Here is a 288,358-nt window from a genome sequence, read left to right as displayed (position 1 = left end):
AAGAACAGAATTTTAATTTCTGCCAATAAAACCTGTTTACTTTTTAATGCAATTTTGTTCCTGTTGCTATCTTTTATTTCATAAGAACAGTCAAGGTGCTCAAAATGACAATAATGAGAACGTTTTAGACTATTCGGTTTGTGATTGCTGGAGAGCCAGCCTCAAAAATGTGTCCCAACAGGCTCTGACGTTCAATACAGGCTGCTGCCATAGTTTGGAAATGTTTGCCACCTAGTGGCGGAAGTTGAGAAATGCCGAAAGACGCGATAAACATTTCACGTTTTGGAAATTATGAAGCAAAAAGAAAAGAGAATAACTGTTCCCCAAAATAGATTCTTCCAAGGAATTATTTAATAGATTTTACGATCACTATTTCTACCTCTCGCACCTCTTTATGCTGTTGTCTGGAATACGTTTAAGAGTCAGCTCAAATTTTAGTTACTCAATGCGAGGCTCCACAATTCCTTCCTTCTCGGTCCTCCTCAATCAGAATTAATTATTGCACTCCCACAGCATTTTGTTCTTGCCCCTATTACAATACCGATAACATTATATTTAGGGGTTTGCGTGTGTCCATCTTCTGACAGATTCGGTAGTTCCTTGAGTGAAAAATGCTTTAACACTTTGTGATTTCTCTGTACCTATGGCGATAGTAGGGATATAGCAGGTTCCCAGTAAACGTTTACTAAATTGATTAATTGCCTCTACCCTCAGCCTCTTCTTGAACTATACTCCTCCTTACTCTCTTTATTCTATTGACTTTTTTTACCTCCTCAGAAGAGGGGATGTCCTGCTACAAGACCTTTGCACACTGGTTTCCTTTGCCTGGAATAATATTCTTTCCTCCTCTTTGACCTGATTGACACTTACTCATCATAAGGCTCTCAATTCAGAAATTTCCTCTGGAAGGAAGCTTTCCTCTATCCCCAGATCCGTTGATTCTCTTTATGAGACACTCCCATTGTCTACTATTCTTAGTCCTTTTCACAGTTGTGATTTTATATTATCTGGGCAACTATTTAACTCATGTCTGCCTCCCCCAATATGTATGGAAGGGCTTTGAAAGCTGTAACCACACCTGCTTTGGTTCACTGTGGTTATCTCTAGTGCTGAAAAAAATCAGGCTTAACTGTTAAATATAATTAAATTGAATATTTGCTCATGATTACATTTTTTGTATTTATTTTTATTGAGATGTAATTGACATATAGCACTGTGTAAGTTTAAGGTGTAAAATGTAATAATAGTTTGATACATTTCTATATTGCAATATGATTACTACCTTGGCATTAGCTAGCACCTCTATCACGTGTGTCATTTCTTTTTTTTGTGGTGGGAACGATTAAGATCTAGTCTCTTAGCAACTTTGAAATTTATAACACTATTTTTGTTATAATGACTATGCTGTGCATTAGATCTCCAGGACTTATTTATCTACTGGTTGCCTGTTTGTACCTTTAAAAAACATCTCTCCACTTCGTCCCAGCTTCCCCTTCCACCCCGGCCCCACCTCGTGTCCTCAAGTCCATTCTCTACATCTGTGTCTTTATTCCTGTCCTGCCACGAGGTTCATCAGAACCATTGTTTTTTAGATTCCATATATAGGTGTTAGCATAAGGTATTTGTTTTTCTCTTTCTGACTTACTTCACTCTGTATGACAGTCTCTAGTTCCATCCACATCTCTACAAATGACCCAATTTCGTTCCTTTTTATGGCTGAGTAATATTCCACTGTATATATGTGCCACATCTTCTTTATCCATTCATCTGTCGATGGACATTTAGGTTGCTTCCATGTCCTGCCTATTGTAAATAGTGCTGCAGTCAACATTGTGGTACATGACTCTTTTTGAATTATGGCTTTCTCAGGGTAAGTGAGGGAGCAGCATTGACATATATACACTACAAAATGTAAAATAGATGGCTAGTGGGAAGCAGCTGCATAGCACAGGGAGATCAGCTCGGTGCTTTGTGACCACCTAGAGAGGTGGGATAGGGAGGGTGGGAGGGAGGCCCAAGAGGGAGGGGTTATGGGGATATATGTATACATATAGCTAATTCACTCTGTTATACAGCAGAAACTAACATAACATTGTAAAGTAATTATACTTCAATAAAGATGTAAAAAAAAAGTACATCAAGGTACTATGGACCTACTGTGTGTCATCCCTAGCACTAGGTAATGAAGATACAAACAGAAATAGTCATGGTCCTGGTTCTGATATTTTAAATGCTGATTAGCATTTAATCAGCATTTAAAATATGCATGATTCATCATAAGACTTTTCACTGAGCCTGTGAAAGGGTCCAGATCTGGGCTGTCTAGTATGGTAACCACATCACACTGGATTTCAAACATCTGTTAAGACAGAGAGATTGTAAACTATCTTGTCTATCTTTAAATGGCAATATTTGTGATATTAAAATAATGGACACAGAAAAAAAAAATCTCTCCAATCCCCGCCCCCACCCCTGGCCCCTGGTAACCACCATTCTACTCTCTGTTTTTACAGATTTGGCTTTTTATGAGTCCACATCTTAGTGATATCATGCAGTATTTGTCTTTTTCTCTCTGACTTATCTCACTTAGCATAATGCCCTCAAGATTCATCCCATGATCACATTTTTAAATGTTCCACAAAAATAATTCTACAAGAGTTATCGTCAGAGAATTTTTAATCTTGTTGGAAAAAAGAGCACATTTTGACTAAATTTATTTGAAAGGAACAATCTTCATTTGAATAGTTTATTGAAGGATGAAAAAATAAATAAACCATCTATCTATCTATCCATCTATCATCTATCCATCCATATCTATCTATCTTCAAGACACTCTGGTATGTTTTGCCGTGGGATTTTCACAGGCTCCTTTCAGTCAGTAAACATACAAACAACCATAAGCATGTGTGTGTTCTATAGCAAAAAGAACACAGACTTTGGAGTCAGGTTTGGTTTCAAATAGCTTGGCTATTTCCAAGCTATGAGATATCGATGATGTAGCCTCTAAGAATTTCAGTTTACTCATCTGTAAAATGGGACTAACAAAAACTGTTTTGCAGAACAGTTACAGAGATTAACGCACCCTTATTTTTAAATCATCCTTGTTAATCCTTGCTAACCAAGGCAAGTACCTGCTATATGCTAGGAAAGCAAAAATAAATAAGATACTGTCCTGGAACCCAAGTAATCTTATGACAGAGGTCAATACATAAACCAGTGATTATGAAGAGGGCTAACAGTGCTGTAAATGGTAACTGCAGTGGGAGGTAACAGTGAGAGGAACAGGGTAAGTCAGGAGCATACGTGGTGCTGGCAGTGGGGCGCCTGGATCAATTTTCTCTTACAGTAGAGGCATATTGGTTAATACATGTTCTAGCACACTGGCTGAGCCACTAGCTGTGTGATTTGTTTAATCTCTGCGTGCCTCAGTTTTGTCCTCTGTAGTAATAGTAGCAGCAAGAACTTGCAAAGCACTTACTATGTGCCAGGCATTCTTCTAAATGCTTTATGTGTCTTAACTCCCTTAATGCTTATAAACAACCTCATTTTATGGAAAAGAAACAGAGGATAAAGTTAAGTAACAAATATCTTGCTCAAAGTCACAGAAATAATAAAAATGGCAGAGCTGAGATTCAAATCCAGGCATCTGGCACCAGAGTTCCATGCTTATCGTAACTGTGTAAAGTGCAATTCATAATAATAATAACTACATGTTCAGCAGTTTACATATTGTCTGGCACATAGGAAGCATTTGATAAGTTTTAGCTTTTATTACTATTAGATAATTCTGGTTAATGGAAATATTCATTTACTTCAAAGTGATTTTTTAAATTTAGTTAATTCTCAGGGAAATATTTTAAAATTTTGTTTCTCTAGTTTTTACCAATAGATGTAGGCAGATCACTAATCATGGGCAGTGTTTTTGCCTTTCAAGAGCCCTCTTGTGGAAAAGTATAATGATTCAGGGTAGCATTTTTATTCATCTGAGAATTGTCATATACCTGGAAGAAATACTAAATGTAAAGAAAATCCATTAATAGTTTTTAATTTAGCATCACATTTCATTTCACTGAATGTAGCAAATATATTTCATTATTGATGACTCACATTATAAAATTAAGTAGGTAAAGCATTGCAGTGCTGTAAAAAATTAAAAAGCAATTCCAGGGAAAAACTGAAATCTATTTACTTAAAGTCACAGTAGAGCGAACTTTCTATGACTTCACAAGTAGTTTCTATTAACATTTTAAATTGTCAAAAATTTTCTAAGGTAAACATTACAGGTAAAAATCTACTTATCTAAAGAAAATAATTGCAACATTAGCATGTAGTATGAGATGATAATGTGCTATCCTTTTGTGTCATTTATTCATTTTAAAACAAGTTTGACTAAGGAATTAACCTTGAACAACAAATAACCCTGTATATGTTTAAATATGTTACAGTGTTTAAAAGGTTTTTAGAGCAACTAAAGGTATGAACTGATTAAATATTAGTATCTGGATGAATCATTTATTAGATGACTCTACTGTGAGAGCTAATGCATGCCTTTATTGGAGAAAATACTCCCCTGGCAACAGGTATTTATTTGTCTCTAATGTCTCTAGTTTGTTATTGTAGAAATGTTTATCACAGTAACTTTATATCTTTCATTTACAAAATGATGCTGTTATCTGCTCTCAAAGCAGGGAGACATGCACTTTCTACCTCATGATTCTGAAACATAATGAGTAGTGATAGTTTTCTGTGATTTCTTGGGTTTTTACCATCTCCACTCTGAAAATAGAGATGGTATGAAGAACTTACAATCTTTTCCAAATAAAAATATACATGGTCAATGGATCTTTTAGATATGACCTTACTATTTAAGTAATCTCCAAACCTCATTAATTTAACTTATTAGGAAGAGCTCAACCTTAACTTCTATTGAGTTTCCTTCCAACGAAGATGTTCATTGAGCATCTACACTCTTACTCAGGTAATATGTTAATATTTTATGGCCATTATCTCTTATAACCTTCACAATAAGGAAACATCATCAATCAGAGTAATTAAGTTGGTCAAGGTCCTAGAACAAGTAGATGCAGAGCTGAGACTGGAACCCAAAACTGTCTAACTTAACTGTGGTTTCCCAGCTCTTCTGGGTTCTGCACCCAATTTCAATGTTGAGGGGATGGATTTCCCCCCACACTACCAAGAAATTCTCAGACACTAGCAGTGTGTGCAAGAATTCAACTCAATTCTGACACTACCTATCCAAACATAGAATCAGATTCCACAGGTAAAAGGCTCAGTCCCACGAGACCGCCTTCCACTGTAGACATCAGTGGCAAGTCCAGGTTGTTACCTGTGCTTCTGACCCAAATAACTATAAATCAGAGGTTCCCACAATGCCCTCCTTGGGTTTGCTTAATTTGCAAGAGTGGTTCACAAAACTCAGGAAACCTGTTTACTCATTAGACTTCCAATTTATTATAAAGGATACTGAAGGATACAAATCAACAGCCAGATGAAGAGAGAGATACATAGGGCGAGGTTTCAAACAAAGGAGCTTCTGTCCACAGGGAGTTTGGAGCCTGGCCTGGTGGCTAATGGAAGTGTTCTGATTCCTCAGCCTGGAAACTCTCCAAACTCCTCCTTTTGGTTTTTATGGAGGTTTCACTTCATAGGCATGATTGATAAATTCACTGGCCATTGGTAATTGAATCAACTTCTATCCCCTTTGCCCTCCCTGGAAATCAGGGGTTGGGACTGAAAGTTCTACCCCTCTATTCAAGGTTGGCGCCCCTGGCAACCAGCTCCCATCCTTAGGTGCTTTCCAAAATTCACCTCAGTAACATAAAACCAGTTGCGGTGGAAAAGGCTTGTTATGAATAGCAAGACACCCATTTCACTTTTATGGCTCTAAAACATTTTCAAGAACTGGGAACAGGATACAAAATATTATAACAAAAGTTTCTCTCATGGCTCCTATTGCTCAGGAAATTCCAAGGGTTTGGGGAACTATGAGCCAGGAACTATGGAGGAAGACCAGCTATATATTTCTCAGTTTGGTCATCTGAGTGATCAAATGTATATTTATTATAAGTCACAGTATTGCACCAGCAACTTCCCAGTGGCTTTCTTGGTGCCTCAGGTACTGCCAAGCTTGGGAGGAAAGAATATGAGAGGTGTTTGAGCTGGGATGACTTGGGTTCTCAGAATGTTCCAGAGAACCTTTCCTTTTATATATTTTGTATCTTGGAGTTCTCTAAAATGTCTTATTTGTCAAAAGAGTTCTACAACTAAAAACCACTTGCCATAGACTGAATGTTTGCATTCCACCCAAATTCTTGTGTAGAAACATAATCCCTAATATGACGGTACTAGAAGGTGGGCTTTGGGGGAGGTGATTAGGTCATAAGGGCAGAACCCTCATAAATGGAATTAACCCCCTTATAAGAAGGCTGAAGAAAACTCCTTTACCCCTTCACCATGTGAGGTAAAGTCAGAAGACAGCTGTCAATGAGGACAGGAATCTCAGCAAACGCCTAATCTGCCAGCACCATGATCTCAGACTTCCCAGCCTCCAGAACTGTGAGAAATAAATGCTTGTTTTTTACAAGCCACCTAATTATTGGCATTTTTGTCATAGCAGCCCAAATGGACTAAGACATCACTCTATACATGCTGCCTTTTAATTTGTATCCCACTGAATAGATACAAGTTCCCTTCAGTGACTTTGTTTACTACCATCACCACATGTTTCCCCACCAATAATGATTTTGTATTTTATCAGGAAACCAATGGTTTAATGAAGGTACAGTGGTTATTAGTGGGAATTTTAGGGTCTCTGGCAGGACTGGGATGTTATTTGGTCCAAACCAGAGCTTTATCTATTTATCAAACCAACAGTTGTTGAATTTTCAATCTTGTTTTTCCACTTCTGGGGCCAATTGTTGGGCTTTACTAGCCAGTTTTTCTAAGTTATCATTTGGGGAAATATCCCTTTGGACCATGATAGAGATTTGACTGCTGTAGTTTTCTTTAAGGGCAGCATTCCTTGCAGAAATGTCAGCAAGGTGATTACCTTAGCTTCCAGAGAGGCACGTTTAGAATGCCCTGGAATCATTTTTTTTTTGAATTTTATTGATTTATTTTTATACAGCAGGTACTTATTAGTCATCCATTTTATACACATCAGTGTATACATGTCAATCCCAATCTCCCATTTCACCACACCACCACCACCACCACCCCCCACTTTCTCCCCTTGGTGTCCATACGTTTGTTCTCTACATCTGTGTCTCTAATTCTGCCTTGCAAATCGGTCATTCTGTAGCATTTTTTAGATTCCACATATATGCGTTAATATATGATGTTTGTTTTTCTATTTCTGACTTACTTCACTCTGCATGACAGTCTCTAGATCCATCCACGTCTCTGCAAATGACCCAGTTTCGTTCCTTTTTATGGCTGAGTAATATTCCATTGTATATATGTACCACAACTTCTTTATCCATTCTTCTGTCGATGGGCATTTAGGTTGCTTCCATGACTGGGCTATTATAAGTAGTGCTGCAGTGAACGTTGGGGTGCATGTGTCTTTTTGAATTATGGTTTTCTCTGGGTATATGCCCAGTAGTGGGATTGCTGGGTCATATGGTAATTCTATTTCTAGTTTTTTAAGGAACTTCCAAACTGTTCTCCATAGTGGCTGTATCAATTTACATTCCCGCTAACAGTGCATGAGGGCTCCTTTTTCTCCACACCCTCTCCAGCATTTGTTGTTTGTGGATTTTCTGATGATGCCCATTCTGACCAGTGTGAGGTGATACCTCATTGTAGTTTTGATTTGCATTTCTCTAATAATTAGTGATGTTGAGCAGCTTCTCATGTGCCTCTTGGCCATCTGTATGTCTTCTTTGGAGAAATGCCTATTTAGGTCTTCTGCCCATTTTTTGATTGGGTTGTTTGTTTTTTGATATTGAGCTGCATGAGCTGTTTATATATTTTGGAGATTAATCCTTTGTCAATTGATTCTTTTGCAAATATTTTCTCCCATTCTGAGGGTTGTCTTTTCATCTTGTTTATTGTTTCCTTTGCTGTGCAAATGCTTTTAAGTTTCATTAGGTCCCATTTGTTTGTTTTTCTTTTTATTTCCATTACTCTAGGAGGTGGATCAAAAAAGATCTTGCTGTGATTTATGTCAAAGGGTGTTCTTCCTATGTTTTCCTCTAAGAGTTTTATAGTGTCCTATCTTACATTTAGGTCTCTAATCCATTGTGAGTTTATTTTTGTGTATGGTGTTAGGGAGTGTTCTAATTTCATTCTTTTACATGTACCTGTCCAGTTTTCCCAGCACCACTTATGAAGAGACTGTCTTTTCTCCATTGTATATCCTTGCCTCCTTTGTCATAGATTAGTTGACCATAGGTGCGTGGGTTTATCTCTGGGCTTTCAACACTGTTCCATTGATCTATATTTCTGTTTTTGTGCCAATACCATATTGTCTGATTACTGTAGCTTTGTAGTATAGTCTGAAGTCAGGGAGTCTGATTCATCTAGCTCCATTTTTTTCCCTCAAGATTGCTTTGGCTATTTGGGGTCCTTTGGGTCTCCATACAAATTTTAAGATTTTTTGTTCTAGTTCTGTAAAAAATGCCATTGGTAATTTGATAGGGATTGCACTGAATCTGTAGATTGCTTTGGGTAGTATAGTCATTTTCAGAATATTGATTCTTCCAATCCAAGAACATGGTATATCTCTCCATCTGTTTGTGTCATCTTTGATTTCTTTCATCAGTGTCTTATAGTTTTCTGAGTATAGGTCTTTTACCTCCTTAGGTAGGTTTATTGCTAGGTATTTTATTCTTTTTGTTGCAATGGTGAAAGGGATTGTTGCCTTAATTTCGCTTTCTGATCTTTTGTTGTTAGTGTATAGGAATGCAAGAGATTTCTCTGCATTAATTTTGCATCCTGAAACTTCAACAAATTCATTGATTAGCTCTAGTAGTTTTCTGGTGGCATCTTTAGGATTCTCTATGTATAGTATCATGTCATCTGCAAACAGTGACAGTTTTACTTCTTCTTTTCCAATTTGTATTCTTTTTATTTCTTTTTCGTGGCTAGGACTTCCAAAACTACGTTGAAAAATAGTGGGCGAGAGTGGACATCCTTGTCTTGTTCCTGATCTTAGAGGAAATGTTTTCAGATTTTCACCATTGAGAATGATGCTTGTTGTGGGTTTGTCATATATGGCCTTTATTATGTTGAGGTAGGTTCCCTCTCTGCCCACTTTCTGGAGAGTTGTTATCATAAATCGGTGTTGAATTTTGTCAAAAGCTTTTTCTGCATCTATTGAGATGAACATATGGATTTTATTCTTCAGTTTGATAATATGGTGTATCACATTGATTGATATGTGTATATTGAAGAATCCTTGCATCCCTGGGATAAATCCCACTTGATCATGGTGTATGATCCTTTTAATGTGTTGTTGGATTCTGTTTGCTAGTATTTTGTTGAGGATTTTTGCATGTATATTCATCAGTGATATTGGTTTGTAATTTTCTTTTTTTGTAGTATCTCTGTCTGGTTTTGGAATCAGGGTGATGACGGCCTCATAGAATGAGTTTGGGATTGTTCCTTCCTCTGCGATATTTTTGGAAGAGTTTGGGAAGGATGGGTGTTAGCGCTTCTCTAAATATTTGATAGAATTCACCTGTGAAGCCATCTGGTCCTGGACTTTTGTTTGTTGGAAGATTTTTAATCACAGTTTCATTTTCATTACTTGTGATTGGTCCGTTCATATTCTATTTCTTTCTGGTTCAGTCTTGGAAGATTATACCTTCCTAAGAATTTGTCCATTTTTTCCAGGTGTCCATTTTATTGGCATAGAGTTGCTTGTAGGAGTCTCTTATGATGCTTTGTATTTCTGTGGTGTGTGTTGTAACTTCTCCTTTTTCATTTCTAATTTTATTGATTTGAGTCCTCTCCCTCTTTTTCTTGATCAGTCTGCCTAAAGGTTCATCAGTTTTGCTTATCTTCTCAAAGAACCAGCTTTTAATTTTATTGATCTTTGCTATTGTTTTCTTTGTTTCTATTTCATTTATTATGCTTTGATCTTTATGATTTCTTTCCTTCTACTAACTTTGGGTTTTGTTTGTTCTTCTTTCTCTAGTTCCTTTAGGTGTAAGGTTAGATTGTTTATTGGAGATTATTCTTGTTTCTTGAGGTAGGATTGCATTGCTACAAACTTCCCTTTAAGATTGCTTTTGCTGCATCCCATAGGTTTTGGATCATCGTGTTTTCATTGTCATTTGTCTCTAGGTATTTTTTGATTTCTTCTCTGATTTCTGCAGTAATTTCTTGGTTATTTAGTAATGTATTGTTTAGCCACCATGTGTTTGTGTTTTTTATGTTTTTTTCCCTGTAATTGATTTCTAATCTCATAGCATTGTGGTCAGAAAAGATGCTTGATTTGATTTCAATTTTCTTAAATTTATTGAGGCTTGATTTGTGCCCCAAGATGTGATCTATCCTGGAGAATATTCCATGTGCACTTGAGAAGAAAGGGTAATCTGCTGTTTTCCGGATGGAATGTCCTATAAATATCAATTAAATCTAGATGGTCTACTGTGTCATTTAAAGTTTGTGTTTCCTTATTAATTTTCTCTCTGGATGATCTGTCCGTTGGTGTAAGTGAGGTGTTAAATGTTCCCCACTATTACTGTGTTACTGTCGATTTCCTTTTTTAAACCTGTTAGCATTTGCCTTATGTATTGAGGTGCTCCCATGTTGGGTGCATAAATATTTATAATTGTTATATCTTCTTCTCAGATGATCCCTTGATCATTATGTAGTGTCCTTCCTTGTCTCTTGTCACATTCTTTATTTTAAAGTCTATTTTATCTGATATGAGTATTGCTACTCCACCTTCCTTTTGATTTCCATTTGCATGGAATATCTTTTTCCATCCCCTCACTTTCAGTCTGTATGTGTCCCTAGGTCTGAAGTGCGTCTCTTGTAGACAGCATATATATAGGTCTTGTTTCTGTATCCATTCAGCAAGCCTGTGTCTTTTGGTTGGAGCATTTAATCCATTCACATTTAAGGTAATTATCGATATGTATGTACCTATTACCATTTTCTTAATTGTTTTGGGTTTGTTTTTGTAGGTCCTTTTCTTCTCTTGTGTTTCCCACTTCGAGAAGTACCTTTAGCATTTGTTGTAGCACTGGTTTGGTGGTGCTGAATTCTCCTAGCTTTTGCTTGTATGTAAAGCTTTTGATTTCTCTGTCAAATCTGAATGAGATCCTTGCCGGGTATAGTAATCTTGGTTTTAGGTTCTTCCCTTTCATCACTTTAAATATATCGTGCCACTCCCTTCTGGCTTGTAGAGTTTCTGCTAAGAAATCAGCTGTTAACCTTATGGGAGTTCCCTTGTATGTTATTTGTCATTTTTCCCTTGTTGCTTTTAATAATTTTTCTTTGTTTTTAATTTTTATCAATTCAATTACTATGTGTCTCAGTGTGTTTCTCCTTGGGTTTATCCTGCCTGAGACTGTCTGCGTTTCCTGGACTTGGGTGGCTATTTTCTTTCCCATGTTAGGGAAGTTTTCGGCAATAATCTCTTCAAATATTTTCTCGGGTCCTTTCTCTCTCTCTTCTCCTTCTGGGACCCCTATAATGCAAATGTTGGTGCGTTTAATGTTGTCCCAGCAGTCTCTTAGGCTGTCCTCATTTCTTTTCATTCTTTTTTCCTTATTCTGTTCCGTGACAGTGAATTCCACCATTCTGCCTCCCAGGTCACTTCTCCGTTCTTCTGCCTCAGTTATTCTGCTATTGATTCCTTCTAGTGTATTTTTCATTTCATTTATTGTATTGTTCATCTCTGTTTGTTTGTTCTTTAATTCTTCTAGGTGTTTGTTCTGTAATTCTTCTAGGCCTTTGTTAATCATTTCTTACATCTTCTCGATCTTTGCCTCCATTCTTTTTCCGAGGTCCTGGATCCTCTTCACTATCATTATTCTGAATTCTTTTTCTGGAAGGTTGCCTATCTCCACTTCATTTAGTTGTTTTTCTGGGATCTTATCTTGTTCCCTCATCTGGTACATAGTCCTCTGCCTTTTCATTTTGTCTAACTTTCTGTGAATGTGGTTTTCGTTCCACAGGCTGCAGGATTGTAGTTCTTCTTGCTTCTGCTGTCTGCCCACTGGTGAATGAGGCTATCTAAGAGGCTTGTGCAAGCTTCCTGATGGCAGGGACTGGTGGTGGGTAGAGCTGGGTGTTGCCCTGGTGGGCAGAGCTCAGTAAAACTTTAATCTGCTTGTTTGCTGATGGGTGGGGCTGAGCTTCCTCCCTGTTGGTTGTTTGGCCTGAGGCAACCCAGCACTGGAGGCTACAGGATCTTTGGTGGGGCTAATGGCAGACTCCAGCAAGGCTCATGCCAAGGAGTACTTCCCAGAACTTCTGCTGCCAGTGTCCTTGTCCCTGCAGTGAGCCACAGACACCCACTGCCTCTGCAGGAGACCCCCAACACTAGCAGGCAGGTCTGGTTCAGTCTCCTATGGGGTCACTGCTCCTTCCCCTGGGTCCTGATGTGCACTCTACTTTGTGTGTGCCCTCCAAGAGTGGAGTTTCTCTTTCCCTCAGTCCTGTCGAAGTTCTGCAATCAAATCCCACTAGGTTTCAAAGTCTGATTCTCTGGGAATTCCTCTTCCCGTTGCCGGACCCCCAGTTTGGGAAGCCAGACATGGGGCTCAGAACCTTCACTCCAGTGGGTGGACTTCTGTGGTATAAGTGTTCTCCAGTTTGTGAGTCACCCACCCAGCAGTTATGGGATTTGATTTTATTGTGATTCACCCCTCCTACTGTCTCATTGAAGCTTCTCCTTTGTCTCTGGATGTGGGGTATCTTTTTTGGTGATTTCCAGTGTCTTCCTGTTGATGATTGTTCAGCAGTTAGTTATGATTTTAGTGCTCTTGCAAGAGGGAATCTGGAATCTTAATAATAGCTAAAGTGGCAGGTAAAAGTATTGTATCCAATAATTCCTGAACATAAGGGCCATTTTAAACTTTATTTCCACTGGCAGTAGGGAAGCCACATTGCTTAAACAGCATTCCAAAATCATGAGCTACTCCAAAAGCATATCTACTACCAATATAAATATTAGCAGTCTTGCCCTTGGCTAAATTACAAGCCCATGTAAGAGCATATATTCATTCTTTTGGGCCAAAGTAGCCATAAGTAAATGTGCTGCCTCAACAATATCAAGAGGATTTGCAATAGCATACTCAGCACAATATTTGCCATTGTCATCTTTTAAATAAGAACCATCCATTAAACATAAGAAGTCAGCAATATTCAAAGGAATTTCCCTCAGATCATCATGAGGAGTTAGGAGGTGGTCCATCAGTGTTAAAGTGTTGTGACAGACTTTGTCAGAGACAGAGGGGAGAACAGTAGCTGGGTTAAGGTTACTACAACATAAAAGAGTTATGAGAGGAGCAGTTAACAAAAGGACTTGCTCAGGAGAGCTTCTACTGCACAAAGTACAAAAATGGTTAAAGGGAATCCACAATGATTTTCTTGGTGGCCTTAACCAAAAGGTCAGTGACCATGATGGCTCTAAGGCAAGGGGGGGTATCTCCATAACACATGGTCCATTTCTGGCTATAATATGCTATGGGTCAATGGTGGTCCCCATATTTTGGGTGAGTATCCCATGGGTGTTCCCTTCCTTTTTTTTTTTTTTTTTTAAATGTTAACATTCATTTTTTTAAAATTAATTAATTAATTAATTTATTGATTTTTGGCTGTGTTGGGTCTTCGTTTCTGTGCGAGGGCTTTCTCTAGTTGCGCCAAGCGGGGGCCACTCTTCATCGCGGTGCGCGGGCCTCTCACTATCGCGGCCTCTCTTGTTGCGGAGCACAGGCTCCAGACGCGCAGGCTCAGTATTTGTGGCTCACGGGCCTAGTTGCTCCGCGGCATGTGGGATCTTCCCAGACCAGGGCTCGAACCCGTGTCCCCTGCATTGGCAGGCAGATTCTCAACCACTGCGCCACCAGGGAAGCCCCCCTTCCTTTTCATATACAAAAAGGAAAAAGGGAATGTGATCATTGGGATGCCCAAGGGAAGATGGGTTCATCAAACTCTCCTTTAAAGCCTTGAAGTTTATGTCGTCTGATTCTTCCCATAAAATTGGGTCAGAGTTGGTGTTTTGTAGTAAAACATACAGAAGTTTGGCTATTTGGAATCCAATTTTGGTGATAATCAACCAGCCTGAGAAAACCTCACAGTTGGCACTTACTTTGGGTTTTGGAAAATTTAGGACACCACGAAGGCTATCTGGATCAAGATGTAGCGCTTGTTCTGATATCAGGTGCTCTAAATATCAAACCTGGGTTGGGCAAAATGCAATTTTTCTTTGTTGACTTTATGTCCCTTTAAGACTAAAAGCTTTAGCAAGTGGATGCTGTCTTCCTGTAAGGAGGCTTGAGAAGGAGATCAAAGAAGCAAATAATCAACATATTGCAACAAAGAACCCCTAGGATGATTTTATATCATCCAGATCAGCCTTCAGGTTTTATGAGAAATAAGAAGGACTCTCAGTAAAAATCCTGAGACATTACTGTCCAGGTGAATTGTTTTTCTCTCCAAGTGAAAGTTAAAAGGTATTGGCTAGCTTCATCCTTTGGAATACTAAAGAATACACTAAATAAATCAATTATAATAAAGAATTTGCTTCCAGAGGGCATGGATGTTAGTAGTGTACGAAGGTTAGAAGTAATGGTGTCGAGGGATAATAGTGTTGTTTATTGTTCAGAAGTCTTAGACAAACCTTCACCCTTGGCCCTGAGGTTTTCTCATGGGTAAAATGGGAGTGTCACAGGGACTAGTACAAGGGATAATGAGGCAGGAGTGAACAAGATGGCAGAGTAGGAAGCCTCTGCGCTCCCCTCCACCAATGGGCACACCAAAATTGCAACTCTTTACAGAGCAACTATTGATAAGAACAACCTGAAGACTAGCAGCAAAGACTTTCCAGAGCTAGAGGTACAAAGAAGGAGTCACAATGAGACAGGTAGGAGGGGCAGAGTCACAGTATAGTCAAGACACAACCCTGTTCCTAAGAGGAAGGAAAATCCTAAACCCAACTACTAAATAATGTAAAAATGGAAATTCAGGGAGGCTAAGTGACATGCTCAGGGTTATCTTCCGAGCCAGCAGTGTTGCTGAGAAAACTCCAGGAGCCTCCTACGTCCTTTCCCAGCACTCTAGTTTACAATATGATTCCATTGCTGAGTGCCCAATTATACTCATAGAAAAACACCATAGCATATTTTTGTATTTTGTATTGTATTTCTCTCTTTTGAAGGGAATAGTTTTTGTTATCAGAAGCCTGTCACTTTCTTCTAATAATCGAGTCCCTAATACATTTTCAAGTAGAATTTCTTTTAAAGAAGCCTTGTGCACGGCAGTTTTATTGTTTGGAAGCTCAATTTGTTCCAGAGACAAATCTCTGAGTAAAACAAATGGTATGTTCTGTGCAAAACCTCACAGCTATAGTTTTTCTTCCTGCTTCTGTCAAAAGAGATAAAACTAGAGAAATACACAGGAAGATAACCTAGTTAAGATGCATTGGAAATCTCAACATTCAATGTTATTTACAACTAGCAATGGAATGAAACACACCCAAAAATATATTAAGGAGGAATAATTAAATTGAAGGGTGAGGGTAGGAAGAGATGAAGAAAGAGAGAAAGAAGAAAGGAAAGAAAGAAAGAAAAAGGGAAAAGAAACTCAGTTTTTACATAACTACATCAAAAGGCTAAGCACCTTGTCCTAGATTAGTATAGTCCATGGGAAGCTTTGAAATTACAGAAGTGAGTATTACTATAGCCCTCATTATTGAGTATCTACTAGGTGCTGAGAGCTTTAAGTGTATTAGCTTTGATCTTCACAACAACATTGCAAGTTAATTATTATTATCTCTACTTTATAGATAAGGATACTGAGACTCAAACAGGCAAAGTAACTTTCCCATAGACACAGAGCTAACAAGTGTTAGAGATGAGTCAATCCTTTTATCGGTTTTGTTCCAGAACCCAAGACTTTTTTTCCTAATGCTGTGCAGCCTCTGGAAACTGCCTCAAATGTGAATACATCTGCTAAAATCAGCCACAGGAACTTGTCTTTTGTGTACTACATTAAAATACACAAATAAACTACTCACATCCCATCTCCAGGAGATGTCTCTTTTCAGGTTGTTTTTGTGTATTCACTACCTCTATCTCTTATGAACATCCCTTACCTGGGCTACCATTAGGAAATATAACACAGAAGCTTAGATTTAACTATCGCTTTCAATGCCTAGATGGGGAGCTACTTTCTCTTAGATAAGAAATACATTGCTGTCAGTCATCACCAGGAAAGGTAACTGACTCAGGATGGCAGACACCTTGCAAAAGGCCTGGGACACCGTAAGAGATAGCCAACCAGGTAGAAAGTGGTGGCAACTTCTAATCCTACTCACTTTCATTCACAGAATATGAAAGTTTCAGAACTGCAAACTACAAGAAACTTTTGGGGTAGTAAAAATAAGATCACCTACGTAAACCATGGATTGCTGTCTGGAGTGAACTCATATAATTCTCTAAACTGGCATTATATGAGTAAAAAAATATTTCTTTGGCAAAATATTTCTGTCCTATTGCCATAGTGATAATTGCATTTTTTTCTTTCTATCACATGTGTGCTTTTTAAAAATTTGACCTAGTTCTGGTATGTATTTTATAAATGGAAAGAAAACTCAAGTTGATGTAATAGTAGCATCTGGTTTTCCAGAATAAATAGTTTATACTTATTAGATTGATATTTTCCCCTTCTTTTTCTTTTCATTATTAGTAAGAGAAGCCCTTTAGGGTATGTTTTGATTTTAAATATTAGGTCAATACATTTTGAATCACATTTCTAAAATCAAATTTTCATCCCTGAAGCAAGTTATCTATTCCAATTGCTAAGACAAATTCAGCTGTTTCTGAATTAGAAATAAAAAATATAGAGAGAATTAGGTTTAAATATTTTACTTAATCAAATATTTTCTGTGATAAGATTTAGTAAAAATATTTGTGAAGCCTGTATTCAGTGGTTTTAGTTTTTGTTTCAAGGAACTTTGAAAGCATTGAGTTCAATTTATTATTTTCACCAGATAAGGAACAGTTAAATTTCCCAAAATCTACTGTAGGTGAATATATGAGTTAACATGTATCCCTTAGAATTTGTCTAAGTGTTATTTTTCAAACTAAACAGACTGTAGTTTGAGGGAAGAAATGAGGCAAAGTGATAAAAAATGATATTTTAGAGACCTCCCTGTCAATGATGTAAGAAAAATAAAATCTTGGTTTATAATTACAGACACACACACACACACACACAAGCACACTTATACACACTCCTAATTTCTAAAAAAATGAAAATCAACTCAATTGCCTCTGAAATTGACCAACAAAAAAAAATTCTCATTGATTAAAAATAATAAGAAAGAAAATAAGGATATTTGACCACCTAAGCTAGGGATGTTCAAAGAATTTTTCTGCCTTTTTATATATTCACCAGGTTACTATTTTTTTTTTTTTATTTTAACATCTTTATTGGAGTATAATTGCTTTACAGTGGTGTGTTAGTTTCTGCTTTATAACAAAGTGAATCAGCTATACATATGCATATATCCCCATATCTCCTTCCTCTTGCGTCTCCCTCCCATCCTCCCTATCCCACCCCTCTAGGTGGTCACAAAGCACTGAGCTGATCTCCTTGTGCTATGCAGCTGTTTCCCACTAGCTATCTATTTTACATTTGGTAGTGTATATATGTCCATGCCACTCTCTCACTTTGTCCCAGCTTACCCTTCCCCCTCCCCGTGTCCTCAAGTTCATTCTCTACATCTGCGTCTTTATTCCTGTCCTGCCCCTAGGTTCTTCAGAACCATTTTCTTTTTTTTTTAGATTCCATACATATATGTTAGCATACAGTGTTTGTTTTTCTCTTTCTGACTTACTTCACTCTGTATGACAGTCTCTAGGTCCATCCACCTCACTACAAATAACTCAATTTCGTTTCTTTTTATGGCTGAGTAATATTCCATTGTATATATGTGCCACATCTTCTTTATCCATTCATCTCTCGATGGACACCTAGGTTGCTTCCATGTCCTGGCTATTGTAAATAGAGCTGCAATGAACATTGTGGTACATGACCCTTTTTGAATTATGGTTTTCTCAGCGTATATGCCCAGTAGTGGGATTGCTGGGTCATATGGTAGTTCTATTTTTAGTTTTTTAAGGAACCTCCATACTGTTCTCCATAGTGGCTGTATCAATTTACATTCCCACCAGCAGTGCAAGAGGGTTCCCTTTTCTCCACACCCTCTCCAGAATTTATTGTTTGTAGATTTTTTGATGATGGTCATTCTGAATGGTATGAGGTGATACCTCATTGTAATTCTCTATGTAGTTTTCTAATCATTTCTCTAATGATTAGTGATGTTGAGCATCCTTTCATGTGTTTGTTGGCAATCTGTGCATGTTCTTTGGAGAAATGTGGAGCGAGAATAGAAATGTCTAGTTTATATTTTAAAATAAGTCCTGCATTGTATATTTTTTACATATATACTCATTTAGCAAGAAAATACCTCAGCATAAACTTTGAAATATAAAGAACTCAGATGTCAAGTTCTATTATGAAAACACAGAAAATTTTAAAACTTGTATATGTGAGAATATTTTTTCTTTGAAAAACCTCAAGGTTTTTCATTCTTTTTGTGTATATGGAATTAATCATTATATTATGAGAACTGGACCAGTTTTATTGACTTTATCTGATAAATTCCATTGATATTAGTAAGATTTTATCAGAAAAAAGTTTTAATAATGCTGTTTTGAAATATGAATAAACAATAGAAATTCAATAATAATTGTTATATCCACTTTGATTGGAACCAACTAGACTTCAGAAGTTTAACAAACATTATTTTTCTTTAGTCTTTAGAGAAATTCCCCAAGGTAGGTATTAACCTTATTTTACAAATGAGAAGAGTAAACATGCTGAAGTTAAGTAACTAGCCAAGTCACAGAATTTGTGAATCAGCCCCAAGATTGATTTCAAAGCCTGTGCTTTTGCCACTAAACTGTCTTTCCTGTAAACAAAATGCTTATTTTCTGCCACTGCCAACAATTTTAGTGTCAATTTTAGGTTACATTGCATCTGCTTATAGTCTCTTCTCTACTTAGATCAGTCAGGAGAGCCTAGGATTTGCTGTGGTAACAATTTTTTTTTTTTTTTAACGCATTGTTTACTTTGTTTACTTATTTATTTTTGGCTGTGTTGGGTCTTCGTTTCTGTTTGAGGGCTTTCTCTAGTTGTGGCAAGCGGGGGCCACTCTTCATCGCGGTGCGCGGGCCTCTCACTATCGCGGCCTCTCTTGTTGCGGAGCACAGGCTCCAGACGCGCAGGCTCAGTAATTGTGGCTCATGGGCCTAGTTGCTCCGTGGCATGTGGGATCTTCCCAGACCAGGGCTCGAACCCGTGTCCTCTGCATTGGCAGGCAGATTCTCAACCACTGCGCCACCAGGGAAGCCCCTGTGGTAACAATTTTAACTCTGAAATGTCCATGACGTTATATAACCGAGGTTTATTTCTCAATCACCCGCAGGCACTGTTGAGTTGGCGGCATGAGCTCTGCTCCACGGGTCACTAAAGGTCCCAGGGTGACAGAGGCTCTACCATGTGTAATCTCACATGTGCCACATAAGATGGAGAGAGGGAGTAGAGCACGGCACAGACTTCTCGGTGCCTTAACCTGGAATGACACAGATCACTTCTGCTCACATCTCATTGGCCAGGACTAGTCCTAGGACCCCACCTAACTGCAAGGTTTTGGGGAAGTCCAGCTTTTCTTTTGTAGGGAAAACAAGAAAAACTGTTTATTGGTGAACACTAGTAATGTCAACTGTAACCTTCTTATTATATGCTAATTTGATTAGCATTAAGGACTCTTTTAGGTATTCATTCATATCATGAAAAAAAGAGTTCCTTCCAAATTATTAAGGAAAAGCATATAGACAATATGGCAAATGATAGACTATGAAAGGAGCAGTAAGGAAGCAAGCGCAAAAGCCAAAAAATAAGCAAAAAGAAAAGAATACAGGAGGGAAATAAAGCAAACATAATTGTATAAAAATATTGATTAAAAAGTAACATCAAGCCAGAATTAAATATTTTAAAAAATTGTATAAAAATATTGATTAAAAAGTAACAAGTCAGAATTAAATATTTTTTAAAAACCAGTTCAATTAAAAAAAAAAAATAGAAGAAGCAGCTACAATCCATGTTGTGTGAATGAGTCACACCTAAATCTAGTTAGTTAAAGGATGAGTAATTCTGTGTGACTCAAATACAGACAAAAAGATAGAGGGGGATGAAATCAAAGATGTACACAGAGTAGCATGCATTATCTTAGATAGATTCACTACAAAATATGAAAGAATTAAAATCAGTTAAACATCTAACCCAAGTAACTAGGAAAGATTACCAAAACATATGTGAGGGAAACAGAAGGAATGATTTGATAAAAATATTAAGGAATTTTGGAATAACAGGGAAAGAAAGTGGAATCAATCACAAATTCCCCAGATGTAGTTTATGGAAATGGCAGCAGCAGCAACTGCAAGAGTGAGAATGAATTTGATAATCCAAGTAAAGAAAAAGCAAAACCCACGCATACTCCCAATTCATAACAAGAAAATTAAGTCATGAAACATATCAGGAAAATTAAAGAGAATTAGGAAATCGTACTTTTCCCAACTAAGTAACAGTATCTGAAGTCCAGGATGAAATGGTATTGTTGGTAAAATTTAAATTGTGTTATTTGACCCAAGAAGAGAATATATCTAGAGACTAATAACTGTAAAATAAATTGAGAAAGTTGTCAAGAGATACCTTTGAACAATATTTCAAATCCAGATAATTTTAGCATGAAATCTTTTAAAACACCAATAGAAATAGAGACATTCTGTTATTTAAACTGTGCCTGATCTCAGAAAAAGAAGGAAATCGTTCCAACTATTCTGTGCATTGAAAATTACACATACATTGGAATCTGACAAAGATAACATAGAGTTTTAAAAAAACAAATTTGCCTATGAATATTAGTGCAGAAATATGGTGAACTCTCCAAATTGCTAATACAATATAATAACATATTTAAAAGTTCTGCTCCTGATAAGAAAAAAAAAAAGTGGAATTATCCTTAGAATGAAGGAATAGTTCAATTTCAGGAATCTATTGATATGATTAGTTGTATTAAGAAGTATAATATGCCTAAACACAGATAATCTACAAGTTTTATTAAAAGATATAAAAGAAGATTTGAATAAAAACAGATATCTTCTATACTTCATTTGGGCTACTTAAATCTGAAAGAATTAAGATGTTGGGCTACAACATCTGAAAGATGTTGGCTCCACTAAATTAATGTAAACATTTAATGCAATCCCACCAAGACGTTTGGAACTTTATTAAACAATTCTAAAGTTCATCTGGAAGAACAATCACGGGGAAATTTTGAAATATTACAGTAATATACTATGTAGTAATAAGGCTGTGTAATACTGGCCCCAAATGGGCAAAGCAATAGAAAGGACCAGAAACAATAGATAAAGTCTATATGGCATAATTTTATCATAAAGTATATAATAAAAATAGCATTTCAAATAATGACAAATAGATTATTCAGTAAATAGCACTGAGATAGTTAGCCTAATAGAAAAAAGAGTCTATAATATCATATACCCAAAGCCTATTGATTTGGCTTCCTGGGTTTCTTTCCAATTCTTCTTCTCCCTTATTTACTGCCAGTATGTAAGTGAAGCCATCACCACCTCTCTCCTGAACTGTTATGATAGTCTTCTGACTACTCTCCCCAATTCCAGCTTCTGTATTAGTTTATATTTAAATAAACATCAAAATGAACTAAGAGTTTAAAAAGGTGGACATTCAAAGTAAGAAGTTTATATTAGTAGGAATTTTTAGGAAAGTTTTCTGAGACATGTTAGTCATTCCTTAATTTTGTTTATAAATATATTATAAGGGCAATATTTTAACAATATCTCATCGATTACATGATTTCAGACTTAGAATGAAAATTTGGAATGTGATATAGAAAAGCTTCTGTGTTAAAATACAGTCACCTCTTTATTATTCTCTGATTTCACCATCAGAAATAGCTTTATTGTGAATAATATAAATAATAGATGATACAGAGGCATTTACCTTGGTTTGGAATAAATTATATGATATTCTGGGAAGTAGGGTTTTTTTTGGTAATAATCACCTTTTACATAGGTTCAAATTAAAATGTATAACATTTTCTGGGAAACGAATTAGACCTAGGAACTCACAAAGTATGGTCCTCTGACCAGCTGTATCATCATTTCCTGGAGATTGTGTGACAGGCAGAATCCCAAGCAACACCTCAGATCTACTGAATCAGAATTTGAATTTTAGCAAAATTTTCATACATTCTTGAGAACAGTAATATTTAAGAAGTAAATATTAATTTAACCTAAAATTAATTTAATGTAAGATTATTTTCTGGGATAATCCCAGCTCAATCTGTGATTTGAAATTTTTGTTCCACAGCACATAAAGTCACAGAGGATACTCAACTTGGTCGTCTATCTGTCTACGTCTTTTCTTCTCTACCCCTTTGCCAAATGTAGAAATGAATACTTATCACAGGAAAGAAGAATTGACAGAGAAAAGTTCCCCTCTTTTTCTTTTTCTATCATAGCAAGCTTTATCAAGCATCTGCTGTAATCACCCAAAACACAAATGACTATATCACGGGAAGTAGTATATTTTTCTTCTTTCTAGAAGAAACTATATTTTGCTTTTAATCATTTCAAGCTATACTTCATTGCTAACTCTGGACTATGTTTTTCTATTGCCAAGAGCACTATTTTTTAAAAATTTTATAATGCAAAGCATTGTGCAAACATGAAAATATTGGAACAATTTGTTTCAGTATGTTTATGTTACTCTCTATTATATCTGTAATTTCTATTGGCAACTATTTTCACAGTTTATAAATGACCTTGAAAGTACAAATTTGAATCATATGTCCCAAATTCTGAGAATGTGTCTCTAAATTTGTCTATTTTATATATATATATATATTTTTTCTCTCTCCCAGAGGAGACATTTTTATCATCTCGTTTTATCCCTTCAGTCAAAGTAAACTTGGACAATAATTATGGGTGTGCTTTTTGAAGGATAAGCATTTTCTAATCTTTCTACTCTTGTCACAGCAGGAAATTGCTTATTGGTATCATGTATTTCTTTTAAAAGCAGATGATCTACTCAATAAGATAAATCTCGGCCATATGTTGGTAGCCTGAAAAAAATGCCATAAGCAGAAAATATATTGTGAAAATAAAGTGCTTACAAAATTGTCCAGGCTGTCATTATTTTACGGGTTTAGTAGAAGGTAAACATAAGATGCATATATGTTGTTCTTCTGGATCTCGAAGTGCACAATAATTTTACTTCTTCTAACAAGATCTCTTTTCAACTACTGGAGAGTTTTCTCAGTGCGTTTTCTTAGACTATGAAAGAGGGAAGATTATCTTTTTGTTCCAAAGAGATACCTTAGATTGAATAATTCCTGGAAAGGAGGCATAGGGCCTTTATGGAGTGCGGGAGGGAGCTAGTGTTATAGGTCCCCAGTCACAGTGTGGGGTCTCCAGGTGAGTCCAGGGAAGGAAACGGCATCACACACACGCAGTCAATGCTTTGAGGCCACATGGACAACGGGACCGCCCCACAGTTACACTCTACCCGCATTTACTCATTCATTCTTTCAGCACCTGTATCTTGAGCACCTGCACAATTCTAGGTGCTGTTCTAGGCATTCACGACAAAGCACAGAGCAAGATAAAATTGTCCTCAAGAAGCTGTCATTCTAGCGGAAGAATACAAACACAAATAAATTGACAATAACAAAATATATGGAATATTAGATAATGAGTACTATGGGACAAAAAATAAAGCAGGAAAGGAGTACGGGCAGTATTAGGAGGGGTCTCTCTAAATATGGTGGTCAGTTGCACTTCAAAAATCAGTCTGACACTGAGTCTCAGAGTTCCTCTCTATTTTGTTATAGGATGCTGACAAAATGAGAGACATAGAGACCTGTGTTTCAAGACTAACTTCTTTTTCAATTTTTTGTTCATTTATCCTTCATTCAGCTTTTAAAAAAAAAATATATATATATATATATTCTTGATTGTGTAATGCTTCTCTTCACAACCCTTTTAGGGTTTACTATCTTTCTTAGTGTAAAATCCAAAATTCTTACCACGGCCTACAAGATCACTACCTGATCTGGTCTGACGCTCACTGTCTGGCATCTTCACCTACCATTCTCCTTGTTCTCTCAGTTCCAGCCACCATGGCCTCTGTGCTACTCCTCAGACACACGAACTCTTATCTAAGGGCTTTTGCATGGCTGCTCCCTTTACCTTGGAAGTTCATCCTCCAGGTATCTAAATGCCTTGTTTTCTCACTTAGTGTTGGTCTATAAAAATTAACAAAAAAACATTCTCAAATAAAAATCGAGAAACCTCAATTGCAATAGAATTGGGAGGCCAGAAGGGGGAGCTCTCATACCTTACAACGATAGCAGAGCCCAAGAGCGAGAAGGAAGACTTCCTCTTTTGCCTGGCAAGAGCTCACCCAATGAGAGACTGTCACAACTCAGCCAATGAAAAGTCACTGTACTTTGAACTCTCAGTTCTTACAATGGACTCCTCATTTACTGTAGCTCTCCCAACTTCCTTTTCCCCTCTGGAAAATAGTTCTCCTCTGCTTGTCATGTGGGATTTGCTCATGGTTCACCATGGCTGCAGACCCCAAATTGCAGTTCTTTCCTGATCCCAAATAAACCCAGTGTTGCTGGAAAAATAAATGGCAATCTATTTGTTTAAGGTCAACAGGTCTTTCTTCAATATGACATCTTCAGAGAAGTCTTCCTTAAACCCCCTAACTAAAAAAAGCACCCCAACCCCCATCAATCTGTCCTCTTGCTGGACCTCAACCTTATTAATAAATAGAGACTGAGTATTTTCATCCTTAGATTGGATGGTCCATGTAAGACCTCTCCGTGTAGGTGACACTTAGGCTGAGAATCAAATGACAAAGCTAGATTCAGTCATGTGAAAATTAGGAGGAATGCCTTCTAGGCAAATTGATGTAAAAAGTCTAAAGCATGAGAAGTTTGAATTACTAAAAACAATGTGGCTGGAGCAAGGAGGATGAAGGGGAACAAGTTTTTAGATGAAATTATGTGATATTGTGTTTTACAAGAATGACCAAAATAAATTTCTCATATGTATTTGTTCTCTATCCATGGTTCCTGGTTCATACCTCCCCAAACCCTTGGAATTTCCTGAGTGATAAGAGCAACATGAGAATCTTTTGTTAGAATATTTGGGCTTGTCTTCAGTTCCTGAAATCTGTCTCAGAGCCATAAAGGTAAAATGGGTGTCTTGTTACTCATAACAAGCCCCTGTTCTCCACAGCTGGGTTTAGGTTAATGAGGTGAATTTTGGAAAGCACCTAAGGAGCGGGGCTGGTTGCCAGGGGAACCAACCTAAAATAGAGGTGTGGAACTTTCAGTCCTAACCCCAGATTTCCTGGGGTGGGGAGGGGCTGGAGGCTGAATCGATTGCCAATGGCCAATGATTTAATCAATCATGCCTATGTAATGAAGTCTCCATAAAAACCCAAAGGACTGGGTTCGGGGAGCTTCTGGGTTGGTGAAAACATGGAGGTGCTGGGAAAATGGTCCTCCTGGAGAGGACATTGACGCTCCATGCCCTTTCCCCATACCTTGCCCTATGCATCTCTTCCATCTGACTGTTCCTGAGTTGTACCTTTTTTTAATAAACTGGTGATCTAATAAGTAAAATGTTTCTCTGAGTTGTGTAAGAACCACTCTAGCAAATTAACTGAACCCAAGGTAGGGGTCTTGGGAACCTCTGATTTATAGCCAGTTGGTCAGAAGTACAAGTAACAATCCGGACTTGCAACTGGCATCTGAAGTGGGGGGCAGTCTTGTAGGACTGAACCCTTAACCTGTGGAATCGATGCATCTCCAGATAATGTCAGAATTCATTTGAACTTAGTTAAATTCTTGGACACCCTACTGGTGTTCTGTGGGAAAACCCCCCTCCCTCACACACACACTGAGGGTCCAGGAACCCAATTTAGGTTAGAAACATGGGCAAGAACCAAATCAAGTGAGAATTCTGGTTTACAGTAAAGAGTTTAGGTGTTTTGCTCATCTGATGGGAAGACATCATAGAATTTTAAGCAGGAAAGTAGTATTTTAAAAAGATTACTTTGGTCACCATGTAATGCCTTTTACAGAGATCACTTAAAACTGTAATGATGGTTATCAATGAACACTCCTGCATACTATGAAGACTTTTGAGGGTCCTGATCTAATCTGTGTCATCAGGTAAAATTTCTGTGCTCAAGTGTCAGTTGAAGGAAGAGAATCTGAATAAAGAGCAGGAAGAGAAGATGGGTTTGGGGTGGAGAGAAGGTCATTGCATGCAGAGAAATGTGTGTGCAGTCCCTGAACTGGGGAAGCTTGGTGCACTTGAGGATTGAGAGAAAGCCATCATGATTGGAGGGCAGAGATGCGTCACTAGAGGAGGAGAGTCAGGTAAAAGTCAGCCTAACAGGGGCTTATAAGCCATGTTAAGAGCACTGGAAAATCAATGAAGAATTGTAAACAGGGCATTTCATGATCAGATTCTCATGTCTTTAAGGTCCTTCTGGCTCTTATGTATACAATAAGTTTAGGTGAGTGAGTATGGGTGGGTGTTGGAGGTTCTTATATTGCTAGAACCTATGGCCCTGTCTTATATGGATATTTTATATACATTAGGAGGCCAGAGGATAGAATGGAGTGGAATGCTGGTGGTGGGGATGTAGAGAAGTACATAAGTTCAAGATTACAGATGTATTCGATAGATAGATGGATAGATCATTTAAAATAATCCAGACTTGGTGGTACATTACACGAAAGCTTGAGAAGATGGGAACATCAAAGAGGACTGCTAGGCCCCTGGTTTGTGCAATCAGAGGATGAAGATGCCCTTCACTAAGACAGGGCATTTAGTCATATCACATTGGTTTCAATATGATATGTTGTCCTAGTCAGTTGTAAAGTGACCTTGTAAAGTCAAATAAAGGCTTAAAGACCACACTATATTAGAGGTATTACCTCATTTTTGAGGACTTTACGTTTTAGATACAGTTTTTGCATTAAAGCCAGGAATATTCTCTATAAACAGAAACCCTTTTTAATACTGGTTGATTTTACATACTTATATGATATGTTTAGCAAGTTAATCTTGTAAATTTTTCTCACAAAAACATATTTAGCAATACATTCTTACCATGAAAATCTTCTTCCTAGCTAATAACTATGATTGATGAAGACTAATTCTGTTTGCCTCAGTTCTAATCTTCTGTCTTCTCACTCTGTAAGTCATTTTTGTCCCTTGGAGAGCAAAGGGGGAATTTTATTCAATGGGTGGCACACATTTCCAGGTTTCTTACATTAATCTCCAGATAATGAAAATTTAAGAATGCCAAGATTGTTTCTTCCATCTCACTGTTTCACATTATTTCCTGATAGCAAGTCCTTTTTTTTGAAAAGTAAAATTAACATAACACAAGGCTAACCGTTTCAAAGTGTAAAATTCAGTGGCATTTAGTATATTCACAATGTTGTGCAAACATCACCTCTATCAAGTTCAAAATCATTTCATCACCCCAAAAGAAATCCCCATAGGGATTAAGCAGGTACCCCCTGTTTCTTCTTCCTCCCAGCCCCTGGCATCCACTAATCTGCTTTCTGTCAATACCATGTTATTATTATTTTTTTAATTTACAAAGAAAAAAGATTTATTATTATCTGTAAATTGTGCACTACATATCTTTTATATCAGTTATATATACATTAAATATGTGTGTATATCTATGTGTGTGTGTCTATACACACACACATTTTTCTTTTCAGAGTGCCAACTGTTAAACACAGGCACACCACTGGACATACAGCCCTTGCTCAGGAATGAGTAAGGAACAAGGAAATCTGACTAGAGAAATTTAGCCAAAATGATCCCTCAGGAGCCTGCATTCTTAGAGTGACTTCTACCCTTCCCTCTGCTCTTTTTTTTTTTTTTTTTCTAATAATAATAGTAATAATAACCTTTATAATAAAGACAATACAATTCTGAGCACTTAGTATGTGCAAAGCCCTTAGAATTATGACTACTTAATTCAATCCTTACAACTACCTGGAATTTTGGTATTATTATTATTATTTATTTATTTATTTTTTAACATCTTTATTGGAGTATAATTGCTTTACAATGGTGTGTTAGTGTCTGCTTTATAATAAAGTGAATCAGCTATATATATACATATGTCTCCATATCTCCTCCCTCTTGCGTCTCCCTCCCATCCTCCCTATCCCACCCCTCTAGGTGGTCGCAAAGCAACCGAGCTGATCTCCCTGTGTTATGCGGCTGCTTCCCACTAGCTATCTATTTTACATTTGTTAGTGTATATATGTTCGTGCCACTCTCTCACTTCATCCCAGCTTCCCCTTCCCCTTCCCCGTGTCCTCAAGCCCATTCTCTATGTTTGCGTCTTTATTCCTGTCCTGCCCCTAGGTTCTTCAGAACCTTTTTTTTTTTTCTTTTTTTAGATTCCATATATATGTGTTAGCATACGGTATTTGTTTTTCTGTGTCTGACTTACTTCACTCTGTATGACAGACTCTAGGTCCATCCACCTCACTACAGATAAATCAGTTTCATTTCTTTATATGGTTGAGTAATATTCCATTGTATATATGTGCCACATCTTCTTTATCCATTCATCTGTCGATGGACACCTAGGTTGCTTCCATGTCCTGGCTATTGTAAATAGAGCTGCAATGAACATTGTGGTACATGACCCTTTTTGAATTATGGTTTTCTCAGGGTATATGCCCAGTAGTGGGATTGCTCGGTCATATGGTAGCTCTATTTTTAGATTTTTAAGGAACCTCCATATTGTTCTCCATAGTGGCTGTATCAATTTACATTCCCACCAACAGTGCAAGAGGGTTCCCTTTTCTCCACACCCTCTCCAGCATTTATTGTTTGTAGATTCTTTGATGATGGTCATTCTGACTGGTGTGAAGTGATACTTCATTGCAGTTTTGAGTTGCGTTTCTCTAATGATTAGTGATGTTGAGCATCCTTTCATGTGATTGTTGGCAATCTGTATATCTTCTTTGGAGAAATGTCTATTTAGGTCTTCTGCACATTTTTGGATTGGATTGTTTGTTTTTCCTTTTTGACATTGAGCTGCATGAGCTGCTTGTAAATTTTGAAGATTAATCCTTTGTCAGTTGCTTCATTTGCAAATATTTTCTCCCATTCTGAGGGTTGTCTTTTCATCTTGTTTATGGTTTCCTTTGCTGTGCAAAAGCTTTCGTTTCATCAGGTCCCATTTGTTTATTTTTGTTTTTATTTCCTTTTCTCTAGGAGGTGGGTCAAAAAGGATCTTGCTGTGATTTATGTCATAGAGTGTTCTGCCTGTGTTTTCCTCTAAGAGTTTTATAGTGTCTGGCCTTACATTTAGGTCTCTAATCCATTTTGAGTTTATTTTTGTGTATGGTGTTAGGGAGTGTTCTAATTTCATTCTTTTACATGTAGTTGTCCAGTTTTCCCAGCACCACTTATTGAAGAGACTGTCTTTTCTCCATTGTATATCCTTGCCTCCTTTGTCATAAATTAGTTGACCATAGGTGCATGGGTTTATCTCTGGGCTTTCTATCCTGTCCCGTTGATCAGTATTTCTGTTTTTGTGCCAGTACCATAGTGTCTTGATTACTGTAGCTTTGTAGTGTAGTCTGAAGTCCAGGAGCCTGATTCCTCCAGCTCCATTTTTCTTTCTCAAGATTGCTTTGGCTATTTGGGGTCTTTTGTGTTTCCATACAAATTGCGAAATTTTTTGTTCCAGTTCTGTGAAAAATGCCATTGGTAGTTTGATAGAGATTGCATTGAATCTGTAGATTGCTTTGGGTAGTAGAGTCATTTTCACAATGTTGATTCTTCCAATCCAAGAACATGGTATTTCTCTCCATCTATTTGTATCATCTTTAATTTCTTTCATCAGTGTCTTATAGTTTTCTGCATACAGGTCTTTTGTCTCCTTAGGTAGGTTTATTCCTAGGTGTTTTATTCTTCTTGTTGCAGTGGTAAATGGGAGTGTTTCCTTAATTTCTCTTTCAGATTTTTCATCATTAGCGTATAGGAATGCAAGAGATTTCTGTGCATTAATTTTGTATCCTGCTACTTTACCACATTCATTGATTAGCTCTAGTAGTTTTCTGGTAGTATCTTTAGGATTCTCTATGTATAGTATCATGTCACCTGCAAACAGTGACAGCTTTACTTCTTCTTTTCTGATTTGGATTCCTTTTATTTCTTTTTCTTCTTTGATTACTGTGGCTAAAACTTCCAAAACTATGTTGAATAATATTGGTGAGAGTGGACAACCTTGTCTTGTTCCTGATCTTAGAGAGAATGGTTTTAGTTTTTCACCATTGAGAGCGATGTTGGCTGTGGGTTTGTCATATATGGCCTTTATTATGTTGAGGTAAGTTCCCTCTATGCCTACTTTCTGGAGGGTTATTATCATAAATGGGTGTTGAATTTTGTCAAAAGCTTTTTCTGCATCTATTGAGATGATCATATGGTTTTTTCCCCTTCAGTTTGTAAATATGGTTTATCACATTGATTGGTGTTTATTGAAGAATCCTTGCATTCCTGGGATAAACTCCACTTGATCATGGTGTATGGTTCTTTTACTGTGCTGTTGGATTCTGTTTGCTAGTATTTTGTTGAGGATCTTTGCATCTGTGCTCATCAGTGATATCGGCCTGTAATTTTCTTTCTTTGTGACAACTTTGTCTGGTTTTGTTTATCAGGTTGATGGTGGCCTCATAGAATGTGTTTGGGAGTGTTCCTCCCTCTGCTATATTTTGGAAGAGTTTGAGAAGGATAGGTGTTAGCTCTTCTCTAAATGTTTGATAGAATTCACCTGTGAAGCCATCTGGTGTTGGGCTTTTGTTTGTTGGAAGATTTTTAATCACAGTCTCAATTTCAGTGCTTGTGATTTGTCTGTTTATATTTTCTATCTCTTCCTGGTTCAATCTTGGAAGGTTGTGCATTTCTAAGAATTTGTCCATTTCTTCCAGGTTGTCCATTTTATTGGCATATAGTTGCTTGTAGTAATCTCTCATGATCCTTTGTATTTCTGCAGTGTCAGTTGTTTTAATTGTTCTCATTAACACAACTTTTAAATATAAAAATAGTATGTTTCTTCAGAATATACTTAACATTTCTTAATATTATAATTTTGCTATATCAAATGTGAAAACCTCACCAGCATAAAATTAATATTAAGATCTAAGCTGAAATTTGTAATTGAATACACAAATTTATCTCCCAATTGTTTTAAATATTCAAATTAATTCAATAAATATTAACTGATACCTTGTATATGTTCAGGATTGTAAGGATTAAAAAAAATATAACACATGATTCTTCCATTCAGGGATTAATTTCAGTAAGTTTACTTTGAGTCATCATTCATCAGTATGATCAGTAGATCATAAGGAAAAGGAAAGTTGTAGAAGTTTCCATGATGGGGAAAGAGTTTGAGATAGGCCTTGAAAACACAGGGATTCAAATAGATGGCAAAAGAGGAAATACAACTCCAGACAAAGTGAAGAGTATGAGCAAAAATTAATCAGGGAGACGTAGAGACATAGAGATATAAAGAACTTTCCTACAGCATCCTCCAATCACACCCTCCATCTCCAGTTTTTAATCAATGCTTTTCCTTTTCAAGAAAAATACCTAGGGTTAAGTGGGAGAAAAGTGAGTAGGGTCTAGAGTCAGAAAATCAGGGCTTAATTATGGTTATGCTATGTACTGGATTAATATTTGCCAAACTATTAACCACTATAAACCTCATTGTTCTTATTTGCAAAAGGGATCTTATAATAACACCTGGTTTATAAGGCTGCCATTATAGAGCTTTCACCCAGTAGGAAAGTAGAGACAATGAAAAAAATGAACAAATACATATAAATCATGCTAACTGATGATAAGGCCTGTCAGACAAAGGAGAGTAAAGGTGGTTTGGCTGGACAGAGCAGTGGAAGGGGGTGTGCCTTTTTACACATATTGATCAGAGAGGGCCTCTGATAAAAATGGCATTTGAGCAAAGACTTGAATGAAATGATAGACCAAGCCATGCAGTTTTCTAGGGGAAGAATGTTTCAGGCAAAGGAATAGCAAATACAAAGATACTGAAGTGGGAGAACACTTGGTGTAATTGAATATTACTGTAAGGAAAGCCAGAGTAGCTGAAGTAGAAAGACCAAAGATTGAAAATAGTACCAGATAGGAAGTTGACCTGAGGATGGGGGGACAAATAAAGGAGGTTCTTATCAGCTGTGGCAAGGATTTTGTATTTTACCATGAAAAATATGAAAAACCATTGAAGGTTTTGAGAAGAAGTGACTTAAAATGATTTATTTCTATGGAGACTAGATGGCAAGGGGTCATGAGTAGAAGTGAGGAAACCCATTGGAAGGTTATTGCTAGAGTTTAGGGGAAATACAGTACTGCTCTATAAATTTTACTTGTAAACTGTAATATAAATATTTACTATTATATTTTCCATTTCCTCCATTCCAACCCAAGAAACTCATTTTAGCTCGGAATACTTCCCCCTATTTCTTGCTACATCCAAGAGGAAAAGGGGAAGTGAGGATTGGCTGACAAAATGTAATTCACATTAAAACGAACTTTTATGATCTACTTCTCATGATTATCCAGGCTCTGGTCTGTCTTACTTGATAATGAGGCATAGTTGTTACTGCTTGTAAATAACTGAGGTGTCAGAAATCACAAGGAGGTATTTTGAAATTTGCCTTTTTACTTCACAAATGCAAAGTTTTCTTTACCATATAGAGGCAAGTAAGAAACATAATTTCTCCTGGCCCAGATTTCTTTTATGCATGCATCTGTAATGAAAAGAACCTTGCTTAGGGAGGGCTGTTACCTCAGAAAACTAGAAAAAAAGCTGGATTAAAGAACATTTTATTGCAGACTTTATGAAAACATTACCAGTTTAATAAAAATACAATATAAGCCAATAATTTTAAAGTAGCATATTAGTACTTGCACTATATGGTCTTGATAGGTTATTGTTGTCGACACAATCATAAGTACATAGTACCCATAAGCTATTGTGCTGAGGCTGATTAATGTATTCAAATTTCAAAGTATGACAACCTTTATAAAACTTTGCTCCTTCTTCTTGACTCTAAATACTTATTTTATTGCTCAGTGTTTTGCAAAAGTGAACAGTGGAAGGATTCTTTAGTTGTTTCTCTTTCTACCCTCAACATAAATCTGATCTAGTGCAAAAGCTTTGATCCAGGACTGGCTTAAATGCTACATATACCCAAACTCAGGATCATCTAAAGTCCCTGGTTTAGAGAATGCAGCAGTGAGGAATATTATTTCAGACACAGTTGAAAAAAACAACTGCATATAGTTCTGTTGTGACAAAGCAAACAGTCACCTTATTTGCCCTTCCTTTTAAAAGAAGCTGGTGATGATTTTAGAATGTTATTTTCCATAGCCACTCACCGCTCATTGGCATTCCTCCTGCCACCTCATCTTACAATATTCGCCACCACCATACAGACGTCTATGTTACAGGAACCACACTTCCATAAAAATGGCCATTTCCCAAATTTCAGTAAAATGACTCAGATACTGCCTGGTTTTCTGATTTTGTTGCCAAAATACTCTCATATCTCTACAAATTCCCTTTTGAAAAAAGTTTAGAGCTGCATGTATTCCATTTCTAGCTGTATTTCTTGTCTAACAATTTTTTTTGAAGAGACAATTATCACTCCAGGTGCTCCACAGTATTTTCAGTAAATAAAACTATAGATTATATAAGTATAGATTTGGGTATGGGGGGAGTAAGGTTATAGAAATAGGAATCAAGATAGAGATAGAGATCAGTAGAAGAATCAGTATAGCTGTGCAAATTTCTATTTCTCTATTTCCTGAGAAAAATTACCCTAGAAAACTAATCCGTTTTCCAATAAACAAAGCACCCAAAACTTGATGAAAAACACAACTGAAAATACAGAATATATTTTCCATTCTTTGGAAGGCTTTATGAGTCACAAAGGCCAATGCTATGTTAAATTATCTTTATGTGTATAACTTACGCAGGTTATTGGATCTATTTGCTTGTCCTAAAGATTTCTGGGTAGGAAAAAAGTATAGGAGTAGAGTCCAAAGATATGAGTTTAAGTTGAGTTGTATGACTTTGGTCAGTCATTTAAATTTTTATGGCATCTTGGTTTTCTTTTATTTTTAAACATATATAAATTTAATACCATATATGTATATTATATGATATAATACATAATGTACATATTGTACATTATGTATTATTATATACATGTAATATATATATATCTCTCATCGGATTGATATAAGTATTAAATGGATTACAAATGTAAATGCCGTTGGAAACCAGCATTTATTATTTATTTATTTTTACCTTTTAAGAAAACTAACAAACGACCTCCAGAAAGGAAGAACAGAATTATCAGAATTTAGAGAACAAAAATGTTATACAATGTCTTCTGGATTCAATTGTGTACTCTGTCTACAATTTATTTTACTTCTATCTAGCATTTTTCACTTAAAGTAAGCTTTCGTAAACTAAGGCACTTTTTAAAAAAGAGCTCTATATATTGGTTGTGGAAGGAAGAGGAAAGGTAAAAGGCAAGCCTCTTGATGAACTATTCTTCACATTAGCTGCATCAGAAGCTGTGACATAGCTTGATATTTCCGGGTGTCATACATTATTGTTTGCCCATTACTTCTTCCCCATACCCAAGACATCTATGGGGGTAGAGGACAGTACTTCCTTGACCCCCAGATGTTGCCTTAGCCATGGTACTTGTTTTGTCCAATAGGTAAGAGTGAGAGGGTCCAGTTCCAAACTTAGTCCTTAATAGACAACAGCTCTCCCATTGGCATTTCTGGGAGCTTCTGATCTTCAGTATGAGAAGGACACGCCCCAGGTATTTACTGCGCCTCCTGTCTGGGCCCCAGAATGTGACACAGAAAATAGCGCACCTTCCCCAGCCTACCTGCAGATCTGTGAGCAAGACACTAAATGGCTGTTGTTTCATGCTACTGATTTTGAGGGTGTTTGTTAGGTTGCATTATTATGATAAGAGCTAGTCGTCCTTACTACTAAGACTTACTGATAAAGCTTTTGGAGAATACGAGACCCAAATGTCTCTGCTACTCCTCTCCCCAATCTAGTCTTTGGAAGAGCCCGCCTGAGGGAAATGCTGTTTCCAGAGCAGGGCACTAGTACCCAGATCATTCATCCAGTATGGGAGGGAGTGGGGCAAGAGGCAGAAGGAACAAAGACCAAAGGATCTCAGTTTAGAATTTAAGATAGTTGAAATCCACCAAATTGAGAAAAAAATACCAGTTAACTCAGTTTAACCTTTGTGGGGAGGAATCAAGGGGTTGAAGCAAGAGGCTATTAGTGTTTAGGGACAATCCTTCTTCCTTAACTAGAAAATTAGAGATGAAAGATACCCCCGACACACACACACACACACACACACACACACACACACACATACTGGACTTAACTGTTAAGCCTATGGTCAAGCAGAGTGTGGCTTTGTCAGCAGCTTATCAGGAAGTCTTGCTTCTAACGGGGTTCAGGATTGCTACCCCACCATATGGCACCTCGGCATATCGAATACTTCAAGCTGAAGAAATTTGAGAAATGGCAGGTGCAGGGAGGATTTGTTTACTTTTTCCTGAAGCAGGTCATAAGATCCTCATGTGAGAGGTGCCCTTCCTATGCCCAGAGGAAAGGAGTATCCTCATCTCCAAAGACGGAGGGATGCAGAGGGGAATCTGAAGGAACAGGACTTGCTCAGTTTTCCCGTTTACTGATACCTCTTTTTATCCTATCCCATTTTTCCACGACTCTCCAATCCTCATCAAAGCTAGCATAAAAATTCTCAGGTTTCTTCATTTCCTTATGAAGTCCTTCCTGTTGCATAAAACTTGTGTTAAATAAATTTGTATACTTTTCTCTTGCCAAGAACTTAGAAGGGTAGAGAGAAAAGATATTTCTCCTCCCTTACACATCCATCTTTATAAAGCCAACCCGCTTCAAATTAAAATGCAGACCCTCTCCAGATCCTTCTGGTAGGCAGCAGAGATTTTACCCAGGAAGACTCTGAAATGAGTCATTATTGGATATGCATTAAAGTGAATCCAAGGTAATGCTGTACTCAAAGCCAAAAGTTTATTCTTTGTTTATGTCCTACCTCAAATTATGACTATCTTTTTGGTCCAACGTAGCAACGAAATTAAGGTATTCCAATAATGACTAAAAACATCCTAGACAGGCTGCAAAATTTCTACTGTAAACCTGGTCAAATTACCAAATTCCCAGGGAGAAACTTTAAATCTCCTTCTAAGTCCAAAGTTAAAGTCTAAACATGAATCCAAGGCTGATATCAAATTCTCTTGTCTAATGAATAACATGTTCGAAGAAATAAAAGCCTCAGATCCATCCTCAAAAATGTCTTATTCTGCTCAGGCTCAGCTGGGAAAGTTTTCCATGTTGGATGAAATTGTGGTTCCCACAGCGGAAGCGTCCTAGGACAGTCCCTTAATGGAACGGGTGATTAAGTAATTAAAGAGTTACTGATGTTACTCTAAAGAAACCCAGAGATTTTCTAGCTGTGCTAATATATCCTCAAGATTTAAAAGTGAGTGAGTCTCCAGTCCCTGAAGAAGCTCTTCAGGGCAGCATTATGACACAGGATCCCTTTTGTACTCAGCTTTGATCACAGCAATAGCAGAGTCTCAATGAGATCTGGATAAAGCGGGGGAGGGTGGATGAACAAAAGTCTTGATTTTAGCCTTATTCTACACTAGTGGGCCAGAATCAATGACAGGTGAACTAAAAGTCATTTGGGAGAAATCCCCTAGAAAGAGGTTAATTTTGGCAGTTCTTGTCTCCAGGAAAATAAAAAATTTTCCTATGTGTAAAATCCTTTCATTTCCATTTTTCCTTTGAACACTGAGCTTCTGGCACCCTCATGAGGAATTGAGTGTGAGTTCTATCTACACACTCTATTTGCAGTCCTTTGCCATCTGGCTGTGGCTGCTGACTTTTGCCATGGACTTTCTTAGACATACGAAATTATCTCTTAGGAGGGTTTTCTCTTCATCTTTGCATTTGGTCAAAGGGAGAAATCCCCTCCACAGATCCTTGAATTACAGCTGCTGTGGATGTTTTTGAAACACGTGTCCCTGAGGGCTGAGAAGGGCCAATACCTCTGCCATATGCCTCACTAGATTATATAAAAATTAGATTGGGGAAAACTAAAGCTGTGGTTAGAGCTTGCATAATTACAATTTGGGACCAATCAGGGACCACATGGCAGGATGTGACTCTGGAGCCTCTGGACCAGGCACACTAATCTAAGATTCAACCATGCACAGGGCCATGGATGTAGAATGGGATTTGGAGCAATTTTCTAATGCTACCTCTCTAGGCCTAGCACTGGCAGTTACAGCCAAAAATTCACTAGTTCACAGGGACATCAGCTGTTTTGCAACTAAAAGTAGCAAATATAATGCTGCCTACCAATGCCTCAAAACTGTTGAATCACACATCAGCCTCCCCTGTGATGCCAGGCCAAGCTGTTGCCAGGAACCTCAGGATCAAGCTGCAGCAGCCAAGGGCCTAAGAGCCCTCCCTGCTTTTTGGTTAAGATCACTTGCCTGCAATCCCTCCTATAAGAGAAGCTACTCATTTATGGGCAAATCTGATATAACTTCCAGTGAGCCAGCAAGGTCAGAATCCTGCCTGGCTTAGCTGCTTAATGTCTACAGCTCAGGGCTATTGGCTCAGATTGCAGTGATTAATAGCCATGGATACACTGGAAAAATATGGTGTGATATACACCAGCGTCATCTGCTTGGGTCAAAACCCCACCTGGTCAGCACTGAGTCAAGCATGAGCAAAGCTTGAAGATCCCCACTCTACCTACACTAGAAGTTTAAATTTTTTAAAGCTAAATGCCAGACCTTTTTGCTCTTTCAGATTGTTGTCCGTGCACCAAAACACTGCTTATTTATGAGACCACAGGTTTTCTACCACTAAACACCAACCCCCCCCCATCACCCCAAATTTGAAAAGCCTCATCCCTCCAGTCACAAGGTCCAACCCAGACAACGGATGCCTGCTGGAGGGACTTAGTAATTACAAGTTTACTGCACGCTTGAGAGTAAACCAGAGACATGCTTCCTACAGACACGCCAATCTCAAGAAGAAAGGAGAGAGAAACAGGCAGAGCTAAACCCAGTTGTTCCCACCAGCCCACTACTGATGGAGAGAAGGCGCTGAGAGGCTAGAGCCTCAGGCAACATTCAGAAGGATGGAGGAGATGTATTACTCATCCTCAGAGTAAGGGTCCAAGGCTATTAACTTTTTTCCAAGCATCTTTTATTTAAAAAACCACCTTCTCCTACTGACTTGAAGTGTCATTTCTTCAATTACTAAATTTACATTTATTCATGGGCCTGCAATTATCCATTCAATCACTACTCTCAAGTTAGTTAAATTACAAAAGTGTTAAATATTGTATTTTTAAATATTTAGTAGGGTTATTCTCCTCTCTTGTTCTTTTCCCCACATAGTTTTAATAGATATTAATATGTTAATTTCCCCAGATTAAAAAAATCATTTTGTGGTATTCTTTTTGAGAGTACATTATAGATTTGGCATAGAATTCTAATACAATAATCAAACATTTTTTACCACTTACTTATTTGTACTTTTTTCTTCAACTTCTAGGTTTTGAGCTCCAAAAGGACAAGGACCACTTATTTTTACTTCTGCATTTCATACAATAGTTTCTACATATGTTAAGTGATAGAAGCAAAGAGCATTTTCCAAATATATTGGGTTTTTTTACATCAATGCCTTTTTCCTTAAAAAAAATTTGTATCTTTTACTTAGATTCTCTTTCCCCACCTTCTCTGTCTGCCATATTCTGTTTATTCTTCCATACTCACCTTAAATGTAACCTCCTCTGGGAAGCCTTCACATATACCTGCCCAGGTAGAGTCTTAGTCTCTCCTCTGTGCTGCTGTATCACTACCTATAGGTCTATGTCCCTCATTACATTTTACTGTATATGTATTTATCTCTCTTCCTAGAAACACCAAGTTAGGCTTCTTAACAGAGGGACTGTGATATTCTTTGTTTTTTCACCTTGTACATTTCCTGATATATAACCTGGTTTTCAACATGTGTTATAAATGAATAAATGCAATAAATGCAAACTGCTTCTGCTTAATATTTATCACAATGGAAAGTAAATATATACTTTTTTGTGTAATTCATTACATACTCCATTTAAAAAAAAATTTATTGGAGTATAGGTGATTTACAATGTTGTGTTAGTTTCTGCTGTACAGCAAAGTGAATCAGTTATACATATACATATATCCACTTTTTAAAGATTCTTTTCCTATATAGGTCATTACAGAGTACTGAGTAGAGTTCCCTGTGCTATACAGCAGGTCCTTATTAGTTATCTATTTTATATATAACAGTGTGTATATGTGTCTTCCCCATTAGATAGTAAGCTTCATGGTCAGAAACCATGTCAGTCTTGTTTAATGCTGTATCCTTAGGGTGTGGCACAGAATAGCTCATTAATAAGTATCTATTGAATAAATTGATATTATTTCCTATTGTAAGTTAATAATATTATTATTAATATTGTGATGAGACCATAGCAAATGTTCATATTGAAGTTTTGCATAGAGAAATTGCATAGAGAAATACAAAAGATCAATAGACACTTCAGGAAAAGGAATAATATTGTCTTATGATGTTTTCAAGATTTAAATTCTGTATTTTAAAAGTCATGAAAAGACTGTGACCACAGGAGATGTCCTTCAGCGAAGTAATATCTTTATTTTGCTCTAAGTCAAAATATGATGAGTAATCTACCCATAAAGCATTTATCTGGTGCATATAAATAGGCTGTTAGCAATAGAAACAGCAGCCAACATGTTTACCCTGTCAACAGCAACTTATTAACATGACAAATAGATAAAATAACATGTAAAATGAGCCACAATCCTGCTTCATTTTCATTTCAATGGTCACTCCAGAAGAAATTTTATTATCATTGCATTTAAATGTTTGAATATTTACAGTCGTTTTTAATAAAGAAGGGTCTGCAGAGTCATCAAGAATTTTTTTTTAAATGACAGTGGAATATATCTGGAGTGGCACCCTTTTGAAGGGAAAATAATTCTGAAAATATAGAAATTACAGGCTCTCCATGAACATGACAGAAAAGATAAAGATGCCATTACTGAATAATGGACTCACCATGAGTCATTAGTAAGTCTCTGTTGTTAATATATTATGTATTCTACTTAATATATGATCATATACATTATGCTTGTGTGAATAATTGCAAGCGTAGATCTTAATAGTAACCTCGCAGTAAACATTTAATTTAAAATAAACCTTTATAGATCCCCTTGCGAATAAATTTTAAAGCTTAGTTGTACACCCTCTTTGGAAAACTTGGTTAAGATTATTAGTTCTAATAATAGTTAATATTTATTGAGAATTCACTATGCATCAGGTACTGTTCAAAGCAATCTATACATATCACCTCATTATTTGATCTTTATAATGACCTATGAAGTAGGTACTGTTATTATTACCATTTGATTAAAAAGGGATCTAAGGCTAACAGTGGTCAATGACAAGGCCTATGTTACCAAAGTCAGCAGTGACAGAGCTGGGACTTGAAATCCAGTCACAAATCCACAGTTTTGCCTGTGCAGTGGATTTTAACCACTCTGCTCTATTCTGTACAGCAAACTGGCAGTATAAGGAACAGATCTGGCTAAAATCTTGGTCAGGAGACTATTACAAATACATTTGAATTTGAATATATTTTGGCATGGCATCACTTTACAGCTCTTTGCATTTCTGCATTTCTCATTACTCTCTATTGCCTGATTACCCCGCTTGGTGCAGTTAGTTGATCTCTCAGAAGATATTCGATTTTGAGATTCTTGTTTAACTACATCAAAGACACAGAATAGAATAGTAAATATTGGAGTCTGGGGGCAAAAATGAAAGGGCCTAGGATCAATAAGACTACCTGAAGATCCAGCTAAAGTGTACCTCTAAGGCTCTAAATAACATCTGTGTCTATGTCGGCATCTTTCTATCAACCTCTCCATCTGAATTGGATTTTAGTGCAGACCTCATTTAGCTTTGACATCAGGTATGTAGCAATGTTTATATGCAGATACTTCAATTTGGGATTACAGAAGATGGAACTGATTTAGAGGACACAGATCTTGCCCACAGGCATTTTATTATCTAGATTAGGAGACATCTGGTAGGAAGTAACTGAATAAAAGCAGTCTAATAAGAAATGTGAGTATAATTTGAGATACAGAGATTTATAACGGAAAGAGCCCAGGCTTTGGTGTCAGAATGACCTGAATAAAAATCTCAGAGTTGCTATTTAATAACTCTCACCTCTGGAAAACACCTTAACCATTCTGTTTTACTTTTGGCCTATCTAGGATGAGAGTGGCAGTGCATTCCTCCCTTTCTAGGAAGAGATTTTGGAGCTCTGAAATTAGTTCATTTAACTTTTTTGTACCTTAACTTTCTGATGGGTATAAAAACCATGATATTTCTGCAGTTCACAGGTCTTTTCTTTTGAATTGTCCTTTCAGCTTTTAGGAACATGAAATGACTTTCATTTTTAATATTGTATTTTTCAGTTCTAGAATTGTCATTTGTTTTTTTGCACTGTTAATTTTCTGCTAAAATTTCCTATCTAGGGTAAAATGTGACAGGGTGAGAGAGTGGCATGGACATATATGCACTACCAAATGTAAAATAGATAGCTAGTGGGAAGCAACCGTGTAGCACAGGGAGATCAGCTTGGTGCTTTGTGACCACCTAGAGGGGTGGGATAGGGAGGGGGGGAGGGAGGGAGACGCAAGAGGGAAGAGATATGGGAACATATGTATATGTATAACTGATTCACTTTGTTATAAAGCAGAAACTAACACACCATCGTAAAGCAATTATACTCCAATAAAGATGTTTTAAAAAAAAAATGCAAATGAAATAAGAGCTTTAGGTGAACTTTTTAAAATACTTATCTTTTAGGAAGATCTATCTAAAATTAGTCTCTCCAGATATTTGACCACTTGAAAGTCAGAATTGTGCTAAAATAAGTGACAGAAGGTTATGGAAAGTGGACCCTGGAATAAAGAGTTCTGTACATGGTCAGAATTGACTAAGTTTAAAATAAGTTTAATTGAGTAAATAAATTTTAAAAGTAAGCTGGTTGAATTTCGCTTTTCTCTCTGTTAAGAAGACAAGGTTTCTTAAGATTTTGGACTGCCTTTGATACCAGATTTTAAGTTTTTCTACCTTTTAAGAGATCTGTTCTGTACTTGCCTTTGAAATCTTTTATTGTTACTTTGGCTAAGTGAATAACTATTGTTTCACAGTGACATGTGATCCTATCTGACTGTTTTAAACCCTTTTCTTACTTTTCGTACAAAACTTCCCAAATCAAATTATAATGAAGTTCCTTTGACCTCTAGCTAACTTAGGGGTGCTTCAAAGGGCCCCTGAAACACCCCAAAGAGAGATATTAACTAATTAGGTTGACTTGGTATGTTGAATTACACGGGAAGTGTTGTCAAATAAGCAATAAATCTTCTTAGGTTATATTGTATGCCAAATGATACAGGTATTCTACAGATTATATGGAGTTCCTAAAATTTGGCATGTCCTGGTAAAATGTTACCAGTCAGAATTCTCTTTATTATCTGAAAGTGTTGCATGTCACCGCAGTAACCACGTTACTTTGTCAATCAGATTTAAAGGTGCCTTCTTAAGTCTTTCGTCATTGTACACAGTTATGGTTTCACTCTGATGCCTTTGCAAAAATGCTTCCTCTTCAAGAAGATTTATAGAAGGGACCTTTGGGTAAATACAAGTTTCTGGTTTTCAAACCATAAGGGTGAACTGGGTAAGAACCTGAAGAATTCTAATGGGAAACCTGATGGCTTCATAAAGCTGTTAATAAAAACGATTAGTTGCACATGACTGGGTAAACTGGTGACTATGGTTATAATTTTTATGGTTTCTATCTGAAAAATGACTGTTTTAAATCTGTGTTTTCCAGGTGTAAGCAAAGCCCTCCCCTTAAACTAATTATGACTTACAGTAATTTGTTAAATTATACCCTTGTAAGCAGAATTGAAACATCTATCTTTTTCTCTCTACCTGGTTGATCCTGCCAGCAGCGTATGCTTGTCTCAAAGATTAAGCCGTGCATGTCTAAGTATGCACTGCTGGTACACTGAAACAGCGGATGGCTCACTAAATCAGTTATGGTACCTCTGGTCGCTCGCTATTGCAATTGGATCACAAGTAGTTATACTGATCATTGTTCTTTGTTTCCAGATTGTTTGCTCTTTGTGTCTCCCTGCTGCACTGTTAACGTTTGTTAACGTTACTAGCTGCATTACTTATATCCTGTCTATTTTATAAGATTGGTGTCTCTTACAGTACCCAGTATGTAACCAGGCCTCCAACAATACTTCTATGGCTAAACATCTTGAGGAAACAGATCACATTTATAACATAAAATAATTGTAATAGTGTGATTCTAGGTATGGGAGGAAGCAACAAGGGAAAATGTCTCCTGGATCATAATTAGATAGAGGATCCAGAGGATCTTTAATTATCAATAGGGCCTAGTCCAAAAACTAGCACCTGGAGTGGCATATCAAGAATTCTCCCCTGACCTGGGATAAGCCTCCCAGCACCGTGGGACAAAATTTGATCCTGAAATGTCTCCCAAATATTGGTCAAAATCCTGACCAAGAGGAGAGGATCTGAGAAATGGAATATTTCTTGACACATCAGTCATTAGCGATTGCAGCCCTCCAACGTGAGCCGGTGAGCCCTGACGGAACTCAGGATATGAGAATATAGGATACAGGCCCTGGATAGCTGAGGTACATATCAAATGAACGATTTCAGTGAGCCCAGACTCTTGCATCTTCCCATACATAGAAAAGTGCTAAATTCCTTAACTTGAGATGCGGCCTCCCAGGCTTGAAGCCCTCAAAATTCCCATCAAATAGATCGTAACTCCCAACTTTTAGGCTGAGAATATTTTTTTAAGGCTACAGGTGTAAAGGAGACACTTTCCAGAGAGGAACAAAAAAAAAAAACAATGTTTGGAATACTGGCACCGATGATGGACACTCCCGAAAGATCCATCTGACAAAGCAGTTAGAAGGGCCGTCACCCCTTTTTCCACAAGACTGTGGAATGGACATTGGCAGTAGGGAATTGTAACAGGGAAGAGCCAAATCTGACTACACGTTGGATCTGTTTCTTTTACTTTCACCTTTGCCTTCCGCTGCTTTTGTTCACTAAATGGATACTGTCTGTACATAATGGCCTGCCTCGGGGAACACTGTTCCTCTGCCTGAATGTTAAACCAAAGTGCCTTTGTTCAGGGAAACATACGGACTCTGTCCACCTGTGGATGGCTGCAATTAAGAAGAAATTAACACATCCCCTCCCTGAGGCTGGCCATTCCAGGGGATATTCGCAAAATTTATGGCCGTTTTACTTTACTTCCTCATCTCCTCCCTCTCTCTGTGCTATAAAAGAAACTGGCATCCAAACCCCCATAAGATGGCTATTTTGAGACTTTAGTCCGCCATCTTCTCGGTCTGCTGGCTTTCCGAATAAAGTCATATTCCTTGCCTCAAAAGAATAAATAAATAAATAAAATTTCCTATCTGTTCATGCTCATTATCTACCTTTTCTGCTAAACATGTTAACATGTTTATAACAGTTATGTTAAAATGCTTGTCTGTTAATTCTAATCTCTGGAATACTTTTGGGTCTGTTTTTATTGACCATCTTTTCTTTTTTAAAATTTTTTTAAAAAAAATATTTTTGGTCATGCCATGGCAGCATGCGTGATCTTAGTTCCCCAGCCAGGGATCGAACCCACACCCCCTGCAGTGGAAGTGCAGAGTCTTAACCACTGGACCACCAGGGAAGTCCCTGACCAGCCTTTCTTTTGAGGATGGGTCATGTTTTTGTGCTTCTTTGCCTGTCTCGTAATTTGTATTCTGGATATTGGTATAAAAGAATAATGGATATTGAAGTAAATGATATTTATTCCCACTAAAGGTCATGATCTTTCCTATAATTTATAGTTGAACTGATTCTAGAAGGGGTTGAAGTTTGGTTTAATTTCAGAACACACTGGTTCCAAATAATTTGAGAGTCCAGTTAGGACTCTCCTTTAAGCAGGACTTGGGATTTAAGCACCAATAAAAATCTTGAGATGTCTCACTGCTTTACAGTCCTGCTTTTTAGGTCATCAGAAAGCTTTCACTGCACTCCAGCCCTACTCCCAGCTTTCATAATTTCAGCGATCTCTATCTGTCCTCTTTCTCTGCTCTTAGCCCTTAGTGAGCTCTGTCGTGCACACACTACAGCCTCCATGAACTTTGTGGGATTTCTTTCAGCTCTCCTGCTATTTTCCCAGCCTTTGCCCTGTGTACTGGTGAAGATCCCATAAAAGAATTGGCAGATGGGTGCAGACTTGTTCTACATCTGGAGGTCCTCAAGATTCTAATCTGCCTTATCAACCTCTGTGAGACTTTGAAACGTTCACCTGGTTTCTCCTTACTTTGAAACCTCACCATTTATGTTGGGCATGCGTTGTCTCCCACCATGTTTCCAAAGGTGAACACAGCCGGCAACATAGGAGGACATTGTAAAGCTCTGAAATTTAATTCCATTAACTTTTTATGTACCTCACCTCTCTGTGGGGTATTATAAACTCTAATTTTTGCAGTCTATCCATCTTTTTAGTTGGTCCACTGGGAGCAATAATCTCTTGTGATTTTCTACAATCTAAGGGAGTGAGGAAATCTTACCTTAACCATTCTCAGTCACTATTTTGTCATCTCTGAAAAGGGAAACTTCGTGAAGATTTAGGAGAGCATGTGAAAATTACTTAGCATGATGCCTGACATTGGTAGGTGCTTGATAAATATTAATGTATCCTTTCTCCATTAGGTTGGCTATCAAGGGATGTCCAGTAAAAAAATAAACAGCTGTGTGGGTTTTGCCTGAATAGCATTTAGAAGGGGTTAAGTTTTGAAGACAGAGCACAGATGGGCAGAAAGGAATAAGAAAACCAAGTCATTGTATGTCTTGTTTATTTCTTTCAACTAATAGTTACAGAATGTTTACTTATTGACTGTGCTTATAGGGATTGTTCTTAAGGAGACGTCTAAATCGAAGGTCACGTGCTCACCTAGTAATTTTTTTAACTCTATTAATGTATCCACTACATTCTACAGAAACAAACATGGTTATTTGCACTTAGGGGTTTGTTTAAAAGGGAATGGGAGATGAAGTGGAAGTTGTGGAAACATAATGGAATCTGATAAAAGGAAAACTAAATTAAGGGGCAAAAGAAGCACAATGGGTAACAAATTAAAAGAGGAGGAAAACTGTTCCCAATCAAGGACAGCAGACAATGACTGACAGTGTTTATGTCTCAGGAAGGAAATTAATTTGTAAACACCTCCTTGTTATATATCAGAAAAGAGCTATAGATCATTGCTAGGATTCACCCCTGGGAGAATGAATTGGATTACTGGGGGGTGGGGAAAAGATCAAAAAGGGAAGCTGCACTGTCAGTTACATTTAACCCTGCTAGAGTTTTCTCTTGATGGTTTGCATTTACTCAGACCAGAAAGATTCTTTTTGTTCAAACTGCTTTTCCCTCACCAGGAGAACCAGATGGGTTACCCCAATAGGAAAATGAAGCAAACCTTTATGTATTAAGAGACTGTTACTGAACAGAATAATTACATTTTGGGGGATGTGAATTTTCATATCTTCCAATTTCATTGTGAATACATGATTCATAGAAACAAAAGAAAGACAAGAAATTAAAGCCAAAAAATCAAAGGAAAGAATAAGAAAAGAGTCTCTTGCACATTTTATTTGGGTCAGTAACAAATTAAAACCTCAGTGAATTGAAATCCTGTGGGAGTGGGAGCAGGAGTGAATTTCTCCATTTGTGATCTTGACCTATCAGCTACTACATGAGATTTCCCAGATGCTGGCAAAATCAGTCCTTGTTCTCTGGAAGCAGCAGCTGGGCTCTCATCATCCCCTCTACAATTTCCCGCTTAATCTGGGAGAATTTGATTAAAAAAAAAAAAAATCTAACAAACCTTAAAGTCTCTATACTGGCCAGACTAAGAACTATACTGTGTCATCGGGCACAGCAGTCATTTTATATCCTTTCTCTCTTCCTTCATTTCCTGTACCTCTGTGGAGGGAAACATTCCATCAGAAGTCTGTATCTTTATGCAACTCTCCAAAATTGGGCATTAAGAGCCTCTTGATTATATGATTTTCTTTGCTGAATATCACACCATATATATATTTTAAAAATTTTTTATTACACATAATATTCTTGCCATTCTGTTTATGGTAGTCAGTACTCTAGGAAACAAAAATACTTTCTGAGTGTTTAACTTATAAGTCGCTGACCTTGCTAACTATTTCATAACTGACCCTCCTCAGTCTATTTGAAACCAAAACCACAGTACTGTGGGCTACATGCATCCTAACACTTAGCACATTATATTTTAATTAGGAGATGTGATGGTATAGTAAAAAGTACACGGGCCTTGTTATCAGCATACTAGCTCTAATACTAGTTGTTTGACATTGGGTGAGTTACTCTAAAATTCACTCCCTTTACTTGTAAAATGGGCATAATAATTAGAAGCTTTTTGTTGTACATTTTCAACTCTTGTTGTACATTTTCATGCAGTTAGTGCCAAGCAGAAGTAGATGGCACTAGACTGGCTACTTTAAGATTTTTTTCTCTGCTTTTCTTGATTCAGATTCTTTCCCGTATCAATTCATCAATTTCTAAGCCTTTGGGGTCAAACAGAGCTTGATAGTTGCACTAATCTTTCAGGATTCATGTGGTGTATCCACTGTCTCTCTGATGTACACCTTTCTTATTTCTCAGATTGATTCTGGTTTAAACACTTCAAAAGCCCCAATCTCTGGAATTTAGCAGGACAAAAGAGCCAATCTCTGTGGCCTGTGAGGCTTGACTGAGAGACATCTGAGAGGACATTCTGCTTTATTTCCAAATTTAGGGTCTTTGGTGGATATTAAATAATCCCTGATGATAGCCGTGAATATTAGAAACCCAGAGGGAAGAAATGGTAAAATTTATCAATTTCCAAATGAACATGTAAAGGAGAACGAAAATCTTGCTACTTAAGGAATATATATTTTTCTTAAACAAAGTTAAGTTGAAGGGAAAACTAAATAAAATAATCACAAATTCAAAAGCCCCCAAACTCTACACCTATAGAATTTGATCTACCATTTCAGTGAAAAGTCTCTGAAAATCTGCCCTCTTCCCAGAGAATCTCAGTCTCTCTAGTGAAAATTTACCAATCAGATATCACATCCTGTTCATGCCAGTATGGTCTGTTCTATTCAGTCCATCTTTAAATAGCACTTAAAAAGGAAATGATAGGTGCTAATTAAGAGAGAAAGAGTTCTTAAAGGAAATCAGGACCCTGAAGAAACACAATTGGGCTTAAACAGCCACTACACCATACAAGTTTCAGTTTCACTAAGGAGAGGTACAGTGTTCATAGGGAACGATATTGACAAAGAAACACTTTAAAACACTCTCCTACTGTCTTAAATTTGGGCCCCTCACTCCTATGTAGTTCTAGTTTTCTAAAGAGTTAATTTTTTTGCCTTTGAGAGTGTAGATCCCCAACAAGTCAATGGCCTCCTCTGCCTTCCCCAAGTCTTGCATCTTACCACTCCAATAGCAAGGAAAAAGGAATCCAGGACACACACACCATAGGGAAAAGAAAGAACAATGACCCCCATATCTAAGGTGAGCTGACCTAGGCTGTCCTCCCCAGGCCTTCTTATACTGGGCAGCTGCAGTGACCCCAGTCCTGCATCACCTCACCAACTGTGAGTTTGAAAAACATCCTGTAAGTAAGCAATGGAAGGAAGCGTAAAGAAAGAGTAATGGTTGGCTAGACTTTCTTCCAAAAAATAGCAACACTGACCTTACTACTGTACCAGCTCCAGGGAAGACATACATCTAAAAAGGTTTTGGGGCCTCAAGTTTAATCTATTTCTCCTTTAAAAAAATCTATAATATGTAGTAGATCTCCATTTTCTATTCCACATTATCTATTTTATCTCCAATCTTTTTTATTTCTGTATTCCAGAGAAGCATATCAAAATTTCCTCTTAATCAATGAGCTGCCTTCCTGGAGCTTCAGTTCTGCAGTTTATAACCTCAGCTGTGAACTTAAGTTGTTCATATTTCATCTTAAGTTTTCTAGTACTTTAAAGTTATTTCAGTCTACTTACATTTACTTAGAAATCATTCATGAAATTCTCAATTATTTTTCAGCACTGATAGTGGTCCTTGACCAATTCTAATTGTGAGACTAAATAGTTGTGGTAGGCAATTACTTAAAATTTGTTGATGACAAATTGATGTTATTCATGAAAGTTACAATATATAATTTTAAGCATTTATGTGGACAAAAAGGGGTATTGTAACTTATGTATCTTGTTGCCTCAATATGATGTTTTTACAGTACAAAAATACTAAATGAGATAAGATAAAATCTCCCAGAATGTAAAGCACAAAGACAAAAGTATAAAAAATATAAAAGAGAGTGATGAGACATGGAAAATCAAATAAGGTCGAACATACATTAAAAAGTATTTCCAGGGAAAGATAGGAGAGACATTAGTCAAAGAAATAATATGAGTTTTTACCAAAGTTAAGGAAAAATATAAGTCCTAAGATTAAAAGTGCCAAGCAATATAAGTGAAAAAGGCCCACACTTAGGCATACACTCCTAAATTTTTTCAAACCAGGAATAGAGAGAAGATTCTAAAAGTTTACAAGAAGAGAAAAGAATAAAATTGACCATCTACACAGAAGTGAGAAATGAAATTACACCATGTTTTTCAATAACAATGGCTGATAAAAGGCAACAGGATATACTTCATTGAAAAAGTTTCATAATATAAGAGAAATGAAACTTACACAAGAGTGAGCATAAAATCATAACACTAACTTAGCTAAGCATCTGCTTCAAGACAATGTTTTCAACTGAGTTCCTAATGAGCAATTGACTTTACTGTTAATAGGTGAGAAATAAAATTCCGCTCGTTTCCTTGAGTATACCAGAGAGAATGTAGCTACACAGATAATATATGGACTGTAGCGCAGCCAGAAGATGAACACCCCCTCACCAAGAACTCAGATCAAAAGGGAAAAGATCAAGAGTTGCTGCATCACAAGACCTATTCTCAGTTAAGTAAAAATCAGAATGTTGGAGGAAAGCAAAGCTTTTCACAGACTTTCTGTATGGAATTCATCACAAATGTGTAAGCAAAATCACAAAAGTTTTAATCGTCCCAAACCAAGGTGACATCCACCATAGGATGGTTAGGGATGAGACTGATAGAGCACATAAGAAGAAGAGAAACAAGAAAGCCAGAGCACCTCCAAGTTTGGAGGATCCCAAGTAATCTGGGTAGAGTTTCCCTTAGAACTCTGAGTAATTTCATAGATGCCAAATAATTCATGCTTAAGATAATGTGTGATAAACTTATTAGTGCATAGTCTGTATGCATTGAAGAAACCTGGAAGAACATATACCAAAATGCTAATAAGAATTATCTTTAAACTGTAAGATTATGAATTATTTTCACTTTCTTCTTTACATGTATTTATAAAGAGAAGTAAATACTTTTTTTTTTTTAAGATTCTTGCACTCAGGCAGTCTTCCCTGACTAAACAATTTAAATTTATTTATTTATTTATTTTTGGCTGTGTTGGGTCTTCGCTTCTGTGCGAGGGCTTTCTCTAGCTGCGGCAAGCGGGGGCCACTGTTCATCGCGCTGCGCGGGCCTCTCACCATCGCGGCCTCTCCTGTTGCGGAGCACAGGCTCCAGACGCGCAGGCTCAGTAATTGTGGCTCACGGGCCCAGTTGCTCCGCGGCATGTGGGATCTTCCCAGACCAGGGCTCGAACCCGTGTCCCCTGCATTGGCAGGCAGATTCTCAACCACTGCGCCAAAAGGGAAGCCCAGTAAATACTTTTATATTCAGAAAAAATAAAGCAATTTTTTCAATTGATGAAATAGAAATTAGAACCATTTTAATAATGGCAAAACTATGCTATATAAATTCAGGCTGCTATGATTATTATACTGCTTAATATAGCTAGAAGAGCTAAGGCTTGTCCAGTTTAGTTCAAAGCTGAAGTGATCAGTAACAACCTACAGTGCTTTTTTTTATCTTTACAAAGTGACGTAACTAAGTTTATCTTGTAGTTTCTGTTCCTATTGAGAAAAAAATGCTGTGGCAGCACGTATACGACCACAGCTCTGAAATGTACAGTAAGACTCTCTGAGTCACTGTAAAGTGCCCATTGTATACTGCTGGACCTCAGCCCCACTATTACACTTTTTAGGTTGGGCTATTGAACTTATGCAAAGCCTAAAGACATGGCTAGAGTTTCCAACGTGGTATTTGCTGAAATCCCAGGTTCACAGATTCTGAATTAAGCTCTGAAAGGAAAAAAAAAAAAAAAATCCATCTATTTATTCAGACAGAGATGATTGGTCCCCCAACTTCTTCCATATGTAAATAGAAGTTTCAGAAGGGCACATTTCCCAGACTCCTAGGCACCTAGGTGTGGCCTTTTTATTGTGTTCTAGTCAATACTGAATTGATATGCACACTTCCTCTGTGGGAGAGGACATGCTCCTTCTACTCCTTTCCTCCTTCCTGTTTCCTAGAAAGCAGACATAGTGAAAATGAGCCCTACTGGACTATGTAGATGAGGAAAATGCTTGGATGGCAGAGCAACGCAGTAGAAGGAGCCTGGAGCTTCAACACCATGCAGCTGCCTTATCTGCCCCACACCATGTACGCCTGGACTATTACTTCAGTGGGAAATTAATTTTTGTTTGTTTTTTTAAGCTCCTGTGATTTTAGTCCTCTATTACACATCTGAAAAGTATCCTAAATAAAGCAGTTTCAAAACTGATGGGGTAATAAGGGAATGGCCTATTCGTAGGATGGTCAGTTTAAACACACAGTCAAGGAGTCACTACATAATCAATAGCTTTTTTTTTTTTTACATGCTGCTCCCCCATCTTCCAGAAAGCTGCCATATTCACTCATTATTTTAAAGTCTCACAAACCTCAATATGTAAAAGTAAAGATTAGAGCTTGACAAAGAGGAGATGTTTTATATTCATATGTTATTTTTTCCTCTCTCTTTCTTCAAGAAAATGCATATAAGCTACCAGTTAAATTACTGTGGGTTGGTGAAAAGATAATCTAACCAAATATTCCCTGAAATTATACACAACCCATTATGACAGTACCCTAGGGCACATAAGGTTATTGGCGTTATGGAAGATTTTAATATCATTTTGTGAAATTCTTCAATAGAAGCTGCAATTGATAATCAATGAAGTTATTTTCTTGTAGAGGGTGAGTTCATATACATGCACTGCTTGAGGCACAAGGGGACAATTAATGTAAATCAGTTAATACAGAATAAGGTATTAAAACAATATATAAATGGTAATAAAATGTAGAATCATATTGTGGGGATCTCTGGCAATAATAGAATAGCATTGGTGAAACGTAATTATATTAATTTTGCTTTAAAAAAATCTGAATTTTTCTGCAGATATTTACATACTTTAAGAACACAATAATATTACAAAAGTAGCAATAATGTCCAGTCCCCTCTTAATTTTTGCACTAATGATGAATAGATGTAGCAAAGTTAAGCAAAATTTTTGATTATCTTTAAATCATTTCTAATGGAATGTGTTATGTGGTTTCAGGGATAGAAAATACAATAGATTTACCTTCCTAATTATGTTTTTCTGAGACTGATATTAACATTAGTTAGCATTCCATTTGCACCCACCAGGAAAATTATTCTAGAATTTAAATTTGCTACAGTTAAGTCATATTCAAATTGAGTGGATTTTTCCATGTATATTAAAATGTTTAAATTTCCCCTGAGTGGGGAAAAATCTTCCAAAATATATTACATTTGAATAATTCTTTCAACTTTTCAATCTCTTTTATAGCAATATAAAATTTTTCCAAGATTATAAAGCTAGTAACAGTTCTTAAGATCCCCTCTGAAAAAGTCTAATTATATTTTCTTACCCCAAATCTGCTACTTAGATACCAGTTAGTCCCAAATATATATAGCTAAATAATGATTGAATTTAAAGTAGCATATGAGACCCCACTCTAATACCTTGGTAGCTATTACCTAGTATATTAGCTTGTTAGAGCTGGGTGGCTCATATGACAGAAATTTATTTTCTCACACCTCTGGAGCCTAGAAGTCTGAGATTAAGGTGTTGGCAGCGATTCTTCTCCCTGTGTCTTCACATGTTCTTTCTATGTGGGTCTGTGTCCTAATCTCCTTTTCTTATAAGGATACCAGCCATATTGGATGAGGTTCTACCCTAATGACATTATTTTAACTTAATTACCTCCTTAAAGGTCCTATCTCCAAATATAGTCACATTCTGAGGTACTGGGAGATTAAGACTTAAACACAGGAATTTGGAGAAACACTGCTCATAACACCTAGAAAATATAATCTCCTCTTTTTCCTATCACAAAGATCCCAATTATAGTTCCACAGACAGAGGTTACTATCCATCTGTTTGATTGGGAGCTGAGCTCTGTAGTACCAGGTCCCATATCCTGAGACTGTTTTGGGTGGACAGTACTTATTAAGTCTTCTTCATACACAATATTTCACATGATATTTCATTTGATCCTCAAAACAAACCTGTGTGGTAGGTATTATTACTACACTCATAAAATAGATGAAAAAACTGAGGATCAACAGGGCTAAATGGCTTGCACGATGTTACACAGTGACTGGCAAATCCAGGACTCAGACCACACCACCTGCAAGAAATTAACTAACCAAATTCTTTCCCTCCCCTTTCCCTCCTTTTTCCCTTCTTGTCGTTTAATTTTTTTCCTTCCTTTCTGTTTTGGGTGGTCTATTTTTAAATTTTTTTTCAAATGCTATAAAATCAATGAGGATTGGTTTTTAAGATACATATGTAAATGTATATATATAATATTTATATTTTTTAATATTATGTATAAAACCCCAAATACATAGAAGATATATTAAACCAAAAGAAATTGCTAATATTCAACAAGCTTTGACCTACAAAAGTGGCAATTTCCTATGATTCAATCAAGAAAAAACACACCATGAACTTCCAGTTTCCTATATGCATCTCCCTTGAATTATTTCCCTTGAGATTTACTCCCCCTTCCATCTCTCATTGGACCCCATCCCAAACCCAGCTGTTTGTCAGCCAGTTGTTCCCTTCATGATACCAATCTGGGAACGAAGTGGAAAGGTCAGGGCAGAAGACGTGGCGATGTGTCTGTTGAAAAGTGGATAAGTGAGTGGATCATGGGCAAAAACTAAAACAAAATAACCATTTCCGAGAACAGCTTCTTATAATTCTATTCCACTGAGAAGTTAAAATGAGTTGACGTTTACTGTTAGGTATTCCCTTCTCCAGGATAGATAATATTTCTTTACAAAGAAACTAACCCCCAATCCCCCCCCAAAAAAGCAAACAACATACCACTCATGATCACTGTTGTTATCTAATACGCACGTGAATCACTGTTAATACTTGTGGTAATTATCTACTAGTGTGTAAAAAATTACCCCAAAGTTTGGCAGCTCAAGACAACACACGGTTATTATGTTACAGCTTTTGGGGACAGGGAATCCAGAAGTGGTTCAGTTGGGCAGTTCTGGCTCAGGATCACTCTCATTGCTGCTGTCAGCACATGGCAGGAGCTGCAGTTACATGAAGGTTTGGCTGAGGAGGGAAGACCCATTTCCAAGATGCCTTACTCACATGGCTGTTGGCAGAAGGCCTCAGTTCCCCACTGAGTCTTGGCAGGAGGCTAATGTTCCTGCCACGTGGGCCTCTCCTCACAGTATGGAGCTAACTGGCTCCAGACCCAACAACCTAAGAGCAAGCCAGCCAACAGGAGGACACAGTGCTTTTTATGACCAAATTTCTGAAGTCACATGCCATCACTTCTGCTCTATTCCATTCACTAGAGGCAAGTCACTAAGTCCAGCGGAGGGAAATTAAGCTCCACCTACTGCAAGGAGGAGCCTCAAAGAATTTGTGGACATGTTCTAAGCCTGCTACACTACATCTACGTCGTGCGTGCCAAGAAGCACTCAAGTTAAGAAAGAGTCCGTGGCTCTCAAACAGTAATTCGAGATCGAACAGGAAATTTTGGGCCTTAATCTTGTACATATATAATATAATACATTAAACACTTCTGAAAAATAGTTTAACATAACTGAACATACCAGCAGAAAAGTTGTCTTGGCTTATTTAAAAGATCAAAACATTTTGATTCTAAAGCATTGTGTTCATGTGTACAAAGGCCATTCCTTCATGGTTAGCTCACCTGTTGCTCCATATTATAGCTCTACTCAGTGTCTGACTTTATTTAAATCCCAAATAATTGATAACTTGCACAGACTTCAAATAAATTTAACCGAAATGTATTGGTTTTATGATGAGTATGACAAATTAGCATATAAAAGTTATCAAAAGTTTGTCCTTACCTTTTTGCTCTTGGTTTCCAAGAGAGGGCACCAAGAGCTGAAGAATAACGTCTTCATTTTGGAAGGAAGATTCTGGCAACTTATACCAAGATGGAAAATGTTGAAAATGATGCTGGCAATATGCCATCGCAGAATTAATCATTATTTTCCCTCTAGTTTAATAAAGACCACATTTCCTTTTTCATCACTCAGTCACCGTACATATTAAATTTCATGAAAGATTACATTATGTTATATTTAGAGAGGGAAGGGATAATGCTTGCAGCGTGCAGACATCTAAGGGCTACGTGACCCACAGCTGAAGCTAGACCATGGCATCAGCCATCCGCTTCTCTTCTCTGCGTCTCTCTCTGTGTCTCTCTCTCTCTCATTCTCATCCTAAATTTTGGGGATCTCATATAATTCGTTTTTCAACATTGTCAATTTGGATTAGTCTTTTGTGGCAGAATGAACTCACAGACTTTTCTCCCAGAGCTTCTTTGAAGGTTCTTTGCAAGGAAGTTCAGAACCCCCTCCTCCCTCTTCCACATGCCTTCAGCTCCCCCTCAAAGGTGTCCCTCCCTGCACTGTCTTGCTGCTTGGATTTCCTAGCCTGACAAGGTGCTTTTCTTGAGTGTGGTGCTGGCAAGAAAGCCCAAAGCCCAGGTCCCTTCTCTCGTGTCAGCTCCACCCATGGGAAAATGAAACATCCTTTCCCTGTCAAACAGTGGGTGCGCAGGCTACTTTTCAGTGACCCCTTGTCTCGAGCCTTACCAATTCTTGGCTAGTCTGTGCTGAAGGTGTAGAGTAAAATTGAAAAACATGTGCACATAAAAAAATAAATAAATAATTAGAATATATAATTGTTATCACATAGATTTCTTACCATTATCTTCAAAATTAAACTATGTATTTTATCTATCTATCTATAGAGAGAGATGGATGATAGATAAATGGAAGTAAAATAAAATATTTTAAAATTAATTATATTAACGAAATTCAATAAGATCACTGCATGTCATGAATCTCCAGTAATTTAATCCATACAATGAAAACCTTATAAGCTAAGTGTGTAGCAGGAAGCAATCTTTGGTGAATAGGATGCTTCATGTAAGTAAAATTTTCGTAATTGTGAAACAATGTCTTTATTCCATGTAAGCTTCCCTATCCATAATAATCTTCTCTTAAATTGTCGCACAACTTCTTGTATTTGTTACCATCACAGCTAAGCTACTACTGACATATTTAAAATGAGTGTAAGCCAGTGGGACATTAGAAAGTGGGGCAGGATGCAGGAACAGTTCTTCATTATGTATAGAACTGTCCTGGGTACTGAAGAACATGTAGCATCCCTGGTCCTTGCCTTTAAAGGTCAAGGGAGGGTCCAACTCATTATGATGACTTAATTCCCATTTACAATTTCCAAATATCTCCTGAAGTAAGGCATTCTACTGAAAACTACTGAACTATGGGGAGAGAGGGGAAGAGGTTGGAATGGTTTGGCTCCTTCAATAGGAGGTAGACCCCGACTGCTAACAGCATCTGAACTTAGAATATGGGACATCACCTTTTGGACCTGGTCATGATACCACAACACAGGGAAAAAGGTCACACTTTATCACCACTTCAGCTTCATCTACAGATGAACATAGAAATTTAGATATTTTTTCTGTCTTTAATGAGTTGTTTACACACACATATTTTTGTATGTCATTCTCTGATGGTAATTCTAAATAAATATTTAATTTAGACTCTAAGGTTTTGACTGTAAGATTTTGCCTCCTTGACTATCTGAAGGAACTCAAGCTATTTACTTATATCTTTTCATAAGGATCATAAACAAAATACATTAGTTAATAATTCTGTATACACATTTTCACTGTTTGACTCATGTTTACCAAATCAGGTGGTTTTCACATTGAGAATATTTTATTTTGTAAATTTTCCAAGCCAAGTGGTGAGGATAATTGGGAATGTTCTTGGAATTTGAGCTCCTGATCAAGGTTCAGGGCCTCTTCCTCCTTCATCATGTTCCTTGGGTCAGGGGTACCTTGTCAAGTTTTTGACCAGTGTTTACTGACAAGAGGTCATCTAAATAAATGTCTAATATTATGGTAGGATTGGGTAGGGGGGTATCTTTCAGGCACAGAGCTGCAGTAGGAGGTGTGGCCATGGTGCCCGGTGAACTTCAATGCACTATTTCCATAGCCATAATGCCTATCTCTGGGACAGATATAGTCTAACGTTAGATACCTGGTTATGCCTGCATCAGGGTGGAAGTGGCAATGTTTGATGATCTCTCTCAAGCCAGAGGCAGCATTTAAAAAAGAAGGATCCCTGTGGATGCGATGTGCAATACAAGTGAAAAAATATTGATGTTTCTGACATTCCAAACAATAACTCAGGATGCAAGATGTTAGTTCCTGATAAAGACAAAGTTAGCTTTGTAATGAGAATTTATGGAGCTTCCACAGAGCATATAGCCATGAACAAGCTGATTTCAAACTCATTTTTTCTTTCTCCTTATCCCAACAGACAAACATGTTTCCAAATCATCAAAGCCAAGAGTTTAGGAGCTACACAATTTTCCCCTGCTTCATCTTTGTAGAGGTAAGATTATTCTGAAAATTCGACCTTAGAATATGTATTAATCAAAAGAAATATGTTACCCCTTAAAAGTTACTCTATGTATCCTCCTCTGTAGACACTGAAGCTTTAACTACAGAAATCTGTAATGTCACGGGTGTATTTTCAACTGAAATGTTTCATGGTCATGGTGATTATGAACATGTGTGCCACATTTGTGTCATGTGCCAATGCCTTTCTAGATCTAGAGTTACAGTTTCATTACCTCATCGATGCATTTCCTTCTCTCTACCTCCACTTTCTGATATCCACCCCTCCCTCCACAAGCTATTCCTTACCCCAGGACCTGTCAGCTTTGTTCTGGAACTCCATGTGTTGACTTTACTTAGTTGATTAATATAGCTATAGCTGACCCTAAATTAGCCAGCAAGCCTTGAGGCTAATGTCATGCAGTTCAGGATCTTCTGCCTCACTTTCGGCATCATCACCACTTACTTATTTTGGCTTCCTCCACCTCATTTTTCTTTTCTCACCTTCTTTTCCATCTCATGCTCTTCTTTCATTATATTTATCAAGGATTGTAAGCAAGTTGGGCTGATGGGAAGTTAGGGTACATCTCCAAGATTTTCGCATCACACAGCCAATAGAGTACTCCCATGAAAGAGTTCATGGGAGATTTAATGTGCATATGGATGAACTATTACTCACATTGGCTTTTTTAGATTGTGCGTGCATAAAAAACATACTCATAATGCATCAGCTACAATGGAAAAGAGACACCCAACTGAAACCTGTTTGGCCAGCCCAAATTACTACTATATATTTACTTTTTTATTAAGTACATGTACAACATTAAAGATATCACAAATACATTTACAGTGACTTCATCTTTATTATATGTATATTATTTCCATGTTATAATGAATAAAAGTAATACTTTAATTAAGCCAGAAACAGTAAATGATAAGTGCTTCTTGCAATGATGGCTTTAATAAGATTATAGCTTTGTGCTCAGACATGACAATTGCTTTCTTGGAGTCAACATCCTATTTTTATGACTGCAATGCAGTTTTCTCTTATCCTTCTAAAAATGATTCATGCCAATCCTATGTCTTGGGAGGCAAAGGTATAAAGATATTAGAGGAGGGAAAATGATGAAATAAACTGGCCAACGGGTTTTCAATGTTTCAAACTTTCCAATTATTTAAAAATACGCTTTAAAGCTCTAGAACTACAAGAGGTAAAGCTCCTTTAAGAAACTAGGTTTTGTAAAAAAAAATACAGTAAATACACAAAGTAAGCTGAAAGTAACTATGTTTAGAATTTACGACAGAGAACTTTAGCCTTAGTGTCAGCAATATTTACATAAAGATAAATAAACTGATGAATAATGGATGTGAGACAATGCTTTCTTTACAGTTGGGTAAAAGATATACAACATGCTATTTCTACCAATTTTTCTTTCATGATCCGGAAAAGAAATAGCATGGATGGCTATAGGAAGAATTTAACTCAGTCAGCCTACAAGTTGAACAAGTAGAAGTTCCTGGGTAGCTAAATAAGGCTGGCAATGGCAGGCACAGATCGTAGTCTTTCACTATTTAAAGTTCTCCAGATTAGTTGGAGCAGGAGAACTGAAGCACGGAAGGATAAATGACAACTTCTAATGCCTAATCACATTGTTCCTGAAACTGAAACACTACTGGTGTTTGGGGAGCGATGGATGTTCTTTAGAAGGATTCTAAGAACTGAAAAAATGCTTTAGGGTGAGTTGGGGACAGTTGCTAAATTATCTGTGGAGTCAGTCCAGGAAAATAGACAGCTAATAGTTGAGACAGAAGGAGTAAGGCAGGAATGGTGACTAGGTGTTTAAGTTAATTTTAAATACTATTTTAACTGATGTTAATATATGAACAGAGACTGTTAGTCTATCAATTCGCTTTAAGTGATGTTAACTTGTGCCTCAGTTGAGTAAACTAGAGATTAGATTAAAAAATGTTTGGAATAGCATCCATTAGTCTACTTAACTATTCATAGCTAAGGAAGAAAAAGTCAGGCATCATCCTCCGTCTCCACTATTTCATCAACTCCATCCACCCAATATTTAATTGGACAGTGAGAATATAAAAAGATACTCTGATCTGGTTTCCTTGACCCTCCTTTGGATAGCTCCACTCCCGTGCTTTCACAGACATGGAGGCAGTTTTCATGCTGCATGTGCTTTCTTTCTGCTACCTTGATGTCTCTCAAAGTAGTGAGACCAAACCACCTCTACCTGCTTGACCAACCACTTCACTCCCCTATTTTCTTCCCAGACAGCATTTAAAATTTTTCTTTAAAGTAAAATTACTTTCATTTTCTTTCTGATTTTAAATTAAGAAATATGAAGTTTTAAAAAATGGATATTATAGTAAAGTTTTAAAAATTCCATTTATTCATTTCTGTTTACTGAATGCCTTATATGAAGCAAGCATTGTTTTCAGCTCTGGGGATACAGAGGTGATAAAAATAGATAATATCTCTTTCCTCATGGGTGTCACATTCCAATGAGATGGGAAAACAAGTTAACACATAAGTGAGTAGAATATTTGGAGAATCAGTTGCGGATAAGTGCTCTGGGGAAAAAGAAAGCAGGGAATGAGGATGGGGTCAGCTGATGCCAGGCAGCCTCAATTTTCCTTATAATGTTGCCACTCATAAATAATTCTGTTAATATTTCAGCATATAACGTACCATAAATTTTCTTTTTTAAATTCATTTTATTTTTTTATCTATAAACATATTCACATAGTTTAAAAGGTTAAAAAGCATTAAATAGTTATAACAAAAAATCGCAGTATACTAATTCTGTGTCTCCCCCTCCTGCAAAGTAACTTTTTAATCTGTTTCACCAAATAATATGTGTATACTGCTGTCTTGATTCATAAATTTTAAACATCATCTATTGACTTGCCTTTAAGGGAATGAAGATTTTATATCTTTTACATTCCCTACTCCTTTCTCTCCATTCCATTCTACTATAACTGATGTATCAGAGTTTCTGGCACAAATCTGTACACAACATTTTCATTATGATTATGGCTTTCTAGATTCTATTCAAGTAATGGACTATTGGTTCATTTCCTTTCTTTTATAACTTCGCTTTCCTTGGAGTTAATAATGGCTTCATTATCTTATTTGCTTAGTTTTCCTTAAATCTCTGATTAACTCTTGACACACAATTTAATCTCTCTATTACAAATGTCTTACTACAATTTTCTACATGATCGAAGCTATCAGATAATCTACTAGTTACTGTTCCCTCTTAATCCCTCTAGGAAGCTTTCAGTCTCTTGTTTGAAACTGGTCTATTTGCTCTCTAGGCCTCGTCCACAACAGTTGTCTTGAGGTTTCCTTTGCCACCATCTTGGGGATTATCTTTCTTTCCATCTCCTGTGTTGTATTGCCTGTTCACTGCATCCTAGGTCTCCTGTTCTTAGTTTTTTCTCCTGTTTTAGTGGAGAAAATCTTCCAATAGGTTCTCAAAAAAGTTAGTTTTCTATTGCTTCTGTAACAAATCACTACAAATGTAGTGGCTTAAAACAATACAAATGTATTATCTTGCAGTCTGTATATTAGAGTCTAACTTAGATGGCACTGGGCTAAAACCAGGTATGGACAGGGTTGCATTCCTTTCTAGAGGTCTGAGGGTGAATCTTTGTCTGTTCTAGTTTCTAGCGGCTGCCTGTACTCCTTGGCTTGTGACCCTCCCCATTTTAAAGCCAGCAATGGTGGGTTAAGTCCTTCTCACACTGCATCACTCTGACCTCCTCTTCAGCCTCCCTCTTCTACTTTTAAGGACCTTTGTGATTACACTGGGCCCATCTGGATAATCTCCCTATTTTAAGGTTAGCTGATTAGTCAGCTTTACTTCATCTGCAACCTTAGTTTCCCTTTGCTATGTAAGGTAACACATTAACAGGTTCCAGGGATTAGGACATGAACATCTTTGGGGGATCTATTGTTCTGCCTACCTCAGGATAGATAGGAAACACATATTAAAGTCTTTGTTGTACATGAACATCTGATTTAAAGATCGGTTGGATACAGGATTCTATGTTTAAAATGATTCCATTCATAATTTATAAAGTATTATTTCACTCTTTTGTAGCTTGCAAATTTCTCTTCAATTCAGATGACATTCTGAATCTCAAGAAGCCTTAAGGAACTTGTTATTACTGGTGTTACAAAATTATATAATCATGTACCTTAGTTTGTATATTTTTAATTTACTGTTTGGGCATTTGGGCAGGGTCCTTCCACTTTAAAGACAAATATCCTTCAGTTCATATATTTTTTTCTAATTACTTGCATTTATTGATTTCCTCCTCATCATTTTTTCTATTTTCTCTATCAGGAGCTCCTGTGGTTTGGTTATTGGACTTGAATAACATACATATATGAGATAGAAGAGGTATCATACACACATGTAGATAAAAGAAGAAAAAGAAGAGTTATGTTTATATTAAATGATGTAAAAATTAAATAAAATATATAAATAAATATAAATATAAATATATATATATATAGAGAGAGAGGATTCAACCAACCAGGACCGTGTAGTACTGCAATACTCTTGAAAAATATTTGCATATAAGTGGACCAACGCAGTTCAAATCTGTACTATATATACATACTGTATATATACATATATATATATATAATTTCTGTGGGTTTTTATTCACATCTTTATCTTATTTTCTGAAAGATTTCCTTAATATTATCTTTGAACATTCTCACAGAATTTGTAAAAAAAAAAGCTATAAAATATTTAATTTATAAGAACTGAACTCTGTCTTAGTCATCCTTTTTTGTCTCATTTTCTTCATACATTTTTTCTTTGTAAAGAATGATTTATTTGAAGTTGTCTTCTGCTTCCTGCATTGCCTTTGATTGCTCTTAATTCCTTTTCTTTCTTGGTGTTTTTTTCTGGCCTCTCTCTTCCATATTCTTCTCAATAGTTAGTAATAATCAAATATCCATTTCTTATTAGAATAAGACATATAAAGTTGATTGGAAATTTTGCATGTAGAGGTCAGATTTATTGATAATTGTGTTAGGGCACAAGTACTACTCAAACCCTACCCAACCCAACGTGATGAAAAATTTTGAGAGGCCCAAAATATAGAAATCACTGTATTTCTTACACACAGAAGTCTCTAGTGGGCAGGTTGTTTATAATTATAATATGATACTTTAAATATGATCAGATACATGTGAAAATTGTGTGAAAGTGGACTGTGAGGCCTTTATGAAAAAGGTGCACCTTAAAGGTGCATAGTATCTATTCTGGAAAGAGAAGAAGAAAGATCATTCTAGCTTAACAAACAACAATCCAAGTGGTTTATTACAGCCACTATGGAGAACAGTATGGAGGTTCCTTAAAAAACTAAAAATAGAGCTACCATATGATCTTGCAATCCCACTCCTGGGTATATATCCAGAGAAAACCATAATTCAAAAAGATACATGCACCCTAATGTTCATAACAGCACTATTTACAATAGCCAAGACATGGGAGTAACCTAAGTGTCCATCAACAAATGAATGGATAAAGAAGATGTGGTATATACACACACACACACACACACACACACACACACACACACACACACACTGGAATATAACTCAGCCATAAGAAAGAATGAATTAATGCCATTTGCAGCAACATGGATGGACCTAGAGATTATCATACTAAGTGAAGTAAGCCAGACAGAGAAAGACAAATATCATATTTCTCTTATATGTGGAATCTAAAAAAAAAATGATACAAATGCACTTACATACAAAACAGAAATAGACCCATAGACATAGAAAACAAACTTATGGTTATTAAAGGGGAAAGGAGGGAGGGATAAATTAGGAATTGGGGATTAACATATACACACTACTATATATAAATAGATAACCATCAAGGACCTACTATATAGCACAGAGAACTGTATGTATAGTGATATATATATGTATATATGTATCACTTTGCTATATACCTGCAACTAACTATAACTGTAAATCAACTATACTTCAAAAAGAATCCCTGTTGGGGAAGAGTGGATCTTAAAATTTGATAGATTATGCAGCTCCAGCTTTAATTGATATTCATTTCCAGTCTGAAAGACAATAGGAATGATTATGGATTTTTTTAATGAAAGAAACTTGAGGAGTAAGTAAATTTTAAAAAATTAAACTGGTGGTGGTTTTCCAAATAGCTTTCTTTTTAAAGACGAAGGCTTGGAGAAGGAAAGGAGATCACACTGGAAGATATTTTATTAATCAGGCTTTTGTGGTGATAAAATTCTGAACTATTAAGTGGCATTGAGTATGAAGAGGAAGTGACAACCTAAGGTGTTTCTAAGAGAAGCATCAATATTCACTCCATGATTAAATATGAAAAGGGATGAAAGAAGTTAAACATAACTCAAAAAGTTCAGGCCTAGGGGACAAGCTTTAAGTAATTTCTGTGGTGAGAAATATTTTCAGTATAAGCCCTGAGTGTTTTCTGCTTAAAATTTTACTCATTCTCTATTTTGAGTGCTATCTCTTTATTTTCTTCATTTTTATAACCAAGCCTCTGGCTCTTTCTGGAAAAGCATCATCTTTCAAAAAAACACAACAACTTTTTAATTAATTACTTAACACTCTGTACATCCTTATGAATGAAATGCCCATGTGCTTTTTTTTACTTTTCTGGAATTTAGAATTTATCATGTGGTAGTGATCTGAATATTACAGCACAGACTCATGAGAACTGAGAAATGTATTTTTTATAAGTTTTTTACTTGACAAAAATCCATCTTTTTTTCTGTTTCAACATGGATAAAGTTGATAAATAATATTAATTTTATGAACCTGACAAAGTTTCTCTCCTTGACCAAACTCTACTCAGGTTCCCTTGAGCTCTTTTTCAGCTAGGCTTGACTTTTGACTCTGTGTTCTTCTCTGCACTGTTCAGTTTTAACCAATTTCCCCCATCCTCCATATCTGATCACCCTTGATATACAAGCGGGTTCCTCATCCTCTACTGTCTCCCAAGTGGTCTCTGATCACCCTGGCTTGCTTTCAGCAAGAATCCTGTTGGGTGGGTTCAGCCACAACCCCCCATTGCAGTGATTCCTATACCTATTGTGATACAACCCCCTTGAATAAAAAGTCCTCCTTACCCTCTTCAACAAGTATCGCGAATAATTTTTTTCTTTAACAAGTCTTATGCCCAAGTTTCATCAGCCCCACATAATTTATATCTGTGGAATGAGCAAATGACTGTAACTAAATGTCATGGAGACTGTAGATTAACGGATGATCATCACCTCCACAATCACCCAAGAGCAACAGTGAACATGACCAGAACACCTACTAACGCCTGGTACTGTGCTTGGTTCTAGGGGTACAGGCAGATATAAGACCTTTCCATGGCAAGTCAAAGATTACAATTATTTGGAAGGAAAAATATATGCCAAAGTGGCAAATAACTACTTAAAGCTGCTTTAGGTCAATATTTCATTTCATGGCTTATATTAAATCCCAATCTTCTCTTTAAAATTAAGCTTTAACTAAAAATTGTCTCCATAAGTCTACCAGGGAAAACTTTTATGTCTTTAATCCTTCAAAACTGTCAGGACAGAGGAATGCGAAAGCAAAATAAATAAGGAAATGGGGCAATATTGCCAATAGACTACTTTTATGTATTTGAATTTGTCTTATACTTACACAACTTACTAGGTAACAAGAATGAATACTACCTCAAAAATTCATCATGAAAAGTAGATAATGTTTTCTATTCTTATTTACCATAGAATAACAGGATATTTATCTCATTCATATTCCATCTGACGCATTTAAACTCAGTTGGCTCTCAAAAATTTTTGTGACTCCTGCTGATTCTTCACCTCTCCCTTTCATGTTTCCTTTTATCTTTTGAGAAGCACCTTTTTAAAAAGTTACTTCTAAAGGAACAAAGAACAGTGTTGTTGCTGTATACACTACTCTTCTCATCAGACTATTTCAATTGCTTTGGTAACCTGGTAATTTACATTCACTCCCTTCAGGTAGCATTCGGACCCCACAAAACATCTTCCCCAGCAGGCTTATTGCTTTTTCATTCCTATGGAGTCTTGTGCTGAGACAACTTCAGACACAGGCCTTCCATCCAGTCACAACTCCTCACTCAGTAACACTCTGCTGTGATTCTTACATCCATTGCAAGATGGTTTGATGGTTGAGACTGCCAACTTTCTACAGGAATAATAAGAAAGGTTTAGAGGAGTTGGCCTTTTAAGTCTCTATAAGAATTGGTCAATTAAAAACAACTATAAAAAACACCTTCCAAACAAAAGCTTTTCTTCATACTGTGCAAGGCATTATGGTGTACCTTATAAAATCTACTTCACCAAAAAAAGGCAATCTGTCAAGCCCTGTATAAGTAGCTGTAGGTATACATTCTCATGGATGCTTCTTTTTTCTCACTTGGCTCATTTTTAAGCAGAAAAAAAAATAACTGTACTTTAACTGAGGCTACTAAATACTGATAAAAATGATGATGAACCGGCAGTGTGATAGAGAGAAAGTCCACTCAGCTGAGATGCTCATGATTCCTAAGAAACCTAGGAGTACTTGGTGCAGAATGACTTGTTTAGCGAATAATCATACTTTGGAGTCAGATCCTTGGATTCAAAATTCATCTCTTAATTAAAAAATGAAAGTTTTGGAAGTTACTTTAACTTTTCTCTGAGACTCAGTTGCCACATCTGTAAAACGGAAATAATTCAAGTGGATTGTTCACAGGATCGTTGCTAGGAATAAATAAATCATTTACATAATGTATTTAGCACTACACCTAGTACATATTTGTTCTCAATAATACAAGTTGTTAATGTGTATCTATTCTACAAGGGTCTATTGTGCTGTTTCTACATCCTAGTCCTTTTTGAGTATCCCAAACTGAGTATTCCTGCGCTCAAGGACTGTGCAATTTAATATAAGAGATAACCTCATAGTCAAGTCATTTAAACTAGCAGAACCTATAGTGACGAGCCTAGGAAGCCATACTTTCTTTCTGTAATTTCCTCTTTTGATCAGTTGATATTTGATTCAAGGTGATTCTGTCAGTTCATGACATTGGAGATTTGGAATTGATTTTAAGAGATACAAATTCGTCTCTGAAAATTGCCTGAATCGAGGACAAGCATATCCAGGAATTATGGAAATCGTGGTCAAGTATTTCCAAAGCAAATCAGAGAAATTTGATATGCCAGGGAAGAAAGACTGAGAGTATAGTGGCCTTGCTTTCTGGTAGTTTTCCAATTTCTGATTCCATTTCTTTGTGAAAGCAAGCTGCACTTTCTGCTTATCGGTTACATTTAAAAATCTATATCTTAATAATTAATTTTCCTTTTGGCTTAAGTTTGTATGATTTGAGTTCTATTACTTAAAACCAAAGTGCTTTAACTAAGACCTAGGATTTGATATGAGGAAGTGAACTGATACTTAAAGATCTGGAAACAAAGTCACATCTGATGAAGGATTTGTTGTCAGTTATAGCAACAAGAGGAGCAATAAAAAGAAAAGACTGAAAGCTGAATGAAAACTGAGCAGCAGGAGTGGTGCATACCCAGGGTCCAAACCTAATTGTGTTGAATGTGTTATTGCTTCCTCAGCAGACTTTTATTCTCAGCCATTCCTCTATGAAAATCTGAGCCCAGGGTACCTTTAAGAAAGTCCCTGTGGGACTTCTAACAATAGTAATTGTCAAAGCCCATGGATACTATAATTTGCAAATAATATTTAGCATTACTTCGCTAATGATAGAAACACCTGCCCCAATATTGTGTGTCCTAGCAATGCCTAGAATAGTGTTCTAATGTATTTTTTGCATGAGAGACAGTAGTGAATACATATTAATTACTTAATAAAATATGTACTTTGCATAATCGATACATACTGAGTTTCAATGAAATGTTTGATTCAATATACGGTAAAAGTTAATAATAATGATATACACTAATTAACCAAAATAAAATATGTAAATTATCTTCTCGTATTCTGTGGTTGTCAGTTCACATAATGGATTTGAGACTAATTTTTGTTAATTAAAAAATAATAAACCTGAATAATCTATAGGTTATTTTGAGATTTAGCAAGGAAATTTCTTCAGTAATAAAGCCAATTTTATATAAACATATCTTTTATTCTGACTCATGTGTTGTTTGAGTATCAGAAGTACTCACTCCTCATACCGCAGCTTAATTTCTGGTAGGCACTGGCTCCAAAGGAACAGAAATCCCAATTTAGTTCTCTAGACATGAGTTGAATGAGAACCCCCAAATCTGTACCTGGAACCTTAAAAATTAGGAAGGTAAGTCAAAGGCTTTACCATGTAATAATTTCTTTTCCAAAAAAAGGATTTTGTTCTTTTAGAAGTATTTGGGGATGTATTTACTACCTTAAAAATACATATTCTATTTCTTTTAAAATGCTTGCTCAGGGTTTTGTATCAGATTAAGATGGAAGGACAAGAACTGTATTTACACTCCCACCAGAAAAAACTTAAGAAGTAGACATAATATATCAAACAACAGTTTGCAGATATTAGATATCAGGCAGTGCAGGGAAATGATCATGAGACAGGGGAACAATTAAAGTAGTCCTGTGATTGCCAGAGAGAGTTTCCAGGCCACAGATCAAGGAGGAGGAGCGGAGCCCAGGATTTTCCCTGAGTTGAGGTTATAAAGTTGGGAGTCTAGGAGCAGAGTATTGGTAAGAAAAGAGCGGAAGAGAGAGAGAGAGGGAGAGAGAAAGTGAATGATAAGCAAGTAGTTGCATATCCATATAACCTAAGGCTCTTGAGCAATAATAAACTATAAATGCAGCAACACAGATGAATCTCAGTTATGAGAAGTGGAAGAAGTCACACCTCCCCAAAAAGGCTATATTCTTTATGATTCTATTTATATATATATATTTTTATAATATGAAAAATAATATATAGTGAAATAATATATAGCAGATCAGTCCTTGCCTAAGCATGGGAGAGAGAAGTGGCAAGGGGAAGAAGTGATGCATAAAGGGCATGAGAAAACTTTGAGCTCATGGATTTGTTCATTATCTTATTATGGTGATGGTTTCGTGGGTAATAAACTCACCAAATTAGATATTTAAAATATGTGCAGTATACGGTAGATATTTATGTATATGCAATACATTGTATATGTGCAGTCTAATTGTATCAATTTTACCTAATAAAACTGAAAAATGATTTTAAAAAGCACAAAAAGCCTTTTAAAATATGAGTATTTTAGCATTTTAAAATTTTCGAGTAAAGAAAATCAATCTAAGCCAATTTACATGAAAACACCTATACACAGTCTTGAATGTCCTTAGATGAAATGAAAATGAGTTATGTCATTACTTATATATCAATATTGTTTCAGGATAATAATTATCTCTAGGCCTAAATTATCATAATGTTCATCACTTAAATCTGTGTTCCTTGCTTCTTTATTCATTTTTCTATAAAATACATTATTTTTAATTAAAAACTGATCCAAATAGCTGATTGGATAAAGGCAAAAATATATTTTATTAATATGCCACTTATTGATGAGATTATCCACTTATATAGTAGCTATTATAGGCACAATCTTCCTTTGTCTTTTTTTTAATCAGACAAATTTAAATAATTTACTTAATTTTATGAATATTGATGAACGGAGAAACAAAACATGGTCCATCTCCTTATCATTTCCCATTAAAAAACTTTTGTAGGAACTACATAGCACTCAGCTTGATACACTGAACAGGGCCATCAACATGGGGGATAGTTCTGTTTCAGATCTTTAATTGATAAAGTGTCCTGAATCTATACAGTAGAATACTACTTAGCCATAAAAACTATTGACATATACAATAACTTGGATAAGTCTCAAAGACATTGTGTTAAGTGAGTAAGTCAGTCTCAGTAGATACCATACAGTATGATTCCATTTATATGGCATTCAAAAAAAGGCTGGGTACCAGACGTTAGGGATGAGGGAGGGTCTGACTACAAAGGGTCAGCAGGTGGGAAATCTTTGGGATGTTGGAATTGTTCTGTATCTTATTTGTGTTTTCAGAAAGCTTTCTTTTAAAGTTCTCATGTTCTCCTTTAATTTATTTTTGGGTGGCAGTGTGCCAACTAAAATCTCAATTTCTTAGCCTTGGTGTCCTTGAAGCTATGGATAGCCATGTAACATAGTTATGGTTAATGATGTGGAAATATAGTACCAGGTGGGAGGCGTAGAAAACTATTCTCACATAATAGAATATTAACGAGACTAATCTTGTGTGCACCTTTTTGCCCGTCACTTTTCCCCATTACTCTTGCCCTCAATGCAGATGACATGAATGAAGGTGTGGCAGCCATCTTGTGACCAAGGGTTATACACTATAAAAAAAAAAAAAGAAGAAGATAAGTAAAGTTCTCCTGTTCTCAATCAGTGAGTTTGGAAAAATGCTGACTTTTTATTGCTCAAATTATGAAGTTAATAAACTATACTTAGTTAACAAACAACCTTGCCTTCATATTGGTAGCATGAAAATTCTAGTGATCTGTTATAAAAAAGTTCCCCCTTGAATTCCTCTGCAACTTTTCATAGTGGTCATTAAATCTACTGTGACGTTTTATCAACACGTTCAGAGTTTGCCTTTTGTGGATAATACAAACGTTGCACTCTATCAACCTGTTAATGTATTTGACTTTCGGAGCTCTTACTCAAAGAGATTCATTCCGTGTTATCTTGAGGTGGTAGCAGCTTGTAAAAGGTTATCTGTGGGGAAAGATTTTTCTCCTAATGCCAATCTCTTACAATGAAGTAGTTATCAAAGAGATGGAGTAAAAGGAAAGCTCATAGTCGATAAATAACAAAATGTGAAATATGATGTAAATACACATACACATATAATATGTGTATAGTCTATATCTATATCTGTATCATACAGATAAATGTGGGACACTGTATAGAGGATGGAGCTATTCCCTATAGACATTAAGAAATTTAAGACTTCCTGTTCTTATATTTGGGACAGTACTATGATTTCAAATAATTAATAAAAATACAATGAAGCATTTGCTAGTGTAAAAGATAGCTCAATCTCTTCAACAAGGAGAGAAATAAATCTTGTTAAATAAAATTGTCTAAAGAGTGCTACGTAGCTACTTCTGCACACTGTTGAAAGCAATAAGACTCTCAATGGTAGTTATCAGCTGGGGTCACCCCAATGTATATCTATGACATCAAACCCACTTTCTTGGAGAAAAATAAGCATTTTACTACATAGGTACTTTAACATAGAATGGAAAATGAATTTCAACCAACTCACCACCAGTCTATTGGTAGTGGCTGCCTGAAGCATTGCGGTGAGAAGAAAGCTGAAGTAAAAATTGGATTCAACGTGAAAGAACAAGATTCTTGATTACCAATGTCTGCACTGGTTCAGCAGGTGAATTGAAGTCTCAAGTACCGTGCACATGCCAGCCCTGGACTGGATTTTAAAAGATAAAGGGATTCATATACAAATATCTGATTCCTCCTTAAGGAACTGATCGAAATCCTCAGTTAAAGGAATTATTTTTAGTCTGAATTTCTTTTCTTTTAGGTTCTCTTTATGCTTTTTTTGTGTGTAACCCCTGTCACCATTTTCCTATGTAGACTTGCACTGGAATAAAATATTCTGGCATAAGATACCTTACTACTTCTGGCAGACAATTTCTGTTCTCAGCTTCTGTATTTGCCGCTTCTTATAATAGAAGTTTTTTTTCCACATTTTTGTCTTCCTAGTATCTGATCTCCTTTCCTGTGCAGTATGAATTTCCCACTTCCTATGCTGTGTGAACTCCCTAGGCTGTGTGTACAAGTCTTGGTCTTTATGGGAGATGGAGCCTGTTTCCCATTTTAGAAGGCTAAATGACTAGATGCTCATTACCCCAGACTCTTGTAGCATGGGTATATATAGTTGACCTAGGCTCAGACAATCAAGTACTATAGGCATTCAGACAGGAGCTAGTGACTGATAGAAGTGGATATAAAGATTGTGATAGAAGCAGATATGGAGACTGTGATAGTGGCAGCAGTAGAAGTAGCATGTTTCCAAGAGCAGCTATGTCAGTAGTTCCAGTGGCAGCATCCAGTGTCCAGTGCAGGTCTCCAGGGCAGTGGCGGCTGTAATGCATGCTGTAGCACCTAGCGACCAGGGGCAGCAGCAGTGGTGTCTTTACTAGACCTGCTCTGTGATAGGATTCAGGCTAGGGTTCTTGCCACTGCCTAGCTTCCTTTGCTTCTGCACAAGTCTATTTCTCCAGCCTTACCAAAAATTCTGTGGAAAATCCAATATATTTTCCATAAGTACTTTTTCTGTGTGAATGAATCGGAATAGGTTTCTCTTGGTTGCAGCTAAGATCACTGACTAACAGATTTGTGAGAGCCTTTATGAGTGATAAAACTAGGTAAGTTTTGCTTCTCCCCACTTTGCTCTGTAGATGTTAGCTAGCTTTGTTACTTGGTAAACCTCAAAAAGGGTTTTTCTGTCTCCCTGTTGAAATTTTCTCCTTTATATAAGCTCTCTATATAGGTTATATGCTGCGGTTTCTGCTGCACTGAAGCAATGGGGCTGATAAATTTTGTACCTTTTGACAAAAGGAGTAACTTCACTTAAGTCAGAGCCGAAAGTAGAAAATTCATCTTCAGAAGCATGGATACCATAACTATTTTGTCATCATTTCTAATGATGACAACAATATATTCCAAATTCAACCAATTCTCACATCTCCACGCCAACATTGTCACCATCATTTCCCCACAGATGACTCAAGAGCTGAATAACTGGTCCCTGGTTTGTCTCCTGCCCATCCTACCCATCTCCCACATGTACAGGTTATCTTCCAGATAAAACTTTTAATGGCATCTCAGCATGACTTAGGGAAAAAAATCCAGAATCTTCACCATGGTTTACAAAGATATACATTCTTTTGCTTTTGGCTACATCTCTGACTTCATTTCCTATTGCTTTCCATCTTGCCACACTGGCCTTTTTGCTGTTCCTTTACCAAGCCAGCAGTGCTCCTATTTCAGGGCCTTTGCACTTGCTGTTCTCTCTGACTTGAGAATTCCTTTCCCAGATACTCACATAACTCATCCACTCACTTAGTTCGGATCTCTGTTACAACACCATCTCCACAGAAAGGACTTTACTCGCTATTCTTTCTAAACGACCACACTTGTCACTCTTTGACCCCTATTCTACTTTATTTTCTCCTCATAATTCTTATTACTATCTGACATTATACAATCTTGTTGTTTGTTTTTTTGTTCTTCTCCCCACCCCCATTAAAGTGAGCTTCATGGGAAGCAGAGCTTCTAACATACTTTTTTTCATGGCTATATGACAAGTGCCTGGTAGAGTGCCTGACACAGTATTAAATAGAGGGATGAACCAGAACAGTTCAGAGCTGGATGTTGGGTAAGTGTAGAAAAGTGTTGTATAGACTCTGACTTCTTTCCTACTATTGCAACAACTTGTTTTATTGGAGCTGGACTCAAACATAACATCTCTGAGAGAAGTGTAAGCCTAGCACCTAACAAACTCTAAAATGTCTGTGTATGAGTTTGACTACATAAATTAATCGGTGACAAAACCACTCAATAAACATAATATATTTAAATAATGATCAAATGATTAAAGAAGTGAGTGATCAAATATAACTGGACAGTCAACTTGGAATCCTTGCAAACATTAGGAAATGTCTTGGGTGGCCTCATTCCTAAATTCTATATTTTTTTCCGGAAGTTTTTATTTCATATTTGTACCACTGGCTTAATAAATTTTCTTGAGCCTTTATGTTAAATTGGAGCAGCATGCACAATTTAAATTATCTGTTAAGGTATAGTTATTGTTTGGTTGGTATTTGTGGCTTTTACAGAAATTCAGCTAAGCAGTTCTTTTGTCATCATTTATCATGAGCGTCCAGGTAAATGTTATTTACTCCATTCTGAGAATATGGTGTTATCTGGTGCTTGCTTCAAGTCAATTAAATTCAGAGCACAGTGCTAGGAAATGTGGAGATTCTCTAAAGAAAATGACATATTTCCTGCCTCCAAAGAGTCTGTCAGTTCTAAAACTAGTACAAATTGGGAATCTTTCTGGGTATGACACTTGGTCTCTTTCCAGCTGAGTCATTCTTCGTCTTAATTTCCCCAACTGAAAAATAAAGCTAATAATATCACTGACAGGAATAAACGGTGGAGAACAGTGAGGTAAAGTTTAGAGTTTGAACTTACTAGTAAGGTACAAGTTAGGTCAATACATTCTAGAATGTTTTAGTTGTGTAAAACAACAAAAAAAGAAATCAGAGTCTCTTCTAATATCTATTAGCGCTAGAGGACCTGTTAGAGCTGGAATTCTAACAATGCTAACAAAACAACAAGTTTAGTGTTTTCAAACTTTAAAAAATTGGAATTATTTTGCAATGAAATCTTAAGCTGAGGCATAAGTGCTTAAAGTTGTTAAAAGTGGAACTATATAGGTGTACACTGCTTAATTAGAATTTGACATCTCTGAGATCCACCTCCTGGGAAGCTGTCACGCAGATACAACAGTCTGACAGTTTTATGGTCATCTGCACTAATTCAGATACAGTCTTCCCTTTGGCACCATTATACAGAGATTACTTATTTCCAGGGCAGCAATATAAGCTGTCCCAGCACATAGAGATAAGAGGAGGGAATCAAGCCGTCTTAGATATAAGAGCTTGACTCTTCATCTCAGCAAATTCCTCTCGATATTTTGAACTTATCACCAGCCTTCCTTAATTCATGGTGTCTCTTCCCTTTATCTGTGCTGCCTCCTGAAAAATTAGGAACCTAACTCTTGCCCCAGATATGATTTTCTGTCCCCCCAGTGTGTGTGTGTGCATGAACACACACATGCACACGCACACACATGCACACACACACACACACACAATCTGATCCCATTCAAGTTGGTGGTCACAACCCAAAGCTGACTTGACCCTATCTGTTCTACCAGGACAGTGTTGGCAGAGAACTTGCAGATCTTGTTCACCATTGTATCCCAAACACCTATCACAGTGCCTGTATTCATATATGCCTGCAGTTATTTATTCACCATTTAGTTAAACACTTGCATGCTTCCTCTACATCTGACACTGTTCTTAACACAGAGAAACAATGTTGAGAGAATTTGCTCCTGCCTTCCTGGATCTTGCCATCCTATGTACGGTTGGTAATCTATAAATAATTTTTCAATTAATGAAAACAGTTTCCTTCTGGCAAATAAAGAAGCAGTCATGATTGGACAATAAACAAACAAAGAAACAAACAAGTTTTTAGAGCAGGTTTAGGTTCACAGCCAAATGGAGCAGAAAGTAGGAGAGTTCCCATGTACTCCTCGCTCCTCCAACCCCACAGCTTCACCCACTAGCAACATCTGGCACTAGAGGGGTGCAGGTGTTATAATTGATGAGTCTGCATTGCCACATAATTACCACCCCAAGTTCACAGCCTACATCAGGGTTCACTCCTGATGTTGTACATTCTATGGGTGTGGACAAATGCCTAATGACATGTATCTGCCATTTTCGTATCTTACAGCATAATTTCACTGCTCTCAGAATCTGGCTAGACTTTTAAAATTCTATTTTAGGATTTACAGAAATTAGATTGAGTAGCATCTCCCTTCAGATTTTCTGATCAAAAGTTCTGGCTTAGATGATATTTGATTTTCTGAGGAACCAGCCCATTCTGGCTGAAACGTGTGTTCAGATCAGGTGATCTCACAAACATGTAAAGGATCTGGCTTCTCATCCTCTCATAGCAAAGTAGTTTCTAGAGAAGTTTCCCAAATGAGGCAGTACGTGGAATGAGAGAAAAAAGTCTCTGCCTTTATCATCACTAGGCATGGACATCACTTTGATAGTCTTTTGTTTAACCTTTTTTTTTTCTTCTGGAAAAGGAGATTCAGTTGGCTGATTTCATTTTCAGAAACCCACACAATCTAGGGGGACTTCTTTATAAATTAGGAATTGTCTGGCATGGACTCCTCTCCAGTCATGACCCAGCCATTAGGCCGAATGGGACTGCCGCTCAGACTTGCCTTTGCACTTGACCGCTCACAGGTGGGCTCTAGATCCAGAGCTTAGAGAGTCTCAGACGTCAGAAAACAGGATCAGTTGAGCACCAAGTGGTTCCTGAGGCATCAAACACAATTTGAAAGTCATATTTCTAATTCCCTCATTTTCAGAGAATGAAACAGAGACTCACAGGGATGAAGTTACCTACTTGCTTCATATCAAATAGCTGAGTAGAGGCAAAGTTTATGCTAGAACAGCGGGATGTGGAACACTTATTCCAAAATTATTTCCACTGCTCTATAATTAGTGATGTATTTTCTGATGTACTGACTTTCATCAGTCAAAACCAACTAATCATAAACCAAGATTTAATAGAATTGCATAAAGATGATATTCCTGATTTAGTAAAACATTTTGTAGTGAGATGAATCAAAATTTTCCCATTGAGGAAACAGTTCTCTGAAAGCAGACATGACATTTGTGTACCTGAGAATATTTCCTTGTCTTAGAAATGCTCAAGGCTTTTTTTTTTTTTTTTTTTTTTTTTTTGATGACACTGCTCTTTCCTTTCTGAATTCCATGCATGGGGCACCAGCAGCCATTTACAGGGCCTTGGATTTCTTTAAGCTATTATTTTCCGCATCATTTAAGCTTAAGTATAAATCTGACCAACACAACTCCGCAACTACTGAAATCAGAAGGGAAGAATATCTTAAGCAGGTGAAATCCCCAGGAATCTCAGGCAAGTCAAATAAAATTATTCTGTTGGAAGCTGGCCCTGGTATGAGAATAGCCACCAACACCCCAGGGAGAATTGCATGGCATCTTTAGTGAGAAGATACGATAAAACATTAGTTTCTTCCTTCAAAAAAATTATCACATTTAACTCCTTTGAGAATAGTGCAAGAATTCCCCACTACTTCCATCTGATTATAGAAGTCTAGATTTTTTTTTTTTTGAAATATACAGAAGCTGACAAATTCACTGAGCCAAGGGCTATAACATCCCTCAGGGTTTCACTTGAGTACTCATAACAGATGGCTGTCTAGACTGTTTTTGAATACCCCAAGGACAAAATTCCAGTTTTAATTATGAAAATCATTTATATAATATATTAATATGCTTGCACAGGATTTTCCTACTTTACATAGCAATAGTGAGGATGAAATGAGATAATACATGCAAAATGTTAAACACAGAGGCTGGAATATTGTAGGGTTTAATAGAATTTATTTTCATTTCCTTTTCTGTCACCAAATATAAACAAAAAATAAATTCCATACACCTGAAACTAACACAATATTGTAAATCAACTTTACTTCAATAAAAGTTTTTTAAAAATTCCGAAGACAGGGGCTTCCCTGGTGGCGCAGTGGTTGAGAGTCTGCCTGCCAATGCAGGGGACGTGGGTTCGAGCCCTGGTCTGGGAAGATCCCACATGCCGCGGAGCGGCTGGGCCCGTGAGCCGCAATTACTGAGCCTGCGCGTCTGGAGCCTGTGCTCCGCAACAAGAGAGGCCGAGATAGTGAGAGGCCCGCGCACCGTGATGAAGAGCGGCCCCCACTTGCCACAACTAGAGAAAGCCCTCGCACAGAAACGAAGACCCAACACAGCCATAAATAAATAAATTAAAAAAAAAAAATTCCAAACACAGTAAGCTAACTGCAAATGCATTTTTTTTCTAATAGACTATAAGCCCTTAGAGCAGACACCATCCTATTTCTGTACTCTCCCTGTCTAGTTCTGTGCATTGCTGAAGAGTAGGAAATGAAGGAAGAAAGGTGGGGAGGAAGGAAGGAAGGAAGGAAGAAAAATAAACAGGAAGGGAGAGGGTAGGCGATAAGAATCATCAAACAGGCTTAGATTTCTCCAGTAATTCCCTACCACTTTCAGGATAGAAAGACATGCAACTCCTTAGCTTGGTTTACAAGACAGCTCTGGCTTGGCCCTGGCAGCCTCTGTAACCTCTATAAATACAGTTCATGTTCAGCTTCAGTCAAGTCCAGTTAGTAGCATTTCCTCAAATACACGCTACAATCACAGCCCCCAACTTTTGCATATGCTACACTTCTAACTTGAACATGTCCTCTCTTGATTTCTGTCCCCTTATGAGCCTAGCTAACCTCTCACCTTTTAAGCCTCAGCTAATGCACTTCATATAATCACAGTAAGTAAATTTTTTTCATCCTTTTCCTTTCTATTGCCTCCCATTTCAAAAAGACACTTTGTCATTTTTTTCTTTTCCAAATATTCATACATGATAGCATATGTGCTTTCTCAGAATGTACCCCAAATATTTTTTTGCTTCCCATCCTGTCCATTTTATGTGTACCAAATCCACATATAAATTTCTTTATCCATAACATGTGCAATCCTCTTCCCCCCTAAATGTCACTGGTTCCCACCTATTCTTTCCCTGCTATGCACTCAGGAACCAGTGCTACACCTTAAGTAGATGATCTCTCTTGGACTCTGGGACTCTGGAATATTCTGTAGGAGAGTTTGGTATTTTTTTACGCCAGTCCTACTTTAAAACATTAAACTTTTTGTTTTATAGAATTGGAGGTTTATATGTAATTTTCAGAAACACTACCGAGAGACGCCGAATACCCTTTACCTAGTTTCCTCCAAAGGTAACGTCTTTGAAAGCTCCAGTACAACATCACAACCAGGATTTTACTATCAATATAGTCAAGATACAGAACAGTTCCATCACCACAAGGATTCCCTGAGTTGCTTTTATATTACAGGCACCTCCATTTCCCCAACACTATCTTTGACAGGTAGCAACCACTAATCTGTTCTTCATTTCTATAATTTTGTCATTTCAAGAATGTCATAGAAATGAGATCATACAGTATGTGACTTATTAGTATTGGGTTTTTTCACCCAGCCTAATTCCCTGGAGATTCATCCAGGTTGTTTTATGTATCAATAGTTCATTCCTTTATGCCACTGGCTAGTATTCCATGATATGGGCATACTACAGTTTGTTTATCCAGTCACCCATTGAAGGACATCTAGGCTATAGTTTTTGGAATTGTAAGTTTGGTTCATGTTTGTTTAGTACCCATTTCTTCAACAAGGACATAAAGACCGTGAGGACAGAGGTTATTACTCCATTATTTGTACCTAAATGTACACTTAGCAGTATTACATTGCTTGGCACACAGTACGTACTTAATACATATTTTTGAATAAATAAGAGGCAGAACCTTGTCTTCAATTTACGATCCAATTGAGGATAGTTATACACAAAAAACTAGATATTCTGAGTAGTTTATGATCCCCCTTTTCTACCACATAAGGTTGTATCTTGCAAATATATCAAAGATGGGAAGGGAGCAATCAAGTCACTCAGTTCCACCGTTCCTTGTGCCTGGTGAGCGCTGTTGCACCACGTCTCCTCTGGGTCTCTCTGCTCTAACTGCAGCTGACAACCTCTGAGGGCTCCACCCCTTCAGCCCCATCTCCCTGAAGCCCCTCAAGACTTTCAGTTATTTACTGAGCACCTCCTTTGTGTGCCAGGCACTGTGTTTAGAGCTTGAGGAAAAGCAGTAGACAAGATGAAAAGACAGTGTCTTAGCTTTTATGGACTCCATATTTTATTAATGAAGACAGACAATAACTATGAAAAACAACAAGATTTCAGATAGTGATAAATACTGTGAAAAAAATAAGACAAAGTGACGTGGTAAAAATATGCGGGTGGAGTGGGGCAGGATGGAGCTGCATTTAACCAGTGGATTAGAGATGGTCTTTCCAAGGAGGTAAGATTTGAATTGAGGTATGAATCCATAAAGGAACCGAGCATATGAAGGTCCAGGAAGGAAGGGCATTTCAGTCAGGGCAAATAAATAGTGAAAAGATAGGAAAAAAGTAGGTATGTTTGGGGAGCAGATAGAAGGCCATTTTGATGATAAACAATGAAGTTGAGGAAGCAGGCAGAGACCAGGTCATTCAAGACCATTCAGTACTTGCTGGACATTGGGAATTTATTCTGAGGATGAGGAGAAGCCACAGGAGGGGGTTAAAACAAGAGAGTGACGTAATTAGATTTTTATTTAAAAAGATCGCTCTGGCCATGATGTGGAGAATAGTTTAAAGGGAAGCAGGAACAGAAGGAAACCAGTTATAATGCTGTCTTCATAGTCTAGGCAAAAGGTGATGGCAACGTGGTAAAGAGGAAAGAATAGAAGAGGTTTATTATAGTTTGGAGGTCACGCTGGTGTTCCTAGACCCCGTCATTCCTCCTTCTGTCATTACCACCCTCTCTCCTATAAGGGCACCACTATGCTGAGGTGTTTTTTGTTTTTGTTTTTGTAATCTACATACTCTTTTGTGTCTTTTCACTCTCATTTTTCCTATTGTTGCATACAGTTGTAGTTTAATTTTCACCACTGCATATTATTCCATTATGCGATCCTAACAAAATTAATTCATTACTTTCCTGTCGATGAACATGTGAGTAATTTCCCACATTTGGGAATATTACTAGTAGTGCTACTATGAGCATTCTAGTGTGTGATATTTGGAGACATGGAGTAGAATTGCTAAGTTATGAGACATGCATATGTTTAGCTTTAGAGGATAGTACCAGTTTTCCAAAGTAATTACACAGATTTACACTCCCATTAGCACTTAATGGCAATTCCTTTACTTGGTATTTTATGTATTTTCATTTGAATCACTTTTGTGGGTGTAAGAGGGATCAATTTCTATTTTATTTGATATATTTGTTTTGTATACTCATTTTCTAAATCTCTTCTTAAATCTTTGACTTGTACTCTCTTTTCATTTCTTTTATGTTCAGATACCACATTCCAAATTCGAATACCTTTCCTTTCGTTGATAATGCTGCCAAGTGGAAGACAGCACTTGCTTTCACACTTACGCCTTCATATGCCTTCTTATCATTGAAATACAAAAATATTTAATTTTCAACAATCTCACATTGTCTGACAGTGACCATAGACCCTAATCATTATTTTGCAGATTGATGAGAGGAATTTCATCAATAGATGGTTTCAAAGTCCCTTGTATCTTCAATTGTTATTTTATTTAAATAATTTTCATCCTCCATTCTCTTTGTGATCCTCTTTTTCCCTTGGACCAAACTTTACTTGTTTCTCCCTCAGTGGTGTTTGTTTCCCCTTTTGCCATCCATTTTCACCTAGTTTAGGATCCCAAAGCAACACTTAGGTATTTATTCCACTTTGATAAGAAGTTATATTTTATATATGAACTTAATTTCCCAGAAATTTTAAAAGTTATTTTACTTAGAAAAAGGTTATGGAAAGACATTATTTTTTTTCCTAGAAGCTACTTTTTAAAAAATTTTATTATTTTTTTATTGAGGTATGGTTGATTTACAATAATATATGTTTCAGGTGTACAACATAATCATTCACAATTTTTAAAGATTATACTCTATTTATAGTTATTATAAAACATTGGCTATATTCCCTATGCTGTACAATATATTCTTGTAGCTTATTTATTTTATACATAGCAGTTTGTACCTCTTAATATCCTACCCCTTATCTTGCCCCTACCCCTTGCCCTCTCCCCACTGGTAACCACTAGTTTTTTCTCTATATCTGTGTTTGTTTCTTGTTTTGTTATATGCACTAGTTTGTTTTATTTTTTAGATTCCAAATATGTGATAACATACAGTATTTGTCTTTCTGTCTGGCTTATTTCAGTAAGCATAATATCCTCTAAGTCCATGACAGTTATTTTTAAATGGTTTGAAAAAGAGAAGTCTTTAATACCCAAAGAAACTCAAGACTATTTTCATACATATGGTAGAATTATGACCAACATTTTCCTAAAGCAACTTAAGAATTAAACCAGTCCTTATATACAGTGGCCAATCAAAGTGATTAATGTTTCTGAGACTGCTAATCACGGCACTATGTCAAAAGGCTAATTAGTTCAGCTGACAGTTATGTTATTGGACCTGCAACTGTACTTGTGGGAATAGCCATTGAGTCAGCAAATAAAGAGCAATAAGAATTTCCTAGTAAACCAATTTAACTCCCATGTATATGTGTCTATATAAAAACATGTTTCATGTGATATTGCTAGCAGTTAATGAGGTATTGAGGTGCTGTCTCCTGAGTCCCTTTAAGCTACATGATTCTATGTTCTGTTTCTATAGAATTATAAACCATGTAGCAGGAAGCTCACATTAAGCTACTACCTTTGTACTGCCCAATGCTGGGATTCAGGCATAGTTAGATAAGTTGTAGAATAGATCTGCCAGAGTTTCCTAGTGACTGAGAAGCTTTCTGGAAAGGAATATAAACTGCGTTCATTGCTGAACTTCAAGTATATCTGATCATGCCTGATGAATTGATGAGTTGGCTTCAAAGAAGCCTAACTGTGAGTAAGAGATTGAAAACTATATATAGAGAGTTGATTCCAAAGAAGAAGAAACCAGGCAAATGGCTTAGATCCAGTAACAAAGATTTTAGTCATCAGAGGAGGAGGGACTCAGTACGAGTCTTGGTTGATGCATGATTTCATTCTAGGCTTAGCTTCAAGGACCTATAAATTAAAATAGAAAAACTTCTTTTGCTAAATGCTGTAAGACTTCGTGACACAGGCAACATTAATTTCCACCATTGTAGTAAAAATTTGTTTAAAAATATTCAGAGGGAAATAAGACTGCTCCACATCCTTTCATGGACCACACAGACCTTTGTTGTAACTAAGGGCTCAGAGTGGACACTCAGAGGTCTTGGGTACCCAGGAAAGCAGCAGGAAAGACTGTCACGACCACTGTAGCTGTGTGATGGTCATCCGCCTCTGCATTCTTGAGAATGGCGACTTTTGTGTTAGTGGAGCATTATATAGAGCATACAGCGTCAACAGAGCAGCATGGATGCTGTACGTTAGGTCTTCTTCCTGACAATTTGTAAGACACTTCCTGGGGAATCTCTGACTTATTTGTGGCCAGGTGTGTGGAGTTGGAAGTAGGGAAGGATGTGGTGCAATGCTAGGAGAAGAAATTTTGCAAAGGTTGGATTTTCCTATATTGAGTAGGTCAAGGCCAGAGCGAGGATAATTTAATAATTTACAATAGGATAAAATTTTTTAAATTTTCTCTAAAATCGAGATTTTTTCCCCTGCAAAACTCTAACCACCCATCCATATAGGCACCCATTTATACATTTTAAACATATTCAGTGACTGCCTTTATTTCTCCCCTCTGAAACCAGAAATGGAAAAAATTATTTGTCAGTTTGGTTGGGCTTATTATAAAATTTCTGTCATTTTTCAGTTCTTTATCTTGTCTTAATCTTAGTTTCTTTATTCTTTCTTAGTTCCCTATCTCTCTTTGATTAAGTTTTGAAAATTGTTCTTAGAGCCATGAAGTAGCTATACCAATAAAATTATATCAATAAAAATGGACATATTTTTGTTGTAAAAATTGTTGGTTATTAATTGCTCACCGTCCTTTCCTCCTGGTTCTAGCTAACTGAGAAACAGAATTGAGGGGATAAATAAGGAACACAATTAAGAATTGATACCAATTTTATTGATAGAGTGGGATTGAGAACCCAGTCTGAATCTGAGGCCAGAATGGCACTTCCTATGGCCCCTCCTGAATGGAGTCTCCTCGGTCCCACGGAAGTATTCACTCATTCACAGGCAGAGACGCTAGGTTAGAGAGAACAGAGGGCAAGCTGGGCTCACCAGGACACTTTTCAGTTTGGTGACCACACGGGTGGGAGTGCAAGGGTGGTCAGGCCCTCAGCACTTGAGAATTGGTGGATGATTGGGATTGCGGGGTGGTGATTACTTAGCAATGCAGCAGCATTTCAACAAAGTGACACTGCCTCACAGTAAATGTGGCTCACAGATGTTAAGCTCCCCTAGATCTCACCAATCAAATATTTTACTTCTGCTCCTATGTGTGGAATATGTGACGTACCATCCTCTCTCCAAGGAGAAAAGGAGAAGGGAGTCAGGGAATGAGTTCTCTTCCCCAATACTCCCAAACTTTGTGCTTATTTAATTGTGTGTGTTTAATAACCAAGCCTATGGTCGTCCAGGGTTGTGGCTATATCTCTTCAGAGGAGGAATTAGCAGAGTATTAGAGGTGCCCCATGGCCCACCACTGCCCCTCTGGTCCTCCTTCTGGGTCAATATTGAATAGTTCAGCTTTTGCACTCAGAAAGTTCTGACAAAGCTTAGAATAAGCCATTGATTGGTGTAACTCACAGGGTACAATGTACTCATGGCCAAAAACTCATTCCCTGTTCAATTTCTAACCTCAAATTATGCCCCACTACATTGTCAAATGCTTCTTATTAGAAACTATACAAAAAGTCCATATAAAAGCAAAAGTAGCGCCAATAATAATACAGTTTAACTTCAAAGTATATCACACACTTGCACAACATGAAATTCTTCTCAGTATTATATTCCTAGAGAGAAATGAAAAGACCAGAAGCAAAATCTGATTCAAGTTAATGAAACTTCCAGGAAATCAGAAGTCCAAAATCTTGCCTATTCAATGTTTTTCTTTCTATTTTCAGCAAGAAGGATCTCAATCACATGCAATCAGGGTCCTTTTAGGAGCAGGCTGGCCTTTTCCTATGGGAATAGATGTAGCCTCTCCAACAACTTCAAAATTTAATGACTCCAATTTTAATTCACACTCACGTGTGACATGTTATCAGATGAAGAATCCGGGGTCAATGGGACATGTAAGATGATTTCAGCTGCAGCCTTCACTCATACAATTTGAAAGAGACAAAATAATTTCAATCCTCCCACAGCAGTTATCCCCATACATAATATCATGTCACAGTGCAACTGTCAGCACTGAACCACAGCAGAAAAAAAAAAAATAGAGTAGATTTGATTTGTCTTGCCAGAATGCCTGATAGTCTAGGCCAGTTTATTTTGAGTCCTTACACCATGAACTTAAATACATTTATGAGAATGCTTCCATTAAGAGGTTAATGCTGACACTGTTTCTCACATTTGATATATTCTTACATTTTGCAAAAATTACAAATTTGCTGTGATGGCCTCTTCAGCCTCCAGGTCTTATTTGAAGCTCTCATCTTTCACTTTATGTTCATTTCACAACTTTTCACTTCCATATCTCCCTTGAGTCGTACTCTTCCAGCATGATTCTGGCATGTGGATGCTGAGGAATGAGCATGCCGCCTGGGGATACAACCTCCCCTCCTCCTTGAGAGCTGGGCGCCCTACATTTTAAAAGAGCCAACACTCCAGAGTTCATTGCATCACATTCTCCACAATGTCAATCTTCTGCTCTTTTTTTGGATTTCTTCAACCTCAGAAATATCGAAAGGCATTTTTAGCAGCGTGTCATTTTCTGTTGCAGCCTCTTCTTTTGGAATTCCTTGGGCCTAAGAACCCTGTGTCTTAGTGGGATCTTTCCCTCATCTTCATATTTGCCTCGGCTGGAGATTTTCCTTCAGTATATTATTGACTGAAAGTTGCCATTGACTTTTCCAATGTTTGTGCCCTTTGTGGATTAACAGAGGATAAATATATCCTTCCTGTGTGCACTTTGTCCAATTCTGCACTCCCAGAGTGTTACAGTTGGTAGAAGTTGAATCCCTAATGTTTCTTCCAAGCATCCCAAACACTGCTTCTTGCTGTCTCTTTTTCCCGCAGCTTTCCATTTGCCTTCAGGGTTCTATTTCTCTCTGTTGTTCCCCTGCTCTTTCAGGGAGGCCTGGCTGAGCTTTTAAAATTTTACGCACTTCATTTTTTTTTTTTTTTAATTATTATTTATTTATTTATTTATTTTTTTGGCTGTGTTGGGTCTTCGTTTCTGTGCGAGGGCTTCCTCTAGTTGCGGCAAGCGGGGGCCACTCTTCATCGCGGTGTGCGGGCCTCTCCTGTTGCAGAGCACAGGCTCCAGACGCGCAGGCTCAGCAGTTGTGGCTCACGGGCCTAGTTGCTCCGTGGCATGTGGGATCCTCCCAGACCAGGGCTCGAACCCGTGTCCCCTGCATTAGCAGGCAGACTCTCAACCACTGTGCCACCAGGGAAGCCAAATTTTACTCACTTCTTAAATGACTCTCTCTCCTTCTCTAAAGCAACAACCATAATATTAATTATAGCAACCTAACCTTTATTGAGTACTTATGGGGGGCCAGATCCTAAGCCAAGAGTTTAAAGGTAGGCATGTTTATTTCCTAGTTACCAATGACTATTTTAAGGATTCATGAGGTGAAGATATCTTCTGAAGTTTACAAAATTAGGGTTAAACTAAAAGAGAGAGAGAAAGCGAGAGAGAGAAGAGAGATGAATTACCTATTATCCACATTTAAATAGGACACGTCTATCCGTAAAAAGTTCCTCACTTCACCAGCCAGTTAAATCACTTCTCCTCCAATAGAGAAGAGCAAATGAGGGGTTAGAGATAGTATCAGAAAATATTTACTGCCGTGCTGGAGAAAGGCAATGCTTTCTTGTGGTCAAGGGTCTAAAGTCCCTAACTGAGTTGTTGTAGAGACTAAGTGATTTCATATAAGTTACCCTCATTAATAAAATCAGTAAGTGCTGCTCCTTTCTCAAGAGTGTTATAAAATCTTCTTCCTTCTATAGAGTTAAGGAAAAAGGAATAACTGTGTTCTCAGATAATGTCCAAATTCAGGACACTCAGCCAAGGATGTGACGCCTCACAATCACAGTGGAAGGAGAGCTTGTCGATTCATTCACATCATATTTCTCTCTGTCTTACAGCATAGAAGAAGAGCATGCCGATTAGTATTTAACTTGCGGTGATTATGCCCCTTGTATGGTTTATAATAATGGTGTTTGATCATTTACTCACAGTGTTATATATAAACTTTAAGGACTTTTTTCCTAAAAAATAGCTTGGTTGGTTTTTTAAAAGTATAAATATAAAGCATGTCATTGCAAATATTTTATACAATACTTATACAGGGAAAAGAAAATGAAACTCACTGGTTACTCCACTTCCAAGAGACATTACTGTTAACATTGTCATGGGAACCTCTCAGGGATTTTTCTGTTCATGTGAACACACATACCTTAAAATTATAAAGTGGGGCATCCATTATACTAGTGCCCACTAATTTGTAAGAATGTATTTTTTCCCTTAATAATATATCATTGGTGGAGGCGGATCAAGATGGCAGAGTAGGAAGACCCTGAGCTCAACTCAGGGAACCCACAAACACATCAAAGCTACAATTACATATATGGCAACTCTCACTGAGAATTACCTGAAGACTAGCAGAACAGTTCTTCTACAACCAAGGCTATGAGGAAAGAACCACACAGAGTCTGGTAGGATGGAAGGAGGATTAATCTAGTTGGGACCCACACCCCTAAGCGGTGACCCAGAAGAGAAGGGGGATATCACAGGCTTGGGGATCCTCCCTAAGAAGTGAGAGAGATACGAGCCCCATATCAGGCATCCCAGCCATGGGGTCCGGCACTGGGAAGATGAGCCCCCTTGACTAGTTTGAAAACTAGTGGGCTTACCTGAGGGCTGTAAGAAACGGAGCCTCCACTCTTGAAGAGCACATGCATGGACTAGCTTGTTCCCGGTCCCAGTGCAGAGGCAGCAGATTGAAAACTGCCTGATGCTCCAGCCGGCCTGCCGAAACCTCCCCAGTACACCCTCCAAACCCACACCGGCCTCCTGCTCGTCCGTCTTGCTCCGACACTGCTCCCTGCTAAGGTGGAGACCACCATCGTTTGCACCAAGGAAAAGCGAAGCCAGCTCAGAAGAGCTGCTCCAGCACCTTGGGCCCCACACGTGCCCCCAACCAAAGAGAGACTGCCATGGCTACCAGGAGAAGCCCAACTCCTTCAGGGCTCCTGCTCCAGCCCCTTGGGCTCCAGCCTTACCCCCTGAGAGCAAGGCAACAGCCATTGATCCTGGGAGAAGCCCCAGAAGGCACAGGGCTTTGGCTCTAGTCCCTCCAGCTGCCAGGCTTACCTCTCACCAAGGCAGCAGCCACCAGTGCAACCCAGGAGAAGACACAGCCCATGCTCACTTCAGATTCAGCTCTCCCACCAAAGCCACGGGGCACAGGCAGGCTGCATAGGGACACTCCCAAACAAGGACTCCTGACTGTCCTAACAGGGCCAAAGTCCACCATGGCAACTGGTAACAAAGATATGACTACTTAATTGTGCACTCAGTGTAGATATTTGCAAACGAGTCCCAACTTTACACCTATATATGTCTTATGTCCGATAACTGATGTAATCTTTCTTTAAAACCACCTTCTTGCCACCCTCTCCAACAATGCTGGGGAGTAGGGAAAATATAATTTAGTTTAATCCAGTAACTTACATTGATCCAATAACTTAAACTTTTTTTTTTAGATAACAGTCTTACTCAAGCAAATTCTCCATCTTCCAGATTCTCTGTCCTAGCCCTGATATGTCCAAGATGGTCTCAAGTTGTGAGATGTAAAGGGCTACATACCCCATGGTGATTGAGAGGATGGGAGGGACAGGTCTGCACACAGGTCCCTGTATGCCCTGCTGGCATACTGTGCTAATGTCTGTGATTGGGGAATTTGTTGCATCTTCTTTGGTTTGATCAGGACCCAGAGATCCTCCGCTCTTGACTCAATCTTTCCTTTGCTTACAGCCGCTAAAAGGTCCTAAGTGTGGCTGCAGGGTTCTGTACCTGGTTGTACTCAGCTATAGTACATTTAATCCCTGCCTGACCTCTATGGAACCTCTGGTAGGTACCATAGCTGGATACCCAACTGCTTCTACATCTCCACATCAACTTCACTCTGAGGACATGCGGTACCTTCCAGGTCTTTTTCATGGCACATAAGAGTTAAGTGCCTTAGGAGTTTTATCTAAGACTCTCATTCTGCCTAAAGACTCCAGAAGGAGAGCAGGAAGGGTGCTCTCTGTAGCTGTGTTCTCTTCAAGGTAGACTTATTTAGACAGTTCTTGATCCAGGGCTCAGTGCCAGTTGATACATCTTTCCATCTTACTTTTAATGTTTCCTGTTTAGTGTGGCAGACACATATGTATACATGTCAGGTATAATACAAACCTTTTATTCCCAGCTTGTGTCAAAAATATTTTTGATAGTCATTGGTAACTTTCCATTTAAAAATTGACCTAGCTTAGTGAGGTATGTAGGATAGATGATCTTAAGTCACAGCTCATAAAGCAGATCTACCACCAACAAGTAGCTATAAAAACATTTGATTGAGGCTGATGGGGAGGTTGATACAAACAAGCGTAATAAAGACACATCCTTTGGCAGGTGTCTGGGTCAGCATTATAATATAAATTTGCTGCCAGTACTCTTTATTTTCTCAAGTCATTTGTGATTTTAGAGATGCCCAGTTTGCACTAAGGCATAATGAACCCTATGAGATTTTAACGTTGTTGGCCCAGTTTTAAAATGTGGTTAACTGAGTGGTTAATGTAGGATGAGCTCTTAGGACTGCATTAGGCCAATCAGTCTAATTAGGTTGCATGCCCGTTGGGCATGGAGTGAGTGCTTTACTAAGTTTTTCTTTAAGATTTAGCACATTTTGTCTCAATAAATTTCTTTTGCACTAAACCTCACTAAGTGGTTTGCAAATCACCACTTAAATATTATAAAAATAAAAACACATGATTTATAGAACTAATACTTTCACTCAGTTTGAAAGCTAGTCTCTGATTTTATGAAAGTACTTTAGTACTGTGACATAATTTTTTTCTCAAAACAGTAACGGGAAAAATCTGGTGATACATGTATACATTAGATACATGTTAGGCTACTGGACTCCTGTAGGATTCTATAATTCTATGTCAATATAAAGGAATTTTTAAAAACTATTCTGTCTTATTTCCACCCAAAATTTCTAGACTGATTTATTAGTTGTTCAGTTATTTAATCAGTAGCTCAAGATAGCTTAGGAGTTTCCACTTTTTCAATAGGCTGAACTGATATTAACACTGGTCTATGTAAACGTGACTTTTTACTTCACTGTTAGCTAACTTTAAAGACTTTATGAGAATCAACCGTTTTCTACTGTCCACAGCTGTATGTATTATATATGTATGTACACAGAGCTAAAATATTTTCAAGAGAAACTTTCTAATCATATGCCCATATCATGGTATTTAGACTATAAGATTCATGAGGGCACATCCAAGTCTTTTTCATCTTTGTTTTACAACAGAGTCTGGCACATGGTAAGGACACAACCAAATATGAATAAATAAGTACCTTATTGAAACCTCCTGGCAGTAAGAGACACCCAGTCATATGTTCATGAGATACCACCTTGGGAAAGAGAAAGAACGGTGACTCTAGGGCACTCTGCTTATGAAGATTCAGGAGATTCATAAAAACTTCAGTAAGGAAGAAACTCATTCAAGATGGTAAGATCCATATAGGCAAATATTACCCTACAAATAACACACCTGTATCTTACTTTGGTTTCATAGAGTCCATAAGATCCATATGAGGTGCACAAAAGAGAAAATAAGTTCAACATCTTATGAACATTTTATAGTATCAGAGATTCCTAGAGTTGAGAAGAATCTTAGAGGTCATCCGTCTAAGTTTCCACCAAAAATCAGAGATTCTCTTCTCAGTCATAGTAATCACCCAGCTCAAATCCTTCCAGTAATAGGAAACATGTGCTTTGTAATTATATACTTACGTGCTTGTAATCCAAACTAAACAGATCTAGATCCTAAAGAAATGAGTGGGCTTGAAGAAAACAACCATACATGTAGGACAGAAGAGTTCAGATATAATGAAGAAAATTTACTTAGTTAGAAATAAAGTCTATATCTAGATCAAAGGGAAACATTATACTTCAAAAGCCAGGATTAATGAAAGAGACCAAACCTATAAATATATTGGAGAAATTGTGATTTCAAGGATAAAGCCTCTTTTGGGCTATACTAGAACTGCTAATTGACACCCCTGACCCAATATCATTTCTCATCTTCTTTTGTAATAAGGGTATTTTAACAGAGCTACCTAAAATAAGCATTCCTTTTCCCAGACTCCCTTGCATCTCAGTGTGGCTATGTACCACATTCTGATCCAAAGGATGTGAGCAGAATTTGTGTATGTAACTTCTAAGTCATGTCCTTAGTAGGAAGAGGTATATCTGCCCCTATGCCCCCATTCTCTTTCCAGCTGGCTGAGATGTGAACATGGTGGTGAGCCATCTTCCATGTGGATGAGAACAACCTCCTAGAAATGGCAGAACAGCAAGATGAAAGGAACTGCATGTTTGCCTTGATTGCTTATGTTTGGACTATTACAAAGGAGAGAAATAAACTTACTTCTAACTTATCTAAGCTCCTTTTATTTTAGGTTCTTACTTAAAACACAGCTTTCCAGGTGGACAAATTGCAAAGTATCAGGATCTAAGTAATACACATATAAGTGTGTTTAAGTGATATATAATAAACTTAAGCATCATACAAAAGATATAATACTTTCTTTTCTGGAGCTGATGAAATATTTTCAAATATTATGTTAGGCCACCAAAAACTCATTAAACTATAAAAAGCAAAATTTGTGCAGATGATTTTCTTTGATCAAGAAAATAATAACACAAAGGGTAAGGAGATAATTATCAAAAACATTTGACTACTTAGAAAATTTTAAAATGTATCCCTTAGGTCAAAGAAGAAATTAAAGTTGCAATTATAGCTATTTAGAAAATAATGACAAGAAGTTTCTATTAAAGCTTATGAGCTATGACCTCAGAGCTGTGATTGTGCTCTCTGGATGTTATTTTCTGCCAAAAGGAACCAGAACTCACTGAAGAGAGCTGATTTCAGTTCTGGGTCAGGAAATGTACAAATGTACAGTATGAGTCCAGAACATTTTTCATAACAGAAAGTAAGAAAGTTTTCATGGTATACTGGGTTCATGTCAAAATGACTCCAGAACAAACATGAAAAGCTTTCCACTGGACAAAGGTGAGTATCTTGAAAAACAATAATATCTGCTCTGGATTGAAATACATCAAATATGTTTAAATCTATGAGTTCATAAGGGTAAGTGCTTTCCCCACTCCATCCAAGCAAATTAAAAAAAAAAAAAAATCCTTGGATAACTATGAAGGTACTAGGAAACAAACTCACTGTTTTGAAAAATGTAAAAAAGAAAGTAATCAATTATTTATCTTGTCCTTCACATAAGAACTACAGCTCAGAAAAAAACAAATAATTGATGAGTGAATATTTCTCCTTATGGAAATTTTGAAGCTAATAAATGTAAAAGGAATGATAAAAGTGAAAATCACTATTCTGCAATCCTAATGCAAATCTAATGTAAACAATCCAGGCAATGATCAACAATGGCTGCTAATATGACAAAAAGACAATCAACATTATGTGTTTCTTGATGGAAGTATTATACATAATTCCACCTTTGATTGAAATCAGATCTGCTCTGATAAGGACCAGTTTACAGGGAAATAAGGGACAAAAAATATGATAAATGATACCTAAGGAAAATAATCATCAAAATCCAGTCTTGGGAAACTATAGAATAATAGAAGAAAAAGTCAGGTTTCTTTAATAAAAAGATGGAGAGAGATGGAGAGAGAGAGAGAGGGATTTGTAGAGTATAAGATACTTAAAAGACATATCAAGTTATATAAGAATGCTTATATTTTAGAGGTACTTATAGATGAAATGATATGATGTCTAAGATTTTCTTCAAAATAATCCAATGGTGAAAGATCTAGCTGAAGACCTATAAATGAAAGAAGACTGGCCATCAGTTGATATATGTGCAGCTGGGTAATAGATCCACATGGGAGTTTATTACACTGTCTTACTTCTGTATACGTTTAAAATTTTCTAAAATTAATAAATTAAAAGAATTATGGAAAAAAGCATTTCTCAGAGAAAATATCATTTTAGTCTTGGATCTCTTCATTAGTAAAGAAGATATAAACTAGCAATTCAGCTCCAAGAACTTTAAAAAGAATAACAAAGCAAACTCAAGGAATATTAAAGTAAATTAAAAAATTAAAACATATTAAAGATTTCAGAAGCATAATGTCTTCTATGTCATAAATATTCTTCAGTACAGTAATTGATTCCTAATTTCCTGTGTGAGGGCATTTAAATCAGGCAGTCTTAAAATCTAACTTAATAACAAAAAGTCCTTCTAATGGAATTCCATCAGAATAGCCTCCCTTGTCTTCATCTAACAGATGTAGAATATGTAGACTTCTTATGAGTCCTGGTGTCACAGAATCAATAAAAGTGATGGAAATGATTTCTTTTAAAACAGTATTAGAATACTGGTCTGTTTCTGGGACCTCATATGTATAATCTTAGAACTGTTGACTCTCCTTTGACTTGAACTCTTGCCAATATTCCAAGTGATAAACCCTTAAAGAGTCTCAAATCACTATCAACACATCAAATTCCTCAAGAAGGAGATTTCTAGTCATGCCATATATTGTTGACTATATTGTCTTCCTCCTACAGATTGCTGTCACCCTGGTGCCTCCCTTTACTACTTCTATAGAGGGCACAAATGTCTGGAAGACAAGCTTTTCATACGATAATTTCTTCGACTCAGTCAAGATAGATTCCAAAATCAAAATCATTACACAAACATCAGAGATGATAGACTCTTCCATTTAAAAGGGATGTTGGCATTGAGCTGGTTAAGTCTCTGATGTTGAAAGTCATTTTATAACACACTCTGTAAGTAAACATTAAGTATCTAGCCACAGTTTATGATATATATTTTCAATATGTGTAATCATTTCTTTTTCTCTAAAATGTTCTCCCTAAATTTGAATTGGCAATAGCTCATGTAGGCATTATTTTACCTATCTATGTAACTATTTGCTTAAGAATCTATGCGATATTGGGAAAATACTTTGTTTATCTGCGGCTGAATTTCTTCATAGATAATATTGAATAGTAACACCTTATATTGATGTTGTACAAATTAAATAACAATGTAAATGTAAACGTTCAACATAGTGCCTGACTTACGAAATATACATTGTATAGCTTAGATTTCTCTGGACAAATACAAAAGGACAAACATTTAAGCACCAAACTATATTCCTTATGAGTTGTATATTGCTATGCTGTTACAGTGGCGACACCATGATATTTGGGCAATAATTCTTGTGTGTTTTAGTCATGACATTCTTTCCACACCATTTAGAAGAAATTTTTAGAGAAAATCATTTATAAAGAAATACAATTTACATTGTTTCTCACAACTTAATGGCAAAAAATTATGAACTATAAGCACCTAATAGAAAAAAAAGTCATGCAAAGAACATTAAAATGAAGCTTTTGATGGTGGCTTATTCATGAGCTATTGCTTATGCTGATTTAGTTACCCACGGTTATAAGATTTTAGAACGAAAAAAAAAAAAAAAACTGAGGACACCCAGTGCAATCCTGGTCATCTCATCTTCTGTACTTGGGAGCATTATTCATCTTTTTAAGGGAAATATAGATCCTAATAAATCAAAACCAAATGTATTCTTCCTACGTTAAATCTTTTAGGGATATAAATTTGACAAGTATTGAAAATTTAGGAGGGAACCTTTTGCTTTCTATATCCCTTTAATTCCTTTAATGGAATAGGGTGAGAGTAGAGGGGTGGGGCAAGGAGAGATGAATAACGATATCATTTTGATTTATTATAAGGAATAATAAGCTAATATTATTTCTATCCTCCACAGTATCAGATAAAGTAAAGAAAGCACTTATTTTCAAAAATGAAGTAGAAGAAAAATAAACACACTGAAATTTATTTTTGATTATATGGTTGCTAAATCAATCTTATTTTCCATTGATTTATTTTGTTTCCTTCAGAGAAATCTAAATATTGAAATCTTGCCCAAACAGACAAAGTTTTTTTTTTTTGCCTTTGTCAATTTTAGTTTAGTTCTTAAATTTGGTGCAGGTTTTTCAATCCCAGAAAAATGTTTGAGTTATAGGTGCATAAGAGGTACAACCAAAAGAGTTTCTGTCATCAAAGTTCATGTTTTTTCGTGTGTTACATAAGACAGCAGGCAAGGGTCACCAAAACCTGGTCCCTTCTGAAGGTATAGTTTTCTCCCCTTTCCCTCCTTTTCACTACCACTCATCCCTCCCCACTCCATTAAAATAGCTCTACATAATATACAGATTAATAACACCCCATTATTTGATAATCTCTGTTATTCTTTACCCACTTACGACTTATTTTTCCATAATTTTCTTCTATTTGGAGAGACCATTCAAACATTTTGGCTACTCAAGGCCTATATAAACTCAGGATCCATCTCAAACCCGTTTCCTACTAAGAAACCATCTTTGATTTCTCTAGTATCTGGAATTAGTATCTCTCCAGTGTAATTACTTGTGAACCCCCCCAACCCTGATTAAATTCAATTTCCGGACTTTTATCTTGCTCCAAGCATCTGAACTTGGTTAGAAGAAAGACAGCAATGCTGATCAATATAATTTTAAATTCATCTACACTGACCTCAAGTTACAAGCAATTCTATCACATTTCCTCACTTCATTAACTTTCTTAGTCTCTTAGGTAAAGGTTTCACATTTTCTCTCTCTCTTAAAACTCCAATACCGCTTCCTTCTCCCATTTGATTTCCTTGATTCTTTTGTCATTGAGAAAATATGGGCAACACATTCTCTTCCTACCAAATTTACCAATTTACTTGCATCTGTACTCATACCACCAGTCTTTATTTCCATGACAATGGTAAACTAATGGTACCTCTATATCTGAACAAACTCTTCCTTTGTGCACAAAATTCCATTCCTCTCACTCACCCTAGGGCATTATTCCTGCAGTTGATCCTTTCTCTCCTGCATTGCCATTTTTATCCTCTTTTATTGGATAATTTTTATCAGCATAAAAACAGTTACAATATCTTCCATGTTAAGGAAAAAAAAACCTTTCTTCACCCTACTTCCCTTTTCAGCTACTACTCTAATTTTCTGTCCCTCTTTACAGCAAAAGTCGTCAATGAGTTGTCCATCCTCACACTCTCCATTTGTCCTTTTATTCTCCCTTGAATCCAAGAGATTCACCAGAAAATCAGTTGGCTTTACCTTCCAAAGACATCCAAATTCCAGCAACTTTTCACCACCTTCACCCTCTTCTAAAGAACCATCATTTCTCACGTGAACTAGTGCTTCAGCCTCCCAACTAGCCTTCCTGCTCCCATAAGTGTCCCCGCCTATGCACTCTGAGTGATACTCTTAAAATATAAGTTAGTTACATCATGATACTCTTCTGCCCAAAACCCACTAAGGATTTTGCATCAAACTCAGAATTAAATTCAAGTCTGCAGCATGGTCGGCAAAGCTCCCATGATCTTGCCCTCCACTAACTCTATTATGTCATTTGCTGCTAATTTCTCATTCTGACCTCACCTCATCTCAATTATTCTGCTCCAGCCACAGTGTCCTACTTGGAGATCCTTGAGCGCACCGGGCACACTCCTGCCTCAGACCTTGGTACTTGCTGTTCCCTCGCCTGAGAAGGTTTCCTCCCCCCACATACCCACACATTTGCCTCTCACTTCCTTTAGCCTCTGCTCCAATGCCACTTCTTAACAGAGAGGCCTCACTTAAACACTCTGTATTATGTCTCTATCTTTCTCACTCTGCATTATTTTTCTGCATAGCATTTATCACTACCTAAATATTACATAGGTATTTGTTGAGCAACAGCTTTTCCTGCTAGAATATAATCTACATGAGAGATTTTTTTTTTCACTTCTCTATTTCCAGCATCCAGACTGTATCTTTCAAGTAACTGCTCTCAATAAATATTTGTTGGCTAAATAGTAATATCACGTTTTATCTTCCTTTATGCAATTTATTATAACTTGTTTGCACTGTATGTAATACATATGTGTCTTCTGGTCCATATACATAATATATCTTCTTCAGAGCAACCAATGATGCCCAACAATACATCTGTGTTTTGCGGACATTATCTGTTTTAACTCTTACAACAATTCTGAGATTAGGGTTATATTATCCTCATTTTACAGATTTGGAAATGAATCTAAAGAGATTAAAGCTGTTGAACATCGTTACCATTCACAAACCTCATTCCTGACCCCCCCCAAATAAAGGCTTTCCCCGTTACTTTACATTTGAATTTGCTTTTCTAACATTTAGTCCAAACTATGCTATTTGTTGGAAATTTAATTAACAGCTCAAACGTAAGCATCATTTATACACCTTTGAAATTTGGATCTATAGAAATGGCAGTTGAATTAACTACTTGACAAGAACTATTTTCCCATTTGCCTTTATTTTCCTCTACATTCATTAATGAAAGCACACTTAAATACCATGAAATAATGGAGTTGCCTAAATGACTGGGCATGAAAAGCTGGAAAAACACACTGTTTCGGCTCAGTGAGATATTGAAATTTTTATTTTTAGAAATATTTCTGGAGAGAGTAAAGCTTGATGAAGTATATGAAAACTTGAACTGAAATGTTTTATTTATTGACGTAAATTTTTTAAACAATCCAACCTTTAAATTTTTTTCATATTTAATTATTTTTATGCCACTAATTTTCTATGACTTTCTACTCATACGCCCATATTCCCTCCCCGAGGTCTTTATATTTCTAATTCTTACACATATAATAAAGGTTGGAACAAACTGATGAGGAAAAAAGGTAGAATTTTGCCTTACAAGATCTTTTTTATAATTTTCTAGATGTGCATCCCTTGCTTTCAAATTAGCTACGGTTCAGGAAGTGATGTTGCTAAAGCTCCAACGTGAATGTATGAAGATCCAGACATGTGAAAGAAGCTGGACTTTACATAGAGAATCTTTCCTCACTGGCGTCCCTCTCCCTGCCTTGTTCATTTCTGCGCGGGGTTATGCCATCCACCCAGGGGCACAATGTCTATTTCCACAATGCATGGACATCACCCTGGGCGTCTCTTTTCCCTCTCTATGCTTTCTGTCCCCATGTTAAATCCATCACTGAATCTTATTGACTTTACTTCTAAATAACTCTCTAATCTATGAACTTCTCTCCCTACTTATTGTCACAACCCTGGTCTAATTCTCTGGCTTATGGCAACAGGTTTCATACTGTCTTCCAGCTTTCAAACCTTTTTTGATAAACAGCCACTGTGATTTATTTTAAACACAAATCAATTCATATCTGTGTAAAACCTTTCAATGTCTTCCCATTGCATTCAGGAAAAAATTCATCTCCTTCCCATAAATTATAATGTTCTTTATGCTTTAGCCCAGCTAATACCACTCTCTCTCTCACTACCTACCATCCAGTGTTTATAACTTCACTGGAATTTTTTCTGGTGGTCATCCAACCACCTAGAATGCTCTTTTCCAGACCATGCAAGGCTGGATTCTTCTCACTTTCAGGTCTCAGTTTAAATGACTCTTCTTCAGAGAGGCTCTCCCTGACCACCCAAAGTAAAGTAATTGTTCTCATTGTATTCTCTGTCAAACAATTTTATTCATTTTCTCTGCAATACTTTTTGCATTCACGATGACATATTTACTTGTTGATTGTATGTGTCTCTCATTACACTGTAAACTTCATGGGAACAGAAACAACGTCTATATTGCTCTCCAGTGTACACCCAGGGCCTGGCGCAGTGCCCAGCATGTGGTAGTTGCTCAATAGATAACTGATGACTGAATGAATGAATGAATGAATGAATTGATGAAAAACTGAATAAATTGTTTGATTAACTTGGTAAACCAAAATTATTGGGTTCAGATTCTATCACAAGATGTTCAAGCCAAATAAGCTTAATTATAGATAAAATTAAAACATATGTATATATATAACTTTTGAAAATTGTAAAGCACAATAGAATTGAAAGAATCATTCAACAAAAAAATATACTCTTTGTTCAAGCGGATATTTATAATTATAGACTAAATACTGGCTCCTTAAAAAAACATAAATAAAATCATTATTGCATAAAAATTATACAGTAGTGCTTTACATTTTTAATAGTATAGGAGTAAATTAGCCTCTGTGGAAACATCAATTTTATCAACAAAGCATTAATTAGCAATCAAACTATAAATGTTGGGCTCCTGAATTAAAAGTGAAGGCGTATCTGACTCAACACTGCGAGTACTTTATTCTCACAATGTCGCTCATGAAAGCATCTCCTTGTGTCTGTGCCTCGTTTCTCTCCACAGGGCTAGGATTTATTTATGTTGTAGCATTGCTCTGGGAAAAGGACACCGCACTGCCCACTTCCATTGCCTCAAACTCTGCCTCATTCAAATCAACTTATGCAAATAGATGTCTGAGAGCAGCCTTCTCTGTCTCCACAGCAGGCATATGTGGATCTTTGTTTAGGTCAGTGCATGTCACATATACATCCACATGGCATGAAAAATATATTTCTTAAAGGAAAATTCTTAGTATAAAAATTTAAGCTAAAAGCACAGAATATAAAATGATGTGGGAAAGAAAGTATAGTAAATTTGACTACAGCCGTGATATGTAAAGTTATATTATAATCCAAGAAAATTCATTACAGCAGAGATGAGAAAACATTGCCTTATTATCTATTCACTTTCCCAGAATACTGCTGAATTCTGGGAAGAACAAGTGGAAAATAATAACAGTTAAATATTCTGAAGCCTTAATTTTTCTAAGCACTTTATGTACATCAAGTAGTTCATGCCCCACAAAAATTCAGTGAGGTAGGTAGTATTATTCATTGTGTTTGACAGATAAGTAAACGTGACACGTAAATATTAGGTAACTTATACAAAGTCATGCAGCTAGTAAGTGGTATGGATAAGATTTGAGTCTAAAGCCCACATTCTTAAATACTGTTCAATACTGCCTCTGATAAATAAGTTACATTCCAATACATTCTTGAAGAACCTACAGATCAGTAAAATGGAAAGACATGTGCCCGAACAAAGGATTAATCCTTTTACATAATTAATATTTATAATTTCCAGAATATTTTTACTATATTATTACATTAATTCATATAGGTAAACAACTAGCATAATACTTGGCATATAGTACATGCTTGAAAAGTGTTCTTCTTCACTGGATCCTCACCTCTACTCTGTGAGGTAGCGGAGAGTAGATGTCAAGATGAGGAAAGCTATTCATGATTATGAATTAACCATGAAATTCTGGTGACATATTCAGCCAGAGTTTATTTCTCACTCACTCAAAGTGCCATGTTGGTCAGCAAGGGCTCTCCTTCAAGCATGGATCAGAGGCAGTAAAATCTTTGACCACGGTTACCAGTCTTAAACCTCAATCCAACTCCCTCCACCTCAACACATGGTTACTTGGGAAGGCACAGAATGAGGTCAAATGCTGATAACTCCCTCCATCTCAACACAAGTCATTTCTTTTCTTTTTTGTTTTTTGTTGTGGTATAGTTGCCATACAATATTAAGCACGTTTCAGATGTACTACATAGTGATTCACAATTTTCAAAGGCCGTACTCCATTTATAGTTATTATAAGACATTGGCTATATTCCCTGTGCTGTACAATATACCCTTGTATTGACAGCTTACTTATTTTATACATAGTAGTTTGTACCTATTAATCCCCTACCTCTATCTTGCCTCTACTCCTTCCCTCTCCCCACTGGTAACCACTAGTTTGTCCTCTATATCTGTGAGTCTGTATCTTTTAGGTTATTCACTAGTTTGTTTTATTTTTTCAACACAAGTCATTTCTGCTGCTTACATTTTCCTGATCAGAACCAGTTATATGACCTGAATGCAAATCCAAAAGAAGTTGGGAAATGTTGTTTTTCTATGGGCCCATAAAAAGAAAATCATGTAATAAACAAAAAGAATTGTATCTGCTACAAGTACTAGCATTCCTCTTTGTCAAATCAGTATAGTGAGGTACATGAAGGTATAGTGACCTACTCTTGACCATTCAGTCAGTACACATTGAAATGAAACAGGCTTTCTGCATTTTAAATTAGTGGTCATTATGCTAAGTATCATAACTAAATAGTTAAATCTTATGAAGAAAACAGTTATTTCAGTTGAGAGTTATTGAAAGCCTTCATAGAAGAAATGTCATTGCAACTGTTATTAAAGGTAGATAGGATTTGTGTACAGAGAGATGGGATAAGGGAATCCTAGGCAAAGCTACATAAGCAGAGTAGAAGTAAAGTAGTAGAAAGTATATATAGGAACTAACTCAATTTGACCAAATCAGGATAATTATTTTAATGGGCATAAAATTATCCTGCTAAGTGAAAAATTTCACCTTGGTCTGATTGATACAAAAATCTAAGTGCTTAGTTGATGTGGACATTAACACAACTTATTTCATGGTTTGATCACCTTTGCTCCTTTTATTGTTAACCCAGACATAGCCTTGGGTTCTAAAATGTACATATGTTACCTGAAAAGTCATAATTTATTTAAAGTTTGCTAGTGATAAAATGCTTCAAAATATTCCCCCGATTTCAAGTATGGTCATTAATGACTGGTATATACTCGATAAAAACAATCTAAAAAGCCATTAATATAGAAGCATTAAATTTAAACAAAACTAGCACTCATTCATTCATTTATTTATCCATTTGGCATTTACCTTTCAAGGATTTATGTTCTAGGCAAAATACTTGATGAAGGTTAGACATGATTGAGATAGGTCACTCACATTCTTTTTATTAGTGTAGACCAGTGCACTTCACATAGAATTAGAATAAACAGGATTTGCAATAACAAAGATATGCTTTGTAAGTATTTGTATTTTTTTCCCTTTTTGAAACTCAAATGCAATAAAATTAAGTTGGGTACAAATACTGACATACAAAATGGCAGAATTTTTTAAATCATGCCTGGCAGGATTTAACCTAAGTAAAGCAGAGGATCAGTTTTTTCTGTCTTTCTGTGTGTATTACCCAGAACGAAGGGGAGATTCTGAAGCTTTGGCAGTGGACTTGGAAAAGAAGCACACAACATCTCCCTAGGCAAAGCCCTAACAAGATTTAAACTCTGTGCTTCTGTGAAACATGCTATACGTGATATTATTAGGCTGAAGTAGTAGAAAACAATAAAAATAATACAGCTTTTCATTTGTGCTCGTCTTGAAAATTAGGCAAAGAGGATTCACTCAAGAACAGATTAGTTACATAAAACGTGACACACGTACCCAGTTAGAGGGCACCTCCTTGTTTAGATTCTTTGGTCTCTGTGGTTACAGAAGGCTGGGCCAGATGAAGATGGACTTGCCTCATCTTTCTCATAAAGTGAAGGGGCGATAGGCAGATAGTGGCCCACAGTCTTACCCCGTGCTGGGGTGTCAGGGAAGAATAGATTGAGTATCAAGGATGACAAAATGTCATCAAAATGTTCCATACAAAATTAAAAATAATTATTTCAGGATTTCTGGCATAAGAAGGTAATGGATGGATTTTGATACAAACTACAGTGTGTTATAATTTAAAACCAACTATATATTCTAGAAGGCACTCTAGGATTAAAGGAAGTTCCCACAGCAAATAAAAATAAATAATGGAAATGTTCTCTGGGGTTACATTTTTGCAGCTTCATTATTTCGTGGAAACTTCTGATGTGGGAAACCATATTATTCACTGGAGATAGATAGTGATATATGCAATCGACACGGGGTAGAATATTTCAAGTAGGGCTTCAAGGTTTAATTAGAAAAGACAGGTTAGTGACCTATAAACCTAAGGAAGAGATTCCAGTATTTCTGTCTTAAAAAAAAAAAACAACAAACATACAATCAATAGACTGTTCTTATGGAGCCTCTGCTGTAAACAATGAGGGATATATAAAAGAGCATGAGAAAACTTTATGCCTGCTTTGAGAGGAAAGAATACCCCACGATGAGCACTGTTATTTGTCAATTTTAAGAACCCTATGAGCAGAGGAGGACTGGAGGCTAATATGCAATAATCAGAGAGTGATATAAGTTGGGATAGAATGAAGAACTAAATTGTTGGTTTTCACTCGTCATATTATAGAGTTTTGGAGAAAAGGGCTATCTGCAAATACTAGGTTAGACAGAAATACGTCCAGAGAAAAGTGAGCCTTGAGTTGAAGCTTAAGTGAAGGGAAGAAAAGATATTGAAAAGAAGAGGGTAGAGAATTCCATGGCAGGGAACTGTATGAACCCAGGACATAGAAAGCTGATAAAACTTGGAAGTTGACATCAGGGCAGAACTGGAAGTTGCCTGAGATAACTTAAGGAGGATCAGACAATGATAAAAATCATGGAATTGATATGTTCAGCAGATAATTCATTTAAAGCCATTCTTTTAAAAGTGTGATGTGATAATTACGCTCAGTGTCTTCTGAAGAATAACCTGGAAAGATTAAAAAAGATGAACAGAAAGTTGAGATGTGATGTCAGGGAGAACACAGATTGTACTAATTAAAGCATGAGATGATAAAGGGCCAGGAATACTCTATGTTATATAAAGAGCAACAGATGATCTTCCTTGATTACTAAAATTAACCCATCCACAGTGATACTCCCTAATCCTCTTCACGCATTGCTTTTTCTTAGCTTTCCTAACCATTTTATTTTTATTTATTGTCTATCTCATCTCTACAATAGGTAATCTTTTTTGTTTTGTTTTGTTTTTTCAGTGTTGTATTTCCACAGCCTAGAACAGTGCTTGACACATGATACGTGCTCAATAAATTTTTTTTGATAAATCAATGAGTAAATATTGCAAAAATTCTGAAGAAAGTGATCCTTAGCAGCAGACTGAATATAAAGAATGCCTACTCCTGGGCATATATCTGGAGAAAACTATAATTTGAAAAGGTACATGCACTGCAATGTTCACTGCAGCACTATTTACAATAGCCAAGACCCAAGTGTCCCTCAACAGATGAATGTATAAAGAAGATATGGTGTGTGTATATACATATGTAAGGCAGACAGAGAAAGACAAATATCATATGATATCGCTTATATGTGGAATCTAAAAAAATGATACAAATGAACTTATTTACAAAACAGAAAGAGACCCACAGATATAGAAAACAAATTTATGGTTACCAAAGGGGAAGAGGGGGGAGGGATAAATTAGTTTGGATTAACCTATATACACTACTATGTATAAAATAGATAACCAACAAGGACATAATATATAGTACAGGGAACTATATGTAATATTTTGCAATAACCTGCAAGGGAAAAGAATCTGAAAAAAAAAAAATATATATATATATATATATATAACTGAATCACTTTGCTGTACACTTGAAACTAAAAACATTGTAAATCAACTATACTTCAATTATAAATGAATAAATGAATAAATAAATAAATAAATAAAATAATGAGGAGTAAGAAAAAACTAAAATAATGATTCCAGAGAATACAACCTAGAATATTTTTTAAGTGATGGGAACAATTGAAGAGTTTTTATCCAATGCGGGTAGTTTGGAATTAGTTTTAGATTAGAACCTAAATAATATTAGTAAAGTTTTATTTGGTTAGTACTGTCTTCCCACACTTAACACAGTACCTACAAAGTTGGTGTTCCATAAATTGGTTTTGAAAGAATACATTCTGTATTGAGTTTAAGGATTAGTGAATGTGTTCTGTCTGGAGTTGGAAAGGTAGGTCTGAAGAGCAGGGAAAAATAGGAAAGGTAGATATGAGAGGTTTCAGCATAGAAGCTGGACGATCTGGTGTGGCAAAGGAATTTTCAGAGGTTGGAAATGCATAAGTGTTTTCATGTGTTCATGCGACTAATTTTGTGTAAGAAAGGTTACTCTCATTTGACTAAAAACTTGTTTTAGCAAATTTAGAAATTAATTTGAGAAATTTGCAACCTGGAGGCAGAGCATACAAGCGCTAAACTTTGGAATTAATTTTACGCATATGTGTCTTTTATTCATTAGGTAAATTTCTGAAAAGTTATGTGCAAATCAAATAAGGGCAAATCTAATTACATTGACTTACATTAGAAAAGCTATTTTATATGCATTTCTGATTGATTTGCAATTGGCAGTCCTTCATAACACCTTCATTTCTTTGCCCTTCAAGATTCTGTCAATTAGTTGATGAACTGTCAGGATTTAAATTCATCAGGAGCTTACTATTTAAAGGAAGCCTGTAGTGAATGCTTTAGTTGTATGAGAAAATCACATTGGGTTATATTGAGTTCTATAGAGAGTAAGGAACATGTATCATGACATCTCAGAAAAGTTTTAGTATCGTAAGTACACACAAAGCATGGAATGAAATAATAGTTGTTTAAAACACAACAAATGTTGATGCAAGTTAGTTTGTTGAAGTTAGTTTGTTGTTTGTCCCCTTTAAGGGAAGATATATAATGCTTTTAATCAGTGTGAGAATTTGACCAGCTATTAAGGTCTCTGAATTCAAATTTTCCAAGACTGGGGACTTGATATGAAAACTCGAAAATGCCATTTTCTTCTATTTCATTCTCTTTTGTCTTAAGACAAGCTTAATATTTTTACTTTGGGGATATTTTAATTATGTGTGTCTGTGTGGATAAGTGTGCCTCCAGTATATAATCCTTACATACACATAAATAATTAGTCAACTTTTACTTTTTTCCCCTTCTCCTTGGAACATCTATTTGTGAATAATTTGAGTCCGCTTGAACCAATTAACATCTTCAAGAAAGTATTTTTTACACCAATTACATGCAAATGTTGGGGAAACAAATTTGAATAAATTTTGAACCTGACTCAAAGAGTTCTGAAATCCATGATCCAAAGATCTCCCGAGGAACCCAGAGAGCAGGGGTTCTCGTCCAATGCTCCCTTTTGGACCCCATGGCACTAATGAAAGCTGTGCAGTCCGTACTTGAAAATAACCTGTCCTCTGCTCTGAAGATAGTCAGATTTATTGCATTATGTATTGATATAGTTACTCCTTCTCCCTATCTTCTGATAAAGATACAACAGTATGAGTAACAAGCCAGTGAGGCCTTAGGCACCGACTCTTTTCTGATGTAAACCTCTTCCAAACCAAACACACTTATCTTCTTCCTCGCCTCTCTCAGCTATTCTCCTTTTCTCACCAAAATGTATAATTTTGATGCTGATGGTCTAAATTTCCTTCCCTAGGCATTCCTGCTAAAGATACAGGCAGAACCAGCGTGATCATCACACTATAATACTGTTCGTAATCTTTCCAAAGATTAAATAATGACTGGGAATGAGAGTAAATTATATAGGAAAATACCACTGTGTAATTCTCATATGTGAACATACTCTGAGTATTATTCAAGATAGACTAAAATATGTTGCGGTTACCTAAAAAAAAAAAAAAAAAATCCTTTAAAATCTCAGTGCCTTTCAGCGACAAAAGGTTTGTTTTTTTTGTTTCTTTTGTCTTCCTTATTCCTGCAACATATTCATCTCAGGTCAGTGGTGAGCTCTGTTCCTTTATGTCTTTATGGGGTGGGGCGTACAAGCCAATATGGTTTCATGTCGATGGCAAACAACTGTGTCTCCCAAAGACTTCCAGCTGGAAGCGGCCCGCTCAACTTACCTTCACAATGCTTTGAACAAAGCATGTCACACATCTATGCCCAACCTCAAGGGGATGGAGAGTGCTGTCCCATCAGGTGCCTGGAAGGAGGAAAATTACAAATCACAAGTGCTCTTAAAACTAGCTCACCCTGAACTGAATAAGCAATGTGTGTATACACTTTCTTGTTAAATATAAATTTTCAGTTTAAACCAGTTCAAAAGCATTTTGGAAAGAATAAAGCGCTATAAAAATATAAGTATTAACATATTTTAGGCAACATATGATCATTAGAATGGAGAATTTGGTAATTATAATAAATGACTAGTTGTAAAGTGCCCTTTGCTTTTTTCCCCCCATTCATAGAGAATTTATTGAGTACATCCGATTTTCCTAGTACTGAGCACATAGGGATAAGTGAGACATATAGCCTCCTATCAAGGAAATTACAATCTAGTAGAAAAGAGTCACTAGTAAATCAACAATAATGACAGATTACATTAAATGTGATGACAGAAACAAATAAGTGATGCAAAGAGAAATTTCACAAAGCGAGGTCAGGATGACTTTGCTTGCCCAGGTAGATTGTCAAGAGTAGGTGACTTTGAGATGAGTCTTAAATACTGAATAGAGATTATTATAGAATGGATAAGAATGATCTGGGCAAGCACAGAAACATGAGAGTTTATATGATGGTGAAAAATTGCAAGGACTTCCGAGGCTAGAGAATAGATTTATGAGGGCAAGGGGTCCACAAAGCAAAATATAAGTTGAGAGATGTAGGCAGATACGTTTGTGTCATGCTAAAGATTTTTCAACGTTTCTGAAAGATAGTGGTGAAACATAGTAGACTTTGCCTTAGAAGGAACATTCTCTTGGTAGGTGAAGAACAGATCTTCATTACCTTGTATAATACCTAGTATATAATCGGCAGTCAACAAACAATGCTGACAGAATGAGTGAGTGAATGGTGGCATGTAGGCCTCACTGCAATACATTAACCAATTTTTCTGAAATTTGGAAATATCATACATTCAAAATGTTGGTAATGTTTATGACAAGTATTTCTGAATAAAGATTCAGAAATGCAACTACTAATTTATTCATTCAAGTATTCATTTCCAGATTTTCTAAATTCATTCATGTAACAGATTTTGCTTCTATGCAAAGCACTATATTAAGTGCTATGAGAAGCAAAGGTACTGACATATAGATTTATTTTTTCCTGCAAGAACTGTAGAGTCCAACAACAAAAAGAATAAGATCCATGCTCAAATAATTACTTCAATGTGGTATATGGTGAAAGGAATAAAAGAAAAACAGATTGGTGCTTACTATAGGCCAGTGGTTGTAAATCCTTTCTGGAAGAGGTTATCATTCAGGCTGGCCTTTGACAGATTTATTTTAGACTTTTAGAGATAGTCAAGTTAGAAGTAAATAAACAGCAATGCCTATTTCGAACAATCTGATCCATTTTGTTTTTTATTGTCGTTGTTTACGTTAATCTGTCGAAATAATGAGTCAGACTAATTTTTAACTACACAGCTGATTCAAGTCAATGAGATAACCCTGAATTTATCTTGCATACAAGTTAGCTCTCAATGCACCAGCTACTCATATTTAGTTACCTTTTCTGACTTGTGGAACAAATATTGACAGTTTGTTTCTGTCACCAATATTCCCAGAAAATTAAAATTTATCAGCCTTTCAAACCGTTTTCCAATTTTATCCTTTGGGAAAAAAGTGGTAATGGAATGATTAAGTACATACGCAGATTTTACAGGAAATATGTTACATTTTATAACCTGATAAAATGCTTGTTGATAAAATGCTTTCATTATATTATTTCATAAATGTATTAACCATTAGAGTATTTGTTATGTTCCAGAAAATGTACCAAATGATTAATAATACCAGATTCATTAAGCCTATTGATTTGCCAAGCATTCAACTATTTGCTTTGCACACCTTATTCATTTAATCCTCAAAATGACGATATAAGTATTGTTATTCTCATTTTACAAATGAGAAAATTTAAGTGTAGAGAGTAACTTGCCAAATGTCACATAAACAATACGTGGGGATCCAAGATTCAAACCCAGATCTGTCTTTTCCAAATCATACTCTTAATTTCTATACAGATTGAGGAAATAGTGAAAAAAAATCTGACTTATCCTAATGTCCACCCAGGATAACTGACATATACAGAAACCACAATACTGTAACAGAAGTGCTGAAATGGGGACTGCAAGTTCTAAAAGGCAGAGTCTGTCTTTTGCCTTTTGGAATCCCAATGTCTCACCTTGTTCATTGGTGTATAGTGGTTGCTTAGGATACATTTGTTGAATGAACAAATGAATAAATAACTACAAAGAGATAAAAGGAGAAACTGGAGCATCAGGAGACTTTTTTTTGCATAAGAAGAAATTAAGAGGCTAAATATCTGCCCCAAACAAAACATCTGTTCTAATCAAAATTAGGCTTGAGCCCAGACCATCTAACTCTATTCTTTTCCATGGTACCACAGCTGCAGGAAGATGGCATACAGACACAGATGACACTTGTCCTTTATTAAGATGACAATACCCTTGAACTCAGGTGTTGCTCTGTATTTACTGTAAAGCTCCAGTGTGTTATTGTATGCATGGGGTGGAGGGTTATGTAGTGACTAGAGCATGAGCTCCCAGGCAGGTATGAGCAGATTCAAATTTAGGCTCTACCCTTTATCTCAGGTAAGTTGCTTAACCTCACTGAACCTCAGTGTGATCATTTATAAAATGGACATGTTGTGCCCGGTCCATAGAACTGTGAGGATTGAATGTGAAAACTCGTGAAAAGTGCTTAGCACAGTGTCTAATGCACAGTTCAAAAGAGCTGGCTGTTATTTTGTATCATCAGATGTATTTGCTTAGTAGAACTGCTGCAGCAAAGCACCCAAAACTAGGTAACTTAAAACAATAGAAATTTATTGTCTCACAGTTTTGGAGCCTACAGCTCTGAAATCAAGGTGTTGGCAAGGCCATGCTGTCTCTGATGGATCCAGGGGAGAATCCTTCCTTGCCTCTTCCAGCAACTGGTGTTTGATGGCAAGTCTTTGGTATTCCTTGAGGAATGTATTACTCATCATTTAGCTTGAGGATGTATTACTCCAGTTGCATGGCTGTCTTCTCCTCGGGTGTCTTTACATCATCTTCCCCCTGCACATGTCTGTCTCCGTGTCCAAATTTCCCCTTTTTATAAGGATACCAGTCATACTGGATTAAAAAGCCCACTCTAATGACTTCATCTTAACTTGATTACCTCTGTAAAGATGCTATTTCTAAATTAGGTACTTGGGATTAGGATGTCAACATATCATTTTGGGGAGACAAAACTCTACCTTTAATACCAGGCATCTACTTTTAACACTGCTCCTTAAAGGAGCCAAGTAACTTCAAATCTCCCAACCCAGAAGAGCTGTATAGAAAGCACTTTTCTGAGAACGGTCTCTTGTGCGTCCTACTTTTCTGTACCTAGCTTCTCAGCCATCTCCTGACAGCCTCAATTGAGAGTTGCCTCTTGGGTCTGGTTTAGATGTCACTCCTGGTCTAATTAGGGGAGTCTCTTGCTGACCTGCAGCCTCTGTCCCCAGTGGCCCCTGAGTTCTGTTCTTCTTGCATCAGTACTGCCTTTGGTGGTAAGACTGCCTCCCTTGGAGGCCGACCTTGTCCTCATTTTACCTTCATTCATCCTCTATTGACATAGATGATAGTAGTAACTGCTCATATTTATTGAAAGCTCTAATGAGCTAGGAGTTATATCAAACACTCGACAGGCATTGCCTCATTTAATCCCCACAAAAGCCACATAAAGTTTACAGATGAGGAATCCAAGGTTCAGAGAGGAGGTTAACTTGCCCCAAATTACACAGTTAGGAAAAGACAAAGCTAGAATGTAAGCCGAAATGTGTTTAACACGAAAGATTTGTTCTTAACTATACAGTCTCTGCCCTAAAGGAGCACAGAATATAGTAGAAAAATGAGACCACAAAATCAGTAACTATAGAAAGTAAAATGAATGGAATAAGAGATAAACATAAAAAACTATGTGGACACCCATCGAGGGTCTTAATCCCCATGGCAGTTATCAGGGAAGGCTGCTGAAGGATTATAATTCAGTAGGCATACATGGAAGTATGTGTCATGAGCAGAAACAGGTAAAAGAAGAGGGATCAGGAAGAGCTTGTATAGCGTACAGAAGTCTGCAATCTTAAAGATGGTAGAGGGATGGAGAGCATACCAAGAGGAGATGGCATTAAAGATTCTTATTTAAGTAAGGAAGTGACATGATTTGTTCACATGTTGCTAGATTCATTCTGAAAGGAATATGGAGAAGAGATCTGACAGGCACACATTGAGAGGTAGGGCATGTCTATTGCATGAAACAGATAAGAAACCATGAGGCTTGAACTAAGATGGTGGCTGAAGGAATGGAAGAGAGAGAGGATTTCAGAGACAGCAGGTCTAATCTATTGCACTTGGACCTGACTTAATGTGTGCAAGACAGTAAACAATGAAATAACTTCCAAGGTTCCAGTGTGATACCCGATGGGTGCAAAGCATTGCTTTTCACTGGAATAGGGAATGAGAAGGGAAATCAGGTGTGGAGAAGATGGGAGGCAGTCATGGCTTTAATTCTGAATTTGTTGAGTGTGAGGTACGCTAGGTTATGTAAGTGAAGGAATTTCAGAACTGGAAAAAGAAGTACAGATATGAGACCAAAGAGGTTAAGTACAAATCTTGTATTCCTGACTTTGAATTGAAATGTCAGTATGAGCTCATGGTGTGTCTTCTCTAAAAGAAAAAACTTAGCTCTATCCATTGAAAAGACCTAGAAATGAAGACCAACCTGGTGGCAATAGACAAACCCTTATTGATCAGATTTTGGTCTGTAAATACCATTTTCCTCTAACAGGAACCAAAGTATTTTGGAAAAATAGCTGGTTCTAGGTCTGGGGCAAAACATGTACAAGTTGATTCTGGAACACCTTATCATGCCAAAAGCAAGGAAACTACCTATCAAAAAGACCCAGGAAACCATTTTGAAGACACTCTCTGGCCAAAAATAGGATAACTAGAGTATAAATAAGATTAACAACCTAATGGTTTGAAACACATCAAACACTTTCAAATCCATAAGTTTGTAATTTTATATATATAAACTTTTCTGGATGTTTGAAATGTTTCTTAATAATAATGCAAAAAAATTAGGCGGTTAGCACAATGCCTTGCACATAAAAGACATAAGTTGGACTTCTTATCTTTTTATTATCACAGCCTGAAAGTAGCTAGCACCTTTCTATAACTCATTTTTTTCATGCTTTCATGTTAAAAAGTTTATTTTCCATTGATAAAAACTTGCGATTCAAGGGAAACTGTTGAATTATCTTATTCCTCTTGGTTCTCATTTTTTAAAAGGGAACAAATGAAAATTGATAATTAATAAACTTATTTTTCTCAGCTTCAAGTTACCTGAAGAAAATCATTGCAACATAATGATTTTATATGTAACCAATCTTGCCATCAACCACATTGCTTTTGTCTTTTGTGTTTAATACAAAACTGCTTTACTCCACATTTTGAAATGTTTTCATCTTTCTCATAAAAAGAGGGAGGCACATAACATATTACGAATTTTCACTGACAAGTGCTAGACCATGTGAAAAACCTCATGGGGTTAATTTTCTGTTTTTTGCTTTTCCCACGCTAGGCTGATTGAATGTGTCCCATGACTTAGTGCAGCCTCAAAACATGGCACTGGATCAATCAGTAGGTTTGACACAACTTCAGTTGCTCTGATATAGGATTCATTAAAAAGGAGTCATATTCATGAGATATTTTAGCTGATAAAAGAGAAAAATAAAAGTGTTTGTGTCCTTGCTACTTTTTCCCAAGGGGAAAGGGAAGAAAGGGGCGTTGGGGGGATAAAAAAGAGTCAAGGGAGTGGGGGCCATGTTTCTTGAATGCAGGAATCTTAAGGTCTGCCTTTTGACTTCAAGATTAAGCTTTGTTCCCATGGTAGTATGGGTTTCCAGATTGGGACGCCCAGGTCCCTTCATATAAATATATTCTTCTAAACCTCTGCTTTTTTCAATTGGGTTACTGTGTTCTATTTTAGTACACTTCTTACTTACTCTATAATCTAAAAGAGAGACTTTGATACCGGAGCTAAATTAAAGAAGAGACCTTGCTTGTTTTTAGATAAAGTGAGAGCCATCAGCCTTCTTGAGAACATCATGTTCTGATTGACAGATTTTCTCACTGGCTCTTTTCTCTCAACTTCCCCTTGGTAGAGGACCTCATCAACTTTCCTTTTCTGTTTTGTTTTCCATCCATCTCAGTGAAGGAAGATGGCTCCACGAAGGCTGACCCTATTGCCCATCTCACCTTCTCACTCTTTTCTGTCCCTTTCAAAATCAAAAACAAGTTCTTCCCCTCCCGCTTCCTTATTCACTCATACTTCTATTGGTTCTCAGTCATCAAATGTGTGCACTGATTGTTCCTTTCTTGGGAACACAGAACAGAACAAAAATGTTTTTACCTTGTGACCTTCTCCAGCCACTATTCTATTCTCCTCACATTATTGATTCTTAAACTACAAGAACAAATAATCTGGACCCAATGCCTCTGTTTCCTTACTGCCTTCTGAATCCTGGCTTCCTCTTGACCATTTCATGTCGAATAAAATTGTACAGGTGACCAGGTACCTAATCACTGCATTTAGTGGCTCAGACTCTGTCCTCATGCCCCACGTCTGCGTGACAGATTTGATCTGTGTTCCTCACACATCCTTTGTGAACTCTCCCTCCAAGATCGACTTGACACTGGGAAATCCTTGATATCTTCAAACATTTTCAACCATTAATTCTCTGTTGCACTGGCTGCTCTATTTTTCTCTACTCGTATACTTTTCTTTCTAAAACCTTCCAGAATATTGGGGCTGTAGGAGGCTACTATATAGTATCACTTGATTCTACTGCATAATTTTGAACCAAGTGAAAAACTGAACATGGGAGATCAGCAATTGGATATTAACTGTTTCTATAGATCCATGGCCAAAAAGGGATGCTAATATTCTGTGTCTCTCCACTTATCCTAAGCTCAGAGCTTGAAAGAATCTATTCAAGGAACCAAATTGGCTTTGTAGGGTAGACATACTTACCCAGAATTGTTGCTTCCCACAAAAAGGGGGGAATGAATCTCCAGATCTTTCAGGATTTAAATAGATAAGATTTACCCAGTGGAAAAATGTGAACCAGTGAATGTCACTGCACTCCCAGCCAGATAAATCACTGCTCCCTCTTGGGGAGAAATGATTAAGACACATCATGAGTGTTACTCTAGTGCAGGTTTTTCCATAAGGAAATACGGAACTATATATACACGCAGTGTGAGGTATTCTTCATTCTTATGTTAATCATCATCTTTATGTAGATAATTCTGTCTCTGAGATTGATGTATGCCTAACTTTACAATGTGAAACTTACTCACCTGCCTCTACCCCATGTTCTTCTCCATTATAGCCAATGGCAATACCACTCCCAGTCATCCAGACAAAAATCTTTGGCATCATTTTTAATTCATCAATCTCCTTTCTTCCTATTGCTTTTCTTTCAAAATGTCTCTCGTACTCATCCTTTCTCTTCCTACCTGTACTTCTACCACTCTCTTCTACTCCTTATTTATCATCCATGCATTCAACAACTATTTATTAAGTACATACCAGGTGCTAGGAAATTTTTCAGGCAGTGGAGATATAAAAGAAAGGTAAACCATTGATTCAGCCCTCATGGGGCTGAGAAGAGCACACAAAGATTTGTATCCATTTTCTTTTGATTCAGTTATCAGAACATACAACATCTGCTAAAGCTGAAGCCCACAGTCTTAGAAATTTTTCTTTCATTGCACTCCCAGTCTGCACATCATTAGTACAATTCAGATGGAAATCCTGTAGAGATGCAATATTGCTAACAGACTGCACTTTCCCAGAAAATTTGACCTCCCAAATTTGATTTATTTAACATATTTGCATTTTAATGGATTTTTCTGAAAGGGTAATCTCATCAAGATGGGCTGCTGTGGTTTTACTGAGTAATTCACAATTTTCAGCTCATTTATATGTATTTATTAATGTGCAGTATGAATATTTGCACAACGCACAGGCACATATGGAGTATGTCCACCAGAAATGCACATTTAAAAATTTCAAAGGCTGAGCATTTGGTATCTTGGTTACCTTACAGATGTTCCTCCTCTAGTTTAATATACTCCATTGAGTCAGTCTCCCAGTTTTAAGGTTAATAATAAGTAACACTTCTGTGGTACCCTACAATTTACAGTACACACTTTTCTCACACATTAACTCATTTAATAACATGTCTGACATCTTGGGAAAGCTCAATAACCTTTTGAAGCTACAGAAGAACCATTTAAAGGGCCAGTCCTCCTCCAGCCTCTGTCACTAACCTTCAGTGATGCAAGTTCCTTCAGTTCCTAAGTCAATCCTGACTAAGCTGTTACATTTAGGTATGGCACATGGACATGGTCAGTGGATGTGGCCAGAGAAATTCTGATATGACCAGATTAAATTCTGGCACTCTCTCCTTCCACCAGCCCCAGCCTCCTTTCAACTCCATTTTCTAGGCTCAATTGGCACAAAAGTGTTTTTTCCAATGTCTCTTTCCTAGTTCTCTGGTTCTTCATGGGAATTGGTATGCTTTTCCTTAACCATTGGGACAGGGTGCCTATTTCTGCCAGCTGCTACCATGAGAAGGAGCTCTGGCAGAAGAACCCCATCTACATTCTTCAGATATTGGATAGGATGTTTACATTAATACGCTGAATTCTTGTCTGAAATGTTCACAATATTCCTTAGGATATATATATGTACATATATATAAGCATATATATTCCAAAAGACTGTTGCAGGTACGTATCAGTCTTCGTTATTTCTAAACATCATATTTTATCATCTTTCAAATACAGCTAAGTCATAATTTATACCTTTCTGTATGGGATTAAAAACTCTCACAAAACATGTCACCTTTATGTGTAAGAACAAAAGTATAAAGATATCAAAAGTTTTATTAGTATGGTGATGTTTTTCTTATAATTTTCCACACTTCAAATATTTCCTTTTTAATTTTTTATTGATGTTTTGTGTACAGTTCAATGAATTATAACCTATGTATATTTCAGATCATTGTCACAACAATTGGGATGCAGAACAGCTCCATCACCCAAAGAACTCCCTTGTGCTATTTCTTTATAGTCACCCACACACCCACTCTTAGCCTGTGGCAACCACTGATCGGTACTCTATCACTGTAGATGTGTTTTTTCCAGAATGACATAAAAATCGAATTGTACAGTATATAACCTTTTGAAACTGGCTTCCTTCACTCAGCATAAAGCCTCTGAGGTTCACCCAAGTTATGGAGTTTTATTCCTTTCTGTTGTTGTGTAGTATTCCTTAATATGGATATACCACAGCTTGTTTATCTATTCAAGTATATCTTTTAATATATTTATATTAAATATAAATGGTATTTGTAGAATTGGTACAACATATTAAAAACTGTCAATATGATGCAATAGAAATTTCTTGGGAACCAGCCAGATCTAGGTTCAAACACCAGTTCTGCTGCTTATTAATCGTGGGCCAGTAGGAAAGTATCTCTGAGATTCAGATTTGGCAAAGTGGGAGGTAATGGTACTTAATATTGCAGGGTTCTAGAAATAACTACATACAATTGAAACATGTGAAGTGTCTGGCACATAGTAAATAGTCAAACGTGTCTGTATTACCTCCCATCTGCCACTAAGTTAAGGTAGCATAGTATATATGTTTAGAAATTTTTGTCTTCCTGATTTTCAGGTGTGGAAACTCATAATATTGACCTTATTGTAATGTTTTGTGAGCAGATGGGAGGTAATCTATTCTTACTATGCCTGTACAGCCCTTTGCAGAGCATAAATTCTTAATAAACATGTCTCTAAACAAACGCAAACCACTAGTTTGCATGCTTTTCTAGTACAAGGTTATCTTATGGAATAATTTTCTAGAGGACTGGAATCTGGTAAACTTGTTTTGAGCAGCACCAGTAGAAATGGGGGTCCACGTAGTCTGATGAGATATATAACAGATGCATATTTTATCTGCTCCTCATCATGCAGTCATACAAAGCCAGCTGGAGAGAAGGGGGCAATATTTAAATACGAAGGAGGCTTGGGTGATTCAGACAGCATTGGTAAAGCCCTCTGATGAAGCTGATTTCTAAGCACTCTTATCTCACTTGATACTGGACTCCATTACCTGTTAGTAATTGATTTGCTGCAATTCCTGGAGCGTAGCATCTGGCTTCGTTATCAATATGAGCAAGAAGCAGCAATTAAATTTCTGACCCAAAGGTAAAAAATATGTGTGTGCTTAGCCCAAACTCCCCATATTTTATTCATTTTATGCTTCCGGCTGTACAACTGAGTAAGACTGTCCTTCAGATACCAACATTTATCGTCTGAAAATCATGTTGAGGAGGGTTTCAGAGCAGTTGTATTGCCAAGTAAATCATTAAAGTTATGTACCATTGAATCAATTTTAACTCACGTTTTCTGACTTTTAATGCTGACTATTAATGAGGTAATAAAAATTTACTTGGTCTCAAACTTAACTTTAAAGAGTTCATCTGAAAATCCATCAGACTGGGAGGCACAGACATCATTAAACAGTGAGTAAATATAACTTATTTTTTCCTAACTTTACAATTTATGAAATAATCACATGGATATTTCAGCAATCAAGCTTATTTGTATTGACCTTGTATAGGTTGATCCACTTGAAGTTGCCAATTTCATACGGTTCAACCTAACGAAGCATTCTAATATACTGAATTGGGAGAGCAATTATGTCCTCTCACCACTAATATATTGAAGCTCTAACCTCCAATGTGACTGTATTTGGAGATAGGGCCTCTAAAAGGGAGATAACTAAGGTAAAATGAGGTCATAAGGCTGGGACCCTAATCTGCTAGGATTGGTGTCTTTGTGAGAAGAGGAAGAGCTACCTCTCCATGCAAGGGCAGAGGAAAGGCCACACGAAGATACAGTGAGAAGGCACTGTCTACAAACCAGATAGAGAGGTTTCACAAAAAAACAACCCTGATGGCGCCTTGATCTTGAACTTCCAGCCTCCAGAAATGTAAAAACAAAAATTTCTGTTGTTTAAAGCCACCCAGTCTATGGTATTTTGTTATGGCCACCCAGGCAGACTGATATAGGTGTCAATCCCCAATCCTCCCAAAATTTTCACTCCTGGTTCAGTAGCTAAGCTGGATAATCCAGTATTAAAAGGACATAGGGCATCTACTCTTCAAGCCTATGGTCTCATCTCCAGGTCCACTAAACACTAAAATGAAAACTCTGTGTCACTTCAGAGCAGCTTATGTTTTATGCTCCTGTAGAATTACAAATAGGTATCTTGATTAGTAAAAACCTGATTTACTCAAACTGGACTCCACATAGACTGGGACCCTCAATTAAGTGGTAGTATTCTGCATACTACTTTTTGGAAGACTGATGTTGTCATATCTCTTCAGTAAATGGAGTGGGGGGAGTGTAGTTTTAAGAATCAGAGATTCTTAGAACTATTTTAGCATATAGTAGTCACTCAATAAATAGTATTGTGGTTTCAAATATATAAAAATATATTTCAGGCATTTTTTTTTCGCAAAATGTCCAGAGTTTATCCTACCATCAGCACTTACAAAAATCAATCTCCTACATCTAGAATCACTACAATAATAAACAGTAAGAGCTGAGCTTCAAAATAATGACCCCTATGTCAGATCCTCAAAGAAAAATGTAGTACATTCAGCACAATTTGATTACTAATTTAAGAGTTCTGACAAAAAACGTTAGAGGGTTTCTATTAATAAAAGCAGTAGTTCCCCAGGATACCCTATTTCATGAGCCTTTCTGAAGTTAATTAAGATTTTACTATTCTTGTTCTTCTATTTTTATTGGACATCTGTATGAGACAAAAGAAGTATTAAAGCAAGTCATCAGTAAGTGGAAAACAAGGTAAAATATTTTATCCTTATCAAGTACATTAAAGACACCATTACACATTGAAGCATTGATTATAATAACATACTTGATAAATAACGAAATATGATTAATCATACCTGACTTAATAACAAAGGGCGATAATCACAAGAGTAACAAAACAATATGCACAGTGATGTTTCTCTTCCAAATACTTCCCCCACTTTCCTTCAAAGTGATACAATCTATAAATACTTATACTTTAATGGTAACTCTTCTGCTACTTACTAGCTTCCAATTCAGCAATTAAGACACTATTTCTTTACTTGACCAAAAAATTACTTTCCATGCTTATAGGTGTAAACTTGTAGGTGGAAAAAGCTCAGTAATTTATGAACACATTCAAGAATGATGAAATTTAGGGCAGAAATTCATCATGCCAGAAGCCTTTGTGCTCTCACTAAAATAGCATTCCAAAAATCATCTGATTTTAAACTAATAGTACTAATAGTGGATCATGGTCCATGTATGAACATAAGGAACCATTTTGAGCGTCTGATTTCTGTCGTATCTTTGCTTCAATCGTTACCTAGTGCATTGAAGGACAACCAAACAAATGCTGATTGGCATTCACAAGCTGTATCTTTGACAAAGGACCTGCAGCTGCCATCAGCATAGTTGGCACCACATGCTCCATATCGCTGCTAAAGAAACTGTTTCTCAAAGTGTTAGCAGGATTTGTGATTTTGTTTAGTAGGATGGTTCTCATTTATCATAGCTCACATAATGACTTTCAGGTGTCTTCAAGTAACATGAAGTTACAAAGACAGTTCAGCAGAATTTTATGCCGGCACTTTTCCAAATGGATCAATAAAAGTTTTGCTGATCCAGCAGTGGCAGGATTAATTATACCAGAAGAGTAACAGTAACCGTAATGATCACGTACTGTCGTGAATGGCCAAGGTTCTATATCACATCTTGGTGAAGTAGGCAACATTATCCTCATTTTAGGACACTACAGAAATTAAAATGACTTGGCCAAGGTCCCTCAGTTATGAATCTACAGAGTAAAGATATGAAGTCAGTTCTGTAGCATCCCCAGTCCTCAGGCTTACCCATCATACTTAACTGACACACTCTTATGTTCTTATCCTTAACAATTGTTTAAAGGTATTCTTAGGGAACTTGAATATTTTGAAACTTCCCCTGATGTTATGGATCCATAGATTTATACTTAACAAAATAATTTCTTTTATCACTGAAACATATGGTAAACAATTCAATATTCACAGACATAGCAACAGAGCAGGAAGCAATTAATCTGAGCTTTGGGGAACTGAAACTCAGTGCTGGGGAGAAAATCCAGGACCCACTCAGATGAGGTATTCTCTCCTCCTAATTAGAATGCTTTCTAGTGTAGATTTGTCCAGTGCTTTAATATTTATGAAATATTTTATAAATATAAGCCATTCGATGTCTTTGTAAAGATTCACTAACCCTGTTTTACAGATGAGCAGACTGAGATTCAGAGAGGCTAAGTGATTGTCACGGCCACACAGTTTAAGTATTAGCAGCATGTCCCAATTAACTTTCACTAACTTAATAATTTAAATTTTTAATTTTAATATAGGATAATAACAATAATTTTAAATGATAGCATGTTAGTTAAGTTTTTCTGTTCTTCCCCTGCCTTAATATTTAATAAATTTGGGTTCTTTTACCTGGTCCATCAATTTCACACCTATACCTTCAGTGAAATATCACTAGGTTTTCTAATAAAATATGTGCTTCGTTTGTGATAACTGTTTTGAAAGTGAAAATTTAAAATACTGGAAATATAGAAGAATAGAATAGCTGTAATACAGTCACAGAGTAAGGCACTTTAAAGATATCTTAGTGGTTCTAGAGTAAGATAAGTACCACTTATTCAGGTCAGAAGCATCTGGCCTTTGAGATAAACATCCCATTACAGCTGGAACCTCAAAGGCAGACATACAAATTACTATTCTAGCTGTTTTTTTCCCTGTTTTCTTGAGAAAGCAGTTACCTCCTAAATCAAGCACTGAAAATCATCCTGTGAGGAAGCAGTATGCTATGACACCCAAAATAAAGAGGTCAAAGGTGTAATCCCAAATGCTCCTATCTCTCTTTAGTTTTCGTATGAGGATGTTGTCTCTTTGAGTTTGTATGAATGTGTTTAAGCACAACATTTCTTTAGTTAACCAGTCCTACATCTTATTTCTTATTCAAGCTTCAGGGGTGTTCTCTATATCAAATTGTTTGGAAGTTAGTAAACTAGTGCAATTGTTCATTTTCTAGATCCAGGTCAATAAAAATCTGTTGAGATATTGTCTTTTGCAGTTCAATAAGTATTAGAATGAATTACTTATTCTGAACACAGCTATCTGGACTATAAAAAGCCTTTTTTTTTCCAAACCTATTCCCATGAGGTCTTCTACCAATATATATGTCAATATTTAACGTTCCTCATTAGTACAAAGTCCTGTAACTTGTCACACATGTGAATCTCCTTAAACATCTCTAGTGCAGGTTCAGCATTATGAATACGGATTTTTGTTGTTGTTTTAAAAAGAAGGACTCTATTCTTCTTTTGGAGAGCTTCCCTAGTCCATTTACGTAAAGCCTTCTGAATTCATACCTTACCATCTCATCTGTGAACTGAAAGTAATGTTACTTATCTCACCATCTCAGCTATGCATTGAAAGTAATGTTATTTATCTCTGTTTTTGCACATAGAATGAGAAAATTTCAGGAAAATGCCTGGGTTTACCTCTCAGTTACCTGAAACACATGGAAACCTTTGTTTATAATTCCATATCTCCTTTGGTCCTTGGAAATGCTCAGGCATCTCTGCCAAAAACATTCTGTCTATAAACTAATGAGGTCCAAATCCCTGAACCTGAGCAGAGAATCTCAATCTGGCTCTCGGTTTTCATAGATTTGTTGTACGGAACCCAACTGGTCATAATCCTGAGGAGCCAGGTCCGTCTCCTGTTCCGTTTTAGCAGGCACGTTAGGTTCTCAAACTTAAAGAAGAAGAATACATTCAGTCATCTAGCTATCCACAAATATTCAATGCTTGGCTTCCCAAGGATTATTCAAATGGTCTTTGCACTTGCTACCGACCTAAAGGTCCCCTCCGCCTTGCCTTTTTGTACATTTGTCTTCTATCTATAGAAGAAAAGTTATAAACCATACAGATAAGGACTACATCTTTCTTTGCCAGCCTAGCACCTTACTAGTTCTTACTGGAGCATGAGTATTGGGGTGGGTAGATGGGAGGTATTGGAACTGATAAATGATTCCCCCAAGATCTGACCCAGTATTTATCATGGTTCACGTTTTATAGGTGGAGAAACATGGTGGGATGGAGTGGTTGTTAAGTCATGCACAGATAAATACAATATGAATCACTGGAAGTTGGAAAATAAAAGAGTTATAAATACCGCACTTTTGACCTACATTATTCACTTTGGTAGGAGCTGAGATGGGGAGAATTTGGACAGGACAGTGTTTTGTTAAGAAAGACTGACGGCTACAATACATTCGAAAGCACAATGATATGCCTAAGAATTAAATTAAATTAAGAATTTGGGCAAGATTCCAAAAGATTAAATATGAGTAGTGCTTTTTTAAATCTAGAAACAGACAGTTAAATTAAGAATTGAGGCAGGGTTCCAAAGGATTCTTTGAAGCTGAAAATACGTATTTTGGAAAAGAATTAGCTTACATGATTCACAAGAAAATAAAATGAAGAAACGCCCTAAATAAGTACCTTCTTTGGTACTTATTTGGTACAAAGCCCAGAGGTAAGAAAATTTAGTTCATTTTGTCCTCAAAGAAGCTCAGGCTCAGGAAAGTAAAGTAACCAGCCCAAAGGCGTATTGCTCATGCCCCTTCATCCACCTCACACCATTTCTATGTATAGCCAAGCTGTTCAAATATTCATGGAAGTTTCATTTAATGTTGGTATCTTTATAATGCGAGTTAAGATTATTAACCTTGAATTTCAGCATTGGATGGTTAGTCAACCATGAGTCAGTCAACAACACTTTTTGACCATCTAACATGAACAAATCATGGGGATATTGAGAATTCTGAAGGAAAATAATATCTTATTCTTGAGGTGGATACCATCTGAAAGAGAAGACAGAATGTGCACAAATCTACAGAAAAATATATACAGAAATATGGATACACTCAGAATCATTTTGTAAGCAATAAAAAGAGAAGGAAGTGACTGGTGATGGGTGTTAGAATGACCTGGGTTAAGGCAGGCTAGATACATGTATGACTAAAGGTTAAACTTTACAAAATTTAAACACAATGTGCCAGACATAATGAAATGAGCATCAATAATCCTCATACCAACCTCGTAAAGTACATACGAGTATCATCCCAATTTTACCGGTGACGAAACCAAGGCAGGAAGAGGTTAAGCATTTTGCCCAAGTTCCCAGAACTGGTAAGTGGCGGGGCTGAGATTTGAACTGAGGCAGTACCAGAGTCGTTGCTCATACATTGCCCTATGTGCCAAATAAGTATACAGGCTAGGTTTATCTGGGGACATAAAGATTGGGATTCCCTAACCTTGATGTAAATTTTATACGTGAAAACACTTCCCTGTTGTTCTTAGAGGAGTAAGTTCCTTAATTCATTCAAAGATTAAATATCTACAGTATACCATACACTGCTCACACTGGGGACAGAGCAGTGAACAGGACAGACGAGGACCCGGCTTTGTTACACGAACAGCACCAGGCACACATAACACCAGAACAGTGCATTACAGTTCATTTTAATTTCAAAGGTAATGCACGTTTTCATCAGTTTGAATACATTACCTACATTAGACTCTCCTTAATCCAAAGTTACATTTTAAAACTACCCTTTTAAATTAACACCATTCTTCCAAAAATTCTATTAAACAGGATTTAGAACCAGATTTGCAGTTTAAACACCATTACAGTATTAGAATGATTTTCTGAACGTAGCACTAGACCATGTATCTTTGCAGTAGTTATATTTTCATCGTATGATAAGTCTTGCTTGTCCATTTAGGAACAGTTTGCTCCCACTGCCCCAAATTGCTTATTACATAGGTTCTTCGGTGTTGTTTTCCTGATAAGCACTAAGTAGTTATTAAATGATGTCTGTAATAACATGGAGGGTAAAATAATTCTACATTAGAGAAAGTCACACTGCCATTATTATCTCATCCCTAAACCACCAATCATTTGCCAAATTTAAAAGGCCTTTTTTAGCTTAAAAGTGTTTTTTCCTGATGATAAAGGCCCACCTCTAAAAATCATCAGGCTACAACCCATTAACATGAATATTCTACAAATCTCCTAAGGTAATTCCACGTTGTAATGAGAAGGGCAGGGCTCTAGGAGTATTTTCATCCCCTCGCCTTGCATACAGGCTTCCTACCTGCTCTCCGGAGTGAAAGGTAAGCAGTGTCAGGTTCCACTAAGCTCCACCCCTCCCCAAGCCTCCTCAGTCCGCTGCCTAATCTTGCAGGCAGGGACCCATATGGCATCACGAAACGGGCTCCTTACATACATGCAGTTGCACAGCTACTTACATACCCACGCACATGCGTGCATGCCCAACGTATGGGTGTGTTTTGTATGTCTGTGGTGTGAGCCCTGTGTCTCCCTCTCCTTTCACTTGACCCCTGGGGAATCCCGGCAGTACCTGGGAACTCAGGGAATAGCGAGGTGAGGCAAATGGCCCTTTTCCCTTCCCTAGGGGCTGCCACTGCTGGGTCCCAGGAATCTGCAGTGCCTCGTCTCACAAGCAGCTAATAAAGGGAAACTGAGAAGATGAGCCAGAGGAGACTACGTGAACGAGGAAGGGGCCGTTGTACAAGACATGATGCTTCGGGAGCTCCCGAGCTATGATTTCTGTTTTTACATACGAAGCCCTAGGAACTGGGGGAGAGGGAGAGGGGGAGGGGCGGGGAAGCAAAGAAACTCAGAATCTAAAATCCTCTGGGATGATGTTTCTCATTGCTCCTAGAAACCCGCGCTGCGCGTGTGTCCTGCACGGGGTTAAGGAATCCAAAGAGGCGCCGGCTGAAAAGTCGCTGCGCGGAATCGGCACTTGGCGCTTTACGGGGTTGCGCTCCGAAGACGCGTCCGCGCACCATTTTCCCAGGCGTTGCGCGGGTTTCCTAAACCACCCAGCTGCTGCCTCAGAAGGGAGTTTCTAGAAGCTCCTTCTCTACTGCCTCCCCTCCCCCCTTTTTGGTTTTTACCCCTGCGAGAAGCTTCGCCAGCTCCACTGCGTCCGCCCTCCGAGGGGTACAGGTGCCGCTGTCCCAGCCGCCGCCGCCCGGTCCGCCCCTCCTCCGGGCGGGCCTGGGGGCTCGGCCCGGCGCGGCTGCATCGCGAACGGTCTCTCGCCTGGCCGCGGCCCGCCGCCCGGGACTCCCCGCCCTCCCGCGCGACCCCGCGCCTGGGCGGGCGGTGCTTGCGGCGGGCAGGGGGCGGGGAGGGGAGCGGGGGTTCGTCCGGGGGTAGCCGCCTCCTCCGCAGCCCGCCGGCGCCTCGAAACCCGGACCTGCCTCCGCCTCTTCCTCCGGCGGCTCCATCCTGCCTCCCGCGCCTCGTCCTCCCGCCGCCCCCGCCGCCGCGCCCCCGGTGGCTGCCTCGGCGGACCCGGGAGGGGGCCCGTCCGCCGCCCGCTCGGCTCGGCCCGGCCCGGGAGGCGTGCATGCCCCGGCTGCCCGCGGCGCTCACCAGCAGCATGCTCTATTTCCAGATGGTGATCATGGCAGGGACGGTGATGCTGGCGTACTACTTCGAATACACGGACACGTTCACTGTGAACGTGCAGGGCTTCTTCTGCCACGACAGCGCCTACCGCAAGCCCTACCCGGGCCCGGAGGACAGCAGCGCCGTGCCCCCCGTGCTCCTCTACTCGCTGGCCGCCGGGGTCCCCGTGCTCGTGGTAAGCCCGGGGGGTGCCCGCCCTCGCCCCGACTGCCCTTTTCCGCCCTTCGCCTTCACGGTTGAGGCCCCGCCGAGGTCGGGGCGCGGCAGCCTTTGCCTTCTAAGTTCCTCCAAGTTGGTGGCAGCCCCGTCCCCAGAGGACATTCTTCTAGGGCGCGTCGGGGTGGGTGCGAAGGAAGCCCCTAGCTCTCCCCACCTGCCACCCCCGCACCCCCGCTACCCCCCGCGGTAGCTGCACCTTAGCGTGACACGGAGGGGGATGGGAGGAAGGGGGCTGTAGACGGTAATGGGTGGGAGTCGGGGCTGGGGAGGAGGTGAGTTATCCGGTTGAATCTTGACTTCATGTACTCTGTGGCCTTGCTCCGCTGGCCGCCACCTCTCACATTGCGACTGGAAGACGAGCAGCAGCGGGGCCAGCGGGAGGGAGACGGCGATCAACTGCTGGGGTGTGGAAGGGACTCCTACTTCCAGAGTCGGGGCGCAAATTCCCTTTTTACCGCCTCCTTCCCTTTCGAAAGGAAGTGCCAATTAGACTAAGCTGACCAAGGAACAAATATCTAAAAAAGAATATGAGACCTCCTAAATGAAGAGGCTCCAGCAGCAGTGCTTGCTGAAAAGCAGGAGCTGTGCCTAAATTACAAGATTTATTTAAGCGATCTTCCATTCCCTGGGCGGCTTAAGTCCTTTTCTCATAGAGCTTTTCTGAGAATGCCTTTTGGATTTATGAACTGTGTGTGTGTGTGTGTCTATACGGGCACATGCACACATATATATACACAGATATACATATGTAATTATTAGAATGATAATCGTGTAATAATTTACGTATGTGAATGTGGTACAAAGTTATAGGTAGGAGAATTGGTGGTGTTTTTTCAGAAAACAATTATTATGGTTCCTTTAATACTGTCAAAGTATTGGAGGTTCCCTTCCTGTGGTACAGGTCATCTGTCTCTCTCTCTCTCTCTTTCTCTCTCTCTCAACAGATAACTAATAGGAAATTAAAAATGAAGAGGGAAAGGAAAGGGACTTTTTTCCCAGTGGTTGAATGTGTAAATTGCAATAATGAATGTTAAGAATATCTGTTTTATCGGTTAGGTTTGGATATTCATGTTTTCTTTGATTTTAGAGGAAATGAGTTAATAATTTACAAAATAATGAAAAGTTCCTAACACACATAATGGAATTCCACAAACGAAGGAACTTCTTGATAACTTCAAAGTAACTTTATCACAGGTACTGTGATAGTTGACTTCAAATACGGCTCCAGCATACTGGTTTGAAAAGTGTTAGACCTTGCACCAGAAAATGTTTTGTTTTGTTTTTTTTCAGTTGTAATTTGCTAAAATATGTCAGAAACCCCAAATCCAGCTTCATGTTTGTGTTCTCTCTCCTCTATTTGGAAAGCTGTAAGAGAAAAAAATTAATTGGTCATTCTTGGGCCCTTTTGCTTTCTGCAGATGTTGGGTTTCCAGACACATGTTTTCTAGGAGACTGAATAGCTCAGGGATTTTTTCAAGGATTTTTTTTTTTTTTTTTTTTTCTTTTAAGAAAAAAACCTGTCACTTTCAGGACACTGGTTTGGGTACAGCCATAATCAGTAATGTCTGTAACTCATCCCTTGGTGATTACCATTCTGTGTCTTATTTAAATGAGATAGCACTTTTCAGATCCTAACCATCCATCCATGGTGGCAGGTGCCATTTAGAGACATAACATATTTGCCCAAAGAATTTGATTATTATCCATTTAGGGGGAACCACAGAGGGGAAAGGGAATTAATTAGTCATTATTGAGCGCCTGCTTTGTGCTGGGCACTGAATAGTCATGGCCACATATACTTCTCTGAGCATCCCTTCCAGGAGATAGTCTCTCCAGTTAACATTGGAGGACCCTGAGGATCAGATAATAAACTAGAAGCACCTGAAAACAAAAATGGTGGGTGTGGTGTTTGATGCCTGTGAGACTGATGCCAAATGCCATACTGCTTGTCCTACTTCCAAAAAATATGTTCTCTGAAACAAGATGAGAAAGGCTGCTTGGGTGGAGATCTAGAATATTCTTTTTTTTTTTTATTTTTTTATTTATTTATGGCTGTGTTGGGTCTTCGTTTCTGTGCGAGGGCTTTCTCTAGTTGCGGCAAGTGGGGGCCACTCTTCATCGCGGTGCGCGGGCCTCTCACGATCGCGGCCTCTCTTGTTGCAGAGCACAGGCTCCAGACGCGCAGGCTCAGTAGTTGTGGCTCACGGGCCTAGTTGCTCCGCGGCATGTGGGATCTTCCCAGACCAGGGCTCGAACCCATGTCCCCTGCATTGGCAGGCAGATTCTCAACCACTGCGCCACCAGGGAAGCCCCTAGAATATTCTTGAGAGATTTTAAAAGGGAGGATCCAACTTGATTTCCATGTTTTGATTTTCAGTTCATTAGTTACAAGAGAGAGAATTTGGGAGTCAGTCTAAAGAGAAGGAAATGTTGGATATTCAGGCTAGCTGTGCTGCTGGCCTTTGTTTCCGCTTCTGCTCTTCCCAATATTACACTCTCATAATGTGAAAGTTTGGGAACAGTAATGGCAGCCCTGCTTTTCCATTCTTCTCAAGAACACTGGCCTAGCACAGTCACTTTGCATGAAAACAATATTATTAATAATAATGTTAGTAGTATCCATCATTTGTTGGGTTATATACCCTATACCTATCTAATACTTGCATTATCTATGAAAGCAGTTATTATTACTGTCACCTACCCTTTGGGAAAACTGAGGTTTAGGAAGGTTAAGTAACTTGCCCGAGGACCAAGGCTAAAAACATTGCACCCAGCATTTTAATCCTACTGTGTCAAGCTCCCAAACCTGCGCCTTTTCTATTACAATATGCAAATTCAGCTTACTCATAAATCATTCTTCTAAATAAATGCCTCAAATGGTCTCTTTCCCCATCTTTTACATTTCTTGGACTGTAGTGATACAGATTCTTCATTATATATATTTTTAATCTTCAAAACTCATTCTAATCCTTAAAGTTAATTTTGAAAAGTAGCTCTCCTCACTGCCACAATCTGTGGTTTTGTTTCAAATTTGCCAAATTTATTTATCTAAAAATTAAAAGCAAAATATTCTTTAAATAGTGTTGACTTGGGGCACAGGTTTGGAGTCTGACAAGTTTGGATTCAGATTCAAAGTGCATCCTGCTGTTATGGTAAGAGTTGGGGATTCTGCTTGCTGTGTAACCTTGAACAACTAATTTAAAGCTCCTTAATCCTTAATTTTCTAAGTCACAGGATTTTGAATATTAAATGAGATATAATATATAAATATCATCCTTGGCCCATAGTTGATACTCCATAAGAGATCACTATTTCATTAACACTATTAGTAAAATAGTAATTCAGTAAATGCTTATTGAATTCCTGTGTTGCAAGCACCATATCAGCCAGAGTAGTAGTGGTTATAAAGGTTATTTCAGAAGTAAACCATGGTCACTAATCCTTAAGAGTTTACAAGCTAATTTGGGAAATTAGGTAATCATGCCAAAAGTCATAATGTAAATCACCATAATAAAAGTTATATGCATATATTTACATATATATATACCGCAAAGACCTCTGGTGGTTCAAAGAGGACAAGATCATTTTTATTTGGAGAGGAGGAGAAAGGCTTCATGAAGAAAAGAGTGGCTTTTGAGATGTGACTTGAAGGAGAGGCTGAAATGGAGTTTGAGTCAGGACATCACAGAAGCAGCAGTGTGAACATGAGTGACTACTTGGTAGGAGAAAATGCAGTCTGTACTCTTGAAACAGCGGTTGGTCTGTCTTGTTTCTAAGAGTGGTGTGTGGGGAATGCAGGGGTATATGGCAGAAGAGGAAGACTAGGGTCTCATTGCTGAGTCCTGGGATGTCAGGCTGAGTTTTTCTCCATTTATTGGGAATGAAGTAGGGACTTGTCTGATGGGTGGTGTTTTAGGACATTTTGGGGACAGTAGTGTAGGGCTCTTCTATTATTAAAATATCTGTGTAAGATGATTTTGCACTCTTCATCCCCGAGTCTATTTTGTGTTGTGAAATATTATTATTTTAATTGTGTTTTCAGAAAACACCTGTAATTTGGGCTCATTTACAAAGATGTCATGGTTTATAAACGCTTTGGAAACAGCTACTGTTCAGTTTGATCTGTATGCATTTACCAAAGCACCACCTACAGAATTTACAGATATAAATTTAATTAGTGATCTTTGTTTTTCATTGATTCATTCATTTAAAAGACCTGGTGATGACAATGGTTTCTGCCCCCCAAATTTGGATACAGTGGCCACTAGCCCCTATTGTTCCTTAGATCTCTGAGCAACACAGATTATTTGAAGGAGACAAAGTTAGACCATCCCTCTTGATAGAGTCAGAATCAAGACAGAGAAGACCAGCACTGAGTGGGGCAGGTCTGAGGGTTAGGGAGCATCTCTGATTGTTTATGCCTGCATCCCCAGGAAGCTCCCTCTGGGTCCCTAGACTCTGAGACATGGAGCTACTGCCGCTATACCAAGGATGTTGCATCACTAACTGTGGTGGAAGTAGATGGTGACAGAAAGGCATCTTATATCCAGAGCTCCATCTTGTTAAATCAAACCCTAAAGCTCTCCCATAGACCTCTCCTTCCTTGAACCTTGCCTTGGGTGCCCACTACTATCTCCACCCATCTCCACTCCTGGAATCCTATGAGTATAAAATGAGTTGACATATTTAAGTACCAGAGTAGTGCCCAGCTGAATATGTGTTAGCTACTGTTAATCCTCCCAAGGTTGGGATAATTAATCAAGACAACCTATTTAAGGCACCTAGCAAAATACCTCTGTTAGTGGGTTCCAGGGCAGATAAAATATTTGAGGTGGACAGAAGCCACCTAGTTCGATCCATCACCCACAAAAATTGGGGAGTCTGAATAGCAAGAACAGTAAAACTCAATTAGAACTCTGTTCTTCCAGTCAAGTCAGTGATTTCTGCCTTTGACGACTCCTCCATTTCTTCAGCGGGCTAACGCTAGCTAATATTTCCTATGTACCAGACACTGTGTAATGTACATTTAATGTGTTACTTCATTTAATGCTCACTGTGATAGTACTGTCTTTAAACGTAGGCACTATCATTAAGCCCACTTTATAAATGAGAAATAGGATGTTTAGTGAGATTAGATGTCAGACTTGTATTAATTTTTTTCAGTCCATTAGTATAATTAATCTTCACAATAAACTTATGAAGGAGACTTGGATGTAAAAAGGTGAGATGACCAGTCCAGAGTCCCACAATGACAGTGCTAGAATCGTCAAAGCCTGTGCATTTAGTTCTTTTGTTATGTACCTTTATCCTTACACATTAAACAAATCTTTAAAGATATTTTGTCATAAGGATTCAATACTAGAAGGGTCAAATTTTTCTCAAAACTATTATCTTCAATTTCATTTTTTTCTGGTTTGATGGGAAACTTTGTGTTCTGGTGTAGACAGTGGTTTCAATGTGTAGTGTAGGAAATTGTTTTGTTTCCTATTAAGCTTGAAATGTTGTGGAGAGGTTGGTGGCAGCGGGAGGGATTCAGAGATATTTCTGTTGTTCTGATCTGCAGCCGAGTTTCTTATCTCTGTGGCACACATTGGCACAGTGCTTCAGGCACCTGCTTCTCTGTGGAACCACCCTCTGGTTCTAGACCTGCAAACTGCAGTGCACGGAGAGCTGAGGGGACCTCTGTTTCTAAGACATGTTTCTTTTTTGTTTTGTTTTTTTTTAACATATTTATTGGAGTATAATTGCTTTACAATGGTGTGTTAGTTTCTGCTTTATAACAAAGTGAATCAGTTATACATATACATATGTCCCCATATCTCTTCCCTCTCCCGTCTCCCTCCCTCCCACCCTCCCTATCCCACCCCTCTAGGTGGTCACAAAGCACCGAGCTGATCTCCCTGTGCTATGCGGCTGCTTCCCACTAGCTATCTATTTTACATTTGGTAGTGTATATATGTCCATGCCACTCTCTCACTTTGTCCCAGCTTACCCTGCCCCTTCCCCATATCCTCAAGTCCATTCTCTAGTAGGTCTGTGTCTTTATTCCCATCTTGCCCCCTAAGACATGTTTCTTAAAATGGGACCTAGCACTAGATTTGAGGGGGGGAGGGCAGTGAACACACTGAAATTGTATTATAAAATACCGTATGTACATATGTATGTATGTGTGTGCATATGTACGCATTTTTCTAGTAAGAGCCTCCATGGCTTTATCGGATTGTCAGAAATGCCCAAGATTCCTAAAAGTTAAGAACTACTCTTTGAGGATTTATGGATCTGTTTAAACTCCTCCTTATGTCTCTTAGGCCCTTGCTTTACTTAGATATTCTCATTCATATTCATTCATTCATGTTCACCCTCCCTCTTTCCCTTCTCCTCCCTGTATTCCTTTGATGGTGTCTCTTTTTTCATTCATCCCGTCCCCTTTGCATACTGATTAGGAGATTGTGATGGGGGTAGGGGGTAGCAAAGGCCCAGGAACCTTAAACCAGCTTGCGTTTCCTTTCCCTTTCCTTCTCCCTGCCTCTCCCCCTCCCTTCTGCCTCTTCTTCTCCCACTCCCCTTCTTCCTTTGCCTCTCCCCTTCTCCCCCTCCCCCTCCATCCCCTGTCACTCATTATCCCTGTTGCTTCTCTGCACCAGTTACCTTATCTGAAAAATGTTGACTTATTCCTTCCTGCCTTTCCTACCTTTTGGAACTGTTCTTGAGAATCAAACGGATGTAAATGCACCTTGGAGACAATAAGTCACTTCATGCATATGAGGAAAACATAATGTGAGCAGATTACACGGGTTGTGTAGCTGCTTGTTCATTGGAGATGGTTAGACTGCTTATAGCATGGCTTTGTCAGCCTAATACACTTACTCTGTGGAGCAGAAAAACGGAAAAGGTTTTTATACTTCTTTTCTTATTTTCTTGTAGAAAGAAGAGCAAAAATAAAAAGACAACAGTATGAAATGGCCTAACTAATTATTACAGACTATTACTCCAATACTCAATGCTGTTTTTCAAAATGTTTCAATAAGCTCTTACTGTCAAGATTATTATAAAGAATCATCCCATTTGTGTAATTTGAAAGAAATAATGTTTCCAGGGAGCAATGTTGATACCATCTGTTAAGTGTGCATTGTATCATACTCATTTTTAAATTTGTACTGTGCCCAAAAGTCATTATTTGTAAAAGTTTGGAATGATGATAATGCATCTACTATGTGCTAGGCACAGTGCTATTACTTGACTTGTATAATGAGGGAGGCATATTCACTGCCCTTCAAGAGTTCAAACACTATGCATGAAATTATTTCTCCAAGCCTCAGCTTGTCTGTAAACTGAGATGATACTTAACACTACCTTTTAAGAATTAAATATAAACATGCATTAAGTGATAGCTGCTCTTTTAACATAAATGCCAATAACATTTATTGGTGCTACGCAGCAAAGGGACATCAGGTGTCCTTAATCATTTCTGTTGAATGGATGTGGTAAACCATTTACCCTTCACATTAACTATTTCAGGTACGATGTGTGGTAACTAACACATCTAGGGAGCTTAATGCAATTCCTCCACTGGGTAAATGCCACATCTAGGATCTGAATCTATTACTTCAAATCCGATGCTCCCTTGGCTACCCGCCATTGCCCACTAATTTGATTCATAGCCTGAATGGTGGCATTCCTAGAAGGCAGAGGAGAGTTCAAGCATATTGATTATGTATCACTGTGCTGTTTACAGCGTCCTTATGCTTGTAAACGTATAGGCTCAGTTACAACCAGACATGAAAAGGGGAATTTAAAATCTGTGTTCAATATGTATACGTATAGCTGATTCACTTTGCTGCACACCTGAAACTAACACAACACTGAAAATTAACTATACTCCAATAAAAATTAAAAAAATAAAATCTGTGTTCGAAGACAAAACTTCATTGGTTCCTAAGACCAGTGGAATAGCCAATAGACCTTGCTTCTCCCAGCTCAACATTCCCATCCATACAGTTCGAGGAGGCAAGTTCTGATGTCAGAGATCTTAACCTATAGTTAGGAAGAGCTTTTAAACAGACTTTGGAAAATCATAAGACTATCATTTTGATGGGAGACATTGTAAAATATGTGAAATGGAGTTCTATATTCAGTACTATTTAAACTATTTCTGAGAATGCCAGTTTTCACTCAGCCAGGCTACTTACTTTTTTAGTCTTATTATGACAGATGTAGTTTGAGAACCACTGTCAGTAAAATCACCATTTTTTTTGTAAAAACAGAATCCTAGAGACTTTTTTTCCAGATCAGGTGCGTTTAAAACTTTAAAGACAGTCTTGGTGGACATTTCTCACTGAGAGAACATGTGTGAGTGGAAGGTGTGTGTGTGTGTATATGTGTTTTTGGTATTTAATACATTTGTAATTTTTTGTATGAACTCATTTTTATCTCCCTTGCTTCTAACCTTTATAGTGCTCCCCCACCCTTCCCCTCAGGAAAAAGAATATTTCTGAAACATTTTGCTGTATCCTTTCAGGTCTAGCACCAACTCCTCTAAGTAGATCCTTTTTCCCAGATGAGGTAGCTGCATTCTCCTCTATGATTCCTTTGTGGCTTTAGCACATTATGGCATTAAAATAATCTTATATTGTGCTTTATGTTGTATTTAATTTTATTCATGTTTCCATCCCTAGACTTGAGCATCTCAAAATCAGGGTTTTGTAATCTGACTCATCACGCCCAACTCTTTGGTTATTTTTGGTGGATAAATTATCCAGGGACTAATCGAAGTTTGTGATGATGAGGTTATAATGACCGAATTCTGCTGAGCACACAGTTACTTAATAACCATTCATTAAAATAGGCAAAATATTCCATATGGCCTATTCTGTACGTTCAATGAATTGGCAGCTCTCTGTCCTTTGATGCGTTTTAAGTGTATAAACCCTGTATAAAAGGTTCAGCATAGCCAAGGTGTGATTCTGTGTCCTCAGACTGACATGCTTCAAGCAGAAACCTTCCTATCCATTGAGAACAAGTCACTGGGGTATGGGTTACAGGTCTCCCTGGAGTCTTATACCCTGATCATTCAAGGGTAGGAAGTATTTCCAAACTATTTTAGCCAATCCAGTTCAGTAGCTTGAATTTCACCAATTAAGGGTCCATTTTAGCACTTACCATGCTAACTAAAAGTCACTACTTTCATCAGTAAAAAAATCATTTCATATCTACAATGCTAATTTAGTTGTTGATTAACATATGATAGCAAAAAGACTTACAGCAGCCTCTTTGGAGTGTGACCTTTCTGATAAAATGCTTGTGACTCTCGGGATTTCCTCCCTCCCTCCCTTCCTCATTCCTTCTTTCCCTGAGCAGACGTTTGTTGAGTACCTTCCATGTGTAGCATACCTTGAAAATAAGGCTTACAGAAGTTACTTGACTTGCTCCAAATCCCAAAACCAGAATTAGAGCCCATCTTCCCCTTTTCCAAATCTTTCAAAGCAGTGTCAGGAAGTAAAACACTCCTGAAACCATGGGGCGGTTAAATACAAATGTAGTCCTGACATATCTGCATATTACGAAAATAACTTACGGCATTTCTTCTCTAAGGATTTGTGTTGATATACTGCTATGTTGAGGAAACCGTGTATTGTGTTTCTAGCATAATGATCCCTTTTTTGAAAGGGTGCTCTCAGTAGTGCCAGTAGAAACTGTACTTTTCTATCGAGATTTTTAATCGAGATTTCAGATTTAGCTTTTTCTCACACTGGGGTGCACAGAAGTACTCTTGACACTGAGAAGCATCTTGTATTTCCAGAGATCTCATCAAAGCAGAATGCCATGTTCTCCGAAACAGCAAAATTGAGCAGTCTTGGATAAAGGCAGTGCACCTGGGGCCTCATCTTGTAATTTAAAATGAGCTCCTGACATTTCCAGTCAAAAAACAAAACACTATCTTTGGGTTGGTGGCAATGACCTCTTCCTTCACACGTGCCTTTCTTTCCAGTGTGGGGTTTACTCAGTTACTAAAATGAATGAAGAGACTTAGTCAAAACTACGTGACACCCCTTTTGGTCTTTCACAAAGAGACCTTTGTTTCTTCTTCTTGCTGGCTCCGTCACGTGGTTCCTTGTGGGGTCTCCTTTTCCTTTTTCCTGGGGCTCAGTCTAGAATACAGATAGAGGAATCCAGTAGACACTTTATTCAAGCCACACTGTCAGGCTTTTTCTGCCACTCCATTTTTGGAAAAGATTTGTGAATCCACTGTGAGAGAGATTATGCTTCTTTGTAGCTGGGACTTTTTAGTCATGAAAGAGGCCTTAGAGATCATTTAGTTTCATCTCTTAATTTCCAAATGAATGGCCAGAGAGATTAAATGACTTGCCCAAGGCCATGCAGCTAATGAGAAATTACACCAATTGCTGACATATATGGGCACTTGGTATACATCAGTCCTTCTTGTACTTTACACATATTAACTAATTTAATCCTCACAGCATTAGAGGTAGGCACTATTGTTATCTCAATTTACAGATGAGAACACTGAGGCACAGGAAGATGAAGCAACTAGCCCATGACCCCACAGCAAGGAAACGACATACCTGGGCAGAATGTCTCCATGTGAGCTTTTGATAGCACAGAGATGGTTCTCTTCTCCAGTACCAAATTTTTTGTCATCTCCTGGAGAGGTTAAGGCCGCCTGCAGCAAATCGTTCTGCATAGCAGTGTTAGTTGGGAGATAGAGATGAAGAGTATGTGATTATTATGATAGCTTTTTCCTTATGACTTTATAGTGCTGATTGAAAACATTTTCCTGAATATTGTATTTACAATTAGCACTTAATCTGTGATAGTGAAGACATAGTAACAGATAAGGAAAAAGAGCATTTAATTCCTAAATCACTTGGTTCTATGATGCCTTCTTTTATGTTGCTGAAATCAAATCTTTTCAGACAAAAAGCAAAACTACATTTGAAACTTGCCACAAGTGGATATAACAAAAACCTAACCTTTTTTTTTTTTTTTTTTTTAATTTATTTATGTTTGGCTGTGCTGGGTCTTCGTTTCTTTGTGAGGGCTTTCTCTAGTTGCGGCAAGTGGGGACCACTCCTCATCGCGGTGCGCGGGCCTCTCACTGTCGCGGCCTCTCCCGTTGCGGAGCACAGGCTCCAGACGCGCAGGCTCAGTAGTTGTGGCTCACGGGCCTAGTTGCTCCGCGGCATGTGGGATCTTCCCAGACCAGGGCTCGAACCCGTGTCCCCTGCATTGGCAGGCAGATTCTCAACCACTGCGCCACCAGGGAAGCCCCTAGAATATTCTTGAGAGATTTTAAAAGGGAGGATCCAACTTGATTTCCATGTTTTGATTTTCAGTTCATTAGTTACAAGAGAGAGAATTTGGGAGTCAGTCTAAAGAGAAGGAAATGTTGGATATTCAGGCTAGCTGTGCTGCTGGCCTTTGTTTCCGCTTCTGCTCTTCCCAATATTACACTCTCATAATGTGAAAGTTTGGGAACAGTAATGGCAGCCCTGCTTTTCCATTCTTCTCAAGAACACTGGCCTAGCACAGTCACTTTGCATGAAAACAATATTATTAATAATAATGTTAGTAGTATCCATCATTTGTTGGGTTATATACCCTATACCTATCTAATACTTGCATTATCTATGAAAGCAGTTATTATTACTGTCACCTACCCTTTGGGAAAACTGAGGTTTAGGAAGGTTAAGTAACTTGCCCGAGGACCAAGGCTAAAAACATTGCACCCAGCATTTTAATCCTACTGTGTCAAGCTCCCAAACCTGCGCCTTTTCTATTACAATATGCAAATTCAGCTTACTCATAAATCATTCTTCTAAATAAATGCCTCAAATGGTCTCTTTCCCCATCTTTTACATTTCTTGGACTGTAGTGATACAGATTCTTCATTATATATATTTTTAATCTTCAAAACTCATTCTAATCCTTAAAGTTAATTTTGAAAAGTAGCTCTCCTCACTGCCACAATCTGTGGTTTTGTTTCAAATTTGCCAAATTTATTTATCTAAAAATTAAAAGCAAAATATTCTTTAAATAGTGTTGACTTGGGGCACAGGTTTGGAGTCTGACAAGTTTGGATTCAACAGGCTCCAGACGCGCAGGCTCAGTAGTTGTGGCTCACGGGCCCAGTTGCTCCGCGGCATGTGGGATCTTCCCAGACCAGGGCTCGAACCCGTGTCCCCTGCATTGGCAGGCAGATTCTCAACCACTGCGCCACCAGGGAAGCCCCAAACCTAACCATTTTTAATATGCAGACGTTTAAGTTCTTTTTTATTAAATTTAAAACTGCGGGAATTTAATTAGGGAGTTGATTACACAGGTGATGGGAAAGTTGAGAAGCTGAACAGGAAATGGTGAGACCACCCAGAGTTTATGCAATAGCAGAAAGCCACTACTACAACTGCCAAGGCTGGAGAGATGAAGGAAGGAGATGGGGTTATCAGAGCTTGGGGCAGAAGTTGGAACCTAAAATGATGTATTTCACAGGAGCTAAAAGTATGGAGGAGAGCTCTTGTTAGAGGTGTTGCCTGAGGAGGGAGGAAAGAAGTGATGAAGAAATACCGATTTTGCCTTCTTCTGCCTTTCAATCTCCCATCCATACCTCCCAGACTTTAAGTTCTTTTAATGTGATTTTTACGTAACACAATAAAATTATCACACTACATATAATTGGTATATAGCCTATCTACTGCATTCAAGACATAGTTATTACGTTTGGCATACTAGTTTGACATAAGTTTGGCAACTAGTTAGAGGCATGGAAAAGCTATTGGTATAAATATATTTCAGGAAAAAGAATAGACATTTATATATTTATATGTTTTGAAGTCTTCTGTTTTTTTTGAAGGAACTCAGAGACATTCTCAAAACTTGGTCCAATCCTGTGGTGCCATTTCCTGCGAAACAGCAGTGACCTGAGAAAGCGCAGCTCTCTGCTTTCTGTAATTCTCTCTGCTGTCTCCATCTGTTAAATGATCTCTATTCTTTAATTTGGGCAACTTCAGTCATACCTCTTTCATAACTCTTTCCTTGATGTGTCTAGTCAATAGCAATCTATCTTTCCTATAAACTCCTTTTTTCTTTTAATATAAGTCTTTCCCCTTATATACTTTCCACAAAACAGGAGTAGTTGCAGGTATGGGATGGGGAGCTGGAGAGAAATCAAGACAAAAGAAAAGGATCAGTAGTAATTATGTACTCTATAATGGAAATAGTGAATGCAGAGAATTGGTAATAAATTTTGTATTCGCAGGTTTCATGATAATCTGAAATTAAAATAAATAAATAAAAGGAGCAGTGACTCACTGGACTCACAGGCTGGTGACCTGAGCTGTCCTCCTTGCTCTGCTGCTTTCTACCTTTGAGACCTTGAGAAAGTCAAGTAGCGTTCCCGCCTCTGTATCATTAGATAATTGGTTTGAAAGGGTTTGAACCTCACCCAGGGCAGAAAACTGACTCATGGCCCCCGGAGCAGCTCTTTCTGTGCATGAAACAAGTCTGACAATTAGGACGCTCTGTATTACAATGAAAGTCTGTCTCCCTGTCTTCTGCTCAGTGGTCTCTCTCACCTTTTGAAGCCATCTGGAACCCCCTAGATGGTTTCTCTCTGACTCTTCCTTTCTTGAGACTTAAAGTCTTCATCTTGACATAGCATGGATTTGAGTCCATTTTACCCTTTTGGCCACTCACATCTGACTTCACTTCGGATGTCCTATGTTTTTAAGGTGTGGCACCAGCACTGAATGATGTGTCTCAGGTGTACTTTCACCCCTCGCAAATAGAGCAGGAATTTTGCATACAGTTTTTTTCTTAATGCATTAGCCTTGGGATCAATATCCAGTCACCTTGTGGTTAGTTATCTCATCTGTAAAGGGAGTAGCTTAAACTTTCCGTCAAGTAGGCAGAAGCACTGTATGATGATGTACCCTGTTCTGCTCCCATGGCCCCAACAGACATTGCTAAGAGACTGTGGCATTTTCTCACCAGCTGAGACTGATCTGGGCTTTCAGTCCTTAAGACAGAACTCCAGGCAACCTCTCGTAACTGTATTTGCCCTCTTGCAATCAAATGACTATTAAAATGCTTCAATTGTTTGTAGCATGTACAATGTAGTATACTGCATGGCTATGCATTATAGTTAATTACATTTAAATACTATGGCCGTCAAAAGATTATAAATGCTTATAGAACAGCAAATATGTCTCGTATATCTTTGACTCTTGCTCATCACATAATGCCTAACAGAGTGCCTTTCAAATAGTAGATATAAGTAATTATTTGTGTACTTTAGAAGAGAATTAGAGAAGCATAAATTAAAATTATTTATAATTTTACCCGTTCACAGATACTTAAATCGTAAAGTCCAAATTATTTTTCCGAAACCCATCTTTAATATTTCACTTTATTTGCCAGTGATCCCTGATTTCAAATATTTTCCCCATGTACACGCACTTCATTTTTTTCATTTACTTAAAGTTATGTAGAATGTAGTTCAAAATAAATCTTATTTACTTCATATGAAGAATATTTCAAACACCTATCATTTTGTTTTAAAAATCTTTAACATCATCAAGTTTTGCTTCTGTAACCACTATTTCATTTCCCCATGTCTTTAAGTGTCCGTTGCACATACTTTTGTAACTTAAATTGTCACTACTTAAGCTTTTATGTAGCACATGCTCTTTCTTCATCAAGTGTGACATTTTCTTTATTTCAATACTTATTTTTATTTTTCTCAAAACAAATTGGTTGATTTAAAGAGCATATCATCTTCCATTGTATTTTGTAAATTAAACCACCAGTACATTTTACGTGTGAAATTTGCATGTATGGTAAATTGGAAAACTTTTTTGGTGTTCTGAAGGAGGATTCAGATGGCTGGCAGGGCTTCTAAATGAGATGAGTCATGATTTTATTGTCACTCAGGGTCTCTGAATCATACTGTATACATTTTCAGTAGTAACCATAGATTAAGAGTTGAAACATTTGACTCAATACATGGAACTATTTTTGAGGAGAGTTTCTTTCCTTGGAGAGTGATAAAAATTAGTGGTGCTTTAGAGAATGACATTAATGAGTAAAGAAAGATTCAGTGCTGCTGGGGCAGGCAAATCACTTACAACTTCAATTAACTTCAGGAGGAACCAGGAAAATGAAATTAGGATTTTACTGTTTATGGACACTTTTCATTGAAATTTGGGATTTCCCAATTGGAGTAAAATATCAAACAAGCGCAAATTAGTACCTCTCTGAATCAAATGGGTGGAAATGAAATGGTCTCCTAGCAATCACATTGAAGCACAATGACCTGGTATTCAGTAATTCATTTCTTCATGTATTCTTTAGAAAACATTTACCAGTCCTCCCCGGACAAGGCTTTGTGTGTGTAAGCGATTCTACACATTCAAATGGAAGAAAGGATTCCTGTCCTCAAGGAACTCAGTCCCATGTGTGTGAAGAGTTAAAATATACTAATCCTGATAACTGACAGTGGGCTGGGGTGAGGGAAAGCGAAGAAGGGAGTGAAAGAGACTTCTGAGAGCAGGTGATGTTAGCTAGTCAGGGACGTGAGGCAAGGGTATTCCAAGCAAAGAACAAACACAAAGTCATTTAGGCTGGAGAAACCTTCTTGTTTGAAGAAACTCCAAGAATGTCTGGAATGGAAAGGTGTCTAACACAGAGGCAGTTAAGTTCAGAACATAAGGGTGTTTAGTAAAAAGTACATTACAGTAATACTCAGAGTTTGAAGTCCAAATTCCCTTATCAGCTTGAAGAGGTAAACCTGTGATGCACAGTCTAACCTCTTAGGCTCACTTGATCTGTCTGCAAAATGGGACATCTAAATCTACCTGTCTTACAAAGTAACTTTATTTCTGTGACTGATTTTAATTTAGTAAACTAAAGGAGAAACATTAGAATACTTTTTAGAGTTTTACGGCAATATTCATCACATGGGTCTTGGCTGGCAAGTGTGTTCCAGAGTACTTATATTTTCTTTGTTTTAAATAAACATACCATTGTGAAATAAACTGTTAGATAGCTACTGAGAAATTAACCCCCCTGACACATATATTGCAGGATTTTAAATCATTATTTGCAACATGGACAATGCTAAAAGATCCATATTTGTATAATTATGAAAGCTTATGTTAGTATGCACATTTAAAATTTAAATTGGTTAGGATATTTTTGTTACTATTGCTGTGTTTTGCTTCTATAATTAGGTCACTTTGACTTGCATTTTATAAATTACATAACAGGTGTGCTCACCTGTGTAGCAAATGTCTTCAGTCTTCTCATTTTAAATTGGATACTAAAGTGAAAAATATGCACCTACATGTTGCTCTAGAAACGTGAGGACATGAGCGTGCAGTTCTTTTAGAAAGCACGGGTTAAAATTTATGTGTAATGGACCTGTATCATTCTTGGTAGGTGAGACTCAGATTTTCCAGTTTATGGCATTAAGGATTAAATGTGCTTGGTTTTTTTGCAAGATGCTCTATCCTTCTAAATTTAGTCATCTAATTAAGATTTCCATTCATGGGGAATGACTTTAAAGAGCACATAAGACAGGCTTTTACACAAACAAGCTTTGATTGGATTAATTGGATTTGCATAAATTTTATGATGTGAGTGTGCTAGTGTCTCGGCTTCATCTGCTGGGAAGGGAGAACTTAAAGGGATTTGTAAAGAGGAGACACATTAAAGGCTGCAAAGGAAGCACGTAAAAGCAGTCAGGTTAATGGCATGGCGAGAACAAAGCAGCGCTTTGGCAATATATAAGCTGGCCAAGTCTGGAAAAGCTGGGCATAGGGAAAAAGAGATGGGAGGTTCAGAAAGACCACAAGATTGTGGTGTGTGTGTGTTTTTTTGTTTTTGTTTTTGTTTTTATTTTTGTTTTTGTTTCCCCAGAAGAAAAGGGATCTAGAGCAGCCCTGATGCCTGATATGGGTTTGACGACAGAGGCTGGGGGAGCTGGTGGTACATTTAGGACTGAGATAGCCAAGGCAAGGATGGCAGCTTGGATTGTAGGCAGGCAGGCTTCTCGCAGGCAGTTCTAACAGAGGGTCACTTGGTCATTAGAGACCAGTGCTGATCCAGGCTTACCGAAAAGATGGCAGCCTGGAACTGGGACGCTGAGAAGTAGGGCAGAGCAGGGCAGCACCAGGGAAGCAAAGAGGTGGTGAAGTGGAGGAAGGCACATGTGAGTGAGACAAGGCAGGCTGGTCAGAATAGGCAAGTCCAGAGGAGCCGAGGGACAGAACAGGCTGCTGAGACAAGGTCTCAGGCACACAGTCTGGGGCACCAGGGCTTGGCAGCCCAAATTAGGATCACCAGCAGTGGAGACCAGGAACCCTTCCCAGCAGGCAGCAATCAGAGGCTCAGAAACTGATTCTGAGCCAAGTCTCAACAACAGATGTGAGGTAATAGAATTCGGAAAGCCTTGATATGGAACCAAACTTCAGACCTTCCAGCTGCTAGTGCAGAAGTGATCTGCAGAACATTGATTCTGGCATTCACGTATTAAATAGTAACAGTGAGACATCAACAATAGCGACCTCGTCACCCCTTACATTTGCATAAAACTCTATCCTTCACAGAGTGGTTCACAACAATCACGTGACATGGATAGTCTAATTGCTTAGAGGTGATAAAACCCAGGCTCAGAAAAATAATATTTTCTCACAGTCTTGCAGTCAGAACGGTGGCAGAGTTTAGATTAGAACCTGTCCCTGGTGTGTTTAAACCTTTGCTTTTAACATGCTTTGCAGAAAGTAAAGAAAAGGGCAGCTGGTATGAAGATAAATGAGAAGGGCTTTCCTGACCTCGGGAAGTTCACAGTCCAGTCAAGCATCCAGGCTCATGCAGAAATAACCTTAACGTTTCAAAAACTCATCCCGGTACTAGAAGAGCAACTGGGGCTTGGGAAACATTCAGCCACTGTGTGATGTCTGAATGAATATCGAGTGAACTGCTGTGGTAGCCCAGTGAAGAGAATAAGCAGTTTGAACTCAGGCTATAAAGAAGGCTTCTCTGAGAACATGGCATTTTAGCTACTAATGACAGGATGCTTCCGCGAGGGACATGCTTGTTTGGATTTGGATGGAGGGGAAAGAGAACTAGTATTTATTGAGGTAGATTTAGATCAGGCATACCTGGGCTTGGATCCTGGATCTACTACTAATCAGTGTAATATGGGGCCGGTAACCTGACCTTATTGACTCTCAGTTTTCTTATAGCACATACTCATTGTACAGAAGCTAGTGCCTTGGAACGTGTTAATTTGGTGGTGGGGGGGGGGTGTAATTTAATTTTCACAAGGGTTCTATCATTTTGTATTATCACCCTTTCGCAAAAGAAGAAACTGAGACTCAAAAAATGTTAAGTAACTTGCATGAAGTTAAGCAATTTGAAACCAGAAGATCTTCCTGGCTCCAAAACCCATTCTTTTTCCACCACCCTCCAGTGACATGCAAGGGATGTGTTGAGGGGCTCCAGGGGGAGCTTTGAAAAGAGGGAGTGAGCTTCTTTCATTTAGTCCATTTGATTGTATTAGGGAGTTTGTAGAAGGAGAGAGTTAGAACCAAGAGAAGAGAGCAGTAATTTATGTGTAATTGAAACAATTCCAAATGCAACGATAACTATCACTGATGGAGAAAAGAGGTTTAGAGGATAGGGTAAAAATTCCATATGAACATCAGACAGCTGAAATGCCTATTGAAATTGTAGCCCTTATAAAGTAAGATGAGGTGGGTTTAAAGGTGTAAACATATTCAATGAGTGAATCAAGACAATATTAAGTTGAACTAAACAACCAGCAGAACTTATGTCTCATGGGTATTTTGAATTAGGAGAAAACAGCTTAACTGTAAGAATATTAAATAGGATGGAGGTGAAAAAAAAAGGGGGGTATTAGTCTCTTTCCAGAGTATGATCTGGGATCTATTTGTATTTAACTGTCTTTTTATATCTCCTTTTGTCAATTCTGCTTTTCCCAAATTATTCTTGATTGATGCAGGATCCCAGATAAGTAGATATGATAAAAATGTAAATGTGAGGGCTTGTGGATTCTCATAGTACCATAAAGAAGGAAGCCGTCTTGCTACTGGATAGGTGATATGAATAAAGATTTTTTAGTATGTTAAAGTATTGGCAAAGGCATAAATTCTGAGCCACACAGATTGTCTGTATGTGAATATGTGGATGGATGGGTGGTGAAACATTGACACCAGGGCATGGCTATGGTGTCAGGTCCACAAGTGTCTCAGTGAGATCCTACCATTGTTATAGCTAACATCATTCATTCAGGTAGCAGGTATTCAGTTTGTGATTCAGCTGAGCCAAGCTTCTTTTCATTCTTCCTATGTCTCTCTTCCTTCCTCCCTCCCTTCCTCCTTTCCTCTCTTTCTTCCTTCCTTTTTTCAGCAAACATTCATATTTTGCCTTCTCTGTGCCAGGAACTGGGCAAAGTTCTGATAATAGAAAGATAAATAAAAGAGTCAGGAATCGTAGTTGAGACTCAACCATTGTAGACCTTAGAGGAATTAAAACTCATTCCTGCTTTTCTCCTTTGGCTTTTGGCAGACAAAAGTTTGGAACTGTCAAAAGATTTTACAACTTTTGTGTAAAGTTACATTCATTATCTCTAGCATAGCTATAACACCAGAGGTAGTTTTGCATGAGCATTTTGAGAGAGTTACATTCTTACTATTCCACTGTCTCCTTTTCATCTTTGTTATCTTTGGTTACTGGTTTATTTAATAGGTACTTTCCAAAAGCTCCGTCTACTGTAGTATAAGTATATACTATATACGATGTGAATGTTCTGCAAGAGCCTTCTCTATGGAAGAGGCCAGTTCCTGACCAGAGTATAAGCCATCGCTCCCTAGCAAATATCCGCACGTAGGGAAATAGCCACTCATAGGGAAACTGACTGGATTAAAAACATACCAGGAAAAAGGTATACTTAAATAATGCCAAGATGAGGAACTAGATAAGGGCAGGAGCTGGTTCACTTAGAAGCGTTTATTGAGTTTGCTGCATTTAAATAGATGGTATATTAAAAAATAAATAAATAGATCGTATCTATAAAAAGGTTACTTAAGAATCCTAGTTGATTGGCAAAAATTCATAGTCAAGAAAAAACAGGTTAGAAATTCTAGATACATTAGCACACGTCTGTAGAAACAATAATAACATTGCTTTCAGGAAGGAAGATAGGAAAAAAAAAAAAAACAACAAGGTACAAATTTTGTGAGTTGATTCCTCTCTGATCTGTTTGTTGTGTTAGTTAGACCGTGTAGGAATAATGGATGGTGAATTGATTGTTGCAGGTTAGACCTCAGATGTGATTGACACGTCAGAGCTGCATCTAACTCAGGAACATGACAAACGTCAGGACAGTTGATTAAAATAACCATCCGATACAGTAGAGTTTCATGTGTATTTATTTAATCCATCCTCAAATGTATGCTCAGTTGTCTGGTAGAGTGTCTATCATAGAGCATTTTATCTTTTGAAGACCAAAACACTGTAATAAAGAGACATGATGAAAAGTTTCCTAAAAGCTCTCCTCATATTTAGTTTTATATTCCTACCTTAGAGAATCAATCAGATGTGCACACTAAGTAAATGCCTAAAAATCTGTATCCGCGATACACTGGCAACTCTTCCCTATGCTCTGGCTCCTCTGAAAACCCAGGACCTCCCAAGCCATCTGCAATTATGATGGACCAGGGGGTGTAAAAATAGAATCTAGCCCCATGATATCTAATAGAAATATAATACAGACCATATTTTACAATTTTCTAGTAACCACTTTTTTAATTAAAAAAATTAAAAAGAAAACAGGTGAAATTAATTTTAATAATATATGTATTACTTAACCCTGTATATCCAGAATATTATTTCACCAGGTAATCAATATAAAAATTTATTAATAAGTTAGTTTCCATTGCTTTTTGTACTAAGTCTTTGAAATTCAGTGTGTGTTTTACACTTACAGCACATCTCAGTTTGGACCAGCCACCTTATGAGTGCTCAATAGCCAAGTAAGTGCCCAGGGCTATTGACAACTGTATTGGACAGGACAGACATTTTTTTCTTGTTATCTTAAAGAAACTTAGTGGTTTCCTAGACTATTTTTCCTCTGATTTTAGGGGATACTTTTGAATTGATATGTACCATTTTGAGTTGTACTTCAGAAGACACACCTGAGTAGATTTTTAAAGAAGTGTTCTCAGATTAACAAAGACTTGGTTTACTGTAACTGTTTCAAATATGATTTTTAAAACACTTTTTAAAATAAAATACTCTTTTTCATCAAGGTTAAGAAATAGAGAAAGATGTGAAAATATTAAAACACTTCTGAAGCTTAACCTTGGATCTGGACATATTACAGATTTCCCTTCCATGAATCTTGCTGTGGGAGGAAAAAATTCATTGCTGTGTGTAGATTCTCCCCTAGTCACCTCTTCCTTTTGCCAGTTCTTTGTATATGTTGAAGTATGTGGAGAAAGGTTATTCAAGGCATCATTAAGACATTCTTGCTTTTTTTTAAATAATAGGATTTTGTCTTATCTTCAGCACACATGGTGGCAGCAAGTGCCCTAAAGACTGCAGTTCTATCATATGTATCTTTTCTTTCTTTGTTTCATTCATTCATTCATTCATTGGTTCATACAACACTTAGTGCCAGACCACTTGCTGGGCATGGAGGTTAAACAATGAAAAGGCTGTCACAATGTAGTGGGAAAATTGTGTAAAAAAAACTACAAATATTAACATACGATGTCCTTCACTACCCTCAAGAGGACATATTACTTAATCTTTGTTGGTGTGATAGAGTTTGGGCCCAGATGTCTTGAAAATGGGGAAGTGTTTCTCTTTTCCTTTACTTTTATTGAAGGTGCTAATTATGTTAATGTTCCTGGGTTCCAGCCAATACTTTTTCCAAGCAAATACCCTTATCCAGAGAAGCTTATGTTCGTGTTTGTGCTCAGTTACGAGAGCCATCAAATCAGTCTGCATAGATATCAAAAGGAGTGAATACTTTACTATTTGAAATTACACATGGGTTATATTGGTACTTTTACAAGTATTGCCACCAAAATATCATTGTTGACAACTTTATTCATACTGCAAATACTGGCAAAAAATATACTGTTGCAACATTCAGTTCATCTGTATGTGTGGATCGGAGCTTCTCACTGCTTCCTGTACATCTCCAAGTACATGAATCACATGCCATGATTTTTGTTAGTGGAGGGGCACATTGCAGAATCTGTTTTCCTCTAGTGCCAATTTACAAGTGTTCCCACTTGCCAGGATGCTCTTTGCAAAGATGAGATTGGATACAAACACCTAATGCCGTGGATCAGGACAGGTGAGGCAGAGAGCCATTCTGTAACCCAATGGAAGAGCTGGGGCATGGGAACAATTGAAGAATCGACACAGAAGGGTAGACCACCCCAAGGGTGCTCTGGGCATCTGGCCTTGCAGCAGAACATGAGCTATGGAAAGAGGACTTACAGAAGATAGGAATTGTAGGAAAGTCTGCATCAGGGAGGCCTGTGGGGAGTAGGGGCGTGTTCTGGTATTGGGCAGAACACATCTCCCAGGAATCTAGGAGCTGGTGGGTGTGGGGAAAACCTGTTGCTAAGTTAGAGAATAGGGCTTTAGCCACCATGCAGGGTTAAGCAGAAGAACTCCACTGCTTGGAAGACAGAGGGGGACTGAAAGTCTCATCCATAGTGGCACTGGGGTGCTAAATAGGTGACCAAGGCAGAGACTCAGGAACTGGGCTCATCCAGCAAAAATCAGGCACAAAGTAGAAATTGCATTTCAGGAACGAGGCCTAAATCTCGTTATCAAATATAGGCTGGAGTGTTCAACCTGAATTAGCAGTAGAAACTTGATACTGAATCACAGAGCCTGGGCTATAGCTGTGTAGTTCTCTCCTGCCTAAAGTCTGAGTTTTCAGAGATCAGGGAGAGCTCAGCTTAAACTTTGGGGACAAAGGGGAAAGAAATATACTCAGGTGACCCTGGTTTTGTGAAGAGGGTTGGGGAGGGGAGGTACAGAGCTAAGAATGAACTAGGATGAAACACCGTCATCCATTTCAGAGTCCCACCGTCAACTCCTCACCGAATTGATTTCATTATTTAAATTGAACCCATTGTCAGGTCATTTACTATTAGACTGTTTGGGGAATTGCCCTGTTGATTCAGCTAACAAGGTTTTGTGAAAGGCAAAGACAATGTGAAAAAGTTTTCTGCTTTCATCACTGCCAAACCCTTTCTTGGAGGTCACCACCACCAACCTTCTTGTTTGGACGTTAAATTCCTCCACTTCTTTGCAACACCGAACACAGCTGATCGAGGACCCCCCGACCCCTGACATTATCTCCTCTCCTGGTTTCCTTGACGTGATCATTTTCTTCCATCTCACTGACACTCCTGCTCTGTGTCCTTTGTTGCTCCTCTCTTTGTTTCCCACTCCCCAGTTGTAGGTGATCTCAAAAGGTACCCTTAAGCTTTTCTTTCCTCTGCTCTCCTCTCCTCTCGTGATTTGCACATGCCCCTCTGCTTCCCCACTGCTCTAAGCCTGGCTCATTACCTGGAAGGATTACTGCCTCAGCTAACTTAACCTGGCTTTTCACCCCTCTCTCTACTCTCCTCTGCTTCCAGATTGATTTTCCTGAAGCACAGGTCTGATCACACTACTCCCCTGCCCAGAAATGTTATAGCCTCCGACTGTGAACAAAATCAAGTACCAGCTTCTCACTTAGATCTCAAGGCATTTACATCATGGTCCTAAGATAATCTCCCATTAGGCTCCCATATCTAGTCTGCATTCCAGCCAAATTGGCCCACTTACTGTTTCTCAAGGATATCCTATACTTTCCCTCCTCTGAGACTTTATTTATATTCTCCTTTTGCCCTATAACTGTGGTAACCACATGTCTTGGTGTGTCTGGATCAGTCCCGGTTTATTCCTATTGTCTCGATAATAGTATCACTCAGCTCCCATTTCACACTCAGAAGTGTAGTAGTTTGAATGATAGATTATATGGTCACCCTACCTATAAAGCTCTTTTTCCTGTTCCTTCTCCCTGTCTTATTCCTCTGTCTGCACTCTATCTAACTTTGCTTGTGGTAAACATAGCCCTATCCTTTTAAGCCATGTGCCATATTAAAAAAAAAAAAAATTAACTTTCATGAGATTTACTTTCTCACTCTTCACCCTACCATCACCAATTTAATGTATTCCCTTCCTATTTTCAGCCCCTACATTTACCAACATGGTACTGTAGTTGTTTTTAAATGTAGTTATTTGTATATTTTAAATCCTTCATAGTAACTTACAAGTTCAAGACCTTATTTTTTGTATTGATTAGATTACTTTCATCTGTAAATAACAGAAAACTCTGACTTAACCATTTAACAATAAGGAAAATGTATTGTATCACATAACAGAGGGTTCCAAGTTAGGGCGGCTCAAAAATGACTAATTTAGTATCTGAACAGTGGATTAAAAATCCAGGTTTCTCCTTTTATTAAATGCTTTTTCAACATCCTTGGAAATGATCGTATGATTTAATATTTAAATTTAGTAAATTGTGTTACTAGACTGTTATCACTGCATTCCTGAATATAATCAATCTGTTTCTCATTGTATATTGTTCATACTGCATGGATGAAATAGTTTTGATAATGCTTATTTATGAGGCGTACATTAATATCTGTAGATAAGTGGTTTTAAAAAATCATTGAATTATTAAAAAAAAAAAAAGATCCAGGTTTCTCTTCTCTTTCCATTCTGACATAATCTGCGTCTACTCTGCTCTTGCTAGCTCCGCTCACAATTGCCCAGTGGCCACCCTTGTTCTAGAAATCACATGCAAACGTGATGATATCTAGAAGAAGAATATTTCTTCTGTGAGTCTCTAAGCAAGAATCCCTGTTACAGAAGCACCCATTCCCAGCAGAAGTCGCCTCATCCCTCCTTGGGCAGAATTTCATTACATGCCCAGGCCTAAACTAGTCACAGATGAGGCCATCAGGACTTGACACATCATTCATCCCCTGAGGCTGAGGTGGCCCTGATTCCCCTGAAGATCATGGCCATTAGGGAAGGTTGTTAACAGAGCAAAATCAAGGCTCTGTGAGGAAGAGGGATAGTTAGGCAAGCAACAGTATCTGCTTCCTATAAGTTTGGGTTCAATCCATGTTTATTAAATAAGGTTTTAGTTTTATTTCAAGATATGAAGAATTTTAATTCACTCGAATATTCTAATGCTGTAATGAATTATAATTACTGATCTTAAATAAACCTTTAAAATGATCAGTACTGCACATAGCACGTTCATTTCAACACTGTTTTGCTTAAGTTCATATGGAGAGATTAGAATTAAAGAAAACTTTGAAAGAAAACTTGATTGAGATTTTAATAGCTATCTAAACTGCTGGCCAGAGCACTGTGCTCGGAATTGCTCATTAAGTAGAATTATTTCCTGTTGCTTTTTGAGGGAATGTTTTTCTGAGTATTTGAGTGCTATATTCATAGGATTCAAATACTCATAGGATATCAACTCTCTGTTAACAAATTTACCTTTTGGCACTGAATTGCAGAATTCTCAGAATGCCTGCCAACTATGAAATGTAATAAACAATAGGTCAAAAAATTATGATTTTGTAATGTCCTGCAGCATCAAGAGGAGTTGGAAAGAGAGGCTGCTAAATGAGAATCCTCTTCTCATACCCATGAGAGGACTCTTGTTCTTTCCACCCAGGGTCTGTTCAGGCCCAACACCTCCCAAGATCCTCTGTGGGTAAATCAGTGGTGGAAGCCAGAGAATTTGGAGCAGTTCTTGTGTTCTTTGCACAGTAGTTAGTACTGTACTCTGTAAATGGGGGCTCGTTCAACCTTCTGAAGTGTTGTCACCAGTCTGCCACACAGATGGTCCCAGTGAGGAGACCCTAGGGAGCCAGTACCCTCTGGGTCAACAGGAGAAGGAGCCAGCACTATTAACATGAAAATGTTCCATGCAATAAAAGGGATCAGAAAGACTCATTTTATTTCTGAATGAAACAAAGGACAGAACAGAGGAAAACTGCTTCTAAACCCTTCATTGGATATTGCTGCTCAGAATTCTGGATGTTGGTGCCAGAGGGCTTCGAGCTGGCGTTTTATGTTTTCAGAAACCCTCTTGTTAAGTGCTGAGATGTAATGACTGTAAATATTTTGACAGCCTGCAGTAGGACTCAGGAGAGAGGCACAATCTAAGATTATGCCTGGCTTGGATATTTGAACAAGTTTTCTGAAGGGTAAAGGGTCTGGATAAGATCGAATTCCTCCCAAGTGTAAAAGTCAAGGATTCTTATCTAAGGACAGCTTGTTTACATGCATGTTCAAATATATGTCAAAGTTAATCTGAATCTCAGGGGGAATGGTGGTAGGAAAATAGCATAGAAACTGAGTAAGCTGTGTATGGAAGAGATAGTGGACTTCAAAGTCAGACTTCTTTTCCCTTAATAATTTGAATGAATAGAAACATTTTTACATCAGTCCTATAGGCTTCTACTGTTCTATTAAACTCCTGCAAATAAATATATAGTCATTATTCTTTTGAGAAATAATATGAATCTATAATTTTTATTCAAAGTTTTTAAAATAAACTTCCTGCTAATATTATCTGAACCTCCCACCAAACTGCGCCGTCACCAGTACTTCAAATGACATTTCGGGGTAACAGGCTGATTCTAAAAATAAGGTGCAGGAGGCTGGGAAGGCATTGCAGAAATTAATATTCCCAGCCCCACTGCACTCTGCCTACCCATACAGACTGTACTGTTCGTTTGAATGCACGTAACTGTTCGTTAGAACATCTTATCTATAAGCCTCATCTAGCTTTTTTTTAAAGAACAGATTCCAGTATTTGTACTTTATTCAGAAAAGCTAATTGAGGGAAATTATATTCATAAGTGCTGAAGTTCAGGTGAAAAACTTTGCTAGACTTTTCTTCCTAAAATCAAGCTAAATAATAAAAAATATTACAATGTCAAGTTTGACATTGAGTGATAAAGTAGGTTAATATGGATTTTATAAAGTGCTTTGACTACATTCCTGCAAAAATCTTTAATGATGAATATAATATTAAAATTGGAGTTACACTGCCTGGATTTGAATCTCAGGTCTGCCATTAGCTATGAGACCTTAGGAAAATTACTAAACCTTTTTGTGCCACAGTTTTCTTATCTGTAAAAAGGGATAATAATACCTACTTCATAGGGTAGTTCTGAGGACCATATCAAATTGATATACGTAAAGTGTTTAGAACAGTACCTGGTCCATGGTAAGTGCTATATATCACTTTTTAAGATGACAACAAAGAGGGTGTATTTATGAATTTATATAATAAGTATGTATGTATCATAAGCTTAAATTAAGGGCATTTGGCATAAATAATCAGTTTTCTAAAATGCATTTCCTGTTATATATTGGAAAACCTTACATTGGCTTGCTTAATAAATTCAATGGAATCAGAACTGTTAGGGTTTCACATTTAAGTTATAATTGTACCTTTTCCTAATAACGCTGGGAGCAATAAGCTGGAAAGTTACATGTACACCAAATACAAGTGAGACCAGACTGCAAAATGAGCTTATGTGCCAAGATTCATCTCATTCATTTATTTTTGGGTTTCAATCATGCTAGTCTTTGTACAGTCTCATCAGCATTTTTAATGACTTGGTAAAGTAGAAGGATTTCCTGCGTAATCAACATTTATTTTTCTTGAGAAAGTATCTTAAAAATAAAGTCCTTCAAATGTCTAGTCTTTTTTTTTTTTTTTCAGTAAAAATGAATGGCCTTAAAAGACATTTGTCCTGGCAGTCTGTTTAAAGATGAGAGAAATGAAAGCCAAGAAAACCGGAAGAAGATGGCCTCAAGGGAAAGATCTGTATGATGAATTTGAAATTGCAGAGAATACTATTTCTGCTTTCCCAGGCAGAGCTGTCACCTCAAAAGCCTATTTTCATCAAAGGAGAGTGTTACTCAGAGTATCAGAGTTTAGTCTGTTGAATGCATATTCCCTTAATGCGGGTAAGGCACTTGAAGGTGACCACTAATCATTCAGTCCTGTTGTACAACAGAAACTTGTATTTTGATCCAGGAGAAATCTTAACCAAACAGCAGTGTAGATTCTTCGAACTAGCCAAAAAAAAAAAAAAATTACTGTCCACTAAAGACAGTAATGAAGGGTTACTACATTGGCTCAGGTCCTGAGATTATTCTCCCCAGATTCAGTTGCCAGCAGGCATTCCAAGGAAGTCCAGTAAGGGAACGTATAACTCATCTGTACTATAGAGAAGAAATGTCATTCTTTCTTAGCCATCGATTGAAAAGATCAGGTAAATCCCACTATCCTTCCCTGGGTGCTTTTCTGCTACACAGATAAGTCTCAAAACACTCCTTAAATGCCACTTTATTTCCCACCTGTGTCATTTTTCAGGGTAATATTTTTCTCTTTCGTGTGAATTATTACTTGGTCTCTTTTGTTTTAGACATTCTTCTCTCCTCTTCCTAATAACTAGGGAAGTGGTGAATGAGTTCATCATTGCTTTATAAAGTTAGCATTTCTCAGCTTTACTTTTTCTAAGGAGCCCTAATTCTTTTATGCAATTATCATAAATAGCTATACTAGCTAATCCTTCCTAAATGTGAATTTTTCTCTTTTTTTTTTTTTTAAAAAGACTTTGCTTTTACTTACTCTGCCTAGTGTTTCTGGGATACAACTCTACCAGGATTGTCCCTGGAAGATAGATTGCTAAGATCAAATAAATTTCGGAAAGTTAACTGTTTTCTTTAACAGATTGTCATGCTTTGGGTTATGTAGGAAAGCTAATTGGGAGGAAATTACACTTTTAAATGCAGAAAGTTCAGACAAGAAAGCTTTAGCTACCAGACTTTTCTTCCTAAAATAAAGCAAGATAATACAGCTTTACAATGTCAAGTTGAACTCCAGAACTGGACTTAATGGAGCTGAGTGAGTCCTGACTTCCTGACTTATTACCTGAATGACCTTAGATGAGTCAGATAACTTCTCTACACCTTAGTGTCCTCATCCATAAAATGAAGACAGTAGAGTAATACCATCATAGGGTAGCTGGAAATTATGAATCTTGATGTGCTAATGTGCGCTGTGAGTCTCCAGGAGGGGTTAGAGTTTGCAGCTTTTAGCTGATTTGTTTTTGATCTAGGAGTCTCCCCCCAACCTCCCTAAAAAAACAAACAAATAAGAAAACAAAAAAAAAAACTACTTAACATCCTGTTGAACTTAGTTTTAGAAACACTGACATAGGGACATTTAGTTACTGCTTGTGCTTCAAAGGCTCATTTCTAAAAACCCCGTTATCTCCAGGTCCCAAAGAATAAATTTTCTCATGTTGCTTTTTTATTGTTGATAAGAACAGGGGAAATTAATTCAAACATGTATTTTAGAAGAGCTTGAAAGCAAGCTAATAACCTGTATACTAGATTTTATTAATTACAAGCTAGCTCTTTTGAGGAATGACAGGTACACTATAACCATACTGGCCTACAGATTTGTGAACATGCAGAATTTGATCCTATATGTTAAAATTTTTAAAAAACACTACAAGTATGCAAAATGAATTTATATTACAGTGCTCTTATAATTCATTTTTCTCATAGCTTATGTTCACTACATTTATATGAATGGTTGGGCAAAGTATGGATATCATGTAAAGTTTAATTAGCAGCTATTATTTTAAATAGGAAAGAAGTTTTTTTTAATGGTTTTCACAAGCATCTAGTCGTTAAAAAAAAAACAAACAAGAATGAGCATAGCATGTAAATCTGTGCCTTGTTAGGCAGACCGTGTTTCCTTTCTCTGCATCCTCATGCTGCTCCCCCAACCCCCCAGCACAACACACGTATGCACCCCAAGATTAGTGGCAGGACTTTCATACTATTCCAACTTATCAAACCATTTTATTATGCTATTCCAGGCATCCCAGATTCCCTTACCACAAACACTAACCCATCACAGATCTGAGCTGGGCAGATTCTTCAAGGGCATCTAATGATAGCTAAAATGTACATAGTGCTTACTCTGTGCTGGCTCCTGTTCTAAGAATTTTGTAACAGTTAACTTATTTAATCTTTACCACAGCCCATGATGCATTATTTCTATCATCTTCTTTTTAATAGATGAAGTCACTGAGGCAAGGAGAAGTTATGTGACTTATCTAAGGTCATTCAGCTAAGAGGAGGTAAAGGCAGGACTCAATTCCAGGCAGTCAGGTTCTCGAGCCCAGACTCACTGTACTGCCTTGGAGACACAGGCATGCCTTTCCCAGGCTTGGAGCAAACATTCCAGGTAGTATTTCTCCATCCTCTGCTCTCTGGTCCTCAGGCCCTAGAGAGATAATACTGACCACACTGCTTAGACTGGATCCCTTTCTGCAAGGGTGTTTGCTCACTCGCATACTCAAGTCCTCAATCAGCACTTACTCCTTATCTCACCCCTTCTTTGTTCATTCACTGGTAGTATTTGTGTATGTGACCGTAGTGGCAGGGAAGTTGGATGTTTCTCTGATGGCCTCCTGCATTTCAGCCACAGTGAGAAGTGCGGTGAGTAGACTCTGAGCCAGAGAATGAGCATGACCTGCTGGGGTGCTGAGCATTGGGTGACCTGTCAGGGTGCTTCATCTCTCCAAGTCTCATGTAAAACATCTGGAAAATGAGAGCATTGGATTTCTTTTTATTTTAGGCTTCATTTAACCTCTTCTACAATCCCACCCTTCACTACAATGCCTAGAATAGCTCTTTGCACAGTGCAAGTTACCTAATAATTATTTGTTCAGATTAATATCTAGAAACCCCTTTTATAAAATGTCCCTGACAAATTTAAAACATGTGGTAATCAGGAGTTTTAGACTCCTAGAAATAGCCTGTAGAGAGCTTGAGGGCTTATTACAACACTAATGTCTGGAACCCGTGCCCAGAGTTGCCAAGTCAGTAGGACTGGGGTGAGGCCTGAGTTGCATTTCCATCAAGTTCCCAGAGGCTGCTGACGCAGCTGGTGTGGAGACCGTATCTGGGAATCACTGCCCATCGAGCACTCTCAAAAAAACATATCCTTTTCTCTGGTTTCCCAATTAAAAATGATTTAATAAGATTGTCTCATCCATTGGGTGGTGTGACAGCTTTCATGTGTCTCTTATCCCCTGCTCTCTGCATTTTAACAGGAGTCTCTTTTTAAAGACTACAAACCTTAATTCACAGGAACAAATCTAGTTCTTGGCCTCCTAGCCTTCTATCTAAGCTACCTTTGACCCACTGTTGCACCAAATCTGTCCTCTCCCTAAGGTATTAGGGCCTCCTTGTTGTCGCACACCCACATCTTAACCACTGCTATTAACATGTAAAGCTTAAGAGCATGGGCTCAGGAGGTGGACTGCCTTGGGTTGAGAGGTTGGTTCCTCACTCTATATCCAATCCTAGACACTTTATCTGTGCTTCATAGTCTTCATCTGTAACTGGATTTCAATAACAGTACCTACCTCATAGGGTTGTTTTAAATATTAAATTGGTAAATATTTGCAAAGCACTGAGAATAGTCCCTAAAATGTCGTACATGCTATGTGTTTTTGAAATCTTTTTCCCCCACCTTTATTGAGCTATAATTGAAATATAACATTGTGTACGTTTAAGCTGTACAATGTGTTGGTTTGATACATTTTATATTGTAAAATGATCACCACTGTAGCCCTAGCTGACACCTCCAACCCATCACATGATTACACATTTTTGTGTGTGTGGTGAGAATATTTAAGATCTACTCTTTCAGCAACCTTCAAGTATATAATATAGTATTTTTAGCGATAATCACCATGCTGTACGTTAGACCCCCAGAAGATGTTAATCTTATAACTGGAAGTTTGTGCCCTTTGACCAGTATTTCTCCATTTCCCCAACCTCCCAGCCCCGGGTAACCAAACCACCATTCTACTCTCTGTTTCTATGAGTTTGACTTTCTTTTTTTTTCTTTTCTTTAGATTTCATATATAAGTGATACCATGCAATATTTGTCTTTCTCTGTCTGATTTATTTCACTTAGCATAATGCCCTCGGGGTTCATTAAAGTTGTCACAAAATAGGATTTCCTTCTTTCTCATGGTTGAACTCCATTCTGTATACACACACACACGCACACACATACACACACACACAACACATATTCTTTATCAGTTCATCTATAAATGGACACTAAGGTTGTTTCCATGTCTTAGATATTGTGGATAATGCCACACTGAACATAGGAGTGCAGGTAACTTCTATATCCTGATTTCAGTTCCTTTGGATAAATACCCCTCAGAAGTGGGATTGCTGATTATATGGTAGTTCTATTTTTAATTTTTTGAGAAACCTCCATACTGTTTTCCATAGTAGTTGTACCACTTTGCATTTCCACCAACAGTTCACAAGGGTTCCCTTTTCTCCATACCCTCTCATACACTTGCTATCTCATATTTTTGATGATAGCCATTCTCACAAGTGTGAGGTGATATCTCATTGTGGTTTTGCTTTACATTCCCTGATAATTAGTGATATGGAACACCTTTTCATGTACCTGTTGGCCATTTGTAAATCTTCTTTGGAAAACTGTCTATTCAGTTCCTTTGCCTACTTTTTAATTGGGTTGACTTTTTTGCTCTTGAGATGTGTGAGTACTTTATATGTTTTGAATATTAACCCCTTATCAGATACATGATTTGCATATATTTTCTCCCATTCCATAGGTTGCATTTTCATTTTGTTGATTGTTTCTTTTGCTGTGCAGAAGCTTTAAGTTAGCTTTTATTATATGTTAAATGTTTCCCAAATTTACCTCTCAGGGTATCACCTTCATGGTTTCTATCATGGCTGCATATCCCCTCAACTATCATTTATTTTTTCTTTAAATCAATCTACTTTGCTAACAAATTATTATAAAAGTAAACTTGTATTATTACTGTAAATGGAACACCGGTATCACTTGATAAATAGAGGGTAACCATAAATTAAATACAGTGAAAACCAATGTTTTTTTTTATTCTAGCCAGTTATTTTCTGCTGAGTTACTCTGAGCCTGAGACTTATTCCCTTTTTATGAAAAACAGGTAAATTAGCAAGTTCTAGCTGCTGTAACAAATAAACCGCCACATTTCACTGGCTTCATACACTAGAGTTTTTCACTCATGTAACAGTCCAGTGCAGGGCTGCTGATTCAGGGGCCTTGACTCCTTCCATCTTGTGGCACCAACAACTGATGGACCCAGAAATCTCTCTGCTTCCAGTCAACAGATGCAGGGAGAGAACATGGAGAAGTCACCTGATTTTTTGCCTTTTTGGTCTGAAACTACCTTAGGTAATTCATCCTTTGGTGTAAATCACCTAGAGGTGGGTGTGTAGGGAATGTTGGTCCAAGCTAGGTATCCACTTCCCACAGCTACTTTATAGTATGAAAGTGAGAATACAAGTTTTTGGTGGTCAAGTTATGAAACATAAACAGGTTATAGCAAGACATAGCCATAGTTTCTGAATTGCTGGGAGGGATTGTGCAACTACTTCTTCACTAACTATATTACTATTTAGTTCAATTAATTCTCCTCTCTCCTAACCTCAATTTCACTCAGAAACTGTTCCAAGAAGTTAGCAACTGCCTTAGTTAGAGAGAGTGAAATCCGTATATACATAGAAGAAACCTGTTTCTCTGTATCATGACACAAAATTAATGAGATAGTACCCAGTGTAGCTTTTTACCTCTTAGTATAGCTTAGAACTTTCCTTGGCTAGATGGGAAATGAGCTCTGTCTCTATATATGTCTATATAATAACCAAGAATGCAAAATGTGGTTGATAGGAACCGACATATAAACCCAGTACCCTCCTACATTTTAAAACTTAACTGTGTGCCATTACTAAATTTTTATGATTTAAAGTTGTTATTATTATTTGACATATATTTGAAATGTGTGAGACACATGCCCAGTACCACCACACTGATTGCATGATTTCTGCTGCTGTAGTACAATCTGAAATATTTTTCCTGTGCTAATTTCAAACCAATGAAGCATGGATATGTTTGAGTGACCACCAGTTGAAGGGGAGAGGAATTTCTAATTGGGTTTTTATAAATGAAAACATAAAGCTATTTGTAGTTTGACATTTGATGAAAGTCTACTATGATGTTATCATCCTGGAAAAAACTTACTTCTGTATTTTGTCATGCAGAAGTAGGGATAACAGAGGGTCAGCCCCTGGGAGCTGAGGTATGAGAGCAATATTATGTGCTCATAACAGAGAAATTTATACTTAGTGATTTATGATTCACACCTGTATTGTTGTAGGTCGCTTTCATCAGCCAGGTGGAGCTTTTTACTCACTGGCAAACATAGTAAAAGATAAGAAACAGGACTGGATACCAGATCTGCGTTCAAAGATGAGATGGAGGCATTGATGGGTCATTTAGGAAGGGGGACTGTATAGGCCCAGCTCGATAAGCAAGGTAGGGTTCAAGCAGCTTCATAATGTCAACACTGAGTTCAGTAAAGCATGATGGAGTGACTCAGAGGGTGGTGTATCATAGGGAGCATAGTACTTCATTTTGGTTGGTCAGTGGACTGTAGGGCTTCCATTTACAGGCTGGGTGAGGTTCAGGAGCACAACTGCTTCCTCCAAGGAGGGAGACTGTCAGGGTGCAGTGGGGATGGGGCTGTGACTCAAGGAACAGCACAGCTGCTCAGACACAGCTCTGTGAAGCAGTGACAGCCCTTCCGCGTCAGCTCCTGAGCCCTTGGTGGGCATCTTATCACATTCCAGATATATTGCCGTGGACCACGAATGACAGCAACCTTCCATCGAGGTTGCCTGAGGGCTTCCAATGGAACTGGGGGAACAGGGGCCTTCCCCTCTCTTAGCAGGGGAGGCGTGATGGTGGGATGAGGTTAGTGAGCCCAGATGAGGGGAGCTGGAAGGCAGATGCAAGAACTGCAGTGAGGGTTGACTGCTGTGTTCTTACTGTGCCAGCCTACACCCCCTCTACCAGTAGAGTCTTTTGTTTTTCTTTTTTCTTTTATTTCCCAGTGAATGGGGAGCTTTTGCTGAGGTGGGGGAGGAATGCCCCCAATGAACTGCTGGCCCATGGGAAGTGGGTTGATTCTCCCCACCAGAGCCACAGGTGTCCTTCCTGATGTTCTACTCCTCATTCTCTGTAGCCGGCTGCAGCCTGTGGCAGGCAGGAGGAGGGGCCGTGCTTCCTCTTGGTGGGTCTCAGTTAACACTGTTCATCATCTCAACTCTGTCTGGAAACAGCTTTCATTTATAAGTTCACAGAGAAAGGGAATTTTATCAAGGAAAACTACAAAGCTTTTAGCATCTCCATCTATGGCTTCCATACCCTTGTCCTGTCATGTTTCCCTGTCTCCCACTCCCAGGAGAGAAAGCAACCAATTATGATCTTTCCCCAAGGGCTGCTTTGGGAATCTACTGAAAATGGCAACCAGTGACTCCAGATTAAGAGCTCCTTCTTGACAATGGTGAGAAATGACCAAAGCACCAGGTCCTCAGTTACACGTAAGAACCTAATGCATGCAGTAGAAATATGAAGAAATTTTACTGGAAAGAGAACCTCAAAATAATAATGGCAGAGTTAGAAATGGTGGTGTGAAGCTTTTTTGATCTTTGTGGGAAGACTGGTGTGTGTGTCAAAAGGATCAGGAAAGTCTTTTTCTATACTCAGTTCTCTTACATCTGGAGATTCCAGGAGTTATAAAAGTGCTTTGTGCCCCAGCACCTTTCCCTTAAAGCTGTAGAAATGCTAGGAGTATGGTGGGACTCCAGGATGTAACCTGAGCATTGAGGAGTGTCAGTAGGGATCAGGGGGCTGACCTGGCTTAACCTGGAAAAATTAGAAGAAAAGCTTCCACATTCTTAGGTAAAGGCTGCGGTCAAAATAGCTCTAAATTTGGATTCAGATTCTGGTTGTGCCAGTAACAACCATGTTTGACTTCTTTATTTCTCTCTGGGTTGGTGTCCTTATCTATTAAGGGCAGATTGAGCTCGATTTCATTCATTCATGCAGCCATTCAGATTTATTGCCGATCACTGGGCTTTAATATGGAAATATAAAGATAACATTACACAATCCCTGTCTCAGAGAAGCTCTCAATTAAGTGGAGGAGACAGATGTTACTGATACTTGTAAAAGTGTGTGTAAAGTACCATAATAAATATACAAAGTGCTATTGGAACACAGAGAGGGAGGGAGGGATGGGTTGTACCAAGAATAGAGTTGCAGTAGAGTAGGCAGTATGTAAATCATGTCTTAAGAACAGAGCTTCCTACCATTGCCTATCATAAGCGTGGACCAAGTACACAAGCCAGAATGTATGGGAATGCCTGGTATGTTGGGGAATGAAAATGTTTAGCTGTGACTAGAACATAGCGTGTCTGGAGGCCTGTAAGGGAAGCTGAAAAAGATGGGTTTAGGTTCACCGGTAAACAATCTCTTACAACAATTCCTATTACTCCATTGGCTATGAAGACACACTGGAAATTGTAAATAGGAAATTTGGATTGCACACAATTTGAGAAGGGAAAATGCATGCACAGAGGTGAGTTCTGAGAATATAAGAGCAATACAAGAACATTAAAATATAAGAGCAATAGAAGTTAGCAATTGATAGAGAGAGGCAGAGGAGGGAAATGAAGGTTTCAGCACGGTGTGTAAGGGTGTGAGAGTTTTAGCCTGTGTGTCCAAGTTGGACAGGAGGTTTAGGGTGGGAGACTGGAATTTCACTTTGGATGGGAAGGCTTTGAGGCTTCAGTATGTAGGTCTGAGCATGTTGAGATGTTGCTATTTGATAGGTGGTTGGAGACCTGCATCTGGAGCTCAGGGGAGAGAGAAATATTTAGGACTTGTTACAGTAGCAAGGATTGGTAAGGCCTTAGGAGGAATGAAATCCTCTAGGGAGGGCTTCTGACAGGTCAAGAGAAAAAGAACCTGATAAAATCAGGGAACATAGAATTTAAGTCTGCAGTTCACTGACCAGAGCCTCTACCTCCAAGGCAAACTCAGTCCCCTTTAGCCTTATGTTCAGGTCAAGTTGAGAGCTACAAGGAGAAAGGCTATCTCCTTTCCTCTCCTAATACTGTCTTCCCCATAGGGCTTCCATCCAAATCCTCTACATCTGTCTAAGAACTATCCTTCCTTGAAGCGTAATAAGAATCACCCCCTGTCTTTCTTTGATGCCATGTTAATTTGGGTTCTTCTAGAAGCAGGTACCAAGTGTGATTAGATATATACCATATATTTATCAAGGGAAACACTTGTAAAAGATAAAAGTTGCAGAGTGGTAAACCAGAGAAGGCAAGGAGAACCTTCAGACTATGATGGAGGGCTGACCCCTGTGAAGGAGAGGGGGAAGGAAGGAGGATTGGGTAGGAAGCACCTCAGAGTACAGCGCAGTTCCAAGAAAGGCCAGAATCATGCGGAGTCTTTATCCCACATCTTAGAGGAATAGACTCACCTGGATTCCCCCACCATGCCTAACCATTGCCAGGAGGAGCCTGCAGGAAGTGTGGCCTCAGCAGGGACTCAGTATTTGATCCAGAGGAGTGACAACTGAGAACATCAGACCAAGAGCCTGCCCAGAGCAGGAGATCCTAGTGGCACATTTCATGGCCACCATAGATGCCCTCAGTGACGCTTCCTAAATGTTCTACTGGCACTTATTGTCCAAACCAGTCAAAAGTCAGCATTTACAGCCTTGCACCATTATTAATTATCTCACCTTGTGTCCGCCCAACTAGATTATAAACCCTTCCTTAAACATCAGTGCAGTGTCCTTAACTCAGAGGCATCTAGGTATTCATCGTAATAAGAATTGTGTTATTTTCATTACTTGAATTTATCTGAGAGTTGTAGCAATGGGAGTTTTGACTTAGGAAGTTGGGATGAGGGAAGTTAAGAAAGAATATGATTTGGATGAGGAGTTCCACAGATGTCACAGTGAAGGAGGGAGAACTAGAGCATGGGAAGCAGACATACCCACTGAAGGAAAGCAGACACTAGGGCCTAGGCACATGAATTTGATGAGATGAAGTCCAGGTAGGCAGACAGAAGCCAGTATCCAGAGAACATGGTAGAAAGTGCTAGTCGAAGGGCAAGAACTAGCACGGAGGAGGTCCAGCAAGATATAATGGATGCGAGTTTGAAGTAGACATCACTGCAACTCTCTTTTTTTGAGAACTAACCTTTCTACCCACGAGGCAGTTTTCATACACCATATCACACCTTCTTAACCTTGGTTAATTGGACCGAAGAGACACCTGTCTCAAGCTGAACCTTCTGGGAATTTTGAATTGGGGTTCAGTAAATCTAATTTGTTGAATTTTCCTTGAACTGAGCTGACATGTTGAAGCAGGGCTCTTGGAGACTGCTGGAGCACTCGTGTACCCTAGGAAGCAGGAGAAGCGGCTGCAGAAAGACAAGAATGAGTCAGGCATTCAGAGATGAGCTGAGGTGAGAGACAGCATGACTCCAGAGAAGAAGAATGAGACAGAGAGTAGTTGCCTGGACTCCTGAGAAATTTCCATCCCTGAACCTAATCCTGTGCCCTTTCACACTAGGTTCTGAGATAACCCACCAACCTTAGAATAAATTCCCTATTCTTAATCCAGTTTGACTGGGATTCTTTTAGTAGCAGCCAAATAATATTGACTGAGACAGTGTTTTGACAGATATGCTCAAGACACAAACAGGAAACTCAGAAACATGCAATGTGCAGGGATATAGACAAGCAAGAGGTTAGCATTAGGAAAACTGGAAAGAGTATCCTGGACAAAGCAGCTTTTAGTCTGGTAAGTAAATGGGTAACCAAGTCAGAGACTAAACATACAGGATCTGCTTATAGAAACTAGGGTAGAGGGTAGAGCCTTCATCACAAGAACAAGGCAGAAAAAGGTGGTTGTTAGGAGTCAGGTAAAAGGTCAGAGGCAGATTAAGACCTTCCGATCTATTGAGGATGGGATTCATTCATGCATTCAGTAAGAATTCTTGGGTATCTACTACAGTCTAGGGGGTTTAGTGTGTTAACAGACTGAGTTGTGGGTTCAGTGTACTGTGGGGTGGAGCCAACCCGGGAGTGGAGACCCCATGATACGTGCTGTGGAGAAGAGAAGGCTCAGAGGGCAGAATCGGGGGGCATCAGTCACCTCATGATGTGGAGTGGATGATAGAATGTTAGAATTTGGAACATTCTGGGGTAAAACAGACCTGGAAGAAGTTGGAACTGAGAACTCAGAAAGTAACTTCTTTCAAGGAGCAGCAGGGAGGAAAGTAAGGCATGAAAGAGTGATTCAGAATGGGAGATAAGAAGGTGTCAGACACACAGCTTGTCTATTTGTCAGTTTCTCCTAGGACCCTGGTGGCAGCTGATGAACCCATAAAAAATACCTGTTGTGTCTGTTTAGGCTGACCTGCTCGACTTTGCCAAAGTTAAAAATTTCAGGAGGATTTGCAAAGCTATAGACTCTAGCCTTTCCTAATTCAATTCTACCTTACCGGATAGGCAAGACTAGATTCCTTTAAAGTAATTCAGCTCAACATCTTCTGGTTAAACTTTGAACCCTCACATACTTGGAAGAAGAAATATAGTAGAGGAAAAGGAGGTAGAAGGAAGGATAAAAATTAAGAGGTGCCTCATAATCTGTTACACGTATTGGGATAAAATTAGTCAAACGGACAATCTCCTGTGATCTTCTCTACCTCCCACTCATAATTTTGAATATCTGGTAATCGTAGGTATATCTTTTCACGAAGACTCCAAAATCACTTCTCCAGGAGATATCAGGGACTCCCTATATAGTGCGTTATTTAACCTTGATAAGATGACCTAAAAACTAACCTAAACAATGACAAATTAGGAGACATGCTATTGGCTACGGTTTCTTTTCTCATAATCTTATTTCTAGTGTGGTTGTTTGTGGTATTAAATAGAGTCAGAAGATCTAGGGCTGAGTCAGAAATTTCTGCTTGGCTTCTGACTGGCCTTATGGGGAGCAAATTATTTAACCTCCTCAAGCTTTCACTTCCTCATATGTAAAATGGTATTATGACACATGACACTTGTTCTCATACCTTGCTGGGTGATTTTAAAGACCATGTATAAAAACTAATGAAATGGTACAAACACCAGTGGAAGATAGCCAGGTCCTTTCATAAATCACATAGCTGAGTGAAAAATCTGTATCAGAACCTAATTTTTCTCCTCACTAGCTCTGTGGCCTTTGACAATTCATTTGAGTTCCAAGTCTTGTTTTTTTCCCTTGTCAAAGAGGTATGATAATATTCTCTGTTTCATACAGTTTTTATGACTATTAAAATGACATATGTATACTAAAGTATAAAGAATATGTTAGTGATTACAATTCTTAATAATGTCCCAGAATAGAATAATGGTACTATTTTGATTATATTTTCTTGTTATAAAAGTATTAATATAATTTTATATTAGTATATTTATATCAGATGCTTTACAATGGTGTGTTAGTTTCTGCTATATAACAAAGTGAATCAGTTATACATATACATATGTTCCCATATCTCTTCCCTCTTGCGTCTCCCTCCCTCCCACCCTCCCTATCCCACCCCTCTAGGTGGTCACAAAGCACCGAGCTGATCTCCCTGTGCTATGCGGCTGCTTCCCACTACTTGTCTTTTTTTTTAATAAAAGCATTCTTTTTTAAAAAATATATTTATTTAGTTAGTTATTTATTTTGTATTTGTTTGCACCGGGTCTTCGTTGCGGCATGCAGGATCTTCGTTGCGGCGTGCGGGATCTTTTAGTTGCAGCCTGCGGGCTCTTAGTTGCAGCATGTGGGATCTAGTTCCTTGACCAGGGATCGAACCCGGACCCCCTGCATTGGGAGTGTGGAGTCTTAACCACTGGACCACCAGGGAAGTCCCAAGATTATTTTCATTGAGATTTGTTCTGATATCTATGGCAGAGTCAAATTTAAATGAGAGATAATCACTTAGAAATGAAACTTGAAATTCAATTACAGATAAAAAATGAGTGCATCCTTAAAGCAAAGATCTTTCATATATTTCACTTCTTTTTTTTTTTTTTTTTTTTAGAATTTCACTTTATTTATTTATTTATTTATTCACTTTTGGCTGTGTTGGGTCTTCGTTTCTGTGCGAGGGCTTTCTCTATTTGCAGCAAGCGGGGGCCACTCTTCACCGCGGTGCGCGGGCCTCTCATTATCGCGGCCTCTCTTGTTGCGGAGCACAGGCTCCAAACGCGCAGGCTCAGTAGTTGTGGCACACGGGCCCAGTTGCTCTGCGGCATGGGATCCTCCCAGACCAGGGCTCGAACCCGTGTCCCCTGCATTAGCAGGCAGATTCTCAACCACTGCGCCACCAGGGAAACCCCTATTTCACTTCTAATGAAGTCTTTTAGAAAGCAAAAATGTTACAGTCCATTTTTATTCATAATTTATCAGTTTAATACTTTTTTGAATTGAGGGAAATATGGGTTTTATATATATAGGGATAAGGTTATAATAAAAGGGTCTGGTTACCCAAATATGGTTCAGGTTTAGATTGAGATTATTACCACTCAAAGAAAGTCCTTTTTTTGCATTTTTTAAAAATAAAAATATTCTACATTTATACTGGTTAAATTCTAATGTTCTTTAATCTTTTATTTCCTTGGAAGATAATAGTTGGAGAAACTGCTGTGTTTTGCCTACAACTGGCCACAAGGGATTTTGAAAACCAGGAGAAAACTATTTTAACTGGAGACTGTTGCTATATAAACCCACTGGTGAGGAGAACTGTGCGATTTCTTGGTATGTGTTCATTGAATTGTTTTTATTGTTGCTGAAACAGTGTTTATGTATAAGCCAACCTTTAAAATGACCAGCATATTAACTGTATTCGAATATTAGGTTATATTTTCTTAGAAATGTTTCAATTTGGTTTTTAAAAATAAACACTGCATACTATTTTCTCTCCTGTTTTGCAAAACTCCATTTCGTGGTGTCATTTCCATATTATTTTAAGGAAAACAAATCCCACCATACTTGGATATTTAAATTCTAAAAGAAACTAAAAATTACGTAATTAAAAGAAACAATTTACTATGTTTATTAAATTTTGGAAACAACGCTTAGGTAGAAATGATAATCTAGGTTGGTTATCGAACATCAAGAAAGACAAGAAAAATAGCTGGACAAATAAAAGAGATGCTGTATTTGTTAATTATCGTATGTAGCAATCCATGAACTACTTCTGAGGTGTTTTTTTTACAAAAAATTGGTACAAAAAATGGTACAAAAACCATTTTTTACAAAAATGTATTGGTGATTTTATTAGGGGACAAGATTTACTGATACTTTAAATCTCAAATTCTAGCACTAATGATATGAACATTGACGAATTACTGAAAATCATCTCAATTCAAAAGACACTTGGCCAAGACAGGTTTTTTTAACTGAAACAATAAAACTTAATATAGATGATTATTTCCTGGCTTTATCAAATAAGAAAAAGTGCATCTACATATACTAAATAACATTTAAGATAAATTCTGATCAGTATTAAGATTACGGATACTGTAACCCTTCAATATATTTCTCATATTGATGGGAACAAGATGAAGACTTTGGAGATATTATGCACAGATCACCTAATCCATATATAAACCCACTAAAGACTAATCAAATGTCATCATGCCTTTAAATCTCTCTGGAGATGAAAGGTCTTCATATCTAAGACTTCTTTTTATTGCCATCAACTTATACATCCCCACAGCCCTCATTTATACTGTTGAAGGGATAGCTTTTATATGAAACTTTAAAAGTTATATTTTTCACATGCATCAATGCTGTGTCCTTGACCCATTTAATCTTTGCATGAGAATCATTTAATAACAAAATAAGCAATAATATACTCAGAACTAAAGTATTTTGATGAAGTTGAACCTTCCTAAATATTGTTAAATTATATTATGCCTACTTAAGTAAAATATTTTTATTCATTTATGTACATATTTCTAAAGAATATACAGGCATACCTCCAAGATATTTGAGCTCAGTTCTAGACCACTACGATAAAGCGAATATGGCAATAAAGCAAGTCACATGAAGTTTTTGGTTTCCCAGTGCATATAGAAGTTACGTTTACACTCTATTGCAGTCTGTTAAGTGCGCAATAGCATTATGTCTTAAAAAAATACATACCTTAATTAAAAATACTTTTAAAAATAAAAATCACTAAAAAATGCTAAGCATCACCTGAGCCTTTAATGAGTTGTAATCTTTTTGCTGGTGGAGGGTCTTGCCTCAACGTTGATGGCTGCTGACTGATCAGGGTGGTAGCATCTGAAGGTTGGGGTGGCTGTGGAAACTTCTTAAAATAGGACAACAATGAAGTTAGCCACAGTGATTGAGTCTTCCTTTTACAAACGATTTCTTTGTGGCATGCAATGCTGTTTGATAGCTTTTTACCCATGGTAGAGCTTCTTTAGAAATGGTAGTCCATCCTCTCAAACCCTGCTGCTGCTTTATCAACTAAGTTTATGAAATATTCTAAATCCTTTGTTGTCATTTCAACAGTCTTCACAGCACCTTCACCAGGATTAGATTCCATCTCAAGAAACCACTTTCTTTCCTCATCCATAGAAGCAAATCCTCATCCATTCAAGTTTTATCATGAGATTGCAGTGATTCAGTCACATCTTCAAGCTCCACTTCTATTTCTAATTCTTCTCCTATTTCTACCACATCTTCAGTGACCTCCTCCACTGAAGTGTTGAACCCCTCCAAGTCATCCATGAGGGTTGAATCACCTTCTTTCAAACTCCTGTTTAATGTTAATATTTTGACCTCTTCCCATGAATCATGAATGTTCTTAATGGCATCTAGAATGGTGATTCCTCTCCAGAAGGTTTTCAGTTAACTTTGCCCAGATCCATCAGAGGAATCCCTATCTATGAAATGTATTTCTTTTCTTTTCTTTTTTTTTTAAATTAATTAATTAATTATTTATTTATGGCTGTGTTGGGTCTTCCTTTCTGTGCGAGGGCTTTCTCTAGTTGTGGCAAGCGGGGGCCACTCTTCATCGCGGTGCGCGGGCCTCTCACTATCGCGGCCTCTCTTGTTGTGGAGCACAGGCTCCAGACGCGCAGGCTCAGTAATTGTGGCTCACGGGCCCAGCTGCTCTGAGGTATGTGGGATCTTCCCAGACCAGGGCTCGAACCCGTGTCCCCTGCATTGGCAGGCAGATTCTCAACCACTGTGCCACCAGGGAAGCCCTGAAATGTATTTCTTAAATAATGAGACTTGAAAATCAGAATTACTCCTCATGACCTGCAGAATGAATGTTGTGTCAGCAGACATGAAAACAGCATTAATCTCATTGTACATCTCCATCAGAGCTCTTGGGTGGCCAGGTGCATTGTCAATGAGCAGGAATATTTTGAAAGGAATTTTTTTTCTGAGCAGCAGGTCTCAACAGTGGGCTTAAAATATTTAGTAAATCATGTTGTAAACAGATAATGCTGCCATTCAGGCTTTGTTGTTCCATTTATTGAGAAAAGGCAGAGTATATTTAGCATGACTCTTAAGGGCCCTAGGCTTTACAGAATAGTAAGTGAGCATTGGCTTCACCTTAAAATCACCATCTGCTTAAGCCCCAAAGAAGAGAGTCAGCCTGTCTTTTGAAGCTTTAAAGCTAGGCATTTTCTTCTCTCTAGATCTGAAAGTCCTTGATGGCATCTTCTTCCAATAGAAGGTTGTTTTGTCTGCATTGAAAATTTGTTGTTTAGTGTAGATACCTTCAGTAATGATCTTAGCGAGATCTTCTGGATAGCTTGCTGCAGCTTCTGTATCAGCAGTTGCTGCTTCACTTTGTACTTTCCTGTTACGGAGATGACTTCTTTCCTTAAACCTCATGAATCATCCTCTGCTAGCTTCAAACTTTTCTTCTGTAGCTTCCTCACCTCTCTCAACTTTTATAGAATTGAAGAGAGTTAGGGCCTTGCTCTGGATTAAGCTTTGGTTTAAGGGAATATTATGGCTGGTTTGATCTTCTATCCAGACCACTAAAACTTGCTCCATATCAGCAGTAAGGCTGTTCCGCTTTCTTAACATCCTTCAAGAACGTTTCCTTTGCACTTGCAACTTGGCTGACTGTTTAGCACAAGACTCTTCCTTTCACTCGTACACTTAGAGGCTATTGGAGAATTTTTAATGGCCTAATTGCAATAATGTTGTGTCTTAGGGAATATGGGGTCCTGAGGAGAGGGAGAGAAATATAGGGGAACGGCTGGTTGGTGGAGCAGTCAGAGCACACACGTTTATCAGTTAAATTCACTGCCTTGTATGGGTGCAGTTTGTGCTGCCCCAAAACAGTTACCATAGTAACATCAAAGATCACTGATCACAGATCACCAATAACAAATATAATCATAATGAAAAACTTTGAAATATTGGGAGAATTACTAAAATGTGACATAGACACGCAGAGTGAGCAAATGTTATTGGAAAAATGGTGCCAATAGACTTGCTCAACACAGGGTTGCCACAAGCCTTCCACTTGTAAAAAAAATGCACTCTCTGTGAAGCCCAATAAAGCGAAGCTCAGTAAAACGAAGTCTTCCTGAATGGCACACAGTAAAGTGTGCTTTTAAGTCTCTGCATGTTTCTTACTTCTTATATGATTTTATAAAATATTTAGGAGTGCTTGGTTTGTTTCTTGTTTCCTTGTTTATCATGATTTGGATGTTTCTAGTTTGTTATAATAAAATGGAAGCTTGTGCGCAAAGCATTACTGCATAATAGGACATCACTCTTCATAGTGACTTTATTCTGGAGGTCAGCACAGTGGATACACTCATGAGATCTCACTTTAATAAGTATCTTTGTAGTTAACTTCAATATTGGCCTTGGGCCTGATGCACTATTTTAATTCTAAAGCACATTTGGGAACTTTACAAGTATCGAGAGACATTTCCATATCCTTATCAAACATTCCTCTGTATTTTAAACAGGAAAACTTATTGTACCAGATAAAAAGAATGGTTTGGTTAAATAAAATGAGTACATCTTAGCCTAGATTTCAAGAGAAGAGAGGTGAAGACTTGACATTTAGATTCCCATGCTAGACCATGAGATTTGGAAAGAGAGAGTATATACAGTAACATTTTATTGAGCTTTGTTCTTTTCCATTTCTCTGCTTCTGCCAGATTTCTGATTTTAGTAACATTTACTTGTATGGCTCATGGAATGCTGGTAAGATGTAAAGAAAGCTTTTCATTGCTTCCTTGTAAGTTTTTTCAATAGAGAACTGAGGTATTTGTTTCATGGTGGTTTGTATGCACATAGAGTTTTGCTATGTGCAGGTTTGGGTGCAAGAACCTTGCATAATGTTACATAATATTTTGAAAATGAAAAGGATAGTCATGTATCTAATCCTGGAAAATTATTTGATCCTGGTGATTTGCAACACAACTGCCAATAATTATGTAAAGGCTTAGGAAACAAACAATCCAGAAATATATGACAAAGAAAAACAAGCATCTAATTATCATAATAGAATTATATGACTTTTTAATGAACCGACTGTTTGGGAAGTACTACTTTGGCATAGTTTTAAAATGTCCTGATGGATTTTATTACCCAAAATTATAAAAGAACGGATTTCTTTACATCGATACCACATCCTTGCTGATTGTATCTGTAAGTTTATTGACAATGATGCCAAAGAATTTATTTCGCCTATGCTATCTAAGTAGAAAGATAAGTTTTGGCAATAATGACCAATGACATTGAATTTAGAAAATATTTTTGGTATTTGAGTAAATTGGCATGTTCCTTACAAAAGGGGGAAAATTTATGTACTTAATTTTATACCTTCAGGTAAACAAAGTAAATAAATTTTACTACTGTGAAGATAATTTAAACATTATAATCTAATTGCTTTATTGTTTACTAAATTGTCCCAAATTTGATAAATTGAAACTCAAGCCATAAAAGATAAGGCGGGACTTAGCTGTTATATGACTTTAAAAAAATGTGTTTCTGATGGTGATATAGAGATTAATCTGAAAACATTCTGCTTTACTTAAGATTTTCCATGATATTTAAATGAAGACTGATGGCATTGGATTTTGCTGCTAATTGGCACCTCCAGCTGAGTTAATATCAGTTTGAATGAGCTTAAGAGGCATAATCAAAGGGAGATGACTGCTCTGCTTAATGTTAGTAAGATTAAAAAAAAAATTCAAAAATAGGGAAAAAATAAAGATTACTAACATTAGCAGAAGGTGATAGACTGAACCCTCTCAAGGGAAACACGTCTCCATTTAAAAAAATCACATTATCCAAACACAGCCTTAGAATATATTTTCTTCTTTTATCGTATGTCTTATAAACCTGCCGTGCATAAAAATGTAGCCAGTGGTAGACAGCTCAATATGTTAAATAATTTAACACTCCCCCTACTTCAGAAAGCAAAGAGAGGAGCTGGAGGGAGTGAAATGGAAGGAACCGTATGTATATATATATGTATGTAGGAACTATTTTATAGTTTCTAAAATATTTCCATCCTGGTGTATTGTAAATTGAACCACAACAAACCAAACAGTTAAAATGGTGTGTTTTCTTCCTCAGGAATTTATACGTTTGGACTGTTCGCTACAGACATCTTTGTAAATGCTGGACAAGTAGTTACAGGAAATCTGGCTCCACATTTTCTTGCCCTGTGTAAACCCAACTACACGGCACTTGGGTGTCAGCAGTATACGCAGTTCATCAGTGGGGAAGAGGCCTGCACGGGCAACCCGGATCTCATCATGAGAGCAAGGAAGACATTTCCATCCAAAGAAGCGGCTCTCAGTGTCTATGCAGCTATGTATCTGACAGTAAGTAAGAATTAGAAACCATTCTTAGTTTGTCTTTCTGGTAAATTCTCCCAAAGTAGAAATTATTTCTCCCTGCCATAATGGAAGTCACAGCAACAGCTTTCTGCAGGACATTTAATTTATTTTTAATAATAGCTGTTTTTGTACTGTGAATAAAATTAAGTCAGTTGACTCTTATGAGATTATGTGTGGGTATTTGGTTGTATTAAAAAATGTAGCCATTAGCATTTCCATTTGAGAATATGTTTGTCTTTATTATTAAATAGGGCTTAATGGAAACAAATTTGTCCTAAAGCAGTCACCATAAACTTGTAATAGTGCAATTAAGAGAACTACCCAGGCCTCTTAGCCACCTACTCAAGTTCTAATGTTCTCTGGTGAAGGTGGGGAAAGAGGCACTCTTTTTCCAGAAAGTTCTTTTGTTATTGGTAACTATATCATCTTAATATCTCAATGAGTGTTTTAATATTTTCTCATAGAACTAACCAAAATGCCCTTAAAAATCATATATATTGTCTTTATTCTTGAGTATTTGCCATCATTTTAGTGGTAGGAGCCAGGCCCTAAGTGCTGCTATCTTAGGACATTTAGGTGGAAGTAAGTGGTCACAGCTGAGTGCATTAATGACAGGCAGGAGTACGAAGAGGGGCAGCCTTGGCAGGCAGCTCTTGACCCCAGTATTTATATCCATCAGTCTTTCCCTCTATCACCAGAATGTGCCTTGCCAGCTGTAAGGTTGAACTCCCAAAAGTGTGCTTTGAAGGCTTTTCCATAGCTACAGTAAAAAGTGCAGAAAATTTTTCCTTTTGGAGTTCTCCTGTCCAACGGTGCCAATAACTACTTCTGATTTCAGCTCATTGATGAGACCTCAGGACTAATTTGAAACCAAATTTGATAATTTCTAATTACTTGAAAAAATGCAGAATTATTTTTACCTTCAGCGAGCTATTTGATTATGGAAATGTTTCTAACGCTCCTGATGCAACCTTGTCAGTTTATCTGTAAAAGAGAGACTATCTGCTGTGACACCTCTACTTGAGATTGGAAATAAAGGTTACTAAAGAAAGGACAATTTAAGAGAGGAACTATGGCATCGTACATAACATTCACGATGGCACGGTAATTTTGGAGGTCATAAGGGTGTGTGCATTTTAACATTTTAAAAGTTTTTAATGCGAGCTAATCTACCACTCACTACCTGGACTTCTTTTTTTCTTTTAATTTAATTTTATTTATTTTTTTATACAGCAGGTTCTTCTTAGTCATCCATTTTATCCACATCAGTATATACATGTCAATCCCAATCTCCCAATTCATCCCACCACCACGCCCAACCCCCCCACCACTTTCCCCCCTTGGTGTCCATACGTTTGTTCTCTACATCTGTGTCTCTATTTCTGCCCTGCAAACCAGTTCATCTGTACGATTTTTCTAGGTTCAACATATATGCGTTAGTATATGATATTTGTTTTTCTCTTTCTGACTTGCTTCACTCTGTATGACAGTCTCTAGATCCATCCACGTTTCTACAAATGATCCACTTTCATTCCTTTTTATGGCTGAGTAATACTCCATTGTACATATGTACCACATCTTCTTTATCCATTCGTCTGTCGATGGGCATTTAGGTTGCTTCCATGACTGGGCTACTATAAGTAGCACTGCAGTGAACATTGGGGTGCATGTGTCTTTTTTGAATTATGGTATTCTCTGGGTATATGCCCAGTAGTGGGATTGCTGGGTCATATGGTAATTGTATTTTTAGTTTCTTAAGGAACCTCCATACTGTTCTCCATAGTGGCTGTATCAATTTGCATTCCCTCCAACAGTGCAAGAGGGTTCCCTTTTCTCCACACCCTCTCCAGCATTTGTTGTTTGTAGATTTTCTGATGATGCCCATTCTAACTGGTGTGAGGTGATACCTCATTGTAGTTTTGATTGGCACTTCTCTAATAATTAGTGATGTTGAGCAGCTTTTCATGTGCTTCTTGGCCATCTGTATGTCTTCTTTGGAGAAATGTCTATTTAGGTCTTCTGCCCATTTTTGGATTGGGTTGCTTGTTTTTTTAATATTGAGCTGCATGAGCTGTTTATATATTTTGGAGATTAATCCTTTGTTGACTCATTTGCAAATATTTTCTCCCATTCTGAGGGTTGTCTTTTCGTCTTGTTTATGGTTTCCTTTGCTGTGAAAAAGGTTTTAAGTATCATTAGGTCGCATTTGTTTATTTTTGTTTTTATTTCCATTACTCTAGGAGGTGGGCCAAAAAAGATATTGCTATGATTTATGTCAAAGAGTGTTCTTCCTGTGTTTTCCTCCAAGAGTTTTATAGTGTCCGGTCTTACGTTTAGGTCTCTAATCCATTTTGAGTTTATTTTTGTGCATGGTGTGAGGTAGTGTTCTAATTTCATTCTTTTACATGTACCTGTCTAGTTTTCCCAGCACCACTTATTGAAGAGACCATCTTTTCTCCATTGTATATCCTTGCCTCCTTTGTCATAGATTAGTTGACCATAGATTAGTTGGTGCGTGGGTTTATCTCTGCGCTTTCTATCCAGTTCCACTGATCTATATTTCTGTTTTTGTGCCAGTACCATATTGTCTTGATTACTGTAGCTTTGTAGTATAGTCTCAAGTCAGGGAGTCTGATTCCTCCAGCTCTGTTTTTTCCCTCAGGACTCCTTTGGCTATTTGGGGTCTTTTGTGTCTCCATACAAATTTTAAGACTTTCTATTCTACTTCTGTAAAAAAGGCCACTGGTAAGTTCATAGGGATTGCATTGAATCTGTAGATTTCTTTGGGTAGTGTAGTCATTTTCACAATATTGATTCTTCCAATCCAAGAACATGGTATATCTCTCCATCTGTTGGTATCATCTTTAATTTCTTTCATCAGTGTCTTATAGTTTTCTGCATACAGGTCTTTTGTCTCCCTAGGTAGGTTTATTCCTAGGTATTTTAATCTTTTTGTTGCAATGGTAAATGGGAGTGTTTCCTTAATTTCTCTTTCAGATTTTTCATCATTAGTATATAGAAAAGCAAGAGATTTCTGTGCGTTAATTTTGTATCCTGCAACTTTACCAAATTCATTGATTAGCTCTAGTAGTATTCTGGTGGCATTTTTAGTGTTCTCTATGTATAGTATCATGTCATCTGCAACCAGTGACAGTTTTACTTCTTTTCCAATCTGTATTCCTTTTATTTCTTTTTCTTCTCTGATTGCCGTGGCTAGGACTTCCAAAACTATGTTGAATAATCGTGGTGAGACATCCTTGTCTTGTTCCTGATCTTAGAGGAAATGCTTTCAGTTTTTCACCATTGAGAATGATGTTTGCTGTGGGTTTGTTGTATATGGCCTTTATTATGTTGAGGTAGGTTCCCTCTCTGCCCACTTTCTGGAGAGTTTTTATCATAAATGGATGTTGAATTTTGTCAAAAGCTTTTTCTGCATCTATTGAGATGATCGTATGGTTTTTATTCTTCAATTTGTTAATATGGTGTATCACATTGATTGATTTGCGTATATTGAAGAATCCTTGCATCCCTGGGATAAATCCCACTTGATCATTGTGTATGATCCTTTTAATGTGTTGTTGGATTCTGTTTGCTAGTATTTTGTTGAGGATTTTTGCATCTATGTTCATCAGTGATATTGGCCTGCAGTTTTCTTTCCTTGTGACATCTTTGTCTGGTTTTGGTATCAGGGTGATGGTGGTGTCATAGAATGAGTTTGAGAGTGTTCCTTCCTCTGCAATTTTTTGGAAGAGTTTGAGAAGGATGGGTGTTAGCTCTTCTCTAAATGTTTAATAGAATTCACCTGTGAAGCCATCTGGTCCTGGCCTTTTGTTTGTTGGCAGATTTTTCATCACTGTTTCAATTTCATTACTTATGATTGGTCTGTTCATATTTTCTATTTCTTCCTGGTTCAGTCTTGGAAGGTTATACCTTTCTAAGAATTTGTCCGTTTCTTCCAGGTTGTCCATTTTATTGGCATAGAGTCGCTTGTAGTAGTCTCAGGGTGGTTTGTATTTCTGCAGTGTGTGTTGTAACTTCTCCTTTTTCATTTCTAATTGTATTGGTTTGAGTCTTCTCCCTCTTTTTCTTGATGAGTCTGGCTAATGGTTTCTCAATTTTGTTTATCTTCTCAAAGAACCAGCTTTTAGTTTTATTGATATTTGCTATTGTTTTCTTTGTTTCTATTTCATTTATTTCTGCTCTGATCTTTATGATTTGTTTCCTTCTGCTAACTTTGGGTTTTGTTTGTTCTTCTTTCTCTGGTTCCTTTAGGTGTAAGGTTAGATTGTTTATTTGAGATTTTTCTTGTTTCTTGAGGTAGGCTTGTATTGCTATAAACTTCCCTCTTAGAACTGCTTTTGCTGCATCCCATAGGTTTTGGATCATCATATTTTTGTTGTAATTTGTCTCTAGGTATTTTCTTATTTTCTCTGATTTCTTCAGTGATCTCTTGGTTATTTAGTAATGTATTGTTTAGCCTCCATGTGTTTGTGTTTTTTAACGTTTCTTTCCGTGTAATTGATTTCTGATCTCATTGTGTTGTGGTCAGAAAAGATGCTTGATGTGATTTCAATTTTCTTAAATTTACTGCGGTTTGATTTGTGACTCAAGATGTGATCTAACCTGGAGAATGTTCCAGGAAGAAAGTGTAATCTGCTGTTTTTGGGTGGAATGTCCTATAAATATCAATTAAATCTAGCTGGTCTATTGTGTCATTTAAAGCTTGTGTTTCCTTTTTAATTTTCTGTTTGGATGATCTGTCCATTGGTGTAAGTGAGGTGTTAAAGTCCCCCACTATTACTGTGTTACTGTCGATTTCCTCTTTTATAGCTGTTAGCAGTTGCCTTATGTATTGTGCTCCTGTGTTGGGTGCATATATATTTATAATTGTTATATCTTCTTTTTGGATTGATCCCTTGATCATTATGTAGTGTCCTTCCTTGTCTCTTGTAACATTCTTTATTTTAAAGTCCATTTTATCTGATATGAGTGTTGCTACTCCAGCTTTCTTTTGATTTCCATTTGCATGGAATATCTTTTTCCATCCCTTCACTTTCAGTCTGTATTTGTCCCTAGGTCTGAAGTGGGTCTCTTGTAGACAGCATATATATGGGATTAGTTTTTGTATTCATTCAGCCAGCCTGTGTCTTTTTGTTGGAGCGTTTAATCCATTCACGTTTAAGGTAATTATCGCTATGTATGTTCCTATGACCATTTTCTTAATTGTTTTGGGTTTGTTTTTGTAGATCCTTTTCTGCTCTTGTGTTTCCCACTTAGAGAAGTTCCTTTAGCATTTGTTGGAGAGCTCGTTTGGTGGTGCTGAATTCTCTTAGCTTTTGCTTGTCAGTAAAGCTTTTGATTTCTCCATCAAATCTGAATGAGATCCTTGCCCAGTAGAGTAATCTTGGTTGTAGGTTTTTCCCTTTCATCACTTTAAATATGTCCTTCCACTCCCTTCTGGCTTGTAGAGTTTCTGCTGAGAAATCAGCTGTTAACCTTATGGGAGTTCCCTTGTATGTTATTTGTTGTTTTTCCCTTGTTGCTTTCAATAATTTTTCTTTGTCTTTAATTTTTGTCAGTTAGATTACTATGTGTCTCGGCATATTTCTCCTTGGGTTTATCCTGCCTGGGACTCTGCGCTTCCTGGACTTGGCTAACTATTTCCTTTCCCATGTCAAGGACGTTTTCGTCTACAATCTCTTCAAATATTTTCTCTGGTCCTTTCTCTCTTCTCCTTCTGGGACCCCTATAATGCAAATGTTGGTGCGTTTAATGTTGTCTCAGAGGTCTCTTAGGCTGTCTTCATTTCTTTTTATTCTTTTTTCTTTATTCTGTTCCACAGCAGTGAATTCCACCATTCTGTCTTCCAGGCCACTTATCAGTTCTTCTGCCTCAGTTATTCTGCTATTGATTCCTTCTAGTGTATTTTTCATTTCAATTATTGTATTGTTCATCTCTGTTTGTTTGTCCTTTAATTCTTCTAGGTGTTTGTTCTTTAATTCTTCTAGGTCTTTGTTAAACACTTTTTGCATCTTCTCAATATTTGCCTCCATTCTTTTTCTGAGGTCCTGGATCATCTTCACTATCATTATTCTGAATAGTTTTTCTGGAAGTTTCCCTATCTCCACTTCATTTAGTTGTTTTTCTGAGATCTTATCTTGTTCCTACGTCTGGTACATCGCCCTCTGCCTTTTTGTCTTGTCTATCTTTCTGTGAATGTGGTTTTTGTTCCACAGGCTGCAGGACTGTTGTTCTGTTTGCTTCTGCTCTCTGCCCTCTGGTGGATGAGGCTGTCTAAGAGGCTTGTGCAAGTTTCCTGATGGGAGGGACTGGTGGTGGGTAGAGCTGGGTGTTGTTCTGGTAGGCAGAACTAAGTAAAACTTTAACCCTCTTGTCTGCTGATGGGTGGGGCTGGGTTCCCTCCCTGTTGATTGTTTGGCCTGAGGTGACCCAACACTGGAGCCTACCCACCTCTTTGGTGGGGCTAATGGTGGACTCTGGGAGGACTCATGCCAAGGAGTACTTCCCAGAACTTCTGCTGCCAGTGTCCTTGTCCTCATGGTGAGACACAGCCACCCCCCTCCTCTGCAGGATACCCTCCAACACTGGAAGGTAGGTCTGGTTCAGACTCCTGTGGGGTCACTGCTTCTTCCCCTGGGTCCCGATGCACACACTACTTTGGGTGTGCCCTCCAAGAGTGGGGTCTCTGTTTCCCCCAGTCCTGTCGAAGTCCTGCAATCAAATCCCGCTAGCCTTCAAAGTCTGATTCTCTAAGAATTCCTCCTCCCGTTGCCGGACCCCCAGGTTGGGAAGCCTGACGTGGGGCTCAGAACCTTCACTCCCAGGGGTGGACTTCTGTGGTATAAGTGTTCTCCAGTTTGTGAGTCACCCACCCAGCAGTTATGGGATTTGATTTTATTGTGATTATACCTCTCCTACCATCTCATTGTGGCTTCTCCTTTGTGTTTGGATGTGGGGTATCTTTTTTGGTGAGTTCCAGTGTCTTCCTGTTGATGATTGTTCAGCAGTTAGTTGTGATTACAGTGCTCTCGCAAGAGGGAATAAGTGCACGTCCTTCTACTCCGCCATCTTGAACCAATCTCCTCTTTATTACTTTTCACTACCTGGACTTTTAAAAAATCCCATCAAGAAAATTTTTATAGAGTTAAGGATCAAATCCCATCCTAGCCACTTTCTCTTCTGACTTCTGTACAATTTTCCAGTTACAGTTTCCTTCTTACGCTCACTCTGCTCCCAACTGTGTTCCTCTAATTTCTCCTGATTTCCGCTACACATTTGAAGGTGCTTCTAGACTTTATGTGAAATCTTCTAAGCCATGCGTATTCTTTCCTATTCACTAAATTCCTTGACTGCATGTTCCACCTCTCCTAGAATATGGAGCATTCAGCCTTAATATGAAGATTTAAAACTTGAGTGAATCAGGAGCCATAAAATACTTTTCAATCATTGTCATCACATCTAAATCTGATGTTTGTATTTGTATCTGGGTATGAGTTGTAAATGTATCTGCATATACACATGTGATCAAGCCAATGACTTTAGACAAATTTTAGAATACTCTCTGACCCTAAATACAGTGACATGGTTATCTTAGCACTGATATAGATGTTAGATTTTACTGTATAATCAGGGTGTGCCAATGGTGGTGAATGTGTTAGTATAGTGAGATACTTGGTCTTTTTATTCTGCCAAAATGGTGTGTCTGCTGGCATTTGTTTTAGCAACTTCTTACTTGTTTTTTTTTTTTTAACAACTTACTTAAAGATGTTTATTTAAACTGCTTCTGAATTATAAGCCATACTGTTCTAGTCTGTAATAAACATTTGGAGATGTTTTAATAATAATAATAATTGTTATTAACAAACATTTATTGAGCATTTGCTATATGCCAGGCACGAGTGCTTTACTTTTACTAATTTATTTAATACATTACTAGTTCTTATTTATGTATTTTAAAATTTGTTCTTTATTTATCATTATTATTATTGTAATAACTGATTATTTGTATTAATTTATTGAATCCTCATAACAACTTCATGAAGTATATACTATTATTATGCACATTTTACAGATGAGGACACTCAGAAGGTGAAGTAACTTGCCCGGATCCGTAGAACCACACTTTTTCCTGGTTACAATGATTCTAAATGTTCCAGAGAGGGAATCATTAAATCATATTAGCCCTAATGTGTGTGTGGTTAGCTGAATTCCCTCCTGGTCCTACATGATTTCAGCATGCATAAAAGTTAAAACCAAAGGTTCAGATGGTAGATATGTTTAGAGGAAAAAAAATTAATAACACTCCAGCATTCGGAAATCTTCTATCATTAAACAGCGGTTCAGACTAAAAGTCAGCATTCCTGCTTGTAATTACATTGAAGGGTACCGCTGTTGTTTTAACAATAGATTCTGTTCTCTGCTAACTGCTTTTCTCTCTTCTCCACCACCCCTTTGTGTGTGTAAGTGTGGGCGGCTGCCATGGCAACTCTTGAATATAACTCCTACTGCAGATGGAGGGAGTAGTCAGGATTTGCTGTTCTGTTTGAACCTGTACATATATTTCTTCCCAGCTTCACTGGAGACACCTTGGGGAAACTTTATAAGAGAAATGTTGGGGTGTTTCAAATTAATACAGTCTCATGAAACGCTTGCCAGAATTTTGACGTGTAGGTAAATAGGGGAAGACAGCCATATATTCAATATTCTCTGTGGAAATAGGCTTATTGCTATATTTAGGGAGAGAGATTTGTTTAATGTGGTGAAGGTGTTATAAACATATGTAAACACATAAATAAAAATAAATGAGCCCTATGAGGAACTATGTGAATAAGAACTGAAGAATATTTTCCTGCTGCTTCTCTTTGTGGATTAGTAAATAAAATTAAGGAACTTGAACTCTCCCTTAGCATCTGACTTTAATTAAGGCTTTGGAGATAATTTGATCACAGAGTTGTTCTCTTTTGCTTTACTGAGAACTTTCAGGAGAAAAGAAAATCCTATGCCTATTTTTGCAAATGCTGTCAGTTTCCCAGGAAAAAATTCTAAAGGTTATTTAACCCTCAACCATTAAATTTATAATTCAGTGTTAAGTTGCATTAGAATAATATTTAAATTTAGCTGTGTGGTATTTCTTTTCATATAAAATGGATAAAGCTTTTTTTTATTAAAGTCAAATGAGCTCCAGAGTTGAGGATGAGGCATAATATTTGGTGACTTTCCAGTTAACCTCATAAACCATTGAAACAAAAAGTCGTAGAATGGTCTCTTTAGGTCACTTCCAATTCTGGCCTTAGTTTTTCTGAAAATCTTTTTTAAAAAAGGGAAGGGTCAGCTACATTTATCGAATATTAGTCTTTTCCCACTGTCTGTTGCCACATAACAAACCACCCTTAACCTCAAAACAAGAATTTATTATCCTCAGGACTCTGTAGGCTGACCTGTGGTTTTCTTGGTAGTCGATCCTCTTTGCTTCTCTCATGGGTCGCATTCAGCTGACCAGTCAGCTGGGGGTGGACCGAGCTGGGACAGCCCCAATAGCTGGGCTCTCTCATTCTCAAGAGGCCTTTCTCACAGGTTGTTTTCCCTGACAGAATCTTAGAGCAGCCTACCAAAAGGGCAGAGGTCCAAGCTGTAAGGCATCTTGAGGCATAGGCCCCAGAACTCGTCAACATCCCCGTCTCTGTATTCTCTTGATCCAGGCACATCACAAGGCCAGCCCAGATTGATGGGGATGGAGAAACAGTCTCCGCCTAGAGATGGGAGGCACAGCAAAGTCAGATTATAAAGAGCTGAATATGCTGGGAAAGGAGGAATTTGTGGACATTAAACAATTTACTACAGTCTTTTCCCAGAATATTAGCGGAAAGCTCTAAAATATCATTTTCTTCTCTTCTTCCTCCTCGTTGTTGGCAGATCATTCGTATCATCCTGCTGTCACTTCCCACATGGCCATCTTTTATAATAAGCTCACAAGGTCCCACGTGCAGCAATGACTGGTTGCAGGCTGCCAAGACCAGAGTTAAATAAACACAGCCCAGTGGTGTGTCTACCCCTCCTTTTGTGATGTTTTACCTAATTCTGCATAGGGGCACGAGCAGGCCTTCATTCTGGGGTACAGGAATTTGGGGGGACCATGCCTATTACTTGCAGCAGTTGGCTCCATGAGACTGACTGGTGGGGGACTGTGTTTGGAGAAGAAGGATTGGGGTGGGTGAAAAGAAAAGCTCTGGGCTGCCTTCACGAATTTGTCTTCACTGGCTGGTGAGACCTGGCTGCCCTCAGAAAGCCATTCCTCTAAATCTTCCCTGCTCAGGAGTAATTTAACACTGAAACGTATAAGGTCCCTGTGCTCTAGATTTCAAATGAGCAAATTTTAGTCTACTAGATAATATATCAAAAAGTATTTACTGAGCACCCACTCATAATGTGGCTGCCGTGCTATTACTTGACTACCTGTGCCACAGCCACTGATATTAGCCGATTGACGGCTCTGCTGTCAGCCTTCAGCTACGTGTTATTGGTAACGGGTGGGGAAGGTACAAAAGGTATCCGCCAAGTACCCATGCGGTTCCAGTATTTTCACTACCGTAGACCCCTTTTATAGTTTACCTTTCCCCTCCCCCCCACTCCTCCAAGAACTCCATGTCTTTAAATCTTCTATTTAACACATTAACACTTTCCCATCGCAACTTAGGCCCAGATATTAAACAATGGTCCATAATAATAAAACTATAATATGCTGCTTTGAAACTGCACAATACAGTTATTAAAATTGCACACATACAATTATTAAATAACAAGCAGTGAATGATTAAAGACACATGGATACTCTGCCTCTTCACCTTAATTTTACCTGGTTTCTGTAAGTGACACTTATATCTGAGTATTCTGTGATTGACCTGTGGCTTTGTAGTGGCATCTGGTTCTCTGGTCACATCACAAAAATTCCTGTGCATCCCACAACATATCAGAACCCCTCAGCAGCATGAGATCACCAGTGTCGCCAACTGACTTAATATAGTTCCAGCCAAAAGCAAAGAGTACTGGCATTTTAGTTAGTGCATGTGGGCTTATTATGGGTAAATATACTGTTCTGTTAGGTTCGTTGAAATATTGAAAAATATGTCATGGCATTCCATTAGTACATCTGGGGTTTCTTAGGTGTTAGCAAACTCCAGCTTGGGGATTGCCGGCAGCACTTGCACATTCTAATTAGGAAAAGAGGACTTACTATCATTGGGCAATATAATATAAGATAGCCAGGGCTGCATTATGACTTTTGTAGGCCCTAGGCACTTACGTATGCCTTCATAGGCCCCTTCTGCCATTCAAAAAAAATGACCTCATTACTATAAAAACAAATTTGTAAATAATATACGTTAAACATTTTCTTTAATATTCACTTTTTCCTTCTGATTTTAAAAGATATTAAGACAGTTTCATGGGTCCCTAGAAGTATCATGGGCCCTAGAAGTATCACCGTGCCTACTGGAGAAGTTTGTCCTGAGGATGGTACATAATAAAGCTCTAAGTGAAATATAATTGTTAGTGTAGCAGGTAATGACAGTGGGAGCCACCAAGTGTCCAGGAGGGAAGAGATCACTTCTGACAAGCACCATGGGGAGAGCTTCAGAAGTAACTGGTACTTGGGATGGGTCTTGGAGATGAATATGATTTGAACAGGTAAAGAAGAGGCATTCCAGGTAAGGGGACAGGGAGAGCAAAGGCCAGGAGCAAGAAACAGCAGATACAATTAGGATGGACTAAGGGGGGGAAGCTCACATTAGGAGTATATGGTGTGTGTGTGGGGCGGGGGATTGTGAGGTGTAAGGATTAGCAAGAATAAATAAATCAGAAAGACCTTGTAAACCAACCTGAGGCCATATGCTTGAGTTAATAAGCAATACAGAGTAAAATAACGTTACAGAAGCAGTTCTTTAGAATGATTTTATTTACTTCAATTTCATTAAATATATATTGAGTACTTAGAATGCATCCAGCCTGTACATACTGATATCAACTCCTTCTGAAGTTTAAAATGGCCTGATAGAGAGTAAAGAGGGAATTAAAAAGGAAAGAAGCTAAAAGCGTAGGGAGTATTTTAAGGAGGTTGTCAATCTCAGACATGAAATGATAGGGATTTAAAATTCAGCTGGTTTCCTTAAGATTGAAAGCCCTAGTGCTGATGAGACCAGAGTCAGACGATATGAAATGTAGAGGTTCAAGCAGCTGAGGGATCCCTAAGCATTTTCTCTTAGAGCACAGGAATAGGAAAGTCAGACCTAGACCCAGAGCCAGTGCTCTGATGTGCACCTCAGGGTTTATAAACCATCACCAGCTTACTTAGATGCTATGGCTAAATGGAGCCAAGTCCCTGGGCCCAATTTTTGTATTTCATACTGCTTCTGTATTCCATCCTCCTGTTCCCAGCTTCCATTTATTAAAAAGTAACTGTCTAGCGTCACACTAAGTACTCTCTATGCCTTAATCTTCACAATGGCTGGAATGAGTTCGGCTATCTTCATTTTAAAGGTAACAAAGCTGAGGATACAAGAGGCTAATTAACGTGATCAAAGTTATTCAGCTGGTATTTGTTAGAGCTGGGACTGTGACCCAGGTCGGTGTGACTCCAAAGCCAGTATTTGGTCTCTTATATCACACTACCTCCTGAGATGTGCCCCAGTGAACGGAAGGCAGCTACATTCTGAGTTATCTTCAGAGTCCGGTACCTTACATATAATAGGTGAAGAAAACTAGTTAGTTGATTTTAATTGAAATGTTCCACAATATGAATTAGGAAAGTTGTCAAAAAAGTATGCATTCCATAAGTTCCTGTTTTGTGTCCTATTTTCCAGGCAGCCAGGTAGCTCAAACACTAAAAGTTATACAAATGGTCATTATTACCAGACTTGAGTTGTACTTTGATTTTAAGTGAATACATATTTTATTATTATGAACCTTAATTTTGAATATCTGTGTTCTGCACATTGTTTGAGATGTTAAAAGAACTTCAGTTGCTTTTAAAATGACAATTTCTAAGTTATCTTCAACTTCTTTACAATGTACAATAATTGGCGACATAATAACCTAACTACCACTGGCCATGCTTAATGCTGATTAGACCTCTGTGGTAGGCAATATTACTTTGATGTTATGGGCCAGAACTGTACTCATAAGTGTGGAATGTGTTTCCCCAAGTGTCTTCCCAAGGCTCCAGTGTGCTAACCACCTCTTGTTTATCTTGCCTGATCAGAGTGATGTCTTGGATGTAAGGATCAGTATGGTGGTCTGTGAGATGTTCAGAATGTCCACCTCCCTTCAGACTATGATGTGGCAAAGAGTAGGAGAGTTAACATAGCACTGACATAAACTGTGATGTAAGGAGTTGCTCGTTCCATGTGAATGTGAACCGTTTCTCATCCTCTTTCTTGAATGAGATGATAGAAAAGAACACATTTGACAAATCAGTGGTCACCACTACTTGGCTGAAGATTCAATAGTCTGCATTCATTCTCCAGGATCTGTCCAGACTGGTGAATTAAATGGAGACAACGAGGAGACCTACCACCCCTGCATTCTTAAGATCCTAATCGGTGGCATTAAATCTTCACCATCTTCCCTGTCCTAATGCAATATTATTTTTTATTTATTATCTTGGCAGGACTGGGAGAATATAGTTTCATAAGCTTCCAATTGAATTATCCAATACTCCAACTGCCCAGGGGAAAATGACCACTGGGTGTGCTCTCAGACCTAGTAAATCCACTGTGAGCCAGACTTTGGCCTGGACTCATTTATTTAGTCCCTATGTGACCCTACTCTACCATGAGGCCATGATGATGTTAATTCAGGTGTCCAGGTAACAATGTCCACTGGGATCCTATGTCCAATAGTCCTCAAAATATCTGGATATTCTCTTTTCCCCAGTGTAGAGTCACCTGAATGAATGGTCACAGGTCCTTTTGGGGCAGGACTGGGAAAATCATTACAATGTATACTTTCTGTAGTTTTGCAGGTCCTTCCCTCTGGAGACCAGCTGCCTCTTCAGTCAATGAGTTTGATTCAGGTCTGATAACTGCACAAAGGAGTAAAACTTTTTATTGCAGCATCCACTCTCAGCTCTGCATTCTTGCTTTCTTGTGATTATATATTAAGTAGTCTCATTAGCTCCCCATCTATTTTGCCCCTAGGGAAGGCTATGAGCTATAAATCATCTCTGAAACCTTCTGCTGGTCAAGTCCCCTTGGCTGTCACGCAGGCCTTCTGCATTATTATGATAACTGAGACACTCCCTCCCACCCCACCCCTGCTTCTGATGGTTAAGCACCGATAATGATAATTGGCCTCTATTTCTTCAGGCTCCCCATCATCTGCAGAGATATCAAGGAACCCAGCTCTGTGATAGGCTCTCCTACCATCAACCCTGGCCCTGCACAGGAGAAGCGCCACTGAACTTCTGTATCACGCTGGTGCCCCTCTCACTAGCACACTCCTGATGCCTCAAGGAATAGCTCGTCTCCTAGGTCCTCCCATGGTACACAATACTCTGGTGCGCCTTTGAGATCATGTTGTATGTCCATTCCAGCAACACCCACTTCTCTGTGACTTTTCATTCGTTCCCCCACCAACTGCCAAGGCAATTCAGGCATGTCAACTTCATTAAGAGAAAGCAACCATTTTCTCTAGGCTTTCAGGAGCCAGCCCAGCAAGGTGCTTGTACTGTCCCCTGGGGCCTTGCAAGAGTGTTAAATCCTACATCCCCAGGGAAAGTGTCCTGGTGTCAACAGACACTCCCTTACCGTGTTTCAGTTTCATCTTCCTTCATAAAGCTCCCTCAAAATCCAGCCCCGTAGGTCTGTCCTGGCTCCAGCCAGCGTGTACTGGCTAATTCTTGCAGCTCTTTGGGGGTGGAATCTATCTGCTTCTCATCAGGTTCGTCACATCCTGGGCAACTTAGTCCTAGTTATTTGCCTGGCAGCCAGGAGGGGAGGTGGGGGCAGATCGTGAGGGGACCCCTGGTGCACTGGGGGACAGAGACTTCTCATTCCGCCACAATCATGCGCCTGGCATGGGTGGACTGAGGGAGTACCAGCACTTTGTAGGTAGAGGTGGGCCACGTCTGAAGGCTCTGAGGGTTTAGAGGAGTCTCGTGAACCAAAGTCTTCAGGCACGTCCACCCAGATGTCCCCATCCTTTGTGTTAAGGTCTTAGATTTTCCAAACCAGGGTCCTGACCTTGGCACAATAGACCTGCCTTAGCTGAGCACTCAGTCATCTTTGAAGGCCCCCTGACTCTTAGCTAGTAAGTCATAAATTAGGCCTTCAGCTTTTTCTACCCTCACACTGTAGAATAAGCAGCCTCTTTCTAAGTTACCAAAGAGTCTCTCTGGCCGACACACAAGGTTTTCATTTGTTTGTTAACTACCCTCAGCTTTTCATTTTCTCTCTGTAGGGCACCAACATGACTTAATAAGAGTCAGCCAGTTTTATTATCCCTGAAGGCAGCGTTTCCCTGATTTCTCCACTACCTGGATCATCAACCGCGTTAGCACCTTCCTCCCACCTAGTGTGACCAACTATCAGACTTCAGACTTTCAGTGGTAAAATCAGGAAAGTTTGTGTAAACCAGGATGAATTGGTTACCCTACTCCTACCGGAGCATTCTCCCAAGCCACTGCTGATGGCTTTTAGCAATTGCATTGCTATCTGGCAGACTGTCTGTGCCTCACACACCACATAGAATGGGGTCCTTATTTCCAGCCAGGATATGTTCCCAAACCCTGTCTTACCACCTGCTTTCTTAGACCAGCCCTGGTACCAACTCCATTAGTTAGGATCCTCCAAGAAGTGGACGAGATTTATTGGAGGCTTGGAGGGGGGGCAGTCCTTGCAAAAGTTAGAGGAAAGTAGCAAGATTGGATAGGGAGAGTCTCAGCCAGTCTTGAGCAGAGGTGGTCCATTAGAAGAGCCCCACATTGGGCATAAATGGCCAAGCCTTAGATCCCCTGCCATCCTCAGTCGCTGGTGGGGGTCTGGCCAGGAAGATTGTGGCCTCTTTTCAAACACTATGGAGAATCCAAATGCTTTACAGGTGGAGATTCTCGGCTCACTGCTTTCCTAACAGCAGAAGAGCTTGATCTTTTCTGAGGGGAGATGAGAACAACTTACCTCTGTGGCTGCCACACAGCTTTCCTCTAGTTCTAACTCAGAGAGGATCTAATAAGATAAGGGCTTAGTAGTGTGATGTATTATCTTCTGTGATCCTCCCTGTGTCAAATATATTTGCATTTGAATTGCCTTAATGTATAGGAAAAAAATGATAACACTGTAATTTCAGTCATCAAGCTCCTCCTAAACTGACGATATAGCTTAAATCCAGATTTCCTGGCACATCCTCCACTGTAGTACAAAAGACATCACCTTTTCCTATGAACACAGTCTGCTTTGAGCCTTTCGTTTGTTTACGCCATTTAAAGAAAATCTTGGAAGAACAAAGGACTTCAAATAACAAATAGAAATTCTTCTATAATAATATAGAAATTTAGAGTGTAAAAATAATTATTACTGAGTGCTCACTGTGCGAAGCGTTTTACATACAGTATATTTACTGCTTCCTTTCCTTTGTCAAACATATTAATCAGGCCTCTTTCTATATATAGGGATGTGTGCTATTAGCTTATGTACAATGAGGGAAATATGATTTCCTTAGACATGCTAAAATTTCCACCACCAAAAAATAAAACCAGCAATCACACAGAAACCATCCATTAATTTGAACTACCATCCCATTTCTGAAAGAAGCTTCTAGAAAGACTAGTTTATACTTCCTCACCTTCTAAACTAGTTACAATGTGGGTTTTGTCCTTCTCCACCCCACCTACACTCTACCTAAACTACTCTTCAGATTTCATCCACCAGAGGTCTTATCAGAAGCCTCTTCAGACCCTTGTCTTTCTGACCATTTCAATATCACTGAGACTCCTGGTCACCCCCTCCTATCTGAACTTTTCATTTTTTTTAAACTTTGAGAACATTATAGTTTCCAAATTGGCCTTCTCTCTCATTAAGTGCTTTACTGCAATGTCAGAAAACCACCTATCAACATTTACCAGGTTTCTGTTCTTGACCTCCTTTTCTTCCCTCTGTTATCCCTCCCAAGGGTGATCTCATTCATCGCCGTTTACATGTCTTTCGAAGTGATCCCTCAAACTCCTTCCCTGGCCTTATCCTCTCTCCTGAACTCCAGAGCTTATTCCTAACTTGACCATAAATATGTTGTGTTTCATCAGCTCCTTAAACTCAGCATTTCAAAAATGAAAATCATGACCTTGCCATTGCTCCAAACTAGCTACTGCTTTTGTATTTTCTGATTTGATTATTGGCATTCCTACCCTCCGAGTTACCCAAGTGAAACCTGAGTCTTCCTCAACTCCTCCTACTTCCACGTCCCCACGTCCAGATGTCTGATTAATTATGTTGGTTCCACATGTGAAATACCTCTCAAATCCAGACTCTTCTCCTCCACCCTGCCCCCCCACACTTCTGCTTGAACATGGCTCCTTTAAATCACTCGCCTTGACTATTGCAGGAGCCTCCCAAAAAAGTTTCCTAAGAAAGTTCTTCACTCACCCCACCCATTTTACCCTGTGCCACTAGAGTAACACTCCTAAAGCATGAGTGTAAGCAAGTCTGTCTTTGCACAAAAGCTTTTCATAGTCTCCCCTCACCAACCCCTCAAGGGTCACACTCCTACATGTGATATACGAGAGCCTCTTTGTCCTGTCTTCCCTTCTGCTATAGACTGAATTGTGTCCCCTGCAAAATTCATATTAATATATTGAAGCCCTGACCTCCAATTGATGGCATTTGGAAGTGGGACCTTTGGGAGATAATTAGGTTTAGATGAGGTCCTTATGATGGGATTAGTGCTCTTATAAGAAAAAACATCAGAGAGCTTGCTCTCTCTCTCAGCCACGTGAGGACATCAAAATAAGGCAGCTCTCTGTAAACCAGGAAGAATGCTCTCAGCAGAACCCAGCCATGCTGGTCCCTGATCTCAGACTTCCAGCCTTCAGAGCTGTGAGAAAATAAGCACCTGTTGTTTAAGTCATCCAGTCTATGGTATTTTATTATGGCAGCTTGAGCTAAGACACCTCCCTTAGTTCATAACACCCTCTTTCATGAGCTCAGTTCCCAGGTCACGGGAACTCAGCTCACACTAGATCATCACCACAGTTACTAACCACAATATTTTTTTCCACTTTAATACTTTTACTTTTGCTGTTCTCTCTCAGCCTACAGTATCTGCAGTACCTCCTACCTCCATATTCACCTAATCAAAATTCTAGTCACCTTTTCATGTATCAGCCAAAGTTCTGTACTACACATAATAGAAAGTGAATCTGGCTGATTTAGCCCAAATGAGGTGAAAGGACAGGCTGAAAAACTAGGTTCAGGGAATGAGCAGGAAGCGATGGAACCTGAGCAGCCAGAACTCAGCCAGAATCTGACCACAGGAAGGGCGTGGTGAGGATACACTGCTGTGACCGCAGGACCCGTTCACCACATTGCCACCCTCTCGCAATGCCTCTACGAGCATGGCTTCCCCTGCAGCTACTGGTGGAATGGATATTTCACTTTATCCGCTTCTCTGTGTCACTTGCAGGCTTGCAGGTACATCTGATTGACTGAGTGTGGGTCACGTGCCAGCAGCTGGCTTGCCAGGGCTTTGAGGAAGGCACTGTCCAACTCTTGTTGGCTTTAGTGGTGGGATAGAGTCTGTGCTTCCCATATGGGAGGTGTACGGTAAGGAAGGGGGTTCAAACATTTTGTAGTGAAAAGAAACACGCTCTTTACCTTTATAACCTAGAGCAAGGTTGATCTCCTTTTTGAAGTTTAGTCTCATTTTTTTTTTTTTTATAAAGGTTTTTTTTTTTTGATTTTTATTTATTTTATTTTTGGCTGTGTTGGGTCTTTGTTGCTGCACGTGGGCTTTCCTCTGGTTGCGGCGAGCGGGGGCTACTCTTCATTGCGGTGCGCGGGCTTCTCATGTGGTGGCTTCTCTTGTTGCGGAGCACGGGCTCTAGGCGCGTGGGCTTCAGTAGTTGTGGCACGTGGGCTCAGTAGTTGTGGTGCACGGGCTTCGTTGCTCCGCGGCATGTGGGATCTTCCCGGCCCAGGGCTCGAACCCGTGTCCCCTGCCTTGGCAGGCGGATTCTTAACCACTGCGCCACCAGGGAAGCCCATAGTCTCATCTTTTTAATTGAAATTAATCTACCCGTCTTCAGTGGCACACCTGGCCTATTTGACACCAAAGCACATCATTCTTTAGCATCACTTCCTTTAAATGGAAAAATTACTTTCAATAATAGTTATATGATAACAGTAATAATCATTATTTTATTGATTCATTTTTTCAGGTTTAAGATAAACAAATAAGAATGTTTTAATTCTAAAGGCATTAAAATTCGGTGAAGTGTTTCATGTATGAACTAAAGTTTGCACTTACCCAATAAAAACACTATACTCTGCATTTCCATTATTTTATGATTTTATTATACTGAAGTATCTTATTATTTCATTACATCCTTTCATTAAGTTAAACATAAAAACTCCAAGTAGTCACGTAGATTGGCAGAATCAAAATAATTCAAGGTCTTTTGCTTCATCTTTACAGTTACTAAGCTTCATTTTTTTCCCCCCTCAAATCTACTGTTTAAATGTGGCACCATAGGGGTTTGAGACACTCCATGACAAAAGTGTGCTTGAATGGTTCCCAACCTTTAGAGAATTACTCTCCAGATGAGTATGTGTGGCTGAGTCCACATGCCAGAAGTCAAAAGTATAGCTGGGAGTTCAAATTAACTTCCATGTACAATACAATATTTATTAGAGATTATGTAGTCAAAATGTGCTGATTTGAAGATCATGTATATATATTAACACTCATCAGTAACAGCATCAATTATTTCAGCTTAAACCAATGTTCCACTTACTATTGCTCCTTAACAAACCGTCCCAGACTTGGTGGAATAAAACAATTTACTGTGCTCACAGATTCTGTAGGTCAGATATTAAAAAAAGACACAACATGGCTGTCTTGTCTCTTCTACGTGATGTTTTTGGCCTCAGTTGAGAAGACTCAAAGGCTGGCTCCAAGGGTGCCTTGATAATCCAGGGCATGGAATCATTTGAAGGATTGTTCATTCAGATGCTGCATCAGGACTGGGAGGACTTGAAGACTAGAGCTACTTATATATGACTTTTCCATAGGTCTTGGCTTCCTCAGAGCATGGCTGCCCCAGATGGTCAGGTTTCCTACAAGACTCCAAGCACGAGTGTTCCAGTGAACAAAGCAGAAGTTCATTGGCTTTTATGAGTTCATAGTGTCACACCTGCTGCATTTTGTTGTTTACAAGCAAGTCATGAGACTGCCCAGATTCAAAGGGAGGAGAATTTGACTTCACCACTTAATGAGGGAGTGGCAAGGGAGCAAGGGGGATGGCAGGACTGTTGCAACCATCTTTGAAGAATACAATCTGCCACAACCAACAAAAGATCCTGGGGGGGCAGAAGTCCCTATTCACTGACATTGTTTACAATTGCCTGGCAATTATAAAAAGCAGATAGACAGTAGGTTTTATTATTGTATTCCGTTCATTGCCTGCACCTGGGGCAGACTGCTGTTCCCACTCCACCCTTAGTGTGCCACTGCCCATGTTCGGATCTGGGGGGGCCTTGGTAAATTAGCACTTAAAAAGGGTAAAAATTCGCCCAGTTGTTTTCTTATTTATGTATGTCTGCCTCCAGTAGATTATAAATTCACTGAGGTTAGAGACCATTTCTTTATAGCCACCACAATCCCAGCAGTAGCATGAGTATAATACAGACTAGAAACGTATGTTGATTGGTTCAAACAACTACACCCTACTTTAAGTGCTCATTATTTGTAACTAGGAAGTTTAAATAGATGTTTTGCCCTTGCCCCCTAATAAATCTATAATCTCTAATTATAGTGATCTAGAAAATGATACTCAGACTTAGAGGTTGTTCCTATACAAAGCACTGCATTGATTCTTCTGAATAAATAGGTCTAATTCCTTTTTTTTTTTTTTTAAGTTTAAATTTTATTTCATTTGTTGGTACAGACTTTTTTTTTTTTAAACATCTTTATTGGAGTATAATTGCTTTACAATGGTGTGTTAGTTTCTGCTTTATAACAAAGTGAATCAGCTATACATATACATATATCCCCATATCTCTTCCCGCTTGCGTCTCCCTCCCTCCCACCCTCCCTATCCCACCCCTCTAGGTGGTCACAAAGCACCGAGCTGATCTCCCTGTGCTACGTGGCTGCTTCCCACTAGCTATCACTTTTACATTTGGTAGTGTATATATGTCCATGCCACTCTCTCACTTTGTCCCAGCTTACCCTTCCCCCTCCCCATATCCTCAAGTCCATTCTCTATTAGGTCTGTGCCTTTATTCCCATCCTGCCCCTAGGTTCTTCATGACCTTTTTTTTTTTTTTTTTTAGGTTCCATATATATGTGTTAGCATACGGTATTTGTTTTTCTCTTTCTGACTTACTTCACTCTGTATGACAGACTCTAGGTCCATCCACCTCACTACAAATAACTCAATTTCATTTCTTTTTATGGCTGAGTAATATTCCATTGTATATATGTGCCACATCTTCTTTATCCATTCATCTGTCGATGGACACTTAGGTTGCTTCCATGTCCTGGCTATTGTAAATAGAGCTGCAATGAACATTGTGGTACATGACTCTTTTTGTTTTTTGTTTTTTGTTTTTTTTTAAACATCTTTATTGGAGTATAATTGCTTTACAATGGTATGTTAGTTTCTGCTTTATAACAAAGTGAGTCAGCTATACATATACATATATCCCCATATCTCTTCCCCCTTGAGTCTCCCTCCCTCCCACCCTCCCTATCCCACCCCTCTAGGTGGTCACAAAGCACCGAGCTGATCTTCCTGTGCTATGCGGCTGCTTCCCACTAGCTATCTATTTTACATTTGGTAGTGTATATATGTCCATGCCACTCTCTCACCCTGTCACATCTCACCCCTCCCCCTCCTCATATCCTCAAGTCCATTCTCTAGTAGGTCTGTGTCTTTATTCCCGTCTTGCCACTAGGTTCTTCCTGACCTTTTTTTTTTTCCTTAGCTTCCATATATGTGTTAGCATACTGTATTTGTTTTTCTCTTTCTGACTTACTTCACTTTGTATGACAGACTCTAACTCCATCCACCTCACTACAAATACCTCCATTTCATTTCTTTGTATGGCTGAGTAATATTCCACTGTATATATGTGCCACATCTTCTTTATCCATTCATCTGATGATGGACACTTAGGTTGCTTCCATGTCCTGGCTATTGTAAATAGAGCTGCAATGAACATTTTTGACTTATGGTTTTCTTATGGTATATGCCCAGTAGTGGGATTGCTGAGTTGTATGGTAGTTCTATTTTTAGTTTTTTAAGGCACCTCCACACTGTTCTCCATAGTGGCTGTATCAATTTACATTCCCACCAACATTGCAAGAGGATTCCCTTTTCTGCACACCCTCTCCAGCATTTATTGTTTGTAGATTTTTTGATGATGGCCATTCTGACTAGTGTGAGATGATATCTCATTGTAGTTTTGATGCATTTCTCTAATGATTAATGATGTTGAGCGCTCTTTCATGTGTTTGTTGGCAATCTGTATATCTTCTTTGGAGAAATGTCTATTTAGGTCTTTGCCCATTTTTGAATTGAGTTGTTTGTTTTTTTGATATTCAGCTGCATGAGCTGCTTGTAAATTTTGGAGATTAATCCTTTGTCAGTTGCTTCATTTGCAAATATATTCTCCCATTCTGAGGGTTGTCTTTTCATCTTGTTTATGGTTTCCTTTGCTGTGCAAAAACTTTTAAGTTTCATTATGTCCCATTTGTTTATTTTTCTTTTATTTCCATTTCTCTAGGAGGTGGGTCAAAAAGGATCTTGCTGTGATTTATGTCATAGAGTGTTCTGCCTATGTTTTCCTCTAAGAGTCTGGCCTTACATTTAGGTCTTCAATCCATTTTGAGTTTATTTTTGTGTATGGTGTTAGGGATTGTTCTAATTTCATTCTTTTACATGTAGCTGTCCAGTTTTCCCAGCACCACTTATTGAAGAGGCTGTCTTTTCTCCATTGTGTATTCTTGCCTCCATTATCAAAAATAAGGTGACCGTATGTGCGTGGGTTTATCTCTGGGCTTTCTATCCTGTTCCATTGATCTATAGATCTGTTTTTGTGCCAGTACCATACTGTCTTGATTACTGTAGCTTTGTAGTGTAGTCTGAATTAGGGGAGCCTGATTCCTCCAGCCCCGTTTTTCTTTCTCAAGATTGCTTTGGCTATTCGGGGTCTTGTGTGTTTCCATACAAACTGTGAAATTTTTTGTTCTAGTTCTGTGAAAAATGCCAGTGGTAGTTTGATAGGGATTGCATTGAATCTGTAGATTGCTTTGGGTAGTAGAGTCATTTTCACAATGTTGATTCTTCCAATCCAGGAACATGGTATATCTCTCCATCTATTTGTATCATCTTTAATTTCTTTCATCAGTGTCTTATAGTTTTCTGCATACAGGTTTTTTGTCTCCTTAGGTAAGTTTATTCCTAGGTATTTTATTCTTTTTGTTGCAATGGTAAATGGGACTGTTTCCTTAATTTCACTTTCGGATTTTTCATCATTAGTATACAGGAATGCAAGAGACTTCTGTGCATTAATTTTGTATCCTACTACTTTACCAAATGCATTGAATAGCTCTAGTAGTTTTCTGGTAGCACCTTTAGGATTCTGTATGTATAGTATCATGTCATCTGCAAAAAGTGACAGCTTTACTTCTTCTTTTACGATTTGGATTCCTTTTATTTCTTTTTCTTCTCTGATTGCTGTGGCTAAAACTTCCAAGACTATATTGAATAATTGTGGTGAGAGTGGGAAACCTTGTCTTGTTTCTGATCTTGGTGGAAATGGTTTCAGTTTTTCACCATTGAGGACGAAGTTGGCTGTGGGTTTGTCATATATGGCCTTTATTATGCTGAGGTAAGTTCCCCCTATGCCTATTTTCTGGAGAGTTTTTATCATAAGTGGGTGTTGAATTTTGTCAAAAGCTTTTTCTGCATCTATTGAGATGATCATATGGTTTTTATTCTTCAGTTTGTTAATATGGTGTATCACATTGATTGATTTGCGTATACTGAAGAATCCTTGCATTCCTGGGATAAACCCCACTTGATCATGGTGTAGGATCCTTTTAATGTGCTGTTGGATTCTGTTTGCTGGTATTTTGTTGAGGATTTTTGCATGTATGTTCATCAGTGATATTGGCCTGCAGTTTTCTTTCCTTGTGACATCTTTGTCTGGTTTTGGTATCAGGGTGATGGTGGCCTCATAGAATGAGTTTTGGAGTGTTCCTCCCTCTGCTGTATTTTGGAAGAGTTTGAGAAGGAGAGGTGTTAGCTCTTCTCTAAATGTTTGATAGAATTCGCCTGTGAAGCCATCTGGTCCTGGGCTTTTGTTTGTTGGAAGATGTTTAATCACAGTTTCAACTTCAGCGCTTGTGACTCGTCTGTTTATATTTTCTGTTTCTTCCTGGTTCAGTCTTAAAAGGTTGTGCTTTTCTAAGAATTTGTCCATTTCTTCCAGGTTGTCCACTTTATTGGCATATAGTTGCTTGTAGTAATCTCTCATGATCCTTTGTATTTCTGCAGTGTTAGTTGTTACTTCTCCTTCTTCATTTCTAATTCTATTGATTTGAGTCTTCTCCGTTTTTTTCTTGATGAGTCTGGCTAATGGTTTATCAATTTTGTTTATCTTCTCAAAGAACCAGGTTTTAGTTTTATTGATCTTTGCTATTGTGTCCTTCATTTCTTTTTCATTTATCTTTATGATTTCTTTCCTTCTGCTAACTTTGGGGTTTTTTTGTTCTCCTTTCTCTATTTGCTTTAGGTGTAAGGTTAGGTTGTTTATTTGAGATGTTTCTTGTTGGTTAAGGTAGGATTCTATTGCTATAAACTTCCGTCTTAGAACTGCTTTTGCTGCATCACATAGGTTTTGGGGTTGTCGTGTTTTCATTGTCATTTGTTTCTAGGTATTTTTTGATTTCCTCTTTGATTCCTTCAGTGATCTCTTGGTTATTAAGTAATGTGTTGTTTATGCTCCATGTGTTTGTATTTTTTACAGTTTTTTTCCTGTAATTGATATGTAGTCTCATAGTGTTTTGGTCAGAAAAGATACTTTATTCGATTTCAATTTTCTTAAATTTACCAAGGCTTCATTTGTGGCCCAAGTTATGATCTATCCTGGAGAATGTTCCATGAGCACTTGAGAAGAAAGTGTATTCTGTTGTTTTTGGATGGAATGTCCTATAAATATCAATTAAATCTAGCTGGTCTATTGTGTCATTTAAAGCTTGTGTTTCCTTATTAATTTTCATTTTGGATGATCTGTCCATTGGTGTAAGTGAGGTGTTAACGTCCCCTACTATGATATTGTTAATTGTCAATTTCCCCTTTTACGGCTGTTAATATTTGCCTTATGTATTGAGGTGCTCCTATGTTGGGTGCATAAATATTTACAATTGTTATATCTTCATCTTGGATTGATCCCTTGATCATTATGTAGTGCCCTTCTTTGTCTCTTGTAATAGTCTTTGTCTTAAAGTCTAATTTTGTCTGATATGAGAATTGCTACTCCAGCTCTCTTTTGATTTCCATTTGCATGGAATATCTTTCTCCATCCCCTCACTTTCAGTCTGTATGTGTCCCTAGGTCTGAAGTGGGTCTCTTGTAGGCAGCATATATACAGGTCTTGTTTTTGTATCCATTCAGCCAGTCTATATCTTTTGGTTGGAGCATTTAATCCATTTACATTTAAGGTAGTTATCGATATGTATGTTCCTATTACCATTTTCTTAATTGTTTTGGTTTTGTTATTGTAGGTCTTTTCCTTCTCTTGTGTTTCCTGCCAAGAGAAGTTCCTTTAGCATTTGTTGTAAAGCTGGTTTGGTGGTGCTGAATTCTCTTAGCTTTTGCTTGTCTGTAAAGGTTTTAATTTCACCGTCGAATCTGAATGAGATCCTTGCTGGGTAGAGTAATCTTGATTGTAGGTTTTTCCCTTTCTTCACTTTAAATATGTCCTGCCACTCCCTTCTGACTTGCAGAGTTTCTGCTGAGGGATCAGCTGTTAACCTTATGGGGATTCCCTTGTTTGTTATTTGTTGCTTTTCCCTTGCTGCTTTTAATACTTTTTCTTTATATTTAATTTTTGATAGTTTGATTAATATGTGTCTTGGAGTGTTTCTCCTTGGATTTATCCTGTATGTGACTCTCTGTGCTTCCTGGACTTGATTAACTATTTCCTTTCCCATATTTGGGATGTTTTCAACTGTAATCTCTTCAAATATTTTCTCAGTCCCTTTCTTTTTCTCTTCTTCTTCTGGGACCCCTATAATTCGAATGTTGGTGTGTTATAGTTGTCCCAGAGGTCTCTGAGACTTTCCTCAATTCTTTTCATTCATTTTCTTTATTCTGCTCTGCAGTAATTATTTCCACTATTTTATCTTCCAGGTCACCTATCCCTTCTTCTGCCTCAGTTATTCTGCTATTGATCCCTTCTAGAGAATTTTTTATTTAATTTATTGTGTTGTTCATCATTGTTTGTTTGCTCTTTAGTTCTTCTAGGTCCTTGTTAAAGGTTTCTTGTATTTTCTCCATTCTATTTCCAAGATTTTGGATCATCTTTACTATCATTATTCTGAATTCTTTTTCAGGTAGACTGCCTATTTCCTCTTCATTTGTTTGGTCTGGTGGGTTTTTCCCTTGCTCCTTCATCTGCTATGTGTTCCTCTGTCTTCTCATTTTGCTAAACTTACTGTTTGAGGGTCTCCTTTTTGCAGGCTGCAAGTTCCTAGTTCCTGTTTTTTTTGGTGTCTATCCACAGAGGCTAAGGTTGGTTCAGTGGCTTGTGTAGGCTTCCTGGTGGAGGGGACTAGTGCCTGTGTTCTGGTGGATGAGGTTGGATCTTTTCTTTCTGGTGGGCAGGTCCACGTCTGGTGGTGTGTTTTGGGGTGTCTGTGACCTTATTATGATTTTAGGCAGCCTCTCTGCTAATGGGTGGGGTTGTGTTCCTGTCTTGCTAGTTGTTTGGCATAGGGTGTCCAGCACTGTAGCTTGCTGGTCATTGAGTGGAGCTGGGTCTTGGTGTTGAGATGGAGATCTCTGGGAGATTTTTGCTGTTTGATATTACGTGGAGCTGGGACATCTCTGGTGGACCAATGTCCTGAACTCAGCTCTCCCATCTCAGAGGCACAGGCCTGATGCCCGGTCGGAACACCAAGACCCTGTCATCCACACGGCTCAGAATGAAAGGGAGAAAAAAATAAAATGAAGTAAAATTAAATAATATAGAATAAAATTATTAAAATAAAAAATAAGAAAATAATTATTAAAAATAAACAAAAATTTAAAAAGTAGTAAAAAAAAAAAAAAGAAAGAAGAGAGCAACCAAACCAAAAAACAAATCCATCAATGATCACAAGCTCTAAAAACTATACTAAAAAAAAACAAAAACAGAACAAAACAAAAAATGGACAGACAGAAACCGAGGACAAATGGTAAAAGCAAAGCTATAAAGACAAAATCACACACAGAAGCATACGCATACACCCTCACAAAAAGAGAAAATGGGAAAACAATATATATGTTGTTACTCCCAAAGTCCACCTCCTCAATTTGGGATGATTCGTTGTCTATTCAGGTATTCCACAGTTGCAGGTTACATCAAGTTGATTGTGGAGATTTAATCTGCTGCTCCTGAGGCTGCTGGGAGAGATTTCCCTTTCTCTTCTTTGTTCACACAGCTCCTGGGGTTCAGCTTTGGTTTTGGCCCCACTTCTGTATGTAGGTCGCCTGAGGGCATCTGTTCTTTGCTCAGACAGGACGGGGTTAAAGGAGCGGCTGATTCGGGGGCTCTGGTTCACTCAGGCCGGGGGGGAGGGAGGGGTACAGATGCGGGGCGAGCCTGCGGCGGCAGAGGCCAGTGTGAGGTTGCAACAGCCTGAGGCACGCTGTGCGTTCCCCTGGGGAAGTTGTCCCTGGATCACGGGACCCTGGCAGCGGCGGGCTGCACAGGCTTCTGGGAGGGCAGGTGTGGATAGTGACCTGTGCTCGCACACAGGCTTCTCGGTGGCTACAGCAGCATGCCCGTCTCTGGTGTCTGCGCTGATAGCTGCAGCTCGTGCCCATCTCTGGAGCTCGTTTAGGCAGCGCTCTTAATCCCCTCACCTCATGCACCCCGAAACAAAGAGGCAAGAAAAAGCCTCTTGCCTCTTCGACAGTTCCAGACCTTTTCCCGGACTCCCTCCCAGCTAGCTGTGGCACACTAGCCCCCTTCAGGCTGTGTTCACACAGCCAACCCCAGTCCTCTCCCTGGGATCTGACCTCCGAAGCCCGAGCCTCAGCTCCCAGCCCCCGCCCGCCCCGGCGGGTGAGCAGACAAGCCTCTCGGGTTGGTGAGTGCTGGTCGGCACCGATCCTCTGTGCAGGAATCTCTCTGCTTTGCCCTCCGCACCCCTGTGGCTGCGCTCTCCTCCGTGGCTCCGAAGCCTCCCCCCCCTGCCACCCGCAGTCTCTGCCCACGAAGGGGCTTCCTAGTGTGTGGAAACCTTTCCTCCTTCACAGCTCCCTCCCACTGGTGCAGGTCCCATCCCTATTCTTTTGTCTCTGTTTTTTCTTTTTTCTTTTACCCTACCCAGGTACGTGGGGAGTTTCTTGCCTTTTGTGAGGTCTGAGGTCTTCCGCCAGCGTTCAGTAGGTGTTCTGTAGGAGTTGTTCCATTTGTAAATGTATTTCTAATGTATTTGTGGGGAGGAAGGTGATCTCCACGTCTTACTCTCCTGCCATCTTGAAGCTCCTCCTAATTCCTTAAATAAATTAAGCATTTGCACTTTCTATGGCACTTTTATTAGAGCCAGGAGAGGAAATGGACATACACGTTGGCGTTTATATATTTCCCCCAAAGGCCCTCCCGTGGAGCCTCTTTGCCACTCTCACCTCAAGTGGGTAAACCTTTAATCAACCTCGTAATTGGAGATGGTGCCTGCAGTGGGTCCATGCACGTCCTGAGGGTGGGGAGGTCCTTTTGTACACCCTTTAGTGATCCTAGTTATTTGTCACTGCCTGTGGACATGAAAGCAGCTGAGTTGGATTCACAGGGATGCTGGCTGGTAGGGTCCCTGTCCCCAGCTGAGCTGTGACTGGTGATGACCACGGCCTCAGCACCTGGTACAGCACCCCCTTGGACCCTCCAGCGGTCAACTTTACAATACTCCTTATACACTCAAAAAAGCCCTAAAACTTAAGGCCCTTTTGACTCTTACTTTCCCTAGAAAGGGGTCCACCGTATTTGTGTGAATAGCTGAATAATAAGTGACGTGTTTTACTCTGTGTGCCAGTAATGTGCTAAGTGCTTTCCATAGATTAGCTTGTTCAGTCCTCACACTTGTAAACCATGGATATATTATAATTCCCAAATTAAAGATGACAAAACTGAGACTCAGAGAAATTTAATAACTTGCCCAGAGTCACACAGCCGGTGTATGCTAGAGCCAGAGTCTGAATCCAGAATGCTCCCCAAGTGTATTTTCTGAGCCACTCCCTCGCACTTCCTCCCCAGTACAGCCAGTAAACTAAGGTGCACACCTGGAGCGCTGACAGTGCAGAATTCCAGGTCCCTTACCTGGGGCCCTTTGTTCTGGGTGGCTAATGTCTCTGTAGTTTCCCAGGAGCGTAGTTTTGACTCACACGTGGCAATGGTATAACACGGTGTTCCAGAGTGGTTGGTTTCTTAGGGTGAGCCAGAAATCACAGTGCACTTGCCAGAATGCTAAAGATAGCCACTGCACGTAAATCAGGCATACTTCTTATACTTAAGTGTTCTTAATGGCCCCAGTGTGCTCATATATTCACAGCTATTAAGTTTAACTAACTTACGGTGACACCCACTAATTCAGCTGGGCCATTTTTAACATAGAATCACAGGGTCTTTTAAACTCATTCTGTAATTGATTTTCTTTATTCCATAAAGTTTTCTTATTAGTTATTTTCATTTCATGAAGGTCTGTGGTGTTAAGACGATAGCTTTGGGGTTATTTACAAATATAATTAAAATAAGGAAAATTAAATAGTAAAGTTGAACAGTCATTGGAGGTATTACTTCAGCATGAGAAACTTCCCTTCATCCCACCTGCAAACATGGTTTAGGCCCTCATCGTAGCATGCCTGGATTACCAATAAAATTTTCCTAATAGCCTCTCCTCCTGCCCATTGTAATCCATTTATTCTTCATGTAGTTTTCCAAGTGACTCTCTAAAATGGAAATCATAACATGCAGGGCCAGTTTCATTGGGTGTGTAACCTGTGCTGTCACACGGGGGCCTGTGCTCAGGAGGGCCCCGTGGTTGGTTTTGATGCTCTGCTCTCACCGTCTTGACATTCCTAATGATTTTTCCACAAGAGGTCTCTCATTTTCACTTTGCACCGGACCCTGCAAATTAAATAACCAGTCCTGGTAACATATAATCATGTAATCCTCTCATCGCACTTCCTCATGAATGATCTAGAAGCCCCTCTTTGAATTTCCTAAGAATTCATGAAATATGATTTAGAAACATCTGGATTTTCTGTAAACTTCCTTATTTTGCAATTCTATAATTCTATGACCGTAAAATGCTTTACAAATATAAATACTAAGCGATGTCAAAGATCTAATATTTATACAAGCACCTTCAAAACTGATCCAGTGCACACAAACCTAAGATGGCAGTAGTTTTTGTTCATTTGTGTTGGTTTCCCTGCTTGCTTGTTTTATCACACTGTTGACTTGTATAGACTTCATGGTCACACAATTCCCAAGGTTTTTCTTTAGCAGTGACCTTTGTCTTTTCCTTTAAACTCACAGGTCTAGATTCAGTTTTTCAGTAATATGCAATGTCATCAATTATCTTAGTGTCTGACAAGAAATGTCTAAAAGGGCTCAAAGTAAAATAATCTTGATTCACTATATTTTTATATCAATTTACAGCACTTGTACCACATTTTAAAGAAGAAATTTAGATTTAAACAATGAAACAATTATTAGTTGGTTTAATTCCAAAACACTGACAATAACAATTGATTCAGTTATGTATTCATTAATTTATCAAAAAACTATTGCACACCTATGATGTTCTAAGGATTCAAAGACAAAGGCATTCAGCCCTTAATTTCATGGTGCTTAATACTTAGATGTAGCTGGGAGGGGGACGGTTCTATTAATTTCTAGGGCTGCTGTAATAAAATTGCACAGACTGGGTGGCTTAAACAACAGGAACTGATTTTGTCACAGTTTGCAGGCTGTAAGTCCAAGATTAAGGTGCTGCCAGGGTTGATGTCTGGTGCTGCCTCTCTCCTTGAGTTACAGTCTAGTATTTTAACTTATTTGTTGAAACTTTACCTGATGGCAGGCATGTCTTACATGGAGTTTTGGTACCTAGCTCAGCCTTCAAAAGCCTGTTTAACTCATTAATGTTATATACTTAACGTATGTTACTAATGATGCGATAGGACTACCATGAAGTACAACGTTTCCATGATGAAACAGGTAGAATGTTTTGATTCTTGGTCAATGTGTGAACATAATTGTCTGTTTAGGTAGGAATATAGATTTCCTCACTGGAGCCTTCTGTTGAGGCCTGGGACTAATTATGCTTTACTCCTCATTCACCTTACTTTCCATCCCCACTGATCTGCACTCAGTTCACACTCATCCACATGAATGCATGTGCACACACACACACACACACACACACGGACACACACACATCCAGTTAACCACCACGTCTTACCAGTTCAACCCCCTAAATATTTACTTAATCTGTTCATAATTACAGCCATTACTCCAGTTCAGGATATGACGGTCCAACACCTGGAACCCCTTCAGCCAAAGTGATATTTTAAAACTCAGATCTTGTCCTATCATCTCCTGATGTCCCTTTAATGGCTTTCCATTTTCCTTTTAATAAAAATCCAAACTCCTTCACCTGACACACAAAGCCTTTGTGGTTTTTTTTGTTTATTTTTCTTTTTAAAGCCATTTTTATTTCTTTGTTGTTGTGAACGAACATACGCTAATTTTTTTAATGAAGTATAGTTGATTTATAATATTTAGTTTCAGGTGTACAGCATAGTGGTTCAATATTTTTACAGATTATACTCCATTAAAAGTCATTACAAGATAATGGCTGTAATTCCCTGTGCTATACAGTCTATCCTTGTTGCTTATTACATAGTCATTTATATCTCTTAATCCCATATGCCTATCTTGCCCCTCCCCATTTCCCTCTCCCCACGGGTAACCACTAGTTAGTTTTCCATATCTGTGAGTCTGTTTCTGTCTCACTATGTACATTTGTTTGTTTTATGTTTTAGATTCCACATATAAGTGATATCATACAGTATTTGTCTTTCTCTGACTTATTTCACTAAGCATGATATCCTCTAGGTCCATCAACCTACAGAGCCTTTGGAAACATGATCCCTGTCCCTCCAGCGTGATTTCCCGCCGCTCCCTTCTCTGCGGTCACCTCCCAGCACTCGTCCACACCCCACCCACCAAACCTTCAGTCTGACACACTGATTTTCAGTTCCTCCAGTTTCTCCTTTGTGCATGCTCTCACCTCCGCTTGAAGAACCCCTCAAGCCATGCCCTCCTCCAAGACAGAGGTAGAGGCTACTGCATATGGCATGGTGGTGGTCAGAGCATGGACTTGGCACCTATTAGCCATGAGTCCACGGGCAAGTTACTTAACCTTTCTGTGTCTTAGTTACCTCTGCTGTTAAGCACCAAAGTCATGGAATTATTTGGATGACATGATTGACACAAGTACTGCATGTAGTACAGTCCTTGACACATAGTAAGCATTCAGGTGATCTTAAATTTTATTGTGCTTAATCAGTTATTGAGAGTGAGCCAAGCACCGTGTTAGCCACTGAGGTGACAAAGGGGAAAGGCTATTTCTATCCCTCATAAGCTAGCAAAGGAGGAAAAAATATATTGTTTCAATACAAAAATGATGTCTTTTCATAATTGTTATGAACAAAATGCCGAGTAGCAAAACGAGAACGAGTTCACTCCCCACAACAGCTGGAACAGAGGCTGGGAATGTGATTTGAGGGGAAGAGCAGGCATCAAGGAGAGAGGGATCTTTTAACATCTGGCCACTCATGTGCCCCAAGCCTAGAGCTTCTTGGGGTGCGGGATGAAAGCTGATGGGGAGCATGGGGGAAGAGAGGCCAGCCATAGGGTTCATCCTCTCCATTTAATCCTTCTTCTTGAGGAGAAGTGAGGTGAGAGTTGGAGATCGGATGGGGGCACAATGGAAATGAATCTAGGTGGCTTTTAGTTGAATGAAAATTGAGGTGTGGGAGGAGAGAAATCTCAAGACATGAGATGGGGGAAAAAAAGGCACCTCCTAAGACCCTTGGGACCATACAGGAAAACTTCTCCCCCTGTGATTTAGTCACAGATGAGGGTTAGCAATGAGGTCAGCGATATCCTAAAAACATACTCTCAGATTTTAAGATACCCCTTGAAATCTCACACTGTTATATTTAATATTTATTATTTGTGTGAAATAGGTAAAGTACTTTGTTGCTAATTGCAAACATATATATACTGTCTTTTATTATATACTCCCTCCCAGTAACTATGAGACTCTGTGTGGAGTTGGGGGAGGCCAGGGGAGCATGCCTTCTCTCACACATTTCTTTTCCTTATTGCATTATGACATTTTCTTTTTAAATCTTATGAGTCTTTTCCTATTATTGTATAATTTAAGAGAGTATCTCAAGATCTGTACTCCAGTTCTTAGTCTTTAATTTTTTTTAATTCATATGATATATAGATTATTATACATAGTGCATATCATACAGAGATCGTGTATTTGGATAATCACTTATCCATTAATTATAGCTTCTTTCCTTAGCTAAAGAAAATCTGAGAAACGTTGTGAGTCCTAACATTTAACTACAAATTTAAACAGTTTTGAAGATTTGTCAGAGATATTTGAGATGTGCTTTTACCATTTTTACCACTAACTTCTTATCCTTGATATTAAACTTAAATTTCTTATTTGCATATTTTAATAGTTTAGTAGGTTCTACTTTCTTCATTTGCCTTTAAGTTAAACCAAAACTAATTCCTCAATTCATCTAACAGTCTAGTGCACGTTTTTGTTGTATTTAAAGGTCTCTAGATTGGTCTTTTACATATTAATTTCACTTTCTTACTTACCAGTTAGTGAATTTTAAATCTTAGAGATGATGGAGTTCTCAGAATCACAGGAATTAAATTCCTTTTGCTTGCATGTAACTCCTCACATGTCACATAGCTTTCTTTTCCTTGTATCCCAACCAGAAATAAGACAGAAGCCTATCTTTATCTAAATATTATCTTACTTTTTTATCTGGTGAATGGAAACGGCTGTTAGATGATGGACATGTTTTTATAGATGACAGAGAAAATGTCAAGTAAAGGAATTTTTGTTCTTCTGGCTGATGGACGCAGTGCCGTGTGTACAATATGTTTATCATGGGAGTCATACTGGAGAGAAATGGTCTCCATGTAAAACCAGCCACGGCTGCACTACAAGGATAAAGTAAATGTGTCAGTGATGAAGGGGCTGTTATTCACAGCCAAACCATCAGTCGGCCATTGTGCTGGGGGTAGCTGAGTCACTGAGCGTATTCTGACTGTAACTGTGTGTACCAGCTGGTCCTGAACACTGAGCTTGTTGTTAATTTACCTCACATTTGTGGCTTCCTAGCGTTACCCATTCAGGGACATCAACTACATGATAAATTCTGTGTCTGTGATTATGTAATCTTTTGTTAGGGACCCATTAAGTATATTGTAAAGAAAATGGATGGCCACCCTTGGTTTTTCAAATGCAATATGTTTAAGGACCTTTATTCCCATGCACATAAGTTAGGCAATTCAATTTATTATTTCTCCCAGCAAATGTAGTTTTAATCCAAATATATCATTTTAATCCTTTAGGTTTTTTCCTGGCACAGAGCAAACAAAAATCTTCATGGTGCCTTGTGACAGTAATAAAACTTACACTCCTTAAGATAACTGTGCTAAATCCTACAAATTCTTATTGTCATTTTCATTTAAAAAATGATATAACGAAGATTCAGAGAAGTTAAGTAATCTGTCTAAGGTCACAGAAATAATCAGTGGTAGACTGACATTTTAGCGCAGGTTACTAAACTCCTAAAGTTGAGCTTTTCCTCCTGGTTTACACTGACTAAATAAGGAATCCACCAAGTATTTAAAGGGTATCAGGGGGACCTTCAAGATGGCGGAGGAGTAAGACGTGGAGATCACCTTCCTCCCCACAAATACATCAGAAATACATCTACATGTGGAACAACTCCTACAGAACACCTACTGAACGCTGGCAGAAGACCTCAGACTTCCCAAAAGGCAAGAAACTTCCCCACATACCTGGGTAGGGCAAAAGAAAAAAAAAAAACGTAGACAAAAGAATAGGGACAGGACCTGCACCTCTGGGAGGGAGCTGTGAAGGAGGAAAAGTTTCCACACACTAAGAAGCTCCTCCACTGGTGGAGATGGGGCGTGGGCAGGGGGGATGCTTTGGAGCCACAGAGGAGAGCGCAGCAACAGGGGTGCAGAGGGCAAAGCGGAGAGATTCCCACACAGAGGATCAGTGCCAACCAGCACTCACTAGCCTCAGAGGCTTGTCTGCTCACCCACCGGAATGGATGGGGGCTGGGAGCTGAGGCTTGGGCTTCGGAGGTCAGATCCCAGGGAGAGGACTGGGGTTGGCTGCGTGAACACAGCCTGAAGGGGACTAGTGCGACAGAGCTAGCCGGGAGTGTGTCCGGGAAAAAGTCTGGACCTGACTAAGACTCAAAAGACCATTGTTTCGGGGTGCTCGAGGAGAGGGGATTCAGAGCACCACCTAAATGAGCTCCAGAGACGGGCGCGAGCCACAGCTATCAGCGCAGACACCAGAGATGGGCATGAGATGCTAAGGCTGCTGCTGCAGCCACCAAGAAGCCTGTGTGCAAGCACAGGTCACTCTCCACACCTCCCCTCCCAGGAGCCTGTGCAACCCGCCACTGCCAGGGTCCCGTGATCCAGAGATAACTTCCCTGGGAGAGCACACGGCGCATCTCAGTCTGTTGCAACCTCACACTGGCCTCTGCCGCCGCAGTCTCGCCCCGCATTCCAGTTATAACTACCATACCCCTCCCTCCCCTGGCATGAGTGAGCCAGAGCCCCCTAATCAGCCACTGTTTTAACCCTGCCCTGTCTGGGCAAGAACAGAAGCCTGAGGGCAACCTACATGCAGAGGTGGGGCCAAAACCAAAGCTGAACCCCAGGAGCTGTGCAAAAAAAGAAGAGAAAGAGAAATCTCTCTGTGTAGACTCAGGAGCAGCAGATTAAATCCCCACAATTACTTTTTTATTTCTTTTTTAAATTTTTTTATTTTAGTTATTTTATTTTGTCTATTTATTTATTTTTCTTTCTTTTTTTCTCCCTTTTCTTCTGAGCCATATGGCTGACAGGGTCTTGGTGCTCCAGCCTGGTGTCAGGCCTGAGCCTCTGAGGTGGGAGAGGCCAAGTTCAGGACATTGGACCACCAGAGACCTCCCGGCCCCATGTAATATCAATCGGCGGGAGCTCTCCCAGAGCTCTCCGTCTCAATGCTAAGGCCCAGCTCCAGTGCTGGATGGCCCATGCCAAACAACTAGCAAGACAGGAACACAACCCCACCCATTAGCAGAGAGGCTGCCTAAAATCATAATAAGGTCACAGACACCCCAAAACACACCACCAGAAGGACAAGATACAGCCCCACCAGCAAGAACACAGGCACCAGTCCCCTCCACCAGGAAGCCTACACAAGCCACTGAACCAACCTTACCCACTGGGGGCAGACAACAAAAACAATGGGAACTACGAACCTGTAGCCTGCGAAAAGGAGACCCCTAACACAGTAAGTTAAGCAAAATGGGAAGACAGAAAAATATACAGCAGATGAAGGAGCAAGGGAAAAACCCACCAGACCAAACAAATGAAGAGGAAATAGACAGTCTACCTGAAAAAGAATTCAGAGTAATGATAGTAAGGATGACCCAAAATCTTAGAAACAGAATGGAGAAAATACAAGAAACATTTAACAAAGACCTAGAAGAACTAAAGAGCAAACAAACAATGATGAACAACACAATAAATGAAATTAAAAATACTCTAGAAGGAATCAATAGCAGAATAACTGAGGCAGAAGAACGGATAAGTGACCTGGAAGATAAAATAGTGGAAATAACTACTGCAGAGCAGAATAAAGAAAAAAGAATGAAAAGAATTTAGGACAGTCTTAGAGACCTCTGAGACAACAATAAACATACCAACATTCGAATTATAGGGGTCCCAGAAGAAAAAAGAGAAAAAGAAAGGGTGTGAGAAAATATTTCAAGAGATTATAGTTGAAAACTTCCCTAACATGGGACAGGAAATAGTTAATCAAGTCCAGGAAGCACAGAGAGTCCCATACAGTTAAATCCAAGGAGAAACACACCAAGACACATATTAATCAAACTATCAAAAATTAAATGCAAGGAAAAAATATTAAAAGCAGCAAGGGAAAAGCAACAAATAACATACAAGGGAATCCCCATAAGGTTAACAGCTGATCTTTCAGCAGAAGCTATACAAGCCAGAAGGGAGTGGCAGCACATATTTAAAGTGATGAAAGGGAAAAACCTACAACCAAGATTACTCTACCCAGCAAGGATCTCATTCAGATTCGATGGAGAAATTAAAACCTTTACAGACAAGCAAAAGCTAAGAGAATTCAGCACCACCAAACCAGCTTTACAACAAATGCTAAAGGAACTTCTCTAGGCAGGAAACACAAGAGAAGGAAAAGACCTACAATAACAAACCCAAAATAATTAAGAAATTGGTAATAGGAACATACATATCGATAATTACCTTAAATGTGAATGGATTAAATGCTCCAACCAAAAGACATAGACTGGCTGAATGGATACAAAAACAAGACCTGTATATATGCTGTCTACAAGAGACCCACTTCAGACCTAGGGACACATACAGGCTGAAAGTGAGGGGATGGAAAAAGATATTCCATGCAAATGGAAATCAAAAGAAAGCTGGAGTAGCAATTCATATATCAGACAAAATAGACTTTAAAATAAAGATACAGGAGACAAAGAAGGGCACTACATAATGATCAAGGGATCAATCCAAGAAGTAGATATAACAATTGTAAATATTTATGCACCCAACCTAGGAGCACCTCAATACATAAGGCAAATGCTAACAACCATGAAAGGGGAAATCGACAGTAACACAATAATAGTAGAGGACTTTAACACTCCACTTTCACCAATGTACAGATCATCCAAAATGAAAATAAATAAGCAGACACAAGCTTTAAATGACACAATAGACCAGATAGATTTAATTGATATTTATAAGACATTCCATCCAAAAACAACAGAGTACACTCTTCTCAAGTGCTCATGGAACATTCTCCAGCGTAGATCATAACTTGGGCCACAAATCAAGCCTTGGTATACTTAAGAAAATTGAAATCGTATCAAGTATCTTTTCCGACCACAACACTATGAGACTAGATATCAATTACAGGAAAAAAACTGTAAAAAATACAAGCCCGTGGAGGCTAAACAGTACGCTACTGAATAACCAAGAGATCACTGAAGAAACCAAAGAGGAAATCAAATACCTAGAAACATGACAATGAAAACACAATGACCCAAAACCTATGGGATGCAGCAAAAGCAGTTCTAAGAGGGAAGTTTATAGCAATACAAGCCTACATCAAGAAACAGGAAACATCTCGCATAAACAACCTAACCTTGCACCTAAAGCAATTAGAGAAAGAAGAACAAAAAAACCCCAAAGTTAGCAGAAGGAAAGAAACCATAAAGATCAGATCAGAAATAAATGAAAAAGAAATGAAGGAAACAATAGTAAAGAGCAATAAAACTGAAAGCTGGTTCTTTGAGAAGATAAACAAAATTGATAAACCATTAGCCAGACACACCAAGAAAAAAAGAGAGAAGACTCAAATCAACAGAATTAGAAATGAAAAAGGAGAAGTAACAACTGACACTGCAGAAATACAAAGGATCATGAGAGATTACTACAAGCAACTATATGCCAATAAAATGGACAGCCTGGAAGAAATGGACAAGTTCTTAGAAAAGCACAACATTCCAAGACTGAACTAGGAAGAAATAGAAAGTATAAAGAGACCAGTCACAAGCACTGAAGTTGAAACTGTGATTAAAAATCTTCCAACAAACAAAAGCCCAGGACCAGGTGGCTTCACAGGCGATTTCTATCAATCATTTAGAGAAGAGCTAACACCTATCCTTCTCAAACTCTTCCAAAATATAGCAGAAGGAGGAACACTCCCAAACTCATTCTACGAGGCCATCATCACTCTGATACCAAAACCAGACAAAGGTGTCCCCAAAAAAGAAAACTGCAGGCCAATATCACTCATGAACATAGATGCAAAAATCCTCAACAAAATACTAGCAAACAGAATCCAACAGCACATTTAAAGGTTCATACACCATGATCAAGTGGGGCTTATCCCAGGAATGCAAGGATTCTTCAATATATGCAAATCAATCAATGAGATACACCATATTAACAAATTGAAGGATAAAAACCATCTGATCATCTCAATAGATGCAGAAAAAGTTTTTGACAAATTTCAACACCCATTTATGATAAAAACTCTCCAGAAAGTAGGCATAGAGGGAACTTACCTCAGCATAATAAAGGCCATATATGACAAACCCACAGCCAACGTTGTTCTTAGTGGTGAAAAACTGAAACCATTTCTTCTGAGATGAGGAACAAGACAAGGTTGCCCACTCTCACCACTGTTATTCAACATAGTCTTGGAAGTTTTAGCCACAGCAATCAGAGAAGAAAAAGAACAAAAGGAATCCAAATCGGAAAAGAAGAAGTAAAACTGTCACTGTTTGCAGATGACATGATACTATACATAGAGAATCCTAAAGATGCTACCAGAAAACTACTGGAGCTAATCAATGAATTTGGTAAAGTAGCAGGATACAAAATTAATGCACAGAAATCTCTTGCATTCCTATACACTAATGATGAAAAATCTGAAAGAGAAATTAAGGAAACACTCCCATTTCCCACTGCAACAAAAAGAATAAAATACCTAGGAATAAACCTACCTAAGGAGACAAAGCCCTGTATGCAGAAAACTGTAAGACACTGATGAAAGGAAATAAAGATGATACAAACAGATGGAGAGATATACCATGTTCTTGGACTGGAGGAATCAACATTGTGAAAATGACTATACTACCCAAAGCAATCTACAGATTCAGTGCAGTCCCTATCAAACTACCAATGGCATTTTTCACAGGACTAGAACAAAAAATTTCACAATTTGTATGGAAACACAAAAGACCCTGAATAGCAAAAGCAATCTTGAGAAAGAAAAAAACGGAGCTGGAGGAGTCAGGCTCCCAGACTTCAGACTATACTACAAAGCTACAGTAATCAAGACCCTATGGTACTGGCACAAAAACAGAAATATAGATTAGTAGAACAGGATAGAAAGCCCAGAGATTAACCCACACACATATGGTCACCTTATCTTTGATAAAGGAGGCAAGAATATACAATGGAGAAAAGACAACCTCTTCAATAAGTGGTGCTGGGAAAACTGGACAGCTACATGTAAAAGAATGAAATTAGAACAGTTCCTAACACCATACACAAAATAAACTTAAAATGGATTAAAGACCTAAATGTAACGCCAGGCACTATAAAACTCTTAGAGGAAAACATAGGAAGAATACTCTATGACATAAATCACAGCAAGAACCTTTTTGACCTACCTCCAGAGAAATGGAAATAAAAACAAAAATAAACAAATGGGACCTAATGAAACTTAAAAGCTTTTGCACAGCAAAGGAAACCATAAACAAAGTGAAAAGATAACCCTCAGAATTGGCGAAAATACTTGCAAACGAAGCAAGTGACAAAAGATTAATCTCCAAAATATACAAGCAGTTCATGCAGCTCACTATCAAAAAAACTTTCAATCCAATCCAAAAATGGGCAGAAGAGCTAAATAGACATTTCTCTAAAGAAGGTATATAGATTCCCAATAAACACATGAAAGGATGGTCAACATCACTAATCATTAGAGAAATGCAAATCAAACCTACAGTGAGGTATCACCTCACCCCAGTCAGAATGGCCATCACCAAAAAAATCTATAAACAGTAAATGCTGGAGAGGATGTGGAGAAAAGGGAACCCCTTGCACTGTTTGGTGGGAAGGTAAATTGGTACAACTACTATGGAGAACAGTATGGAGGTTCCTTAAAAAACTAAAAATAGAACTACTATAGGACCCAGCAATCCCACTCCTGGGCATATACCCTGAGAAAACCATAATTCAAAAAGATACATGTACCACAATGTTCATTGCAGCACTATTTACAGTAGCTAGGACATGGAAGCAACCTATGTGTACGACAGATGAATGGATAAAGAAAATGTGGCACATATATACAATGGAATATTACTGAGCCATAAAAAGAAATGAAATTGAGTTATTTGTAGTGAGGTGGATGGACCTAGAGACTGTCATACTGAGTGAAATAAGTCAGAAAGAGAAAAACAAATACCATATGCTAACACATATATATAGAATCTAAAAAAAAAGGTTGTTCTGATGAACCTAGGGGCAGGACAGGAATAAAGACACAGAGGTAGAGAATGGGCTTGAGGACACGGGGAGGGGGAAGGGTAAGCTGGGACGAAGTGAGAGAGTAGCATGGACATATATACACTACCAAATGTAAAATAGATAGCTAGTGGGAAGCAGCTGCATAGCACAGGGAGATCAGCTCGGTGCTTTGTGACAACCTAGAGGGGTGGGATAGGGAGGGTGGGAGGGAGACACAAGATGGAGGGGTTATGGGGATATACGTATATGTATAGCTGATTCACTTTGTTATACAGCAGAAACTAACACAACATTGTAAAGCAATCATACTCCAATAAGATGTTAAAAAAAATAAAGGGTATCAATAAAATACAAAACAATTAACTTTTAGAAGCAAAATGTTTTTTAAAAAGCTGTTATAATAATCAGAACCTGAAAAAATAGACTGTGATAGTTTAACTCTGAAAATTAAAGATAATTCCATAAAATCATTTTATTACTTTATGTGCTGCTTGAAATAGTAATATATTAATAGATGTAAATGTTAGATATAGTTAAAAGATATAGCTAACTATTGTCTTACAGAACACGAGCACCCTAAAAAATGGTGTTAGGTTCAGTACACAACTCCAACCAATATAATAAATAAAAATAATAAAATAACAATAAATGCTGAAATGGGAACAATATTTTTGAATATTAACTGATATATTTTTCATTTCCCTTAAATCATATGCTCTTGTCTATATCTGCAATATCTAGTAGAAATATAAAATGAACCACATATATGATTATTAATTTTCTAATAGTCATATTTTTAAAAAGCAAAAACAAAGGTTAAAGTTTGAAAATATATTTTATTTAACAAAGTATGTCTAAATTTTAACATTTCAACATGTGTCAATATAAAAATTATTAATGAGATATTTTGCATTCCCTTTTTTGCAAAGTTTTCAAAATCCAGTGTCTATTTGTCTTTTGCAATTCATCTCAGTTCTGATACTACATTTTCATCTCAAGTATTTGATCTCTATTGAGGTTTCATAAAATTTACAGTGTAAAAGTAGAAGCACATACCCAGTTTGTTCCAAACATATTTAAAAGTTTTCTAATAATCAAAGCAAGGACCAGTTTTAAAAAACTGAAATTAACTAATATTAAAAATGCAGTCCCTTGGTCCCACTGTCCACGTTTCCAGTGCTCAGTAGCTCTAGCTAGTAGCTACCATATTGGGCAACATAGCTCTAGGATTTCTCGTGTGTTATTCAGTGTGTCAGAGAAGGACATGCCATAAGAGAAGGGCCAACATCTATCTCCCCATTTCCCTGTCCACTAGCTCCTGGTAGCCCCCACTCTACTCTCTGCTTGTATGGGTTTGACTATTTTAGATTGCACATATAAGTGAGATCTTGCAGTATTTGTCTTTCCTCGCCTGGCATATTTCACTTAGCATAATGTCCTTCAGGTTGATCCGTATTGTCTCAAATGGCAGGACTTCCTTCTTTTTTAATCCTGAATAGTATTATATCTATACATACCACACAGATATAATGTATAGCAATGTAACTACACTGTACTGTATACTTGAAATTTGGTAAGAGAGTAGGTAGATCTTAAATGTACACATACACACAAAATGGTAACTATGTGAGGTAAAGGTTACATTAATTAGCTTGATTATGGTGATCACTTCACAACGTACACATATATAAAAACAGCAAGTTGTATACCTTAAGTATATCGATTTTTTTAATTTGTCAATTATACCTCAATAAAACTGGACAAAGAAAAGAGAGATGGGCCAGTACCAATTAGAAAAGGAAGACAATGTTTGGCTTCAATAGTCAAATCTCTCTTTGTCAAAAGAGAACAGGAATTTCTAAATTCCAAAGCTACCTTTACATACCAAAAGCAAAATTTGAAGATCTGTGTATTTTATTACAAAGTAATAATAAAGAGTACATAGGATATAATATAAACAGGATGGTACCGCCAACATATAGGAGGGGAAGGTGGCAGACTTTCTCCCTCCCTCATTCTGTTCCTCTTCAGTGCAGGATGGATGCCCATGATGAAGTTTAGGTCAGTTAGGGGAAAAAAAGTAGCTGCATGCTCTATACAATCTAGGTTTAGTACATAAAATTTATGGCTTCAATATACCACCATTTATTATGCTTCCCCAACACAGCCCTGAAAGGTCTGAATTATGTGTACACAAATCTGGTACAAAGTCCATGGTCTTTCTACCATTGCATTACCTCTCATCACAATTCTATTACATACCCTATCAAATACATTTACATTGCAATTTGGCAAATTTTTTATCATGGATAAGTATGGATATAATAATAAGACTTTCAGGACACTGCACACCTGGCTTAATAAATGAACACTCCAAATTTTGTTCAATGTCTCTGTACCAATTTGCAAATAAATCTCCAGTGGAGTGCCATGGAATTCTACCCTTGACACTGCCTTGTTATTGGTGATCTGTATGGTGCTAAGAAGAAGCTGAGAGAAAGAGGACTAATTTGATAGATGTCAACCTCAAAGGTCAAAAGGGTTTTAACAAGGTGGAATGCTATTTTGAAAACAATTAAGAAATTTGATTTTTTTAAAATAATCCAAGGAATCCAAGATGAGAAGAACTTGGTGGGGCATCAGTCCATGTGAGGATGGAAACAAACAATATGACCAGTAGTAATGCTATGTGGTGATTAAAAAAAACAAAACCCAAGAAACCTATTGCTTCTTAGGCTATATGAAGTAAAGTAGTCAAAACCTGGAAATCAGTTTAAAGAATCCATCCTAACCTGATTATGAATTGTAGATTCATGAGTAAGACTATAGGGTGCAATCCGAATAAACCCACACATTATGGTCAATTAATCTGTGACAAAGAAGGCACGAATATACAATGGAGGAAAGACAGTCTCTTCAATAAGTAGTGCTGGGAAAACTGGATGGCTACCATTCTCTAACACCATATACAAAAATAAACTCAAAATGGATTAAAGACCTAAATGTAAGACTGGATACCCTAAAACTCCTAGAGGAAAACATAGGCAGAACACTCTTTGACATAAATCACAGCAATATTTTTTTGGAGCGGTCTCCTAGAGTGATGGAAATAAAAACTAAAATAAACAAATGGGACCTAATTAAACTTAAAAGCTTTTGCACAGCAAAGGAAACAAAATGAAAAGACAGCCTAAGGAATGGGAGAAAATATTTACAAACGATGCTACAGACAAGGATTAACTTCCAAAATATGGAAACAGCTCATACAGCTTAATATCAAAAAAAAAAGACAACCCAATCATTTTATACATAAGGAGTTCAAGGCTTAGATAGGTTGAATAACTTGTTTAAGTAAGTGACAGAGCCAGGACTCAGACCCAAATCTCATTGGTTCCAGAGCAGGTAATCTAATCACTATGCCACGGTTATCCCTTATGGATCATTTTTACAAATTCCAGTCCATTCATTCATTCACGCATGAAGCAGATATTGATTGGTTATCGTAGTTTTCTTTTGACACCATGACAAAATACCACAAACTTAGGGACTTAAAACAACCCAAAGTTATTATCCTAGAGTTCCATAGATCTGAAGTCCAGCATGGTCTCACTGGGCTAAAATCAAGGTTTCAGCCTGGCTGCATCCCTTCAAGAGGCTCTAGGGAGAATTCATCCCCTGCCTTTTCCAGCTCCCAGAGGCTATCTGAATTCCTTGGTTGGTTGCTCCCTTTCTCCATCGTCAAAGACGGCAGCATAGCATCTTCAGATCTCTTTCTGACTACAGCTAGGGAAGGTTATCCACTTTTAAAGACTCATGTGATTTGGTGACATATTCACAAGTTCCTAGGATTAGAGCTTCGGCATTGTTAGGGGGCTGATATTCTTTCTATCACAGGTGCCTACCCTGTACCAGGTTTTGATCCAGGCAATATGAGATAAACAAGGAGGAGAAAGACAATAGCAAGTAAACACATGCATATGCAAGACAATTTCTGATAGCGTTGTGTATTTTCTGACAATAAAAGAGTTCAAAAATTCACTTTTCCCCAAGCATGCCATTCATGCATTCATTAATTCAACATTTTTGAATACCTACTACATAAAAGGAGTTCTATGCATTTCAGGTAGAATGGTGAATGGACAGAGGCTTTATTCTAATGGAATATTCTCATGGAGGCAACAGATATACATACACAGAAATGGGGAACATGATTTTAAATAGTGACAAATGCTATGAAGAAAATCCTCCATACTCTTTCTCTTGTGCCTTTGCATTTTTCATTTATTCGTTCTTTTATTCAGTAAGTCTAGTAAGTCTTTTAAGTGCTTACTGTGTTTCAGGCAAAGTGCTAACTAAGCTCAGGGCTTACAGTGCAGACTCCAGATTTGGCTTCTGTGTCCTCACTGTAGTGAAGGGAACAACTCAAATTAGTATAAACCACACATTGTGGTAAGTGTTCTGGGAGAGGACGACGCAGGTGCTTGGGGAGCGCATAGCAGGGTTACGAATGCTGTCCCTGGGTCTAGGACACCTTTTCCCCCCATTTCCCCTTTGCCGGGAGCTCGTACTCATCCTTCTGGATCCAACCTAGATGCCTCCTCTTTGAATAACAGTTTCAGATGTATAGTAAGTGCTTAACAAACACAAACATTTGTGTTTTTATTTTTGTTTTATACTAGTATTGTTTTAAAATTGTACAGTGCTTTCTCATTTACCCAAGAGATAGATTAATATTCTCACAAGTGAGTCCATTCACTTTACTACGTGGGCATTGAGATTATATTTAGTAAAAGCAAACAAGTAAGCGAAACCCCTTTATATGTGTGTCAATTATTGTATATATTGTATAAGCAAGGAAAAAAAATGTGTAGAAGAATATACACCTCGCTGTTAGCAGGTAGCAAATGACTGGTTTTAACTTTCTGCATCTTGGGGCTAATAGATATTCATGGGATTGATGAATAAGAACTGCCTAATAATGGCTAAATGGCTTGGCCTATAAGGTAGTGAGCATTCACTGACCCTTGAGGACTGAGCAGATACCATCCTGCTCAGATTATACACCCTTCTGTTTGTGTTTTATTTTAGCTACATTTTGACATCTGGTTAACCTAGATGGTTTCATAAGTGAATTAAAAACCAAGAGAGCATAAATAATCAATTCCTGTCCTGTGTCCAACTTGCTTAATAGATTCTCATGCTATAATTTCCTCTTCTGCAAATTAGGTATAATAGACCTTCTGTAAGGATAACACAATTAGACTGGCTAAAAGGCACTTACAATCATAAAGTACCAAAAAGTTCCCTAGTACATATAAGTGCAAACTCAAATTTTTCTTTTGTGATATCCATGTCAACTCATTATGCTACAGAAAAATCTGTGCATTATAAAGCACTACAGTGATCCACTTTAAAGTTGAAATTATTTGAAGAAATGTCGTCCTTCTCCCATAACGCTTAAAATTCAATTTTCTTCTATTCTGGTTCTGGACATTAAGTGGGGATCTGGTGGGGGAAGAGCCAAATCCCAGGCTATTCCTAATATAGAAGCCTTTTCATGAGTTTGCATAGTGGCCAGACTGTGTCTTGGGACCCTTTATAAACATGCTTAAGTCATAGAGCATCTTAGGAATGAACTCAAATTCAAGAGACACTTCAGAGGATTGTAGCCCAAGGTCACAGATTACTATAGGCCTACACAACTTGGATAAGTTAGGGCTGAGCTCTATCTGTGATGGCCTCTGGAGTTGAAGGAGAAGGCAAATGTTTTCCAAAGCCATACAGATTCTGTAGGAGATTTCCCACACAAACCACATATATACTACTTCCTACTTCTTCCTAATAGTAGAGTATAGATGTAGCCTCACTGCTATGTACTATGGTGGCCTTCTTTCCCCTATTTTTAATTTCATTTCTCTTGCATTCACTTATACTTAGCTTATGTCCATTTTCTCTAGGCAAGAAATCAATCAAGAAAGAAACGAAGGTTAAAGGCACCAAAGTGCTTTACCCCTACTTCCCATTGACATCTCTCCTTCTCAAAAGTGCCACCCCCAATACTTAAGTTGTATATTCTTCATAGTAAGCTTTGTCTTGAGTCAATTTTTTCATCTATAAAATGAAGGTAATGATGATTTCTTACTAATATGGTTATTTTGAGGATTTAATAAGTAAAGTAAAATGCTTAGAACATTGCCTTGAACAGCCATCGCTCATTAAATCATAGCTATAATAATTATTAGCGGTATTAATACTATTCAGTTATCATTTCACATTCATTTTGTTTTAATAAGGATGTGATGTCTTTAGCGTTCTGACAGATGTGAAGAAATGCAAAGGTAAGAAGTCAGTAATCAGCCGCATAGCTGTTTTACAGAAAATCCCACAAGCAGCTCAAATTTCACTCCCTGTTTATATGCACGAGTCAAATAAGGAATTACTCTATTAGGTATGTCACTGGATACCTGAAGTGGTGTGATATTCTTGCCTTGTTGCTCACGTGGGCAAAACTCTTTAATATATTCTCTCAGAATGGCAAAAGCACCATTTTCTCTTTCTCATCTCCTCCTATTTCCCTCTCATGTATACTTATTCTTCTTAACTGAGATTATTTAGCCCTTTCAAGCACAGGCTTAGAATACACAGACATAGCTCTGAAGGTCATAGGCCCAAAATGGAGATAATCCAGCTCTTTTTTTTCCTAGAGTATCGGGACCAGGGATAGATTGCAAAGAGCTAGAACTTGGCTAGGTAGAAGCCTTGTATCACATGAACTGTTTAAATATTCATACAGTGTGTACTGGCAGCTAACAGGGCTGCAAACTTGCCCAGAAAAAAAAAAAGAGAAAAGATAATTACTGAATTTCATAGCATTCTAAAATGGCTGCCATGAACTAAAAGCATAAGTGCTGATTTTGGTTTAATCTCTTAGGCAAATGTATTTTTTATTCAACTGAGGACAATAGGCAAGTGGTTATACGCATTTCTAAGTATTTTTCTGATTATATTATCAGTATCAGATTCTGACATTAATATCATAAAAACTGATTGTACTGTCAAAGCCATCTCTTTTTTTTTAACGAACATTGCCCTTTATTTATTTTTTTTTTAAATTTTTTATTTCATTTATTTATTTATTTTTGGCTGTGTTGGGTCTCTGTTGCTGCAAGTGGTCTTTCTCTAGTTGTGGCAAGCGGGGGCTACTCTTTGTTGCGGTGCACGGGCTTCTCATTGCGGTGGCTTCTCTTGTTGCAGAGCACGGGCTCTAGGCGCATGGGCTTCAGTAGTTGTGGCACATGGGCTCAGCAGTTGTGGCTCGCGGGCTCTAGAGCGTAGGCTCAGTAGTTGTGGCGCACGGGCTTAGTTGCTCCGTGGCATGTGGGATCTTCCCGGGCCAGGGCTTGAACCCGTGTCCCCTGCATTGGCAGGCGGATTCTTAACCACTGCGCCACCGGGGAAGCCCCAAAGCCATCTCTTTAATAATTACTTTACTAGTGACTTGAAATAATAACTGACACATTTCCTTCTCAGTCAACAGATTCACTTATATAGGAACACATGGTTTAAGTTATGAGCAATTGAGCTGTAGAATGAATCAGATTGGGGGAAAGACTGGGTTTTTTGAGCATGGTGGCTCACAACTTGAAGACATTGAATTCTGTGCCATCAGCTGACACTTAACTGTTCCTCTTAGCATATGTGAAGATGCCAAAAATGTAGGTGTTTACTAATTGTTTTGTTTTGGCTTTAGCTGACACATTTCCCCCATCATAGTTAAATTTTTTTTGTTGTCCTAATGCTGGTTGATAAAATTTGGTTAAAACAAAGTAATTTCACAGTTTCAGGTAACAGCATAAAAGCAAGCCTTGGCACTGTATTGAACTCTAAATTCTTTTTTCAAAGTAGTATCTGTTTAGTGGAAATCCACTCCATTTTGTTTTTTATAGCTATACTCACAAGTTCTAATTTTTGTAAAGTGTGCATCCTCTCCCTATGGTATACAAAAATGTAAACATTAAAAACATTCATTCATCAGTTTTCCCCTTCTAATAGTATTGATCTAAAATGTAAATTCAGATGAAACAAGAATAAGTACATTAAAAGTTAAAAAAAAAGTCACTTGGAATGTCTGCACTCAGTATCTTAGATAATTACTATTACATAAGAATTGGCCATTAGTCAATATAAGGTAAGTAAAATTAATCACTACTTTTAAACTCTACTTTTAAGAAACTTCTTTCAAAAAATTCATAAACTTCAGTTAATTATTTGAACTATATAGGCATATCTATGTCAATAAATATATATGTGTACAGACACATATATGAGGTGTATATCAAGGAAATACGTTCATGGAAAGTCATGTTTTTCATTTACTATTTCAGATGTACATTACCAACACAATCAAAGCCAAAGGAACAAGACTTGCTAAGCCCGTTCTATGCCTGGGCTTAATGTGTTTGGCCTTTCTTACTGGGCTCAACAGAGTAGCAGAATATCGAAATCATTGGTCCGATGTGATAGCAGGCTTTCTGGTTGGAATATCTATAGCAGTATTTCTGGTAAGTACAAATTTCTTTAAATATAATTTGTTTCTTAATTAACGTGTATAACCACCTATTAGAAAATACAGGTGTGAATCACTGGGTTTAGTTGTCAAAAGGTGGTATAGCAAATAGAAATATATATGTTTTAAGTCGTTCGTTTCTTCCTGCTCCCTCGTTTATTCTGCCTAAGGTCAGGTTTGGGGGTGAAGAAAACGCATTGGATTGGCCAAAATGTTCATTCGGGTTTTCCATAACATCTTACAGGAAACCTGAACGAACTTTTTGGCCAACCCAATATATTCTACATTTAAAGGTGAACAAAATATTTTCATGTAAAATGGAACGGGGCTAAAAACACTCATGCCTCCCCAGATGGTTTTTTAAAACTGGGTTGTTTGAATATTTTAAAAGTTTCCTCATGGCACTTTGCATCTTGGAGTATGTAGACCATCCCAAAGTGCCCTGGTGCCTCGGCACAGTACTCTCAGTGAGCCGCCAAGTCTCAGCACCTGATAACAGGTGAACCTCACTTGTGACTAAAAACCCAGGGATAGTTTCCAAGACAACGTCACGCAAATCAGATTTTGCCAAGGAGTGAAGAGCATACGTAGTGACTTCTGATGAAGTCATCTCTACTCTTATGATAAAATCCCCTTGGAATATTTCTATAGGTTTTAGTTGTTGGAAAATATACTTCAGTCTGGCTGTAGAATTAATCAATCCATTATAAGTATGGATATTTTACCCAGATAGAAAAATGTGTAGACTACTGTATAGATCAAAACATATTTTTGCATTGACACATTATAAGAAACACTGTATTTTAATTTTAATTACATTTAAATTGTTTCTCCAGAGTAACTTTCCTTCTTCAGCTTTTTTTCACTAGTTCATAAGCAGTAAGCAAAAACTTATATGAACCTTTCTTCTACCAAAGATTTGGGCACTATCTATGTGCCGGGCATTTTAGGAGGTTATTTCTTCTGGAACTTCCTGTGGTAAAGTGGTGACTATCCCCTGATCCCTCTCTAGACCCTGTGCTGCTTTTCTTGCTGATGTCACTCCCTCTGATGTCCAAAGTCCTAGGAGACTTAGGCTCACCCCCCTTGGTTTCCCAGAGATATCCTGTAGCCTCAGGAAAACTGGGGCCCACCCACGCTTGGGCCAAAACCTTTCCCTTGCTGTCACTTATCACAATTGAAACAGGTTAACTTTTTATAAAACAAAACAAAACAAAAAGCATCTTACATAAATCCTAAGAAAATAATCATAGGCAGGGCAAAGAGCATACCAAAAGCCAAAGTTTTAAAACACTGCTGTCAGATGTAACTGCGTGTCAGCTCTACGGGTCCAGAACATCTTTGCTAGCATCTCATCAGGCTTCGTCTTATCCTCCTGTGGCTGTTACCATCTTCCCTTTACTGCCAGTGAACGTCGTGACACCCTGCGTTGCAAAATCTAGAGCCCTCATGTCTTCCCTGTCGCTTCCTTATCTGAGAACCATGTGGTGAATGATGAGTTGGACTACAGATCCCCCTTGGGTTCAAGACCCTCCTACTGCACATATTTAGAACATTCCACAGGCCCCTTCAGACATTCCCACGCACCCAGGAAAAGGACCTTATAAAAAGGTCATGTGAAAATGCTTCAACCACGTTAATGACTAAACAAGCTTTTATACGTTCATTCCCAACTGTTTATGAATGTGAGTGCCTACAGGTGCCAGGCAAGGTGTCAAGAACGGGGGCTGCAAGGAGGCTCAGATAAACATGACCTGTCTTCTGTGGGAATCTGTTTCCGGGGTCAGGCAGTAGTAGTCAGGTTATTCCCTCAAACATTCCCTCCCTCTCTTCCTTCATGAAACAAACATTTACTGAGACCCTATTCTAGTCCAGGCACTCTGCTTGGTGCTGGGAATAAATACACGAAAAAGATACAATCCAGGTACTCAAGTAGATCGCAGTCAGGTGGGACAGAGTGGACACAAAGAGTTCTATAGAGGGTAAATGTAATGGTAGAGGTACATATACTCAAGAGATATACCCTGTTGGGATTAGGGACAAATCAGAAAGAGGAGATAATTTATAAACTTGAAAAGTTCGTAAGGCAGGTAGGTCTAGCCTGGGACATAAGGAATGAGGGGCAAAGAGCACAGTGCACAGAGGCAGTATGAAATGCTTCATAAAATAAGTATGTATGAAGCCTCTCCTATAGTCTAGGTCCAAGGCGCCATGTGCATCTGAGAGAACATGGCACCCGGAAATGGTACCATTCATCCAGCTCGAGTGACGAGAAAGGGGAATGGAAGAGCACACAGGGGAATTCCCTGAATGGCCTTGTGTGTTATGACAATAACTTAGACCTTTGTTTAAAAACGTAGGTGATTTGGGAGCCTCTGTCAGGGTCCAAGTGAGTTGAAACAGAGAAAAACAGCCTGGTTGAATCTGAATCCCAGCTTCTTTATCTACTCAGTTTGTGCCGTTAAGCAACCCTCAGTTTCTTCCTCTTTAAAGGAGGCTATAAACAGCCTCCTTAAAGGATTATTGTAAGGATTTATAAAGGTTAAACAAAATGGTGTGTATATTCAGTGCATGGCCACATGGGTGGCTGAAATAATTTCAGTAAGTGAGAGTTTGTTTCCTGTCAGTCCTTTTACTTCCTGATAAGATTTGTGCTTTGGGGAAAATATGTTTTCTGGAAAATAAAACTCCAGGTGAAGATAGAGGAGACAAGTTATGCAGAACCAGGGAAATAAGATGGCACAAATCGGGCCTCTGAGGGCACAGAGAGAGGGGAGGCTATCGGGAGGTATTTGGGAGGTGGAATGTTTTGGAGCTTGATGGAACATTGGAGATGATGAGGGTGAAGCAGGCAGCAATCTATGATGATTATCGGATTTCTCATTTGGGCAACTAACTAGAATATTTATTTCAAGCAGTGACTACAGCTCTGGCTTACAGTATGCTGGGGTGTTTCCAGTGATCCTGCAGTGTGTGCAGATCAGTAAAATGATTCCAAAATAAAATTAACACTAACCTACTCCAAGCCTCTGCGTGTCAGTTGAAGGCATTCACATCCCCCATCACGCACACCTGGTGTCTAGCGTTTGCCTTTGACTCACTCTCCTCCTTCACCCCCACACCCAGTGGTTGATCTAGTTCCAGTTCGTTTCCACTACAGAGTCTTTCTCCCATGTCGTATTTCTGTACTGTTCTGACCATAACCTCTCGATTTTAGAGATCAAAACTTCTTTCCTCTATTATATCAACGGTTTCCTAGCTGCCTGCTCACTTCAGACTCTCCTCCAAATACCTCACATTCTGCTTCATACACATGATAACCATAATTCATTGCCAATAACAAAGCAAAACAAACAAACAAAACCCTCTTTCCTGCTGCATTAAATCAGACACTTCCATTGGACTTCTGGGATCCTCCATAGTCTGGCTTCACTCTTCCCGGCCAAGTTTATGTTTCCCTCATTACAGTGGAACTCCTGCACTTGGAATCCAGTCAGTTTTCTTCCTCTCTTACACAGATAGGCTCTGTCCGGCCTGTACGTTGCCTCAGCTGGAACACCCACTCCTCTGTACAGTTTAGAGAGCAAAACAGGAGTGCGAGTCAGACAAACCTAGGTTGAATCCTTCTGTTGCCACTTTTTTTTTCGCCACTTTTTTTTTTTGACACTTTTGCTGGATGTGTGACATCATACAAGTCACTTAGCCCCTCATCATCCCTAAAATAGTGAGGCCTCCCCTGAACTGTATTTAAAGTGATGACCCCTCCCCAAGGACTCCTTTTCTCATTTCCTATTCACTTTTCTCCACTGCGTAATTCAACTTTTAATATACCACATATAATATTTTTGCTTTTGTTTTTTGCTATCAAACCCACTGGAATGTAAGCCACTCACAGAGAAGGTGTTTATTTGTTTTCATCACTGTGTATTCTCAGTACTGGGTCTGGTACATAGGAGGTTCTCAGGAAATATTTAATGAATGAATGAATGAACTGTTTTATTTACTTCCCAGAGCTCTTTTGAGGATTAAGGGAAATCACATATATAATAAAGGCTGTCGAGTGTGTGGTACAGAGAAGGCTTTAGGTATCATGGTCTTCACCTTTGATGACTGTATTCAAATCCTTTATGCACTTGAGATTTTTCTTAGACAAATCCCAGCTTCCCCAGGAAGTGTCCCTGATTACATGGTTCTCCCATTTTTCCTGAATTTCCACTGCACTTGAAGTCAGTCCTGTTACAATCTAACAAGTAATTACCTTCTGTAGTAAATTTATTATTCTTATCTCATGTGCCTTTTCTTCAAAGTTAGAGAACACAATCCCCAAGCTTAGGAAAATACAAAGCAAGTACTAGTTGAACAATAGCTGTAGATTGACTAATATTGTTTTATAAAAATGTGTGCCTCAAAGCACTTACAATAAAGATGCATCTTAGTGTCCAGCAGAAAAGTTCAAGTTTACTGAGCCAAAGCAAAAGCTTGTCGGGTTGACATATGTAATATCATAATAATCATATAATAGGAATTATTTGAATACTCTTTACTATATTAACTCAATTAATCCTCATAACAGCATGTTGAGATGTAGTTATTATTGTCCTCATTTTTCAGATAAGAGAAACAGGTCTCGTTATATTAAGTAACTTGCCTGGGCTCACAAAGTTCGAAATGAAAGAGCCCAGGATTAAGCCCCAGGCCTGTTTGACCCCAAAGCCCATGCACATAGCCCCATACAACAGAGATGTTTTATTTGCCACAAGGAAGAGGGAAAATGATCACAGATGAATCAGATTAATTTATTATCACTACCGGAAAAAGGAAACAAACATCTATGTGTAATGGTGACTTAGGAGTGTCATTTTTTGGAAGAGAGGGTAGAATTACACTCACGGAAACCACTAATGTAAAAATAGAATGTTTCAAAAGAAAATCACTTTAAATTATACAGGAACGTTAGAAAATTTGAGAATTTTTAGGCTGGATACATACGTGCTCATTCATTAATCTGTTCATTCACGGTGGCACTGAGAATACAATAGTGATGAAAAATAAAACCGTGTCTGCTACCATGGAGCTGATAACCTTGAAAGAGAATCACATCAACCAAAATACTATGCTAACAGATGTATAATTTCATATAGAGATAGGTGCTTGGCTGAAAAGAATCACAAGTCCTTGCCAACAAGCAAACAAACAAAAACAGCCTGGCGTCAAGGAAGACTAGTAAAGAAGTGGAGGGGAGATGGCGATAACCACAGATGAGTAAGATATGGTGCCCAAAGACAGTGGAGATGAGTATTCCAAGCAAAAGGCAGTGAAAGGGAGCAGAAGGTGTTTGGATAACCAAGAAGGAAGGTTGAAAGGCGGGCCAGAGTTTACACTTTAAGAGAAATGAGAAGCCAAGCCACAAAGTGGTTTTAAGAAGGTTGACATGATACAATTTGCATTTTGGAAAGACCATTCTCAATTCTTTGTAGAAAGGGATCAGAGGAAGCCAAGATTGGATTTAGGGAGACTTTAGAAAGCCATGCAGGAATTCAGGCAAGTGGTGGTGATTGCTTAGTCGATGGAGTCGGTGTCGGAGATAGAACAAAGCAGATATAAGAAATCAAAATCTTTAGGAAGGAAAATTGAGCAAATTGAGTGACTGGTTGAGTATAGGAGGTGTCCAAGTTGTCAGCCTCGTGCAACTGCATTAGGGGAACAGGAATGTGAGGGGTATTGCCTTTCCCTGAGAGAGTCCAGAAAAAGATCAAGTTTTGGAGTAGGGCCAGGAGATGGGCGCATCTTGGGTTTTATTTTGAACATTTGTTGCATTTTTCATACCTTTGCCAACCAAAGAAATGGAGCTAACTTGCTAATCTATTGCAACCTCTTCACTTTCAAATTGAGAAGACTGAGACCTAGAGGACTGTTCAAGAACTTACAGACTCAGGATCAAAAAAACAGGTCAATTGCTTTTCTTTGAGTGTTTTTCTAATAGGATATCAGTTTCATACTTGTGAACGTTACAAGACTTACTAAATATTTGAATATGATTCTAGGGAAGATTTGGTAATTTCCTTCCTTATGATTTAAATAATAACAGTAATGAAGAGTAATCATTATGCTAATAAATGCTTTAATGAATATCCACTCTGTGTTAGGCAATTAAATATTTCACATGTGAATTCTTAGCTGCTTCAATGGGGTGTTGTCCTGACCCTCAATTAAGGCAAAGAGATAACTGATAATACCTTTCAAAGAGTTTTCCAAACCTAAATAGCATAAAAAGCAATTATACTAATTTCAGTAGCCCATATTAGCTCTAGATGAATCTTTCTTCATCTGATGACTTCCTTTTGTCTATGTACATAGTTATTTTAGCAAATTTTAATTCAGAAGAATTTGTAGCAATGTTTTTCATCTGCCGATTTTCCATTAATTTATAATATTAATGAAAAGGGAAATGTGAGTGTGTGTGTATATATTTCATGAAATGGGTATGAAGCTGCTGTTTGTTATGCTGTTGTTGGCTAAAATTCTTGATTATATTCTTTGTGCTCTTGGCAGTAGTCAGTTGGCAAACTACAGCCCATAGGCAAAATTTGGTCTGCTGCTTATTTTTTCTTAAACTTTTTATTTTATATTGGAGTATAGTTGATTAACAATGTTGTGATAGTTTCAGGTGTACAGCAAAGTGATTCAGTTATACATATGCATGTATCTATTCTTTTTCAAATTCTTTTCCCAGTTAGGTTGTTACAGATTATTGAGCAGAGTTCCCTGTGCTATACAGTAGGTCCTTGTTGGTTATCCATTTTAAATATAGCAGTGTGATAAGTTGTATTGGGACACTGATATGCCTATTCCTATATGAATTGCCTCTGGCTGCTTTCACACCAAAATGGCAGAGCTGAGTACTTGCTGCAGAGATTGTATGCCTGCAAAATCAAAAATATATACTATCTGCCCATTACAGACAAAACACTATCTATTTGTCCTTTGCAGGGTCAACATTTGATAGAAGGATTATCAAGTACCCATCTCTAAGCCTTTGCCATCCCTTACTTTAAACATCTTGATGGCAGTGATGAAGCTGAAGTATCAAATTATCAGGCTTTGATCTATGCTTCCGATCTGTAATTATTCAAGGAAGTGGAAGGATAATAAGTATATAGCAATTTGCAAGGAAATTTTTTTTCTGAGATAAAGTCTCAGAGTATGTGTTATTTTGTAGATTTGAAAATTTTATTTAAAAACTGGAGAGTAACCAAGATCTAATTGGCCTTTGAAAATATTCAGTAATGAGCCCTACTAAAGGAAAGGCTTTCCAATGGAGGATTTGTGAAAAATATACAGTATAAATTTATACTTGTATATTAAGCATTTATTTTTTAAATGAATGTTAGGTTATAAACTGCAAGTAAGTTCTATATTTTGGTTTGATAATAGAATATAAAACCTAGAAAAAGAAGGCTCAAGAATAGCTTACCCATTAGTTCAATATAAGCAAATAATAGCAAATAATTTTCCTGTACTGTTTAAATCACTATTTCTTAAAGTTTGACCCACTTGCATCAGAAACTTCAGGAATGCCTTTTAAAAGTGGCAACTCCTAGGCCTTATCCTTCATTTGTGAAATCAGAATTTTTAGGAGAGGGCTTAGGGATGTGCATTTTTAGAAGTGCCATTTTATGCACACTAGAATATGAGAACTTCTGGTTTAATTCAAATTCTGTCACTTATGGGGTATAATCAATTGAAACAAGGGCCAGTTTCCTTTATGTAGAAGGTCTTCTATTTCAGTGGTAGCAGTAGTAAGCTACCACTTGTCGAAATGCCAAATATATGTGGGATACAATAATAGACAATAGATTAGGTTAATTAAAGCATGCTACTAAATTAGAAAGTGCCAATTGTAGAAGGTTTATTATGAATGTAATGATCTTAAAGAAATGGGAAATAATTAACATTTAAATTAAGTTGTAGGTTAGCCACAATAAGGAAAGGTTAGCTTGCTATGAATTTCTATAGGGTTATGATCTTATTTTTGGATTGATTTGAGCATTGACTATAACCTAATTTAATGAAAATTTTGGAATAATAAAATCATCATTAACTGAGCTACGTATTAATTGATAAATGTTTTTGAACATGCTTGCGCTGAATTAACCATTACAATTTACACAAGATAAATCTGGATGTAAAGTTACAGACATGTAATATTTAAGTAATTCCAATACTTTATTACTGTGATTAGATTTATCAGGCTATTCACAAGGGTCATAGTTATAAGGAGCATGGCTTTGCTTTAACTGTATTTTTTCCCAAAATTTTAGGTCGTGTGTGTGGTAAATAATTTCAAAGGAAGACAACCAGAAAATGAGCATATACACACAGATAATCTGGCACAGATGCCAATGATCAGCATTCCTCGAGTAGAAAGTCCTTTGGAAAAGGTAACATCTGTACAGGTGATTCATAATTTAAATTCTAAATGTGATTGTTAGAGCAAATGAATAATTACTCTTGAGAGTTCCTACACAGTCATTTTTGATTTACTAAAACAAGCTCAGAGTCTAATGTGGTATTTAGCAAGAATTTAGTCACTGAATACAACATCTTAGAAAAATGCATATCACATGGAAAACATTTCTTCAAATCCCTCACGCTAAAAGCTGAGTCTGTACATGGGATGCGTTCTGTAATTTGCCATAGCTTCAAGATAGGAATGTTATACAGTGGTCCCCACACATGGGCAAAATAATAAGATAGTTTTACTTGAGAATATAAGCGTTCCATTTCTTCCATGCCTCACTTATATGAGAAACTGCTTAATGTAACAACTGGCACATAATCAGGACTCAGTAAATATTTGTTGAACCTCAGTGTATAAAGTTCTGGCAGCAGGGAATCACCAGTCATGCTCTCCTGCTCAGGGGGGCACTGGGGGTCGGGTTGGGCTGAAGGGAGCCTGACTAGGTAGCACTTTGAATGGCAGGTCAAGGCCTCATTGAGCATAGCAATGAACAGAGAAGCCAGGTAGATAACAATAACTTTTCTTGAGACTTTAAATGACTGCTCAGAGGGTTACTAATGGCTTCTCCTCAGCCCCGTCCACGTCCAGATTTTGATCAATATCTTAGATGAAGAGTTCAGTTACATGCTAATTGGCGGTTTAGATGGTCTGAGTCTGTGAGGGATAATTAATACATTGGATGAAAGAATAAAAATTCTTGGAAGAGTACAATAAAGATACAACTAACAATTAACTAGAAATAAAGGAAGTGTTTTGTATTTGGACTTGTTAAAAAAGTTCCTGTACGGTAGGGTATGTCTAGGTTAAGTGCACAAATGAAAAAGGCTCAGGGAGTATAGTAGTCTACCATTCAACTTGGGTCAACAGCATGATATGGCTTCCAGAAGTTAATATGGTTTTAAGTCCCACTTAGGGCAAATGATATCCTGAATGAGGGGTTTGATGGTTTGCTTTGCTCAGACCAACTTGGTGTACTGTGTACTGCCCTTGGCGACATGGTTTAAAGGTGAATATTGATAAAATAGAAAAGTTGACAATAAATATTTGTTAAGTGAGCAAATAGATGTGTCTAAGATGGTGAGTGGACTCAAAATCATGGATTATAAGAGACTGGAAGGAACAAAAATGGGTAGTTTATAGGAAAAGAAAACTCAAGAAAGAAGCAATAGCTTCCCATAAATATCTGAAGTACTGTCGTATGGCAGAGGGATGCGATTTGTTCTGTGGGGCCTCAGAGATCACAATTAGGATGAAAGAAATGAAAGTGTAGAAAGATAAATCATGTCTGGTAAGTAGTAACAACTTTCTGAAAGTGGAATTCCCACCTTAAAAGCAATGAAATTTCTTTTTACTATAGGGATTCAAGAATAGCTAAATAATCACTTATCCATGATACTGCGGAAGGAATTCAAGCATTTAGATGAGGATAGAGACACTAGATGATGATGATGATGATGATGATGATGATGATGGTAATAAAATAGCAATGACCATTTAGTGATCATTCAGAATGTGTCAAATACTATGCTGATTGCTTCCACAAAAATACTTCTGTGCTCTACAAGTAGAATTTTGTTCTTTACAACAATTTTTAAAGTTGAGTATTATTAGTGGCAAAGACTGCTGATAGTTGACCAGTATTCCTTCTCCACTTCTTCCTTTTAGTTACTGAAATTTCCCACTCCAATTTTAGCTACACTCACAGCTGCCCAGCTGTAGTCTTTTTCCCAGCTTCCCTTGCTGTTAGGTGTGACCATGCAACCAAGTTTAGGCCAATACAATGTGAGCAGAAGGGTAGGTGCAACAACCGCTGGGTCATCTCTTTGAAAACTCTTGTCCTGGACATTCTGTACTCCTTCTCGCCAAATGGAAAAGGTAAATGACTGGAATAGTCTTTAATTTTCAAAGATGACCTACCCTCCTTGACAGCCTAGGTTCTGGATGAGCTCATGGAGCAGTCCACATACATACCCTAGATGGTTCTGAAAAACAAATAAATTCCTTTTCTCTTTGAGTCATTGGATTGTTTTCATCTTTTTTCTACAGTGGTTTAGTTGATGCCCTCTTATAATAAATTTCCTCATTATACAGTTAAGAAAACTGAACTTCCAAGTAGTTAAGCAGTTTGCAAATGTCCATATCACTGATAAACAGCAAAGAAAAATTATACAATGTAGTCATCCAAGACACATGCCTATGTGATAAAATATATGTTTAAGTGAATAATACGTATAAAATTCAATCTTGTTTAATTTTAAATTAAATATAGAAAACAGTAGAATTTAGGAAGAGATCTTAAACATACTTTTTGAAGAAAATGGTCAGGGTAAAAAATAGAGTCTTTATTTTATATACCTCTCAATATATTAACTTGAACAAAAATCACAGTCTTCTGCTTTTTAACATACTTATTTGCATAATGGTTCTTCAGTGGTCTACTAGCATTGCCAGATATTCTTATATACCATTACATCATTATGTATATTAAGTTATTAAAATATTTCTCTTCTTGATTTTATGCAAATTCATTTTTATTTATAGTGACTTTTAAGATGTTAGATGGTGAAAGCAAACGTATTCTGTTAGAATCCATAGATTGCAAGAGATCCGTGTTTATTAACTTCTTTCTTTCATTAATATTTTTGTTTATGACAAATTCATGTGCCTTGTCTTCACTCTGGTAGTTAGGCAATAAAGATGATTGGAATCTACTTTGATTCTCCCCTTCACACACCTAGCACATTTACGCTCACCCTGCTGAGCTCCAACTTCCCTCTCTGCTCTCTCCATCCCTGTCTGCAAGGCAGAACGCTGTCTGCACAGTTTGTGGTCTGCTGCCCTCACTCACATAGACCACAGGAAGAGCACGAGTCTCAGAAGCTTCCCCCAGGAGCTCTGCGGGTGAGAGGACATGTATTTGAGCTCATCAGCCAGAAAGGGAGGAAGACCATCACTTCAGGGAAGCCCACAGTAGCTTTCTCTTCTTTCTGTGATAAGGAATGTTTGGAGTAAATATATTGCTTTTCATCATAGTTTACAGTGGGAAACAAGTGAATGCAAATCGCTCCCCAGTAAGTTGATCTTAATAATTGATAGTTGGAGAATGACATTAGATCCTTAAAGCTGGCCCTCTGAGGAGAGAAAGGAGGCCCAGTGTTAAAGTGTGGTCCACAGGTATGGCCTAGTGTTTTAGCATTCTTATGCCAAACTATCATTTTCTGGTTGTCAGTTTCACATGGAGAAGGCAAAGGGTTTCTTTTGGTAGTTATGTACTTATATAACCTCTTATGTTCAAAGTACATGTTTGATAAATGGTACACTACAGAGTAATTACAGCATGCAAATGTTCTTGCTTATAAAATGCCAGCAATTTATCCCTTAATTATAGGGAGTTTGTCATATAGTTAATTACCACAGTTTGAGGAAAAGTCATGATTTTTCTGAAGGCTAAATAAATCTGAACATTCATTACATTTGGTTTTATGAAAAGAATTAATCATCTGTGGAAAGTAGCCCATCATATCTCAATGTCCACTTGTTTAAGTTACCAGTAACTTTATTACAGCTGTTTGTAATATCAAATCATGAAAGATCTAAATGTATATCTGTAGTGAATTATTAAATCAGTTGTGATACATTCCTACAATGGGATCCAGTACATTATAGTGTGGTACTTCTGCTTACAGTTTCTAGAGGTAGACTAGCTGGCAATTATGGACAATTTGGATCTTGGGCAGCTTACCTAAATGCTCTGTGACTCAGTTTTCTCCTTCATAGAATGATTCATAGAATGATAGTCGTAGGAGTTCAATAAGATAATAGTCAAGCATTTTAGAGCAGTGTCTTGCACGTCTGAAGCCCTTAATCATTACGAATTATAATTATTATTACTATTCAACAGTTAAAATGGATGAGGTAAATCAAGATGTGGAAAGTTTTCTAGTATGTTGTAAAATTTTTGTAAGTTGATATATATAAAATGTGTCTGTGTATGATGAAGCCAGTTGTGCAAAACACCGCACAAGATATTTCTCTCTAGTAGGAAAGAAAAGAGCATATAGATGAGAGAGAGAAGGGGGAAGGGTACCTACAGACACTAGTCTGAGAGAAACTGACATCGTGGACCTGATTCTCTCTCTCCTGTCTCTGTCTTCCTCCCTTGTCTCCCCTCCCTCCCTCCCTTCCTTCCTTCCTTTCTTCCTTTTCTCTCTCATTTTCTCTTTATCTTCCTGTAATGAGGCTATATTCATGAAAAATTGTGTAACTAAAATAATTATAGTGTTTTAAAATTATTCAGTTTTCTTCAGCTGCTCTCTGAGGAGGTCTTGGTTATGCTTCCTCATATTGACTGTTGATATGTTCTGATTGAGCCAAGTCCCTTGGAAAAATTCCCCTGGAATAATTTAAGTTCCTGTGCCCCTTCCATATGACTCCCACAAACCTTTTGAGAGTGTTTGGTTTATTTTTCTCTGCCAAATTGGGCATGGAGACCTTGGTTGTAGCTCGCATGCCTTTATGCATCATGCCCAGGGTCCAGCTGTCCTTGACACACCTGCAGTCATCTCCATTTCAGGTCCTGTCTGTCCTGGGGCCCTGACACAAGCTGTGTGTAGGTGCCTCTCATTTGCAGGAGCCACAAAATCCCACCGACCGAAGGCCCCAGAGAGCCAAGTCGCACCACTCCTCCCTTTCAAACTTATCCTTTTCTGGCTCCTGCCTTCAAGGGCCCATGCATCCCAAACAGAATCTTCAGGGGTGCTGGCTTCAGGAGGTCTCCCAAAACACAAAGACACCATTAATTACTCTCGGGAGTCCAAAAACCAAAAGTCTGCCTCTCCTTCTAGGAAATGAAGATGGAAACACTTACATGTTCATTAGCTTTACTCTCCTATATTAGCAACAGTAAAGTAGGAGTTAGTTAATATCTTAATAGCTGTGTCACAGAGAGAAAACAAGATAGAGTAAAATTATAGGCATTTCTACTAGATATAGTATAAATAGATCTAGTTTGATGGATGTCACCAAAAGACAATTAAAATTTTTCTTTGCCAGTAAAGAAGTTCAATGTTGCAGAAGTGGCTAAAATCCTATATGATCCCAGTAATACCTCCAAAATTTCAAAGAGTGAGGACAAGAGATAGGAGCGACCTTTAAGAGAATGAGACTTATTTAGAGCATAATTCATCCCCTTGGACCAACACCATGTTGAAGCAGGGTTAGCAGATAAGCAAGTACACACCAAAAGAAAGCCTTCAGGCAAGAAGCTTTCCTCTGATCAGGCTTCTCATTAATATGGGCACATGCCAGATGAAAGAACCCTTTCCTGAACTGAATGGGTACCATAAAATGAGTAAAAAACTAAAAATAAATAAGCTGCCTCCAAGGACTATGCCATCTTCCTGTAGTAGAGTTTAAGCTGAACAGAATAGCAGTCCTGATATTTCAGCAACCATAGCAATAGTTTCATTATAGCTTCTATATAGTTTCATATAGAAATAAAGTGACCTTCCTGGAAATGTCCATGGCCTCAGCTTCTTCTCCCACTCCTCTCAGGCTGGTAAATCATCAAAATGATATTATAAAACTACATTCTCCAGCTCTTCGGCTTAAGATCTAGATGAAGGATTCCCTGACTATTCAAGAAAACAGTTAAGGGGTCTTTGAATCTTCTCCCACTCAGTTTAGGAAGATAAACTGAGCTAAATCTATTCTGATTCAAGTATAAATAATCAGGACAATAACTTAAATCCTTTAAAACTATTTCATGACACAGAAGAGAGACATATTTTAAGAGACAGAATACGTTTTTGAGGAAAAAAAGATTACAAGATAATTAAATTCATTGTAGATAATATCTCCTTTCTACTGTCAAGGAGATTAAAGAAAATATGTGAAATGACAGATGAAAGATAGCTGGCACAATGGCACAATTAGGAAACTAATGTAAGAAAAGAATGTCATGGCAAGATTAAAACCAATACTAGAAACCATAAAGAACAAAATCCACAATGGAGAAAGTGAAATCGGTTATGTTAAGGACAGGTTTCAGAATTTGTAGTAAAAGAACAAGAGAATAAAATTGATCTGAGTAAAAATAATAGATATGAAGGGTATACCACAGAAATGTAACATGTGAGTCACTGTAGATGCTAAAGAAGAGGACAAATGAAGCTATAGCAATATTCAGATAAATACTATAAGGAAACTTTCCTTCCAAATAAATATCTGAATCTTTAGGCTCCAAGGGTTAACAGGATACAAGGGAAAATTAAAATATATACCAGAATATAGATATTTCTCAGTGAAATTTTCAAATTTCAGTACTGAAGAAAGAATTCTATAAATATTGTGGTAGATGGTATTGTTGTTCCCAATTATTAACTACCCTCTTCTATAGGCAGAGTATCCTTCCTGCTCCATTTATTTTGGACTTGATCAATAACATATGAGTGAACCTGATAGATAGCCCATCAACCAGAAACTTGTAAAACCATCATGAGCTTCTGCCTACCCTGTTGCTCTTGAGCCTTCTTCCAGGAGAAGGCTGTGTTCCAGATACGGGCTGTTCTGACAGCCTGAGTCCCAGAATGGGAAGTCATGGGAAGCAGACCAACACCCAGCCTGCAGCTTGGAGCAGATCCATAGAACCTGACCACCAACATGTAGTATGAGGAGGTATATACACACATTTGTTGTTGGAAGCCAACTGAGCTTTTGAGATTATAATACAGTGTACCTACTGAAAACTAATTCACACAAAACTAATATACCACCCAAGACTAACAGCATGCTAGCCTCAGACTTCTCTCTCTGTAGCATTAGATGCCAGAATAAAATGGAGTAATGTCTTCCGAGTTTCCATGAAAAAGGTGGTGACATACGAATTCTATTCCCACCCAAAAGGTCATTTAAGTGTTAAGATAATCATAAAGCACCACATGTGTAAGAATTCAGGAACTATATTACTCATGAAAGAAGATATTTACTCGTACCAGAAGATATTTACCAGTTAACTGAGCAAAACACCAATATCTAGAGCTCTCAAATTGAGAAAAGTCATATTATGAATGAGTTGGCAGGAAAAATGGAAACCATTTAAATATAGACTTAATTAGAATTGACTGTGGTAAATGCAGTGACAGAAACAGGGAAAAATTATAAAATTCATTTAAAGAGAAGATCTATAACAAAATAAATTAATACAGCAATGACAAAATGAGACAAATCTTAGATAATGCCAATAAAATTGTCAAAGTATGATAATTTGTAGATTTTATAAAGGAGGGACTCGATATTACTGTTTCATTCTTGCGTTGCTGACTAGAAAAATTTAGGTTCAAGCGTTTTTAAAAATAAAATTTATCAAGAGTAGTTTAAAACAGTTTAAAAAGGCCAATGACAAAGTGTAAGATATAAATTACACACTTGCCAATGGGTTAATGTCTGTAATATATAAAACATCCTCATTGAAAACTGGGCAAAGTTCATGAATAGGCACATCATTAGAGATCAAATGCAAATGAAAAAGAAGTATATGGAAAAGTACTCTCTGTCATGTTTGATGAAAATTTGTGAAGGGTCTTTTATGCAACACTGTGAAGTTGGTTCTTACCCTGTAAGCAAAGGGGAGCCATGAAGGAGTGTAAGGAAGGAAATGGCGTGTTCAGAACGGAGAATAAATTGAAGGAGAGCAACACTGCAGCAAAACAAAACCAAACAAAAACCAATCTGAGAGGCTGTTGTAAAAATCCAGTTAAAAGATAAAGATGACACGGACTAGACCTCAATACAGCCATGTTATGCCATATTGACTGACCAGGCATCATTTGGCAAAGTCTCTTTTGGTCGGGTGCTGGTTCTGATAAGAGGAGTTGTATTACTCCATTCAGGCTGCTATAACAAAATACTATAGACTAGTGGCTTATAAATAACAGAAATTTATTTCTCACCATCCTGGAGGCTAGGATGTCTAAGATCAAGGCACTGGCAGATTCATTCTCTGGTGAGGGCTCACTTCCTGGTTCATAGATGGCCATCTTCTCCCTGTGTCTTCACATGGCAGCAGGGGTGAGGGAGTTCTCTAGGGTCTTTATAAGAATACTTATCCCATTCATAAAAGTACTCCACCCTTATGAGCTAATCACCTCCCAAAAGCCCCATTTCCTGATATCATCATGTTGGGGATTAGGTTTCAACATATGAATTTGGGGGCACACAAGCATTCGGTCTATATGCAGGGGTTACCTAACCATACCAGTGCTTTACAGTGAAGAAGGGCTAACTGCTGACCAGGGTGTCACTAAGAAGACTATCCCTCCACCCCACCAACCTCAAGAAACGTGCTGACCTTTCATCTATGAAGTTTTCCTGTCCTCTCTTCAGACATTTCTCTTGGCCATAACTAACGGAAAAGGAGCACCTTGACTTCCTTCCTTCCAGGGATCCTCCCGGTTCAAGCTTCATTCATCCCAGAAACAAAACACCAAGTGCTTTTTGTTTTTTGTTCCTCTTGCCCTCTGCTTGTTCTGAGGGCAAGAATGCTGCCATTCAGATTTGCATAGGTAAGCACATACACATGATGTATGCTTGTGCATTATCAATTTTAATTGATGCCAAACAGCAAATCTAAAGAAAGGGACACTCACTATCTAGCAAGGGAACAAAAATATTTAAAACTAAATGTAAGGATAGATGGGATTTGATAGAAAATGGAATATTTCCAATAAATCTGAGAGGAGTTGATAATCTACATAGTTTTATTAAGGCAAATAGAACAGGCCACTATAGCCACTTATGGCTGGCTCATTTGAGATCGCTTTGAGAACTCACTTAGTGGATAGGGCCAGGTATAGGAAATGCTTTTCGAGAAAAAAATTTTTTTTTCCATCTAAGCCTAAGCATCATTTTTTCTTAGGTTTATGTGAGCTAATCATTTAAACCAAAGGTAATTCCCCCTTGCCAACAACAAGAAAGGGAAGGTAATGCTAGGAATAATTTACAAGATTACAGTTTTGTACATCGGGTCGGGGACTTTTCACTAACCTGCACTACCCAAGAAGCTTCGTTGTGTGAAAGCATTTCCTGATTAACAGAAGCATCAGCTGAGTGAAAGTGGTAACCAGTGATGACAGCTCGAAAAATCTGGAAATGGCATAAGGAGTGTGTACTAATACAGATAGAAATTACCATGTTTTGTTTAATTCCCATGGCAACTGCAAAGGAAAACTATATGGATAGGAAAATTCTAAGGGAATTCACGGTGACCCAGGAAACCACATGCATTGACATTTACATTGACTGTTTTGCAGGTTATAAAATCACAGAAATCAAGGTGAAGCCTGAGCTGAAATTTAGGCAGAGTGGGGGTGGGGTGGAGGTTGGAGAGACAAGCTTTTGCAGCTGGCAATCCTGAGTCTGAAGCTTGGTTTGTCTACATTAGACCTAGGCGGGGTTAGACAAATTATTCCTCTTCTCCTTTTCCAAAAAGATTGATATAATAATGTTTTCCTTATGGAGTAATTGTTGGGATTAACAGATCCCAAATGAACTTCTTGGCACATGGTAGGTGCTTAACACAAGTTAGTTCCCTCCTGTAACAATAATGATTCCCTTAATAAGATTTTCATTTTATTGCAGGATAGGATACCCTTATAGATATATTTCATGGATTTAAAAATTTATACAGATCGTCTATGTCATACATAGCACATGTGGCAGAAAATCTTATAGTATAAAATGTTGCATACATTAGTGTCATAGCAACAGCAAAACAATCCTGTGGTGTCTTGCCAAGACAAATATGATTATACCTTATGGTGCTCTCTGTGATAAATTCTTTTGAGGTTTCAAAATGTTGTGCTTGAATAACAATGGCAATCTATCTATCTATCTAAGATTCAGTTACTTTTCTATAATGCAAATCTTTGTTTAACAGAGCTGCTGAACTGTAAATGTAAATGTTACATAGGACCTTGTCAAAACAACTGTATTAGTGATCAGGTATTGGAATAGTTAGTGGAACAAAATATCTTTATATTTTAGGCCTTTTTTCTCAATCTAAGCTTTGAGCACTTATGAAAAATATTTGAAGTGAATCAATGTTTACATGCTGTACTCTGCTCTCATTTGTTAAATTTAATATTGCTTAAAAAAGGCAATTGAGGGCTTCCCTGGTGGCGCAGCGGTTGAGAGTCTGCCTGCCAATGCAGGGGACACGGGCTCGAGCCCTGGTCTGGGAAGATCCCACGTGCCGCGGAGCAACTGGGCCCGTGAGCCACAGCTACTGAGCCTGCGCGTCTGGAGCCTGTGCTCCGCAACAAGAGAGGCCGCGATAGTGAGAGGCCCGCGCACCGCGATGAAGAGTGGCCCCCGCTTGCCGCAACTAGAGAAAGCCCTCGTACAGAAACGAGGACCCAACACAGCCAGAAATAAATAAATAAATATATATTAAAAAAAAAAAAAGGCAATTGAAAATGGAAGCTTAAAAATTCCAACCAGGCATCAACATTTTAGGTTAGAAAAATTAGCATATACTGATATTACTTTGCCATATGTCATTTTTCCTATTTGTACTTACATATATTCATTATTTATTTCTCCACACTATTATAAATCATAATATACTACACAAAGAATAAAAGCCAGATTTTTTTGTTCAGTCATATCTAGCAGGCCTTTTATAAAAGCGTCTTTTCAGTAAATTACTTTTGAATATAAACAAGCTCTCTCATCTCATTTTATGAATAAATATAGAGTTGATGACTGCATTTTTTAATTATATGATTCGTGCAGTCATTAGTTAAGGACAGAATAAGACAATGATGGATTAAAACAATCATTCTCAGTGCACACATCGTTAGTTACACATGGAAAACTTCTTCCACCCATTCATCCCCCTCTTCTCTCAGATTGGTTCCCTTTTGGTAGACGGTCCTAGAGACACTATGGCGGCCTTCAAAATCAGTCCAGAGCACCATGACACTATGGACATTTTTGGTAGAGAAAATACAATTTTATTTAACTAAAACTAGGAAAATAAACAATGACCCCATTCCCAGTCTTATGAAACAACCACACTTAGTTTTTGTTGTTTGTTGTTTCTGTTAAAGGAGCAACAAGTAACTTATGTAAATGATTTAAAATTTGAAAATCTGGATAAGCAAAACAGTAATGAATAGGAAATATCCATATCCTACCACAGTAATCACTGGACATATTTTCTTAAAATAGCCTTCGAGGCCCCATGAGTATGTGTCTGAGTTTGTGTGTGATACAGGACCTCCCTGGATGCTCCCTTCTGTAGCCAGCTTTTGCTCATGTAACGGTATATCATGAGTATGCTCGCAGATCAATGAATATATAATCATATCAAGCATAACTGTAAAAGCTAATCTTCAGTGAGAACCTAATATGTGTCCAGAATTATGCAAAGAAAATCACACATAAAATGCTGTTTTAGTTTTTACAGAAATCATTTGAGTGTAGCTTGTTATTCTGATTTTACAGAGAAGGAGACTTAAAGAGGTTAAGTAATTTGCCCAAGGTCACATAACCTGCATTCTGAAATTGGAATACGGAACTGTTTTTTCCATTTTTTATTTATGTTCCATGTTTATCACTGCAGAGCTCCAAATCATAATCACTGTGCTGTGCACATAGAATTACAATATAGAACTACATTGAAAAGCTTTAATCCATATCAATTCATCATTACTTTTGTTAGGCAGAGGATTGCTTCCACTTCCAATTTCCCACAATTATAAACAATACTAGGGTAAACATCTCTAAAATAGATATATTTGTAAGTTCAATGAATAACTTATTTAACATATATTTATAGAAGTGGAAATGCTGGAAAAAAAGAGGATGAGTACTCTTAAGGTTTTTGGTTTGATTCACATCAAACCAAGAATGGAGAATATTGTTCTTAACAATCTTCACCAATCTTATAGGTCAAAAATAAATGAAGTACCTCATTTTAATTTGTGTCTTTTGAATACCTTCCCATACATTTATTTTGTATTTCCCTTTTTGTGACTGAAACAAATATTGAAACAGTAGTTCAATAACTGACAAATCAAATTCTAGTCACCACCTGGCCCTTAGACTTAATTCATAGAGTGGCTTAATGGTACTACTTTTTTTAATTGGGGTTTATTAAAGGCATAATTTACATCCTATAAAATTCCCTTTTTAGCATATAGTTTTATGAGTTTTGATAAATGCCTACCATCATGTAATCATAACCACAATCAAGTTATAGAACATTTCTATCACCCTAAAATGGTAGCCAACCCCTCCTTTAGCCCCCAACCCCCGGCAACCACTATCTTTTTTCTGTTCCTATAGTTTTACCTTTTCCAGGATGTCATATAAATGGACTCATATAGTATGTAGTCTTTTGAGTCTTCTTTCACCTTGCATAATGCATTTGAGATTCATTCATGTTGTTACCTGTTTTCTTTTTTTCCTTTTAATTGCTGAGTGGTATTCTGTTGTATAGGATATACCACCATTTTTTTAAATCCATTTACCAATTGAAGGATATTTGGGCTGTTTCCAGTTTTTCCCAATTATGAATAAAGCTGATATAAAAATTCATGCACAGGTTTTTGTGTAAATGTATATTTTTCAATCTCTTGGATAAATACCTAGGAATGGGATTGTTGGTTTGTATGGTAAATATATTCAATATGTTTACCTTTACAAAATTTTTCTGAAGTATCTTTGTCATGCCTAATGGCCCTTATGGGTTTGAATTGTTCTGAAATTACTCTTGATGTAGCTCATCCAGATTTTTATTGACTGTTACCTCTTTCTGAAAATAGGCAAGTTTTTAAATAAGGAGTTTTAATCAGCTCCTGGTTATACAAGAACTTATCATGCACTTGATTCATACTCACATCCTCTGATTCTTCTCTGTCAAGTAACATTGGGCTGCTTATTTAGCAAATATAATGCATTTTAAAAAGTTAAAGAGAAATAAAATAAATAAGAAGCCATTAGTTAGATTAAAATACTAGTGTAAAAGAAGGCATGGGTACAATTTATGGGTGAGTTACCTTTTTTACCATCATTCATTATGTATAGTAACATTTTATTTGTTATTAGGTTTGTAATATATGAAACATGTAACAAATATCAAGTAAGCAGCACTATGGTACCTTTCCCAGGACTCATGAGTTTACAGTCTCATGAGTCTGTACTTTTATAGATTTTATAAATAATTTTATAAGCAAATTCAGAACAGAGTGATGATAGTTATGCTAGAGGAGCACATAAACGGGGACCCATCCAAACTTAGCGATGCTTACAACATCCTCTAAGTAGAGATCTGAGGGACTGGTGGCATGGGAGAAGGAGAGAAAAATATTCCAGATAGAGGAACCAGCTTGCACCAAGGTTTTATTTGGCAAGTGAGGTAAGAGCACTGGGGCAAGGCACTTGAGGATGCCATTAAAGAGAGTTCAAATGGGGTCCAGAATGAATGTAATAGAAATAGAATTGAAAAGAAGCAAGATGAGCTGGAGCAGATGAACAATTATTGGTTGGGAAATTTCTAAAATGGCCAAAGAAACTTTGTAGTATGAGGGAGGTAAGCCAGGGGGTAAATTGGGCTGATGGTTGAGAACATAGTTGTGAATATGGGCTAAAAGTATGTTGGACAGGTCATTAGAGTTAGGGAAGTTAAGAAACTTTGGATAGAGTCCAGGGATACCCACATCCACTAAGGACCATAAACACATTAGTATTAGTAGACTTACTTGGAGTTTCATGTCGGTGCATTGGGAAACACTGAGTTACAGTGAAACCCAAGAGTTTATTACACATCTTCTCAATACCTTATGCCCCTGAAGCTCTAAGCAAGGAAAGAAATGTGCAGCTGTTCCCAGAAGTATTTAAACACAGAGATTTTTTTCTTTTTTTGAGAATCATTCAGGATTACTGCTTTTTTAGGCAATGCTCTTTTTACCAGAGAAATAATATTTTAAGAGAGAATTGATTGTATATACCTGGCAGTGCTCACATTGCTAACTAATCACTTTTCTGTAGCTTTTGGCAGTGGTTCTCAGACTGGTGTAAAAGGAAATTCCTGCGAAGAAACAAAACTCTGAGCTAATGTAAAACTCTGAATTGAAACAGAACCACTATAAAAAAAAAGAAATAGTTCCCAAAAAGTCATCTTTCCCGAGAGAACTCTGGTTCTGTCACATTTATCTTTTATGTCTTCACATCCCCAACTTTTTAAAACAAGAAATTGCTTAGATGAACTTTATAATGTTTCGTAGTCTCAAGTTTGAAGTTCTCTAATAATTTCTTCTAATATGGACCTAACACCATTTCTCTTTTCTAAAATACTCACCGACTTCACAACCTACCAGGAGGAAAACAATGTGACAAAGTAGAGTCTAAGAGCACACACTTCATAAGCTACTGCTTTTCTTCCTTCTCTCTTCTCTTACGCATTTTGCCTTCATCAAGAGACACAGTGAATGAAGGAAGGAAGCAAATAGCAAAATAAAGATAGCCAATATTTGGGAGTATGACATCCATCCACCTTCCCCTGATAAAATGTAGGTTGTGTCTGTAATAATTGTTGATTATTATAGGACCATGATTCCTTATCCTAAATCATTAGTGCTAGATGTTTTTCAGGATTAAAATATTTTATATTTTAGGGAAAAATACTGTGTATTCTGTTACACAAGCAGGATCTTGGGCATCACTTTGTAATCAAAGATGGATATTTCCACAGCATAACAGAGTACAAATTGCCTCACAGCTATTCAGGTTTGTTTTTTTACCACCAAATGAGTTTGCACCAATTTTACCAGAAACATTTGAGTTTTAAAGTTTGTTTGGATATTAGAATTGTAGACAATAGCATTGTGAAATTCCAACCAATTATAAAAATCTTCTTGACTTCATTCTCTCTCTTTGTCTTTCTTTTCTTTTACTTTTTTATCTTGTTTCTCTGGCTTTTACAGACAACTATTGATATAATGATATGTTTGAGTAGAGACAAGGACCTTTGTGCATATCATCTCATTTAATCTTAATAAAAATCCATTCAAATAGGTATTATTATTTCCATTTCACGAATGAGAAAGCTAGGTCTCTGAAAGGTTAAATTGCTTGTGAAAATTTCAGTTGGTACAGAGCCCACCTTCAAACACTTGACATTCACACTACCTGACTGCAGAGTCCACTGTGCCACACAGCTTCCTTACCAATAGAGCTGAGGACACAAATCATTGAGTTAGACATCATATGCACAGATCCCATTTTATGCTTAAGTTTAGCGTAAAAGCTGATTGCTGATAACCTCCTGTTAAAAAACAAAAGTTGTTTATAATCATCCAGAAAGAAAGAAACTGGAACAACATTTAACCTCAGTATTTGGTCCAGCAATGTAACAGCGTAGAACTTTAAATAGACTAGCACTTTATCCAAGTAAGTCAGTCAATATTCAAATAAACACTGAAATAATATATAAAATACATTTTGTAGGTGTCCCAAATCCAACCTATTGAGAGTGATCAAGAAGAAAATTCACAGGGAAGGTCCTTTAAAGGCTGTCTTGCAAGGCTCTTCAGCTGGATAATGGGAATCAGCCACTGTGAACATCTTCAATTAAGGCAATAAACGTATGTGCGCTAGAGCGCACTGGTGTTGGAGTTGGTTGCAAAGCTAAGGCAAATACAGAAACTGTGTCCTTTTGTGCAGGTTTCCATTACAACGAAAAGGGATCTAGATACTAGATTGTTTGGGTTGTTATTGTTATTTTTATTCAATATAAAATTTTGAATATATTTATTCAAATATATTTTGTTTCTTCACTGATTTTTTTCACTCATTAATGGGAAATTAGCATTCCTCAATGAAATAGCCCTTAATAGTGGTGACTATTTTTTGTTTTCTTACCTGAGGTGCTCATTTTGCATCTCCCTCTGTTTTCTCAAAGAGAAATGGCGGGTGGCAGATCTTGTCAGGTGGCAAGTCATCACCAAATTTTCATGTCATAAGTAAATGACAATTTTGTTTTAAGTAACTTTTTAAAATTCCAAAGCATAATTTATACAACTGGGGGTATAGAATAAATAGGAAAACAGAAATTTTCACATAGAACTTAAGGCTTCAAAAATTGACATGCTAGAGACTTAGAGTTTATCAAATTTAAGAATCCAAAACTACTTTTCAGAAACAAGCGCTTGTTTTTCCATGGAACCTCTGCACTCAAGGACTGGATTCAGTATTTTGCTCACTGATTTGCTGTGGACTTGAATGAACACTTTCTAATGGATGTAGCATATTCTAATCTTCAACTCTTTGGACACAAGCTTTGTTATCTCCACTCTAATCCTCTGTATGTATAATTGCACTGATGATTTATATGACCACTTTCTTCTTGTGACTCTGAATTAAGCTTCTTTGCATGAGTTTTTGGTTTGCCTGTTGAGTGTTTGCACTATCATCTACTAATAAGATTTCGTATTGCATATTAAGAATTCAGCCGGATTAAAAGGGGAAAATCCTTGTCACCTAGTTTGCCTCATAGGGAGTCCATTCCTCAAGACAGGTGATCTGAAAACATTAAATGCAATTCTGTTTTTTTAAATATTACTGAGAAAAATGCTGATGAAGTGAGCAATATCATAACTTCCTGCATAGGAATTATACCATTTGAATAATTCAAATCATACATTTACATGCATGTAATTGTTATAATATAGAATCATAGAGTCTTATAGATGGTAAGGACTTTAAGTGATTAGTTTGTCCTTTCTCTAGATTCTTTCAGGGAAAAACTGCTCCTGTGCTAGACGAGAATTCATCTTATTTCTTAAAGCATACTGAGATATAAGGTCCGTCTCTTTCAGTCTGTGGTGTGGGTTTATTTGCTCTTAGTGAAATTAATAAACAGATGGCCCCTGTGCTCTCTGTCTACTCCTTTCATGTACTTGGAAACTGTTATTAAATTTCCCCTTTATTTTCTCTTCCCTTTGCATAGTCACTTTGTTATTTACTTTCATCTGTTTATCTAATGACCACCTTTAAATGATAAGCCCCAAGTAGAACCCTTCTAATTCCAGTCAAATAGGAAAAATCAACTCAGAGATTAGAACTTAATTGTGATGTGAAAGTGAAAGGGTACTAATTGGAAAAAGCAGGCATTTCCCCAGAGCCCTGGGATCTGAAAGTGGAGTCAGTCTGGAAACAAACTGTTTACCCTTGAAGTTTAACCTGGTAATGACTTAGCATAAAGAAAGGGGTAGTATCGTTCAGAATTTATGGGCAGTGAAGGGAAGATCTAGTGGTCACCAAAACGTGCTTTTAAATGGCAAGACTGAATCCAGGATTTCCTGGTTCTCAATAGCACACTTACAGTTATCCGTTCAATGTCTCACTTCTAAGGTGACCTCGCGTCCCTATCTGGGACAGCCCCAGTTTAAGCCTGTCATCCCTGTGTATGATTAGCATCCCTTTTCTCCCCCAGTATGTCCAGGTTTAGAGGATAATTCATATGCTCTCCCTACAGTCAGTCATTGCACATTCTTTGTCACTCTCTCCAGCTTGTACCTATCCCTTGGTTTTTCTTACTCTGCTTGTGTTCTCCCTTGCATTGATTATCAGTGATTTGTTTCTGATACTTTCTTTGCTTTATTAAGGTCTTTTAACATTTCAGTTCTATCTTCCAAGGTGATGGTTGTCCCCTTCACTTAGGATCATCTTCAGCAAATTTAATGAGCCTTGTGGACACTTTATTATTTAGGTTAAGGGAACACTGATACCTAGACCAGTGGCCTTTGGAACAACATCCATTTTCTCTCCCTTGTTTTAATCTCCTGTCCTTTCTTTTTACTGTCATGTCTTCCCCTTTCCCTACCCTCCAGTTGCCACTGACCGATTAATCTTCAATTTATATCTTAACATCTTTCCAGAAATTACTATGTGCTAGGTCCTGTCCAGAAGAGTGCACTCCTGTCAGTTTTGTACTGAAGCACTGTATATCAAACTGTATTATTTCAGTTCACAGATTTCAAGTCCCCATGGGGCCACTGGAAATAAAAACAATGATGTACTGTTTCCACACTTCTTATGGCTTTTACTCAATCATAGTGCATTATAGAACTCTGACAAATATTTTTTGTCCTAAAGTCACGCTTGTGCTTTTGGAAGGAAAACTCAAGAAAACTTAGAGATGAACTGCTGAATTTGCCAACGTTTTCATCATGCATTTTTTTTAAATGGGAAATTAAAGTATCTAAGGTCTTGTCAGCAGTTAGTAAAAGGGTCCGCATGCGCTGCTCACTACTGATTCTTACTGATATTGTTTTTCTCTAGGCTTAAGTGGGTCACACCTAGAAAATAATGCCTTAAGCTGTGGTTAGTAATATCCTTCTAGTTGTGGTTAATATGCCTCAATTCAGTGAAAATGAATTTTAATTTATTCACATACATTCAGAAAATGTTTTAGCTATTTAAAACACCTTAACTTGAAAAGAGCTACACATACATGGAAGAAATCTCATGGCATGCATTCATTACGTGAAATTCTATTTATGATGTCTTTGACTTATAAAGAGTCCAAGCTACTATGAAAAACATTCCAAACAGGTAATTTGATGGTAAAACCCTTCCATAATGCTGCTGTTATTGGTTGGGGCTGTCACTTAAGTTAGCTCTTGACATGACCTATATGTGGCGTGATTAATTATGTCATGTCGATTTTCCACTGCAGTATTTCAGCAGCCATGGTATGGCCTGTTGCATGTCTGAAACCATTTAAATGTTAGCCATTCCGCAGGGTTCCTTTGTACACAATCCAGTTGCTTAAACAAACAACAACAAAAAAAAGTTTAAAAGCTCCTTAAAGAATTTTCTGGTTGAGGTAAACAACAGAGATTGCAGTCTGTAGTCTGGATTCATGCATCAAAAATGAAGTGTTTAAAGGAGATCTTTGTCAACTAACAAATGCCATTTCAGTCTGAACATTTCACCACTCCTTCTATGCCATCTGTCTCACAGGGAGCAATTAATCTGAAACTCCAGCATGCAGCATTAAAATTCCATTAACGCTGAACAGAATATTAACATGTCTGGCATTGCCATTTTTATCTCTCCAAATTTCAGTGTTAATTTTGAATAAGGCAGGTATAACATTTTACTCTATTTGGTTAATTAATAATATTGAATAAAATATATAATTAGCAGCCAAATTTATGTAATAATATGTACAACTCATTTGAATAATGCTGTATGCTTTTGCAGTTTAAACATACCTGGGCTACAGTTTTATATGAGGCTAATGCTTATTTGTAAAAGCACTGAATCTTTTACGAAGCCAGTTTTCCCAAGGCTCTGACTTTGTAATTCCTTTTCCTTTTTGCAGAACCACATCACTGCCTTCGCAGAAGTCACATGATATTGAAGCAGATGGTCTTTCACTGCATTGGACATCGTCCCTTTTCACCATCCATTCATAACACCCAAAGTGTGTTTGATGACAAAAAAGTTTATCAAGTTGTCTAATCATTTTTATAATTTAAAAATCAGTGTCAACTTATCTGTTTCCCCCACTAGACTGTGAGCTCCTCAAGGGCAGGACTGTGTCTTTCTTCTCTGTCTCCCCAGCAACTATAACAAAGCCTCACACAGAGTAGGCAGGTGTTCAATAAAAAATGATGACCAATGAACAAAAATTAATTCTGAAATAAAACCTTCACTTCAGTTTCTCACAGAATCACTGAGACCATGTGAAAAGAAACCTCTTCGCGAGTCATATTTGTGTAAGAAGTCCCTCTATTTTGAGCTAGTCAAGCTTTTTAATTTTTCAGGTGTCTTCTATTCGGCAGCATACCATGTTTCATTTGAAGTGGACTTTGAAAGTCATGGGGGTTTTTATTTCATTATACAGCATGACTTATTTCCATTCTAACAGATTTCAGTGTGTGAAATTACTTTACTTTTAGAAATTATGTTCTGTACTAAAATAATGTTTGCACATAATATTATGCTATATTTCACTTAAAATACCATTCATACTATAAATTCTAAGACTGGTGCTTCTGCTTTTGAAGGGGAAAATGCCAATTTTTACTGTAATAAGTAATGTATCATAATTAAAAATTATTTATTTGGATTTTTGTTCCTGACAGTTGTGGTTTAATTGTTGACTTGTAGTTTTTGAATTCAGGCAGTGTTTAGGATAGTCAAAGTGACTAAATCCTTAGCAATGATACCTATTTATTGAGCATTTTTCCACTGATAATTGTCTCAAGAGTGGTCTAAGTCTCCATTCTTTTACTAGTCAAGTTTCCAGATAATTTAAATAGCAAAGAACCACACCCTGGCAACGCAGTTTAAATTATATAAAAGTAAGAAATGTAGTTAGTGTATTTTACTTTGCGTATGTGTAGTATGTTATAGTTTACAAAGTACATTTACATTTATTATTTCATTTAATCTTGACAGTAACCCTGGGTAAACATTAAGAGTTTGGCTTTAGTGTTACAGATGAGAAAAATAAAGACAAGGCAGGTTAAATAATGTGCCCAATTCCACACAACTAGTAAGAGGCAGTTAAAGTTTAAATTTAGATTTTCTGACCCTAGTATTCTTTTTAAATATGCCACAGCTGCCATATCACTTTGGACACATCGAGGCCATTCAGAGGTCAATGGAGTCCTGGGCAACTATCTACATTTCAAAAAATGAAGAAATGCCAAAATAAAGTTATAAAAGTTATGCTGTATTTTAAACATGTGTGTTTTAAGAATGAACACTTTTCAAAGCACAACAATATACTTACCAATTTATAATCCTATTTAAAAATAACGTCAAGAGTCTAGATGTGAGGTCTTTGGTAAAGTCAAAACCTAAATCAGATGTCTCTCCTGCAACCCTCACCCCCATGCCCTAACCCCACCCCTCAGGAGAGGCCCTGAGGGACTTCCCTTACACTGAGCATGTGGAATTAAGGATGAAAATCGTAATATAAGGAAAATAAATTGGACTCTGAGAAAACCATTCAATGTACTGCTCAACAACAACTTTGTGATTTTCAAAGCTGCGCAGAGTAGCTTTGTCTTATATGAGAAGTGGTTAATTGACTGAGAAGGTTCTTCCCAACCTTGATAGAGCTAAAGGAAATAAACTTTTAATTTTCTCTGTTATTTTAACAGAAATCAGAAAATAAATATAACCAAAGACTTGTCCATTACTCCCAAAATAGATGTTACTTACTCTTTTTCATCACCATGGGAGTTAAAGCACTTTTAATAGGGCCAGAAAAAAAAAAAACAACAGAAAATTCACGTTTCTACCTTTCAGACTTCTCTAGAAAATTCAGTTCCGGTAGAAATTTAGAACACAAAAAAAGCTTGGAATGCCTTTGACCCTCATTAAAGACTTTTTAGGCAATAATAGTGATGGGGAATTCACTTACTGGCAATGAAAGTGGAGGGAATGATCATAATATCTTAGGAGGCAGGATTACCAGTAAGACTTAAAGAGATCTGTTCTCTTGGTTCTAGCATCAGTCTTCAAGGAACCAATTAGTCACATTTTTCTTGTTGGAAGCCTTAGCTATATATGATATATAAATGTATCTTTGTACCTGGTTAAACCTGGTCTGAATGCAGGAGTTATAAATTCCTCAGAAATCCACATTTAAACCAGGATCAGAGTAAGGTCAGCTGTAATATTTAAATGTCATGGACCCAAGATTGTGCAGTGAATGATCCTGCCATGAAGGAAATTCAGAAGAATAAAAAGATACACATGCATAAGGCAAAAAGTCAGCAAAGAGCCCTTAACCATGATGCTGTTACTGAGAATAATGATAAAATGCATTTAAGAAAGTATTCATTTGTAAATATGTACATAGATAGTCTAGTGAAAGCAGGCAAACACATGTCTTTCTGATAAAAACATCTTTTTATTCTAGTTACTTGGGGCCCAGGTCAGTATAAATTGGTCAGCCTGAAAATTTCAGTAGTCTCTGCATGGCAGAAATTCTGCACATGTTTTATCTGATTCCTAAGATTATCTAAAAGGATCTTTTATGTTAAAAGAGAGGTGAACCTTCTTTGACAGACTTTGTCTATTCCACTTCTAACTGGGCCTCTCTTTTCTCAGGATCTATCCTAGCCAAATATCTCAGTTACATTTACCATACAGTTTCCTTTGTGAAAGAGCAGTAGGGGAGGAAATAATTCTCTGCTGTGTATTGTATTTTTCAAATAAAATTTAAAAATTAAATTAAAAAAAATAAGTTTGATTTTTTTTTCCCAGGTATTAATTCTTTCTTGGAGGTAGAGGAATAAAGAATGCTGGCTATCCTGATGGAAGTCAGATTGCCAGAGCGACTGGAGAATGTTTGGAAGGGGATCACAGTGGTTCAGATTGGACCAGTTCTTTGGGCAGCTAAAAGACCCTCTGCATCCCATGGGCCATCCTGGGATCTCATCAACTTCCTTATTTACAAATCACAACCCCCTGGAGACAATATGGGATACTGAGCAGGTACACAATCTACTACATAATCTGCCTCCTATGTATGAGCAAGATGCTAAAGACTAGTTGTAAATGACCTTGTGATGCCGAAAGCTCAGCTTCTCTGTACACCGGTGCCGAATCAAATCTTGGAGACAGAGTTTTGGGTGAAGTAGAAAAGAGTAGCTTTATTCCTTTGCCAGGCAAAGGGGGACACAGTGGGCTCCTGCCTCAAAAAACTATGTGCCCCCCCCCCCCTGGAGAAGATAGAAGTTTTATAGTAATTGTTCAAAGAGGGTGTGATCAGCTCATGGACATTCTTCTGATGGGTTCGTGGGGAGGTAAGTAGGAGTCAGCATCATCAACCTTCAGGTCCAACTGGTCTGGGGTCTACATGCATGTGTGCAGCATACCATCGTTAATCGTTAACTTCTCCCACCTGGAGGGGGTTTCAGTATCTGCAAAATAGTTCAAAGATATTGTTGTGTGTATCCGTTAATGGGGAAACAGGACCTTGCCCCAAGGCTGCTCTTGACTGTTTGTTTCTCCCTGGTCTCACATCCCCTCCCTTCCCTGATTAATTACTGTTTGGATCTGCCCATTGGAACTCAGGGAAGGTCATGGAGGCTGAATGAAGGCTGTTTCCTGTAATCAGAGAAATGGGGGACACAGATAGGCTTTGTGCCTAGGAGCCCCACGGGGCCGTGCTCAGTTGTTCCTGCCTCTAGGGTACCATTTATTAAATTTTTATTTTATGCTCTAAAAAGTTTCCCTGGACATATACCAAATGGTTCTATTTACACCTTACAAACATGGATCTCACATTTGGCAGGCATAGTCTTTCTAATGAGTTTTGTGAGTTATGATTCTTTTAAAATATCAATTAAGGAAATTTATTCCAGATTTTAAATGAATGATTCTCTTCCAAGAAGAAAAAATAAAAGTATTCAAATTCTTCTTTCCTGGGCTTCCCTGGTGGCGCAGTGGTTGAGAATCTGCCTGCCAATGCAGGGGACACGGGTTCGAGCCCTGGTCTGGGAAGATCCCAAATGCCGCGGAGCAACTAGGCCCGTGAGCCACAACTACTGAGCCTGCGCGTCTGGAGCCTGTGCTCCGCAACAAGAGAGGCCGTGACAGTGAGAGGCCCGCGCACCGCGATGAAGAGTGGCCCCCCCCCCCCCCGCCGCAACTAGAGAAAGCCCTCGCACAGAAACGAAGACCCAACACAGCCATAAATAAATAAATAAACAAATACTTTAAAAAAAAAAAATTCTTCTTTCCTGTCTCCTTCACTTTAAATCATAGCTGATTCTTGGTCTGATAGAGCCTCAGGACATGATCAAGGTATAGTAAAAATTAAGTTTGCTCTCACCACCCCAAGATTGTGAGCCATGGATGGATTATAGGATCTAAATTATAAACTCACACTGCCATTTTCAAATCTGTGGACTTGCTCACGAGGACCTCCAGACAAAAAGAAATACAGATGAGTGGGCACGCAACTACCTCCAACAATCAGACAAAAACTCAGAGTTTACGTCTCAAAGATGCCAATATTAATGAGGGTGATTCTTACACCATCCTTTGGCCTGTTGACCTTCATATTATTGCATTTATTAATTCATTTCCATTTTCATTTTGCACTGAAATACTATCAGTTGTAGAAAAGGGGAAAAAGTTTTTTTTCTTCCCAGGAGGAAAAAAAGAGGTGCATTTTAAAATTGAGGAAAAAAGGTGTTTTTAAAATTTGATATTTAAAAAAGAAAAAGAAAAACCTTTCCAAAATATTGATACATTTTGAGTATTAATCAGATTTCCTTAGAGATATTGTTCTTCCTCAAAAAGGCCTTTAGGCCTTCACTCATTCAGCAAATATTATAGAGAGATTCTGTACACCAGAAAATTTGCAGTGGGCCAACTAAACAGTGGTTAGAAAGAGAGACATGGTCCCTACTCTTCCAGGTTGGATAGATCAGCAGCTCTGACACTGATGGTGTCCTAAGAGGTCTGTTTAAAGTTAAGGTGGGAGAATTGGCTTGGAGTTTACCAGCTACCTACTCTTGGGACTAAGCAAAGGACATTTTTATAGATTACAGCAACAGCTAAAGTTAAAAAAGAAACCCTTTGCCTCTATAAATGACACTGTACTATTTATTGCTGAGCTTTAAAAAAAAAGTCAAATGCCATAATAATAAGCAAATACTATTCTCACAAATCTATGGTTTAGCCGAGCCATTTTTCTAGTCTGAACTGGGTTCATTCATGCATCCGTGACCAAGTTGACAGCTCTGTTGATCTTGGCTGGACGTTCTCCAATGTATGGGGATCATCTGGATGTAGGCTAGTCTAGGATGGCTTCACTTGGGACAACTGAAATTTTCTCTGCATGGTCTCTCCTTCAGACTAGCTAAGCTGCTTCACATTGGGGCCAAGTTAGAGCAGAAACATGCAAGACTCTGGCACATTATCAATTTCATCTCATTCAGTTGAGATGGGCCAAGGCAAGTCCCAAGTCCAGCCATTTTCCAAGGAGTGAGGGAGGAGCTGCAAAGGCACATTGCAGAGGGGTGGACACAAAGATGGGTGGAGAACAAGGGCCATTTGTGCATTCAATCTACCATAGACTTCCTGCAGCTAGACCTTAAAAATGTTCAAGCAGAGCCTAGCTGAACTGAGTTCCTCAATGTGCTGAGCACGGATTTATTCTCATAAGCATGAGAAACTCACGAATGACAATAGAGAGCAAGCTCATTGTATCTGAGCCAGACTGCACCTCCCCAATCTCCAGCCAAACCCCCAAAATGCCTTTGAAACAAACTGTCTAGAGAACTGTCCACCCAGTACTTAACTGAGAGCAATGGGGAGCTTGCTGAAGCTCTCCTAGGTTCTCCCAGAAAGCCTTCCTAGCTCTTCTCCTGTAGGCACATAAGAAAGAGAGAGAAGGAGAAAAAACATCTGAGCAAAAAGAGTAGGGAAGAGGTTGAAGCAAAAGAATAAAACCTGAAAAAAAGAAAGAGACTAATTGAAATATAAGACCACGTTCTGATACATTAATTGTGTGCTTGCGTGTATGCGTGTGTGTGTGCGTGTGCGCGCTTGCTTTTTGCAATTCTGATGTTTAAAACTTCAGTTACCCTGGTGCTACGGACTTAATATTCATGTCCCCCCAAAATTCATACATTAAAACCTGAATCCCCAACTTGATGGTATTTGGAGATGGAGACTTCGGGAAGTAATTAGATCACAAGGGTGGAACCCTCTTGATGTTAGTGGCCTTATAAGAGAGTTTGTTCCGTCTCTTGCTGCTCTCCACCATGTGAGGATACGAGAAGACGGCTGTCCACAAACCAGGAAGATGGCTCTCCTCAGATACCAGGTCTGCAGGCACCTTGATCTTGGGCTTCACAGCCTCTAGGCTAGTGAGAAATAAATGTTTGCTGTTACCCAGTCTACGGTATTCTGTTATAGCAGCCCAAACTATATAAGACACATGGTTCAAGTAAATAACACCACTTCTCCAACAACAGTGTTCAAATTTTATTTACCATGGTATAACTGAGTATTTGCACAAAGTACCATGTTTCTGCTAACTCTTCAGTTCATAAATTACTAGGTAAATAACACATGCACATAATGATCAGTGACCAATCATATCACTTTTTTGAAATCTGTCAGTGTTCACTGCACGTGTGTCATTCTGTTCACACACAGACAGCAAAGCATGCAGTTGTGTTGACCCCTTATCTCCCAGTGACAAATCCATGGGACATTTTTAAAAATGCATAATTAAAAGAGGAAACTGGTCAATAAAGACGGAAGGGCAGCAAAGAAGAAAAGGTGATAACGCTGAAAAGGAAATTCAAATCAAACCTAAATGGCATAAAAGAAGATATAGCTGACCATGGGAATGTTGACTGCAGCCAGAGAAATTGAGTAAAAGTGAGTTTATTGACAAAAATAAGGAATGAGATTGTGATGAAAATGAAGGTATCCCAGAGAAGTGATTCTGACCAAAAACATCACATTAAAGGAACTCTTGGAGATATTTTCACAACATTGAAAGTGCAAAGGATAAATTATTGGTAAACTTAGAAAGGAGTATGACAATTAGCCAAGGCAGAGAGAAAATAATCACTCTGTGCAGTAAGTTATTTGACAGGAAGAAAGCAGCAAGCACTGTTCAGGCTGCTCTGGATAAATTTTTTACAGAGAAATAAAACATTTAATTCAAAATGTTTCCATCATTTTAAATTACATTGTACTAAATAAATATTAGTTTTGCTAATTTTTTCACTTCCCTACATATTTAAAATTGACAGTAAGGGAGCTTTTAATGTTTTGACCAAAAAATAAAGGTAGCAGATTAACTGTAATATTCCCCATCGCTTATTAAGATCTTTTTGCATTGATTCGGTTTGCATGGTCATTTTATGTTTTATGGTCCCACACTACTGTACAAAGTAGAGACTGTCTGTCTATATGGATATATATACACACACACACACATATATATACAACTGTCTATATAGAGAGACCTAAATAGAGACCTGTATATAAACACAGAGAAAGAGACACATCTAAAATCCCTAATATATATATAATACAAAGTTTTCTTTTTAAAAGAAATGTTATCTCTACTTTATTAATACATAGAACTTTGTAATCTCATAATTGTTCATTATTAGGTCTCTTTTTTAAACTTTTTTACTTTTCTTATTGAAGTATAGTTGATTTACAACACAGTGTTAGTTTCAGGAGTACAGCATAGCGATTCAGTTATGCATATACATATATGTATATGTATATATAAATATATATATATTCTTCTTCAGAATCTTTTCCCTTATAGGTTATTACACAGTATTGAGTACAGTTCCCTGTGGTATAAGTAGGTATTTGTTGGTTATATGTTTTATATATGGTAGTGTGTATAAATTAATATCAATCTCCTAATTTATCCCTCTCCCACTCCCTTTCCCCTTAGATTTTTTTTTATTGTGATTATAGAGATCTAACGGGAAAGGGAGTCACATTTTTATATGATCAAATTAAGAAATACTGGGCACATCAGTGGATAGAAATGTATTTGTATTAGAGTGCTATATCTCAGCTATTCAGACTATTCAGTAGAAGGAGTAGAAGAGAGACCAAGAAAAGTGATTTTTTTTCCAAATAACTCAAGCTTGATAATTTAGGTAATTTTTCTAAATTATATTGTGCACATTCTAGCTCACATACATAATTTAACCCACCCAGCATTTTCCCACCCAGGCTTTTGAACATAAATCATTTTTGTTGCTCTAATAAAGTAAAGCTCTTGGGAGTTATAAAGAGCTATATAGAGGACTTTGTTCCCTTGATCTAAAGAAGTTCAGAAGCTATGATTGTTGGTATTTTTTTCCTATTCACCTTCTTATGGCTTTCTCTGCACTCTGCTGTTAATTCTCATTATTTCTTGTCTTGAATTTATCTCTCTTAGCAAACTTCTCACCCATTTCCATTCGGCTATTGTATTGTCAACTCAGGCTGCCATAACAGAATACCACAGGCTGGGTGGCTTAAACCACAGAAATTTATATTCTCACAGTTCTGGAGCCTGGAAGTTCAAGATCAAGGTGCCAGCAAGACTGGTGTCTGGTGAGGCCTCTCTTCCTGGGTTGTAGACAGCTGCCTTCTCACTGTGTCTTCATATGACCTTCTCTTTGTGCACACATAGGGAAAGAGGGAGATCTGATATCTCTTCCTCTTCTCACAAAGACACCAGTTCTATCAGGTTAGGGCCCACTCTTATGACCTCATTTAACCTTAATTATCTCCCCGAAGATCCTACCTCCAAATACAGTCACACTGGAGATTAGGGCTTCAACATATGAATTTTGGGCAGAACACAATTTAGGTCCTAACAGCTATCCACTGCCTTAAAATTTCATCTCCTGTAGTTGTGTCCTACAGAAGAACTGAAGAATGCCAACAGAACACAGATAACCATAGTGCTATTATATGTAAAATTAAGTCCATTAGGCTAAAGTGGACTCAACTCTCTTATGAAATAAAATATGAGGGCTTTTTTCACTATTGTTACTCTGACTTATTTGCTGTGCCACCAATCATCAAAAGTGGGGCCATGATTATATATGTGATGTAGATAAGTACATCTTAAATTAGGGTATTTTTTTCTCACTACTAAAAGTGAAGAAGTATAACATGAGATTTCTGGATGTTATCCTAAGTCATAATCTGTAAGAACTCAGATGTCAGATCATTATGTTTGCTCTCTTAGAAAATTCTTTTAGCATATGGTTCAATATTAATACATTTTTATTATAAATGAAATTTCAACTTTTGAGAACATAAATTGCAATGATTGAAAGTAAAACTTCAGTGCTATGAAAATTTCAAGCTCTCTTGGCTAGCTTGCTTTATCTGTGATTTGATGCTTTGTGCTAGGAAATCAACTTGTATATTATACCAGATAAGCCAAATGATACAGACTTGGTATTTTTTAAATGGGAAATTCATTGTACATATGGTGACAATATCTGGGATCACGTCCCTACCATTTTAGATGCCTTTATATTTATTCTGAATACTTGGTCCTAATTTTGAAATGCTAAAGACATATGGACATAACAGCTGGGCCACCATCAATTGAGACTCTAACACTGTTCACTTTGACAATATATATTTTACAAAGATAATATTGCAATTTCTCATCTCCCATTATTTTTCATTATTGCTGGCTCTTTCTAATTCAACAGACTTCCAGGACATTGTAAGGATAACAGAAGCAATAGTAAGGAAAATTCTCTTCAATCCAGGTTAATCTAGATGTAGTCATAGAATTGTTATACACTATTTACACCCTTACATAAGCTCACGGCATTTATTTTTGAATTGTGTCCCCCTAAAATTAATATGTTGAAGTCCTGGCCCCAAGCATCTCAGAATGTGACTTTATTTGGAAATAGAGTAGTTGTAGATATCATTAGTTAAGATGAGGTCAAACTGGAGTAGAATGGGCCCCCAATCCAATAAGACTGGTGTCCTTATAGGAAGGGGAAATTTAGACACAGCCAAACACACATAAGGAGAATGCTATGTTAAGATGAAAGCAGAGAGTTAAACCAACTATACTTCAATAAAAAGAAAAACAAGATAAAAGCAGAGACTGAGGTGATGCTTCTACTTGCCAGGGAACTCCAAAAATTGCCAGCAAACAGACAGAAGCTGGCGAGAGGCATGGAACAAATTCTTCCTCACAGCCTTCAGAAGGAACCAACTTTGCAGACATCTTGATTTCAGATTTCTAGCCCCCAGAACTGTAAAACAATAAATTTTTCTTGTTTATGCCACCCAGTTTGTAGTACACAGCCGTAACAAAATAATACTCCTATTTACTATCTATAGTACTCTGGGATAGTGGAAAAGTCACAGGCAGAACCAGGTTTGAATCTTGGCCTCTCCACTCCCAGCTCTGTGATTTAGACCACACTATCTATACATACTAAACTCTGCATTAGTTAGGTTACACTAGATTTTACTACAGTAACAGTCAACCCTCAAATATCAGCCCAAAGTAATTATTGTTTATTTCTGGTTCACACAGTATATTTACCAAGGATTACTTGGAGGCTCTAATCTATTTCATAGCCCTCCTAAATTTGAGACCTAGGCTGGCAGAGAAGACACTATTTGGAACTTAGGCATTAACTCTGGCAGAGGGGAAGAAAAAACAGTGATGAGTGTGCCTGACTCTTAAACACTCTACCCCACTAAGACATACATCACTTCTGCTCACCTTTCATTGACCAAAGCAGATAGACCATGCTTGACCATATTTGAATGCAACAGAGTGGGGAAGTATCCAGAAAGGATAAGACAGAACCATATATCTCTAAACAGTCTTAATGGCCAGCCAATAGAGGTGACATGATTATGAACTGAAACTAATTAATTAAATCCTTCATATTTTCATTCAACAATGTTTATACAGGCTCTACTGTGTGTCAAGTACTATCCCAGATAATAACACACAAGACAAAACCCCTCCCTCCAGCAAGTTTTCATTTTATTGGAGGAATTAGTAAAATAAAGAAGAATGTAAATGTGTAATATAATTTCAGATATTTATAAGTGTTACAAAGGAAAGTGAAGCAGATGAGGGCTATTGAGAAACACTGAAGTGGGGAGACAGTGCTAGGGTCAATATTTCAGGCAATGAGTATAAATTTCCTAGTATGGTGCATAGCAAGTGTAGGCACCCACAAAATGTTTCTTTCCTTTCCCCAACACCCTAGATCATTAGGATCAACAACAGAGGACAAAGTGAATTTTGTGCCTATTAAATTATACAACATAGAAAAAAGGATTAAAATGCCTATTTCTGGCAAGGAGTAATATAACTGATACAAGCATATATCTCTGCTGGCAGTGTAAATCCCTTTGGAGAGCAATTTGGCAATATGTTTCATGATCCACTAAAATGCTCATAACCCTGACTCAGTAATTTCATTCCTGTGAATCTGTCTCCAAAAGTAATATAATTTAATAATCACAAAGATGATGGTTGCAGTATTATTTGTGATATCAAAAACAACCTGAATATATAGCAATAGGGGAATGCTTAGATGGATTATGGCTTAGCAGCTATGTAGAATATTATGTAGTCATTAAAATGATAATTATGCACATTATGTAAGCAACAGGAAAAATGTTTATGATATAATTTTAAGTTAAAAAGGATGAAAATTATACCCTGTAATTACTGTGATGTAAAAATCATATATGTAAATGCATGAGATTAAAGAGAACAGAGAAAAGTGAAATCTAGAATGAGCAAATTTTTAGCAAGTTAAAAAATATATTTCAGTCACTTTGTTACCTTTATCAAATGTTTAACAAGCACTTTCACAGTAGTATTGTTTATATAATTGTTACTGAGTCCAAGCTTGTACTGCTTGCTGCACGACAGGCCAATAAATCGAGAGATGAGTTGCTGGGACAAGGAATAGAGACTTCATTTAGAAAGCCAGCAGACTGAGAAGATGGTGGACTAGTGTCCCAAAGAGCCATCTTCCCTGAGTTAGAATTCAGGCTTCTCTTATACTAAAAGGGGAGGGGGTAAAGTCCTGCTTCCAGTCAGACTCCGGAAGGGATGTGTTAATTTCTTCCTTACTGCAGTCATTCACAGGCGAGCCTGGTCAGGAGGCTTCCTGTGAGCTAAACAAAGGTACTTTAGCATAACGCTCATTGCATTGGAGGCAGTGTTCCCAGAGATGGGCCATTATGTATAATTTAAGCTAACAGGCCACATCCCTTTAGCAATTAACTTGTGGCAAAAGCAATAGAATACAAAGGGTAAAGTAATTTGTTCTTCCCTCCTATATAATGAATTCAAAATTATAATTAAAAGGGCCATGGAGGGGCTTCCCTGGTGGCGCAGTGGTTGAGAATCTGCCTGCCAATGCAGGGGACATGGGTTCGAGCCCTGGTCTGGGAAGATCCCACATGCCGCGGAGCAACTAAGCCTGTGTGCCACAACTACTGAGCCTGCGCGTCTGGAGCCTGTGCTCCGCAACAAGAGAGGCCGCGATAGTGAGAGGCCCGCGCACCGCGATGAAGAGTGGCCCCCACTTGCCACAACTGGAGAAAGCCCTCGCACAGAAACGAATACCCAACACAGCCAAAAAATAAATAAATAAATAAATAAGTGAAATTATTTTAAAAAAAAGAAAAAAAAAGGGCCATGGAGAACAATGCCTCCCCACTCCATGGATCTAATCTTGATTGAAATCCTAACACGTATGTGCTCTAATCTGACCAAATGTTATCCTTTCCTAATTTATAATCCTCAAATTAGCATTTTTATTATTTCTATATTAAATTACTATTGTAAATGATGTCCTATATATTAAACAAATACAACTCTGAAATTTGGTGAATGATGTAATCAGCCAGAACTTATTTCTAATACATTACAATAAAATGTGGATTTAAAATTTTAAGATATTTGAGATCTTAATTGTTGAAGTTGGGGGGGGAAAGAAGTGTCTATTGCTTAAAAGCAGATTATTAACTAAGGCCAGTAGTTCTCTAACAGGTGGTCAATTTTGTCCCCAGAGAACGTTTGACAATGTCTAGAGAAATTGTCACAACTTGGGGGAGGGGAGTGTGCTACTGGCATCCAGGGACTAGAGACCAGGGATGTGGATAAACATTCTACTATGTACAGGACAGCTCCCACAACAAAGAATTATCTGGCCCAAAATGTCATTAGTGCCCAGGTTAGGAAACCCTGGGGTAAGCAGTGGGAAGAATACAAGCTTAACGGTACAGAAACCCAACTTTTAGTATTATTTCCACTGCTAAAAGGATGACCTTGAGCTAGCTACTTAAACTCAATCCCTCAATTTACTTATTTGTAAAAAGGAGATGAATAATATTTATCCTATCTCATGGGATGGTTCTGAGAGTAAAATGGGAGATGTAATGTGACTGTGCTCTGAGGAGCTAAAATGTACCATATAAATGTTACCATCACATGTATTTGAAATATCTCTTAAAGTTGATTACCAAAAAAAAGAAGAAAAAATGAAGGTAGAAACAATTATTCAATAGTTTATGAGTAATTGCTTTTGACGTTTTTTATATATATATATTTATTTATTTATTTATTTACTTTTGGCTGTGTTGGGTCTTCGTTGTTGCACATGGGCTTTCTGTAGCTGTGGTGAGCGGGGGCTACTCTTTGCTGCGGCGCGCGGGCTTCTCACTGTGGTGGCTTCTCTTGTTGCGGGGCACAAGCTTTAGGTGTGCGGGCTTCGGAAGTTGTGGCGCATGGGCTCAATTGCTCCATGGCATGTGGGATCTTCCCGGACCAGGGCTCGAACCCATGTCCCCTGCATTGGCAGGCGGATTCTTAACAACTGTGCCACCAGGGAAGTCCTGCTTTTGACATTTTTAATCTGTTGTGTTTCCCTGGAAAATATTGATGAAAACCATGACAAAATATTGCTACCTTACTGATATTTTCCAGATAGAATAATCTAGCTTCCTTAATCAATTGTCTGCCCTGTCCTGTGTCTTGAATTTCTTCATTCATTGTCATTGGATCCTTGCCTTTAGATACAAACATTCCCAGGATCCTTTGGAAGGTCACCATCCAGGCTCCACCTCAAGCTACCACTTCCCTTCTACCATTTTTTTACTTGTTACTGAAAATTTCTCATCTCCCATTCACTCCACTGCCAACTGGCATATAACCCATGCATTTCTTCATTGCAACTGCTCAAATGAATCTAAACCCCCCTCTGGCCTCACAGTAGCTAAAGAGACTGGCCTAGAAGCAACGGCACCCCACTAGCAACAAGCACACTTAGTGCCTACCTCTTGGTTTTAATATCATTCTTCAGTGAGAGGAAGCAGGGCATCTCAGAAAAATGGCTGATTCTAGGACTGGGGCAGGAAAGATGAGCCTGGGACATCATCTTGTAGTGCCAGAAAGAAAGGAAATGATCACACACACACAGAGTGATGGGGGTATGTTGAAGAAAAACAGGGGTCTACTAAAAGAGCTCCCAGTGACCAAAGCTGGAACAATTAGTGCAACCAAATAAATAAAGTAGCATTGGATTATAACCCAAAGTACAAAATAAATACCAATGATCCCATGTTTATATAAATAAATGATTGAAAAAGTACATGGGAGAGAACAGACAAATCTGTGCAGCGTAAGTGTTAGTAATTTAGGTAGATACTTAGCCCTCAGGGAGATGGAACATAACTCCCTACTCTTTAAGTGGGGACTGAGCTTGGTGACTTCCATCCAAAGAGTCAGTATGGAAAGAGAGGAAAAGGAATGATTTTACAGTGAAGAAACCTGTCATTTACTACCTCAGCCAGGTGATCAAAATTAATATCAATTGTCATAAATCATGTTTATAGTATGTATCCTTGATATAATGTGATGAGAATGGCACTTTACCTCTGTGGTCTTCCCAAAACCCATAAACCCAGTCTAATTATGAGAAAAATATCAAACAAACCTCCACTGAGAGACATTCTACAAAATACCTGATCAGTACTCCTCAAAGCTATCAAGATCATCAAACACGAGACAAGTCTGAAAAATAATCACAGACAAGTGGAGTCTAAGGAGATACGACAAGTAAATGCAATATGATATCCTGGATGGGATCCAGAACAGAACAAGGACATTAGGTAAAAACTAAGAAAATTAGAATAAAGTACGGACTTCAGTTAATAATGAAAGACTATTGGTTCATTAACTGTGAAAAATGTGCCATAGAAACGTAAGATGCTAATAATAGGGGAAACTGGCTGTGGGTATATAGGAATTCTCTTGTATCATCTTCACAAATTTTCTGTAAACCTAAATATTTTGAAATAAAGTTTACTTTAAAATAATGCTTAGTGAAAAAAAACAACTGTTCTCAAGATTAGTCAGTGCATCATCTTTTTGCCGAACTACCTGAAAGTCACCGTCAGAGACAGACACAGAGAAAGTCCACATTCTTTACTATCAAGACTTCAACTTCATCTAACGGCTGTTACTAGGTATTCATAAATATGCCTAACATCTACTTGGCAGCCTCTTTATAAATATTGTTTATATGTCAATTAAGAACTAGAGATATTTGATGACAAAGAGGAATACTGCAGAGAAATAAGCCTCATGCTTCTTTAAAAGAGCAGAACTACTGAGTGGGCTGTAATGGGATAGATCTGACTGAAGGATGGGGCTGGGAGGTAGCAGGCATGGTGGCCACTGCTCGTCCTAAATGGAAGGCCAATCTGGTAGGTAATAATACAATACCTGAAGATAGCAGGGGAATAGAAAACAAGAGGTAATGCAGTAGGTTAGTCTCAGCAGAGCCCAGAGTGGAACAACACATATTAAAGAGCACAGAACAGCGTCCAAGTTGCTAGTGCGGATCCAACAGGCAGTTGCCATTGAATATATCTACCAGCAGGGCATTGGTTCAGAAACCGCTGAGCTGGGTGGGGCAGTGGTGCTGAGCCTCTGACATTCTTCTCCTCCCCCCTGCCCTGCCTCCAAACAAAAATATAAAGGTAAACCTCAGGAGTCATGGGAGAAGATGGCGGAAGAGTAAGACGCGGAGATCACCTTCCTTCCCACAGATACAGTAGAAATACATCTACACGTGGAACTGCTCCTACAGAACACCCACTGAACGCTGGCAGAAAACGTCCGACCTCCAAAAAGGCAAGAAACTCCCCCCGTACTTGGGTAGGGCAAAAGAAAAAAGAAATAACAGAGACAAAAGAATAGGGACGGCACCTGCACCAGTGGGAGGGAGCTGTGAAGGAGGAAAGATTTCCACGCACTAGGAAGCCCCTTCGCAGGCAGAGAATGCGGGTGGCAGAGGGGGGAAGCTTCGGAGCCACGGAGGAGAGCGCAGCCACAGGGGTGCGTAGGGCAAAGCGGAGAGATTCCTGCACAGAGGCTCGGCAACGAGCAGCACTCACCAGCCCGAGAGGCTTGTCTGCTCCCCCGCCGGGGCGGGCGGGGCTGGGAACTGAGGCTCGGGCTTCGGTCGGATCGCAGGGAGAGGACTGGGGCTGGCGGCGTGAACACAGCCTGAAGGGGTTAGCGCACCACAGCTGGCTGGGAGGGAGACCGGGAAAAAGTCTGCAGCTGCCGAAGAGGCAAGAGACTTTTTCTTGCCTCTTTGTTTCGCTGCGCGCAAGGAGAGGGGATTCAGAGCGCCGCCTAAACGAACTCCAGAGAAGGGCGCGAGCCGCGGCGATCAGCGCGGACCCCAGAGACGGGCGTGAGACGCTGGGGCTGCTGCTGCCGCCTCCAAAAAGCCTGTGTGTGAGCACAGGTCACTCTCCACACCGCCCATCCCGGGAGCCGGTGCAGCCCGCCACTGTCAGGGTCCCGTGATCCCCGGACAAATTCCCCGGGAGAACGCACTGCGCGCCTCAGGCTGGTGCAACGTCACGCCGGCCTCTGCTGCCGCAGGCTCGCCCCGCCTCCTCCGTACCCCTCCCTCCCCGCGGCCTGAGTGAGCCAGCGCCCCCGAAGCAGCTGCTCCTTTAACCCCGTTCTGTGTGGGCGGGGAATAGACGCCCTCAGGCGACCTACATGCAGAGGCGGGTCCAAATCCAAAGCTGAACCCCAGGAGCTGTGTGAACAGGGAAGAGAAGGGGAAATCTCTCCCAGCAGCCTCAAAAGCAGCGGAGTAAAACTCCACAAACAACTTGATGTGCCTGCATCTGTTGAATACCTGAATAGACAACGAATCATCCCAAATTCAGGAGGTGGACTTTGGGAGCAGGATATATTAATTTTTCCCCTGTTCCTTTTTTTTTGTGAGTGTATATGTATATGCTTCTGGGTGAGATTTTGTCTGTATAGCTTTGCTTTACAATAGCTTTATTTTGCTTCACTATATTATAGCCTCTTTCTTTCTTTCTATCTTTTCTCCCTTTTACTCTGAGCCGTGTGGACGAAAGGCTCTTGGTGCTCCAGCCAGGCATCAGGGCCGTGCCTCTGAGGTGGGAGAGCCAACTTCAGGACACTGGTCCACAAGAGACCTCCCAGCTCCACGTAATACCAAACGGTAAAAATCTCTCAGAGATCTCCATCTCAACATCAAGACCCAGCATCACACAATGACCAGCAAGCTACAGTGCTGAACACCCTATGCCAAACAACTAGCAAGACATGAACACAGCCCCATCCATAAGCAGAGAGGCTGCCTAAAATCATAATAAGGCCACAGACACCCCAAAATACACCACCAGACGTGGATGTGCCCACCAGAAAGACAAGATCCAGCCTCATCCACCAGAGCTCAGGCACTAGTTCCCTCCACCAGGAAGCCTACACAACCCACTGAACCAACCTTAGCCATTGGGGACAGATACCAAAAACAACGGGAACTACGAACCTGCAGTCTGTGAAAAGGAGACCCCAAACACAGTAAGATAAGCAAAATGAGACGACAGAAAAACACACAGCAGATGAAGGAGCAGGGTCAAAACACACCAGACTTAACAAATGAAGAGGAAATAGGTAGTCTACCTGAAAAAGAATTCAGAATAATGATAGTAAGGATGATCCAAAATCTTGGAAATAGAATAGACAAAATGCAAGAAACGTTTAACAAGGACGTAGAAGAACTAAAGAGGAACCAAGCAATGATGAAAAACACAATAAATGAAATTAAAAATACTCTAGATGGGATCAATAGCAGAATAACTGAGGCAGAAGAAAGGATAAGTGACCTGGAAGATAAAATGGTGGAAATAACTACTACAGAGCAGGATAAAGAAAAAAGAATGAAAAGAACTGAGGACAGTCTCAGAGACCTCTGGGACAACATTAAATGGACCAACATTCGAATTATAGGGGTCCCAGAAGAAGAAGAGAAAAAGAAAGGGACTGAGAAAATATTTGAAGAGATTATAGTTGAAAACTTCCCTAATATGGGAAAGGAAATAGTTAATCAAGTCCTGGAAGCACAGAGAGTCCCATACAGGATAAACCCAAGGAGAAACACGCCAAGACACATATTAATCAAACTGTCAAAAATTAAATATAAGGAAAACATATTAAAGGCAGCAAGGGAAAAAAAACAAATAACACACAAGGGAATCCCCATAAGGTTAACATCTGATCTTTCAGCAGAAACTCTGCAAGCCAGAAGGGAGTGGCAGGATATACTTAAAGTGATGAAGGAGAAAAACCTACAACCAAGATTACTCTACCCAGCAAGGATCTCATTCAGATTCGATGGAGAAATTAAAACCTTTACAGACAAGCAAAAGCTGAGAGAGTTCAGCACCACCAAACCAGCTTTACAACAAATGCTAAAGGAACTTCTCTAGGCAAGAAACACAAGAGAAGGAAAACACCTAGAATGACAAACCCAAAACATTTAAGAAAATGGGAATAGGAACATACATATCGATAATTACCTTGAATGTAAATGGATTAAATGCTCCCACCAAAAGACACAGGCTGGCTGAATGGATACAAAAACAAGACCCATATATATGCTGTCTACAAGAGACCCACTTCAGACCTAGAGACACATACAGACTGAAAGTGAGGGGATGGAAAAAGATATTCCATGCAAATGGAAATCAAAAGGAAGCTGGAGTAGCAATTCTCATATCAGACAAAATAGACTTTAAAATAAAGACTATTACAAGAGACAAAGAAGGACACTATATAATGATCAAGGGATCGATCCAAGAGGAAGGTATAACAATTGTAAATATTTATGCACCCAACATAGGAGCACCTCAATACATAAGGCAAATACTAACAGCCATAAAAGGGGAAATCGACAACAACACAATCATAGTAGGGGACTTTAACACCCCACTTTCACCAATGGACAGATCATCCAAAATGAAAATAAATAAGGAAACACAAGCTTTAAATGATACATTAAACAAGATGGACTTAATTGATATTTATAGGACAGTCCACCCAAAAACAACAGAATACACATTTTTCTCAAGTGCTCATGGAACATTCTCCAGGATAGATCATATCTTGGGTCACAAATGAAGCCTTGGTAAATTTAAGAAAATTGAAATCATATCAAGTATCTTTTCCGACCACAACGCTATGAGACTAGATATCAATTACAGGAAAAGATCTGTAAAAAATACAAACACATGGAGGCTACACAATACACTGCTTAATAACGAAGTGATCACTGAAGAAATCAAAGGGGAAATCAAAAAATACCTAGAAACAAATGACAATGGAGATACGACGACCCAAAACCTATGGGACGCAGCAAAAGCAGTGCTAAGAGGGAAGTTTATAGCAATACAAGCCTACCTCAAGAAACAGGAAACATCTCGAATAAACAACCTAACCTTGCACCTAAAGCAATTAGAGGAAAGAAGAACAAAAAAACCCCAAAGCCAGCAGAAGGAAAGAAATTATAAAGATCAGGTCAGAAATAAATGAAAAAGAAATGAAGGAAACAATAGCAAAAATCAATGAAACTAAAAGCTGGTTCTTTGAGAAGATAAACAAAATTGATAAAACATTAGCCAGACTCATCAAGAGAAAAAGGGAGAAGACTCAGATCAATAGAATTAGAAATGAAAAAGGAGAAGTAACCACTGACACTGCAGAAATACAAAAGATCATGAGAGATTACTACAAGCAGCTCTATGCCAATAAAATGGACAACCTGGAAGAAACGGACAGATTCTTAGAAATGCACAAACTGCCGAGACTGAACCAGGAAGAAATAGAAAATATGAACAGACCAATCACAAGCACTGAAATTGAAACTGTGATTAAAAACCTTCCAACAAACAGAAGCCCAGGACCAGATGGCTTCACAGGTGAATTCTATCAAACATTTAGAGAAGAGCTACCACCTATCCTTCTCAAACTCTTCCAAAATATTGCAGAGGGAGGAACACTCCCAAACTCATTCTACGAGGCCACCATCACCCTGATACCAAAACCAGACACAGATGTCACAAAGAAAGAAAACTACAGGCCAATATCACTGATGAACATACATGCAAAAATCCTCAACAAAATACTAGCAAACAGAATCCAACAGCACATTAAAAGGATCATACACCATGATCAAGTGGGGTTTATCCCAGGAATGCAAGGATTCTTCAATATACGCAAATCAATCAATGTGATACACCATATTAACAAATTGAAGGAGAAAAACCATATGATCATCTCAATAGATGCAGAGAAAGCGTTCGACAAAATTCAACACCCATTTATGATAAAAGCCCTGCAGAAAGTAGGCATAGAGGGAACTTTCCTCAACATAATAAAGGCCATATATGACAAACCCACAGCCAACATTGTCCTCAATGGTGAAAAACTGAAACCATTTCCACTAAGATCAGGAACAAGACAAGGTTGCCCCCTCTCACCACTATTATTCAACATAGTTTTGGAAGTGTTAGCCACAGCAATCAGAGAAGACAAAGAAATAAAAGGAATCCAAATCGGAAAAGAAGAAGTAAAGCTGTCACTATTTGCAGATGACATGATACTATACATAGAGAATCCTAAAGATGCTACCAGAAAACTCCTAGAGCTAATCAATGAATTTGGTAAAGTAGCAGGATACAAAATTAATGCACAGAAATCTCTTGCATTTCTATACACTAATGACGAAAAATCTGAAAGTGAAATTAAGAAAACACTCCCGTTTACCATTGCAACAAAAAGAATAAAATATCTAGGAATAAACCTACCTAAGGAGACAAAAGACCTGTATGCAGAAAATTATAAGACACTGATGAAAGAAATTAAAGATGATACAAATAGATGGAGAGATATACCATGTTCCTGGATTGGAAGAATCAACATTGTGAAAATGACTCTACTACCCAAAGCAATCTACAGATTCAATGCAATCCCTATCAAACTACCACTGGCATTTTTCACAGAACTAGAACAAAAAATTTCACAATTTGTATGGAAACACACAAGACCCCGAATAGCCAAAGCAATCTTGAGAACGAAAAATGGAGCTGGGGGAATCAGGCTTCCTGACTTCAGACTATATTACAAAGCTTCAGTAATCAAGACAGTTTGGTACTGGCACAAAAACAGAAATATAGATCAATGGAGCAGGATAGAAAGCCCAGAGATAAACCCACACACATATGGTCACCTTATCTTTGATAAAGGAGGCAAGAATATACAGTGGAGAAAAGACAGCCTCTTCAATAAGTGGTGCTGGGAAAATTGGACAGGTACATGTAAAAGTATGAAATTAGAACACTCCCTGACACCATGCACAAAAATAAACTCAAAATGGATTAAAGACCTAAATGTAAGGCCAGACACTATCAAACTCTTAGAGGAAAACATAGGCAGAACACTCTATGACATACATCACAGCAAGATTCTTTTTGACCCAGCTCCCAGAGAAATGGAAATAAGAACACAAATAAACAAATGGGACCTAATGAAACTTAAAAGCTTTTGCACAGCAAAGGAAACCATAAACAAGACCAAAAGACAACCCTCAGAATGGGAGAAAATATTTGCAAATGAAGCAACTGACAAAGGATTAATCTCCAAGATTTACAAGCAGCTCATGCAGCTCAATAACAAAAAAACCAACAACCCAATCCAAAAATGGGCAGAAGACCTAAATAGACATTTCTCCAAAGAAGATATACAGATGGCCTACAGACACATGAAAGAATGCTCAACATCATTAATCATTAGAGAAATGCAAATCAAAACTACAATGAGATATCATCTCACACCGGTCAGAATGGCCATCATCAAAAAATCTAGAAACAATAAATGCTGGAGAGGGTGTGGAGGAAAGGGAACACTCTTGCACTGTTGGTGGGAATGTAAATTGATACAGCCACTATGGAGAACAGTATGGAGGTTCCTGAAAAAACTACAAATAGAACTACCATACGACCCAGCAATCCCACTACTGGGCATATACCCTGAGAAAACCATAGGTCAAAAAGAGTCATGTACCAAAATGTTCATTGCAGCTCTATTTACAATAGCCAGGACATGGAAGCAACCTAAATGTCCATCGACAGATGAATGGATAAAGAAGATGTGGCACATATATACAATGGAATATTACTCAGCCATAAAAAGAAATGAAATGGAGGTATTTGTAATGAGGTGGATGGAGTTAGAGTCTGTCATACAGAGTGAAGTAAGTCAGAAAGAGAAAAACAAATACAGTATGCTAACACATATATACGGAATCTAAGGAAAAAAAAAAAAAAAAAAGGCCATGAAGAACCTAGTGGCAAGACGGGGATAAAGACACAGACCTACTAGAGAATGGACTTGAGGATATGGGGAGGGGGTGGGGTGAGATGTGACAGGGTAGGAGAGTGTCATGGACATATATACACTACCAAATGTAAAATAGATAACTAGTGGGAAGCAGCCGCATAGCACAGGGAGATCAGCTCGGTGCTTTGTGACCACCTAGAGGGGTGGGATGGGGAGGGTGGGAGGGAGGGAGATGCAAGAGGGAAGAGAAATGGGAACATATTGTATATGTATAACTGATTCACTTTGTTATAAAGCAGAAGCTAACACACCATTGTAAGGCAATTATATTTCAATAAAGATGTTTAAAAAAAATAAAAAATTAAAAAAAATAAAAATGGGCAGAGGATCTGAAAAAAAAAAAAAACGATATACACAAAAAAAAAAAAAAAAAAGGCAAACCTCAGTCCTGATGTGATCAGAGTATAAAATAGACTTGTCATCACAACAGGCACGAAAACATGAGGATCAAATAAGGATCTGATTACCAGTGGAAATAGAAGATTAAGATCAGACATTGGGATGAAGCAGAAACCTAGGTTTATTTAACAAACACTTAGAGAGCATTTATATGTCAGGCTATCCTAAAGCGCTTCAGAAGTGTTAATTCATTGGTGCCTCATAAGAGAAGACAACTTTTTATTATCATTTATCCTCTCTACCTATGACAGTACATAGTCCCTAAAAGACCCTTATGAAATGTTTTTTGAAAGGAAGAAAAGAAAGAAGCAAGGGAGAGGAAGGGACAAAAGGGGGGAAAGAGGGGAAGGAGGAAGGAGTGGATCGCTACTCCTAAAAGTCTATGTTGAATCCACTTAAATATCTCTTGTCTAGATCTAGATTGGTTTTAGGGAATGGAAAGGAGCAGAGAATATAGGTGGCAGGGTTGGGGGGAGAATAAGAAGGTTAAACTATCTTTGAGGAGGGGCTGGAGAAGATGATAACCATAAAATGGTTAACATTTATTGATCTCTCACTATGTGCCAGCACTGTGCATGGATAAGCCCATGTGATCCCCACAAATCACCTTGATCATTAATATTATTATCCCTCATTTTACATATAAGGAAAGTATAACACTTATAGTTAATAACTTACTCGAGGTGACACAGATAACAAGGTATAAAGCTGAAACACAAACCCAAGTTAGATTCTCTGCTCTTAGCCACTAGGCTAAAAGCAGACAGAGCCTGACAAAAGTAGATCAAAAAGTGGGCCCCTTTTTTAAGCGATCAATGTGGTGCTCATTTTAAGCAATCAGGTCTGCCTATAAGTGTAAGAAGCACATACTACAGAGTCAATATAGTCAGCATTTGTGAAAACAAGTCAGAAACTGGTGTACAGGGACAAGGGGAGGGGAGTTTTGGAGGGTGGAGAGGGTAAGATAAAAAGCCTTGGCATTTACATCGTATAAATCAATATCTGCTTTAAAATCTTGCTGATGACTGTGAAAGGCAGAGGATATTAAATAAACTGTGATGTAAGTCAGATATATGCCACAGCCTGGAAGTAAAATAGTCTAAACAAAATGTCAATTTATATGACAGGAATTTTGAAAACCATTCAAACACAATGCATAGTTGTACAAAAATTATTCAAACTTTCTCTTTTTTTTTTGGTTTTCAACTAATGCCATCACCTGGAAGGGGGAAGACCTTTTTAATAGTTAAGTATTAACTAATCCCAAACTGACAAAATCAAAATACCACATAATATAACAAGAACCAAAACCAAAAACCAAGAACCAAAAGTGTCTTCACCTCTAGGCACTTTGTTCAAAGTGCTCCATTTTCAAGGGTCTCAGAGACACACTGAGAGCAGAGTCATGAAGCTCAGGAGATGACCTGTGTCCTGGCTTCTTGTATCCTTATCTTTGAACGTCAACCTTTCCCAATCTTTGTTTTAGTCCCATAGCAGAGTGGAATTGTGCTGTCTCAGAATCTGGTCTCTGACCGGAAATGTCAAATTAATTTCCAGTCGATATTAAAAATTGCTGCCTGGGTTGCTCAGTTAAGACTGATAGTGAAGCTGCTTCTGGGCTTCCAGTGGGAAAGAATCCAGGGATCGATTAGCAATGTCTGGCACGATTGCTGGGGGGCGAATTGTGGGGAAATGTGCCATATTTGGCACCTGTGGCCCCTTGAGGCTTCTATTTCTAGCACGCCTTAATAGGACTCTATTCGTGTGATTTCCATCCACCTACACGGATAACAGTGGATGGGTTAACCAACCCTCTGCAAGACTAGAGACTTAGGCATAGAAGGGGGGATCTTCTCAAGGCTGTAGAAGGACCCAAATTTCAACACAGCTCCTCGCAGCCCTGGGCTGCCAACTCTCACTCCCATTTGCTTCTCTCCATGTGATACGCCCACTCCAAGATCTACCAAGAGCGTCCCGGGACATTAGCCTGGGAACTTGCCTGGCTCTTGCTATTCTTGCCCTAAACATACAGACCAAAACATTCCTAAAGGTAGCCTTATGCTAAATCACTCTTGGTCCATTTTGCCAAACCGTATCTCCCAAACTCCCATTTTTCATGGCAGGTATGGCTAATCCGTCGCTGAATTTGCTCTCCCTGAGACTGTATGCAGCTGCAGAAGCAGCTTAACTCTGCAACCTAGAGTGGACATGGAAGGAGCAATCCACTCAGGGCTAGGAATCAGGGGGATCTATCTCCCCCCCACCAAAGGAACAAGAATCTGTGAGAACTGTGATTTACTCTAACGATGTTGTGTCTGCTCTGGAAGGGGGAGATTTGATTCTAGAGCCAGAGTATCAAAGCCAGTATATCCTGAGCCATAGCCAGGGCTGAATATAGACAAAATTCTGAAGGAGACTAAATTAAGGGTTTTTTTTTTAGTGAAGTATAGTTGATTTACAGTGTTTCAGGTGTACAACAAAGTGATGCAGATATATATATATACATATATTTTTCCAGATTCTTTTCCATTATACATTACTACAAAATATTGAATATATAGTTCCATGTGCTATACAGTAGGTCCTTGTTCTTTATATATTTTATATATAGTAGTGTGTATCTGTTAATCCCAAACTCCTAATTTACCCCTTCTGACCCTTTTCCCTTTGGTAACCATAAGTTTCTTTTCAACATCTGTGAGTCTATTTCTGTTTTGTAAACAAATTATTTGTATCATTTTTTTAGATTCCATATATAAGTGATAGACTAAATTGAGTTTTAAGTTTCCTTCCACATGTCCCTCTTTTAATTTCTTCACAATCCAGCCTGCCTGGAGTCCCTCACCACAATTCCCCCTCCCTGCCAAAATTCTTTTTCCCTCTAATGACTTCTTCCACCTCAAACAGTAATTCACTGCCTTGTTCCTTCAAAACTAAGCTCTCAGCTTGAGTACATCTTAAGTATTTAAGAGTTGCTGGCAGTCTGATTAGAGGGGAAAAAATGTCAAGAAAAAATGCCCATTAGATAAAAAGGGTTCTTCCCAATAGGTAACATAATATACTGAATCTTGCGACATAGTGCATACTGTGGCTGCTTGGATGGAACTCACATGTAATGGGTATGAAATAGTTAAATAGCAAGTCCCAGCTAGGTGGCACTGTGTTTTAAGTAAATAATTTTAAACCCAACTACAATAAACCTGCTGGGAAGTTTGCTACACAGAAAATGGCTTCCAAATAGTAAGGGGCAATTAATTAAGCTATAGGGCACCATAAAAACAAATGAAGTTTTATGGGCATAAGGTTGCCAGATTTGGCAAACTAAAATACAGATGCCCAGCCACCTTTGAGTCTGAGACAAACAATGGATAATTTTTAGTATAAGTATTCCCTATGCAATATTTGGGACACACTTATACTAAAAAATTATTCACTGTTCATCTGAGATTCTAAGTTAACTGGGCAGCCTGTATTTCATCTGGCAACTCTATATGGATATTTACTATATGTCTGGCACAGTATTAAGTGTTACACACACACTTTCCTATCTCTTATTCTTACGTTCAGATCCCCAGTCCCTGGCTATCCAATTCCCAAGTTTCTCGGTAAATCTTCAGAGTGTATTTCACACATGCTACCAGTCAGTTACTCTATTACACAGTGTCACTTCTGTCTTTTTTTTCTCTGTCTCTCTGCTTCCCTCTTTTGCCAGGATAGTCTGGCTACAACACCAAGCAGTAATGCTGGATATTGCCACCACAGCATCTTCTGGGTACCATACTGCTCTTTAGGTGGCTCTGGCATCACCAGACATCTCTATCTCCCTATGGACACCTGTGCTTCTTCAGCCGATTACCACCATTCCCTCTGGGCACCACTTATTTTCCAGGCACTACAGTAGCCTCTGCTAAGGAGTGCCACATCTTCCAGGAACTATCTCATCCACTCAACTTTTTGACTCTTTCCCAGGGGATTGCCATCTCATGAGAGGTGTGTTGCCACTGAAGCTAAAGCACGAAAACCAGCTGTGTTCTCTGTAGAAATAGACAGAACTCTCAAGACGTGTTAGATTTGTACTTTCTCATGTGGACCCCCCAAAACTTTTGCTTGTGTTCTGATACCTTAAAGGGTTTTAAATGAAAGTAAATAACACTTATAACTTTTTATTTCCAGCTCACCCTGTTCTGTCACCAAAGAGCACCTTAATTCCACAGAGTCCACAGTAGTCAGACATGAATTGGATAAGGGACTGAATTTGACATGCACCTGCTCTGTGCTCAGAAACCTGTCTCTTCTATGAAGGAGGCATTTGTTGCTGGATGAAGCTTGTTTACTTATTCCCTTCTCCCAGGAAGTTCCACAATCCTTCAGAAATGACCCCAACAGATTAATATTTTATCCGTGATTATATTTAATCCTCATACAACCCAGTGAAAGAGATGTTATTTTCCCTATTTTACAGTAAGTGATTTAGAACCACAAGGAACTACAGACATGAGAAATGCGCCTCAGTTATGATCATCTGCCACCCTCTTCCTTGTTGGCCTTGACTCTGCCTCGAGAACATGTCAAGAGCCTTCTTGCCTTTACATTTGCTGTGTCTACTGTCCAGAAAATGACAACCCCAGGCTGACTCCTCATAGTTCGGTTTTAATTCAAATGTCACTCTCCAGAGAGTCCTTCCCTGACCTGGTTTTCTATAGCGACTTTCACAGCCATTAGTCACTTTCCTTTCCAATAATGCTTTTATTCATCATAGCTCTTATCAAAATGCAAAATCATGTATTTGCTTACTATTATTATTTATCTATTATCTGTCTTCCCACTGGAATTCAAGCTCTAAGAAAGAAAGAACCTTGAACCTGCTTTATCCCCAGGAGCTAAATAAATATTTGCTGAAAGAATAAATGAATCTAAAACCCAAGCCTTTGATAGTACCCTGTAGTTAAAGCCAGAGATAGTTATAAAATCCTATTCTCTTTAGCTACTGAGAATATTTTAGAAGCTGCGTCATAAATATAAATACATAAACATACGCACATATTTTACAGAAGATGTTAATGAAGACCAGAGAATCTGGTGATATACCCCAATGCTGAAGAGAAAGAAAAGGGCAATGGGAAAGGTGGCTTTTCTGACTCAAAATAAAATTTGGCCACTTAATAATTTTTCCTTAGACAGGTCTTCATTAGAAAACCGATTTAATGTAATACAATTGAGAGCCTCCTTCTAGGTGTCAGCCTTCATGCTGAAGACATTTCTGGAAACATTTTATTATATTTTTTCAAAATGAACAATCCCAACTCCTTTAGCCTTCCTTAGGGGTCTTATTGGATCCAGTTACGAAATACTCTAGCACTTGAGTCTTCACTTGCAACTTAAATCAGGGACTGCAAACTCAAATGCCCACAAGGCCAGAGAGACAATAAAAATGAATGATCGCTGGTCTTTCTGTGAATATGTTTACATTGTATAAATGAGGGCGCATGCCCAGATACAGGTTGGTGGTTGCAACATGCAGCTCCTGACAAAAGTTGCTGTTGACCCTGAGCCTCTGGATCTTCTAATATTTCAAGAGAAGCCAGAAATCTGGATTTTTATGAGAAAATTGCTCATTTTAGTTTATAAACCACTTTAGGCTACATAAGTATGTCTATGCACCCAATGAAACATGCTGGCAGTTGGTTCAAAACTCTAAGCTATTGATTCTCTGGGTACTCCACTTAGACACATGCAGCCTTTGGCTCTCCAAGACCTTTGACCGTCTGTGTTCGGATACGTTATTCTACCAGACTGTGTGGGGCAAGCAACGTGTCATCGGGCACGTTGATTAATAGAGATTACAGTCTTTTCTTCTAGCTCATGTAAGCACCTAAGGCAGTCCTGGCTATTGACAGCACTGAATATTAAAATAACCTTGTCTTTCGTCTGGGTCATATATTAATTTTTTAAATTGGGGTTTTCTATGTTTTTTTCTTTTAATTGAAATTCACGTTCTTATTTATTTATTTATTTTATTGATTGATTGATTGATTGCTGTGTTGGGTCTTCGCCTCTGTGCGAGGGCTCTCTCCAGTTGCGGCAAGCGGGGACCACTCTTCATCGCGCTGCGCGGGCCTCTCACTATCGCGGCCTCTCCTGTTGCGGAGCACAGGCTCCAGACGCGCAGGCTCAGTAGTTGTGGCTCACGGGCCCAGCCGCTCCGCGGCACGTGGGATCCTCCCAGACCAGGGCTCGAACCCGTGTCCCCCGCATTGGCAGGCAGACCCTCAACCACTGCGCCACCAGGGAAGCCCCTATGTTTATTCTTTATTATAGATCTCCTCGCTTTCTTTTTAGGTTGCTGGCATTTGATATAGCTCAGTCATATCATCAAATAATAATGATTCTCAGTTGCCTAATGTGTGGAGTGTTTTTTTTTTTTTTCCTTCAGGGCTATTCCTTAGCTATAATCTAATGTATTGTGTTTAATTTGGTCCATTCTCTGTACTCAAACAGCATGCTATATATTCCATACCTGAACTATTGATTAGACATTAAAATTAACTCATAAATCCAGCCCTTCCTCTTCACCAAATCAGTTCCTATCAGTTTAGTTTCGCTTTTTCCATTACAATAGGTTTCCAACTGTTTCCTGATCTCAAGTCTCATCCCCATGTTTCCAATCATGCACACTGCTACCTGAATAAGTATTCTAAGACCATGGTTTTACCATAATCAGATAAATATTCATAGCTAATTATCTATAAGTCTATGCATCAGAGCATTCAATATTATCAGATCCTAATATATATTTAAAATGGCATCTTTTGGTTTTCTCACAAACAATCTAACATTTAGTCCCAATTCTGCAGCGACCACTTGTTTTCAACCCTCTCTGACTTTGCCATGTTCACCCTGTGTACATGGTATGGAAATGGCACATCTTTGATCATCCTATTCTGCTCTCCAGACCCATTGTACCTTTCAGACTCTGATCAAACATCAGCTCTATTTGATAATTTTCTCTACAACCCCAGGTAGTAAATCCCTGCCTTGTCTGTGCTATATACCTTTAATACAGCATACAACATACATTTCTAAATTTGGGGGTTTTTTCTTACATTTTTCTGGGATCATAGGGTGGACAGGAGCCATGTGTTGTTCATTTATATAGGTCCACTACTCAAGAACTAATGCTACAAAACTGTAGCCATTCATTAAAATATTTCAATCTAAATAAATGAATTATCGCAATACTCTTTAGCAACATAGCACAATGGTTAAGAGCTAGGATTTGGGAAATGAAAAGACTTGAGTTCAAATTCTAGATGTACCATTTATAAGCCAGGTAATTTTAAGCAAGTCAAATCAACTGTTTTGCCCTGCTTGAAAGATGCCATTAAGAAAATGAAGGGACAATCCAGGGACTGAGAAAAAATACTTGAGACATACATTCAAGACAAAGGACTTACATGCAAAATACAAAAGGACCCCTTAGAGCTCAATGTAATACAAAGACAAACAAACCAATTAAATATGGACAAAAGACTTGAACAGGCAGTTCACACAAGAATATATATGAATTGCAAATAAGTATGGGTAGAAAGGTCTAACATTTTTAGGTGTTATTAAAATGCAAATTAAAACCACAATGAGATACCACTACACACCCATTAAAATGGCTAAAATGTTAAAATAATTAAAAGTCTGATCATATCACATACTGCTGGGTATGTGGAGTAAGTAAAACTCTCATTCATCAGTGCTGAGAATATAAAATGGCACCATGACTTCAGCACAGGTCTTGGCAGTTTTGTAAAAAGGTTAAAATGCATTCACTATACACCCAGCAATTCCATTCCCAGATATTTACCCAAGAAAAATAAAAATGTATGTCCATTCCAGTATTTGTACATGAATATTCATAGAAGTTTTGTTTGTAATAGCCAAAAATTGGATACAATCCAAATGTTTATCAGTAATTAAATAATTAAACAAATTGTGGTAGAGCCATACAATGGAAAATCACTCAGGAATAAAAAAAAGGAAAGAATTATTGACAGATACAGCAACATAAATAAATCAGAAAATCATTATGCTCAGTGAAAGAAGCCAAGTAGAAATAGTACACTTTATTATTTCATTTATATAAACTTCTAGAAAATGCAAACTAATCTATAGTGACAGAAAGTAAATCAGTGGTTTCTTGGGGATAGGAGTTGATGAGGGATGGATTTCAAAGAGACACGAGGAAACTTTTGGGCATGATGGATACATTCACTTTATTGTGATGATGGTTTCACAAGGGTGTGCATATGTTAAAACATATCAAGTTGTACACATTCTACCTGTGTACTTGTTTTATACTTCAATTTTATGTTAATAAAGTTGTAAAAAAAAAAAAGAATAACCATCATTAGCTACTAAATTAAAAAAATTAATGCTGATAAACTTAAAAGAATTGACAGAAGAAATTATTCTCAAATTACTTCTTTTGTTTTAGTTATTTTCCTCTCCAATTACTTAAAGCAAATTGAGACAGAGAAGGCTATCTGTGCCAACCAGAAAGAATTAATGACATAATATGCAAAATAGCTAATAGACTGGCACAACATCTTCCACAAGCGAAGACCTTTAACATGACACATGCATTGGATTATTCTTTTGGTCATGATGGATTTTCTACAGATCTCATGCAAAACCAACTGATTATAACTATGAGGGTCAAAATGATGTCTGTGGTCAGGCAACCAAAGAAAAGAAACTAATCAGCCCTATAGAGGAACTACAGGTAGCTCTGTGTTATAAACAACTTAGCTATCCAGCCCTCTGGCCATAAACTCTGGGGAAGACCAATCCACATATTAAACTTGTGAAAAATACCACTAGACATGTGTTTGAGTGAGAGACAGAGAGAGGGGGATAGAGACAGTGACAGAAAACAGGAGAGAGAGAATACAATTTACTATCCTATAGGAAAAAAGGTGGAGAAAACCAAGTCTACCACTTCATTCAAAGAATACATTCCACAGAGAGTATATGTGGATCTGATGTTTCTTTAGTCAGCATCAGTCTCTTCTCCTAGTATAAGCATTAAATGTGATCTAGTGCTTCAAGATACAAGTTTTGCTTTACTATAGCCAACTTCTTCACCTGGTGCTCAAAGAAGCTGAGCAAATATCTGTTGAACTTTCTGAAAGGTGGTATGTAAATCTCTGTTCCAAGGGGTTTTCAGTGATAAGTTGGGGTATATGCAGTAGTTATCTTATATGTCAACTTTGGAACTTACCCTCTAAAAACACACAACGCCATCACCACCACAACCACCACCATAACTACCACTATCAGCACTTAAAACGTGATTTCACTATATTAATTATTCATAATATCTGCAGCACATTTTCCTAAGGCTGAAAAGTGTGTGCTATTTCAATTTTTTTCCATAGGGAAAATACTCTACTGAAAATGTTTAAAAATAACAAAATTATGGTTCAGTTCCTGACTGAGAAGTTAGTATTAGACTTACTCTTATGTAATAAAAAACTGTAATACTGAGAAAAAAGAAATTGTAACTGTTTTCAAATGTTGAAAAATGGACAGTACAAGGCTGTGATCCTTGACAGAAGGGAAGCTCATGAGGTTAATTTTCCATTCATGCTGGCTTTCTGTCTGGGAGAGATTTTCAAATTATTTCTCAGAAGATTGAACAAGCAAAAGGAGCTATATGGCTGGATATAGGAAAAAGTAAGTGGGTAAAAGAAATGAATGTTAGACTTCAGGGATTTTAAGATATCTGGAATTGTTAGGGCAGGACCCTGGAGAGAGGAAATGACTGAAAAGAAGTCTGAGAAATTAGCATAAGTATTCACCTCAAGTTGTTGGCTAAATTCTAAGTTGTGCATGTGTGGGATATGAATATGTGAGGATAAGCCAAAAAGGGCTGCTGGGGGACTGAGAGGTGGACAGAGGTTTCCAAGTCCTCACAGTTCTGGGGAAACATTGGCATCCCCATCCAGCCACATGGAGAGACCTCGACGAATGACTTGAGCATCCAGATGAGAACTTAGAAAGCCAATGCCTTAGGAGTTAGGACTGCAGCCTAAGATCCTTACTCTCGTAACATGCTAAAACCAAGAGCAAATGAGATCATAGTAACCTGCCAAAAATTTAACTATTCATCTGGACGAAACTCCCTCTTTAGAGGAAAATGATGCAATCCAGAAGCTCTCCAATTACCATTCACAATGTTCAGCATATAATAAAATTACTAGATATGCAAAAAGATGAGACAAGAGACCTATCTTAACAGAAAGTTGGCTGATAGAAGACCCATAAATAATTCAAATGTTGGAATTAGCAGTGAGGGACTTAAAAGAGCTATTATCGACATGTTAAATAATTTAGTGGAAAATATGGACAAAAGGTATGAACAGATGGAGAATTTTAACAAAAAGTTGAAACTCTAGAAAAAGACCAAATGAAAACTTTAGGACTGAAAAGAAAATCTTTCTGAAACAAAAAATTTATTGAGATGCTTAAACAGACTTGAAAAAAGCAGAAAAAATTTTAGTAATCTCAAAGTCAGATCATAGGAGTTATCTAATCTGACATACAGAGAAGAAAAATGAAAGAATAAAAAATGCGGGCCAAAGTTTCCATTATCACCTGGGCTAATGTCAAACAGTTGAAGATATCTGCAACTAGCATACAGGAGTGAAGAGAGAAAATGGAACAAAATACAAAATATTTGAAAAGATAGTGACCAAACATTTTTCAAATTTGATTAAAAATACTAATCCACAGAAGAAAAAAATTCAGCAAATTCCAGGAGAATGAATAAATATAAAGACCACACTGAGGCACATAAAAGTGAAAATTGAAGCATACCAAAGGCAAAGAGAAAAATCTTAAAACCAGTAAGGGGCAAAACACACATTAGGAGTAGAATAATAAAAATGATGGCTGTCTTCTCATCAGAAAGAAGTGGAAGCCAAGAGAGCATGTAATGACATTTTTAACATTTAGAAAAGAAAATCCTTTTAATTCAGAATCATATATCCAATAAAAAATGTCTATTCAAAAATGAAGGCAAAATTAAGACATTTCAGACAAATAAGTGTTTAGTAAGTTCAACAGTGGGAAACCCACACTACAGAAGTACAAAGGAAGTTCTCAGGTTGAAGAGAAATGTTTCCAGATGGAAGTCTGGACCTGTAGTAATGAAGAACACTGAAGATGACAAATATAAGGGCAAATATAAAAAATTATTTTTTAAATTTCCTTTCAAAAAACAAAGAACATATGGGACATATGCAAAACAAAGAGCAAGACAGTAAGCTTAAACCCAATCATATCAGTAATTACAATAAACTTAAGCAGACTAAACCACTCTATTTAAAAGACAATGATTGCCAGACTGGAAACAAAGAAGAACCAACTAAATGCTATTTACAAGGGAGCTATTTTAAATATAACGACACATATACATTGAAAGAAAAAGGACAGGAAATTATATAGCATGCAAACACTAATTTTTAAAAAAGGCAGTGTGGCTATATAGATATTAGACAAAGCAGATGTGCTTTATGGTTCAAAGATAGGATTTTTAACAGAGATAAAGGGAGAATTCTTAATGACAAAAAGTGTCAATTCATTAGGAAGTTATAATGACCTTAAATATATTTAACCAAATAACACAGTTTCAAAGTGCTTGGAAAAATGGAGAAAAAAGGAAAAGAAAAACAATAGGTAAGTCCACAAATAACACTTCGATATTTTCACACTTTTTCTTCAGTAATTTACAGTGGGAACTGGCGCAAAATTCAGTAAACATATAGAAGATTGGAAGAACACTATTAACCAGCTTTACCTAAGTGACATTTGTAGTGCACTATGCCGAACAACTGCAGAAAATACAATGGAACATTGACCAAAACAGACCATATGCTTGGCAGTAAAAATGAGTCTTGATAAATTTAAAAGATAGAGCTCACACAGAGCATGTTTCTTTAACACAATGGAATTAAAAGTAGAAATCAGTTTAGAAAAGTGGAAAATCTTCTAATAAATAAAAATTGAA

At 38.1% G+C, this 288,358-nt stretch overlaps 1 protein-coding gene across 1 annotated transcript; it reads left to right on the top strand.

Moving 5' to 3' along the window:
- The first annotated feature begins 126,168 nt into the window (after positions 1-126,168).
- Positions 126,169-253,299, top strand: PLPPR5 (phospholipid phosphatase related 5). The gene is made up of 7 exons (XM_068538077.1): positions 126,169-126,447; positions 168,305-168,437; positions 174,261-174,511; positions 224,853-225,029; positions 233,356-233,475; positions 249,066-249,202; positions 252,949-253,299. The coding sequence occupies exons 1-6, from the start codon at positions 126,211-126,213 to the stop codon at positions 249,198-249,200; spliced, it is 1,053 nt and encodes a 350-aa protein (XP_068394178.1). The 5' UTR covers positions 126,169-126,210; the 3' UTR covers positions 249,201-249,202; positions 252,949-253,299.
- The last annotated feature ends 35,059 nt before the right edge of the window (positions 253,300-288,358 follow it).

Source organism: Eschrichtius robustus, chromosome 3, assembly GCF_028021215.1.
Source record: "Eschrichtius robustus isolate mEscRob2 chromosome 3, mEscRob2.pri, whole genome shotgun sequence".
Taxonomy (NCBI): Eukaryota; Metazoa; Chordata; class Mammalia; order Artiodactyla; family Eschrichtiidae; genus Eschrichtius; species Eschrichtius robustus.
The sequence above is the reverse complement of the archived record's forward strand: the minus strand, read 5'-3'. Positions and strand labels throughout refer to the sequence as shown.

What these genes read in the sequence shown, in the direction of transcription:
- PLPPR5 (XM_068538077.1), top strand. Translation starts at nt 126,211, where the DNA reads ATGCCCCGGCTGCCCGCGGCGCTCACCAGCAGCATGCTCTATTTCCAG. An exon ending in GAGAACTGTGCGATTTCTTG is followed by an intron (nt 168,438 to 174,260) that starts GTATGTGTTCAT and finishes TTTCTTCCTCAG; the next exon opens with GAATTTATACGTTTGGACTG. An exon ending in TAGAAAGTCCTTTGGAAAAG is followed by an intron (nt 233,476 to 249,065) that starts GTAACATCTGTA and finishes TACATTTTGTAG; the next exon opens with GTGTCCCAAATCCAACCTAT.